Genomic DNA, 282178 nt, shown 5'->3' on the forward strand with positions numbered 1-282178 from the left:
TGTAAATAGCCCATCCAACTACCTCATCCCCCATTCTGTTATTTTATTTTGCTCCTTTGCACCCCAGTATCTCTACTTGCACACTCATCTTCTGCACATCTATCACTCCAGTGTTTAATTGCTATATTGTAATTATTTCACCACTATGGCCTATTTATTGCCTTACCTCCCTCATCCTACCTCATTTGTTTATAAGCACGGAAGTCGACTCTGCTGCTCGAGCATGCTTTTGCGGCACAGTCGATAGCGCGCCGGACTTCGGGCTTGAAGGTCGAGGTTTCGAGACCTGCTCCCTGCTGTTTCATTACATTGGTGTCAGAAGTAAAAACGTGAATAAAAGTTAGCTAGCTATCTGACTTCGGTGGCTAGCTACCGTAGGTGAGAACGGGGTTGAACATGCTTCGAGGGAATCCAAAAGTGAAGGTGGAGGTAGGGGACGATTATGGCCAAGAAGGTGCGTGTGCATGGACGTCGGAGGATCTGGCTGAGGAGATCGCCAGGGCGTCGGATCCCAGAGGCCGCTTGAGGGAGGACGTTAGAGTGATGGCTGCTGAAGCGGGCATGAGTGCTTCGCGCGGATTCTGGTGGGCGGACCGAAGGGGTGACGTCGACGCGGCGGGACGGGACGAGGAATCTGGGGCTCAGGATGTAAACAAACATGGCGGCGCCCAGCCCCCGGCTGCGTCCGTATCCGTTAAGACCCCAAAGTATTCCGGTAAGGCGGATTGGGAAGCTTTTCATGCTCAGTTTGAACTGTTAGCTCATTTTAGGGGGTGGTCGAATGAAGATAGGGCACTGCAGTTGGCTTTATGCCTCACGGATGATGCTCTGGCCTGTTTGATATTGATTAGCCCCGAGGACAGACGCGATTATGGTGCCTTATTGGGAGCTATGGACAGTGTGTATAGCCCGGGCTGCTGCGCTCCGAACTGAGTAATAGACGCAGGCAGCCTGGAGAGCCTCTACGGGTGCTAGCTAATGACATTGAGAGCCTCTCTCGGCGGGCATATGCTCACATGCCCCCCTCCGTGCAGAGCGAGCTAGCACGGGACCAGTTCATACAGGCGCTTTCTCCTACGGAGCTGCGCATACAGGCCCAGTTGGCTCATCCTGAGTCATTGCAGATAGCCTTGGAGATGGCTTTGGAGAGGGAGCTGGTGTGGGCTGGGGCTTCAGCTGGGTCTTTGGTGGGGGTGCAGGGAGGCAGAACCAGAGGCGGAAATCCCGGGGGGGACGGGGGGGACACGACCCCCCCATCCTGGGAAAAATATGATTTGTCCCCCCCCAATATATCACTGAAACATAACTATGTAATTTAAATAATATTAATAATATGCAATGAAAGCAATTGTGCTGATTATAGACACTTAATAGCGCGTTTTTTTAAGTTTCAAAAGATTGCGACCCCCCCACCCTTTGCCTCACAATGGTTTGATCCACTGCCAGTTCCTTAGTTGGCAAGGTAACAGAGGGGTCGTGTCTACTGTCTGAAAGGCACTCAATGAATGTAACTGACGTGAGGTTAATCCAGTCAATCACGCACACACACTAGCTGAATATGCAGAGCTAGCGCGCAAATATTAATTATTAAGCTAGCTAGTACCTATTCCATTTATGTGGCGTCGTCAAAGATGGAATCTTTGCTATCGTCAATTTATTCCAAGATCAGCATGCAGATGATGTAAGTTAGTGCTTCAAAGTCCCTGTGATAAGGTTAGCGATAAACTGAAGTCCAAACTGAACAGAACTACACTTTCTTCTACCATTGTCTTAAATATATTTAATGGTCTCGTTGCAAAAGCTAAATTGTCGCAAGGGAACTTTTATTTATTTATTTTATTTCACCTTTATTTAACCCGGGTAGCAAAGATTATAGCAAACACCACTGAAACGGAATTGGTGCTCGATAGCTTTGCAAATTCAGCTATTGTTGGAAGCCAGCCAATATGAAACAAACTATTAAAATTACAAAAGTTTGCAACATATGTTGTGTAAATGGTGAACTCATACAGCTGTCAGCTCGTCATTTTAATCCGTTTCACATTTGCTAGCTACCTTTTAGATCGAAGCCCAAATAGAATGATAGAAGATAAGATGATAGAAGCCCATCTCCTACTGTAAATAACCTACACACTGTGTGTGTGTGTGTAGCCAGCCAGGTAGAAAAATGGCAGAAAAATAAAAGACGGACATCAGAGTATTTTTCAGTACACCAAAACGCAAAGTAAGAACCCTAGTAGCCTAATATCTCAAAGACTAGTTGATAAAATGTTCATAAGAAAGAAATGAAATTCTAATGAAATGTTTCACAATGTCATTAGGCAGAGCAGGCAACAGATGGCACACAGACAGCAGAGTTGGGGACAGATATGCAGGGACAGACTGGCAGAGACAGGGAGTTTCAGGTAAGTTTGTTGAGTCTTTGTTTGGCAACATTATGAAAGGTTCTCAATTTTTTTGACTTGTAAAATAGGAACATAATTGGAAAATGCCATGGATACCCCCACTCTCAACTTAAACTGGTGACTGAACTAAGATTTGTTAAAGGCAATGGTATTGCTGTTGTGATTAGTTGTGTAGTTTTGGGTACCGGTAGTTAAGAGTATGGCAAACACCTTATTTCTTTGGTTCCTCAATATGCATTTACCATATTACAATGTAGGCTATGTGTTACAGCACTACTTTTGGTGTCCCCCTCAGGAATTGCTCTTGAGAAAATTTCATGTAATTGTCCCCTCCAAAGTTGATATCAGATTTTTGCCCCTGGGCAGAACCTCTGTGCGAGCTGGGGGGCAGAGCAGCCCAGAGCCGGAAAAGCCTGCATGCGTGGCTGATATGACAGAACTAATTCGTGCTGTGTCGCTACAGGCGGAACGAAACACACGCCGTGGTCTCAGGGTCTGCTGGGGTTGTGGCCAGCCAGGCCATCTGCGCCGGGATTGCCCCAAGTCCCCCAGAGCTCAGGGAAACGGCTCGGGGTCCGCATAGACCGGGTAGTGCGGACCCCTGGCTTTCTATCCCAACCACCATCTTCTTCAGGAGGAGCCCACCGGCCCAGACGGGGAAGCAAGGCTCCACTTCCCCCAGAAGCAGACGAGGGCAAGCGGATGGAGCCTGTTTTTGTGGTGGGCTGGACCTGTTTTGGGGACTTTTGTCATGTCCCTGTCACTGTGGAGGGGGTGCCCTGCTCTGCCCCGGTGGACACTGGGTCCACAGTAACCCTGGTGAGGCCAGATATTGTACCAGGTTGGATTCAGTGTGAGCCCACAACTGTGCAACTCTGCACAGTCACAGGTGAGCTGGCACCCATGAAAGGGAGGGGTATAATGACTCTGACAGTAGGGGGCAGGTCTGTGCGTCATCCTGTGTGGGTGGCGGCTGTGCAGGACCCTTGTATCCTGGGGTTGGACTTTCTTAGGCGCACAGGCTGCCAGTTAGACCTAAATGGGGGCACACTGAGCTTCCAGGGAGGGCCGGCAGTCATCATGGCCCCCCCTAATATCACATACACTCAACCCAACAAACCCTTTACTCCAACAGTTAAAGCAGCAGAGACTCATGGCTGCCCCCCCTCCCCACATCTGTGTGTGACTTTTCCCCAGCCCCCCTGTCACCTACGGCTGTGTGTTACATTCCCCCAGCTACCCCCACGACACAGCCCTCCGTGAGCCCGGGCCGCACCCCCCCAGCCCAGCTACCCCAGATGGGAGAGGAGAGGACACTGTCTGCAGTGAGGGAGATATGGGGGAGGAACTGTGTTGGTCTTGACCCCGAGCAGCAGGAACGGTTGTGGCAGTTGCTGTTTGAATTCAGAGACAGCTTTGCGCTGAGTGAGGAAGAGGTGGGTCAGACTCATCTGGTGCAGCATGAGATCGACACAGGTGATGCTCGACCCATCAAGATGCGTCCCCGCCGTATCCCACTTCTGACACCAATGTAATGACCTGACTAGATCATAAAGGAACAATTGTCCAGACAGAGGATGGAGTTAGCGAATGGACGGTTTATTAACTCAACTTAACACAGGCTACTGTTTGGCCGTAGCCCACGCCAAATAAATGAAAGGTACCCTACAAACCAACCGTGACCTTCTCTTGTGAAGCCCAGACGTAAGAGAGAGAACAATGGCTAAACCCTTAACTTCCAATGCTCCATCCCCCTGCCCAACCCCCCTCCACGCCACTCCGCCAACCACCAGGCTACCCGGTATCAGAACATTCCAGGCATTCCCGTGATTGGCAGATAGCAGGTTGATTGGCATGACCCCGCGAACACTGGTAAGTACAACACAACCCACTAATAGCCTAACACATAACACACAGCTGTCTGTGCGGGTCACTACAATACTATCGGCCACACGCCTTCGTCAGAGCTTTGTGATTTTTTTTTTAAATTAGCACCCTTATGTAGACATAGCCCCACCCACATCCGTTCCACGCATCGAATGGGGTTGGAGTCGAGGGAAAACAAATTAGTGCTACCAAATATAACAATGTGCATTTCGTAAATATTTGAATAAAGTGTGTACATAAAACGTATTAAACACGTATGTAAAACCACAATGAGGACATCGACCTACCAAATAAGTTTTCATAAAACATTGGGTACAGCGCAAGAAAAACATCAGAGTAATCTGAAATGGGGGCATAATTCATGTTCACATTTACAACATAACATACATAGGCATTTCATCATTAAGACCTCTAGGAAATAATGTCTGGAGGGTGAAAATCCCAAAACATTCTCTTTTGCTCAGAGTATTTTTTATACCACCTCTCCTGTCTGATATCTTAACTGTATCTATGCCACAAAATGTCATGTTTAACTCATTAAAATGTACTGCGACTGGATAATCCCTGTCGTTTCTCCTGATTGAACTTTTATGTTAACACATTCTCGGTTTGAGAGAAAGAGAGGTTTTATCTACATAACACAGCCCACATGGACGTTTAATCATGTAGATAACATGGGTGGTGGAGCACGTAATAATGCCATTTATTTGGAATCGTTTTCCTGTATGTGGGTGGCAGAAATATTCACACTTCATCACAGTGCACTGTGCGCAACCTCTGCATTTATATCTACCACTCGGAAGAGGGCGTAAAAGAGCCTGGCTGATTTTCTTTTGTGCCTGGCAGTTCGCTTCGACCAATTTATCGCGTAAATTGCGACCTCTCCTATATACAAGTGGTGGATTCTTAAATTCTGCTGGCAAAGCTGGGTCCGATGTTAAGACATGCCAGTGTTTCTTCACAGCATCTCCCACTTTTCGCGAGTTAAAAGTATATGTGGTAGCAGTTCATCTCGTGTTTTACCCAATGCCAAATTAAGAGCTTCATCCACACATTTTGGAGAGTAGCCTCTATTGCGTATCTCCGCTGCTTTTCTAGATAGTCCTCTGTAGAGTGGCATATACGGCGCACTGAAAAACTGGCTCCTTCAAAGTCCTCTTTTTAATGGCTCAGGATGGAAGCTGTCCCCCTGTAATAGAGTATTTCTGTCCGTGTATTTTCTATACAGAGTTGTAAACAGGGTTCCATTTGATTTCTCAATCCACATATCGAGGTAATTAACACGTTTAGTGTCACATTCAATGGTGAATTTGAGATTGGGGTCAATGTCATTGAGTAATGCCATAAAGATTGACAGCTCTTCTCCCGTTCCTCCCCATATGCAAAAAAAATTCGTCAATTTATCGATACCACTTCAGGATTGTTTTCAAAAATGGATTTTCGTTTCATTGTTAACAAAACGTTATTTTAAAAGACCCACATAAAGTTCAGCATTCGCTTGGAGGTAGCATTCATCATCAAACCTGAAATAGTTATATGTCAAAAGATATTCAGCCAGCTCTAGTATAACGTTTGTTGGTGGATATTCATTAGTATCTCTGTCTCTCAAATAGTGAGCCAGGGCTGCCAGCCCCCGCATGGGGAATGCTGGTATATAGACTCTCGACATCTAATGTGACCAAATTGCAGTATTCTGTTAATCCTGTTATAGGTGAGATCTTGTTTATTAAGTCTATAGAATCTTTCATGCTTGCCCATGAGATTTAATAAAGGAGTCTACGAAGGTCGACAATGGCTCTAGCACTGAGCCTATTCCTGCAACCACTGGTCTGCCTGGATAATTTCCTTGTGTTTTAGGTTTGTGTAATTTCGGCAAAATGTACAGGCATGGATTTATGGGACATTTGCAGCAAAGGTATTCATATTCAGGTTTTGAGATAAGGTTATTTAATAGGGTTTGCTCCAGATTAGAGCATATATCCCTTTGGAACACCTGTGTGGGATCAACACTCAATTTTCTATAGAAACGTTCATTACTGAGTTGTCTCTGAATCTCTTCTTTGTATTTTTCAAAGGTTTGATAACCAAAGCTGAATCTTTCATTAGTTCATTAAGCGCCTGTTCTTCTGTCCTAGTGAGGTTCTTCTGAATGTGGTTTGTTTTTCTCCTACATGGCTTCTTGTTCGACTAACCTAATCGAAGAGTTGTTAACTATAGGACAGAATTTGCTTTTGGGCTTAAAATGGGTTGTCACGACTCCCGCCAAAGTCGGTCCCTCTCCTTGTTCGGACGGTGTTCGGTGGTCGATGTCACCGGTCTTCTAGCCATCGCCGCTCCACCTTTAATTTTCCATTTGTTTTGTCTTGTTTTCCGCACACCTGGTTTACATCCCCTCATTGCTCTACGTGTATATTATCCTCTGTTCCCCCCCATGTCTGTGTGTGTTATTGTTCGTTCGTTACGTGTGTGACGCTTCAGGCTGGGTTTGCGCCGGGTATTGTTGTAACCCGTGGTTTTGTTATTTGTACCTATTTGTGTAATTCGTGCGCAATCGCTTTTTTTCCTTGGGCCAGAGTGTTGTGACGCAGTTGCGTCCGGTTGTTTTCCTCTGCCTGAAATAAGTGTGCCTGTTCACTCATCTCTGCTCTCCTGCACCTGACTTCCTTCGACCAGTTGCGCACACTCTGACATGGGTACCAGTTCTTTGTTTGGGTTTCTAGGCCTGAAACAGTGTTTTGAGAAAACATGTGCTTAAGTTTAATCTTGTGAAAGAATTTAAACAGATCTACTTTCATATCAAATGGTTTGGGCGTCAGTGATCTATTTTTTGGGAAGTTTCATTACCGCGTCCTGCTGTAGCTTTCAAAGTCTTATGCTTCGAACACACCGACTGTATTATTGCGTTTTGATACACCAGAAGTACATTCATTTCCAATGAAACGCTGCGTTTGCCTTGCAGCATTGCGTTGCAGAGGCAGTTACAGGACGTTATGTGTGGTGCATATGGTGGATTTATCAATGTATGCATCAAATTGTATGGTAGCAAAATGTGAATGTTGAATTTTTATTGCACACATATCCAGTAAAAAAATGTGGGATAACATAATAAAAACAGTTTGACTGTAGAATTTCTATACATTTTTTATTCATTTATTTGCCAAGTATATTATTTATTTGATAACATCCACAAATTCATTGAGAGCCTATAATATAATTTCCCTCCAAAATTCATTTTTGGAGCGAAATGCAATAATAGTCAAGATAGCAGAGTAGGCTCTTTCAACAACGAGACCAACGTTGAGGAAGTGGGTCTTGATCGCGCTGTTGGGCCGGGACCAGCCCCACCAAAAGCGCAGGTCTGTGTGGGTCCAGAGATGGTTAAATTCCCGAAAGCAGGCAGGGGAGTTTCACCGTCTCATTCAAGAGCTTCAACTGTTTGGAGAGGAATTCCAAAGTTACTTTCGTCTGGACCGAAGCCAGTTCGATCACCTGCTCCAGATGGTTGGGGCCAGGATCGTCCGGATGGATACCAACTACCGGGAGTCCATCAGCCCAGTTGAACGCCTGGCGATTTGTCTCCAGTAAGCTACATTCTAGTACATTTTTAAAGCCTTTGATACCATGATTGATTGATACATTGTTTTTATGTGCAACCCAGCTAGCTAAAGGGCTCTCTAGTTAGTCCCTATTTGACATCAGATGTACTTTTACAGAATGTTCATTAGGACTATAACTTTTCCCAAAGTTGTTTTATAATCCTTTTTTAATTATGCAATGTTACCAAGTGAAAAGAAAGGTGCCTTCTGCCCTGATGAAGGTAGGCTAGTCTTCTCCAGGACCCATTGTCGTTCAAGACAGTTACAGTCATTCATTACATTCTTATTGGACTCACATACACTCTTAGAGAAAAAGGTTCCAAAAGTGTCCTTCTGCTTTCCCCATAGTATAACCCTTTGGGGAAAAGGTTATACATGGAACCAAAAAGGGTACTACCTGGAACCAAAAAGGGTTCTCCTATGGGGACAGCCAGAGAACCCTTTTTAAGTAGATAGTACCATTCTTTCTAAGAGTAGAGTTGGCCTGGGCTACAGTTTAATGATAGACTGAATTGTACTGTTTCAAGGCATTGTTAATGATGGTTACAATATAATTAGTAGAGCATAATAAAAAGTAATGAGGTAGCTATATGAGTAGATATGTGGGTGGAATTCAAGTTACACACAATATTGATAATTATACGTCAGATTCTTGGCGACAGGGGCTCCTCCAGGACCACCGGATTCAGCTTCCGAGTTGGACGGTCCACAGTGGCAGGCATTGACCCCTCTATGGCACAAGCCATTTGGGACTGTCTGGTTGGTGAATACATGCCTGTCCCCAAGGAGGAAGACTGGAGGGCCATTGCTGCCGCGTTCCTGGAGAGGTAGAATTTCCCCAACTGTCTTGGCTCCATTGACGGGAAACATGTAGTAATTCAGGCTCCACCGTGCTCGGGTTTGTAATTCTACATCTACAAGGGTACATATTCAGTTGTACTCCTGGCTGTAGTAGATGCCATCTACTGTTTCCATGTTGTCGATGTTGGTGCTTACGGCAAGGGAAATGATGGCAGGACCCTCCGGGACTCTGCCTTCGGCCAGGCACTTCAGGATGGCACCTTGGAGATTCCACCACTTGCATCACTCCCTGGGGCTGAAGACCTGGGACCTGTATTTTTTCCCCAGATTACTTTATGTATCATTGTCTCTCTTCATTTGGAAGTTATATTTAAGTGACAATTGGGAGTAAATACCACACCTTAACCCCTTCCCTCTCCCATTAACCTCAGTATTATACACACCTGGCATGGTACATCAGATGAGCGGGAGCACTAATTAAGGTTATACGACATACAGTTAGTATGATAAAAGGGAAAGGGTAACTTAGGGTCCATACAAATAGTACAGTTTACCACCATGTACAGTGGCCTGACAAAATACAGGTGGGGGAAAAAATGAATTAAGAAGAGAATGTGTTTTTACTTTCATCTTGTCTTAGATCTGCAAAGGTGTAGAGAAGAAATAAGCAGATTAAGTCTAAATGAGATATTAAGTACAGGAAAGAACATGACAGGTATGTGTGTTGTAAAAAAAAAAGTAAAAAGCTATTGAAAGAGGTGTGTTTTTCTGTCTCTGAAAAAAAGAAAATAATATGTAGCCATAACACAGCTTAACAAACAAATGGCCCCTGGACGTCATGGATGCACCGGTGGCGACAACACTTGTGGATGACGTAGTAGAGGGTCTGGCTGTAAAATTTCCACTCGTTGCCCTAGGCACAATAAATGGATCCAGAAAAGAAAGAATGTGGCAGAAGGGCCAAGGCTGCTGGCCTGAAGCTGCTGACCCAGACTTCTTCTCTTTCTCTGCCCTTCTCTCTCTGATACCTGTCCCTGAGTCCTCTCCACTTCCTCCTACAGTCTTCTTCTACATAGACATGAACATGATAAGCCAAACCATTACCTAGCATAACTATAGTTATTAGATAGCAATCATGGACATGTCACCTACTGTACACACAGACACATGGTAATCTGACCAAATTATCAGGGGTACAGTAGTATCTACCATTTCTATTTATCTGACATTCACACTTTCAAACATGATTATTTGGGAAAGTTATCAGGGGTACTAACTAGCAGGGGCGGAAGGGACAGGGGGGGACACGACCCCCCCATCCTGGGAAAAATATGATTTGTCCCCCCCAATACATCACTGAAACATAACTATGTAATTTAAATAATATTAATAATACGCAATGAAAGCAATTGTGCTGATTATAGACACTTAATAGTGCGTTAAGTTTCAAAAGATTGCAACCCCCCACCCTTTGCCTCACAATGGTTTGATCCACTGCCAGTTCCTTAGCTTGCTACGTAACTGACGTGAGGTTAATCCAGTCAATCGCGCACACACACTAGCTGAATATGCAGAGCTAGCGCGCAAATATTAACTATTAAGCTAGCTAGTACCTATTCCATTTATGTGGCGTCGTCAAAGATGGAATCAGCACGCAGATGATGTAAGTTAGTGCTTCAAAGTCCCTGTGATAATGTTAGCGATAAACTGAAATCCAAACTGAACTACACTCTTCTACCATTGTCTTAAATATATTTAAATGGTCTCGTTGCAAAAGCTAAATTGTCGCAAGTGAACTTTTATTTATTTTATTTCACCTTTATTTAACCCGGGTAGCAAAGATTATAGCAAACACCACTGAAACGGAATTGGTGCTCGATAGCTTTGCAAATTCAGCTATTGTTGGAAGCCAGCCAATATGAAACAAACTATTAAAATTACAAAAGGTTGCAACATATGTTGTGTAAATGGTGAACTCATACAGCTGTCAACTCGTCATTTTAATCCGTTTCACATTTGCTAGCTACCTTTTAGATCGAAGCCCAAATAGAATGATTGAAGATGATAGAAGCCCATCTCCTACTGTAAATAACCATTGTCTACTGTGTGTAGCCAGCCAGCCAGCCAGGTAGAAAAATAAAAGACGGACATCAGAGTATTTTTTCAACACACCAAAACACATAGTAAGAACCCTAGTAGCCTAATATCTCAAAGACTAGTTGATAAAATGTTCATAAGAAAGAAATGAAATTCTAATGGAAATGTTTCACAATGATGTCATTAGGCAGAGCAGGCAACAGATGGCACACAGACAACAGAGTTGGGGACAGATATGCAGGGACAGACTGGCAGAGACAGGGAGTCTCAGGTAAGTTTGTTGAGTCTTTGTTTGGCAACATTATGAAAGGTTCTCCATTTTTTTGACTTGTAAAATAGGAACATAATTGGAAAATGCCATGGATACCCCCACTCTCAACTTAAACTGGTGACTGAACTAAGATTTGTTAAAGGCAATGGTATTGCTGTTGTGATTAGTTGTGCAGTTTTGGGTACCGGTAGTTAAGAGTATGGCAAACCCCTTATTTCTTTGGTTCCTCAATATACATTTACCATATTACAATGTAGGCTGTGTTATAGCACTACTTTTGGTGTCCCCCTCAGGAATTGCTCTTGAGAAAATTTCATGTAATTGTCCCCTCCAAAGTTGATATCAGATTTTCGCCAAAGCTAACTAGCATAATTTATATGACTATTTCTCACACACACACACACACACACACCTCATTGGCTAGGTTAGCAAGCAAGCTAACGTTAACTAGCCACATCTAGCACAAGCTCACTACTAAACTGACCTGGCAATCCTACTATCGTGGACACTTGTCTCCAAACAGCATTTTTTGTTTTTATGTCCCTGTAGCTGTCAGCAGTTGTCAAAAAGACAAGGTTTTGAAGATACTGCAAAAATGATTCTCTCCTCCATGTGTCCAACTGCATGTGACCATCTGCAAAAGATACCTGCATCAGTATAGTTGCTTAACTGCGCAAAATGTTAAGCAGCAGTGACACAATTTGACCACGAAGGACTGCCGTGCCACCTTCCTGTTCAAGTGAGCACAGCACAAGGGGAGTCCAAAAATGTATTGTATGCTGCTGCATAAATGATGTAATATGCCAGGGAGATATGTATACTGTAGCTAAGAAAGTATTACTAAGTGTATGTTGTTTAGTTAGGGTGGGGCACATGGCATACTAACAAGTTGAAGCAAGATGCCAGACCACTAAGTGCCTTAGCCCATCCATACTACATACACAGTGCGGTGCTGTTCAGTGCCTGTGCATTTTCAATGTTATTAAACCACCTCAACTAGAATCTTACCTGTCTGTCACCTGTGCCCTTACCAGCACACTGGAGTGAACAAAGTAAAACCTAATTTAAAGAATATATAGCCCACCAAGTCATCACTTAATCCCTATGTGATCACTGACTGTATTAAATAAAACTTCCAATGCCAAATAAATAATTCTAGATTCTGTAATTTATAGACAATGGTAGTTCCCAGTCAGACAATTACCATTTCAAAAAAATCAGTGCAATGTTTGGTGAAGGTATGGTGTTTTGTCCTCAGTCCTCTTTTGAATGCCGTGTACTGATTCAGTTCTAAATTACCATCAAGTCCATCCTCACCTCTTCCATCACTGCAACGGATTGTCCGGTCTGCTGAGAGGGTCATTGGCTGCCACCTGCCCTCCATCAATGTTCTGCACGACTGCAGGGCAAGGAAGCATGCAGGAAAGATCACCTCCCCTTCCTTGGCAAACGGTTTAGGTCATCACGACCAAAACCTCCCGCCACCTGAACAGTTTGTGCCGTAGCCCTCATCAACCTACCACCTGGTCCATGACAATCCTCTCCGCCATGGACTTTGCATTCTGCACTATTCATCCAGACTATGCAAACTTAGCGTGGAAAGTGATTAAGGACACACTGAAAATCTTTAAATAAATACAATATGACAAATTTAACTAGGACTATAAAATTATGAAATATTTTAAACATGTAATTACTAAGGCCTTTTGAAATCCACATTTTATACTAAATAAGTGACATTTCCTGGGGACATAAAAGGCACCACTTTATAGTAATAACTCAGCCATCTTTCACAGTCCCCTTTCATCTCCATTGTCCAAAATCCGGTTGAAGAGCAGTCAAGTCGTGATTGGTAAATTTTTTTTTTTAAACTGACCAATCGCGTTTCAGTAGACTGCTACATGCTATGTTCATTGGCTAGCATTTCCTCCGATATAAAAGTATAGTAAGCAGTTGCGAGCGCAAAATAGATTTGAGAGCAAACCGAAAAATTGGTGTGAGATGAAGGAAAATCATGTGTGGGGACGCTCCTTATTTGTGAGTGCAATAATTTGAGTCTTAACATGTAGTAAGAATTCCTTCAGGCAAACACATCTCTGCTCTCGAATTAATGTAAGGCTACCGCGTGCCGACCACATTTCTTCTCTCGACTCAAGCGCCATTTCGTGCCCTCCTCGATTTTTGAATCCTCCAGTAAACTACAGCGTATGTCCTCAGTGGTCACCAACCGGTGGATCTTCAATGCATTCCTAGTCGATTACCAAACATTTATGTAGAAAAGGCAACGATAAAGGAATACGCTCCTTCCCCCCCGTGTTGCGTATACAGAAGGGAGTGGATACATTTTCATACTGGTCTGCCGTGGGAATCGAACCCATTACCCTAACATTGTAAGCGACATGCGCTACCAACTGAGCCAGATATCACAAACTACTTGTTTCAATTTACTCAATTACTGTATTTTACATTGTTTTTCTTCTTGGTGATAAAGTATACAGGTACAAACCTAATGACCAGCCTATGTACAATAGAGTAATGTAGATGTACATTGAGGTTTGTAATGATGCATTAATACTGCACAAATTAGTGGTTGTTTTCCATGTTATAACGTCAAGAAAAATATTACATTTGATACGGATGTTGCGTCTTTGCCCATAACTCGGCACAGGATTTTGTCTTCTTGATTCTATTAGAATGACAACTTACAATTCCATGTATTGGATCATGCAAGATACTGTTCTTAAATTATACAACTACCTTTCTTGCCAAAGTGGAGATATTGGGAAAAAAATGTTTGCGCGCTCTACAGACGTTTATATCACAAATTTTGAGAAAAATATATTTTGTATGTTTCTGAGCACCCCTACTTCCCATTGTCAATATTTAGCCTCAGCCTCCTCCTGACAGAATGGGGCCAGACATCTCCCAGCATAAAACAGTGGAGGGAAGTGAGAGCTTGAAAGAGAAACCAGACCAGAGCAGCTGCTCTCACACAATGATGCCATTAGACACCTGGTCCCCAGGAAGATGCTGTTTATTTATTTAGGGTGAGAAAATAGATAGGGCAAAGGAACATGATACCAGAGATGTGTTATCAATGTTGAGTAACCAAGTTTATATTTATACTGAACAGAAATAAAACGCAACATGTGAAGTGTTGGTTTCATGAGCTGAATTACAAGACCACAGAATAATCCAGTCACCTGACAGGTGTGGCAAATCAAGAAGCTGATTAACAGCATGATCATTACGTCGGTACACCTTGCACTGGGGACAATAAAAGCCATCCGGCCTCTCTAAAATGTGCAGTTGTCACAACACAATGCCACGTCTCAAGTTGAGGGAGTGTGCAATTGGCATGATGAATGCAGGAATGTCCAACAGAGCTGTTGCCAGATGTTAATTTCTCTACCATAAGCCGCTTCCAACTTTGTTTTAAAGAATTTGGCAGTATGTCCAACCGGCCTCACAACCACAGAACACATGTAACCACGGCAGCCCAAGACCTCCACATCCGGTTTAATCACCTATGGGATCGTCTGAGACCAACCACCCAGGCAGCTAATGAAATGTATGGATTATTTCTTTTTGTAATAAAGCTCGTGGGGAAAAAATGAATTCTGATTGGCTGGGCCTGGCTCTCAAGTGGGTGGGACAACATTCCCATGGCTGCGCCTCCACCCAGTCATGTGAAAACCATAGATTAGGGCCTAATTAATATTTCAATTGACTGATTTCCTGTAACTCAGTAACAGGGTTACGTTTATATTTTTTTATCAGTATAAATAAAGGGGAGGCAGCTGAAGGGTTGACTTTATATACAAGCCCCAAAGCAGCAGGTTGAGCCCATTGGGCCAGTGACCTAAAGTTTGCTGGTTTGAATCTGAGCAGACTGAAAAATCTGTCAATGTGCCTTTGAACAGAGCATTGAACCCCAATTGCTCATGTAAGTTGCTCTGGATAAGTGTCTGCTAAATGACAAAAAGATAGCATAATCAGGATATTGGGATTTATTTAAGAAATCAAAGTTATTCTGCACAGAAATCATTCAAGACCTTTGAGGCAACTATAATTTTACAATACAAAAAACAAGTAAAACAAGGTAAAAAAGTCAAGGAAATGTAGCAATTATAATTTTAGGGGGTAGATCAGTTTTGATATTGCAGAAAGATTGTGCCTTCCATCAATGTAATTGTCTGCATCATTTCCCAGAATACAACTTGGTTCCTCTTACTCCAAGCTGCTTTGTCAGGAACCAGTGCATTTACTTCATCCTCTCAAGTTGAATGCACTGTAAGCCTCATGTTCTTTCTCTGGAGACTTGCAGACATTAAGCAGCCATATTCCAGGGAGTGCCATTATCCATAAGTGCTGGAGCAAACACACATATCCTCATTTATAGCAAACTGATGGGCATACCTTGTGTAAGAAAAGCCTTGTGGCAATCCTGACAGTTAAACCCCCAACAAAACATGGGGATGCCAGGCTTAAGTTACCTGTGCAGTCTTCAAGGCCTTTCACTGGATTATACCTGTTGAAACGATAAAAATTCACAAGTCACCCTGTTGAGCAACTAAAACGGAGCACTTCCCAAAACCTGAGATTGAGAACAAAATTGGAGATCACCAACATTTCCACCCTCCTTCCTCCAGTCTAGCAGTAAGTACTTTGTCACAACACTGGTTTGATCTTACACTACAGCTGGTAAAGACCCTGACAATTCAGCCTGAGGGTCCATTCCCAAAACATTGCAGTTGTGAAGAGGACTAGGAGCTTTCTGGCCAACTTCAACAAGCACACGCAAAATGAGGAATACTCAGGTGGATGGCAGACTGTTCACCCATCGTTTCATCAGTTTTCCTCAATTTAAGTAATATTAAAACCCAAAATACTATAGCAGCTTTAGCCTAGTCAAATTCCATGACATTGCTGAAGAGTAATGGACGACTTACCGAGTACTTTATTCAGCTCAAGTCTGATGCCTTTCTCAAACCCAGAGAGGGACTTACTCGGAATACCTGGGGACAGAAATACAATGAGACCCTTGTGCAAGTGCTGTTGACAACTAACATGTACTTGAACACGATCATTCATGCAAGACTAAAATTTCACTGCAAATGTCATGCAACTCAAGCGGAGGTTGTAAGTCTTTATAACCATGACTTAGATTATTTTAACATTATTCTAAAAATACCAAACAAAAAAAGCCAGGGAGGGCAGTTGAAATGATTGGACCATAAACTGTTTTCAATTTTAGCAAGAGTTGCATTACAATCATTTCTAATAATTTTGTACAGCTATTTTGTTTGAAACAGGTCATCATAGCATATTATGCAGGTATGTATTTTTGGACAACTGGTTTTGGATGACTAGCAGGTTCTAGCATTTTGTGCAGAAGACAAAAAAATCTAACAAATGACAGTTGGGGTTCGTTTTACCTTCTTGACGTGATCTTTAGGCTTTTAGCATCCTCTCTCCTGCGATATTTTTCTTTGATGCAAAGTCATGCTGGCTGGTTTTATTAAAGTCAAGTAAGAATCCTGCAAGCTTGACTTGAAATACTGTTGAAAATCAGTTATTTCAAATGACTAAAAATACATTGATCATTGGGAAGCTTGAGGAAATGTGCTGTCGTAACAATTGACTTCAAATAATACAAGTCCAGGCACTATCATTGTCAGGCGAAGTATTTGGAAATACATTACCTTAAGGTACCATCGTTATTTTACGTGACATAATGAGTCTCTTCTAGATCCTCTATTAAAGAGAGAGATGAAGAGGATGTGCTCTTTATCAAAATAGAGCAGACGTTCTTTTTGGTTGCTTTTGTCTCCTATGTACATGCAATAATCTGGTGATTGTTTTCGAGTTTTGTGAAGAACCTCAAAATTAGGATCAGTTTTATTAGTGGAAGGCATTACTATACAACAAAAGCAAAATACCAGGTTTAGTTGGATAAAAAAACAAAAACAAATTAGGCTTTATTGATACAACGCACTGCAGCAAAACATTTGTGGATAAATTTAGTATCCTATTTAGGCAAGAGTACACATATAGCACTATGCATTTTGGAGACTGCACAACTTTAGATAGCAATACAATTGTTCTTAGTTTAAGTACATAATATTGAGTTGGCTGCAGTTTCCCTTACATAAAGACCCTGTGAGGACCATGTCCAAATCTTGGTAGGACACCAACAAATAGAGTAATTCACCAGAATTTCCATCAGTCAGCCCAATAAGATGTAGACCAAAGTAAGCCAATCGCAAAATATATCTAAAGTAGAATGTACTACACAATCAAGTCAAATTGAAATTACTAAGATATTTTAGGACAGACTGTCTCAAGTGTCTAATAAGGCTAGATTTCAAAACTGTAAGAAAAAAAATAAGAAAAACAATTTAACCTATGGAATTTTAGATCCTACCAAAAATTGTCCAGAAATTTATTTAGGTTCTTCCCCATTCATTCTAAGTTGCCGATGTTACATTGATCAAGTTTATTAGCTAAAAATACTTTTGAAATGCAGCCTAAATGAGTCTGCAACTGCCACTGAATCCTCTCATGACGACAGACAAACTGAAATAACATTTTTGAACATTAAACTACACAAGGTATCAATTATTATTATTATTTTTTTTTTTAATCTTCAAGTAACCATTAAATTAGATCTTAACTCAAAGATGCAGTGGTAACAAACATTGAATGAAACGTATTATCAAAATCCTTGCATTTGCTTGCTACGCCCACTCGATGCGATACATCCAGTTATCCTGCTCTCAAACCATTTTAAAAAAATCAAAGAAAATGTAAAAGAAAAAGAGGGAAATTACTTCAGAGTTAAAAGTGATTTACAACGGGAGACAATTGCCAGGGCAACCCTCTACCGGAGCCGTTCAGTATCTTCCGTATGGATGCTCTCTGTAGGACCCCCGCTTATCCTGCCTTGCAGGAGGGGCTTTGCCTCCAGTGGTAGGCCACGAACCCTCCCAATCGTCCTGGGCTACGAGAGAAAATGCACACAAAGTCCCAAACAAAGGTCAATGTTTGGATACACGCAGTGTGGCAATAAAGAGCGGTGGTCAATTCATTCAGTACAAAACATTGACAAGACCGGTTTGGCCCAATTATGTCATTTTTAATATCTGAGAATGTATGTGAAAATAAGAACGTTGGTTGTACCAACTTTGACCACCAGTAATTTACTATTATCTTACCATAGGGTTCAAAGGCCTCCTGAGCCTCTCCATGTCCATAGTCATAGTACTCTGTATCCCTGAGAAGAGAAGGTCAAACAGTCTTCCACCAATTTGAGTCTACAATGAATATTGTGAGGGGAAATGTCTGCACCCCTACACTGTCCTGAGGATTGGCCACTTCATTGTTTAAACTAACAATGAGCCATTATACTATGAGATAGAAACTTACGCTTGTGGAGGTTGTTGACTGTAATAACTGTCATAACCTTCATATGCAGGCTCAGCATAGCTTTCTTCATAGGCAGGCTGGGGAAATGAAGACCACAAACAATTAACCACAGAATGACAAGGTACATGTACAACATACAATGCTAGAGTAATGTCAGAACAAACAACTCAAGTGGACTAGAACGGTTCCATTGGGCCGATACCAATGATTTCTATAAACCCTGGATTGCTGATGCTATACATTGGCCATTGAGACTGAAGCCAACGGTCAGCGGCACTCCCCAGTAGGAGCAATCCTCCTTAAAAATAAGTGGGGTTCTACAGGTAGTTCAATAATTTCTGAAGGACAAAAGCAGAAGTATTTAAGTTTGTGGGGTCAGTAACATTACTAATTGAAAATTATAATTTAAGGAAGAATTGTTTATGTTTAGCTCACATATGCACTAAGGTGTACAAAAGAACAAGTGTGGCAAAAACAAATGTAGACATTAATAAATGAATTTCCTATTGCTCCCAAAATATTTTACAATGTTAGGAGTGCCAAAATGGAGGCACAGTTGATTCAACACAGCGGCCCCTATCAGTGATCTAGTGTAGATATAAATCAATGGCAGATAACCATGAATGAAGAGGTGACATGTCAGCCGTGATAAATAGACCTATAATAAATACAACAAACTGACAGCTCTTCTTTAGTTCTGAAAGAAACTAGGCACACAACACAATGACTTAATTGAGTGGTTTGACTTACATATTCATCATAGGCGTCAGCCTTGGGTGGTGGTGCATGTTGGTGCTGACGTTGGTGCTGCTGGTGGGAGTGGGCTGGGGACGGGAGCATCCTTTGTGTCCCTTGTGCGGGGGGTCTGGAACGTTGTGCTGTGCCTCCTCTAGCGGGTGTGGAAGGGGGTCCACCCCGGCCAGCTGGAGCCCCTCTGGTGGACCCACCCCTGGGTGGCCCTCCTCGGGAAGCTCCACCACGAGGGGCTCCTCCGCGAGGTGGCATTCCTCGCCCCCTGAAGAAAAACAAAATATATTTGTAAATTTAAAGTTGGAAAGATTGTGGTCTTGAAAAATAAGGGGTTGCCAAAGGCACTGAATCCTACCTGGCTCCTGCAGAGTTGGGTGGGGGCGCTCCCCTGCCTCTGCCTGGGGGGCCCCCTCTTCCCCTGGATTGTGAGTCCTGACCTCCATTTAGGTAGCCAATCTCCATGAACTGATCCTGGCAGATACCATCCATGGTGTCCTGCTTATAAGTAAAGAAAGTAGTAGCTACATTAACATGGCAGGTCCGTGATTAGAACATAGCAGCAGCATGGAAAATCTTGGGCCATTGCTAAGCCATCATAGATCAACCCATAGACCACAACTTTAAATGTCTGTAGCTGAAGCAGGATGCTCTCTGGGATACTTACAGGGATGAGGAACTTCTTGACCTCATCCATGGCATGAGCCATGCGCAGGTATGCCTCAGGTATGGGGGCAAACACCTCTATGAAGACATGCAGTTCCATGCCCAGATGAGCATATTTGGGCTCACCACCCTTTCTCAGCTCTTCCTCCTGAAATTAACAAAATAAAAGTTACATAAACTGGGTGGTTCCAGCCCTGAATGCCATATACCACGGCTATGACAACACCTTTTTACTGCTCCAATCACATTGTTAATCAGTTTATAATAGCAATAAGACACCTCAGGGGTTTGTGATATATGGCCAATATACCACGGCTAAGGACTGTGTCAAGGCGCACCACATTGCGTCTTGCCTAAGGACAGCCCTTAGCCTTGGTATATTGGTCATATATCACAACCCCTCGGACCTTATTGCTTAAATTAAGTCCGATGCTACTCAGTAAATTTCCCCAATACACATTCGATTGATAAATGTTTGTTTCAAAGGGACTCCACACATGTACCTGGTCAGCTCCTCCCGACATTCTTACCTTCGCCTTGTCTCTCATGGAACCTTTGCCCAACACAGAGATCTTTGCTCCTGTTTCCTCCTGGAGTCGCTTGATCGTGTTCCCCTGGGGTCCCAGAATCTTACCAACGAAGTTGAACTGAAGAAAGAATTTGAAAAGAGATTACACAAATAGCCTCTGTTGGTGCAGGTTGTTTAATTCATAAGGGTCATATTATATCATGTTGCTAAGCTGCGGAAGATATCGTAGCACAGCCTATCCAACGTAGTGTGATGCACGCCTTTCCCATCCCGGCTAAGGGAGATCAGGGACAGGCAAGCGGTGCCCGAGACAGGCAAGCGGTGCCCGAGACAGGCAAGCGGTGCCCGAGACAGGCAGTCTGCTGCAATGGGGGGGAAAACCAGGCCAGAGCAGGTAACATTTATAGATTAATTTGTCACTCAGGCACTCTAACGTGACAGCTAGGGCCATTTGGTTTCTCCTCAACCTTTTTCCTTACTCAAATGAAAAAGAGGGCGAGAGCCTACCCAAGAGATACTGAGATCGGTCCATGTTTAATGGAGGTGATATGAGAGCTGTTTTGGCACACCGAAATTAAGAGGAAGGAATTTCAATTATCAGATGGTCAAACCAACACCACTCTTTCTGCAATTGCCCATTTACGTGGACCATTTTGTATTTTTTCATATTTAGACACCACGGGGGGGGGGGGGGGGGGGGTCTTAAGCCTTGCGCATGTTTCAGCTTGGCAGGCCCCTAGCCAAATTCTGCTAGGTGACCCGAACGAGTGAGCTTGCAAAACGACAATATTACCACTTGTCCATCTTGAAACACCATAGCCAGTAAACATCCTCAAAATAGATTAATTCATAACTCAAGAAATCAGTCATTAATTGACATTTTTGCAGAAGAGATCTTAGCCACACAATTTTACATCCAACTAAGATGTGCAGTATTTCTCAAGTGAAAATTTACACCAATGACAACACTTCATTGAACAATCACCAACAGAGACGTGTCATAATATATGCACGAAGTTCCAGAATGGAATGATACGGATGTCTACACTGCATGTCTGAATGAGCACTGTGAAATGCCATTTCAACTTCATTCCCTGAAATTAAAAAGCATCATTCCACTACATGCAGTCATATCCATTAAAGTTGGTCACTGAAAACCCTGAGGGGTAGAAGTTGTTTTCATTCCATGTCAGTCCCTTGACAGTAAAGGAGAGCCAGATGAAGTAGGGCAGGGTTGCCCCACTGGCAGACAATTTTATTTGGCCTTTCAAGTTCTGAGCAACCGGGGGGGATAAGACCAGTGATTTTAAATTTTGGAAATCTGTTCCAAATTACTCCCATGCATAGAGATATACACCAGTTAAGGTACACCACCCAATTCATGAAAACAGTTCACTCCTACAGACAGTGAGTCACATAGCCTGCTATATAAAGCAGGCAGACAGGCATCCAGTTACTGTTCTATTGAATGTTAGAATGGGCAAAGCGAGTGACCTAAGCAACTCTGTGTCGTATAATAGTCGGTGCCATCTGCGCTGCTTCCAGCATCTCAGAAAAGTCCAGCCTCTTGGTATCCAGGGTTTACCGAGAATGGTGAGAGAAAAAAAAACATCCAGTCAGTGGCAGTCCTGTGGGCAAAGACCGCTTGTTGTTGGGAGGTTGAAGGAGAATGTCAAGAATCCCGCAAGCTAACAGGCGGGCCACAAAGAGCGCAGTACAAAAGTGGTGTGCAGAACGGCATCTCAGAACGCACAACTCGGCGGTCCTTGTTATGGATGGGCTATTGCAGCAGACGACCACACCGGGTTCCACTCCTATCAGCTAAAACCAAGAAGAGGCTCCAGTGGGCACACATTCACCAACAGTGGACAATCGATGGCCCCATCCTGCCTTGTGTCAACAGTACAGGCTGGTGGCAGTGGTGTAAGAAATGTTTTCCTAGCACACATTAAGTCCATTGATAACTGAGCAACGTTTCCATGCCCTGAAGAATTCAGGCTGTTCAGGAGGCAAAGTGCGATCCGACCTGGTACTAGATGGGTGTACCTAATAAACTGGTCACAGTGTACGTGACCATATACAAAAAGGTTTGAGATTATTATGTTCTAGTACAATATTATATTCGTTTGGGCTTCTTGCAGTCTACAAATGTGTAATTATGTCCCCCCCAAAAGTAATCACATTTTAAACACGATAGCCCAAACTGCATGATTCTATCATAAATCGTTCAGAAGTCAGGCTAAAGATTGGACACCCCAAAAAAGAAGTTAGGTTTCGATGGAGATCAAGAGAAAACTTTACTCACCCTTGGGTACTGCTTGACGGGAATAAGCACACGTTCTTTGACCTTGATGTTCTTTGTGGTAAACAGGTCCAAGTATGTTTCTCTTTCTGCCTCTTTCTTTGACTCTCCTTTCTGAATCCTTTCGATCTCTACAGACAGGAAAACATGGGTTTTTAGTTGAGTAAATTATTACTGTACCATTCATTGTTAAAGATAAAACGTATTGCAAGTGCTTCATGAAATGTTCATAATTCACAAGCAATTAGCAGAGCTTGGTCAAATCCAAGTATAAATAATTAAAGTAGCAACATCTGAGCATTGCCCTACTAGAGAACATCCTGGTGTCAAGACAAAAGCCAAATGATCCAGACATTTTAGTGCCCGCATTTCCTCACACAGACAACTGGCATAGGACAGTTGTGTGACAATTGGTCTCTAATCCTCTACAACACCGATGCCCCAACAGTGAAAATCTGCAGGCATTAGAGACTATGCACAACCGCCAACATCCCAATACATTATGGGGAAACTGAGCTCCGCTCACTAGATAAGACACCCTTATAATTATGAAATGCTCAGAACTAGCAAACAGGCCTGATATAAATCCTACTGAAAATGACAAGTTGGCCTTTAGTCTTCAACCCTGATGCTGTAATTGTTATGATTGGGTGCAATGGGGAAGTTAGGGTGAGTCTCAAGAATCAGAGACACACCATTAATTTGACATAATTAACAAAACAATGGCTGATCAGACTGTAGAATAGAAACTTGTAATGCACGCTCCTGTTTAGTTTGAGACAGGTAGAGGGAAATTGTCTGGTAGAAATTGGTGCTGTGGGAGAGGCAAGCTGCAATAACACAGTTAACTGGCACTGCAGCAGGATGAAGCTGTTTATAACCTCGTCTGACACTTTGCCAGCAATGTCATGGCTAAGGTCCCAACAGGCATAACAATTCCCTGCCTACAGAACAGTAACTTTGCAGCAGACATCAAACTGCAGATGTGCACACCAGCTGGTGTCTATCAATTTAAAATATGCCAGAAATTCAGAAATCCAACTATAAATGCTGGATTCATTTACATTAGTCATTTAGTAGACTCCCTTATTCAAAGTGGCTTACAGTTAACGTGCATTCATTCTAGGTGAGACAACCAGTCATGCTTAACTACTTCGAGAGAGAAAAAAAGTTAACGAAACTCACCAGCTAACTACACATTTTTACAGCACTAACAAATAAGCAGCCACATTTCATATAATGTTAGCCAACTAGCTACTGTTCCAAACAAGAACTGCAAGCCAACCCCATCACTGACTGGCAAATGCCTTCACAAGCAGCCTTCAACAAGCCTTACAATTTGTATGTCTTCTGGGAAGTTCATGAGTGGCCATCACAGCCATGTTAAAGGGCTAATCCACCCCGGAAAATTAAACTCACGTCAATTTGAAGGTAGTTATTTTATCCACTCATAACATGGACTATTGACAACGTCACCATGATTTAACTTTAATGGATTCTTCTGAAATCAGGAAATCATAGTCATACTTGCCTAGAAAGCATCCGCTCGTCTATATCGTCATGACAGTGTATATATTTCACTTAGATGTGCTCAAAGTAATCAGTGGACCTAATTATTCAACAAATCCCACCACGCAATGCTATTTTCTCCCCACCCCCAGCTCAATGGTGCTCTCCCACAGGGGAAGGGGAGAAATCGCGTTTGTGTGTGGCCAAAGGGCAGTTGCAAATGGAAAACTCCACTGCCAGGCCACATGATCTGCAGGTTCAAAATGATAGATGTAAAATCACCTATACGAACCGCACTAACTGGCTACTTTACATGCTGATATTGTGTGTAGCTAGCAACAGCTTAGGCAGCCGATAGGGGGCGCTAAATCTTAGGCAGCCGATAGGGGGCGCTAAATCTTAGGCAGCCGATAGGGGGCGCTAAATCGGCATTGTCTAGGACTGACGTGCATTCCCAGTAATACACCAGTGTCCCACGTGAACGACTCCTACATAAAGCATCCCCTGGTCAAAGGAATCATTTTTCTTAAACTATGCAAGTCAATTAAGGACAAATGCTTATTTATCATAACGGCCTACACCGGCCAAACCCAAACGACACTGGGCCAACTGTGCGCCACCCTATGGGACTCCCAATCACGACCGGTTGTGATACATCCGGGATTCGAACCAGAGTGTCTGTAGTGACGCTTCTAACGTTGAGATGCAGTGCCTTGGAAGCCCAATTTGCGCGCAGCCGGAAAAAAAACGGCGGGAATGTGTAGTCTAAAACAATTTCCCTACTATTTTCAGGCAATTTAGGATATTGCACACCCTTGGCTGAAGGTGGGGGCAATTGTGTTTAATGAAGGCGATACACGTTTCCAGTTTTTCCTCTGCGGTTCGCCATTAGATGGTTGAGGGAAAGTATGCCTTGCAGTCTGAATGAAGGATGCTTTATGTATGAGCCGGTCTACACGTGTATTACCGGGAATGCACAATCCTAGATGTGCAGATCTAGCGCCAACTATATGCTGCCACGGCAACATTCAATCTGGCCGGCAGGTTTGAGCCAAAAAAATAATAATAAATTGCACATTGTTCCGGATGAATAAAAAAAAAATCGGTGCGGCCCTATGGATATTTTTTTAATCCCCATGTGGTCCTCTAGAGAAAATTATGGCCCACCCCTGCCATAGAGATGTTCACATGCTGCTACCATGCTTATATAAAAACATATATGTTGTTCAATTGTTACTTTACACAGTAAATCACAGAAATTTGTGGTTTTGGGTGGATTATCCCTTTAACGTTAGTTACATCACTACACCCCCACTTGGTGCCATGCCTCTACCTTAGAACCACGTGCTAACATGCCTCTTTCCACAGCAACCATTGTCCAAGGGAGAAAAAAACAAGAACACCACTACAGTACAGAGCGGTGTAGGTTTAGCCAAAGCCGTTTCCTTTATGGCAAATATGAACGAGAGGTCAACGTTTCACAAATAATTTGTTGTAGTAATCAATGGGTTAACGGTTTGACTACTAGCTAACGTAGTTACAGTACAGTACGCCATCGTCATTCTTTCAACTACCCCAGAGATAGCCTACTATAACTAACAAGCAAATTCAGGAGTCACTGCGAATGTGCATTTCAATCAAAATATTTGTGATAAATTACCTGCAGATATCAGTTTCATTGCGTGAGTAAATGACGAATCCAGGCTGTCTTTTTCTGCCAGAAGTTCGGGGAGATATTTGCTTTCATTCTCCATTTTGCCTTTTTTAGGCTCGGGCTTAGCGTCGGTACTCATGTCGCTCACGTTCTGCAAAGCTTTCATTCACTTGGTTTCAAAGCGGTCGGCAGTACCCCAAAACAACGCACTGTATGACGTTTACTAGCGTTATGTTATCGAATGTTATTCTCCGGTAACTAGCTAGATACACGTCGTCCGTCTTTTAGCGGTAACCGAGAGCGGGCTGTGAACAAAAGAGGTTGGTAGAACGGACGATGTTCTTCTTGTGCAAAATCATTACGTCACATGGTGTATAAATCGGAAACGAGGCTGCGTAGTGCATTTAAAGAGGCAGTGTTTTTTAGTTGATGGCCAGTGAGTCGGCAACGTTCAACTTTTGCGGAAGATTTATGTCAAGAAAGCAAGACTATAAACTACTTATTTTGTTGTTTGATCCCTAATTTGTTGTTGGCCTGTACAGGGGAAAAAAAACGTTTACTAGCTGATACCTATCTGAACAACTCTTTGCAGAAGGCTAAGTGCATCCTTGTTAGTTTAAAAAAAAAATCACAGATCTTCTTAGGCAGAATATTAGTTAGTTAAAACCTCAAACTGACAGTCCCCGAAATCGAGCACTAGAATTACTTAAAAATATATGTATATGTTTACATTACTTATTTTATAGATTTTCCACCGTTTTATAAGTCACAAGACAGCCATCCGGACTTTCCTATGACTCTGTCGAATGAACGTGTATTTGCCCCCCTCTGGTGGTCGGCTGAATCATTACGTGCCTTTATATCGCTTCACTGCAACGTTACGTCTACGGGAGTTTTTAATTTGTTTTATCCAGCTCGAATGCTTCACTGCACAAGATATATCAAAGCAATTTGCTGAATTGATCTTGAGCAGGCGGATCTAAATACACAACTTTCATTGCTCTACGATAAAGAACGCGTCCTACACACTTATTTCGATCTAAAATAATTAAATAAGTAATTTTGAGTAGAAGTCAAACATTCGTTTTATGTCGGAGGCAGACACATTGCATATGGTCAGAATGTCAAACTCGAACCCTTTACATAGCCCTTCTCCCCTTGTATATGGGTAGGATGCAAGCTGTTTAAATGGTCCAAATGTTGATTTAGATTTAAACAAATTTACCAGATTCTGACTATCAGTAATGTCATGATTTGACATAATAAAGAAGGTGAAATATTTTGGGTAGACGTTCCTAAAACAGATTATAACTATATATGGACATAATATAAAATATGAAACGGCTTATTCATTCACATTTTTCTAGGGGGGGAACACTACCACATTAAAATATTGCCCTCTTGCTAGATTGATGACTAAAACCATAGCGAAACAGTGCAAGACTGAGGGCTTAGAGCTTGAGGTAGTCACCTCATACAAGTACTTGGGAGTATGGCTAGACTGTGCACTGTCCTTCCTCTCAGCACATATCAAAGCTGCAGGCTAAAGTTAAATCTAGACTTAGTTTCCTCTATCGTAATCGCTCCTCTTTCACCCCAGCTGCCAAACTAACCCTGATTAAGATGACCATCCTACCCATGCTAGATTACGGATAAATAATTTATAGATCGGCAGGTAAGGGTGCTCTCGAGCGGCTAAATGTGCTTTACCATACGGCCATCAGATTTGCCACCAATGCTCCTTATAGGACATATCACTACACTCTATACTCCTCTGTAAACTGGTCTTCTCTGTATTCCCGTCGCAAGACCCACTGGTTGATGCTTATTTATAAAACCCTCTTAGGCCTCACTCCCGCTATCTGAGATATCTACTGCAGCCCCCATCCTCAACATAAAACACCCATTATGCCAGTCACATTCTGTTAAAGGTCCCCAAAGCACACACATCCCTGGGTCGCTCCTCTTTTCAGTTCGCTGCAACAAACTCTCAAACTGGACAGTTTTATCTCAATCTTTTCATTCAGACTCAATCATGGACACTCTTACTGACAGTTGTGGCTGTTTTGTATGATGTATTGTTGTCTCTACCTTCTTGACCTTTGTCCAATAATGTTTGTACCATGTTTTGTGCTGCTACCATGTTGTTGTCATGTTGTGTTGTTACCATGCTGCGTTGTAATGTTTTGATACCTTGTTATGTTGTCTTAGGTCTCTCTTTATGTAGTGTTGTGTCTCTCTTGTTGTGATGTGTGTTTTGTCCTATATTTATATTGTATTTATTATTTTATTTTTTCAATCCCAGGCCTTGTCCCCGCAGGAGGCTCTTTGGTAGGCCATCATTGTAAATAAGAATTTGTTCTTTATCTGACTTGCCTAGTTAAATAAAGGCTAAATAAAAATAAATGTAAAAAAGACAGCTATCAGCTCAACTGGTTTTAATAGTCCTTGTTGAATCCCCAAAAGAAAGTCCTTATCCAGTAAAGAGCAAACTTACTGTAGAGAGCAAGAGTGCTAAAAATATCCCAGGATAATTCAGATCACTACAGCAGCAGCTCCTGTAAGTTATTAGAATGCTGTCTCACATTATCCTCCCGGCAGTACTAATATAGTCTGTCCCTGGAAGAATTACACACAATGGATCATGTTGGAGATGACTAATCAATTTACACAAAGGAACCTGAAACCAATTATTTGTTTCTGACTTTGCCAAGTGAATGGGAAAATAGCAGTGTTCTCAACAGCAGCTCTGATAATAACCTGGCATGCCTCTTTAGCTGGATGGATTTCTCAAAAGCCAAACTCAACCAAAACAGCACATAAAGGCCAACAATGGTCAGAGTAAAATAGAGATGGAAACAGACAAGTAAGCAGTCTTTAGACTAGATGTGGAGAAATATAATCTCCTTTACTTTACATATCTTTTACACTGAGCAGTATCATTTTCTTTCTCGAAAATGGCACATTGATAGATGCCTGCTCGGAGTATCAACAAAGAGGCCGTAACTTGACCTCAAATTATTGTGATCTGGACAGACTGTGCCAGTGGTGGTGAGCTATTGTGGCTCTCACCAAACAATGCCAAGGGAACAGTGTCTGGTCTCCCTTAGATTGGCTAAACAGTGATATCTCACCACAGCTCAGCCCTGTGAGACATAATGGTGTCTATGGATGGACCTTTCCCTTAGGGTTACAGTTTTAGCCCTTAAGATCAGCCCTGAGGACAGACTGATTCAATCATGTCACAGGGAACCAACAAATGACACTATTGGTGGCACGCAAACAGATTTAGGCAGTAGAGGATCAGAGGGATTTGTGCTGTTGATCTGAAAGGAGAAGCCTAATGGTGAGAAAGTTTACTCTAGAATGTTTCCACTGTTTCAGTATTATATTCAGCAATGATCTCTGCCAGTTATTACAGTAGATATTGAATTAACTATTCATAGAGTCTGATACCCGTTTGAGATTATAACTTTATTCCCAGGCTGTGGCATGTTCATCTAAAGTGAACAGCAGACAAGACAAATGTCTAAATACACTTAATTAAATAGGCTGTGTGGGAGCTGGAAGCACAAAGGTGGAGTGTATTGAGACGACACTATAAGATACACAGAACCAGCATCCAACATGTAATGTATACGCCGGGAGTCCGAAAGCAGGTGCAGAAGGTGTGTTTAATATGGAACAGATACAAAAGCACAAACATGGGAAGCGTACTGAACGTGCAAGAAAAACAATAACACCTCAGGACTGATCACAACGGAAGGCTAAATAAAGGGGGAATAATCAGGGCAGTGATGAAGTCCAGGTGTGTCTAATAATGGGGCGCAGGTGTGCATAATGATGATTGCCAGGTGTGTATAATGATGGGTTGCCAGGACAGGTAGTTAGTAGACCCGCGGCGTCAAGTGCCAGAGAGGGAGTAGACATGACAGTACCCCCCCACCGACATCGGCCAGCGGGAAGACGCCAAGGGCGAGCAGCGGGCTGGTCTGGATGGTGAAGGTGGAAACCTCGGATGATGTTGGGACACCTCACAGTCCACCAGGTACTGGAGCCTCACTGTGGTGGCGGTCCGCCTGCTCGTTTTGACAGCGTGTTGGAGCCTCACGTGGGCAGCTTTCCAAACCTCCTCTGCGCCCCATGGAACCACTTATCCACTGCACAAGCGTCGGTCTGGCTCGGGGTCCACGGAGCCAGGGCCGGCTGGTACCCAAGGACACACTGGAAGGGAGACAGCCCGGTGGAGGAGTGACGAAGTGAGTTCTGGGCATTCTCCACCCAGGGAAGGAACCAGGCCCACTCCCGGTCCTAACAGTGACTCCTAAGGAACCTCCCCAGCTCCTGGTTGGTCCTCTCTACCTGCCTGTTGGACTGAGGCCGGTACCCGGATGTGAGGCTGACTGTGACCCCCCCCCCGGCTTCTCCATGAATGATCTCCATACCCGTGACGTGAATTGGGGACCACGGACGGATATGATGTCCTCCGGAAGGCCATAGTGTTGAAAGACCTGCTGGAATAGTGTCTCAGCGACCTGGAGAGCGGTAGGGAGACTAGAGAGAGGGATAAAACGGCAAAATTTGGAGAATGTGTCCACAACAACCATAACAGTGGTGAAACCATCAGACGAGGGAAGATCAGTAACAAAACCTATGGACAGATCGGACTAAGGTTGCCGAGGCACGGGTAGGTGAAGGAGTTTCCCTGCTGGAGCGTGCCGGGGTGATTTGGATTGGGTACATATAGAGCACGAGTTGACAGTAGGCAACGTCCTGCACCAAGGTGGGCCACCAGTACTTCTTGGAGAGGGATTAGATGGTGCGAGTGATACCTGGGTGTCCAGCGACAAGGGATGTATGTTCCCAGGTCAACAGCCAATCTCTCACCACCGTGGAGATGTAAATGCGTTCTGGAGGGCAGGTGGCAGGAGTGGGTTCCCTCTCCAGAGCCTGGCGGATGTCCACATGTACATCCCAAAACACAGGGCCAACAATACGGGAGAACCGATTGATGGGCTGGTGGGCACTTACCGGACTCTCAACCGGCGTGGAACCACAGGGTATGAGGAAGCAGGTCCTCTGACATCCTGGTCCCCAGGCGGTGATTTTCATGCTCGATCATGAGATGGTGGGGTTGTGACTTTGGAGCCATGGGTGGCCGAGGATTACCTTGTGTACGGGTGCGATAGTGATGAAGAAGGGAAGGGTTTCCTGGTGCATGGGTCCCATGGTGAGGGTGAGTGGTGCGGTGATGTGAATAATTGTGCCGGACACCAATGGTCACATATATCTAGGGCTTGGACAGGAAAAGGAGAGGAGAGCAGGTATGAGGTTAAGTTCAGAGAGGAGGCGAGGGCCTGGTAAATGAAGTTCCCAGCGGCACCAGAATCCACTATAGCTGTAGAGACAACATTTGAGGGACAGCCAGCCAGTGAAATAGGAACCATAAGGGGTTTGGCGGAATATGATAGTAATGGAATACTCACGCCTACCCCAGGAGACGGAAGGTCACGGGGCCGTCCCTCTGCTCTAGTGGACCCCGAAGCTGGTGCCCCTCCTGGCCGCAATAGGGACAGAGCCCCAGCTGTCTCTGTGGCCCCTACCTCCATGTGTTCAGGCTCTGCCTCAGGACAGCTAAAGGAGGGAGGCGAGTGGCGAGGTGGACACCGCACTCCTAAAGAAGGAGCAGTCCACTGCAGAATAGAGTGCGGAGTGTCAGCTCATTCATTACGCTGGAGGCTGCCACAGTCCGAAAGGTGAGGGCGTACTCCGCAGCTGTCTGGGCACCCTGCCAGAGCTGGAAAAGTCACACCTCCCTCTCTACCCTCTGGAGGATGGTCAAAGACCGCCCTGAACCTCTCATAGAAACCCAGCTCCTCCTCTCCCAGACGCCCGTAGTCCACTTCAAACACCCGTCCGGTCAACAGGGAAATTATTGTGGACCTATCGGTGATGGGGGCTCCCGTCTGATAGGCGAAATAGAGGGAGCACTGGAGGAGGAAGCCATGGCAATTCGATGGAGTGCCGTCATATTCGGGCATCGCTGACCTGGGCGGACGACTGGGTAGGTTGGGGGCTGGCTCACTGTGACCACCCGTGGTAGGAGCTCCTCTGGTCTCCATACTGATTTGACTAATGCCCTTTTAGAGTGCATGCCTATGTTAGGGAATTTTAAAGGTTTTAAATATGAGGCCCTGGGGGAAAAAAGATGCAAACATAAGTTACGTTTTGAGGTAATGTAATGTAAATATTGATTGCAATGCATTATCTGTTGAGGAATTGACATCAATGCTTGGGATATCATTGGCATATAAATAATTGAGCTATACATAATTAATGGCACAAGAGGCTAATGGAATAGTCTGTATAATCAATGCTATAATCAATGCTTCGCGTTACTGTATAATGCAGCAATGTACAAGGTAATATACCATTTTTTTCTTTGACGGTAAATTGACTGCACCCTTGATTCAGCAAAGTATCTACGTTTCTCTCTCTTTCACATGCACACACACACAGAGACACACACTGGGAAAGGCATCTGCATCTTCCAGAGTATGGGAAGATCTTGAATCTCGGGGGGAGGGAGCATTCACATTGAAATGGGGAATAGAAGCTCAATCAATATCACAGCGCACCAGCTCTAAGCTTTAAGGACTAAACAAAACAAAATGTCTCGATGCTCACTAAAGAGTCATATTGTTCATCTCAGAGAACAGAGCATTCCAAGACTGACTTATGTAAAAAAAGGGGAAGAAGAACAAACACTCCTTTTGTTCTTTGATTCATCATTGATATCAGCCTGACTAGAGTAATAACAGTGCAATCAAGACAGAACATGTCATGGAAAATATTTACAGGGAAGAGACAAGTTCTTTGTGCTAATTTGAGTTTCATTAGAATGGGCGCTGTAAAAAATTCAGTCAGTTTATCTTGGACTCGTTTATCTTTGTTTTTGTATATCCATTCTTCTCCACAGAGTAGGATGTCAGAGGATCCTACAGTATGTAAATGGTGCAGTCAAATAGCAGCACATCATCAGTACAATGATGTGCAAGGATAATGTCATTTTGGTGTGCTCCTTTCAATCTACTTCCTCCACATGTAACTGGCTAGACCAATGTGCAGGCCTAATTTATTCTCCATGCACCTACTGTACTGTCTATGTGTTATTGTGAAGCAGAGCAGGACTTTGATTAGCAGGATTCTGCTTATCTCTAATGGTCAGAGAGGCTAATTCCCAGAATATGAATGAATGAAAGACTGTTGGGCTCTGGGAGAGACAAGACAATAATTGGGCAGCACAGTACACCACCTCTTCCCTCTTCCTCTGTTTAAGAGTTTAAAGAGTGGACTATCCTTAAGCAAAGCCTCACATCGATACATTACTTTTATTTTGATGGGGCCAATCAATCACCAAGTAGTGTTGTGCTACCATAAAGCTCTCTGAAATATTACTCTTCTTACTCTAGTGGACAGAAATGTATACCCCAATGTAGACCTTTGTAGACCTCAACGATGTCTGTGTGGCATTGTACTGTAGGTTAGATTAAGGTTGTGAAGGTAAAGAATAAATATCTCAAATATAGCAAAAAAGGGAAGATAAAATACTTAATACCAAAACATACATTCATACTTATCAATTTATAGTAATTTCAGATCTTCTTTGCCAAAAGTATTATTTCCTGTACATATCCTTATAATTCTTCACCAGGTAGAAAGGACACAGGTCTTCTAATCCAGTGTTTGATTCACAAATTCACTAAAATGTTCTGATACACTCCCATAACACTATGTAAATATCACTCCCTCCATAGAAGAGTTCATCACTGGGGAAGTGTATGCCTTTGTTCTTCTCCTAGGGGAGGACTTCAGTCTAGCAGGTAGCATCAGATTTTTCAAGTTTTTCATCATTTTTAAATGGAACAGCCAAATCAAATGTTTATTTTTCTGTTGTTAGATTTGTGTTTGACAGTTAATCCACTCGGAAAAATGGCCAAAGATACAAATGTGGAAGCTGTTATTGCACTTTGTGTGTGGACTCTTTCTTTCTATTGGATTCTTTGCATTGTGTTTCATTTATGTTAAACCCCATTGAACCATTATTATTGTGTCATAGATTAAACAAAAATTCAGAAAACCTGTGTGACATAAAATAGCATTCAATGATGGTCCAATGGGGTTGAACATGTCATGTCCATACAGTATTCTTCTTCCAATGGTCTGTATGATTAACATGAAAAGTCAAGCACACATTGAAAACATTCACAATATACAGTTACTGTATGTCTGATGCTTAGATACAGAAAAATAAACATGTTAAGTTCTTTAAATATCTAGCAACACAATACCATTGTTTGGATAACACACTCATTAAATGCCTGTTAAATGCCAAAATAGGCAACACCCATGTTTTACTAACCTCTTTCGAGGGTATTTTAGGATGTTTTTTACCTCACACTGTGGTGATCCCAAACACCAGCAGAATGAAATGACGGAAAACATGCACCTTGTAGTGTGGAAAAGATTTTTATTACAAAACTAATTGATTAATTGCAAACAGATACACTTATTTACTAAAGTATCCAAAGATCACTTGTGATTTGACTATTTACAATGAGTAGTGCCCAGCATGAATCCTTTAAGTATCTATACCACTGAGAGGTGGCAATTGAAATGCTTAAATAAATATCAACCTGTAAAAAACACAGTACATAATACCAAAAATATGTATTAGTCAACAAGAAGGGCTATACGTTCATGTTTAAATTCCCTAGTAGTAGGCAAACTGGATTTTGTGTGATGATTCTGTCTCATCTTGAAACTTCTGAGATTAATTTGGGATACATAAAAATTCTAACAAAAATCTTCATTTTTGGCATTCCTCAGTAAACTCTAGTCAGACAGCCAGATTACTCCGAACAGCTATAATCAGCATGTATTAGGACCAGGTTTGCTTCCTGACGGGGAAAACATCACACTTCACAAGCTCATGATCAAAACCTATGCTGTTGCCCTTAATACAATGTCCATTCACACAGGCATGCTCTGATAGTCCTGTTCCCTTCGGAGACAGTTCCTCTGTAGAAAATCCTCAAATATCGATGATGGAAAAGATCTCAGGCTTGTCGATGTCATGGACCTGCATGGCTGAGTAAGTGATGGCCTTCACCTCTGTCCCCTGGAGAGACAGATGGTTAAGTGACACTTTAAAAAAACACTCAAATACAAACATTTGTATTCAGAAATGACTCGTCTCAATCAATGAAAACAGTTTGATAGGCCTAATAATCATCATCATGTATCTTGTTTTAGTAATAGAATACAAATCTCAAAACAAACTGTTTTGGACACATCATTTTCATCAGGGCATAAATGGTAATTCTGTTTTATGGTCAGGAGAGTCAGACAGCAGACCTCTGTGTGGTCAGTTCAGGCTAGAGAAATTGAAAGATATCAGGATTATCTCCCATTTGCTTACCTGTGGATGCTTGACCAAGCTGAACTCTTCTCCCCACCTACAACAGCAGAGGAAAACTGAATGATAGGCATGGAGGGAAGCTGAGAATGAAACAGAACTCCAGGCGTAGGAACTAAGGGAGGGATTAATGATAACATGCAAGCCATGTCTTTCTCAGGGGTAGAAGAAAGTCAAATAACCTAAAACCAACCCACCATATCCCCTCACACAGTTTAACCTAGGAGTAATGTAAGTGGCTCGAAAGAGGACGAATCACGTGTCGTGTCTTTGGCGTCATTAAAAACGGAACACCTGTTTATCAAATAACTCTCTGTAATTATTATTACTCAACTAAACTGATTAATCGTGTAACTGTAATTAACTAGAAGGTCAGGGCACCAAAATATTCAGATTACAAAGTTATAATTTTCCTAATATAACTTTCATCCATACATCAATTGTCTTAAAATCATTTATTTACTAAACTAAATAATTCAACAGAAATGCAAAACAAACAGATATGGTTACAAGGAAATGATAGGAGAATGTGCCCTAGTGGGCTAAACCGGCTTGTTACACAAAAGGGGGGGTGGGGGCAGCGGAGAAGACACTACAGAGTTGAGAAATATTAACAATTGAAATGCTAATCCTTCGCACATGAACGCTCACTCATTCAGGAACAATTGCAATAAGTATATATTTACGCTCAGTGTGTCGTCGGGATCTTTGTTGAAAAGTGCTGTTGGAGTGAGTGAGTGAGTCTCTCTCTCTCTCTGACACCGAATTCCTAACTGCAGACTAGTAATTAATATCAAAGACTTATTCTGTATCGATAGTTTAACCACGTGGTATGGTTAAAGTTCAGTAGAGGGCTGCATGGTCAAACCTATTAGCCAACTCGTAATGGGGTGGAGGCCTGGTCTGGTGATAGAAATCCTGGGTGGGGATTTTATTCGGAATGACAGAAAAAGGCTGTCTCATGACGCCAGGTCTCGTCTGTTCATGGGGGCGTGCCGATGACTTGGTAAAACTTTAAACAGAAAATACAATTCTCTCACATTAACATCTTACAAGCATCCCAACATATTCCAAATAGCTTTATCCTTATTCATTAATTTTAAACAACCATTTAGATGTAAGTCTCATAGCTGAGGCTAGTATATAAACATTATTATGGTAATATGGCCGTATTGTCTCTCATGAGTTTCACAAAATTGTACCAAACGGACCAGTTCATAGCTGGATTCTTCACCGATCTTTTATACCTTCTCCAGAACATAAATGTCGTTCGGTTCTCCAATTCTGTGATGTGGAAGAATCCTTTGTTCTCTATACTGTGGCCATGAGGAGAGAATTTCCTCATAGGAATTTACAACTGCTCTCAGAGCCTGGTGTCAGAAGTATAGAGGTCGGGGGATGGTGCATAGAAAAGGCCTGGTGCAGAGGGAGGGGGGTCAACTGTGCTCGCTGTACCCAAAGAGGGCAACGTCATGACACATGCGACTGTAAATTAGTGAGCAAAAACGGTGAAAACGAAATCCTGACGTGTGTAACTTTAGATCTACTTACACAATAGAGCGGATTTTAAAGTGCATCCTGTCAATGTGCAACACTTTCACTTCCTTTAAGACAGAATTTATGTTAGGCAGTACCTTATTATCATAACTGCTAAATTAAATTGATAGTTGCCATGATGTCTTTCTTAAAGTGTATTACATTTGATGCAGGAGATATTTAAAACAAACAATGGCTGTTAGTAATTAACTTAGCTGTGAGGAGGGATACAAGATACATGCACACTTGTGGTAAATGTAATGACATGTTACCTTCCAGTTGTAATTATGTTTCGAACCTAAAACATGTTTTTGCAATGCAATTATACAGACAGGCACCAAGAAAGCTAAACATCTATTGATGGGGGTAGGAGAGCGAGCTCCATGAAGTCCCACTGGCTAACATGACTAATCATTATTCTGTTGAAGGCCCTTACTCTGGGAATGAAGAAAAGATCTGCACTGAATTTGAATAACCAGTCATCAAGGTAGTGGAAGAGAAGAGATTCCATGTCGTCACCTGTCAAGAAACAGAAAGAAATTATAAGAATGTATTGAATGCAATGGTATTTAATATATTGACCCATAAATGAAACAATCTGCTTCATGAACTCCCCCTATGAGTATTATGCCTGTTTTTAATCCATCTCACCTTCTGACTCCACTTCTACTGTGTCAATGGGCTCAACTGTCTCTGTGTCTGTCATGTACCCAAATATTGCCATGGCACACTGCTCAAAAGGCCTCCTCCAGCGAGTCTCCCCAAGAGTGGAGCCTGGGAACATGCATAAGAGTGATGACACACATGCAAGATAAAGCCACTGATTAGGGTGAAGTTACAGATCACTGATCTAAGGTGCACTGCATTATCAGGTAGGCTTTGTGAATTTCACAATAAAAGTGTTGCCAGTAGCCACCTTAGACTGTTTAAGGGAAGTAGCAGCAGTTGCTGTAGTTCAGGTAATCAACTTACTGTACATCAGCATTGTGGTCCAAATCTAGAGAGAAACCAAATGACAATATGAATACATAAATAACTCATGTTTTGGCGCCGGTGACGTGGATGTCGACACGGAACACAAACCGGCTGCACGCTTGCGCCATCGTGCATAAATGTATTTTGTCCCCCTACACGCAGGTTAAAATATCAAAACAAACTCTGAACCAATTACATTAATTTGGGGACAGGTCGAAAAACATTAAACCTTTATGGCAATTTAGCTAGTTAGCACTTGCTAGTCATCTCTCCTCCTTCCAGGCTTTTTCACCGGCAACACAGTTTGTCTTTCAATCACCCACGTGGGTATAACCAATGAGGAGATGGCACGTGGGTACCTGCTTCTATAAACCAATGAGGAGATGGGAGAGGCAGGACTTGCAGCGCGATCTGCGGCAGAAATAGAAAGGACTTCTATTTTACACGGAACCCAAACCGATCGTGCATAAATGTATTTTGTCCCCCCACACCAAACGCGATCACGACACGCATGTTAAAATATCAGAACAAACTCTGAACCAATTATATTAATTTGGGAACAGGTCGAGAAGCATTAAACATTAATGGCAATTTAGCTAGTTAGCTTGCACTTGCTAGCTAATTTGTCCTATTTAGCTAGCTTGCTGTTGCTAGCTAATTTGTCCTGGGATATAAACACTGAGTTTTATTTTACCTGAAATGCACAAGGTCCTCTACTCCGCCAATTAATCCACACATAAAACGGTCAATCGTTCCTAGTCATCTCTCTTCCTTCCAGGCCTTTTCTTCTCTTGACTTTATATTGCGATTGGCAACTCATAAATTAGGTGCATTACTGCCACTGACCTCGTTTGTCTTTCAGTCACCCACGTGGGTATAACCAATGAGGAGATGGCACGTGGGTACCTGCTTCTATAAACCAATGAGGAGATGGGAGAGGCAGGACTTGCAGAGCGATCTGCGTCAGAAATAGAACTGATTTCTATTTTAGCCCTTGACAACGCAGACGCTCGTTGGCCCGCGTGAGCAGTGTGGGTGCAATATTTGAATAACATTGATTTCAAAATGTATTTTGCAATGCTCACGCACGCAACGCAAGCGGTGTGGTCAGCCTATATTAGCCCGTGGCAACGCAGATGCTCGTTGGCGTGCTCGAGCAGTGTGGGTGCAATAATTGAATAACAGATTTCTACATTTATTTTGCAACGCTCGTGCACACGACGCGAGTGGTGTAGTCAGGGTATAACAGGCTGACCACACCACTCATTGCAAAATAAATCTCTCAATCTCCTCATTGGTTTATAGAAGCAGGTACCCACGTGCTATCTCCTCATTGGTTGATATTTTAACCTGCGTGTCGTGATCGCGTTTGGTGTGGGGGGACAAAATACATTTATGCACGATGGCGCACGTGTGCAGCCGGTTTGGGTTCCGTGCACCTCTCTGATTCAGAGGGGTTGGGTTAAATACGGAAGACACATTTCAGTTGAATGCCTTCAGTTGTACAACTAACTAGGTATCCCCCTTTCCAGTTTTTACTGTACTACAATACAGTACAGTGGGCTAAGGTAAACATTCAATTCAATATGCCAGGGTAATCATCTACTAGGCCTACTGTAGTAGGATGTCCCTTGGGGGTATCCGTACCTATGTATGACATGCGAGGGTTAGGTTATGTATGTATGGACATTCAAAACTGGCCGAAATGGATCAGGCGCTTTGAAAGGTACAGGGTAGCATCAGGCTTAAACGTGAAAAATTAGGCATTTCAAGTTAATACACTGATCTACTCTATGGGTGATGAAGCCGAGGATATATTAAATGCTTCAACGTTGACTGAGGAAGAGAAACTTAACTACAGTTCCGTTAAAGACTGTTTTGAAACGCATTTTGTAGGGAGACACAACATTATATTTGAGAGGGCTAGGTTTAATATAAGAAATATATCACTTTCTGAAAAGTTACAGTTGGATTCCCAGCTTACCTTGTCCAAAGCTGTAAACCAGGTTAGGCAGAGTGAGACAGTAAAAAGACAGCAGACGATACTGAGTGACAGCAGTTCCTTGCAGAGCGAAGAGAGTGAGGAAATAAATGCATTTTCATACCGAGCTAACAAAAACGGAGGGGAACACAGAACAGAGACAGACGTGGAGAAAACAAATCACAGACAGCACCAGTAGCTAGTTCAAGTGTTTGTCGCAAATGTGGGAAATCCCCTTTCCACAGATGGAAAGATTACCCAGCAAAGGATGCGGAATGCAGGAAATGTCACAGGAGAGGACACTTTTCAGCTGTCTGTCGTTTAAAGCAAATGCATGAGGTCTCAGAGGAGGTACAGCAGGACAGCATGTTTCTGGGAGAAGTAAAGGAAAACAATGCTGGCTGGCACTCAGACATTAAACTCAATGGGGAGGTTGTGTCATTTAAACTAGACACTGGGGCAGCAGTGACAGCTATCCCAACTAGGCTGTATAGCTATAGCAGAGATGGCCCTTTGCTCTCTACAAACAAAAAACTGTATGGGCCCAGTAATAAGATTTTACCAGTGGTAGGGCACTTGGTGATTAAACTGGAGAGTAAAGACAAAAGTGCCATCCAGCCTGTCTTCGTCATTGACTCTCTAGCCAGGCCGTTGCTGGGGCTGCCAGCAATTGAAGCATTGTAACTCATTGAGAGAGTGAGCGAACTGGAGGACCCAGGTGAGGTTTTCAAAAAGAAATTCCCAAAAGTGTTTTCTGGTCTAGGAAGGATAGAAGGTGACTACAAAATCCGCCTGAAAGAGGATGCTGTCCCCTATGCCCTTACCACCCCCCGCCGTGTGCCTATCCCTTTATTGGCCAGAGTAAAGGAAGAGTTGGGGAGGATTGAAGAAATTGGGGCAGTGTCTAAAATAGAGAGTCCCACAGACTGGTGTGCTGGGATGGTAGTGGTCCCAAAAGCCAATGGGGACATAAGGATCTGTGTGGACATGACTAACTTGAATGAGGCACTCTGCAGAGAGAGACACGTCTTACCATCAGTGGAGCAGTCACTGGCTCAGTTGGATGGCTCACAAGTCTTCACAAAGCTGGATGCCCGCTCAGGTTTCTGGCAGATACCGCTGTCATCAGAGAGTAGGGCACCCACAACGTTTATAACACCGTTTGGCCGTTACCGTTTTTATGTTTTGCCATTTGGAATCGCTTCCGGTCCTGAGCATTTCCAAAGACGCATGTCCCAGCTGTTGGATGGGCTGAGTGGCGTCATAGTCCACGAGGACAATGTGCTCATGTGTGGAAGGGACAGAGCAGAACATGATGTAAGGCTCACAGCAGTTCTGACCCGACTCCAGGAGACTGGCCTGACACTCAATGAAAAATGCACTTTTGCACAGTCAGAGGTCTTGTTCTTGGGACACAAAATCAGTGCAGCTGGAATAGAGCCGGACCCGGAGAAGATCAGCGCCATCACAGATATGCCCAGACCCCAGAATGTGGCTGAAGTCAGGACCTTCTTAGGCATGGCCACATATGTGGGTAAGTTCCTCCCACAGTTCTCGGATACAACCAAATCTCTGAGAGACTTACTAGCCAAAGAGAATGACTGGTCATGGGGTCACATGCAACAGGTAGCGCTTGACAAAATCAAAGGAGACCTGGCCTCACAGAGAGTGCTGGCCCAGTACTGTCCCCACGCTAAGACAAAAGTATCAGCAGATGCATCATCCTTTGGGCTAAGGGTGGTCCTCACAGATGCAGGACAACATGGAGTGGCGTCCAATAGCATACATCTCCCGAAGCTTATCCGACACAGAGCAAAGGTATGCTCAAGTGGAGGAGGAGGCGTTGGCAATCACATGGGCATTTGAAAGGCTCAGCCAATACCTTATTGGCCTGCAGTTTACAGCAGAGACTGACCACAAACCACTGTTAGGGACAAAAGCACTGGACGACTTGCCTCGCAGAGTTCTGCGCTTCCGCCTCAGATTACTGAGGTTCACCTACAAGATGGTGTATGTGCCAGGGAAGGCACTGATCACAGCAGATGCACTCTCCAGGGCCCCAATTAAACGTCCATTATCAGAGGAGGAGCAATGTCTAGAGGGTGAGGTACAGGTGTCCATTAATGCAATAAGGGACAGCCTACCTACATCTCAGACCAAACTGCAGCAGATTGCAGAGGAGCAACAACGAGACCACATCTGCCGACAGATAGTGCAGCAGTGCAAAAGGGGATGGCCCAGGCAGGAGGAACTGCCTCAGCTGCTGAAGCCCTATTGGGTGCACCAAAGCGACTTCCACTGTAATGGAGACCTTCTCATGAAAGGACAACAGATAGTTATCCCAGAGACTCTACAACCAGAAATGCTAGACAGAGTGCATGATGGACACATGGGGATAACCAAATGCAGACTGAGGGCTCAACAGTCAGTGTGGTGGCTTGGTCTGAGTACTCAGATTGCCAAGCTGGTGGCCCAGTGTGAGGTCTGTACAAAATGTCAACCTTGTCATCCGGAGGCAATGATGGCAACGGAGCTGCCAAAATGGCCATGGCAAAAGGTAGGGGCAGATATGTTCTATTGGAAAAATGACACTTATCTGCTAGTGGTAGATTACTACTCAAGATACATTGAAATAGCAGACACCCATAACCACATCAGCTGGTGTAATCAATGGTTTAAAGTCAATTTTTTCCAGGCAAGGGGTCACTGAGGTCCTGGTTACAGATAACGCTCCCCAGTTCTCTGCAAGCTCCTTTTCTGCTTTTGCCACAGTATGACTTCACACATGTGACCAGTAGCCCCTACCATGCACAGAGTAATGGTGAGGCAGAGAGAGCTGTGAAAACAGTCAAGGGACTGATGAAAAAGAACAAAGATCCATACAGGGCTCTGTTAGCTTACAGAGCTACACCACTGCATCATGGGCCGTCGCCTGCCGAGCTCCTGATGGGCAGGAGGCTGCGTTCCTCATTGCCCGTCTCGCCGGCTCAGCTTAAACCCTGATGGCCTAACAGGAAGGCCTTCGCTGAGAGGGACAAACGGCTGAAACAAACGCAAACTGGAGACTTTAATCAGAGACACCGTGCTACGGAGAGGCCAGAGCTGACCGAAGGTCAACGTGTGTGGATTACAAACTCAAAGAGGATGCCCCACGCTCCTTTGTGGTGGACACAGGCTCAGAAGAGGTACGAAGGAACAAAACACACCTCAGAGCTCTTCCAGCCACACAGGCCACAGAAAATGCACAAACAGAGGGTGAAGGAGAGCGAATGCTCACAGAGCCACAAGCGAACCCAAAATGGGATGTGAAGCCACCAGAGTGGCTGAAAGACTGTGTTACGTGAAGAGAAAACATACTGTTGGGGACCATACCCAGCAAAAAGAGACTGTACCTAAGTTAATGTTCATACTGTGTGATTTAATGCTTTCATACTGTTTCAGGATGTGAAGTAGCATGCTAGAGAATAATACTGGTTTCCAAATTGCATTTCAGTTATGCTTCAGTGGTTATGCATGTTGAGTTGTTGTTCATGGGAGAGGGGAAGATGTAGTAGGATGTCCCTTGGGGGTGTCCGTACCTATGTATGACATGCGAGGATTAGGTTAATAAACAGGCTGGAGCTAGAACCTCGTTGTCGCGCGTCCTTATTTTAGATCATACTACACCTACAATATCAATGTGTCAATTAAGCAATTTCTGGTGGTCGAGCTGTGTCTCCTCCGCTAAAGATTCGCTTCCATTGTACATTTCAACAGAAACCCATTTATGTTAGTGAACAAATCAGACTAAAGTTAGCTAGCTAAAGTATAGTTCAATTAACCACCATGCATGTTCATAACATTAGCTAGCTACACAACTCACATTCATACTTCTTGTTGATCGCCGGGTATTTTGACTTGGTAGCTTTCTGTGAGATCAAGCTCACGATCATCCATTGTCGACCTTATTTAGTTGATTTGATCCCTAAAATACTGAAATGTTAGACTTGCCAAAACTATAACGTTACGCGCTTGAGTCGTATGCCGCGTTCATGTGCTAGTCGGAACTAAGAAACTCGACATGTCCGACTCGCTAAAAGTGGTACAACTAGCAGGTCGGACATTCCGAGTTTACTAGTTCAGACTAGCACTCGAATGCAGAAACATCACGTCGCTGTGTAGTCACGTGGGTCTCGCGTCAGCCAGGCTACTGAAAGGTATGCCGCATTCCGAATAACTGGGAACTCGGAAAAGTCGGAAAAAACCAGCTCCGACTGGGAAAAATCGTTTTGAACATTCATCCAACTCGAAATTTCAAGTCGGAAATTGGGGTATCTTTATAGAGCTCCAACTTTCCGACGTCAGGATTTGACCTAGTTTTCCCCGAGATTCCAGTTGTCTTGAAATCACCACTGTCCTTGCTGTTGAAACAAAATGGACCGTTTCAGGAAGTAACAAAGATATCTCGCGTTTTGCGATCGTCGGATATATATAGATATACAATCTGGAATAATAGAGACATAAAATACAAAAACAAGTCTTTATTTTTCCAGATCTGGTTTGACAACAGCATTATCTGGGTTAAACAATTACTGAATAATGATGGACAACTATATGATTATCCAGAATTCATGAGAACACACGATGTTACATCCACTCCTGAGGAGTTTCAAATAGTTGTTGGAGCTGTCTCTTAAGGTGCTATTCTTCTTTTAGGAGAATATAACAATACTCCAAGTGCAACTGTTGAGGATTTTGTAGCCCCAATTCAGCTAGAAGGAATTTACATTTTAAACTATTAATGTAATAACATATATAATAAAACTCTGTCAAGATGTTACTATTCCCTCTGCTAGAATATACAAGAATGAAGCCCTAGGACAAGTGAAATGGAAGAACGTTTCGTTGTTGTCTGGCAAATATTGTATATCTAATAAGACGAAAGAAGTATCACACAAACTCATTCTTAGACTGTACCCTGTAAAGACCTTTATTGTACACAGATTCAAAATTGCTATTGATAACAAATGTGTATTTTGTGGTTGTGACCCAGAGACTCTAGACAATTTATTTTGGGACTGTTTTTATGTCCGAAGATTTGGGAGTGAATTAGAAGATTTTTATGTTAAAATAAACTACTATTAATGTTAATTTAAACGACTCTGATATTATGTTTTATTTTTGATCCAAATGATATAGACCCCGATTTAACTTTCATTGTTAATTTGTTTATTTTTCATGGAAGATTCTTTATCCATAAAATGAAGTGGACGGAGAACAAACCCTTCTTCACATTGTTTAAGATAGGTTATTTTGAAATTCTCAGTAAGTGTAAAAACAAAAAAGCTATTTATCTCGACATTTAATACCACTGAATGTTAGGGTTATGTACTCCTGTTTGTATATTTCTGTTTTTGTTTTATTGTTCATAATAATACAAGTAATACAATAATAATAATACATAAATACAAACGTTTTGCGGTCGTCATTAGTTACCACAGCAACAGTCATAAACCACGCATTTCTACCATTTATTATTTTCAACCAAACCCTAACTTCAATCCTAATCTTAACCACACTGCTAACCTTATTCCTAACCCTAACCTTCAATTAAAACCAAAAAGCAATTTTTGTTAGAATTTTTACGATATAGCCAATTTTGACTTTATGCTGTGGTCAGTGCAACCCGGGATCCTTGGGACTTACATACCACTAACCTTACCAAAACCCTTACCTTAATCATTCTAAAACGTCAATGTTAAAGGTTAGTGTATGGACGTCCCAAGGATCCCAGATAGCACATTTTGGATGACTAGAAGGGATTTGTCATATTCACGTCAGATGTTGAAAAGGCTTAGGGTTAAGGTTAGCTAAAATGCAACAACATTTTTTTACGTGAATTTGACAAAAGCTTCAGAATCCAGTTTTTCTCAGAAAAATTATATACGACGTTTTCCGGCTTAGTTGACGCTGATTGGCTGTTGGAGCACTACGGAGTTCCCGCCAAGGTAGTCCAGCTGCCTTGTTTTCTCTCAACAAAACCTTGCTTCTGAAAACAAACTTTCGTAATATTATCAACGCCATGGCTGATAAAGAAGGTAATTTGGTGAAACGTTACGTCACAATTTACTTCAACAAGAATAGCGCTCAGACCACTTGGGAAAACCAGCTAGCTACCAAGGTAGGCCAGGGTGGAAGGACAGGTTCTCCCGGCTTATCAATTGTTAAGATAATTCATTCATTATTTTATACAAATGAGCTCGCTAGTACTAGTAGCCCACTAACGTTAGCTAGTAAGCAAAATGTAAGCTAGCTAGCCACTAACTTTAGCTTTGTTTTATGTCAGATACACAACCCCTTTTTATGGGAGTAATGAGCTAGCTAGCTCGGTTGATCAATGCTAACACAACAACTGCGAAACCCTGTCAGTGTTAACGAACGTCGCTACCTAGCTAACTTTACCGAACACTTGCTCAATGTTAATAGGGTTCCCCTTCTCAATCACACCTATTTTTCCCTACAATGGGTTGCTTCTAATATACTTTACATTTAAACCTCCTGTCTCACGTGACTTTCATACTATTTTATAGCAGCGTTTGATGATGCTGTGGAGGAGAGGGTGATAAATGAGGAGTACAAGATATGGAAGAAGAACACACCCTTCCTCTATGACCTGGTGATGACCCACGCCCTGGAGTGGCCCAGCCTCACTGCACAGTGGCTGCCTGATGTCAACAGGTGGGGTTCATTGTCTGGGCACCTTTTGAGGAATACAAAGCTACAGGAGCAGTGGAAGTAGGGGTGGGGCAGGTGCAGCTGCACCCCTTGGTTTGCGCACCTTTTGATGTTCAAATTAATTTAATTGAATAGTAACTGAAGTCTGGAGACAGACTGTAACTCCCACATGTAGTCTTTAATATAAATTCCTGCAGAATTACTTATTGCTGTAAAAGTACACACCCAATGGAATTATCTTTTAAACGTTTTAAGTTGAACCTTTATTTAACTAGGCAAGTCAGTTAAGAACAAATTCTTATTTACAATGACGGCCTACGAACAGTGGGTTAACTGCCTTTTTCAGGGGCAGAACAACATATTTTTTTACCTTGTCAGCTCGGGTCTTTGATCCAGCAACCTTTCGGTTACTGGCCCAACGCTCTAACCACTAGGCTACCTGTCTTGGGAACAGGAATAGAGTAATTATTTATTGCAGACTCTTGAGAGAATGGAATGTGCGGTAGGCTATTTTAACCACAAAAAATACGTATCCAAGACAAACTAATATCATGTTGGATTGTTTTCACAGCTTTTATTTCCTTAACTTTTGAAACTGATGTTAATTGGATATTTTGCAGGGGAAATATATCTGCTGTTTTAGGCTATTGCATTTTCTCCCCGGTCTCTACACATCCTCGCTCTGCAAACAGAAATGAAAGAACTTTACTGATGTCAACTACTAGATTATTGTTGATGCATTCATTCTATGGATTAATAGCTTTCTGCTTTATTTAGTCTTCTAGGTCAACAAGTAATTACAGAAGAGAAGCTGAATGTATCTACTTATTAACAAGTTGACAAACAAATAGTCTAACAAATGTCAGAAATTATAAGCAGAAAAATATCTAAATTAGGGGTGAAAGTACGCTGGTTCGGGGTATCGGCAAAATAAATGGTGGGGGTAAAACATGAGCCTATCACAATTAAAACAAAGATGGCAAGAAAACTGTAGGCTATTACACCACAATGTGTCATTACTGTCTGTCAACCGCATGGACATTTCTTTTACAAATTTACTTAAAAATGGGTGGTATATGCTCCAAAATGGGGTGTGGTTCGACATGAACACTAAATGTTTTACTAATAAACTCATCTAATCTGAGCACTAACATTTTGCCATGGCAGAGTTGACTGGACCGTGACGCTCGCAGATCACAGTGGATGCATCAATTCAGGCTGCAAGTGTGCCTAATGACAAATGCTGAATGTCATTACACATGTATTTTTTGTTGTTGTCATTACACTATTATATGCATTTAATTTTTTACACCCCATGCCCAATTTTTTTTATGGCATCCCTGCATATCTAGCTACAGTGAGGGAAAAAATTATTTGATCCCCTGCTGATTTTGTACGTTTGCCTACTGACAAAGAAATGATCGGTCTATAATTTTAATGGTAGGTTTATTTGAACAGTGAGAGACAGAATAACAACCAAAAAATCCAGAAAAACGCATGTCAAAAATGTTATAAATTGATTTGCATTTTAATAAGGGAAATAAGTATTTGACCCCTCTGCAAAACATGACTTAGTACTTGGTGGCAAAATCCTTGTTGGCAATCACAGAGGTCAGACGTTTCTTGTAGTTGGCCACCAGGTTTGCACACATCTCAGGAGGGATTTTGTCCCACTCCTCTTTGCAGATCTTCTCCAAGTCATTAAGCTTTCGAGGCTGACGTTTGGCAACTCGAACCTTCAGCTCCCTCTACAGATTTTCTATGGGATTAAGGTCTGGAGACTGGCTAGGCCACTCCAGGACCTTAATGTGCTTCTTCTGCTGAAGTTGTCCTGTCCCCTTAGCAGAAAAACACCCCCAAAGCATGATGTTTCCACCTCCATGTTTGACGGTGGAGATGGTATTCTTGGGGTCATAGGCAGCATTCCTCCTCCTCCAAACACGGCGAGTTGAGTTGATGCCAAAGAACTCCATTTTAGTCTCATCTGACCACAACACTTTCACCCAGTTGTCCTCTGAATCATTCAGATGTTCATTGGCAAACTTCAGAGGGGCATGTATATGTGCTTTCTTGAGCAGGGGGACCTTGCGGGCGCTGCATGATTTCAGTCCTTCACGGCGTAGTGTGTTACCAATTGTTTTCTTGGTGACTATGGTCCCAGCTGCCTTGAGATCATTGACAAGATCCTCCCATGTAGTTCTGGGCTGATTCCTCACCGTTCTCATGATCATTGCAACTCCACGAGGTGAGATCTTGCGTGGAGCCCCAGGCCGAGGGAGATTGACAGTTCTTTTGTGTTTCTTCCATTTGCGAATAATCGCAACAACTGTTGTCACCTTCTCACCTAGCTGCTTGGCGATGGTCTTGTAGCCCATTCCAGCCTGTTGTAGGTCTTCAATCTTGTCCCTGACATCCTTGGAGAGCTCTTTGGTCTTGGCCATGGTGGAGAGTTTGGAATCTGATTGATTGGTTGCTTCTGTGGACAGGTATATTTTATACAGGTAACAAGCTGAGATTAGGAGCACTCCCTTTAACAGTGTGCTCCTAATCTCAGCTCGTTACCTGTATAAAAGACACCTGGGAGCCAGAAATCTTTATGATCGAGAGGGGGTCAAATACTTATTTCCCTCATTTAAAATGCAAATCAATTTATAACATTTTTGACATGCGTTTTTCTGGATTGTTTTGTTGTTATTCTGTCTCACTGTTCAAATAAACCTACCATTAAAATTATAGACTGATCATTTCTTTGTCAGTGGGCAAATGTACAAAATCAGCAGGGGATCAAATACTTTTTTCCCTCACTGTATAATTCCCAAGAATACCAGATACTTGTGCCGATCAAAGATGAGCCTGCCTTTGCAACATTACTGGGAGTGGGAAGGTGTCTTCAGGAAGATTGTTTTCAGTCTCCATATGTGTTGTCGCAAAGAATAATCCTTGTATGGACCACATTGAGTTTCTAGCTAATGCCCCCTACTACATATGACAAAAGTGTTATTTAAATGGACCTATTTGTCTTGTAGCATATTTATTTCTATCCTTTTAGACCTGAAGGGAAGGATTTCAGCGTACACAGGTTGGTTCTTGGCACACACACCTCAGATGAACAGAATCACCTGGTCATCGCCAGCGTGCAACTGCCTAATGACGATGCTCAGTTTGATGCCTCTCACTACGACAGTGAGAAAGGTGGTGAGGGACAATGTTTTTGCATCAATTACAACCTCTCTGCATGTTTTCAGGCTTTGGATCATTCAAAATATTGTAACTGGTTTGTAACTATTTTCTCTGTAGCTCATTTCTCTGCCTCTCTCCATTCAGAGTTTGGAGGCTTTGGCTCAGTCAGTGGTAAGATAGAGATTGAAATCAAGATCAACCATGAGGGAGAGGTGAACAGAGCCCGCCACATGCCCCAGAACCCCTGCATCATTGCCACCAAAACCCCAACCAGCGACGTGCTTGTCTTTGACTACACCAAACATCCCTCCAAACCAGGTGGGTATTTAGAGGTTGGTCAGGAAGTCCCAGTCCTCCTTTCTCATTTCTTTTGAAATAACATGCACCTCTGTATTACAGATCCATCTGGAGAGTGTACCCCAGATCTGCGTTTGAGGGGACACCAGAAAGAGGGCTACGGTCTCTCCTGGAACCCCAACCTGAGTGGCTGCCTCCTCAGCGCTTCTGATGACCATGTCAGTGACTTATCACTTGACCCAAAGCATGTGCTTGAACAGTCTTCTTCCCTCCATGTCTTTCCTCTCACCTTCCCTTTTTTCCCATCTGTCTGCAGACTATCTGTATGTGGGACATCAGTGCCGTTCCTAAGGAGGGAAAGGTTGTAGACGCAAAGACTATCTTTACTGGACACACAGCTGTAGTGGAGGATGTCTCCTGGCATCTACTGCATGAGTCACTCTTTGGATCTGTAGCTGACGACCAGAAACTCATGATGTAAGGCTCCCTGAGATGAGCAACTCCCCCAGTGGATAATGGATTTGAGTAGAAAAACAATTTCCTAAGCTCGTATGTCTAAAATTAGTTACACCATCCGCATTGTTTGGTGTTGCTTATTGAACAATAACATTGTTTACTGTGCAGTTGGGACACGCGATCCAACAACACGTCCAAACCTAGCCATGCTGTGGACGCCCACACTGCCGAGGTCAACTGTCTGTCCTTCAACCCCTACAGCGAGTTCATCCTGGCCTCGGGCTCAGCAGACAAGGTGGTCTGGATATCTTCTCTTAATTCTTCCAAGATTATCTTTCATAATGCAGTGTTGATCTAACTGGTTTCTTGGTGGTGGTTGTAATTGATTGGTTCTCCCATTTCAGACTGTGGCTCTTTGGGACCTGAGGAACCTGAAACTGAAGCTGCATTCGTTTGAGTCTCACAAAGATGAGATCTTCCAGGTATGTTAAGTCAATAAGCTGTCAATTATTCCCTATGAAGTTTGTTTTGCAAAAGCTGTATGTTTTGAACCATATTTTGTATCTATTACTAGGTCTCGTCACACCCATCTCGCCTCCTTTCCTCCCTTTAGGTCCAGTGGTCTCCTCATAATGAAACCATCCTGGCCTCCAGTGGCACAGACAGGCGACTCAACGTGTGGGACCTCAGTAAAATCGGAGAGGAGCAGTCGCCAGAGGATGCTGAGGATGGTCCACCTGAACTGCTGTTCATTCACGGTGGTCATACGGCTAAGATCTCCGACTTCTCATGGAACCCCAACGAACCCTGGGTCATCTGCTCTGTGTCCGAGGACAACATCATGCAAGTTTGGCAGATGGTGAGACTCCAGGACAGACGGGGCTCTGTCATACAGTGGGAGGCTATAGAGAATAGTTAAATGTATTCTGTTCATATTTATTCATTTCATGAGGCATAAGTAAGTTTTGAAAGCTTGGCAGAAGCGTTCTACTGTAATATGTAGAATCACAATTATTTCTAAGGAGGAGTACTAAGAATGTCTTTCCATCTTTTAAGGCTGAGAACATCTACAATGACGAGGACCCAGAGGGAGCAGCAGACACTGAAGTCCAGGCATGAGTGACATCTGTCAATCACACAACAACCCTCCCTTGATCACATCCTCAAAACAACATTCAAATGTCTTTTTCAAAAATGCATAAGAGTGAGTTGTTCTTTTGCAGTTTTGTAGAGGGAAACATTAAGTGCTTGTTGTTTCACTATCATGGCGTCAAGGTTTTGCATATATTTATATAAGAAAGGATCCTACTGTTTGATATGGTGATAATGGTAGCTATGCCATTCTTTGGTCAACTTTTTACCAGGGGGACAAGCACCACAGTTGAGTAGGCACCCAATTATTGTTTCTTTCATGTTAAATTATGCTCATATTCTTAGAAACAAGAGTCATTTATACTAATTTCCACAGTTTCATTTTATAAGAAAGTGTACATAGATTTATTTTATTCCCATGATATCTGAATCGTAGATTTCAACAATCAGCTTTCAAGCTGTATGTATATCACCCCTATGTGTCTGTTTTTTTTGTATGCTGCATCAGATTCCCATGTTTTGTAAGTGTATTCATAATAAAAATGTATTTACGGTAGACCTTAAATGTACAGTTAAGACAGGCTGCTCTCATAGTTAAGGTCAACTGTCATAACACCATTGTTGATGCACTAAAAGCAGATTAAGTATACTAATAGCTGACATTGGCTAAATGCACCATCAAGGATACTCACAAACACAGTAAAACATGTTTGGTCTGAGGGGTTCTGGATATTTTGTCAACTTTTCTACTTCCATTGATAAGTATGGAAATTTAGGACTCCCTTGCAGCAGTTGGTTCACTCACTTCAATACAGCCCCTGTAAAAAAAAAACAGCATGTTGAGACTCCCTCGAATATTTATTGTACACGTTTGTCTGTCTATACTGAACAAAAATATAAATGCAATATGCAACAATTTCAAAGATTTTACTGTGTTAGTTAATATTAGGAAATCAGTCAATTTAAACAAATTCATCCCTAATCTATGGATTTCACATGACTAGGCAGGCGTGCAGCCATGGATGGGCCTTGGGAGGGCATAGGCCCACCCACTGACCCTCCCTTCAGACAATCCCGCAGGTGAAGAAGCCGGATGTGGAGGTCCTGGGCTGGCGTGGTTACACGTGGTCTACAATTGTGAGGTCGGTTGGATGTACTGCCAAATTCTCTAAAATGACGTTGGAGGCAGCTCGTGGTAGAGATATTAACATTCAATGCTCTGGCAACAGCTCTGGTGGGCATTCCTGCGGTCAGCATGCCAATCGCACGCTCCCTCAACTTCTGTGGCATTGTGTTGTGTGACAACTGCAAATATTAAAGTGACCTTTTATTGTCCCCAGCACAAGGGGCACCTGTGTAATGATCATGCTGTTTAATCAGGTTCTTGATATGCCACACCTGTCAGGTGGTTGGGATGTCTTGGTAAAGAGAAATGCTCACTAACAGATGTAAACAAATTTGGGCACAACATTTTAGAGAAATAAGCTTTTTGTGCATATGGAACATTTCTGGGATTTTTTATTTCAGCTTATGAAACATGGGATCAACACTTTACATGTTGCGTATATATTTTTGTTCATTGTTTAATGGCAATTGTAAGTAGTCCAGACATCAAATATTAATTTCATGTATTCAATGAAAACTCAGATTCCTTAGGGTCAAAATGGATGGTCTCTACTTCACATGGCCAGATACAGTGCATTCGGAAAGTATTAAGACCCCTTGATTTTTTCCACATTTTGTTACTTTACAGCCTTAATCTAAAATGTATTGAATTGTCCCCCCACTCACCAATCTACACACAATCACCATAATGACAAAGCAAAAATAGGTTTCTAGAAATGTATGAAAAAAAGATGAAAGACCACAATTTACCTAAGTATTCAGACCCTTTACTCTGTACATTTGTTGAAGCACCTTTGGCAGCGATTACAGCCTTGAGTCTTCTTGGGTATGATGCTACAAGCTTGGCACACCTGTATTTGGGGAGTTTGTCCCATTCTCTGCAGATCCCCTCAAGCTCTGTCAAGTTGGATGGGGAGTGTCGCTGCACAGCTATTTTCACAGGTCTCTCCAGAGATGTTCGATCGGGTTCAAGTCCAGGCTCTGGCTGAGCCACTCAAGGACATTCAGAGACTTGTCCCAAAGCCACTCCTGCGTTGTCTTGGCTGTGAGCTTAGGGTCTTTGTCCTGTTGGAAGGTGAACCTTCATCCCAGTCTGAGGTCCTGAGCGCTCTGGAGCAGTTTTTTTTATCAAGGATCTCTCTGTACTTTGCTCTGTTCATCTTTCCCTCGATCCTGACTAGTCTCCCAGTTCCTGCCACTGAAAAACATCACCACAGCATGATGCTGCCACCACCTTTCTTCACCGTAGGGATGGTGCCAGGTTTCCTCTAGATGTGATGCTTTGCATTCAGGCCAAAGAGTTCAATCTTGGTTTCATCAGACCAGAGAATCTTGTTTCTCATTGTCTGAGAGTCCTTTAGGTGCCTTTTGGCAAACTCCAAGCGGGCTGTCATGTGCCTTTTACTGAGGAGTGGCTTCTATCTGGCCACTCTACCATAAAGGCCTGATTGGTGGAGTGCTGCAGTGATGGTTGTCCTTCTGGAAGGTTATCCCATCTTCACAGAGGAACTCTGGAGCTCTGTCAGAGTGACCATCGGGTTATTGGTCACCTCCCTGACCAAGGCTCTTCTCTCCCGATTGCTCAGCTTGGCCTGGCGGCCAGCTCTAGGAAGAGTTGGTGGTTCCAAACTTCTTCCATCTAAGAATGATGGAGGCCACTGTGTTGTTGGGGACCTTCAATGCTGCAGAAATGTTTTGGTACCCTTCCCCAGATCTGTGCCTTGACACAATCCTGTCTTGGAGCTCTACGGATAACTCCTTCGACCTCATGGCTTGGTTTTTTCTCTGATATGCACTGTCAACTGTGGGACCTTATCAATTTTAGAATAAGGCTGTAATGTAACAAAATGTGGAAAAAGGGATAGGGTCTGAATACTTTCCGAATGCACTGTAAGTAGCATACCACATCCTACCTGTCATAGTGCAGCTCACTCAAAAGTCCCTTCTTCAATTCTTCCAATTGTCTGTTTGCCTTTTTCTGAATGCAAAGCTCCAGCTTCAGCTTCCTCATGGTCTCCTCAAGCGAGTCCACAGTCTCCTGATGAGAAGAAATTAGAACAATTACACCACACCTTTATGGGCTACAAAACAGCACATGTTCCTAATCCCCCTGTACCTTATACTGTGCCACTCTCTCCACCCTCTCCCTCTCCATCAGAGCAATCCTCTCCTCAAGACAAGCTCTCTGCAGCTCCAGCCTCTGGGTCTGCTCCTTCAGGGGCCCCAGTCTGACCTTAAGGTCCTGGCCCACATCCCTGCTCCTCCTCAGGGTCTCCTCCCCAGCCTGCCTCCTCCGGAGGAGGGCTAGCAGGCGTGGCTCGTACCAGCCTTCTAGATTCCTCATGCTGCCACTGAGGCGCTGCTGCAGTTCCAGGGATGCTCGTCGGCAGTGAGTGACATCGCTCATAGCCCGGGGGCGGGATGGTTGTCTGGCCCGGTCCTTTAGGGTGTTCAGCTGGTTGTGCTGAGCTTCCTGAAGCTGGGCTACCTCCTCGGTAAGATTCTGGACATGGGCCTGGAGCTCCTCCTAGGGGCAGAAAAAGCAATGACAGCGAAGTTGGCCCTCATACTAACACAAGAATGTGTGATTAACTCTGGATGGCAGACAGCCATGAACACAGCAATAACAATTCTGTGGTAGCACCCATCAACAATATAACATGTCAACACAAACATCACAACAAAGGGATAACAAAGAACACACACTAAAAAAAGAGCACAAATGACAACACCCCTCATACTGTTACCCCTCACTCAGTATGTTAATGGTACATTAACTGCCTTCTCACAAAAGCTTATATGCAATGCTGTGGGGTTTCCACTCTACCTTACCTGTGTGACTGCAGCCTGGGCCACCTCATACTGCTGTGCAGCCAGCGCTAGCTGGCTCTGGATACAGTCCCTGGCTGTGACAAACAGCTTACTCTTCACCTGTCCCACCTCTATTTGCAGATGAATAAACTCCAACTGGACACTGGTGAGAACTCTACGTGCCTCGAGCAACTGTCCCCTCAAGGCCACAGTAGCTTGCAGCATGGGCTGCTCTAGCTGCAACAGCTCCAGTACCAATTCATCCCTTTGACTTTCTAGATGGCCCACCTTCTTGATGCACTCCTCAAAGAGCAGCCCCACACTGTCCATGTTCCCCTGCACCTGGACAAAGGTATATTCCACACCCCTCTCCACGGGGCGTACTACCTCAGTGATGTGTGCTTGAACCGCAAATCCGGCACCGTACATGCTTCTCTCATGGTGGGTTAGTGCTGCCATTAGGCTGCTCTCCACAGAATGTGCCTCCTCCATATAGTCCTCTTCAGAGTGCAAGTTTTCTCTAGACTCAACTTCCCTCCCTCTCTGTAGATCCTCAACAGTCATTGGTGTCTCCATCACCTGTCTGAAAAGTTGAAGTAGTAGAAGAAAGGGTGGGAAAGTTTGATAAGTCCAGGGGGGAACGACTGCTCCCAATGATTTCCTCCTCTCAAGGACCTCAACCACGGCCTGTTCACCTGTTGCATCAAAGCTGGGACCGAGAAACTGAGAAACAGCTTCTATCTCCAGGTCATCGGACTGTTAAACAATCACCACTCGTCGGCCTCGGCACAGTACCCGGCCCTGAACCTTAGTCATTGTTCTAGCCGGCTACCACCCAGTAGTCTACCCTGCACCTTAGAGACTGCTGACCTACAGTGCATTCGGAAAGTATTCAGGATGAGGATTTTAAAAAAATATCAATTTTCGATTAATTCTGTAACATAACAAAATGTAATAAATTCAAGGGGTCTGAATACTTTCCGAATGCAGTGTATTGAGTCATTGAACACTCGTCACATTAATAATGTTTACATACGGTTTCACCCACTTTATATGTATATACTGTATTCTAGTCATGGCACATCATATATACAGTTGAAGTCGGAGGTTTACATACACTTAGGTTGGAGTCATTAAAACTCATTTGTCAACCACTCCACAAATTTCTTGTTAACAAAACTATAGTTTTGGCAAGTCGGTTAGGACATATACTTTGTGCATGACACAAGTAATTTTTCCAACAAATACTTATGAATACTTATGTAAATAAGGTATTTCAGTATTGTTTTTAAAAATACATTTGTAAAAAATTCTAAAACCTGTTTTCACTTTGTCATTATGGGGTATTGTGTGTAGCAACAACCTCTCTTGCGTATCATCTGAGATCCCCAAAGATTGGAAAGCTGCCACGGTCATCCCCCTCTTCAAAGGGGGAGACACTCTAGACCCAAACTGTTACAGACCTATATCTATCCTACCCTGCCTTTCTAAGGTCTTCGAAAGCCAAGTTAACAAACAGATCAACGACCATTTCGAATCCCACCGTACCTTCTCCGCTATGCAATCTGGTTTCCGAGCTGGTCATGGATGCACCTCAGCCACGCTCAAGGTAATAAACGATGTCATAACCACCATCGATAAAAGACAATACTGTGCAGCCGTATTCATCGACCTGGCCAAGGCTTTCGACTCTGTCAATCACCGTATTCTTATCGGCAGACTCAACAGCCTTGGTTTCTCAAATGACTGCCTCGCCTGGTTAACCAACTACTTCTTAGACAGAGTTCAGTGTGTCAAATCAGAGGGCCTGTTGTCCAGACCTCTGGCAGTCTCTATGGGGGTGCCACAGGGTTCAATTCTCGGGCCGGCTCTTTTCTCTGTATATATCAATGATGTCGCTCTTGCTGCTGTTGATTCTCTGATCCACCTCTACGCAGACGACACCATTTTGTATACCTCTGGCCCTTCTTTGGAAACTGTGTTAACAAACCTCCAGATGAGCTTCAATGCTATACAACACTCCTTCCGTGGCCTCCAACTGCTCTTAAATGCAAGTAAAACTAAATGCATGCTCTTCAACCGATCGCTGCCCGCACCTGCCTGCTCCTCTAGCATCACTACTCTGGACTAGAGGTCGACCGATTATGATTTTTCAACGCCTATACCGATTATTGGAGGACCAAAAAAAGCCGATACCGATTAATCAACCAATTTTTATATATATATTTGTAATAATGACAATTACAATAACACTGAATTAACACTTATTTTAACTTAATATAATACATTAATAAAATACATTTAGTCTCAAATAAATAATGAAACATGTTCAATTTGGTTTAAATAATGCAAAAACACAGTGTTGGAGAAGAAAGTAAAAGTGCAATATGTGCCATGTAAAAAAGCTAATGTTTAAGTTCCTTGTTCAGAAAATGAGAACATATGAAAGCTGGTGGTTCCTTTTAACATGAGTCTTCAATATTCCCAGTTAAGAAGTTTAAGGTTGTAGTTATTATAGGACTATTTCTCTCTATACCATTTGTATTTCATAGACCTTTGACTATTGGATGTTCTTATAGGCACTATAGTATTGCCAGCCTAATCTCGGGAGTTGATAGGCTTGAAGTCATAAACAGCGCTGTGCTTCAAGCATTGCGAAAAGCTGCTGGCAAACGGAGGAAAGTGCTGTTTGAATGAATGCTTACGAGCCTGCTGCTGCCTACCACCGCTCAGTCAGACTGCTCTATCAAATATGAAATCATAGACTTAATTATAATAAACACACAGAAATACGAGCCTTAGGTCATTAATATGGTCAAATGCGGAAACTATCATTTCGAAAACAAAACATTTATTATTTCAGTGAAATACAGAACCGTTCCGTATTTTATCTAATGGGTGGCATCCATAAGTCTAAATATTGCTGTTACATTGCACAACCTTCAATGTTATGTCATAATTATGTACAATTCTGTCAAATTAATTACGGTCTTTGTTAGGAAGAAATGGTCTTCACACAGTTCGCAACGAGCCAGGCGACCCAAACTGCTGCATATACCCTGACTCTGCTTACACTGAATGCAATAGAAGTGACACAATTTCAGGCACCGCATTGATTATATCCAACGCAGGACAAGCTTGTTAAACTAGTAATATCATCAACCATGTGTAGTTAACTAGTGATTATGTTAAGATTGATTGTTTTTTATAAGATAAGTTTAATGCTAGCTAGCAACTTACCATGGCTCCTTGCTGCCTGCACTCGTGTAACAGGTGGTCAGCCACGCAGGCTCCTCGTGGAGTGCAATATTCCAATTTAAATCGGCCATAATCGCAATATAAATCGGCCATAATCGGCGTCAAAAATAACGATTACCGATTGTTATGAAAACTTGAAATCGGCCCTAATTAATTGACCCGAATTAATGGACGGTTCTGACTTAGAATATGTAGACAACTACAAATACCTAGGTGTCTGGTTAGACTGTAAACTCTCCTTCCAGACTCACATTAAGCATCTCCAATCCAAAATTAAATCTAGAATTGGCTTCCTTTTTCGCAACAAAGCATCCTTCACTCATGCTACCAAACATACTCTCATAAAACTGACTATCCTACCGATCCTCGACTTCAGCAATGTCATTTAAAAAATAGCCTCCAACACTCTTATCCGCAAATTGAATGCAGTCTATCACAGTGCCATCCGTTTTGTCACCAAAGCCCCATATACTACCCACCACTGCGACCTCTATGCACATGTTGGCTGGCCCTCGCTTCATATTCGTCGCCAAACCCACTGGCTCCAGGTCATCTATGCTTTTGCTAGGTAAAGCTCCGCCTTTTCTCAGCTCACTGGTCACCATAGCAGCACCTACCCGTAGCACGTGCTCCAGCGGGTATATTTCACCCCCAAAGCCAATTCCTCCTTTGGCCACCTTTCCTTCCAGTTCTCTGCTGCCAATGACTGGAACGAACTGCAAAAATCACTGAAGCTGGAGACTCATATCTCCCTCACTAATGTTAAGGATCAGCTGTCAGAGCAGCTTACAGATCATTGCACCTGTCCATAGCCCATCTGTAAATAGCCCACCCAACTACCTCATCCCCATATTGTTATTTATTTATTTATTTTTGCTCCTTTGCACCCCAGTATCTCTACTTACACATTCATATTCTGCACATCTATCACTCCAGTGTTTAATTGTTACATTTTTATTATTTCGCCACTGTGGCCTATTTATTGCTTTACCTCCCTAATCTCACTTCATTTGCACACACTGTACTGTATATAGACTTTTCTATTGTGTTATTGACTGTACGGTTGTTAATTCCATGTGTAACTCTGTGTTGTTGTTTTTGTCGCACTGCTTTGCTTTATCTTGGCCAGGTTGCAGTTGTAAATGAGAACTTGTTCTCAACTGGCCTACCTGGTTATAATAAAGGTGAAATAAAAAATAAATAAAAAAGATTGATGAGGAAAAATAATTTATTTAATCAATTTTAGAATAAGGGCGTAACGTAACAAAATGTGGAAAATTTAAAGGGGTCTGAATACTTTCTGAATGTACAGTGCCTTCAGAAAGTATTCACACCCCTAGATATTTTCCACATTTGAGATGTTTTTGTCATTGGACTACACACAATACCCCATAATGTCAAAGTGGAATTATGTTTTTAGATATTTTTACAAATGAATTAAAATTGAAAATCTGAAATGTTTTGAGTCGATAAGCGTTCAACCCCTTTGTTATGGCAAGCCTAAATAAGGTCAGGAGTAAACATTTGCTTAAGAAGTCACGTCACATAATAAGTTGCATGGACTCACTCTGTGGGCAATAATAGTGTTCGACATTACTTTTATGACTACCTCACACATACAATTATCTGTAAGGTCCCTCAGTCGAGGCTTGAATTTCAAACACAGATCCAACCACAAAGACCAGGGATGTTTTCCGATGTCTCGTAAATAAGGGCACCTATTGGTAGATGGGTAAAAAAACAACCAAAAAACAAACATTGAATATCCCTTTGAGCTTGGTGAAGTTATTAATTACACTTTGGATGGTGTAGCAATACACCCAGTCACTACAAATATACAGGCGTCCCTCCTAAATCAGTTGCCGGAGAGGAAGGAAACCGCTCAGGGAATTCACCATGAGGCCAATGGTAACTTTAAAACAGTTGAATGGCTGTGTTAGGAGAAAACTGATGGATCAAAAACATTGTAGTTACTCCAAAATCCAAACCTAAATCACTAAGTGAAAAGAAGGAAATTTGTACAAGCATGGTGGTGGCAGTATCATGTTGTGGGTATGCTTGTAATCAGCAAGAACTAGGGAGTTTTTTCGGATAAAAAAAAATGAAAACTTGGTTCAGTCTGCTTTCCAACAGACACTGGGAGACAAGTTCACCTTTTAGCAAGACAATAAACTAAAAGACAAGGCAAAATATACACTGTAGTTGCTTACCAAGATTACATTTAATGTTCCTGAGTGGCCTAGTTACAGTGTTAACTTAAATCGACTTGAAAATGTCTGTCTAGCAATGATGAACAACTAACTTGACAGGGCTTGAAGAATTTTTAAAATAATAATGTGCAAAGCTCTTAGAGACGTACCCAGAAACACTCACAGCTGTAATCACTGCCAAAGGTGATTCTAACATGTATTGACTCAGGGGCGTGAATACTTATGTAAATTAGATATTTCAGTATTTCATTTTCAATAAATTAGCAAACATTTATCTAAACATGTTTTCAATTTGACATTAGGGGTTATTGTGTGTAGATGTGTGAGAAAATAAAATGTATCTAATACATTTTGAATTCAGGCTTTAACACAAAATGTGGAGGTGTCAAGGGGTATGAATACTTTCTGAAGGCACTGTATATTTATATGTATATATATATATATATATATATATATATATTCCGGTCTCTGACATTGCTCATTCTGATATTTCTTATTTTCAATTTTTCTGAATTATGTGTGTATTTTTTAAATTGTATTGCTAGGTACACTGTTTTTGCTAGAAACACAAGCATTTCTGTGACGTCCTGACCATAGAAAGCTGTTATTTTCTATGGTAGAGTAGGTCAGGGCGTGACGGGGGTTTTCTAGTTTAGTTTTTCTATGTTGCTATGTTCTAGTTTTGTATTTCTATGTTGGGTTTTGTTTGGGATGATCTCCAATTAGAGGCAGCTGGTCCTCGTTGTCTCTAATTGGAGATCATACTTAAGTAGGTGTTTTTCCCACCTGGGTTTGTGGGAGATTGTCTTTGCGTTAGTGTATGGTTCACCTCTGCGTCACGGTTTGTTGTTTTGTAATTCAGTTTATTTATATGTATTGCATAGTTTCACAGTGTAAATAAAATGTGGAACAACACACACGCTGCACTTTGGTCCGCTCCTTCCTACGACAACCGTGACAATTTCACTGCACCTGCGATAACATCTGCAAATCTGTGTAGGTCATCAATAAACTTTGATTTGATTGAGGATGTAAAGTTCAAGGCCGACTGGGGTACTGGAGGTAATGTTTTCAAAAAACAGGATCCTCCATTATAGTCAATGTGACGATCTATAGTATGACGATCTTCGTGGTCAATATTTGTGGGTATACCATTTTTTTCCGAACGCAATCAAGGTACCAATACTTGCTTCTATTTCACCATAAAGTCTGACAGCTCTTCTCCCGTTCCTCCCCATATGCAAAAATGTTGTCAATGTATCAATACCACTTCAGGATTTTATTCAAAAATAGATTTTTGTTTTCGTTGTTAACAAAACGTTCTTTAAAAAGACCCACATAAAGGTCAGCATAGCTCGGAGATCAGTCGCTTGAAGGTAGTATTCATCATTAAACCTGAAATAGTTGTATGTCAAAACATATTCAGCCAGCTCTAGAATAAAGTTTGTTGGTGGGTATTCGTTAGTATCTCTGTCTCTCAAATAGTGAGCCAGGGCTGCCAGCCCCCGCATGGGGAATGCTGGTATATAGACTCTCGACATCTAATGTGACCACATTGCAGTATTCTGTTAATCCTGTTATAGGTGAGATCTTGTTTATTAAGTCTATAGAATCTTTCATGCTTGCCCATGAGATTTAATAAAGGAGTCTACGAAGGTCGACAATGGCTCTAGCACTGAGCCTATTCCTGCAACCACTGGTCTGCATGGATAATTTCCTTGTGTTTTAGGTTTGTGTAATTTCGGCAAAATGTACAGGCATGGATTTATGGGACATTTGCAGCAAAGGTATTCATATTCAGGTTTTGAGATAAGGTTATTTAATAGGGTTTGCTCCAGATTAGAGCATATATCCCTTTGGAACACCTGTGTGGGATCAACACTCAACAATCAAGATGTATGCCCTTGAACTGATTATTTTAAAATTGCACACAGAAGTTAAGGATACTTTTCTGCCTGCAGTACCCCAGTCGGTCTTTAAGTTGAGATACTCAATGAGATGGGGCAGCACTAAGCTAACCTGCAATGTCACTTCCTAGAGTAGCTCAAACATATTATGCTATCCGGGATCCTTGGGATGCCCCTACCCTAAACTCTACCCTCACCTTAACCCTTACCTAACCTTAACCCTTACTGTAATCATTTTAAATGTCAACTTCAATGGGGTAGGGACATCCCAATGATTCTGAATAGTAAGGAATCAAATTGCCCATGAAACAAGATGGCAACACGCTAAAACGACACTTCCTGATCTTCAAATGAGTCATAGGAAACATTGGGCTGACGTCATCGATGGCTTTGTCCATTCTTTTTACAGTCAATGGATACAGTCTATGGATAAGCTAGATAATTTTGTGATCCACACAGCCCAGTGAAATCGCAGGACATATTAATGGGAATAGGAACACTATCAAGGCTGACCTTCATTTATAAGATTGCACAAAAATAGACTGAAGAGCAAGATGACCCAGTCAATGTTAGAGATTTTCTTTGTTTGTGTTTTGATTCGGAGCCTCTATCTAGATATATCTAATCCTCCCTTATCACTGTATATTCCTGATTGTGCTATCTGTCTATTCTTACCGCTATCTGTTCTTGATATGATGACAGTGACATTCTCAGACATTGTAATATTCATGAATTGTACAGGCAGCTGCATGTCACAATTTTACCCATGTGTATCTTCAAAGAAAACATAATCCCCTTACAATCACGTTTAATCCATTTAGTACAAGGGTTTTCAAACCTCTTTTCATGGACCCACAGCCATTCCATGTATTCGAACTATTCCACAGCACACCTGATCCAACTTCTCAACTAATCATCAAGCCCTTCAATATGTGAATCAAGTGAACTAGTTCAGGGCTACAACAAAATGGTGAAACATCTGGGGTCCCTAATGAGAGGTTAGAAAACCACTGATTTAGTAAGTACATTTGAGATAAAAATTATTCTGAACAAGGGTCGTAAAAGTGTCACTCACCTTAAACTTCCAACGTAATTATTATTATTTTTTTATGTAAAAGGCATTCAGACATTGCCCAGTCAAGACAGAGACACCAAACTCAGACCAAGGATATAATAATAAATATTTCCGTTTTTAGAATTACAGTGTTGCAAAATCACCCATCTGAAACGATTAGCATTTCAACTCACTTTCTAGACAACGATGCAGAGAAGTGTAGATAGCAGCACAGACAAACAGTTTCCTCTTTAGACCACCTTTTCTGTGGAGCTGCCTGTCTCCAGATAAACATATATTCTGTTTGTGTTCATAAATAAGATACGAGGGAGCGGAGAAACCCTATCCTTCCCCCGAGGTAGACTTTCTCATCTCCCACATGGTAAACTGAGGTCACTCACCGTGTCAGTGAGAGAGGCCTAGATGTTATTGATGCCAATGCTGACACATATCTGGGCCAGCCTGTGCAGAGCTAGATTATATTTAGTTTTTTTATGGCCTGTCATTTATGAACAACTAAGATAGAGTCTTGATCTCATGGTGGACTCCATGCAGAGCAGTCTTAAAGAATCAGGCACCAATGGGACAAAAGGATGTACTGCTGTTTGATCATTCCCACACATTAGATGAAGAGTATTGGTTCTGAATTATCTGGTCATTGTACGTATAGACTTATGTGGTGTTAATGATATGAGATAACGTAATTGTCTCTAAAGAATTTGCTAGTATGTCATCCAGGATAAATAATGCAATATTCTGAGAAATGTAATTGTAATCAATCTGATAGCTGTCAAAATAAGAAGTTACACTTTATTCATTTTTTGTCAGAAGTATATCGTGCCAATCTAAAAGTCTTATCTACACCAACAAGTGACAATGTAATCTTTGCATTATCCCCCTACCCTTAGCTAACCCTAACCTTAACCATTTTAAATGGGACATCCCTTTGGTCAAGATCTGTTTCTTGCTTTGCTCTTAGGAAAATGGTGAAAGTGAAAGGAGTGATTTCTGGGGCAGTGTTAAGTGTGGAGGTGGAGCAATTAAAGTTGAAGATTCCCGGTGTGTGACGCCTGCTGTTTGGTGCAACGCAGACCTGGTGGTGAAACAGAGGAGTCACTATCAGTCGTTTTGAGTCAGAGTCTTTACCCGACAAAGTCATGTTAGGATAGACCAGTTATCCTGTTAGAGCTTTTTTGTCGAACCCACTGCAGTGTTTCAGGTGCCAAGTTTATGGTCATGTTGCAGCAGTGAGTAGGAGGGATATTCCAAGATGTGGGAAGTGTACAAGAGGGCATGGGACAGAGGAGTGTGTAGTGTCATGGAAAAAGAGAGAAGTACAGAAGGTGTATGCTGAGACAGTGAAGAAAGTAAAGGAGGATGGGTCAAGGGTGAGGGATCCTGAGCGGATACTTGTGAGTAGTAGATCAGTGCCAGAACAGAGGGAGAGGCCAATAGATGTTGTGGTGGCAGCGGCAGAGAAGTACTTGGGTGTACGAGATTTAATTTCAGAAGAGTTACAGGGTGTGAGTGGGGGTGTCCTGTCCTCCCAGGTCATTGGCCTGGGGTAGGATTAGATAGGGTTAAATAGTGGAATCAGGGGGTGGGTTTTTAATGAGTGTAGGGTTAGTTGGCAGGGTAGTTTTTCCTTTTCCTATTTAGTATCACAATGTATAATGGATATACTGTATACCCCAGTCTAGTTGGTGGCAGTAACCCAACATATATTGGATGCCAACCGTCGTTAAACCTCATAGAAGAAGAAGAAGAAAAAATGGGGACCTCCCATGGATCCCGGAAACCAAGGACAGTGGGGAATAATCGAAGGATAGGCAGCCCGCCGTGCCGCTTTGTGGACAACGATTCCCATTGTTAAGGCGGAAGAGACATGTATGTAAGGGACGCAGGAGAGCAGAACTAGGTAATAGCCGGAGCAGTTTAATTGCAAAACCAACGGCATAAAGAATAACAAACATGGGTACAAAACCCGTGGCGCACCAATAAACATGTGCACAAGCACTTACCACAAACAATTCCACACAAAGACATGGGGGGAACAGAGGGTTAAATACACAACAATTAATGAGGGAAATGAAAACCAGGTGTGTAGGAAAGCAAGACAAAACAAATGGTAAATGAAAGTGGATCGACGATGGCTAGAAGACCGGCGACGCCGAACGCCGCCCGAACAAGGAGAGGAACCGACTTCAGTGGAAGTCGTGACAATGTATCTTGTCAGTATATCCATAATCTTTGGTTTGGCGACAGTTTTTGCAGTGGGACCTCTGACTTGTTGAATGAGTTGTTGATGTGTGAGAAGTTTGGAAGTCTGACAGCCAAAATGGCGGCGAGTAGTGCGGACGGAATGGATTAACGGTTGGAGAAGCAACAGCTTTGCTGGAATGTGAACAATATGGGTGTCAGTTCTGATTATATGGAACTGGAGAATGAGGGTCAAGGACCGGAATGGTCTGTAGTGGAAAGACAGGAAGAAGAGAGATCATGTTACTGAAAGCCAAGGTAGGAAACAAGAGTAATAATATGTCGGGGAGGTGGAAAGCGGTGATGGTGTTTGAGACCACAGGGCCTCATTTATACCCTATCCGACTAACCAATGCCATAGAGAAAGAGATAGGCAAAATCAAATTAGCCCGTTTAATTGGAAATGGTAGATTGTTAATATTTTATGGTAACCAGGCTCATCAAGGGAAGATTCTGCAAATGGAAAAGCTTCATGGGAAGAAGATTAAAAGCCATGTCCCTGGTGCTTATGCTAGATTGAGGGATCCCGATATCTATGTTCACAGATGATGTTAAAGACAATGTGAAGGGAGGCAGAGTGATTGACGCCAAAAGGTTGATCAGTAGGAAAGAGGGTCAAAGCAGTGAAAGGTTATCAGTGCTGCTGAGGTTTGAGAAGGTTTTGCCTGGAAAAGTGCAGATAAGATTTGTTGGTTTCACTGTCAGAGAATTTGTCCCATCCACATTGCTGTGTTTTAAATGCGAAAGAATGAGACATGTAGCTGTTCAGTGTAAAGGAAAGAAAACGTGCCAAGTGTGGAGGGGAACATGATTACTGTGAATGTGTGAGCAATGTGAAAGTTGAGTGTTGTAATTGTGGGGGGGGGAACATAGTGCAGCATTTGGTGGATGCCAGGTGCAGAGAGGCCCAGAGATATAGAATCAGTGCTGCTGCTACTCGCTGTTTATTATTTATGCAGTCACTTTACCCCTACCTATATGTACAAATTACCTCAATTAACCTCTACCCCCACACATTGACTCGGTACTGATACACTGTGTATTGTCATGTAATTTTCTTGTTACTTTTTGCTAACAAAATTACTTTACTTATTTAGTAAATATTTTCTTAATTTCTTGAACTACATTGGTCGTTAAGGGCTTGTAAGTAAGCATTACATGGTAGGTCTACACCTGTTGTTTTCAGCGCATGTGACAAATACAATTTGATTTGATGTATCATATGCAGAGGTTGTAAGACAGATTGATGGAACTACAGTGCATTTATTTTTATTTATTTCACCTTTATTTAACCAGGTAGGCTAGTTGAGAACAAGTTCTCATTTACAACTGCGATCTGGCCAAGATAAAGCAAAGCAGTGCGACACAAACAACACACAGAGTTACACATGGAATAAACAAACATGCAGTCAATAATACAATAGAAAAAAGTCTATATACAGTGTGTGCAAATGAGGTAGAATAATGGAGGTAAGGCAATAAATAGGTCATAGTGGTGAAATAATTACAATATAGCAATTAAACACTGGAGTGATAGATGTGCAGAAGATGAGTGTGCAAGTAGAGATACTGGGGTGCAAAGGAGCAAAATAAATAAAATAAATAACAGTATGGGGGATGAGGTAGTTGGATGGGCTATTTATAGATGGGCTATGTACAGGAGCAGTGGTCTGTGAGCTGCTCTGACAGCTGGTGCTTAAAGTTAGTGAGGGAGATATGAGTCTCCAGCTTCAGTGATTTTTGCAGTTCGTTCCAGTCATTGGCAGCAGAGAACTGGAAGGAAAGGCGGCCAAAGGAGGAATTGGCTTTGGGGGTGACCAGTGAGATATACCTGCTGGAGCGCGTGCTACAGGTGGGTGCTGCTATGGTGACCAGTGAGCTGAGATAAGGCGGGGCTTTACCTAGCAAAGACTTATTGATGACCTGGAGCCAGTGGGTTTGGCAACGAATATGAAGAGAGGGCCAGCCAACGAGAGCATACAGGTCGCAGTGGTGGGTAGTATATGGGGCTTTGGTAACAAAACGGATGGCACTGTGATAGACTGCATTCAATTTGCTAAGTAGAGTGTTGGAGGCTATTTTGTAAATGACATCGCCGAAGTTGAGGATCAGTAGAATAGTCAGTTTTACGAGGGTATGTTTGGCAGCATGAGTGAAGGATGCTTTGTTGCGAAATAGGAAGCAGATTGTAGATTTAATTTTGGATTGGAGATGCTTAATGTGAGTCTGAAGGAGAGTTTACAGTCTAACCAGACACCTAGGTATTTGTAGTTGTCCACATATTCTAAGTCAGAACCGTCCAGAGTAGTGATGCTGGACGGGCAGGCAGGTGTGGGCAGTGATTGGTTGAAGAGCATGCATTTAGTTTTACTTGCATTTAAGAGCAGTTGGATGCAACAGAAGGAGAGTTGTATGGCATTGAAGCTCGTCTGGACGTTAGTTAACACAGTGTCCAAAGAAGGGCCATGTCACATGCGTCGTAGAGAATAGACCAAGGCGCAGCGTGTTGAGTGCTCATCTTCTTTTATTATGAGAGAACACTTAAACAAAATAAACAAAACGCCAAACAACAGTTCCGTAAGGACAACGACTATACGAAAAACCACCACCCACAAAACCCAAAGGAAAACAGGCTGCCTAAGTATGGCTTCCAATCAGAGACAACGAAAGACACCTGCCTCTGATTGGAAACCATACTCAGCCAAACCTGGAAAACGAAACATAGAAAATGAAAACTAGAACACATTCCCCTGGAAACAAACAAACCCCAAAACAACCCCCCTGCCACGCCCTGACCATTCTACTATGGCAATTACCCTTTTCACTGGTCGGGACGTGACAGTACCCCCCCCCCCCAAACAAAAACAACCCCAAACCAACAGGGAGGGAAGGGAGGGTGGCCACCGTCTATGACGGTTCCTGTGCTACACCCACCCTTCGCCAATCCTCCAGCCACGGAGGTGGCTCTGGCTCCGGGTGTAGCCCCCGTTCTGCACTGCCGACCCCCGCTGGAGGCTCTGGACTGCAGACCATCGCTGGAGGCCCCGGGCTGAGAGGCGTCGCTGGAGGCCCCGGGCTGAGGGGCGTCGCTGGAGGCCCCGGGCTGAGGGGCGTCGCTGGAGGCCCCGGGCTGAGGGGCGTCGCTGGAGGCCCCGGGCTGAGGGGCGTCGCTGGAGGCCCCGGGCTGAGGGGCGTCGCTGGAGGCCCCGGGCTGAGGGGCGTCGCTGGAGGCCCCGGGCTGAGGGGCGTCGCTGGAGGCCCCGGGCTGAGGGGCGTCGCTGGGGCCCCCGGGCTGAGAGGCGTCGCTGGAGGCTCCGGGCTGAGGGGCGTCGCTGGAGGCTCCGGGCTGAGGAGCGTCTCTGGCGGCTCCGGGCTGAGGAGCGTCACTGGAGGCCTCCTGCGTGGAGCTGGGACAGGTCTCCCTGGACTGGGGAGACTTACAGGAGACTGGGTGCGCAGAGCAGGCACGGGGCACACTGGGCCGTGGAGGCGCACCGGAGGTCTGGAGCTCAGGGCTGGCACACACCGTCCTGGCTGAATGGTCACTGTAGCCCGGCATGGGCGGAGCACTGGCACAGGGCGAACTGGGCTGTGCTGGAGAATGAGGGCTGCCGTGCGTAGAGCAGGCGCAGGGTAAGCTGGGCCGAGGAGACGCACTGGAGACCAGATACGTTGTGCCGGCGCACTTCTCCCTGGCTGCCGGCCAACTCTCGCACGGCAACGCTGAGGAGCCCGTACTGACTGCACCGGACTGTGCGTGCGTATGGGCGATACAGTGCACATTTCTGCATAGCTCGGTGCTTTCCTTGTCACCCGCTCCCCACGGTAAGCATAGGGAGTTGGCTCAGGACTCCACCCTGACTCTGCCCAACTCCCCGTGTGCCCCCCCCAAATATATTTTTTGGGGGTGCCTCTCGCACTTGCCTCTTGGCTTATACAGCGCCTCATAGTAATGCCGCTCTGCCTTTGCTGCCTCAAGATCCTCCTTCGGTCGGCGATACTCCCCAGCCTGCCTCCAGGGTCCTTTCCCGTCTAATATCTCCTCCCACGTCCACGACTCCAAGTACTTCTCCTGTTGCTCCCTTCCACACTGCTTGGTCCTTCGGTGGTGGGTGGTTCTGTCACATGCGTCGTAGAGAATAGACCTAGGCGCAGCATGTTGAGTGCTCATCTTCTTTTATTATGAGAGAATACTTAAACAAAATAAACAAACGCCAAACAGTTCCGTAAGGACAACGACTATACAAAAAACCACCACCCACAAAACCCAAAGGAAAACAGGCTGCCTAAGTATGGCTTCCAATCAGAGACAACGAAAGACACCTGCCTCTGATTGGAAACCATACTCGGCCAAACCTGGAAAACGAAACATAGAAAATGAAAACTAGAACACATTCCCCTGGAAACAAACAAACCCCAAAACACACAAAACAACCCCCCTGTCACGCCCTGACCATTCTACTATGGAAAATGACCCTTTTTACTGGTCAGGACGTGACAGGCCAGAAGTATACAAAATGGTGTCGTCTGCGTAGAGGTGGATCAGAGAATCACCAGCAGCAAGAGCGACATCATTGATGTATACAGAGAAAAGAGTCAGCCTGAGAATTGAACCCTGTGGCACCCCCGTAGAGACTGCCAGAGGTCCGGACAACAGGCCCTCTGATTTGACACACTGAACTCTGTCTGAGAAGTAGTTGGTGAACCAGGCGAGGCAGTCATTTGAGAAACCAAGGCATAAGAATGTGGTGATTGACAGAGTCGAAAGTCTTGGCCAGGTCGATGAATACAGTTGCACACTATTGTCTTTTATCGATGGCGGTTATGATATCGTTTAGGACCTTGAGCGTGGCTGAGGTGCCCCCATGACCAGCTCGGAAACCAGATTGCATAGCGGAGAAGGTGCGGTGGGATTCGAAATGGTCGGTGATCTGTTTGTTACCTTGGCTTTCAAAGACAGGCAGGGTAGAATAGATATAGGTCTGTAGCAGTAGGATAGATATAGGATAGATATAGGTCTAGAGTGTCTCTCCCTTTGAAGAGGGGGATGACCGAGGCAGCTTTCCAATCTTTGGGGATCTCAGACGATACGAAAGAGAGGTTTAACAGGCTAGTAATAGGGGTTGCAACAATTTCGGCGGATGATTTTAGAAAGAGAGGGTCCAGATTGTCTAGCCCGGCTGATTTGTAGGCGTCCAGATTTTGCAGCTCTTTCAGAACATCAGCTATCTAGATTTGGCTGAAAGACAAATGGGGGAGGCTTGGGCAAGTTGCTGTGGGGGGTGCAGGGCTGTTGACTGTGTTAGGGGTAGCCAGATGGAAAGCATGGCCAGCCATAGAAAAATGCTTATTGAAATTCTCAATTATCATGGATTTATCGATGGTGACAGTGTTTCCTAGCCTCAGTGCAGTGGGCAGCTGGGAGGAGGTGCTCTTATTTTCCATGGACTTTACATAATGATGGAGCTTCCATGGCTGCTCCTGTACTAAGTGGACCTAATGTCAGGGCTGGTATTGCTGCTAGCCCTGGTATGGTTTTGAGACCTGTTCAGAAATCTTGCGCTCATGAATGTGCTGTGTCAAAGGATACTTTGATTGTGAATAAAGTTAACTTCATAGCTTCACTAGTAAGGTTATCTACACGACTTGTATTGTGGAAAGCAGAAATGCCAGGTTGAAGGTTATTGTGGATATGGAAAAATATTTATTGGGGGTAACAGATGTTGCTGTTGAAATGGTTGTAGACATGCTGAAACAATATGCTGAATAATCCTAAGGATGGATTGTTTCAGCATGATATAGTTTAATGGGCTTGGGAGTTTTTTGTTGTTATGGGGGGGGTCAGTAGGGATTTATTATAATACATTTTTATATATATCTTTTTAGTAGTACAGAATTAGACAGACCATGATTGCTCGCACACTTCAGCACAGTAGGTGGCGCATGCACCTTAACGTTTGTTTGCGGGCCGCCATGATATCAAGGAAGCAGAAGAAGTGCGCAATAATAATTTGGAATGTTCAGCTACGAAGGATATTTTGCCCGCCACCAGGTGGCCGTCACAGCGCGCGGACATCAACAACATAGATAATCCTTATCATTTTTTCACCTGTGCGCGCACTGCAGCCACAGATAGGACAGCACAGACGCACGTATTGTGTAATTTATGGAAAACGATTGAAGCGTTCGTGCGAAAAACCGATTGAGCCAGTTTGTGGAAAACAATTCTTGGAGTGTTTCGGTCAGCAGAAAATACCACTGTAGTCTCCTCCTGTGGCACATTTAGCGGAAATGCTTTACCTGGTGTTTCAGTTCGGACTGTGAAACACTTTGGAGAGGAACGCAGTGGAAACGCTTCAAATGTAAAGCAGACGAGGCAGAATTTGACCAATCAAATCGGAATTTAAAAGTATTTAATCCAAAGGTAAACATATTCCGAATGAATTATTTTTTTGCCGTCGTCTGCAGGCCATTTCTGTATGGCACGTTTCTAATACTTTATAGTCAGTGTGTTATGTGTAGTATGCTGAATTTGGCAGTTGTGTGATGAGGGTAACGTGAACTCACGTGTCATCATAATGTCATAACTTTTTTAGGAACTCTGACATACTTGTTGGAACTAGGAAACTCTGAAGTGTTCTACATGGTTGTAGCCTAGTTATACGCGTGCAACGAATCAGCAAGTCGGACATTTCCTAGTTTCGACTAGTATATGAACGCGGCAATAGTGATAAGTGTAATATATTTCATAACTTTCATCCTAAAGTTTAACTTTCCTACTAAACAATTAGGAAAATAAGATCTCAATGACGTATCAATATCTTGCTTGGACAACCAACGTTGAATTGCATTGAATTCTACACCGGGCAGAAATTAGCGTTTAAATCAGGAAAGTTTCCACTCACGACCTCAACAAGCCAGAATTGTATTCAACGTTCTACTTTAACATACTTTACAGGTTGGCCTTGTGGTTAGTCCTTTTGGCGGTAGGAATGTCGCACAATCGGCTATATCATCAGGAAAGTATAATAACATAAACTTTTCAAAGGGCTGGTAGTGCAGTCATATTTCTATCACCTGAAGCATATGCTGAACCATGTAAACACGTGCACGAGCTCAGCAAATCCTGCATGTATTTTTATGTTGTGGGCATGCTTCAGTTGATAGAAATCGGAATGCACTACCAGCGCTTCGAAAAGTTGATGTAATTAGACTTTCCTGTGGATATATTGTCTCACATTCCTACCGCCAAAAATGACCAAACGGTAAAGTACATTAAATATATAATTGTATTACACTTTCTGGCTTGTAGAGGTCGTGAGAGGAAATGTTCCTGATTCAAATGCTTATTTCACCCCTTTGTAGAATTCAATGCAATTCAACATAGGGTTTCCAGGCAAATAAAGATCAAGCTTTTAGAACTATGTGAGGTAGGCCTAATTTGACAGGCTACATGATTGGCAATCGGTGGTACAGTACAAGTACAGCCAACTTGGCGTGCAGGGTCAGGGTGGTGGATAGCCTGGAGACCCAATGTTGAATTGCATTGGAACTGTCAAACAGACAGGTAAAAATACATATAGCCTTAAACATGTTTTACGAAAGATATTTACAATGAAAGACATTAGTTATCTGAGCAGGACTCATGGACACTGACATAGCGCCAACCTACCTCACCATAACACTATCTCTCCCAGTCAATGGCCACATGGCAGTCTGATACATGCATTTCCTATTTCCTTTATCTTGAGTGAAGATTATTTATTAACCTGACTGGAGATAACCTGACAGTCTCAGTTCTCGAGAGGGGACTTCTTCTGTTTGTAGACATACTGTACATTGCCTGTCCATGGACTTAGAACTGAAAGCTGCAAACAAAGTTGTTTTGACTGCAGATCAATTGTGAAATGAAACAGGACTCCAATTTATTGACATCTTTCTATGGATAGTCCTTTTGGAGACAAATTGGCCAGATTTCAGTCGTGTTAGATGTTGTCACATGATATGTCAGTTGCTTGTTTTGTCTCATTAATTTAATTGTGGACAACTAAAACCTGATAATTACCAGTGCAGTCTGCTAATAAACATTGGCCTATAGTTTATTTTGACAGCATTGTCCTGATCATTTCAGAACACGCCTCTCTAACCTCTGCCCCTGATGACTTCACCATGACTTCTGAACTGGAGTGGAGACAATATACTTTTGTTTAGGAAGGGTGTGTCCTGGTGTTTCTTCCTTCTCACTCGGCCGCCTGCCAAGCCAGGGCTTGTACCCATGGAGATACCAGGTGCCTTATGTAACCACAGATCCAGGAGGAGATTCCTCTGCACAACTAGGGCCCTGACCTTTCTTCCAGCATGGGACTTGACCTAGAAAAACTCAGGGCCCTAGGAAGAGAGGGATGAGGGCATGACAGACCAAGAGGATCTTAAGAGAGGAAGGAGAGCTCAGTCTAAACAGTGGTTAGTGTTTGGGAGAACTCGGGGGAAAATGACCACAGTGACCAGTGGGGAGGAGGGCTAGTCAGTAGAACTTAGTTCACAGCACTGTGGACAGATAACATCTCAGTATTATGATGGGCTGTAGACATTCTAGCCTCAGTCTGGAATGGGCGACAGTCCTGTGAGTGTGGTGAAATCAGCAGTGACTCAGGTCCTTTGTGTAGACAGAGTGGTAGACAATATATTTAATCAGTGGGATTGGTTTACTTACTCATCTGTAATCATTGAACCATTGATCAGCACTAATGGGAAATCCAATCAGTCAAAACGTTAGCCACGCTAATGTGTGTGTGAGCGTGTGTCTCATGTTCTCAGGCCAACATTCCTTGACGGTGCACAAGTATAGGTCGGCGGACTGTGTTTCAGTAGTAGTAGCCAAATGGGACAGGCCTTCTTTTAGTAGCCTATTTAGGCACTCTGAAATGTCAAAACAGTTTACATAGAGAACATTTGCATCTGTCCACTGCTGGATTAGTCTGCTCTGCTCTGTCTGCATGTCTGTTAACCCTAAACCATCTAGTCCTTACTATAAGATTTCCCAGTCCTCTCACCCTACATAGTGCTTAGTGAATGGCAGTCTGTGACTGAGTGAGTGAGTGTGTGTTATTGTGGTTGGGGCACAGAGGGCTTGTTTTGACTGGAGAGAACAGAGACTTCAGAGATGCCAGTGGCAGGAGAGGATGTTTTTTAAGCCACAGCTGTGTTTATCCCAGCAGTCACTAAGTCACTACTGTCAAAAGACTTCACCTCCCCTGGTTTTGTTCCCTCAGACCAGGGTCTTCATCTCCATAGATACAGAGGTCCAGGCTTAGGCCCATGGCAACACTTATGAGGTCTAGAAACGGGCAGATTCAACAGCCCAGTCTGAGAAACTCAAGGGTCTCTCACAATTGAAACATGTGAACAATATGAGAGAGTAATGAGGGGTACCGGTAACCTTAGCCTGTGTATAATTAGGTTTAAAACTTTATCTTACAATGGTGTTCTCTTATGGCCCTTGCCATTATGTTTTTATGACTCTGGTTCCTAGGCTACTGTATAAGTTCTCTGTCAGGCAGAAAGAGGGAGGTTGGGGGGAGAGAAAGGAGAACAAGAGGGAGAGAGGGGGTGAAGGATATTTGGAAAGATGAGTTCCTCAGTAATTATCAATCTCTCAGGAATGCAGGCTCTACTCTTAGACAAGCTGCTGCATGGCTACAGTGGCCCAACAGCACTCAGACTTGAACAGATCTGTCCACGGCTCCACATATTCACCCTTACAACAACAATGACCCTAATTCACTGATTCACTGTCGACTGACCTCATTTCAGTTGGGTAATATCCAACTCTTTATGTATGTTTAATATTGGCATGTATTGTTGTGTTGCATTTCTATCGATATCCTGATCCACATATCCTTTATTATAGCAAACATAAACTTAGATAAAGTATTGCCTCTCAAGAAAAATGCATATATATATATTCTTGAAATACTGGCGTTCAACCTCACTGTCTCGTTTGAAGGCCATTTGTGTCTTGTCAAATGTTTTTTAATGTTTATTCTTTTCCACTAATTTCACAAAAGTCCATGGGACCAGGACCAGGAACTGTCTAGAGCAATGTCCATACAATGTTTTTGAAAAATGCATTGGGAAAAAATATGATTTGTTAACGCAATGTTCTGACATTTGCCTCCTACAATGGACCTCTATGCGTTTTCAGCTCTGAATTTTTTTAAACTTCTGAGTGAAATCATCACATTGAAAATAGGCATATTCCTTTGGTCTTGTCATTGCTTATTAATGTGACAATCCTTTTTAGGAGATGGATTTCATTGGGTTGTTCCAGTTTTCTCCTAGTGGTGACTCACATACATCATGTACATACAGTTGTAGTCGGAAGTTTACATACACTTAGGTTGGAGTCATTAAAACTCGTTTTTCAAACACTCCACAAATTTCTTGTTAACAAACTATAGTTTTGGCAAGTCGGTTAGGTCATCTACTTTGTGCATGACACAAGTATTTTTCCCAACAATTGTTTACAAACAGATTATTTCACTGTATCACAATTCCAGTGGGTCAGAAGTTTACATACACAAAGCTGACTGTGCCTTTAAACCTGCTTGGGAAGTTCCAGAGAATGATGTCATGGCTTCAGAAGCTTCTGATAGGCTAATTGACATCATTTGAGTCAATTGGAGGTGTACCTGTGGATGTATTTCAAGGCCTACCTTCAAACTCAGTGCCTCTTTGCTTGACATCATGGGATAATCAAAATAAATCAGCCAAGACCTCAGAAAAAAAATTGTAGACCTCCACAAGTCTGGTTCATCCTTGGGAGCAATTTCCAAATGCCTGAAGGTACCACGTTCATCTGTACAAACAATAGTACGCAAGTATAAACACCATGGGACCATGTAGCCGTCATACCGCTCAGGGAGGAGACACGTTCTGTCTCCTAGAGATGAACGTACTTTGGTGCGAAAAGTGCAAATCAATCCCAGAACATCAGCAAAGGACCTTGTGAAGATGCTGGAGGAAACAGGTACAAAAGTATCTATATCCACAGTATAACGAGTCCTATATCGACATAACCTGAAATGCCGCTCAGCAAGGAAGAAGCCACTGCTCCAAAACCGCTATAAAAAATCCAGACTACGGTTTGCAACTGCACATGAGGACAAACATTGTACTTTTTGGAGAAATGTTCTCTGGTCTAGAACTGTTTGGCTATAATGACCATCGTTATGTTTGGAGGAAAAAGGGGGAGGCTTGCAAGCCGAAGAACACCATCCCAGCCGTGAAGCACGGGGTTGCAGCATCATGTTGTGGGGGTGCTTTGCTGCAGGAGGGACTGGTGCACTTCACAAAATAGATGGCATCATGAGGGAGGAAAATTATGTAGATATGGTCCGGTGTGGCTCAGTTGGTAGAGCATGGTGTTTGCAACGCCAGGGTTGTGGGTTCGATTCCCACGGGGGACCAGTACGGAGAAAAATGTATGAAATGTATGCATTCACTACTGTAAGTCGCTCTGGATAAGAGCGTCTGCTAAATGACTAAAATGTAAATGTAAATTATAAGCAACATCTCAAGACATCAGTCAGGAAGTTAAAGCTTGGTCACAAACGTGTCTTCCAACTGGACAATGACCCCAAGCATACTTCCAAAGTTGTGGCAAAATGGCTTTAAGACAACAAAGTCAAGGTATTGGAGTGGCCATCACAAAGCCCAGACTTCAATCCTATGTGTGGGCAGAACTGAAAAAGCGTGTGCGAGCAAGGAGGCCTACAAACCTGACTCCGTTACACCAGCTCTGTCAGGAGGAATGGGCCAAAATTCACCCAATTTATTGTGGGAAGCTTGTGGAAGGCTACCTGAAATGTTTGACCCAAGTTAAACAATTTAAAGGCAATGCTACCAAATACTAATTGAGTGTATGTAAACTTCTGACCCACTGGGAATGTGAGGAAAGAGATACAAGCTGAAATAAATTATTCTCTCAACTATTATTGACATTTAACATTCTTAAAATAAAGTGGTGATCCTAAATGACTTAAGACACGGAATTTTTAATTGGATTAAATGTCAGGAATTGTGAAAAACTGAGTATAAATGTATTTGGCTATGGTGTATGTAAACTTCTAACTTCAACTGTACACCGCGCCTCTGGTTCAGAACGTGCATGTGTTCTAATCACCTGCCTCACTCTAGAATGCCCTTCACTTGAGTGTTTCTGTTCTTCTTTATTTGATAATGCCCACAGAATAAGAGGCACACCCTGATTTATGAAAGATCAGTACAGTAATGCCACCTTTCACACTAGTAAAATGTTGACACTTAATCAGTTATTACAGCAGCACGCGTCATTATTTCACATAATGTTCACTCTATTCAAAACTGTAAATGGGCAGTTCCATCAAAAGCGGCCCATGAGCACCAACATGTGAAGCTCATAGCAGCAGGGTGTCAAATGAAAGCTGAGAGTCTATATTTTTGGGAAATGAAGGCATGGATACATTTTTCAACCATTTTCCATCTAAGAGATTTGGCATAACTAAAGGCTTTGATTTCTGGATAAACAGATGGAAATGGTGTCTTTTAGAAAACGTCTACCAGAAAACGTCTTAAAAGGTATCAGAAATACACAATGTTGACGTAAAGACCCCTGCCAACTAATATCAACACTTATATTTAGTTTTGGCAAAAAAAAATGTTTACCTTGTAATTTTGTTACCAAAACCCCACATCTTTAAGATATTTTCTAATTTCTCTTCCTCTTCCTCTGGAGAGAGGATAACGAAAGTTCACAGAAGTAAAAAAAACGTGTGAATCCGTAACCAAATTGGTAATAGAATTACCCCAAAAATGTAACGGAATTACTGCAACTGAATTAGCTACAATGGTCACAAACACAGTTGGGTCACTTGCTCCTGTCCTCCCTTCCATGGCTTACTGTTATGTTCAACTCACAACTATTTTCTTTGTCTTTCTGTTGTCTGGTGGTCAAACCAACAGTGTTAAAACAGTCTGAGTCTTGACAACTCCTCCCTCTCTCTCCAGTTAATTTCACCTCTCCCAGCTCTTACTGACACCTACCCATGAGCCCCCTCTTTCCATTTACTATAATCAACATCCTCACCCACTGAGCACCAACTAACACCAGACCTCCATTGACGTTGAAAATGTGTAAAAATTTGGTCAGTCCACCCTGGCCTTGATGTTAACGTCCACAGACAGACTGGACTGGTCCTATCATAGACATGTTTCACAAGTTTGCATAGCACAAGTACAGTACATTGAGTAGAATACAGTACTGTACAGTGAGTTGAGCACAGTAGTCCAATAAACTAGTACAGTATATCTACTGTACTGAACTACTGAGCTGTGCTGTGATGTCCAAACTTGTGAAACATGAGGAGAATAATTATGCATTTCTGTGTCGCAGAGATCAGGGACCCATGATGTAATTCCGTTACCGGGTGTCAATCCACTAAACTTAAAACCTCTTACATCTAGACGTTCCGCTAGCGGAACACCTGCTCCAATATCCAATGATAGGCATGGCGCGAATTACAAATTCCTCAAAAATACAAAAACTTCAATTTTTCAAACATATGACTATTTTACAGCATTTTAAAGACAAGACTCCTTTATCTAACCACACTGTCCGATTTCAAAAAGGCTTTACAGCGAAAGCAAAACATTAGATTATGTCAGCAGAGTACCCAGCCAGAACTAATCAGACACCCATTTTTCAAGCTAGCATATAATGTCACAAAAAACAAAACCACAGCTAAATGCAGCACTAACCTTTGATGATCTTCATCAGATGACACTTCTAGGACATTATGTTATACAATACATGCATGTTTTGTTCAATCAAGTTCATATTTATATCAAAAACCAGCTTTTTACATTAGCATGTGACGTTCAGAACTAGCATTCCCACCGAACACTTCCGGTGAATTTACTAAATTACTCACGATAAACGTTCACAAAAAACATAACAATTATTTTAAGAATTATAGATACAGAACTCCTCTATGCACTCGCTATGTCCGATTTTAAAATAGCTTTTCGGTGAAAGCACATTTTGCAATATTCTAAGTAGATAGCCCGGCATCACAGGGCTAGCCATTTAGACACCCACCAAGTTTAGCCCTCACCAAAGTCAGAAAATGTTATTACCTTTGCTGTTCTTCGTCAGAATGCACTCCCAGGACTTCTACTTCAATAACAAATGTTGGTTTGGTTCAAAATAATCCATAGTTATATCCAAATAGCGGCGTTTTGTTCGTGCGTTCAAGACACTATCCAAGGGTGACGAAGGGTTACGCGCCCGACGCGTTTCGTGACAAAAAAATTCTAAATATTCCATTACCGTACTTCGAAGCATGTCAACCGCTGTTTAAAATCAATTTTTATGCCATTTTTCTCGTAAAAAAGCGATAATATTCCGACCGGGAAATCGTGTTTTAGTACAAAGAGAGAGAAAATAAAAACATGGTGTCCCCTCGTGCACGAGCCTCAGTCTCATAGTACTCTGACCGGCCACTATCCAAACGCGCTAAATTTTTTCAGCCAGGGCCTGCAAAGCCACGATTCAGCTTTTTACCGCCTTCTGAGAGCCCATGGGAGCCGTAGGAAGTGTCACGTAACAGCAGAGATCCCCTGTTTTGGATAGAGATGATCAAGGAGGCCAAGAAATGGTCAGACAGGGTACTTCCTGTACAGAATCTTCTCAGGTTTTGGTCTGCCAAATGAGTTCTGTTATACTCACAGACACCATTCAAACAGTTTTAGAAACTTTGGAGTGTTTTCTATCCAAAGCTAATAATTATATGCATATTCTAGTTTCTGGGCAGGAGTAATAATCAGATTAAATCGAGTTTTTTATCCGGCCGTGAAAATACTGCCCCCTATCCATAACAGGTTTAAGGTAGTTCAATAATCAAAATATATATTTTTTAAACTCAAGATGCCATGTCATAGCTGACAACCCATCTTTTTTATTTGAATTCGGAGCAGATATTTTAAGAATTTTTGGAGAACGTGGTCGCATAAAACACTGAGGGAGATTTTACTGTAATTCTGTCACCAAAGTTTGCATCTGCACAATTCTTCCACTAAATTAGTTAAAAAAAATGTTAAAACATTGTTAAAAGTAGTCCTTGTGCATAGAGTTTGGTTTGTTAAACTTTGAAATCAATGGTTTTTGTTTGGCATACATTTTCAAGTGAAAGAATATGAGTAAAAGTGTAATTCCCTTATCATGGAATTGCCCACATTATACTACCCTAAGAAGCCATATCTATGTCCCACACTGATCTCTGAATGTTGACTAGAACCTTGAACACTGCTCTGCCACTTTAAATCCTGGAGTCCAGACTTGGAGGTAAATGTGAATGTGCTCTTGTTTAAACTAAGCTATACTCACTCTTTAAACAAAGGTGTCTGTTTCACTGCCACACCCTCCTGTCTTTGACTTGTCCTCAGGGGTGCATGTACCAGCCAGGTTTGCTTCCTCACCCTGAGTCACTTTTGCAACAGCTCCTGTAGTGTAAACTTATTCCAATCCTCACTTGCACAATACTATGAAATGAATATACAGATTGTGCTGTTGCATTACAATGGTCTGGATGTGTCTGCCACAGCAGGGAGGGTGTATGATATTTATGCCTCTATAATTCTCACTCAATATTCACAATTTAAATCATAATAAATATTTAATAATGGTAGCATCCACATTAATGAAGTTTTCAGAAACATATTCTATTCTTATTTAAAATAAAATGAACTTTAAAATTACACAATACATTATTTACCATTCCATTTCTATTGGGCACAACAAGGGACTAGATCAAGTGCTTGAATTTCTAAACGGTAAAAGAGATATGAAAAACCCTTATACAAAAGGAGACACTGTACTGCCGCCTCATAAAGCATTTGATCTTAAATCCAATACTGGAGTATAGAACCAAATTAAAAGTTTTAGCGTCACTGTCCAAATAAATACATAGGGGAGTGTACAAAGTGATGTGTGGGTCTGATGTTTACTTCAGGCAAAGCAGGTGCCAGTGTCTTAACTCCCCAGGCTTACTCATATAAAACTGGAGGCCTACATATCCCATGGAATTGATGCTTTGGCAGCTTCATTAAATAGTACCCGCAAAACACCAGTCTTAATGTCAACAGTGAAGAGGCGACACCAGGATGCTGGCCTTCTAGGCAGAGTTCCTCTGTCCAGTGTCATATTAATATTTTATTTTTAATATTGTATTTTTATTGGCCAGTCTGAGATATGGCTTTTTATTTGCAACTCTGCCTAGAAGGCCAGCATCCCAGAGTCGCCTCTTCCCTGTTGACGTTGAGACTGGTGTTTTGCGGGTACTATTTAATGAAGCTGCCTGTTGAGGACTTGTGAGGCGTCTGTTTCTCAAACTAGACACTCTAATGTACTTGTCCTCTTGCTCAGTTGTGCACCGTGGCTTCCCACTCCTCTTTCTATTCTGGTTAGAGCCAGTTTGCTCTGTTCTGTTAAGGGAGTAGTATACAGCGTTGTACGAGATCTTCAGTTTCTTAGCAAATTTCTCGCATGGAATAGTGGTCCTTTCTCAGAACCAGAATAAACTGATGACTTTCAGAAGAAAGTTCTTTGTTTCTGGCCGTTTTGAGCCTGTAATCGAACGCACAAATGCTGATGCTCCAGATACTCAACTAGTCTAAAATATCTGCTGTTTCCAGCTACAATAGTCATTTACAACATTAACAATATCTACACTGTATTTCGGATCAATTTGATGTTATTTTAATGGACAGAATGGGATTTTCTTTCAAAAACAAGGACATTTCTAAGTGGCCCCAAACTTTTGAATGGTAGTGTATGTACAGTGGCTTGCGAAAGTATTCACCCCCTTGGCATTTTTTCCTATTTTTTTACCTTACAACCTGGAATTAAAATAGATTTTTTTTTTCACAGTAAAATATTTTTTACTGTGAAACAAACAAGAAATAAGACCAAAAAAACGGAAAACTTGAGCGTGCATAACTATTCACCCCCCCAAAGTCAATACTTTGTAGAGCCACCTTTTGCAGCAATTACAGCTGCAAGTCTCTTGGGATATGTCTCTATAAGCTTGGCACATCTAGCCACTGGGATTTTTGCCCATTCTTCAAGGCAAAACTGCTCCAGCTCCTTCAAGTTGGATGGGTTCCGCTGGTGTACAGCAATCTTTAAGTCATACCACAGATTCTCAATTGGATTGAGGTCTGGGCTTTGACTAGGCCATTCCAAGACATTTAAATGTTTCCCCTTAAACCACTCAAGTGTTGCTTTAGCAGTATGCTTAGGGCCATTGTCCTGCTGGAAGGTGAACCTCTGTCCCAGTCTCAAATCTCTGGAAGACTGAAACAGGTTTTCCTCAAGAACTTCCCTGTATTTAGCGCCATCCATCATTCCCTCAATTCTGACCAGTTTCCCAGTCCCTGCTGATGGAAAAACATCCCCAGAGCATGATGCTGCCACCACCATGCATCACTTTGGGGATGGTGTTCTCGGGATGATGAGAGGTGTTGGGTTTGCACCAGACATAGTGTTTTCCTTGATGGCCAAAAAGCTACATTTTAGTCTAATCTTACCAGAGTACCTTCTTCCATATGTTTGGGGAGTCTCCCACAAGCCTTTTGGCGAATGCCAATCATGTTTGATTATTTTTTTCTGGACACTCTTCCATAAAGCCCAGCTCTGTGGAGTGTATGGCTTAAAGTGGTCCTATGGACAAGATACTCCAATCTCCGCTCTGGAGCTTTGCAGCTTCTTCAGGGTTATCTTTGGTCTCTTTGTTGCCTCACTGATTAATGCCCTCCTTGCCTGGTCTGTGAGTTTTGCTGGGCGGCCCTCTCTTGGCAGGTTTGTTGTGGTGAAATATTCTTTTCATTTTTTAATAATGGATTAATGGTGCTCTGTGGGATGTCCAAAGTTTCTGAGATTTTTTTTTAACCCAACCCTGATCTGTACTTCTCCACAACTTTGTCCCTGACCTGTTTTGAGAGCTCTTTGGTCTTCATAGTGCCGCTTGCTTGGTGGTGCCCCTTGCTTAGTGATGATGCAGACTCTGGGGCCTTTCAGAACAGGTGTATATATACGGGGATCATGTGACAGATCATGTGACACTTAGATTGCACACAGGTGGACTTTATTTAACTAATTATGTGACTTCTGAAGGTAATTGGTTGCACCAGATCTTATTTAGGGGCTTCAGCAAAGGGGGTGAATACATATGCATGCACCACTCTTCTGTTTTTTATTTTTTAGAATTTTTTTAAACAAGTTATTTTTTTCACTTCACCAATTTGGACTATTTTTGTGTATGTCCATTACAAGAAATCCAAATAAAAATCAATTTAAATTACAGGTTGTTATGCAACAAAATAGGAAAAACACCATGGGGGGTGAATACTTTTGCAAGGCACTATATGTATGTATGTACATTTAGTTATTTTGCTGCTGTTTAGTACTGTTCAGGAGATGATTCTCCTGGTCGACGTAAAAGCACCACATCTATTGTGAGTGAAATGTAAACGGCATGTCAGAGCACAGGCCTGCTTCAGTAGCATTGGGCTGGAAAACCACAGCTGAAGCCAATGGTGTGTGTGGCTGCATTTAAATAAATACTCCCAATGTTTATACCTTCAAGGAATTCTCAAGGAACTTTTGCCCTTAAACCTCTTTTTGTTGGTATTATTATGTGTGTATTGTTTGTGTTTCAACACCCAGCCACCATTGAGATGTGTGGTTAGGAGTCCTATAATTACCGTGCCAATGAAGCAACTGTGTAATTTTGGCAGGGGCAACTTTGTGAGAATTTTGTTGTCCTGATTCTTAATTTGTGTGTGTGAGAAAGAGGGCCTCTTAGGCATATTCTGAACAATTTAGTTGGGAAGTTACCAAAGTGCTCTGTTGTATGCATAGGTAAATATTTATTTATCTATGGAAGGCCATGCATCAAATACGAGCAAATCAATCACAGCTACAGCATTGTGCTAGATGCACTGGAATTATATACAATGTTGTCATGAATGTTGGGATTGTTGCTTTGATTTGTAGCACCTTCTCATTTTGAAATGCATGATCCATTGTTGGACCAAACTTAATCTTGTGTAATGTGTGCAAATTAGGGTTGGGCGGTATCCAGATTTCCATATTTTCATACCATGCCTGTGCCGTCCCGTAATATAAGGTATTACCGACAGTGTACAAAAGGGGCAGTATTTTTTGCGGAGGAGTATTTCTGTCTGTAAAAAAGCTCTGCTGTGGGGAAAAAATCATTCTGATTGGCTGGGCCTGGCTCCCCAGTGGGTGCACCCATGGCTGCACCCCTGCCCAGTCATGTGAAATCCATAGATTACGGCCTAATGAATTTATTTAAATTGACTGATTTCCTTATATGAACTGTAATTCAGTAAAATCTTTGAAATCGTTGCATCTTGCGTTTATAATTTTGTTCAGTATAGACAGCACAGCAGGGATCTTAATCCAGAAGGGGATTATCTCTGCTGCTCTTACCAACGCTATTAAGTTAGCAAAACCCAATCTTAGTGAATTTAATAGTTACAGTGGGGGAAAAAAGTATTTGATCCCCTCCTGATTTTGTACGTTTGCCCACTGACAAAGAAATGATCAGTCTATAATTTTAATGGTAGGTTTATTTGAACAGTGAGAGACAGAATAACAACAAACATTTCCAGAAAAATGCATGTCAAAAATGTTATAAATTGATTTGCATTTTAATGAGGGAAATAAGTATTTGACCCCCTCTCAATCAGAAAGATTTCTGGCTCCCAGGTGTCTTTTATACAGGTAACGAGCTGAGATTAGGAGCACACTCTTAAAGGGAGTGCTCCTAACTGCAGCTTGTTACCTGTAAAAAAGACACCTGTCCACAGAAGAAATCAATCAATCAGATTCCAAACTCTCCACCATGGCCAAGACCAAAGAGCTCTCCAAGGATGTCAGGGACAAGATTGTAGACCTACACAAGGCTGAAATGGGCTACAAGACCATCGCCAAGCAGCTTGGTGAGAAGGTGACAACATTTGGTGTGATTATTCGCAAATGGAAGAAACACAAAAGAACTGTCAATATCCCTCGGGCCTGGGGCTCCATGCAAGATCTCACCTCGTGGAGTTGCAATGATCATGAGAACGGTGAGGAATCAGCCCAGAACTACACGGGAGGATCTTGTCAATGATCTCAAGGCAGCTTGGACCATAGTCACCAAGAAAACAATTAGTAACACACTACGCCGTGAAGGACTGAAATCCTGCAGCGCCCGCAAGGTCCCCCTGCTCAAGAATACATATACATGCCCGTCTGAAGTTTGCCAATGAACATTTGAATGATTCAGAGGACAACTGGTGGAAGTGTTGTGGGCAGATGAGACCAAAATGGAGCTCTTTGGCATGAACTCAACTCGCTGCCTATGACCTGCTGAATGCTGCCTATGACCCCAAGAACACCATCTCCACCGTCAAACATGGAGGTGGAAACATTATGCTTTGGGGGTGTTTTTCTGCTAAGGGGACAGGACAACTTCACCGCATCAAAGGGACGATGGACGGGGCCATGTACCGTCAAATCTTGGGTGAGAACCTCCTTCCCTCAGCCAGGGCATTGACAATGGGTCATGGATGGGTATTCCAGCATGACAATGACCCAAAACACAAGGCCCAGGCAACAAAGGAGTGGCTCAAGAAGAAGGACATTAAGGTCCTGGAGTGGCCTAGCCAGTCTCCAGACCTTAATCCCATAGAAGATCTGTGGAGGGAGCTGAAGGTTCGAGTAGCCAAACGTCAGCCTCGAAACCTTAATGACTTGGAGAAGATCTGCAAAGAGGAGTGGGACAAAATCCCTCCTGAGATGTGTGCAAACCTGGTGGCCAACTACAAGAAACGTCTGACCTCTGTGATTGCCAACAAGGGTTTTGCCACCAAGTACTAAGTCATGTTTTGCAGAGGGGTCAAATACTTATTTCCCTTATTAAAATGCAAATCAATTTATAACATTTTTGACATGTGTTTTTCTGGATTTTTTGGTTGTTATTCTGTCTCTCACTGTTCAAATAAACCTACCATTAAAATTATAGACTGATCATTTCTTTGTAAGTGGGGAAACGTACAAAATTAGCAGGGGATCAAATACTTCCCCCCCCACTGTATAAGAGATATAGCTGGCAAACAGTAGTAGTGAATTTCATACAAGTGTAACTTGATCACCTCACTTAAGTTGCACTGCAGGTGTGACTCGCCTCACGAAGTTTCCGTTTTGCTTATTGTGCTTCTTTGTAAACAAACACGTGACTGGCTGTTTGTGCCAGTAGATGCAACAATAAACGCAACATGCAACAATTTCAAGTACTTTACTGAGTTACACCGAATAAGGAAATCAGTAAATTTAAATAAATTCATTAGGCCCTAATCTATGGATTTCACATGACTGGGAATTCAGATATGCTGCTGTTTGTCACAAATACTGTATTTAAAAAAAATAAATTAAGTAGGGGCGTGGATCAGAAAACCAGTCGGTATCTGGTGTTACCACCATTTGCCTCATGTAGCGCGACACATCTCTTTTGCATAGAGTTGATTAGGCTGTTGATTGTGGACTGTTGTCCCACTGATCTTCAATGGCTGTGCGAAGTTGCTGGATATTGGCGGGAACTGGCACAGATCCTTGCGACATCTGGCCGTGCATTATCATGCTGAAACATGAGGTGATGGCAGTGGATGAATGGCACGACAATGGGCCTCAGGATCGTATCACGCTATCTCTGTGCATTCAAATTGCCATCGATAAAATGCAATTGTGTTCGTTGCCCGTAGCTTATGCCTGCCCATACCGCCACCATGGGGCTATGTTCACAATGTTGAAATCAGCAAATCGCTCGCCCACACGACGCCATACACGTGGTCTGCAGTTGTGAGGGCAGTTGGATTTACTGCCAAGTTCTCTAAAATTGCGTTGGAGGCAGCTTATTGTAGAGAAATTAACATTCAGTTCTCTGGCAACAGCTCTGGTGGACATTCCTGGAGTTAGCATGCCAGGCATTGCGTTGTGTGACTAAACTGCACATTTTAGAGTGTCCATTTATTGTCCCCAGCACAAGGTGCACCTGTGTAAAGATCATGCTGTTAAAACAACTTCTTGATATGCCACACCTGTCAGGTGGATGGATTACCTTGGCAAAGGAGAAATGCTCACTAACAGGGATGTAAACAAATTTGTGCCCAAAACTTGAGCGAAATAAGCTTTTTGTGCATATGGGAAATTTCTGTAATGTTTTATTTCAGCTCATGAAACATGGGACCAACACTTTACATGTTGCGTTTATATTTTCTGTTCAGTATATTTAAAATGTATTAAAAGATGGTATTCGAAAATCATACTGAGGGTATTTCGAAATACCCCGGGATACAGTGTATACCGCCCCAACCCGAGTGAAAATGTGTGTACGAGTCAGTTCCTTGCGACCAGACTGAACCAAACATGGATCAATCAAATTAGACAAATTTACACTCCTGAGCTCTTCTCCAGCCATCCTTTTGATTATTTCACTGAACATCCATGGGCAAGTCCCCCATTTCCTATTAAGACATTCATGTGATATGAGCTTGTCTCTCTTGACATTCCTGGTGAAATGCTCTGCTTGGGATAGCAGAGCCAAGCAGTACTGTGGTGTAAATTCAGTGATGGTCACTGTCTGTCTGGGTGGGTGGGGATGATGTTCCCCATATTCCTCCATTTAAGAGCATTTGGAGATTCCAATGGTTGAGTGCTGACATTCCTCTAGGAGATTGGAGTGATTAACGGTTAATTTATGACCAGTGTGAGGGGTGTCTGGCAGCCTGCATCTGCTGCAATCATTTAGTGTTTTAGAGCCAAACCAGGGCCTTAGTTACAGTACACTACATCTCATCCTAAATCCTTCAATACTTTAAAAGGATCTTTTGATAATGGAGCTCTGTTAGAGAAGAGCCCATTTATGATCATTTCGAGACCCATCTTAGAGAGGGATTGCAGAGGATAAAGGCTCCTCTTGGACATTTTGGCATTAGGAATGGATGGCAGTAAAGGGGCATCTTGCCAAGACTCAGTGATTTGGGGATTTTTATGTGTTGGTTGCATGTCTCAAACACACTTATCTCTGAAGAACTGACACTTGGCTGATATGCTTTGCATGTACTGTAACTTAGATGGAGTCATATCTTGCTGTATTGAGATACCTGCCTTAGAGGAAATAAGTTTGGCAGGGCGGAAGAGGGATGGAAGAGAGGGAGGGCGATGAGCTCATTGTGTCAGGGTGTTGAGAGGGAGCCAAAGAAAGACCATAAGAGACAGCGGGGAAAAAAGTGAGCTAGTGTTGTAGATCAATGCTGTTAGTTTTCTGGTATTGTGCTGGTGTATATGTGTGGATGTGTGTTTCTGGATGTGTGTGTGGCTTCGGGTGGGGCACTGTGCATTATGACTACGTGTTCAGGAATGAAGGGAGCAGTGCCAATTCTTTGCAGAGGCAGTGAAGTTTGGCTGAGAAGCAGGCAGGATGGGTCTGAGTAGGCTGGTTGTGTGGTCTGGGCTCTGCTCCCCCACACCCTAACACAGAGAGGGGCATGATCAAAAGAGTTGAAGTCGATTTAAACCAATGGTGCAATGCTTGTGTACTATTGATGAAGCAATTGGAATGGACAATGGAAAAGTATTTATGCAAATGTTTTCCTTAAATTAGTGGAATAGCTAGGATTTTGTTACATAAATATGGTTGTTTCTATAATTGACTCCCTCTCTTTTCTCCTTCTCTCTCTCTTAGGGAGTAGGTCCAGTGTGAGGTGGGATGTCTGGCCGTGAGTCTGTGGGAGACCTGATCCCCCAGGACGTGGCGGAGGTGTTTGCCCATGAGAGGCAAACCAAAGGGGGCCGTAGGAAGAAGCGTGGGGGCTCCCTGGGTCGGGCCTTCAGCTGGTTCAAGGGAAAGAAGAAGAAGGAGGTCAATGCTAACGGACAGATCCAGGACTTTCATTCAGTTGGTCCAAAGACTGTCAAGATCTCCCCACAGAGCCACAGCCATGGTAAGAACAACCTAACAGGCTATCCACTATGTGGAGCAGGTTGACGTTTATTGGGATGAGTCTTGTTCTTGAGGAAGAACTGAGCGATTTCCGCTAGATGGGCCAGCTGCAAAGTCAAAATTGGCTATATTGTAAAAATGTATGAAAACAAAAATGTGATTTTTGGTCTTAATTTAGGGTTAGGCATTAGGGTTAGCAATGTGGTTAGGGTTAAGGTTAGGTTTAAAATTGCTTTTATGACGTTGTGGCTGTGCCAGCTAGTAACCACTGCAGAGCTGCCTCCAGAACAAGATTCATGATGAAAAACGTTAACCCACCTATGTGGATCCTCACTATGTGATTGACTGTGTTTTAACATTGTTTAGCAATCAAAATATGTTTACTGGTATCTCTCTTTCTAGACTGTATGTAGTTCAGAGGATATGGCTCAGACTGTAGCTTGCTGTTTGTGAACCAGGTTGTTTGTTTATTGATATCATTTCAAGTGGGGCTAGGTAGCTATAATCTAGTCTCTGGATTGTGGTGTTGGGTGTTCAGAAACAGTTCAATATCTTGGTCTTGTACACCAAAGCATGTTTGCTCTCTGGAGGACAGTTTCTGACTCGCCAGCTACCCTTTGACCTCCCCAGGCATTGTTTGCCGTGAAGAACTCTTGTCAGTCCTGTTCTGTGATACCCAACCAACCTCCAGCAGTGTTCAGGTTGCACACAGGTCCAGATTCCAAACTGTCAAACATTGACGTAGACACACAGAACGGATGAAATATGGCTCACTTACTTACGTTTGGTCATACAGAAATATACATACGTTAAGACATACAGAAATGTACGTTTAGACATAGAGAAACTTACACAAGTTAAGACATAAAGAAATATACACACATTTAGACTTAAAGAAATGAATAGCTTATTCACATAGACCGCTCTTCAATCAGAGGCACCGCGATTAGATTTAAATTTACATAGCTATATGTACTATATATGAGAGAATGTTGAACAATATCAGTAATTCCTTGTTTAATCAGTGTACTGTATCCCGTGGTATTGCCACGTTTTTGGGTAAGATGTTTTCAATGATTAAGAGTCGCTGTAAGTACCAGCTTGACTTTCATTCCTGCTAAATGTAATGTTTGGAAAATCACACCTACAATCTAAATGATGCAAGCAGCACAACACAGAAACACACACAGGCCAACATTTTTGTTTTCTTTGGGAGCCCATTTGTTAATTGTCATTTATTTCCGCTCTTGCAAGAGCACAATAGCACTGCTCGGTTTAGTAAGAGCTGTTTTATGTGTGTTTATCTGTCGGTTCTAATGTAGTCTTGGCTAATTGCTCCAAAATAGTGCTGAGTGATTAGTGCTTTTTGAGGTCGCTTCGGTTAGATCATGAAAAAAAGATTTGTGTTTTTTAAAATTATTTTCAAGCTTTCCTCAGCCATCATCAGCCTTTTTGCTGACACTGACAGTGGGTTGAATAGTGTAACACAGAATAAAACAATTCATAAGAGCCCCAGGATGGTAGTGAATACACATTACTGCTTTCCAGTGGCGTAAAGTACTTAAGTAGTACATTAAAGTAATTTTATTTAAGTAATTTTTGGGGGTATCTATAATTTACTATTTATATTTGACAACTTTTAATTTTACTTCACTACATTCCTAAAGAAAATAATGTACTTTTTACTCCATACATTTTACCTGACCCCCAAAAGTACTCGTTACATTTTGAATGTAACGAGTACCATTTCACGCACTTATCAATACAGCACATGGTCATCCCTTCTGTGTCTGATCTGGCAGACTCACTAAACACATGCATCTTTTGTAAATGATGTCTGAGTGTGGGAGTGCGCCCCTGACTATCCATACAGTTTAAAAACAAGAAAATGGTGCCGTCTGCTTTGCTTAATAGAAGGAATTTGAAATTATTTATACTTCTACTTTTACTTTTGATACTTAAGTATATCTTAGCAATTACATTTACTTTTGATACTTAAGTATATTTAGAACCAAATACTTTTAGACTTTTACTCAAGTAGTATTTTACTGGGTGACTTTTACTTGAGTAACTTTCAATTAAGGTATCTTTACTTTAACTCAAGTATGACAATTGAGTACTTTTTCTACCACTGTGCTTATCACATATTAACCATAATTTATTCACATTTCTTAGTTTACTTTAAGAAAATATTTCAATTGTGTATATTACTTAGTTTTTATTAGATGGCTTTATTATTTGTCCATTCCTTAGTTATCATCTCCTGCTCATGCAGTAGCAGCCAGCCAGACAACCATGTAATGTTATTTCTGTGCTCCCCATTGAACAAGTCATCCTATATAGCTAAGCTAGTAGCTAGCTGGCTGACAATTATTTTACTAGTTCTTCAAAGTAGATGAGGCATACTTTCAAGACTGCTTATTGCCAACTACTACAACTATTAATTGGGTAGCGTTACCGCACGAGCTGTCTCTATCCCTCTCGTCGTTGTGTACATTTCCTCTCTCATGAGGTCTCATATATTTTAGGTCGAAAATAACTCAAATGGTCTGTGTGTACCCACCCTGGCCTACAACTACAACTTCCAATCAGCCCAGCATCCCACATAGTTCTTGACAAAAAATGTATTGTGAATCATTTGATTTCTCTCTAGAGAAACGTTGCGTTAAGCTCACAAAAAAAGAAATGGTTTTCAAGTAATTGACCCGACGTCAGTTAATTAGTTGTTTAATTAACCGAAAGCCCCCCCGACATTTTGGTTAATCACTCATCAACTTCTCCATAGACCTTGGCCCGTATCCATAAAGCATCTCAAAAAAGGTCCTAGGAATTCTGTTAAAACCTATTTTAAGACAACAACAAAAACTCCCAGCTCAGAGTAGGTTTTATTAGAATGTTAAGACACTGCCCAGACAAACTCTGAGCCAGGAGTAAAATCAACTCATAAAAGTTTATCTGAGCTGGTAATCACGACAGTTTGAGGTACAACAAAGGAAAGATAGTGGTGATGCTCATTAACGTTGCAAATGATGGGGAATAACCAATCGCAATGAGGCATCGGCAGCTGTGAACTCTAACACGCTTCAGACAACCACAGTGAATGTGACTGTACATCAAATGTTGCAATGGTAAAACGTTTGATATCATTTTCGCCAGATATGATCACTTTGCCTTCTCTTAATTATCGCCTAATATGTTGACATACATAACCTTATTTTTTTAACCAATTCTGCTGGTTGTTAAAAGCAGAGTTTTGACAATATTACCATTATATCATCCTCGTCACTCCTGTTTAACAACTCTAAATCTCTTTGGCCCAGTAGGCATCAAGTCACTTGTCGATAATGCTGCATACAATGTTTGAAAGGCCTATCATTTTCACAGAATACAATCGAAGTTAACATGAGCCCTAGATGCCTTCAGTTGTCCAATATAGGCATGCCCAATTTAAGCATTTTTTTAACAACGTGATATTGCGCTCGAAAGGGATAACTTGAAATAACATATTGTAGGTAATTAAATGTATTTATTAGCCTAGTGGCTGTAAGTATTTAGGCATATCATGTGAAATGGGCCTTGTGAAAACAATGTCAAAGGCACAAAAGATACTGTTGCATGTAGGTCTATATTATTTATGGATTGATTATATAGAAATATCAAAACATTCTTTTAATTACTCCAAAGCAATTGCATATGGCACAGGAACCACTGCATTTATCTATACCGAACATAAAAATAAACGCAACATGTAAAGTCTTGGTCCCATGTTTCATGAGCTGAAATAAAAGATCCCAAAAATGTTCCATACGCCCAAAAATTATTTATTTCTCTAAAATGTTGTGCACATTTGTTAACATCCCTGTTAGTGAGCATTTCTCCTTTGCCAAGATAATCCATCCACCTGACAGGTGTGGCATATCAATAAGTTGTTTTAACAGCATGATCATTACACAGGTGCACCTTGTGCTGGGGACAATAAACGGCAACTCTAAAATGTGCAGTTTTGTCACCCAACACAATGCCACAGATGCCTTAATTTGAGGGAGTGTGCAGTTGGCATTCTGATTGCAGGAATGTTCACCAGATCTGTTGCCAGATAATTTAATGTTAATTTCTCTACCATAAGCCGCCTCCAACATTGTTTTAGAGAATTTTGCAGTTCGTGCAGCCCCGGATCTCCACATCCGATTTCTTCACCTGCGGCATCGTCCGAGACCAGTCACCCGGACAGCTGATGAAACTGAGGAGTGTTTCTGTCTGTAATTAAGCCCTTTTGTGGGGAAAAATTCATTCTGACTGTCTGGCTGTGTCCCTGTCTGGTCATGTGAAATCCATAGATTAGGGCCTAATTAATTTATATCAATTGACTGATTTTCTTATATGAACTGTAACTCCATTAAATTGTTGAAATTGTACTCTGAGTTGCCTTGTGGATACGGGGCCAGGGCTCCAACCGTGTTCCTGGAGAGCTACGGTCCTGTAGGTTTTTACTCCAACCCTAGTCTAGTGCACCTGATTCTAATAATTAGCACGCGGTTGCGCATTCACAATTTTTTAATGGGTGTAATAGTAAAGACCATAGGCAGCTCGTGAGTTTCAAGCTTGGTGAAGCTTACAATTTATCCTACCATTTCTACCAATCTGCATGCCAGTTATGATTATTTTTATATGCACATTTTCATGGAACAGTTTCATTTCGATAATAACGTTTTCGTTTCTCAAAATCATTGTCACGTGGTTAATCATAATAATCTGAAGTAAAATGATAAAAATCTAAAAGTTAAAATTCAACTATGGTGAGCTCACTAGCTTCTGACACATTGATACACTGTGATCCATTGGTGGCTAAAGAAATGAGAGCATAGAACTATGGGCCAATGCAGCAGTAGGCCTATAACTTCCATCATCAACTACGTAAAATACATGTGCCTAAAGCCGACAGATAAAAACAGTAGAAAATATCCTGATAAATTCTGGTTCTTTCAATCACATTCGCCTCTCTTCTCCTCCTGTCTGCCTCCCTTTCTGTCTTGACTTGAGCTATTTTTATTTGACCTTTATTTAACTAGACATGTCAGTTAAGAACAAATTCTTATTTTCAATGACAGTCTAGGGACAGTGGGTTAACTGCCTTGTTCAGGGGCAGAATGGCAGATTTGTACCTTGTCAGTGCAGGGATTCGAACTTGCAACCTTTCGAATACTAGCCCAACGCTCTAACCACTAGGCTACCCTGCCGCTAGTGAAGCTAAACATTGTATTAAATCACAGGGTCCCACCCTGTCACTAACAAACTTGCGACATTGTATCAACTAGCCTATTCTGGGCCCTCAAAATTTCCTGCGTCAGTGAGCTCGGGACAGAAAGCTGTTTTTTGTGATGTTACTAAGGAACTATCATTCAAAATGGATGTAAAAAAAAACTGGCTTTGTTGACTTGTGAGGCAAAGAAAAAATGAGTGGTGTACATGGTGAGTTAAGACAATCAGAAATGATACATTGATAAATGGGCACTTTCCTACATATGCATGCATTCTGGAGAGAGACACACCATATCTTCGCCACACCCTCTCCCCTTGACGCAACATTTAAAAATATACTCAAGACACATTATGTTCTCACACATTGTAGATGCTTTTCACTGACAACCGCAACTCGGGTTTCCCAAACACACACTTGTGATTTTAAATGAACCACAGCTATTTTTTTTAAAGAAGCTAATGATCCTCTGTGGCTGTCATGCTCCCTGGTGAAGTATTTCAAATGATTTTGTTGAGACTGGAGTAATTGTATAATTTTGGCAAAACATCAATTTACTTCAGGGCAATCCAGCATCATAACAGTGCCCTGTGCACCCGCCAACTTTCCTTTCCAATTCCCAAGAGGCTGAAACCAGAGATCTGTATATAATGACGAGATGCTCATGTCTCCTCCCTAACAATGGGAGTCTTTGTCCCAATTGCGGGAAGGCAGGCGACAAGCTTAGGTCTGCATATTATTCTAATAGAAATGCATTGGGCTTACATTGGATTTTGGCGAGAGTGAGCCCTCTTGCTTCATCTCTTCCTCTCTGCTGAAACTATATCACTGGAGAAAGCATCCAAGCGAGCAAAACAGCGCCCCTCTATATCTAGTCCATGTATCTGATGCTTTCTGGACAGAAATAGTATGACATGCCATACTCTTTTGGTCCAGACTGCATCCAATACATGGTCTACACATACTGAGACAAAGGGGCGCTGTTTCGTGGGCTTGGAATCTCTAACTGAGATTGATGCATCTTTCTGTCCGCGTGAGTCTCGGTCAAATAAATTATCAATATTTTATTTAGACTGGCAAGGAGGTATGGTAGGGCTGGTCAGGCCCCCTAAGGCCCGCCTATAACGCCGGCCTTGACTCACACACACCACATGCATACACACTGGCTCTCAGATGGTGTGCCTATTCGTAATGTTAGTGGTGTGCTGCTAAGAGTTCTGTGAGAGAATGTAAACTGTGAGTGGGGGAGATAAGGTATTTCTCCCCTGCCAAGGTCAGCACGGGCTACCTCCCACATTGTGCATAGCAGGGCACAGGCCTCCCCTGGAAGATTTTCCTCAGTTTTCCCTCAGATCTCTTTGAATCCAGTTCAGAGTGCGCGTAGTGTTCCCATTTGGGTGTTACCAGTAGGTGGGGCTACTAACTGAATGGACTTCTGCTCTCCAGTGGTGTACAACTGTAACACCTGGACATGTGATATAATGTTTACCTATCTGGTGAAGGAGAATTAGAAGTGAATTTGATACATTTAGTCGCCTTTGAAACACTTAATTGATTCAGTATGGTTGGGTATTGCTGTTGTGTGAGTGGATTACCCACTGATGCAGCCGTAATGAAGAGGTAGGCCACAAAGCTTCCCTTCAGGTTATATATATCATCATAAACTAGGAACTATTCATTATTCTATATTCATTATATTCCAGATGTTATTTTGCAAGCCAAGGCATTGAGCCCTCAGCCATGAACACGTGGTATGTTCTGTGTTTGCGCTGGCAAGTCACTCCAAACGGCAGTTTGCTTTTACCAACAGCGTCACTGGCTCAAATAAGAAAGCAACTGACGATTCTATGAGAAAACATCCAGAGGCATAGTACCAGGCATCAGATACTGAAATGCTCCTGGAAAAGCTCACAATCTCCCCCAGAAGTTTAAATTCCTGCAGGTAAACCATATTAAAATGAATGCCAGCTTATTCTGATGGTGATTCACAGTGATACCAGAGAGGATGGGTCCCATCACCCACCTCAGCCTGGCCTGGGCAGAGGGCTGCTGTTGGTATGCACCCAGTTAATTAAAGCCCCAGCCAGAACAGTTACAGTAAGTAGGAACAAGGGGTTCTGTTTCTTATGACCCAACCTCCCTTCACATAGATCCCTCCCTCCTCACCCTACTATGAATGAGATGAAATAGGTTTCTATCAGAGATCAGTGTCTGGCTGGGGATTGTGCGTGTTGGTGTATCCAAACAATGCTAATATTATAAACCTCAGTCTGACAGACAGTTGATGTGTTTCTTGAAACAACATCCTCAATGGATGGGGAATGAGAGGGGATCTACGGTGGTTGGTATAGAATGTTTTTAGGTTGTCACGGGCATATGTCCTCTTGTTCAGAACTTTCGGTGAGAAATTGAGGATGTCTTTTGTTAAACAAATCCTTCGTCCAGTGCAACCCCTTCAGAAGAGTGTTTACCCCACCTTTGCTCTTGGTGGGAATGTATTGGTAAAAATGGACCATGGAGTTTGACCCAGACATCATGTTTGAGTGCACAGTAGCTAGCAGAGATAACGGTGTGCTCCTGGACCCTCCATAGTGATGTGGGGAAACCCACTGGCCCAGTAACTGTGTTGACACATCCACCCGTGATGACCTGTGATAACCAGGACAATGACTCACATGGGCCTGGGACACACAATTACATAGGCTACTGACCCTTTGGGTGGTTGCTGGCTGTGTGATTTACCTGTGTGCCCTGCATGCTTCACCTGCGTGTGTCTCAGCACTTCTACAGTGTGTTATTTGCCTGCAGTGCTTTTGGCCCAGTTGATCCTGTAAGTAACCTAGTCAAGCCAGGCTGTTAGCCGGCCTAATGCTGCTGTAGTCTCTCATATCCTGTGTTCTCTACAGTGGGACATCTGCAGGCTCACACTAAGCTGAGTGAGAGGGGCATAAGGAGACTGAGGAGATGCCAGAGTTATATGGTGCTGCTGTTAACCTGGCACCTGTAGAAGGTCACCTGGATTCTTGATCTGTAGACTTTTGATCTGTAGACTTTATAGAGATTCCATGCATTCCTCAGCACTATACACACTTTTCCTTAGAGCCCAGGGAATGGTGTCCCTTTGTATGTGAGTGTGGTGTGTGTGTTTGTTTAAGAAAAAGAGGAATGGTCAAATGTTCTCAGCGATTTGTCCTTCAAAAGATTGCACAGATTTCGCCACACCACAGCTATGCCCTGCAGTATTATAATTTTACAGAGGAATGCTGTACAGTATTTCATTTATGACTTTCAATGTCTACACTCAGTCTGTTGTTTTTATGAAATAGTTTTCATTAAATCGTTTTTAATCATAACAACAACAACATCTTTAACCATTAGAAGTTCTGATAGCTAAGGATTCCGCAACGCGGTTAGCTTGTTCGGCTGGGACCGCAAGTTTGTATCCCGGATTCCTGCAAAAAAAACACAGTAGTCAGCAGTTAGCCATCATGTTACCAGAGCAAGGTAACGCTAGCAATGCTAGAGTCAAAACACCACTGTTATGTGTCTACGTCTGGGCTCAAATAGGCTAGGTGCGAGAAATCTGCGCAAGAGTAGGAAAATAAAGTGAAACTGATAAATTAACTTAAATTCTTTGTCTGTTCCAAATGTATCATCATCAAGCAGCGTAGGGAGGAGATTCTCCGGCTGCTAGCTCATCTGCGGGAAAAACAAGATGTGCTTTCTAAGTACTTTGATGCAGCCCAGGCACACAGAATGTCAGTTCTGAATGTCTCCTACAGCCAAGGGGTCAATGAGTCAGGCGGTACTGACCTGCTCCAATCCACTGGACAGATGGTAAGCTCAACTCCGTGGCTAGAGGCAGACTGGACACTGGCAAGGCAAAGGAAGTCGGGTGGGAGGTAGTCTGGTCAGCTTTGCCCCACTGGAAGCGGACGTACTGGCCCCGGGAGTCAGCTCTGATCCTGGGAGTACACCAACAGCCAGCAGCCGTCCAGCGGCACGATCCACAGCTCAGCCGGTTGCTGACCAAAGGAATCAAGGTTTTGGGCCCTCCTCCATCTCCCCGAAGATTCCGACGCCATCCGCTGCTACTGGTACATGTGCGGTGAGTCAGGCTGGCATGAATCAAAGCACAACTCCTCCTGCCCAAGGCAAACCCGTTTTGTTCCTTCCCCATTGGATTCCATCATAACCACCGTCGTGGACAGCTCGATAGTGAGAGACTTTGGCCTGCCTGCGGTCTGTGGGCCGACCAAGGTCCACTGTCTCCCAGGCACCCGTGTCCAAGACATCAACTCTCTCCTGCCCACAGTTCTAGCCAACTACTCTAATATTGGCACTATTGTCACTCATGTTGTATTTAACGACATTCGCTTTTGAAAATCTGAGGAACTGAAGGACTACAACTTTCTCTTGAACACCCTTGTTTGCACAGGGAAGAGAACTGTCATCTCTGGCCCCCTGCTGTGCTATAGAAGGGGTTCATAACGTTACAGCCGCCTCGCTGCCCTAAATGAGTTCCTGAAGAGAAACGGCAAAGACAGGAATGTCTCCTTTTGTGACAATTTTGACTTGCTGTGGGAGAAACCAACACTCTTTAAAAAAAATAGCCCATATTAACATATGTAGCCTGAGAAATAAGGTTCATGAAATTGATAACTTATTAACATAAAAAAAACATGCATGTTCTGGCCATCTCTGAAACACACTTAGATAATTCCTTTGATGCAATAGTAGCTATACATGGTTATAGAATATATAGGACAGATAGAAATGCAAATGGAGGTGTTGCCATGTATGTCCAGAGTCGTATTCCTTTTAACCTGGGAGAGGATCTCATGTCAGATAATGTGGAAGTAATATGGCTACAGGTTCATCTGCCTCACCTAAAGCCTATTGTCGTAGGAAATTGCTATAGACCACCAAGTGCTAAAAGTCAGTATTTGGACAATGTGTGTGAAGTTGGATAATGTATGTGATATCAACAGAGAGGTATATTTTCTGGGTGACCTACTGTAAATATTAACTGGTTGTCATCAAGCTGCCCACTAAAAAAAGATGCTTCAAGCAGTAACCAATTCCTACAATCTGGTTCAAGTCATCAGTCAATTTACCAGGGTATTTAAAAACAGAACAGGAACTAAATCATCCATGTATATTGATCACATCTTTGCTAATGTTGCGAAATCAGCTCTAAAACACTATTCAAACCCATCGGATGTAGTGATCATAATATAATAGCCATATCCAGAAAGAACAGAGTTCCAAAGACTGGCCCTAAAATTGTGTATAAATAATAATACAAGAGGTTTTGCAATGATTCCTATGTCGAAGATGTGAAAAATATTTGTTGGTCTGTGGTTGCTTCTTCCGGTTACTGATAGGCATGCGCCTATCAAGAAACTGACTGTTAGAACTGCCAAATCCCCATGGATAAATTATTAATTGAAAAACTGTATGGCTGAGAGGGATGAGGCAAAGGGGATAGCAAATAAGTCTGACAACACAGCGGACTGGGAAACATACAGTAAATTGAGAAATCACGTAACTAAACAAAAAGAAGAAGAAACTATACTCTACTATGGAACAAAGATACATTATATAAAGAATGATAGTAAAAAAAGCTCTGAAGTACTTTAAATAAAGTTCTAGGCAAAAATGAAAACTTGGCTCCATCCTTCGAGGCAGATGGACTGTTCATAACATAACCTTTTGATATTGCCAATGTCTTTAACTTTTTTGTTGACTAGATTAGCAGACTTAGGTATGACAAGCAAACAACAAATGCTGAGCCTTCATATTCATGCATAATGGACCAAATAATGAAAGACAAGCATTGTAGTTTTGAGTTACACAAAGTGGGTGTGGAAGAGGGGAAAAACTACCTGGTACTGACAACCTGGATGGTAAATTACTGAGGTTGGTAGCGGAATAAATTGTGACTCCTGTTTGCCACATCTTCAATTTAAGCCTAGAAGATGGTGTGTGCCCTCAGACATGGAGAGAGGAAAATGTCATTCCGCTACCACAGAATTGCAGAGCAACCTTTAAAGGTTCAAACAGCTGACCAATCAGGCTGTTACAAATGCTAAGCAAACTTTTGGAAAAAATGGTGATTGATCAAATACAAAGTTATTTCACAGAAAACAAATTAACAGCACACTTTCAGCATGCATATAGGGAAGGGTACTCAACATGCTCGGCACTGACACAAATGACTGATGATTGGCTGAAAGAAATTGATAGTAAGAAGATTGTGGGAGCTGTTAGGCTTCAGTGCAGCTTTTGATGTAATTGATCATAACCTATTTCTGAAAAAACATAGGTGTTATGGATTTGCATTCTCTGCCTATTATGGGTTGAGAGGTAACTATCTAATAGAACAGGCTTTTTGTTAATGGAAGCCTCTCCCATGCAAATACAGTTGCGTGTGGTGTCCCGCAGGGCAGCTGGCTAGGGCTATAATTGTTTTCTATTTTTACGAATGACCTTCTATCGACCTTGAATAAAGCCTGTGTCTACGCTGATGACTCAACAGTATGCACGTTGGCTGCAACAGTAAAATAAATAACTGTGACACTTAACCTCTCTGGGCCAGTGGGACGCTTGCGTCCCACCTACTCAACAGCCAGTGTAATCCCGGGGCGCGATATTCAAATACCTTAGAAATGCTATTACTTCAATTTCTCAAACATATGACTATTTTACACCGTTTTAAAGACAAGACTCTCGTTAATCTAACCACACTGTCCAATTTCAAAAAGGCTTTACAACGAAAGCAAAACATTAGATTATGTCAGCAGAGTACCCAGCCAGAAATAATCAGACACCCATTTTTCAAGCTAGCATATAATGTCACATAAACCCAAACCACAGCTAAATGCAGCACTAACCTTTGATGATCTTCATCAGATGACAATCCTAGGACATTATGTTATACAATACATGCATGTTTTGTTCAATCAAGTTCATATTTATATCAAAAACCAGCTTTTTACATTAGCATGTGACTAGCATTCCCACCGAACACTTCCGGTGAATTTACTAAATTACTCACGATAAACGTTCACAAAAAACATAATTATTTTAAGAATTATAGATACAGAACTCCTTTATGCACTCGCTATGTCCGATTTTAAAATAGCTTTTCGGTGAAAGCACATTTTTCAATATTCTGAGTAGATAGCTCGGCCATCACAGGCTAGCTATTTTGACACCCACCAAGTGTGGTACTCACCAAACTCCGATTTACTATTAGAAAAGTTTGATTACCTTTGCTGTTCTTTGTCAGAATGCATTCCCAGGACTTCTACTTCAATAACAAATGTTGGTTTGGTTCCAAATAATCCATAGTTATATCCAAATAGCGGCGTTTTGTTCGTGCGTTCAAGACACTATCCGAAGGGTAAAGAAGGGTGACGCGCCCGACACGTTTCATGACAATCTCATTAACCAAAACAGGGGATCTCTGGCATGACATGACATTTTCTAATGCTCCCATAGGCTCTCAGAAGGCGCCAGAATGATGAATGGTGGCTTTGCAGGCCATGGCTGAAAAACATTAGCGCATTTGGATAGTGGTCGATCTGAGGACAATGAGACTGGAGGCGCGTGCACGAGCCGACACCATGTTTACTTTCTCTCTCTTTGAACGAAAACAACGACTCCCGGTCGGAATATTATTGCTTTTTTACGAGAAAAATCGCATAAAAATTTATTTTAAACAGCGTTTGACATGCTTCGAAGTACAGTAATGGAATATTTAGAATTTTTTTGTCACGAAACGCGTCGGGCGCGTCACCCTTCTTTACCCTTCGGATAGTGTCTTGAACGCGTTAGAAAATGTCACGTTATGCCAGAGATCCCCTGTTTTGGTTAGAGATGATCAAGAAGGCCATGAAATGATCAGAGAGAGCGCTTCCTGTTTGGAATCTTCTCAGGTTTTGGCCTGCCAAATGAGTTCTGTTATACTCACAGACACCATTCAAACAGTTTTAGAAACTTTAGGGTGTTTTCTATCCAAATCAAACATTATATGCATATTCTAGTTACTGGGCAGGAGTAGTAACCAGATTAAATCGGGTACGTTTTTTTATCCGGCCGTGCAAATACTGCCCCCTATCCCCAACAGGTTAACATAGAGCTCCAGTCAGTTTTAGAATGGGTAACTAGCAATAGGCTGGTGCTAAATATCTCCACTAAAATAATAATTTTGGAATAAATGACTCGCTCAATGCTTGACCTAGTTTAGATCTATTTTTGAATAATGTGGCTATTGAGCAAGTTGAAGAGACTAAACTGTAGGGTGTAACCGTAGATAGCAAGCTGTCATGGTCAAAACATATAGACTCAATGGTTACTAAAATGGGAAGAGGTCTGTCCATGATAGGGCATTCTTGACATCTCAGTCGACCAGACAGGTCCTACAGGCCCTAGTTTGGTTGCACCTGGACTACTGCCCAGCTGTGTGGTCATGTGTGGCATAGAAGGACACTTAGATGTACACGGAGGGAAAGTGTCGGTAACATGCAAGTCAGTCTTTCCTGGCTCAAAGTTGAGGAGAGATTGACTGCATCACTATTGATATTTCTGCGAGGTGTTGATGTGTTGATGTGTTGAAGATACCGAACTGTCTGTTCAAGCAGTTGGCACACAGTTCGGACACTCAAAAGACATGCAACCAGAGGTACAACACAAGACATGCAACCAGAGGTATATTCACAGTCCCCAGGTCCAAAACAGAGGCTGGGAAATGCACAGTATTAAATAGAGCCATGACCATGCCACCCCAGGTAACTCAAGCTAGAAATAAAAACAGTTTAAAAAAAAGGACATCTTACTGCACGAAAGAGACTGTAAAGAGCCACAGCCATTTTATATTTATTGTATTGTAATTTGCACTGTACTATGTATTAGACCTAGGTATTGTGTTTATGTACTGGTATGTAGGCAATGTGTGACGTTATACATTCATGTATTTCAGTCCCTGACTAATAATGTTCTATATTATGTCATGTTTCACGTGGACCCCAGGAAGAGTAGCTGATGCTTTTGCACCAGATAATGGGGATCCTAAAAAATACCAAATGTTGTGTTAAATAAAGTTGATTAGCTGCACTAATACACTGTTTGCCATGACATGAAGTTTCATAATGTGTGGGTGTATTAACCTCTAAGCCTTAGCTTGGTTATCACATAAAGGCTGGGGAGAGCAGGAGAACAGGTTTTTGAGCCTGGATACTGTTTCTCTTTCCACAGTTTATGGCGGGAATCAAACACACTGCCCTCCTCTGCATTGTTATGTTGCCCCCAGACTGCTGCAGGAGTTCAACTGAACTTCCTGTGGTGGGTGAGTGCATGCTTTCGTATGCGTGCGCGTCAGTGCAGCTTTGCCTCTTAATGACAAATAGATTTTTATCTCAATGAGACTACCCTGGTTAATTAAATCTAATTTAAATGTGTCATATGCGCCAAATACAACAGGTGTAGACCTTACTGTGAAATGCTTACTTACAAGCCCTTAACCAACAATGCAGTTAAAGAAATAGAGTTAAGAAAATATTTACATAAATAAACTATAGTAAAAAGTAACAATAACGAGGCTATGTACCGAGTCAATGTGCGGGGGTACAGGTTAGTCGAGGTCATTTGTAAATGTAGTTAGGGGGAAAGTGGGATGGGGTCAATGTAAATAGTCTGGGTGGCCAATTGATTAATTGTTCAGCAGTCTTATGGCTTGGGGGTAGAAGCTGTTGAGCCTTTTGGACCTATACTTGGCGCTCCGGTACAGCTTGCTGTGTGGTAGCAGAGAGAACAGTCTATGACTTGGGTGACTGGAGTCTTTGACAATTTTTAGGGCCTTCCTCTGACACTGCCTAGTATATAGGTCCTGGATAGCAGGAAGCTTGGCCCCAGTGATGTACTGGGACGTACCCATTACCCTTTGTAGCGCCTTACGGTCGGATGCTGAGCAGTTGCCATACCAGGCGGTGATACAACCAGTCAGGATGCTCTCGATGGTGCGGCTGTAGAACCTTTTGAGGATCTGGGAACCCATGCCAAATCTTTTCAGTCTCCCAAGGGGGAAAAGGCGTTGTTGTGCCCTCTTTACAATTTTCTTGGTGTGTTTGGACCATAATAGTTTGGTGATGTGGACACCAAGGAACTTATATCTGGATCCGCTCCTCTACAGCATCATTGATGTGAACCGGGGCGTGTTCGGCTCTCCCTTTTCCTGTAGTCCACGATCAGCTCCTTTGTCTTGCTCACGTTGAGGGAGAGGTTGTTGTCCTGGCACCACACTGCCAGGTCTCTGACCTCCTCCCTATAGGCTGTCTCATCATTGTCTGTGATCAGGCCTACTACTGTTGTGTCGTCAGAAAACTTAATGATTGCGTTGGAGTCGTGCTTGGCCACGCAGTCGTGGGTGAACAGGGAGTACAGGAGGGGACTAAGAACACACCCCTTAGGTGCCCCCATTTTGAGGATCAGCGTGGCAGATGTGTTGTTGCCTACCCTTACGACCTGGGGGCGGCCCGTCAGGAAGTCCAGCGTCCAGATTGAGGGAGGTGTTTAGTCCCAGGGTCCTTAGCTTTGTGGGCACTATGGTGTTGAACGCTAAGCTGTAGTCAATTTACAGCATTGTCACATAGGTGTTCCTTTTATCCAGGTGGGAAAAGGCAGTGTGGAGTGCGATTGCATCATTTGTGGATCTGTTGGGGCGATATGTGAATTGGAGTGGGTCTAGGGTTTCCGGGATGATGGTGTTGATGTGAGCCATGACCAGCCTTTCAAAGCACTTCATGCTGACCGATGTGAGTACTACATGGTGGCAGTCAATTAGGCAGGTTACCTCACTTTCTTGGGCAAATAAAGCTTAGATTAAAAAAATCCTTTGGACATTGAACTGGAGGTATCCATTATTTTCTCTGCAACAGGTCAAGCACAGTCTGTCGCTTGTACAGCCTGGTCTCATAGACTAGTACATTTAAATCCGGGACACTCAAATTTGTATGATGTTACGTTTGGTATGGTTACATAAGATAGAAGGTTACTTAGCCAAAAAAACAAAGTAAGGTGGTTGGTCGGGCGTATCCCAAAGGTTGCGTGTTTGAATCTCAACACGGACAACTTTAGCATTTTATCTAGTTAGCAACTTTGCAACTACTTACTACTTTTTAGCTACTTTGCAACGGCTTAGCACGTTAGCTAACCATAACCTTCTAACTTAACCCTTATTCCTTAACCCTGAATTTAACCCCTAACCCTAACCTCTAGCTAACGTTAGTATTAGCCACCTAGCTAACATTAGCCACAACATATTGGAATTTGCAACATATTTGTTTTGCAAAATTCAGAACATATTGTACGAATTGCAATTCGTAACATATATGAAGTAGATGGTGGACATCCATAAATTAATACATACCATATGATACGTAACATACCGTACTAATTGGAGTGTTCCGGATTTATATTTACTATGTTACGTCTACCCCTGAGTTCAGGTTGGCTTGTAGGATTTTGCTGCCTGCCTGATATACAGTATAACAATACATATGAATGGGAAAAAGTTGAATTTACAACTTCAGTGGAACTCCACGTGATTATTACATTTCTGTTTTTGTTTTCATGTGTTGTGTTTACATTGAATAGCATCTATGCATCACATGATAGTATTATTCTGGCAGTGTCTGTTTGTGCGAAGTTCAGGATCTTAGACTCGAATGTTATGGTGCTGGCAAGACAACTGGGAACTCAGCAAAAAAATTAGATTGAATCATGACGTCGGTGATCTTCAGGTCGGAAAGTCGGAGCTCTAGAAAGAGGCTTGAGTTCTTGATTTAGAATTCCGAGTTGGATGACCATTCAAAATTAATTTCCCCAGTCGGGGCTCTTTTTAATTTGAATTTTTTCAAGGTTCCCAGTTTTCTTGCACGCACTGAAGCCCGAAGCAGGAGATTTCCGACTTCCCAGTTGTTTTGAACGCGGTATTAGACTCAACGTTCATGTCTGTTGATAGAATTGGTTTCAGACAGTTGAAGGTACAAAGACCAAGAACCAGGATTGTTGCTGTTATTGTATCGTGTGACTTACTGAACACTGGAATTGTGATATAATAATTTCCAGGCCAGTTTAGAGAAAGCAATTGTAGCAGTAGAGAAAGTACAGGAAAAATGTGTGGGGGAAAAAGAATGGCTGCAGTATAGTTAATGTTGATGATGATTGAGTACATGATGCACTGAATGTTAAGGCATAAGCGTATGAAAGCTTTTATTCTTATTTAAATATATGTAGTTCTGTTCTTGTCTATTAATGTTCTGTATTATGTTGTGTTTTATGTTTTTTATGGACTGTGGACCCGAAGAATAATAGTTTCTGCTTTAGCTTTAGCTAATAGGAATTCTGATAATATAGTATGGCGAAGCATGCAATAATATTTACATTTGAATATTTGGGAATATTAGTCAGCACCCCCTGATTTTGAGGAGATCAGATTGTGTCTATACAGTGGCAGCATGCATGCCCTCTAGTCCTATCTGTATGATGTGTTGGGGTTGGATTTCATCAATCATTCAGTCTAATGCTTAGTTTAATCATTACCTGGCCAAGCCTCGTGGCATTCAACAACCATTATTATTTATGAAATCATACAGCGTTTATTGTAATGTAACACAGATACGTTACACTTTCTTCTCACACACTACTGTCACGGCAGGAAATGCATTTAAAACTCCAGTCCACAAACGAGTTTCATGATGATTGCATTATAGGAAGTTGTGAGTCTTCAATGGACATTGTGGTGGTGCTTTAATCTAAAAAGATGTGCATAAAAATATGTACGACTTCATGCATGGCATGCTAGAGAAATAGAGCAATGCAGCTTTAGTTTATGTCAATCTCACTCTGACAAAATGGTCACTTAAAGTCAAGGTGGTTACTGGGGTAATTGTTTTTCCATCCCAGAACGCACAGTTCTTTTCATGCCCTCAAGGCATGAGTTAGTGATAAGCAGCATGTACATGTACACACAGAGAGAGACCTGCCCAGTGGAACCTCGCCACCCAGCATTCCCACTGTGTTGCTGCTTCTACACCCGTTGTTGGTTACTGAGAATACTGGCTTCTGCAGGCATTGTGCATGGTGGAGCAATGGTCCAAAATCAGTTTATTCTGCTTGTCTTAGATACACTAAAACGGAAGTCTAGGGTATCTACCACGGTGTATTACATATCTGTGTTGTACTACACATAGACCTACAATAAACTTAATACATTAAATTATGATCAAGCAGTGTTTGTTTTAGTATTACTAATAATTAAGTATTTTTTTCCTGAATGTTTTTCTAAAACAGCTTGCCATAGGATATCTGTAAAGCATGGAAGCTTAACTCTTGTCCTTGAGGGCAAAGTGTCTCCTGACAGTCTGGAAAGTTCTCCCTGCTGGTCTAGTAATGTAAATGTTGAGCTCCTGAGTGATTGTGTGACCTGTGTAGCTGCGCCTTGCTGAAATGTGCGTGCCCTAGCAAGTCTGACTGAATTTTTCACATTCTCCTTCGTTGTCCTCCGTTCTTTTTAATGGGCTTTTATCTGGTGCTTATCACTAGCTAAGCCCTTTGCTGTGGTGCAACCTGGCAGGGATGTGGGGAACACTCCTGACCTTTAAGTGTTTTAATTAGAGAACGACAGGGAAGTACTCTGGTCTGTACACAGGATCTCTGGCTTTAATTGATGTAATTACTGTGATTATCACATTTACTGTGTCTGGCTACTAATTCTGAAATGTGTGTGAGCTCAAGTCATTAGGGGTGTGTGTATTGGTGTGTGTGTAGTTGAATGTGTTTATTCACGGCATTCATGTGTGCTGACATGTTAAAACCGGAGGGATTGTCATGGCCTGTAGTGTCTGAAGATGAAATGGACTGGAACGAGGCAGACCAGACATCGGCAGGTATATCTGTTACACAGGCTCATATCTACCTGCTTACGTCGTAAGAGAAGTCTTCTTCATCGTAAGAGGGCAGTGTTGAATGTTTGTTCCTAGTTTCACCAGAAGCCAAGTGTTGTGTAAAACTCAGTGGGCCACAAGCTTAGACCTGGACTCATAAATTCTCTCACACAGTAGAGGTCGACCGATTATGATTTTTCAACACCGATACCGATTATTGGAGGACCAAAAAAATCCTCTACCGATTAATTGGCAATTTTTTATTATTCTTATTTTATTTTTATATATATATATATATATATATATATGTATGTATGTATGTATGTATGTATGTATGTATGTATGTATGTATGTATGTATGTATGTATGTATGTATGTATGTATGTATGTATGTATGTATGTATGTATGTATGTATGTATGAGAATTACAACAATACTGAATGAACACTTTTATTTTAACTTTTAACTAATACATAAATAAAATCAATTTAGTCTCAAATAAATAATGAAACATGTTCAATTTGGTTTAAATAATGCAAAAACACAGTGTTGGAGAAGAAAGTAAAAGTGCAATATGTGCCATGTAAAAAAGCTAACGTTTAAGTTCCTTGCTCAGAACATGAGAACATATGAAAGCTGGTGGTTCCTTTTAACATGAGTCTTCAATATTCCCAGGTAAGAAGTTTTAGGTTGTAGTTATTATAGGAATTATAGGACTATTTCTCTCTATATGATTTGTTTTTCATATACCTTTGACTATTGGATGTTCTTATAGGCACTTTAGTATTGCCAGTGTAACAGTATAGCTTCCGTCACTCTCCTCGCTCCTACCTGGGCTCGAACCAGGAACACATCGACAACAGCCACCCTCGAAGCAGCGTTACCCATGTAGAGCAAGGGGAACAACTACTCCAAGTCTGAGCGAGTGACGTTTGAAACGCTATTAGCGCACACCCCGCTAACTAGCTAGCCATTTCACATCGGTTACACCAGCTTAATCTCGGGGGTTGATAAGCTTGAAGTCATAAACAGCACAATGCTTGAAGAATTGCGAAGAGCTGCTGGCAAACGCACGAAGGTGCTGTTTGAATGAATGCTTACGAGCCTGCTGCTGCCTACCATCGCTCAGTCAGACTGCTCTATCAAATATCAAATCATAGACTTAATTATAACATAATAACACACAGAAATACGAGCCTTTGGTCATTAATATGGTCGAATCCGGAAACTATCATTTCGAAAACGAAACGTTTATTATTTCAGTGAAATACAGAACCGTTCCGTATTTTATCTAACGGATGGCATCCCTAAGTCTAAATATTCCTGTTACATTGCACAACCTTCAATGTTATGTCATAATTATGTACAATTCTGGCAAAGTAATTACGGCCTTTGTTAGGAATAAATGGACTTCACACAGTTCGCAATGAGCCAGGCGGCCCAAACTGCTGTATATACCCTGACTGCTTGCACGGAACGCAAGAGAAGTGACACAAATTCATGTTAGCAGGCAATATTAACTAAATATTCAGGTTTAAAAATATATACTTGTGTATTGATTTTAAAGAAAGGCATTGATGTTTATGGTTAGGTACATTGGTGCAACGACAGTGCTTCTTTCGCAAATGCGCTTGTTAAATCATCACCCGTTTGTTGAAGTAGGCTGTGATTCGATGAGAAATTAACAGGTACTGCATCGATTATATGCAACGCAGGACACGTTAGATAAACTAGTAATATCATCAACCATGTGTAGTTAACTAGTGATTATGTTAAGATTGATAGTTTTTTATAAGATAAGTTTAATGCTAGCTAGCAACTTACCTTGGCTTCTTGCTGCCCTCGCGTAACAGGTAGTCAGCCTGCCATGCAGGCTCCTCGTGGAGTGCAATGTAAGGCAGGTGGTTAGAGCGTTGGACTAGTAACCGGAAGGTTGCAAAAACGAATCCCCGAATCCCCCCTGAACAAGGCAGTTAACCCCCGTTCCTAGGCCGTCATTGAAAATAAGAATGTGTTCTTAATCTGACTTGCCTAGTTAAATAAATGTGTAAAAAAACAACAACAAAAAACAATCGGTGGCCAAAAATTGTTATGAAAACCTGATATCGGCCCCAATGAATCGGCCATTCCGATTAATCGGTCGACCTCTAGCCTAGGCATATCCAATGTATTGGTCCTACATACAAATGAAGTATTTACAAAAACAATATAAAAGCAACAGATATACAGTACCAGTCAAAAGTTTGGACACACCTACTCATTCCAGGGTTTTTCTTTATTTTTACTATTTTCTACATTGTAGAATAATAGTGAAGACATCAACTATGAAATAACACATCTGAAATCATGTAGTAACCAAAAAAGTGTTAAACAAATCAAAATATATTTGAGATTCTTCAAAGTAGCCACCCTTTGCCTTGATGACAGCTTTGCACACTGGCATTCAATTAACAGGTGTGCCTTGTTAAAAGTTAATTTGTGGAATTTCTTTTGTTAATGCCTTTGAGCCAATCAGTTGTGTTGTGACACGGTAGGGGTGGTATACAGAAGATAGGGCTATTTGGTAAAAGACCAAATAGCCCAAGTGATTTATTTAGAATTCAAGGCACACTTAACCAGTATGTCTACCACAGCATTCTGCAGCGATACGCCATCCCATCTGGTGGGACAATCATTTGTTTTTCAACAGGACAATGACCCAACCCACCTCCAGGCTGTGTAAGGGCTATTTGACCAAGAAGGAGAGTGATGGAGTGCTGCATCACATGACCTGGCCTCCACAATCACCCGACCTCAACCCAATTGAGGTGGGTTCAGCATATGTGGGAACTCCTTCAAGACTGTTGGAAAAACATTCAAGGTGAAGCTGGTTGAGAGAATGCTAAGAGTGTACAAAACTGTCATCAAGGCAAAGGGTGGCTACTTTGAAGAATCTCAAATATACAATATATTTGGATTTAACACTTCTTTGGTTACTACATGATTCCACATGTTATTTTGTAGTTTTGATGTCTTCACTATTATTCTACAATGTAGAAAATACTAAAAATAAAGAGAAACCTTGAATGAGTAGATGTGTCCAAACTTTTGACTGGTACTGTACATAAAAAATATATAAAATGTCTTATACACAAACTTTGTTACACACGTGTCCTTCACTAAAAAAGGTGCATCCCAGGTGTAGAAGATTACATTTAACTTTCACCGTTGCATTTTTGATCGGCGGGGGCCGCTTACTGGAGAGGGGTGGCTTCCAAATGTCATCATCCAAATCCTCTACATCCTCTGCTCTGTGGTGAGTAAAATAAAGGGACATGTTGTTGTAAGACACACAGAATTACAGTTGACTAAATTTACAAAACAACATTACTGTAAAGTAAAAACACCAAGCCTAAACTTTATATGTACAGTGACTCACATAGGTGTGAAACACACACACACACACACAATGCAAACAGTAACACTTTGGAGACAAAGGCAGAGGTGAGAACCACAAATAAACAATGGCTATGAGAGTTTAGTGGCCTCTCCAAAGTTACAAGTGTGAAACTTAGAACAGCAAACAATGAACTAATATGAAACATAGACAATAACTGGCCAGGTCGCAGTTGTAAATGAGAGCTTGTTCTCAACTAGCTTACCTGGTTAAATGAAGGTGAAATAAAACCAAAAAAAATTATAACTTAGGCCTACGTAACAAGTAATTTCTATGTAAACTAAATCCAAAGCACAAAAAGCAGACAACTTAATATAGTAATTAGCTAAAATGAAGTCATGAAAATAATTTACTTGCCGATCTAAAAGTGGATCCAATCCTTCTAGAAAGCAATCTTCATCGCCCGTGTCAAAATACTTGTTTTCCTAAATCGCTCCCCTGATCCGAATCCGACCAGTATACTTCTATACTTCTATGTTGGTATACTTATTCATAGCTGCCTTTTTTTTAGCTTCCTGTTCAATATTCTTAGTTTTACGATTATTTTCCCCCCTTGAGAAGCAATCTTTTATGCTAAAGCAATGAAATATGTTTTTCAATGTAGCGTGCTCGGTGCGTCTCTTCTCTGAGTCAGGTAGCAATAGTTCGCATTACGCATTAAAGGTTCTAGGCCTTGCTTTGTCCCACCCAAGTCAACTGCATATCCCTGGAAAACGTATCTCATTGGCTACAAGACTGTCAAGGTACCATAGTTGCCAATCCCCTGTGTAATGGATGCCAAAGTGGGCAACGTCATATTTTTGATGTGCAAAGATATAGTCACTCGGGGGATGTTCGATGTTGCCATTAAGTCATACATCATCAGATAACATTGGTAATAGGCTAGATGTGTTCCTACCAACCTAAGGATTAATTTCATAACCTCCATGTAGCTATAGCTCAAACACAGACCAAATTGAAGATTACCTTGTAAGATCTCCAACTGCTCTTAAATGCTAGTAAAACTAAATGCATGCTTTTTCACCGATCGCTGCCCGCACCCGCCCGCTCGACCAGCATCACTACTCTGAATGGTTCTGACTTAGAATATGTGGACAACGGCAAATACCTAGGTGTCTGGTTAGACTGTAAACTCTCCTTCCAGACTCATATTAAACCTTTCCAATCCAAAATTAAATCTAGAGTCGGCTTCCTCTTTCGCAACAAAGCCTCCTTCACTCACGCTGCCTAACATACCCTCGTAAAACTGAGTATCCTACTGATCCTCGACTTCGGCGATGTCATTTACAAAATAGCCTCCAACACTCTACTCAGAAAACTGGATGCAGTCTATCACAGTGCCATCCGTTTTGTCACCAAAGCCCCATATACCACCCACCACTGCGACCTGTATGCTCTCGTCGGCTGGCCCTCGCTACATATTCGTCGCCAGACCCACTGGCTCCAGGTCATCTATAAGTCTTTGCTAGGTAAAGCCCCGCCTTATCTCAGCTCACTGGTCACGATAACAACACCCATCCGTATCACGTGCTCCAGGAGGTATATCTCACTGGTCATCCCCAAAGCCAACACCTCCATTGGCCGCCTTTCCTTCCAGTTCTCTGCTGCCAATGACTGGAATGAATTGCAAAAATCACTGAAGTTGGAGACTTATATCTCCCTCACTAACTTTAAGCACCAGCTATCTGAGCAGCTTACTGATCGCTGTACACAGCCCATCTGTAAAAAGCCCATCCTATCGACTTACCTCATCCCCATATTGTTTTTATTCACTTTTTTGCTCTTTTGCCACCAGTATTTCTACTTCCACATCATCATCTGCACATCTTTCAGTCCAGTGTTAATTTGCTAAATTGTAATTACTTCGCTACTATGGCCTATTTATTGCCTTACCTTCTCACTCCATTTGCACACACTGTATATAGACTTTTTCTATTGTGTTATTGACTGTACGTTTGTTTATTCCATGTGTAACTCTGTGTTGTTGTCTGTGTTGCACTGCTTAGCTTTATCTTGGCCAGGTCGCAGTTGTAAATGAGAACTTGTTGTCAACTGGCCTACCTGGTTAAATAAAGGTGAAATTAGAATTTTTTTGCTGTTTGGTGAAAACGTTGTGTAAAATAAACATTTTGACTCTTGGGGCTGGTGATCAATAACGGTAGGTCACAGGCAGACAAATAAGGCATCATCATGATCTGTGGAGTTCCAGCTTTCGGTGTGAATCGACGTATTCCATCTTTATTTTGTTTCGGCTATGAAAAAGCCAACTGACACTTACTCTTGTGTTACTGACTTGTTGCACCCTCGACAACTACTATGATTATTATTATTTGACCATGCTGGTCATTTATGAACATTTGAACATCTTGGCCATGTGCTGTTATAATCTCCACCCGGCACAGCCAGAAGAGGACTGGCCATCCCTCATAGCCTGGTTCCTCTCTAGGTTTCTTCCTAGGTTTTGGCCTTTCTAGGGAGTTTTTCCTAGCCACCGTGCTTCTACACCTGCATTGCTTGCTGTTTGGGGTTTTAGGCTGAGTTTCTGTACAGCACTTTGAGATATCAGCTGATGTAAGAAGGGCTATATAAATAAATTTGATTTGATTTACGCTCCACAACTCTAACCGGAATTTAGGTTGTAGCCATCTTGAAATGAGGTCCTCGGCTCGGCCTGCTCTTATATATTCATATGGCCATATATGGTAGTAAGTCACACCAAAGGTTTTAAGGCATACATCAATAGCCAAGATACTCAGCTTTTCGCAGACACCCTGCTTTTGCAGATAGGGGCTACCGTTCTCATAGCAGACTGAATTGAATAAAACAATCTAATAAGGTCCCCAAATATGGGGACATTACATTTAAGAGGTTAAAAGTCTGTAGGATCTGGCAGACAGCAGCAGATGGAACACTCACAGCAGCAAAGAATGTCTGTCTGTCTGTCTATTGCTCTCTCAAAACACAGAGAGGCATGTTAGGGCAGAGTCAGCTGTGTTTGTGTGCACCATATGAAGTCTACCTGTGTCAGAATGTATCAGCGCCACCTTGATAACTGCTAGATCCTGGGTAACAGGCGAGAACTCATTCTGATGATTTCCCTCTCGCCTAATCTGACTCATTAAATAGACTCTGTTACTGGTTGAATAATCATGTCATTGACTTAATTCCTGAAAGACTAATACCTAGCCTTCAGAAAGTATTCGTACCAGTTGACTTATTCCACATTTTGTTGTGTTACTGCCTGAATTCTAAATGGATTAAATATTTTTTCTTTCTTGCCCACCTACGTACCATACCCCATAATGAGTGAAAACATATTTTTAGAAATGTTCGCAAATGTATTGATAATGAAATACAGAATATCTCATTTATATAAATATTCACACCACTGAGTCAATACTTTGTAGAACCATTTACCAATAGGGGCCCTTCTTTGCGAGGCATTGGAACACCCAGCTGGTCTTCGGTTGAATTTGTGTTTGAAATTCACTGCTCCACTGAGGGACATTACAGATAATTGTATGTGTGGGGTACAGAGATGAGGTAGTCATTCAACAATCATGTTCAACACTTATTGCACACAGAGTGAGTCCATGCAGCTTATTATGTGACTTCAGCTCATTTTTACTCCTGAACTTATTTAGGCTTTGCATAACAAAGGGGTTGAATACTGATTGACTCAAGACATTTCAGCTTTCAATTTGTAATTAATTTCAAAATCTTTCTAAAAACATAATTCCACTTTTATATTATGGGGGATTATGTGTAGGCCAGTGACACAAAATCTACATTAAATCCATTTTAAATTCAGGCTGTAACAACAACATGTGGAAAAAGTCAAGGGGTGTGAATTATTTTTGAAGGCACTGTACCATTAGTTTGCATTATCGACTAGAGCTGTAACTGTAATGCAAAGGGACATAGCTAAATGCCCAGCATTGTTCTCCACATTCAATTATGTGTCAAATGTAGTGTACATTCATAATATCACACAATCTCACATGTTATTTGTATTTCATTGAGTCTGTAAGCTGATCTTTGATGTCAGAGCATTAAGCTGTTAGGTATCATACATATTAGATTGGGTATTGGCACTGAAATCCCTGGAGTAAACATCAGTTTGGGGGCTCACAGCCTCCCTCTTAAATCCTACTGGTGTTCTATCAGACTCCAGTGACAGATGGGTTAATACTGTGATTTAATATGAACTGAATTACAATAGGAACAAACAAAAGGCTGTGGGACATCATCAGACCCCCTCCAAATGCTCTGTCTGTCTGTGTGTTTATGGTATTACTATTTCCTATCTGTGTTTCACTGGTGTATTTATATTGTAAATCTATTAGTGATCGTGGCTGTACTTACATTTTTCCATTTCCTCCCCTTGTTTCTGTTTTATCCCGGTCTACAAAGGGCTCATTTCTCGATTATCCATGAATGACAATGTCATGTTGCTATAATCAAACAACCAATCTATGCAAAATATGCTGGTAGAGCACAGACAGAGCCACTGATGGTCCACGTGATTCATGTTGCCTAAGAAAGTTCCATTCATCCTGGTGAAATACCTGGAGCACTGTGTGAAGGTCTGAGTCATACAGCATGATGATAACATGGAAATGTTTTCTGTTTGCTCAGATGTTATACATTCCTTGTCATGTTTGCTCACTGCACAAGGAGGTAAATAGACAATTTTCCCAGGTTGAGATTGAAGTTTGTACATTACGGTAGTACACATCTTCAGACATGCCCCATGGGAAGTAAGGAGCGTCAGTTGCAGATTTGCTAAAGGGATGTAAAGTAGTAAGAGATATTAGCCTCTCCACAAAATTCTTGCCAGCAGTAAATCGCAGGGAATGATGTATTCAGTTTATTACTTCAGTCCAGTTAGATCCCATTGACCGTGTTGATAGATAGAAGTAATTAGGTACATGATTTCAATGTGTAACATTTATTCTATTGTGTATTCTCTCCCAACAGGATTGATCTTGTTTAATAACTAAAACCTTCATAGTTTCTAGCTCCTTTACTCCACCTTGTGGTCAGACTTCAAAAGGAACTCGTTCTTCAAGGATTACTGGATCTCCTCATCTCCTCTGTCAGTTAGACCAGAGTACTTTTCAGAAATGGCACAGTAGCTAGTCAGTATGATAAATGGCTGCTTCAAGCAGATAAGAGCTTCAACTGTCTAACCACTTTTCCTCTTTCCCTTTGTGTGTGTCGAATCCCAGCATGGTCGGTGTCATAATCACGTTCTGACCAATCCAGGGTCAGCATGTCCACAAACAAGGAGCAGTGGGATCAGTTGCCTGGGGTATGAGGAGGGGGGTGTTTGCGTGAGGGATGGGCAGAATTAAGCTGTTGGGATTAGTGTCTGAGCTCTCATTGTCTAGTGATGGAAGTGGAACCACTAGAATTGGGGAATACTAACAACAACATCAAGCAAGATTTTTTTCTACCCGGTTCACTGAATTATTTTGTCTGTGTTGGATGTTGATCTACCCTGCATTTTTAGTTCTACTCACTGGGATAGTTTTGAATTCATGTCATTTTTCTAAGGATAAGATCTGTTTTTCAAAATTTAGGGGGATTATATTACCATGGTATCTCAGTAGCCATGGTGGTGCTTTTGACTCAGAATGTTTGTCTGCCAGTGCCTTTGCTTTTCAAGAGGAAAGGTGAGTTACGGTATAGGTTGAGTCCTGGACATTCTCAGACAGGGTTTTCATTTATGATACATACCTTGAATTATTTTCTTGAAGTTTTATGGTCAAGCGAATGTTCCTTCTTTAGGCGATACGGGCAGGGTGAGTTAACTGGTTCAATTTATATGAGTTAGAGTGAATTCATTAGTGAATACCTGTTGTCATAAAATGTGTCAAACTGTTTGCTATTGGTGTGATACAGAGGCATGGCAAGCCCTGAAGAGCCATTCTAAACTATCTCCCCTTATGATGTTAAAATGTTGGCTAAATGTCTTTTGGTGACTCTGTCACTGAGAGCTTGTATTTACTTAACTGGGATACTGTAACTGTGTCTGAAAAACATGTAATTCATCAATCATCCTGACTGAATTTACAGTTTGTGTGAACTTGCTATTGTCAGGAGGATAAAATGAAGTGGTCAAAGAGGGTGTATTTCCAGGGTGAACAGCCAGAGACGGTGCTTTATAGCAGGGATCGCTCAGAGCACATGGTCCACAGGACTCATTCCAGCATGGTCTTCCTAGCCCCACAGAACATGTACAGAACATGGCTAAATATAAAGCAGCTTTGATTACCTAAAGATTGCAGGCTTACCACATGGCCACGGCTGCCCCACACTCTCAGCATTACTTAACTGGTTATCACCTCACTGATCCTAGATCTGTTCAGGACTGTTGTCCTCAAGGGGCACTATCCTGCTACTGTCCTCGTGATAACCCTATGACACTGCTACTCTGGATTATATGAGAGTAGGACTGTTTGGGGAATATACTGGCTGGTTATGTCAATGAAGCCTGCTGGGACTTGTGGTTCATGTAGTTGATGAACACCATTTGAATGTTGAGGCCAATTTATCAACTCTTGATTTTTATTGCACATAGCAGCCATTTTATAGTGATCTATATAAAGATTAGATGACTTGTTTTGGAACAGGATTGATGAGAAGAGATTTATATCAGTTCACATTCCTCTTTTTGTGGATATAATATCAAATTATCTTGGTGCAATGTAGTTTTGTCAAATATATTGTGCATTTGTTTACACATTTCTTTATTTTGTATTATATATCCACTCACATTCTATCTCTTTCTCCTCCCAGCAGTCCCAAAGCAGGAGGATGAGGGGACTCACGTCCCTTCACACGTCCAGGAGAATGTGTTCATCGAGGGCAGCCGGCCCAAGTACCTGGAGGACCTGCACACTGAGGCCCAGGAGGGACTCAAACTTCAGCAGCAAGAAGGTACTAAAGCCCCCTCCAAATCCCTCCAAATACTCACACTTACTCCAACACCTACCCCTGATAAGATTAATGCTTTAGGTGAAGTTACTGTGTGGTACTGTATTTGAAATAATTTGACCTTTATTTCAGAAACAAATAATGGGGTGGATTACCAGGATGACCAAAGCATCGCTGTAAGTTTCCCATTCTACATTTCATCCACGGTGCTACATCAAATCACTAAACATTGTCCCGTCACAAATTCACACCATTCACAGCTGCTTTAATTAAGTGTATACAAATCATTTACTTTGGAATTTTCTGTGATTTCTACAGTCGACAGTGACCCGGCAGCATGACGAGACTGAGAGTGACAGTTACAGAGAGAGGAGAGGCTCTTTGTCAGACAGCACTATACTAGACACCATGTCCCAGGTCTCAACACGCTCCGCTGTCTCCACACGGTCCTCACGGTCAGGACTGACCCGCCAAGGTAACATGACATGACCATAACCAGAAAACAATTCATACTGGAACCACTTTAAACCTTTTCCAACCAGTGATTGTTTGATTTCCTTTGTCTTCAATGTGTTTTAGAGTAAACAGTGGAGTGAAAGCGGCTGTTGTTGGTTTTTGTTAATTTTGACCTAATATTTCTCCAGCATCAACCTTCAGGCCCCTGAAGTCAGAGAAGAAGCCAGAGAAGGCCAAGGCCAGGAGGAGACACAGGAGAACCACAGTTATGGGGATACCACAACACATCCAGAGGGAACTGGGTACGTTACTCATTATTTATGCTCTAAATGAATTGAAATGTCAATATAGACCATTGTGAAGATACCTGTGGATAATTTCACCCTTAATAAAAGCTTCTGTGCTTGTATTTGCTTGTGTGGCTGTTTATTCTGTCCTGGCTGTTTATTTGTCCTGTTGTTCCTCACTAAAGGGCTGGATAGAGCATCATGGGCAGCTCGTCAGGTTATAGATGAGGGCGGGCTCCATAACGGGGAGAGCCTGGACATCCACACCATCGATGGGCCTCACCTAGCTGATTCCCAGGAGGGGGTGAGGATATATCTTCAGTCTGTAGATGGCCTGCAGCCCGTCAGTGAGGACCAGGTTCAGACGTTCCCCTCCCGGGCTGGTCACACAGATGACCTGGCTCTCCTCCAGCGCATGGGCCCCCAGCTGTGCGGCCTGAAGAGGCCTAATTCTCTGGCCGTCCCCTGGATGACCACGGCGTCCGGCCTGCTGCACCATCCCCCCAGCCCCGTCATGTCCATGTCCCCCCAGGCCACCTACATGTCTAAGATCATCCCCAATGCCGTGCTGCCACCCTCCATCGACGTGGTGGAGATTAGCCATAACCGCAGCCGGAGCAGTGTCCGTACCGTCAGTAAGAGCAGACTCCTGCTGGCCAGCCCTGCCTCCTCCAGAGCCTCCTCCCGCGCTTCCGCCATGTCCTCCGCCTCCCGATACAACCCACCACACTTCTCTGACAGCTCTGGATGGAGCCACTCTGAGTCCTCTGAGACCCTGGTGTCTGACTCCTCCACCGTCTTCTCCAACAGCACCACCAGACAGGGGGGGGATGGGGAGGGCTCATCCAGGGAGATGGCCCTGGACAGAGAGAGTATCCACTCCTCTGTCAGTAAGGCCTCCAGGACCTCAACCATCAAAGGCAAGGGGAAAGCCAGAGGGGATGATGGCAAACAGGAGGGGCCCTTCATCCGGAGCCTATCTGTGATGAAGTCCAAGAGGGCACCGGCCCCACCCAGCCGCTCCTACTCCTTACACAAGGACAAGATGAAGCGGCGCTCGCGGGACCTGACTGACATCAGGGTGGCTGCCCCTCCCCAAAGCAGCCCAGTCCGTGGTGGGGAGGCTAAGGCAGTCAGTGCTGTGGAGACCGGCTGTTCTCCCATGCCCTCCAGTAACAAAAGTAGCCCTGGATATGCAGCAGACACCAGCTCTCTGGATGAGTCCTCGGGCTCTGTGACCAACTCCTTTAACACCCAACAGCAGGCAGCCGGGGAAGAGGAGAGGAATGAGCAGCCAGGCTCCACAGGCTTCTCTCCCCAGAAACAGACCCCCCAGGAAAACATCATGAAGAAGACTGTTTCCCCCTCCGGCGGCTACCCCAGCCCGGGTGGCATGCCCACCCTCCCCTCCGAACAAACCCATAACTCATCCCCAGGAAACAAGAGGGGCATCCTGGCCAAACTAGCAAGCATTTTCCCCAAGGCACCATCCCCATCACCTGTTATTCAGCCACAGGCCTCTGACAGCAGCAAGACGCCTCGTCCATCCCCTCCAGTCGACAATGTAACTTCCTCACCTTCAGTCATGGCACTCAGAGAGCTGTTCAACATCCCTCCCCCACCCAAAGTGTGTGCCCCCTCTCCTCCTCCCCCGGAGGTATGGGCACACAACAAGCGCACTTTTGAACTGCTGCTAGGTCCCCCGGCCCCCAACAACACGGATACGGGGGTGCGAAAGAACCCAAAGGATCGACGACAGCAGAGGCAGTCTCCTTCCACATCAAGAGAGGCTTCTGTTAAGAACGTGTCACCTGAGAGGAGAGGTGAGGAGTCTGCACCAGAGCAGGAGGCAGGAGGTGTGCTAGAGAGGGTCACTGAGCCTCTGTCTAAAGAGCAGACCGGTAATCCAGCAGCACTAACATCTGTGTCAGGAAAGGTTCAGGGGAGTCCAAAGATCCAGGAAAAAGATGGGTTGAGTCCAGTGGTTATAGAAGTGGGAGATAAAGGACCGACTCAAATAGAGCCTTCTGAAGGAATGAAAAGGAATAGTGAAGTGGCACAGAAAGTTGAACAAGAGAGGGTACAAGGAAGTCAGTTGGTGGTTGAACCAGAGAAGGTCAAGGTAAGTCAGATGATAGGTAAACTAGAGAAGGTCCAGGCAAGTTGGTTGGTAAATGAAAAGTCAGCGAACGCCTCAGTAGCTCCAGGAAGGGGCCTAGGAAAAGTAAATACAGAAATACAGACTCCTGCTACAGAGAAAAGGACTGAAGCTCAACTTAAAATGGACATGTTGTCTATGCTTAGCCCTGCTCTAGCACGCGTCTCGCCATCTCCTTCTCCTCCCCCAGCACACTATCCTCCCCTTCCCCCTTCCAAACAGACCCCGCCAGTGGCCATACTTGGGGTCCCCTCAGCTTCTACACCTGCTCCAGAGCTCCCACTAGTCTACCCCACTGGGGAATCCTTCTGGCCTCCTCCCCCACCTCCCATGGACTTGGCCACCCTTGGCGATGAGCTTGACCTCCCCCTTCCCCCACCACCCAGTGGTTGTGAGGAGGGGGTTATTATGACAGAACCTGTGCCCCCTGTTTCAGAGGGGACAGTGGGTGTTCCAAACCCTGCCCGACCTGCACCTCAGGAAGTTTCATCTGTACCCCAGGGAATACCGCAGCCCAGTCCAGGGATCACAGAGTGCCAGAACCAAGAGAAGAAGTCCCTCAGCAAGAGCTCTCCCACTCCCCCAGAGGAAGCCCCCACTCCTGTGGTCACCCCCTCCCTTCTGCAGATGGTCAAGCTGAGGTCTGTCAATAATGGTGACCAGGGTCTGAAAAAAGACCAGAGTCAGGGACAGAACCAGACAGAGGTCACTTTGAGGGCCAAACAACCCAGTAACGGGGAGGCTCCCCAGAAGCCTATTCGAAGGTCTCTGATCATGACAGCTCCCCCTCCCACTGTCACATCCCCACCTACTACTGTTGTCTCACAACTTCCCACAGCCACTGTCCCAGAGGCAGCCCTAACCTCAGCCACTGTCCCAGAGGCAGCCCTAACCTCAGCCACTGTCCCAGAGGCAGCCCTAACCTCAGCCACTGTCCCAGAGGCAGCCCTAACCTCAGCCACTGTCCCAGTGGCAGCCCTAACCTCAGCCACTGTCCCAGTGGCAGCCCTAACCTCAGCCACTGTCCCAGTGGCAGCCCTAACCTCAGCCCCAACCACAGCCAAGTTCCAGCCCAGCATAGTTCATTTACCCTCAAAGTCATCTATTGTCACCTCTCCTACAAGTAAGTCTCCTCCTGCCTCAGCCACCATGAGGATGCAGGAGGCCATTCGCTTGAGGACAGAGGCCAGAAGTAAAGAGGGGCCTCCCTCTCATCTCAGCCTGCACTCCCCAACTTCACCAACAGGTCTCAAGTTCCCCTCATCTACCGCCAGTTTCATCTTCGCCAAGAGCACAAAGAAGGTTGTCATAGAGACCCTCTCAACCCCTGAGGCCCAGGCCAATCTCACAAAGAACCTGGTGGCTGAGCTTTCATCTATGTCAAATCCAGCCAAGTCCACAGAAACACAGAAAGAGGTAGCAGTCAAGGTGCCGCCACCTGTGGCAAGAAAACCCAGGCTTAAGGTCACAGATGCAGAGCCCAGTGTGGAGACTGAGCATGTGCAAACTGCGGGACAGGAAGCACAGCCAGCAGACAACACTGAGGGTAAGGGATCTGTGATTCTGACACAACCATATTTGCCTCCTTTGTTACAACTATTGTCCATTCATGTTGATCTGATCTGACTTATCTTTCTCTCCTATCAAAGGTTCTCCAGAGGCTCCAAACGGGACAGCAGTAAGTGTTGAAGTGTCACCACCATCATCATCCACATGAGCAACACTGCCACTTGGCAAGGACTAATCATTCACAAAGACAGACTGACTTTTACCTGTAAATTGAGAAGACCCAATGTGTCAAACACCATATGTCAATCACAATATGCAAGAGGGAGAGAGATGGATCAAGGGGTGAGTGGATGAGAACTACAGAGCCTTCTGAAGACAAGGCAACAGGACATAGCTAAATGTTGCCTTCTCAACAACAAAAAACAATCCTTTGAGTTTATATGGAAATGGTGTTGGTCTTTAATTTCTCTAATACTATTTTTCTATTTTAGAGTATTTTTCTTTGTCAGAAGGACTTCTTACTGGTCTGATTAACAATAGACAGACATGGACAGCATGCTGGTCTAGGTACAAGTCTAGGATGCCCTCTAGTGTCAACTATGGAATGTTACAGCTACTGCCGTTTGGTACACAAAACAATGAGGAGTTTTATAATCCACTTGTCTGGATTATATACCAGAATGTTGTATTTTTATATATTCATATCATTATAAGATCATGCACTATTAAATTGTGTTAAGTTCCCATTTCATCCTTCATGTTTTTGCATTAAACATTATTTACCTAAGATCTTTTTCCTGTAGACATCTACCATTACATTTTGGGAGAAAAAAAAATATCTCGTTTTTTTCTTTTGTTCTACGTTTCAATATATGTCAATATTTTATGAAGTCATCTGATGTCATATTTCCTTATCTCCCTAGCAACTAAAATGATGTCAGAACTGGATGATGTCAATTGTTCTGAGGATGAGAATCCCAATTCATGTTTTGTTTCTGTTGTTGATATGAATGTACATAGACTTGTACTGGAAGCTCACCCAGTGTGTAAATCAAATCTCAGTCTTTCTCTAGGAGTATTGGGGCAAATAGGTATTTGTCTTGTTTTTAATTACTTGTCCCTCAGATTTAGATACATTTCCTTTCAACCAGATTGGAGCTATAGTATACATTGCATTTATGTTGCTAAATTGTCCAGAAATTGGGATATTCCTCAAGTGAATGAAATCTGCTTTGGAAGTACTAAATATTATTCAAAGTGATTTCAATGATCAATTATTCTGAAAAATTATTAAGTATAGTTTCACTTATTTCAATATAACAGAATAAATTGATTTATTCACAATGAATGAATTTAGCCATATCATTATTTCTACCCTGTTTCTGAAACATTTTGAGAAAAGTTCTGTCAATATTTTCAGTCAGTTAGATCCATTTATGTGACACACACACACACACACACACACACACACACACACACACACACACACACACACACACACACACACACACACACACACTTCCTGCTCTCAGGTTTCCCCCAGGTTTGTACCTGTTCCATCTTATCAGGATGTTGAAACCTCACATTCACACACGTCTGGTTTTCCAGTGTCCATCTTAGACACATCTATATGTTCACAGTCATAATTTAGACTAATTATAAAATAGATTGACTGTATATGTAATGAATATTTTAATATTATTATTTCGATTTTACATAATAGATTGTTTATATTTGAATGTTTGTGTTTTGTCTGTGTCAAACCTTGACAGAGGTAACAAAATAATCTGTTACCTTTGTCGAGGTTTATTTTTAAACCAGATGTTTATTGTATTATGGTTGCTGAGCTGCTATATAAACTCTTATCAGAGGGTATGTCTGAGAGAATCCATGGGGAATAAGAGATTGAATTTATGTGAGCGGATGGATCTCTGTTGGGGCTTAACTAAATGCCTTAATATGAATTGGGGTGGATCTTGATTTACAATGACAAATGAATAAGCAGGTCATAGAAGATACTAGAATAACTTCAAAGTTTATTTGGCAACGTCCTTGCGTCACTGACGTTGTGCGTCATTTGGCGGACTCTAGCTTCTGTCACAGGCTTTCACCTCATCGAGAGGGAAGCCAGGGCTAGGCGCAGTCAGTAACAAAGAGTTACAGTAAGTGCATGGAGTATCAGTAGGTCATTCGTTCCTCAGCATAAACTGTGAAACACCAGTGCCTGGACTGCTGCTGATTCACTGAAGGACTTATTTTATTGTGTAGCATTGCTGGTTGAATAAAGTCAACTCTGTCATGACCTGGACATCATGAATCACTCAAAGGATTTTTTGTTTCTCTCCAGTTATTTAAGACAATGGTTCACAAATGTTTTGCTTCGTGACCCACCAATTTAAGTGTCTGTTGAGTCGTGACCCAGCATAAATGATTGAGTGGTGAAAAAAAACATACTCAGACCATAGAATAAGTATAGAAAAGTTATTAATAAAACCCTCCTCAAAACATTACTGAATGTAGATTTGAGTATGAGTTCTAGAGACAAAAAAAAATAAAATACTATATAATAATGACATTGTAAAAATGCACAAAAAATATTATCCCGCAAACCAGTTTGGGAACCACTGATTTAAGACTTCCTTCTCTGGTTCTCTCACTTCTATGGTACTCCTGGTTTTACTATCAATGGTGACTAACTACATTGATGTAAGAGTAAGACTGTCTGTGTCCCTGTCGCTATAGTTGAATTTGAGATATACAGTATTATGTTATTTTGTTATGGGTTAACACATCAGTAGTGCCAATGATTTACCATATGACTGTTTTGGTAATAAATAATAAATTGTTTACCAGTTAAAACCCACAGTCTTTCTCAAACATTAAGTGTGTGCTGAATTTACCACTATACAGAGTGGTTAGTAAAACTGTTTGTGTTTCTGTGTCTGTAGATACGTTTACCACAGGAGGTTGGTGATACCTTAATTGGGGAGGACGAGCTTGTGGTAATGGCTGGAGTGGAATTAGTGGAATGGTATTTGTAGTAACTTGACAAGGAATGCCCACACGCATTTCACTATTACTTTACTTTCAACCCAATAACTAAAAGGTGTACAGCCAGGTACAAACGGTCCAAAAATAGCAGAACTATATAGCCCACTCAACCTGTGGTAGAATCACATTGCACAAATCTGACTCTTAGTGATGACATCATCAAAGGGGAAAGGTCATGGTCAATGCCAATAATAACCATGTAATTATTTATATAGTGTCCACACTATAACAGTATCAAACACATGGTTTCCAGACATTATGAGCCGTCCTCCCCTCAGCAGGCTCCACTGGTTTCAGATCTCTGTTCCCAGTGTGTCCAAGCTTGCCATCCATGGTGAAGATGTAGTCCTAGACTGCAGCTTCCCTGACTGGAGGATAGACGATGAGATTGTCCACCGTTTCTACCACAGCCAAGACCAACAGAACAAGCCTGTACCTTTCTAAGAAAGAAAAGGGAATAACCTCTCTCAGGATGAAACGTACAGTATCACCCTAGAAGATGCAGGAAATTACACCTGCTTTGTGGGCACAGTAACTGGCACTCAGAAGACATCCTTATTACTAAAGTTTGCCGGTGACAACGATATCTTAACTTTAGCAAATACCAGTCTCAACGTCAACAGTGAAGAGATGACTCCGGGATGCTGGCCTTCTAGGCAGAGTTGCAAAGAAAAAGCCATATCTCAGACTGGCCAACAAAAAGAAAAGATTAAGATGGGCAAAAGAACACAGACACTGGACAGAGGAACTTCGCCTAGAAGGCCAGCATCCCGGAGTCGCCTCTTCACTGTTGACGTTGAGACTGGTATTTTACGGGTACTAAACTCAGCAAAAAAGGAAACGTCCTCTCACTGTCAACTGCATTTATTTTCAGCAAACTTAACGTGTAAATATTTGTATGAACATAAGATTCAACAACTGAGATGTAACAATAACAGTCAGTATCTGGTGTGGCCACCAGCTGCATTAAGTACTGCAGTGCATCTCCTCCTCATCGACTGCACCAGATTTCCCAGTTCTCCAGTTCTTGCTGTGAGATGTTACCCCACTCTTCCATCAAGGCACCTGCAAGTTCCCGGACATTTCTGGGGGGAATGGCCCTAGCCCTCACCCTCTGATCCAACAGGTCCCAGACATGCTAAGTGGGATTGAGATCCAGGCTCCTCGCTGGCCATGGCCGAACACTGACATTCCTGTCTTGCAGGAAATCACGCACAGAACGAGCAGTATGGCTGGTGGCATTGTCATGCTGGAGGGTCATGTCAGGATGAGCCTGCAGGAAGGTACCACATGAGGGAGGAGGATGTCTTCTCTGTAACGCACAGCATTGAGATTGCCTGCAATGACAACAAGCTCAGTCCGATGATGCTGTGACACACCGGCCCAGACCATGACGGACCCTCCATCTCCAAATTGATCTCGCTCCAGAGTACAGGCCTCGGTGTAACGCTCATTCCTTCGACAATAAACGTGAATCCGACCATCACCCCTGGTGAGACAAAACCGCAACTCGTCAGTGAAGAGCACTTTTTGCCAGTCCTGTCTGGTACAGCGACGGTGGGTTTGTGCCCATAGGCGACGTTGTTGCCGGTGATGTCTGGTGAGGACCTGCCTTACAACAGGCCTACAAGCCCTCAGTCCAGCCTCTCTCAGCCTATTGCGGACAGTCTGAGCACTGATGGAGAGATTGTGCGCTCTTGGTGTAACTAAGGCAGTTGTTGTCGCCATCCTGTACCTGTCCCGCAGGTGTGAAGTTCGGATGTACCGATCCTGTGCAGGTGTTGTTACACGTGGTCTGCCACTGCGAGGACGATCAGCTGTCCGTCCTGTCTTCCTGTAGCGCTGTCTTAGGCGTCTCACAGTACGGACATTGCAATTTATTGCCCTGGTCACATCTGCAGTCCTCATGCCTCCTTGCAGCATGCCTAAGGCAGAAAGACCTCTTTAGTGTCCTAAGTTTTCATAACTGTGACCTTAATTGCCTACCGTCTGTAAGCTGTTAGTGTCTTAACGACCGTTCCACAGGTGCATGTTCATTAATTGTTTATGGTTCATTGAACAAGCATGGGAAACAGTGTTTAAACCCTTTACAATGAAGATCTGTGAAGTTATTTGGATTTTTACGACATGTCTTTGAAAGACAGGGTCCTGAAAAAGGGCCGTTTCTTTTTTTGCTGAGTTTGACTGAGGACTTTCAGAAGAAAGTTCTTTGTTTCTGGCCATTTTGAACCTGTAATCGAACCAACAAATGCTGAAGCTCCACATACTCAACTAGTCTAAATAAATCCAGTTATATTGCTTCTTTAATCAGAACAGTTTTCAGCTGTGCTAACATAATTGCAAAAGGGTTTTCTAATGATCAATTAGCCTTTTAAAATTATAAACTTGGATTAGCTAACACAACGTGCCATTGGAACACAGGAGTGATGGTTGCTGATAATGGGCCTTTGTACGCCTATGTAGATATCCCATTAAAAAAAATCAGCCGTTTCCAGCTACAATAGTCATTTACAACATAAAAAATGTCTACACTGTATTTCTGATCAATTTGATGTTATTTTAATGGACCCATTTTTTTGCTTTTCTTTAAAAAACACGGACATTTGTAAGTGACCCCAAACATTTTCACGGTAGTGTATATACTAGGATGTATTTTCTATTGGTCCGTGGGCCTACGAAAGGGGTGTGGCCCACGAGCCGCCAGTTGACCATCCCTGATTTAGTGGGCCAAAGCTCTCTGTTGAGTAACAAGGCCAGAGGTTTATTGTTACGAAACTCTCCTATCAGAGGCCGTAAAAAAAGAAGGGCTTCCTTGAGAAATAAGGGATTGGAATGGATTCATGTTGATCTCTGTTGGTGGCTAAAAACGAAATTCCTTTATATGATCAAAACAGAATGGGAGTGTCATGGAGCCATGTCAGACATGGGCGGAGTCACAGTGAGATTAAGTACAGTAAATTGAGAAGATCAGTAGTTCCTTCATTTTCAAAATACATTGCAAGACACCAGTGCCTGGACTGCAGCTAATTCATTGAAGGACTTGATTGAATACAGTAAACTCTGTCATGAGTTGGAAATCCTGGGTCACTCAATTATGTTTTGTTTCAATCCTGTTCTTCAAGGGATCTTATTCTGGTAAAACAACTTTCTATGGTACTCTTCTTTTACTGTCAATGGTAACTAACTACTTAAATGTAAGGAGTAATGTGTATCTGATCAAAAGTGTCACTGTAATCATGATATCTTAGATGGGGTAGTGAGACTGTCTGTGTCCCTGTCTGTCTATAGTTGAATTTGAGATCAAGGTTCCCAGTGAACCCCTGCTTTCCATCGTGGGGCAGCATGTGGTCCTAGACTGCAGTTTTCCTGTGGGAAAGGTCTGGGACCTGGCCAGCAGTGTGATCACGTGGCAGAGAGGCCTGGAGGTGATCCACAGCTTCTACTACGGTCAGGACCAACTGGACAGACAGAGCAGACATTATGCCAACAGAACAAGCCTGTACCACTCAGAGATGAAGAGGGGTAATGCCTCTCTCAGGCTGGACCATACCAACCTGGGGGACAAAGGAGACTATACCTGCTCTGTGAGCACAGTGCTGGGCAGTCAGAAGAAGATCTTTCCCCTGAAATTAGCAGGTATGATAGCATATTAAACATTTTCCACTTTGTGGACTGAAAATGACTGATGTCCTAGAAAAGCACTGTTCTTTGTCACACTCTTTTGATGTAAAATGCTTACTAAGATACTTTATATTCTTTCATGCCATTAAACTGTGTCCATGACCTCTTATTTCAGCATACTACCCAGAGCCACACCTGGACTTCACAGCATCTCCAAGCAATGTGGAGCTAGTCTTGACCTCACAGGGAGGGTACCCCCGACCCTCGGTGCAGTGGCTGGATGACAGCGGTGATGATGTCACTAATAAAACAGTCATACATCTTTTAGAGGACACACATGGACTATACTCTGTCTTCAGCACACTGACCCTACAGGGACCAGTCAACAAGACCTTCACTTTCATCCTGAAGAACAAGGACCTGGGACAGGAGATCAGAAGAGCGATCACACTTCACTCAGGTAAATAGACAATATCCTGGATGTGAAAACCCTTGACATTGCCTCTACTGCATGAATGTTGAGAGACAGAGAGAAATATAGGAGTTCAGTTGTTTAGACGTACAGTATAATCGCAATGTTCAAACATTTTCTCCTCAGCAAACGAGAGGTCAGTGGAAAAAAGCAGAATTTCTGAAGACAACAGAAAAAGATGGACGATTCTTGTTCCTATAGTGACATTTGTACTGCTGTTGTTTGTGCTATTAACATCAGCACTGAGAAAAACATGCTGTGGGCCAGAGGAAAATATAAATAATGGATGGAATCTATGATTTTTGACAGACTGGGCAGCATTGCAAACAGAGTATTTTCCCAAGAAGTTACTGCCATATTACTTTATAGTTTACCATGTACATTTGGGTGGTACTTAAGTTCTCAGATACAGAAATGTGCCAATATTTAGTTGTTTTGTTTATTTATCAGAGAGAGAGACAAAAAACAGCTAATCCATGATCCAATGGATGCTGTTGAAACAATGAAAAATGCCAAGTTCCACTGACTATAATGAGCATTGTAATGGTGGTTGTACTGGAACTGCTGGTAGAGCAGTAAGTGGCATCGAGATCATGCTTAAAGTCACACAAAAAGGTTCTATCACAAAAATATATTGAAGTATCAAAATCATGTTAATTTGAGTTTATCTGCCTTAGTGGATGAACAAAAGATTTACACTACATAGGTCATGATATACTGAGAACAATACAGTAATTGTATTACTCACTTTTCAGACTGTCGCCATGTCATGTTAATGGAATGTAAAAAAAGAGCACCCATAGCTTTCTGTACCAGTCAGTTTATTAGCGCAATCAAGGTGAGGCAATGCAGTGGGTGTGATCTGGAACATTTTCAACCAAAGCTTATCAGTCAGTGTGGGAAACATCAACTTCCTTTATAGCACTTACAGTGTGGCAAAAAAGTATTTAGTTAGCCACCAATTGTGCGAGTTCTCCCACTTACAAAGATGAGGCCTGTAATTTTCATCATAGGTACACTTCAACTATGACAGACAAAATAAATAAATAAAAATCCTGAAAATCACATTGTAGGATTTTTTATGAATTTATTTGCAAATTATTTTGGAAAATAAGTATTTGGTCAATAACAAAAGTTTCTCAATACTTTGTTATATACCCTTTGTTGGCAATGACACAGGTCAAACGTTTTCTGTAAGTCTTCACAAGGTTTTCACACACTGTTGCTGGTAATTTGGCCCATTCCTCCATGCAGATCTCCTCTAGAGCAGTGATGTTTTGGGGCTGTCGCTGGGCAACACGGACTTTCAACTCCCTCCAAAGATTTTCTATGGGGTTGAGATCTGGAGACTGGTTAGGCCACTCCAGGACCTTGAAATGCTTCTTACGAAGCCACTCCTTCGTTGCCCGGGCGGTGTGTTTGGGATCATTGTCATGCTGAAAGACCCAGCCAAGTTTCATCTTCAATGCCCTTGCTGATGGAAGGAGGTTTTCACTCAAAATCTCACGATACATGGCCCCATTCATTCTTTCCTTTACACGGATCAGTCGTCCTGGTCCCTTTGCAGAAAAACAGCCCCAAAGCATGATGTTTCCACCCCCATGCTTCACAGTAGGTATGGTGTTCTTTGGATGCAACTCAGCATTCTTTGTCCTCCAAACACGACGAGTTGAGTTTTCACCAAAAAGTTATATTTTGGTTTCATCTGACCATATGACATTCTCCCAATCCTCTTCTGGATCATCCAAATGCTCTCTAGCAAACTTCAGACGGGCCTGGAGATGTACTGGCTTAAGCAGGGGGACACGTCTGGCACTGCAGGATTTGAGTCACTGGCGGCGTAGTGTGTTACTGATGGTAGGCTTTATTACTTTGGTCCTAGCTCTCTGCAGGTCATTCACTAGGTCCCCCCGTGTGGTTCTGGGATTTTTGCTCACCGTTCTTGTGATCATTTTGACCCCACGGGGTGAGATCTTGCGTGGAGCCCCAAATCGAGGGAAATTATCAGTGGTCTTGTATGTCTTCCATTTCCTAATAATTGCTCCCACAGTTGATTTCTTCAAACCAAGCTGCTTACCTATTGCAGATTCAGTCTTCTCAGCCTGGTGCAGGTCTACAATTTTGTTTCTGGTGTCCTTTGACAGCTCTTTGGTCTTGGCCATAGTGGAGTGTGACTGTTTGAGGTTGTGGACAGGTGTCTTTTATACTGATAACAAGTTCAAACAGGTGCCATTAATACAGGTAACGAGTGGAGGACAGAGGAGCCTCTTAAAGAAGAAGTTACAGGTCTGTGAGAGCCAGAAATCTTGCTTGTAGGTGACCAAATACTTATTTTCCACCATAATTTGCTAATAAATTCATTAAAAATCCTACAATGTGATTTTCTGGATTTTTTTTCTCATTTTGTCTGTCATAGTTGACGTGTACCTATGATGAAAATTACAGGCCTCTCATCTTTTTAAGTGGGAGAACTTGCACAATTGGTGGCTGACTAAATACTTTTTTGCCCCACTGTATGACGCACTTAGTGGAGATATTGTGGGGACTGCTTAGATACAAGTGGTTGGTTTGTTATCCCATGTTTACATTTTAAAATGACCCTAGTTAGCGTGCTCAGAAAATAGGTTGCACTTACTAAATCATGTAGTATGTACAAACATTGTGGGGCCAATTTATTAATTTAATGTGACTGGGAAAACAGTGGGCCTATTGATGTCATTACCTTATCAGTATTCTTCACCTACTGTTATGTGCATTTCCTGCTTTGAGATAAAGGATTTGTAATTTTGGCTGAAAAGTTTACTTCCTCAAATGTTTAAGTCAAAGTAAAACAAATCCTTAGAAAAACTTCCCATTCCATTGTATCAGGTGATTAAGAAATTAAGAGTTGCATTGACTTATTTCAATGTTTTTATTTCAACTGTGTCAGTGGTGTACCGTAGTAGAAGTCTATGGTTAATATTAGAATGAACCACTATGGTCTCAGTCACTGACCCCATCGCCACTTGAAATGCCAAACCCTGGGCAAGTCATTCCCACCGTCAATCCCGGACTCAACCAGCCCGTCATAGTCACTAATGACCTCCTCACCAGTCTCAGAGAAGAGTGGAAACTTCTTGTCATCCTCATCTGTTTCCCCAGACTCCTCTTCCTTCCCCTCATTCTCAGGAATCACAAGTGGCTGCTCCTCACCCACCCCAAATCCCCATTCCTTCATGGATTGTGAAACCACCTCTTCCTGTGATACAGACTTTACCCCCATCCCTGATCCCAGGGAGGACTCCTCCTGTGGATGCATCCATTGCCTTTCAATGGAGCCCTCCTCAGTCAACACTGATCCCTCACTTTCCCATGGACTCCTCTCTCTCAACTCTGCCCTCTCCCATGGAAACTCAGTCTGAACCACCTCTGACTGCTCACCCTCCAACGGCACGGATTCATCCTCCTCTATATGTTGCTTCTCCGTGGAACGAGTATAACTCTGCTCTTCCTTATCACGATACTTCTCCACATCAATGGTTTCCAGTAGATCATCTGGGTTGTCAAACTCATCCATTTTGGTCTCAAACCAGACAACGTCTTCAACTAGTGAGGGACTGACTGGTGGGAAACCACCCTTTGGTGCAGATGGCTGATCTAAGAGCAGTAGAGGCCCGCTGCTGGCAAACCCTACAGGATATGGAAATCAATAGGGTTAGAAGTGTCATCACTACTGGAGGCCTCATCACCATGGCCTATTTGAGCACAAGGGAGATGTCAGTGCTGTATACCCAAACCAGCGATTATGGGTTGTTAGGTTGAGTCACTTACCCTCCACCATGGATCTTCTGGATTTCGGTGTCACACATTTGGAGTCACAGCAGTCACAGATGGAATCCTCTCCCATGACAGCTTTCCACCTACAGAAGGGGAATCAAAGAGAGTACTTATATGTAATTAGCAAACGCTCTTATCCAGAGTGATTTGCTGTTAATGTATTCATCTTAAGATTGAGATGTGGTTGTCGTCGTACCAAGCAGACATAGTAAGTAAAACTTCTCTCAATAAAGCAGCCATTAACAAAGTCAGTACAAAAAGGCAAGTGTTGGGGGTGTAAAGGTCTTGAGTGCAAGGAGGAAGGAAGATCAAGAGCAGACTACATTTCCCACAGTGCAACATCTTAATCGTACCAGCGTACCTGTTCTCTTGGTAGGTGCAAGACTTGTGCATGGGGCCGGTTTCCTCTGATGTCACATGCAGTTTACAGTGAAGGAAGACCTAGAGGAGATGAAAAGATTAACTCTGATACAGGAAATTGAAAAATTCATGTCAATTATTTTATTGCTCAAAGGCCGCAATTTGTTTGCTTCTTTACAATACACAGCCCTGTTAATATGCATACATGCAACAGAAGAGTCTAGAGTGATTGAGATTCAGTGATAGGGTACAAGTCTCCCATGCTCACCGGTGTGTCTGGGTCAGAGGTGAACTGGAAGGCACTGAGGAAGAAGCGGAGGGTGTCATCAGTCCTGGGGGAGACAAACTGAGAGCCACCAGGGTTCTTCTGGCTTTCCAGCATGCAGCTGTGGATCAGAGAACAACGAGTTTGCTCTCAGGTCAGCATCATGTGTAGGTTTATATTCCTCCTAACCAAGTCATTATTAGATGCAACCCAGAGGAATCTCTGTTCTCCATGCATACATACCCAAAGTTGTCAATGACAGTGAACTTGAGGGATGTCTTGGAGTCTTTAGATGTTGTGGCATAGCAGTGGTTGATGAAAAGCTTTCCCCCATGGGGTAGGTGAAGTGCAGAAACCTGGAAATGAATGGTCTGTCCCAGCATGTACACCTGGGACTTGGCTGGCATGGCCCATGCATCTAAAATACGTGAAACAACACACAAGTATTGCTGAATATGTAAAAACATGTCACCACTGGTTCGCATTAAAAGTGATTATAATCAATTAAATCTTGAACCACCCATAACATTATCCTCACCGTCCATCAGCTGGATTCGGAAGTTAACGCGCCCCTTCAGCTTTTTAAACACGGCGGGTGTTTCCCATGTAGGGCGAACCACCAGCTGGTAAACATGATGATACCTGTGCAGAAGGAGGTGGTTTATCGGTTTGTAGTGATATCCACAATATAGCTGCATCATTCAATTATGAGGCGACTAACCTTTGAAAACGACACTCGACCTGCACGTTAAAGCGATGTGCTCTGCGTGGGAACCGGGTCAGAGGCGTGTAATGGAGCACAAATGTATAGATGAGATAATCCGGTGGCATCTGTCAGTGATGAGGTTCAAATGTTATCATTTCATACAAGCAAGAAAGTTAACTCCAACAAGACTATCAGTTTAAATCACCTTCAATCTTACCTGCCGTTTGCCATCACACTCCATCAATGGATAAGAGAAGAGCAAGTCACCATAAGGCATGAGAACACCGTTACTCTTGCAGGTGCTTCCCAGCGTCAACTCATCGGCGTTGGCATCAAAACCATAAAAATCCCGTTTGACCCGGACCACGAAGTCACCACTGGAACACGTAACCGAAACGTCCGGGAGCGCAGCAAAATCACGTTGAGACTTTGGTATAGGCCTATCGAGAAGCACAAGGCGCTGGATCTGGGGTGGTGGAGAGGAATATATCCTTGCAGGCGCTGGTTTGAGTCCTTGTGTGAGTTGGGGTGTTCTGAATGAGATACTGTGAGAGAGTATCCTCGGGCTTGATTTTCTGTTTGCTGTGGATGACAGGTGGGCTGTAAGCGAGTCACCAACGCCTTGTGATGTGCCCAGTTTGAGGATTTCTCTCCTGCCAGCTGGACGCGAAACAGATGGAGACCCATAAATACCCGATGTAGATATTGCAATACTAAGTGAAAATACTCTCCATAAAATACAGAGCCACCACTTTATATTCATCGCAAGAAACGTGATGTTTCGTTTTCCACCCTTCTGTAGACACGCGTGTCCTCTATACCGAACACAGCTTGAGGTGATTTGTCATTAGGTAGGCTGAACTGGGACCATGTTCCAATATGTAAGATATACACCCTTGCTTGAGTCCTTCCTTCCTTGATAAAGGCCCAATCACTGATCTAACACGATTGTACCTGAAGTATGAGTTCCATTAAACCAACCCAGCCATGTGAGGTCAGTGATTATTGGAAGGAAGGATGCATCTTTTAGGTGTTGGATGCGGGGTCAGCCCTTTTAGAGTTAATTCAGTGCAATTAGCTGAGAAGAAAGGAACGTCTGAAATATTGGCATGTCTTGTCCCCATCCTAGAAGAGGATGCGTTTCAACTTTTGCAGAAAGGCAAACATTGTTTTGTCAGGACAAGTGACAGTATGTTTGAAAATATTTTCCCAAGAATTACTGAGTCTTTACATTTCAAACTGTTAGAAATGATTCATGAGTTACACCAATGTCATTTTATTAATGTACATATTTTTTAGCAGCTGTCAGTGCTGTAAACGTTATCCAGTTTCAAACATATTTACAATTTACATACAATATATACACAAAACATGTACACCAAAACATCACCATACTGGAGTGAGGAGCACATTGGAGAAAGCTCTTAAAAACCTCTTAATGTAATCTAAAATGTCATCTAAAATGTAATCTACATAATCCCCAAAAGTAATTATTCATCATGCAAGGACCATAAACAACTGGTAATGCTGCATACTCCAAGAAAATGTTTAAATCTCAACTTTCTGGTCATTAAAAAAAAAAAAAAATACTGAGGTGTAGTCACTTTGAGGACACAAGCGCAAGTAATTTTTTGCTGAAAATATGCAATTGTATGACATTTACTATTCAACAAAACCATATGAATAAAGCTTGAAATGACATATGCTTTATACAGTATAATCAAATTATAAAACCAATAACTAAGATATCATCTTCCTTATAACTGTAAAATACATATTTGTATGTTTAGTGTGAGAAACTGTGCATATTTTCTAAAGGTCTCTCTGCCCCCACAGCTGTGATCACACAGAGCTTGACTTCCTGAACTCATTAGGAAAGCGCCTTTCATCTCATATTAATCTTGTCCATCTATGACAGTGTGTTTAAAATCTATGAATTATTTTAGATGAATGGCTATAAATCGATCTCTGAATGTGCTATAGTGATGAAACCACTGTCTCCTGCTGCACTACGATGTAAGGATGGCAGGTATGTGCTTTGTCAGTGGTTGTGATGTAGGGTTCAGGCAGGAGTTGGACAGTCAGAAGAGCGAATGAAATGGTAGGAGGGACATCCCAGCTTCAAGTGGTTTCAGATTTCACATCCTATGTTGCACAGGCTACTGTGTCCCTGGGAACAAGGGCCATCGCTCAATGCAAGCCATTTCGATCTACGGTGTCCACAGATCAATTTAGAAGCGAAAATGTCCCAGAACCACACAGGTCACCTAAATAGGGGATTTTACATCTAAGAGGTTATGTACCCATTGTAGGCTACAACCCAAAGAAAATACTCTGTTTTTAGATATCTAGATACTGCTTAGGATTTGTCAAGGTTGTTCAATATTATAGTACTTGAGACATTGAAGAGTAAAAAAAACATTTGAGTTCTGAATTTTGATTTGTCTGATAAATAGAAAACTTGGCTTTGGTCTGATCAAAAAGATTCATACAAGAATACAGACATAAAACTGATTGTTGGTCACATTGCACACAGCATAAGATCAGGACACAACCTCAACTGACACATTATCTTCAGAAAATACTTCTAAATAATATGGGAAACAAATGAAGCCTATCATGTGTTGACAGTCAGCTGATCATTCTGATGATCATACAACGTGTGTGGGGGTTTAGTCATATACTGTGTGTACACACACACAAAATGTACACATCCATATTGAGATGAGTGTATATATACTTTGATTATCTGCAATGATTATTACCAAATTAGTACTGTGTGCTTTCATCAAAACATAACTAGTTTTAAATAGTGAAAATTGAGTGCTTTGGGCCAAGATGGCCTCTAAGATGTACATGCAGTTGAAGGCATCAAAGATTAAGTTAGGTGTGAGATAAGTTGTTAGTCTCCCCACTAGCCTTTGGACTCACCTAGAAAGACTGCTTTTTAAGGCAAGTCTTGGTATCGTGGGGGAGAAACAACTTTGACCAAATAGAATTTAGTTAAAACTTGTTCAGAAAATCTCATTGCGACTACAAGGTTTACAAAGTACAACTCTACAAGACGCGCTGTTAAGCCAGTAATTATGAGGTGGATTTCAGCTAGCCTAGCTATAGTAAGTCTGAAATACAGACACATTATTGGCAATGTTAATGAGTTCATTAAGGTTAGAGTTTCTTTTACACGGTTCCTTTTTTATTTTCCCCATGAGACAAATATAATTCCAGTGGATAAGATTGTAAGTTATGTGCTCTCCACATCCCTAAAGAGGAGTACTATCCTCTTGAAATTAGTTTATTTATTTTTTGTTGTTGTAAATAACCATATAGTGCAGTTACTGATATGCCCCAAAAAAATGAATGATGAAATCTTCCCTCTATGAGGACCATCCTGCTGATTGGAAAGTCTTGTTTTAGTGCAGAGAACCCTTTGACCTAATATCCTTGGTTCAGGTAGACAAACATCTCATAAAAAAATATTGAATTTGATGGGTAAATGCATGATTAACAATCCCAAATGAATGTTTGTCATGTAAACAAACAAAACAGATAAACCAGTACCACAAATCACATACATAGTACAGTACAGTAGGTACTCTACAGAGCGATGACTCCGAATGTCCACTAGGGGTCTCTGTAACCTGTGGAATCCTGTGGAGACGAGGGCCATTGTGTTCATGTAGCAGTAGTGTGGTCTGTGATTTCTCCTCCGTTAGTCCAGCTAAACCCAAAACTCACAAACTCTGTCGAGCCTCCCCGGTGGCCTCATCACTCCAGCCTGCCAATGCAAACACGCGGACAGCGGTGGCCTTTTGGTTGGTCGCCCTCTCTCCCGGGGCTCCTATACAACGCTCCCAAGCTCTGTGGACTCTGTCTCGGAATCCTGATCGCTCTCCCTGTTTCAGAATGGGAACACAGCCAAGCGTTAGAAACAAAGGACTTAGCTTGTTTAAGAGGGTCCTTATTCATCGCAGAGCGGCTAAGGATTAAAGTGTGTCCTTTGCATTTAGCTGAAGTATAGAGAAAGATGCCAGAACGGAACTAAGTTTAGTGCCCCCCTGTGAAGAGATTGGTCACTGGATCTCTTAGCTCCCCAGTGCACTCGGTTACTTAATTTAGGAGGAAATAGCTTGGGTCCTGCATGAACCCTGTTCTATTACAATGAGTGTCTGGCTTAGATAGCCCCAATCAGCCCTAATCGTGTGTGCGTGTTAAGTCTGACTCACCGCATCTCCTGCAGTAGTTTCCGGTTGCCTTGCCTCCTCTCCTCGTCGATGGGGTAGGTCTTGAATATAAACAGACCCAGGAATATCAGAACAACAGGAGCAGGAGAGACCAGCACCTTCAGGGTTAAATTCACTGCGTCAGGTTGCGAGCAGCCTCTGGTCACATAGCCGGCAAAGCTGCAAAAACATTTCCAGGGAGAGAAGAAAATAAAAATAACATAAAAAAGGTGCAGTTTGTTTGATTATGAATTGTGTTATTTTTCACCACATGACTACGCCGGTGAATCGAGAAAATTAAGCTAGGTAATCTTTAAAATGCAGTTATCATACTGTAGAATTTAGGCCCTTTCATAAAAAATACACACAAAAGTATGTGTACACCCCTTCAAATTATTCGATTTGGCTATTTCAGCCACACCCGTCGCTGACTGGTGTATAAATTCGAGGACACAGCCATACAATCTCCATAGACAAACATTGGCAGAACAAATGGCCTTACTGAAGAGCTCAGTGACTTTCAACGTGGCAAGGTCATGCCACCATTCCAACAAGTCAGTTCGTCAAATTTCTGCCCTGCTAGAGCTTCCCCAATCAACTGTAAGTGCTGTTATTGTGAAGTGGAAACGTCTAGGATCAACAACGGCTCAGGCGCGAAGTGGTAGGTCACACAAGCTCACTGACCGCCGAGTGCTGAAGAGCGTAAAAATCGTCTGTCCTCAGTTGCAACACTCACTACAGAGTTCCAAACAGCCTCTGGAAGCAACGTCAGCACAAGAACTGTTCGTCTGGAGCTTCATGAATGTGTTTCCATGGCCGAACAGCCGCACACAAGCCTAAGATCACTATGCACAATGCCAAGCGTTGTCTGGAGTGGTGTAAAGCTCGCCGCCATTAGACTCTTGAGCAGTGGAAACGGGTTCTCTGGAGTGATGAATCACGCTTCAAATCAAATTTTATTCGTCCCATACACGTGTTTAGCAGATGTTATTGTGGGTGTAGCTCCAACAGTGCAGTAATACACACAATCTAAAGTAAAGGAATGGAATTAAGAATACAAATATTTGGACGAGCAATGTCAGAGAGGCATAGACTAAGATACAGTAGAATAGGATACAATACAGTACATACATACGAGATGAGTAATGCAAAATATCTAAACATTATTAAAGTTATTAGTGTTCCATTTATTAAAGTGGCCAGTGATTTCAAGTCTATGTATATGGGGCAGCAGCCTCTAATGTGCTAGTGATGGCTATTTAACAATCTGATGGCTTGAAATAGAAGCTGTTTTTCTAGTCTCTCTGTCCCAGCTTTGATGCACCTGTACTGACCTCGCCTTCTGCATGATAGCAGGGTGAACAGGCAGTGGCTCAGGTGGTTGTTGTTCTTGATTATATTTTTGGCCTTTGTGACATCGGGTGCTGTAGGTGCCCTGGAGGGCAGGTAGTTTGCCCCCGGTGATGTGTTGGGCAGACTGCACCACCCTCTGGGCCGGCAGCCTTGCGAGGGTTAACATGCTTAAATGTCTTATTCACTCCGGCCACGGAGAAGGAGAGCCCACAGTCCTTGGTAGCGGGCCACGTCAGTGGCACTGTGTTATCCTCAAAGCGGGTGAAGGTGTTTAGCTTGTCCGGAAGCACGTCAGTGTCCGCAACGTGGCTGGCTTTCCCTTTGTAGTTTGATTGTCTGCAGACTCTGCCACATACGTCTCGTGTCTGAGCCGTTGAATTGCGTCTCCATACTCACCTTTTGCCTGCTTGATTGCCTTACGGAGGAATAACTACACTGTTTGTATTCAGCCATATTCCTAGTCACCTTGCCGCTTTCAGTTTTGCGCGAATGCTGCCATCTATCCACAGTTTCTGGTTAGGGTAGGTTTTAATAGTCACAGTGGATACAACATCTCCTATACACTTCCTGATAAACTCAGTCACCGTATTCCTCTGTTGTTCTCGGAGGCTACCTGGAACATATCCCAGTCCGCGTGATCAAAACAATCTTGAAGCGTGGATTCCGATTGGTCAGACCAGCGTTGAATAGTCCTTAGCACAGGAGGAGCAAAATGAGGTCGTGATCAGATTTCCCGAACGGAGGGCAGGGGAGGGCCTTGAAGGCATCCCAGAAGTTGGAGTAGCAGTGGTCAAGTGTTTTAGCAGCGCGAGTACTACAGTCAATGTGTTGATAGAACTTTGGTAATGTTTTTCTCAAATTTGCTTTGTTAAAATCCCCAGATACAATAAATGCGGCCACAGGATATGCATTTTCCAGTTTGCATAAAGTCCAGTGAAGTTCTTTGAGGGCCGTTGTGGTATTGGCTTGAGGGGGAATATACACGGCTGTGACTATAACCAAAGATAATTCTCTTGGGAGATAATACGGTCAGCATTTGATTGTGAGGTATTCTACGTCGGGTGAACAAATGGACTTGAGTTCCTGTATGTTGTTACAATTACACCGTGAGTAGTTAATCATGAAACATACACCCCCGCCCTAATTCTTCCCGGAGAGATATTTATTCTTGTCTGCGTAATGAACTGAGAACCCAGCTGGCTGACCGGACTCAGACAGTATATCCCGAGAGAGCCATGTTTCCGAGAAAAAGAGTATGTGACAAACCCTGATGTCTCTAGGAAAGGAAATCCTTCCCGGAGCTCATTAACTTTATTATCCAGAGACTGAACATTAGCGAGTAATATACTCTGAAGCGGGGGGTGGTGTGCGTGCCTCCTGAGTTGTACTATAAGTCCACTCCGAGTACCTCTTTTCCACCGGCGGTGTTTTGGAACAGCCTCTGGAATCATTTCAACTGCCCTGGGGGGTACGAATAAAGTATCCGATTTCGGAAAAGTTGTATTCCTGGTCGTAATGCTTGTGAGTTACTGCCGCTCTGATATCCAAAAGTTCTTCCAGGCTGTAATAACATAAAACATTTCCTGGGCTAATAATGTAAGAAATAACACATAAAAAAAACAAAATACTGCAAAGTTTCCTAAGGAGCTAGAAGCATGGCAGCCCAATCCATTGGCGCCATCTTCACCATCTGGCAGTCCGTGGCCGAATCTGGTTTTAGCGGATGCCAGGAAAACGCTACCTGCCCGAATGCTGTGCTAACTGTAAAGTTTGATGGAGGAGGTGGTTTGGGCTAGGCCCCTTAGTTCCAGTGAAGGGAAATCTTAACGCTACCGCATACAATGACATTCTAGACAATTCTGTGCTTCCAACTTTGTGGCAACAGTTTGGGGAAGGCCCTTTCCTGTTTCAGCATAACAATGCCCCTGTGTGCAAAGTGAGGTCCATACAGAAATGGTTTGTCAAGTTCGGTATGGAAGAACTTGACTTGCCTGCACAGAGCCCTGACCCATCAAATACTTTTGAGATGAATTGGAACGCCGACTGCAAGCCAGGCCTAATCGCCCAACATCAGTGCCCGACCTCACTAATGTTCTTGTGGCTGAATGGAAGCAAGTCCCCTCAGCAATGTTCCAATATCTAGTGGAAAGCCTTCCCAGAAGAGTGGAGGCTGTTATAGCAGCAAAGGGAGGACCAACTCCATATTAGAGAGAGGGGCAGATGAACACTGTATGCTGGAAAACACCTACTTTGTTATTTTGGATTAAAACAAAACCGCTATTAATTAAATAAGAATACCAAACTTGTTTTTGCGTGGATTCCGCAACATGTTTAGCTTTTAACAGCTAGGAAACACCGCTAACCAAACAACAGTGCTAGGTGGCTGTACTACAGACACCTGTCGTCGTTGTCGTGGGAAAGACGCATTGTTAAAAACTTTTGAAAAACAACTGGTTGCAGTAAAGAGCCAACCTGGATACTAAGGAGATCCTGAGGGAAATCGACAAGTACCAACAGCTTTACACTATGGAGGAACAACATACTCCATCATGGAAAGAGCCGACTACCTCACAAAAGAACTCGAACCAGACACAGACGATTTACTTACCGTTGAAGTAGAGGCTAGTGCTCTGGCTGGAATCCATGCAACACTGGAAAAGTTGTGTGAGGAGGTAGCAGGGCTGAGGGGGAGTTGAGTTTAGCCAGAGTGAAATTATCATGCTCCAAGGAGAGAACAAGGCACTCACAGCCAAGGTAAAAATCCACGATTGCAACATGGATTGTCTACTCAGGAAAAACAGAGTGATGAAGGAGTTTCTGCTAGACATACAAAGTCGTAGCATGTGTGAAAATCTAATATTTTCTGGGATTCATGAGGACGCATCCAATAATCCAGAGGGCGTGATCAGAGAATTCATGCAATCCGCCTTGAAACTTCCTCTAGAGACTAAACAAGGTGGCTTTCCACCGTGTAAACAGACTTGGAGCTCGGAGCGACAAGACCAAGAGTCCCCGACCGATCATCGCAAAATTTGAACACTACCAACAAAAGGAACTGATCAAAAGCAGAGGAAGGGAGCTCAAAGGGACCAAATTCGGTCTCAATGTCCAATTTCCAAGGGAGATAAACGAACGTCGCAAGAGACTGTATCCTGTACAGAGGCAACAGAGGGGTACGCGTGCCTCTCTCATTGTGGACATTTACATTTTAGTCATTCAGCAGACACTCTTATCCAGAGCAACTTACAGTAGTGAATGCATACATTTCATAAATTTTTTCTCCATACTGGTCCCCCGTGGGAATCAAACCCACAACCCTGGCGTTGCAAACACCATGCTCTACCAACTGAGCCACACGGGACCACATGGACAAGCTCTTTATAGATGGACAGCTATTCCGAGACAGCTCCATAACACCGTGGCTGTACTAAATTCTACAGGGATTTCAGGTTACGAAAAAAAGAATGGGAACTGTAAAAATATCTGAACACTATGAAGTGGATATGAACACACAAGTACTCAATTACATGTTCACTTACACACTTGATCCCGCTCTCTTCTCTCCCTCTCTATTGTCGAGAACTGTTCTATAATTTAATATGTTTCATGTTTGTCTCTTTTCTGTCTTTGTCTACACACATATACATTTACAACAAGCAAGGGGAAGATATCAGAATAGGGACATTGGGTAATAATAACATATTGTACGGAATACATCTGTACTGTAGTGAAGCCGTCTCTATAGTAATGCAAGGTCTCTCTCAAGACTGTGTGAAATGTCAATTGCTATGGAAATTCTGGGATGTGTTTTTCAATGATGTTAAAGGTAATTATGATTCAACTATGATGGTAATACGATATGGACTACAATTATCATCATGAATATTAAGGTTATACGGACTAGATGTTACACACAGACATTCAACCATGCAAATTGGCGGGGTTATTTATTTGGACATCACACGTAGTCTTATACAGACATCGTACACACTCACTAAATCACATCCAATATCATACACGTCAACTTACTCAGATTTACTACACACATAATATCTTGGCTTAATTTTCTAACATCTGTGGCATTGGCTCACAGGCAAGGGAATAAAACATATATTGCGAGAACCTATTTTTTAAATTCTAAATATCAGACATTTGAAAGCTCTAATTTTGACCGTCATAATACCTCTGATGGCAGTAACTTTACAAGCACCAATTTTCATCAATTTAGACTGAGAATAGTATCTAGTTATGGTAAGGGCTCAAATAAGTATAGCCAATTATAAGTGTAACAGTTTAGCAGATTATAAAAAAAGATCAGTCTTTAAGTGGCTAAAAGAAAAGGAATATAACATATACTGTTTACAGGAAACTCACTCTACATCCTTAGATGAAGTTGTGTGGAAAAGGGAATGGGGTGGTGAAATAATTTTCTGTCATGGACAAAGGAACTCAAAGGGTGTGATGATATTAATTAACAAAAATGTTGATCTGAATGTGCAAATAGTTAGGAATGATTCGCAAGGAAGGTGGATCTTTTTGAATATGAATGTGGACAAAAAAGAGATTTGTCTCATTAATCTATATGGTCCAAATCAGGATGATCCATACTTCTTAGAAAATATTTATACCAATTTATTGAACTTACAGGCAACAAATGATCTAATCATTATGGTAGGAGACTATAACAGTGTTAAGTACCTCAATGGACCGTAAAGGTAATCACTCTACAAACTATCGTCACCGTGCCCTTAAGGAAATCACAAATATTATGGACACATTAGAAATAATATATATTTGGAGACTAAAAAAAACCCGACCTAGTGAGATATACATGGAGGAGACCTAAGCTAGTCGTCTTGACTACTTTCTTGTCTCTTTCTCTCTTGCATCAAAGGTTAAAAAAGTTTTAATAGGAGACATAATGCGATCAGATCATCATCGAATTGGCCTTCGCATTACTCTTATAGAATTTCTACGTTGACGGGGATATTGGAAATTGAATCAAAGTTTACTGGAGGACAACTTATTTTTAACTAAGACAAAATAATTTATTACTGAATTTTTCCAGTATAATATAGGAACAGCAAATCCACTTATTGTTGGGATACCTTAAATGTACCTTCAGAGGTCATTCAATTCAATATTCATCAATAATAAAAAAGCAGTTTCTGGCTAAAGAGACAAGACTAACATGGGAAATACATGAACTAATAGTGCAGTTAGATAGCAATAAAAATGATACTAAAGAGATAAAAAGAGGAAAAACAAAAAGAACTTGAGGAACTTATTCAAGAACGATCTAATGCAATCTATTACAAAAATAAAGCAAACTGGATGGAATATGGAGAAAAATGCACAAAATTCATCAACACAGGAAGGCTAACAAAAATTAATTTTCAGAAACTCTTTACTGAAGACGGCGTCATCTATGATTCTCCGAATGATATTTTAAAAGAGGAAGCTAAATATTTTAAGCAGACGTTCTCTTTTCCATCTCATCCTCTCCCACTGAATGAATATTACTGTAAGGAATTCTTTCCAAATAATACAAAAAATGGAAAATTACAAAAATGTACAGAAAGATCAGTGTGAAGGTTAAATTACAGAGGCAGAACATTGAGGCTATTAAATCCTTTCAGTCTGGAAAAACCCCAGGACTTGATGGCATACCGTTAGAGGTATATCAAGCCTTTTTTGATATACTAAAGCGTCATCTGATGAAGATCATCAAAGGTTAGTGATTAATTTTAGCTGTATTTCTGTTTTTTGTGACGCCTCTCCTTGCTTGGAAAATGGCTGTGTGGTTTTTCTTGTTTAGGCGCTGTCCTAACATAATCTAATGTTATGCTTTCGCAGTAAAGCCTTTTTGAAATCGGACAATGTGGTTGGATTAATGAGAAGTGTATCTTTAAAATGGGATATAATAGTTGTATTTTTCAGAAATTTGAATTATGAGATTTTTGTTGTTTTGAATTTGCCGCCCTGCTATTTCACTGGCTGTTGAATAGTGTGTACCGCGGGTGGGACGCTAGCGTCCCACATGTCCCAGAGAGGTTAACATCATGGGGAAATCAAAATAAATCAGCCAAGACCTCAGAAAAAAAATTGTCGACCTCCACAAGTCTGGTTCATCATTGGGAGCAATTTCCAAATGCCTGAAGGTACCACGTTCATCTGTACAAACAATAGTACACAAGTATAAACACCATGGGACTACGCAGCCGTCATACTGCTCAGGAAGGAGACGCGTTCTGTCTCCTAGAGATGAACGTACTTTGGTGCAAAAAGTGCAAATCAATCCCAGAACATCAGCAAAGGACCTTGTGAAGATGCTGGAAGAAACAGGTACAAAAGTATCTATATCCAGAGTAAAACTAGTCCTATATCGACATAAATTGAAAGGCCGCTCAGCAAGGAAGAAGCCACTGCTCCAAAACCGCCTTAAAAAAGCAAGACTACAGTTTGCAACTGCACATGGGGACAAAGATCAAACTTTTTGGAGAAATGTCCTCTGGTCTGATGAAACAAAAATAGAACTGTTTGGCCATAATGACCATTGTTATGTTTGGAGGAAAAAGGGGGAGGCTTGCAAGCCGAAGAACATCATCCCAACCGTGAAGCAACATCATGTTGTGTGGGTGCTTTGCTGCAGGAGGGACTGGTGCACTTCACAAAATAGATGGAATCATGAGGCAGGAAAATATGTGGATATATTGAAGCAACATCCCAAGACATCAGTCAGGAAGTTAAAGCTTGGTCGCAAATGGGTCTTCCAAATGGACAATGACCCCAAGCATACTTCCAAAGTTGTCGCAAAATGGCTTAAGGACAACAAAGTCAAGGTACTGGAGTGGCCATCACAAAGCCCTGACCTCAATCCTATAGAAAATGTGTGGGCAGATCTGAAAAAGTGTGTGCGAGCAAGGAGGCCTACAAACCTGACTCAGTTACACCAGCTCTGTCAGGAGGAATGGGCCAAAATTCACACAACTTATTGTTGGAAGCTTATGGAAGGCTACCTAAAACGTTTGACACAAGTTAAACAATTTAAAGGCAATGCTACCAAATACTAATTGAGTGTATGTCAACTTCTGACCCACTGGGAATGTGATGAAAGAAATAAAAGCTGAAATAAATGAATCATTCTCTCTACTATTATTCTGACATTTCACATTCTTAATATAAAGTGGTGATCCTAACTGGCCTAAGACAGAGAATTGTTACTAGGATTAAACGTCAGGAATTGTGAAAAACTGAGTTTAAATGTATTTGGCTCAGGTGTATGTAAACTTCCGACATATACATACACACACACACACACACACACACACACACACACACACACACACACACACACACACACACACACACACACACACACACACACACACACACACACACACACACACACACACACACACACACAGTTGAAGTCGTAAGTTTACATACACCTCAGCCAAATACATTAAACATATATATATATATTATGCCCATAATTTTGGAATGAGATGTTCGAGGAGAAGGTGTAAAATACAATTCGATTTCAAACTAAGCTCATTAAATTGTCAACATGCTAAGTTTTTACAACATCAGTTTATCATGTACAATACCTGCAAGAGAGAAAAACTCACTCACTCTAGACTGAGGGTGGAGATGCCGAGGGATATTCCTGAGGCAAACTTGGTGAAGAACACATAGAAGGAGTAGAAAATGGCCTCGTGGCCACTAGAGTCTGGATTCTTCACTTTGAAATCATCCACCACATCTGGAAGCATTGACCTGAGAAACAGGGAAAGATGTGAATGGATACCAAACAAAAGCCGCACCACAGACTGGATATAAGTAAAGAGACACTGGAGATAGATAATCCATAGGTGGGTGTGCTGAGGTACATTCAGTAGTCTGCTTACCAAGGGAGGAGGAATGCTGCAGCCACACTGACTCCTGCTGCCACAGAGACCACATAGGCCACAATCAGACTGCTTTCTATGCAGACGATCAGGATCATGAAGGGCACTGCCCACTACAGAGAGAAACGCATAGGATAGACATGAGATGAGGCATGAGAGAGAGTTCCATAACACAGCACCTTTGAGATGAAACTCCACACCAACACACATTGCTCACCGTGATGCCAATGTAGACGGCAGTCTTCTTCCCGAATCGGATCAGGAACCACTGCCAGAATGGAATGGACAAAGTCCCAGAGAGCTAGAAATAAAACACCAAAGAAGAGTATTAAGATATTTAACTTTTAAACAAGTTCCATAAAAATGAATCGAAATACTTCTCTGCGCAATGTGGGAACAGAATAGGTCAGACTGACCAATGGGCTAAAAGGTCATGGGAGAAGGACAATGTGAAAGGGCCCTTTATTTAACCCTGCTGGGGGTACATGACCCTTGAACTCTTATAGAGGTGTGGTCTCCTTCTAGTTCTCTGCTGCCAACTACTGGAACGAACTACAAAAATCTCTGAAATTGGAAACACTTATCTCCCTCACTAGCTTTAAGCACCAGCTGTCAGAGCAGCTCACAGATCACTGCACCTGTACATAGCCCATCTATAATTTAGCCCAAACTACTACCTCTTCCCCTACTGTATTTATTTATTTTATTTATTTTGCTCCTTTGCACCATATTATTTATATTTGAACTTTGAACTTTCTTCAAACTACAAATCTACCATTCCAGTGTTTTTCTTGCTATACTTTATTTACTTTGCCACCATGGCATTTTTTTGCTTTTACCTCCCTTATCTCACATCATTTGCTCACATTGTATATAGTCTTATTTTTTTTCTACTGTATTATTGACTGTATGTTGTTTACTCCATGTGTAACTCTGTGTTGTTGTATGTTGTCGAACTGCTTTGCTTTATCTTGGCCAGGTCGCAATTGTAAATGAGAACTTGTTCTCAACTTGCCTACCTGGTTAAATAAAGGTGAAATAAATAAATAAATAAAAAACCGGTGTGTCAAATGATCACACAAGGATTAGCGAGTGGCTGAGCAACTAGCACTATGGGAAATATCAAACAATTCATCAGTGCTGACCAAAACCAGCAGCATCTAAGGACCTAGCCTTGCAAGTATGGCAGTTTGAGGATTTGGCTAAAACACAAACAGATCTGGTGACATCTCCTGCTCCAATAGCCAGGCCAGGCCAGGGCAGGGCAGCTCTAGATCCTACTCAGGCAGATAAAGGCGTCGGTGCAGAATAGAAAAGCGAGGGTTCCCATGGTGGTGCTGACATATTGCCTGGGCAACAAAGGCCCCTCTGTGCTCCTTTCTCTCACCGATGGAATGTGTGAGAGGGGGACAGGTTCCCAGGGGCCACAACAACACCTCTAACCCCGAAAATGTGCCCTTTCATCCCCATGGCAACACGTCTCCTTGCATGAAGAAAAAACAAAAACGGTCCCGAAAACACCACGGACACATAGACATTACTCTACCCCACAAGGTGACCTTTCAGTCTTAATGTACAGACTGTGTGTTATGCCTTTAGTGGGGGGGTTGATTTTCTCAGAGAATAATAGACTACACTCACCATAATGACCAGCAGAATGTTCTGGAAGTCATTTCTAAAGCCCAGGGTGTAGGTGATGAACAGGGCAAAGTTCCCCTCCAGGAGCTGCCAGGAAGAGAGCAATACAATACACCTCAAACACTGAATGCACAGGAAGTAGGTCTAATATACATACAGAAAACTAAACACCAGGGTTACACACCCTATAGCTAGTCATAAAGAATGGTTTGTTTGGTTGTTTATGTGTGCATTTAACTGTAGCCCATCTATGAGAGCGACTCACCATGAAAGCCAGCGAGGTGAAGAGGAATCCCATGACCAGTTTGACATACGGCCCATATCCCATCACCATCCTCACGCCCTCAAAGAACGACATGGGTTCTGTCTTCAGACGCCCACACTCTAGGATCAAAACAAAGATGGCGATTAAATCTAACTGATTAGGTGCACTGTGCCAAACATCAGCTGAAGAAGACTTATCTGATATTCTTTCTTATCCCTCATCCATGGCACTGCCAAAATATGGCCCTCTCCTAGTTACTTATAACAAAATAATTATTGGAACATTTGCGGGTTGAGAGAAAGTGGAAAGGTTTGCCTGTGGATAACAAACAGAAATATTTCATACTCTAAATATGAGAAAAAACAATGTTTGGAATACGTCATTGTAAAGATATTCTGGTAAGAGAATATATTAAAAATAAAATCAGTTAATCAATTCCCACCTTCCTGCTCTCTGACTCCCAGGAACAGGACTGCAGCACAGAGAACGTACATGGTACAGATGACTGCTGAGGCGATGAGGTAGGCTTGTTTCTGTTAGGGGGACAGGAGGAGCAGGGGTAGGGGCACATTCCACTTCTAACGTTACTATAACAGTGTTATGCCATGTTATACAACATGACATCCCTAGGGTCCCGCACTCACCGTTTCATCCAGGGAGATGTGGGTGATGTTGAAGTCTGACCCCAGCAGTGTGGAGTTACCGTTGTCAAGGACATCCAGGTCACCTGGGAGACAGGGGGCGATCGCCCTGCCCACAATCTGCCCCTGGATTGCTGTGCCAACCACTGTTCCCAGCACCTCCACTGTCATACCTGAACAAGAGAGTGGGATGGGGAGAGTGAGAAAGAGCAGAATGAAGACCTCACATTACAACTACATGAGATGCTACATAACCGTAAAGATGTCTAGGTTGACATACGGTAGGCAGTGGCAGAGTCCCTCTCTTTCTGGTCCATGCTGATGAACATGGTGAGCGCTGAGTACGGCACATGGAAGCACTGCACACAGAAAAAAAAACAACAGCATTGCTGGCACAATAACCATGAAACCACATTACAGTAACAATCAATGGGGATTGAGTAACAATGTATTGTAACATGTGCCCCTTCTTATCAATAAAACAAGAGACTGTGTAGAGGCGGGACTGACCGTCTGCAGAGACTGGAAGAGGCAGTAGAAGACCAGGTACCACAGGACCTTCCCCTGCTCCACCGGAGGGACATACCAGATCAGGAAGTAGGTGAGTACCGCAAACGGAGTGGAGATGAGGATCCTGAGGGAAAAACAGGAGAGTATCAATACAATGTAATGATGGATGAGCATTTAAAATGCGTGGGTGTTTGAGTAGGTCTATTTCATCTCTGTGACTGGAAAATTATAGTGAAATATTATACAAACACAATTTACTACAGAATTGAAGAAGTGAATATTTCTTCTCACAATGATGATTTCCATGAGTCCCAGCCAGATGACGTAAATTAGTGACACCTGTGTGACACTTGGTAGCGATGGCAGTAGTGGTAGCAGAGTTTGGGTCACTAACTTACCTCATCTGCACAGGGTTGAGATTTTTAAACTCTGTAAAGTAACTAACTTGAACCCCCTCTCTCATTTTATTACATCCACACTCCCTCTTTCTTTCTTTCTTTGCATTGAAAGCAGGTATTTGTGAATAATCCCTTAATCATCTGTTGTTTGGGGCTGTGTGTGGAGAATGGGCTCAGTGTTGCCTTTCTCTGTGCACTGTGCCACCTGGGAGACTGTGGTGGGCTGTACTTATGGTGGCGCCATACTGACCCTGCCTCACCCCACTCTACAGCCACAATCACACAATACACCTCACCAGCAGACCAATCCATTCCAGCTAGAGTAGCAGAACAACCATAGATAACTATGGATCCACTACTGGGTTTCCAGAAGACAAGGCAACTCAAAAAATAGACGTTGGGGCATTGCTGGAATGGTATTTTGGAGACAAGTATCTACTGACTAAGACATTTCTATGCCAGCAGGGCAGTGGGTGTTCGTCTCAGCCCCTCACTGATCTCAGCAAAATACACAGTTGAGAACAGCAGTCACTATAACATTACATGCTCATCTGCCAAGTGTTTTAATTACTACAACAGCATTAATACTGTACAACAATCTCTTTCTAATAAGTCATGTTTCTTTCCATCAGTCCTCTGTGTTTGAGCCTACAGTCCCCAGGGGGACTATCATCTCATTGAACTGAAAATGCGTGTTTGTTTATGTTACACGACACATGTCGACCCCACTCACGCATGGCCAGTCAATGGGAGTGGCAATCCTCTGTAGCCAACATCCACTGAACTGGGGAAACCCCATATAAGCACCCTCTGTCTGCTTCCTTAGCGTACATGGGCTGACTGAATGGGGTTAATAAGAGTCAATAGGCTGATCTGACTGGAAATAGAGGTCAGATATCTCCTAGATTGTCTGTGTTTTGTACACTGTCACTATGGTTGAATACACAAAGCTCACAGCAAGAGCACGATGGCAGCCCCACACCAATGACCTTCCTTGACGTGACACCCTAGCTACACAACAACGTAGGCGGGACAAGAGGAAAAGGCTCAATGTTTTATTTTGCAAACAGACTGGATCACCACCTGTCTGTGAGAAACATTACTGTGCTTCTTCAAGCTCCTAACACTTCAGGGAGAGAGAGAGCGAGAGAGACTATTAAAGTACTTATCATAGTCCATTAAGAGAACACTGTGTTCTCTATTACAACAATGATCCTTCTTATGTTATTTTTGTGACATCCAATCTGATAAATGAATCACTCAGCTATCCATCTGTCTGGCAGGCGGCTACATGGAAGTAAAAGGAAGGCTGTCTATTTTCACTGTGTATGACATCAATATTCACATTCTAGAGAGGTCTAGAATTCCACAGGCTGTCAATGACTCGGGAATACAATTCTGGGAAAAACATATTCCACTAATAGCGCTAATTAAAAAGGCAGGGGCATTCAGAAGGGGAAAATAGCTTTAGTCAAGGTTTAGTTAAGTGATGCATCTCCTTGTCTGTGTTCAGGCTCTGATATGAATTCGCTGGGGGATTTGTGGTGGTTTATACAGACCAAAAACCTCCTAACAATGACCTCATTGACATTCAGCCAATAATCTCACTTCTACTTGACCTGCGTTAACCTCTCTCTGAATCAGCCAGCCCCCTCCCCAACTGCCATCTCACACACACACACACACACCCATTGGCCTAAATCTAGTGGTGTGTTGAGGGCTGGACCAATCAGAGAGGGTGAAGCCGGTTTTCTCCCTCTACACTTGCAGCTCAGGCACACAGGCAGCCTATTGTAGGTCACATGCCCAGGGTCTTAAGATATCAAGCAAATCCAGTTGTTACCACCATGAATAAATCTCCTTTATCGATGCCATTCCTAGCAAGTCACAGTATCATGCCAAATATGAATTGCAACCACAAAAGGGCACTGTCTCTTTGCATCAGAGTATGTGAAATTAACAGGTGTGCCTTCTTAAAAGTTAATTTGTGGAGTTGCTTTCCATCTTAATGGGTTTGAGCCAATCAGTTGTGTTGAGTCAAGGTAGGGGTGGTATACAGAAGAAAGCCCTATTTGGTAAAAGACCAAGTCCATATTATGACAAGAACAGCTCAAATAAGCAAAGAGAAACGACAGTCCATCATTACTTTAAGAGATGAAGGTCAGTCAATGTGGAATATTTCAAGAACTTTGAAAGTTTCTTCAAGTGCAGTCGCAAAAACCATCAAGTGCTATGACAAAACTGGCTCTCATGAGGACCGCCACAGGAAAGGAAGACCCAGAATGACCTCTGCTGCAGCGGATTAGTTCATTAGAGTTACCAGCCTCAGACATTGCAGCCCAAATAAATGCTTCACAGAGTTCAAGTAACAGACACATCTCAAAATCAACTGTTCAGAGGAGACTGCGTGAATCAGATTGCTGCAAAGAAACTACTACTAAAGGACACCAATAAGAAGAAGAGACTTGCTTGAGCCAAGAAACACAAGCAATGGACATTAGACTGGTGGAAATCTGTCCTTTGGTCTGATGAGTCCAAATTTGAGATTTTTGGTTCTAACCGCCGTGTCTTTGTGAGAAGCAGAGTAGGTGAACGGATGATCTCTGCGTGTGTGGTTCCCACCGTGAAGCATGGAGGAGGAGGTGTGATGGTGCTTTGCTGGTGACACTGTCAGTGATATATTTAGAATTCAAGGCACACTTAACCAGCATGGCTACCACAGCATTCTGCAGCGATACACCATCCCATCTGGTTTGCGCTTAGTGGGACTATCATTTGTTTTACAAAAGACAATGACCCAACACACCTCCAGGCTGTGTAAGGGCTATTTGACCAAGAAGGAGAGTGATGGAGTGCTGCATTAGATGACCTGGCCTCCACAATCACCCAACCTCAACCCAATTGAGATGGTGTGGGATGAGTTGGACCGCAGAGTGAAAGAAAAGCAGCCAACAAGTGCTCAGCATATGTGGGAACTCCTTCAAGACTGTTGAAGAACCTAAAAGATAAAATATATTTTTATTTGTTTAACACTTTTTTAGTTACTACATGATTCCATATGTGTTATTTCATAGTTTTGACGTCTTCACTATTATTCTACAATGTAGAAAATAGTAAAAATAGAGAAAAACCCTTGAATGAGTAGGTGTGTCCAAACTTTTGACTGGTACTGTATGTCACCCAACACTAGGCTTAGTCTCGCTTAAGGCATCTGGGGCACAAGCAAAGAATTAGAAATCAATTTCTATGGTTCCAGGCTTCAAAGTACTCAGAGCCTTTGGTGGAAACTTCCAGTGCCAGCACAGAACAAAGCGAAAAGCACCTGGGCATTCCAGAACTAAATGAGGTCCTCTGGAGCTAAATAAGACAGCCTTGTTCCAGTCTGTCCTGGTTTGCACCCAGATGAGAAGGTAAAAGCTACAACAACCTAAGACGGACAAAAAGATAGAGTAATAGAGTTGGTAGCGACGGATGTAAAATAGAGAGCAAATTAGGCATATCACTGCGATTCAGTGACAGCCTGATCTCTCTATTCAAACTGTTCCACTTCAGTGTCGTTGTCACGATTACCGCCCATATTTCAATTACAACTACTGTTTTCCCTCTAGTCGTGACGAGAGGTTTTGCGTAAAAAAAATCTAATTTCCTCTCCTCTTTCATTTCTGCCTACTGTAATATGTCCACTGGGTGACCGAGGCAGCGGCACCTACCAGGGCATCATCCGGCCACACCTGGTCCATCTGCTCCGACTAACCAGGAAGCCCACCGTTGGGTCTGTCACTGCATCCCAGGCCCGGCCCACAAACAAGATGATAGAGGCATAGAATGGGTCCAGCTATGGAGAGACAAAGATAAAGGGAGATAAATAAGGTGTGTGGGGGGGTAGAATATAAATCATTTGAGTTATTGTCTGTCAGACCACTACAATCACAGACATCAGCCATCACCTCTCCTCACAGAACAAAGAGTGGCTATTGAAACAGAAATAAAACAGAGGCATAACTCAGTTGGTTTGCATCTTAGCAACAAGATGACTAAGAAAATATTTGAAAAGTTTCCAAGGTCATGTTAAGAAATGATACATGGCCAGGCCACATTGGCAACATTACCATCTGAACAATGTGGTGTTTAAGTCCATTCCAATGAGCTCATTAGCTCACTGGTTGAATGAGTTGTATTCAGTGAGAGCACTACAGTGAGCACAGTGTACAGTCTATCACTTGCTAATTGAGTGACAAAGCAAAGCAGTGGGAGTCAGAATTAATTTGCTTCACTAGATGACTCATACCAAAGTCTGTTAAAATGATACCAGATCTTTGGCCTTGCCCTTAAAGTCATCTTCCAGTGACTTCTGAACTTTTCCTGTTGAGAAGCTTTTCAAGTATAAATACAGTAAAGTACACACACTACAGGGTAAAACAAAATATGTTTTGAGCATGTTTAGACAACTGCAAATTTCAAGGAGTTGGTCTGATGGTGACTTTGTGATGTCATTGGTTCCATCTGAATCCCATCTCACTCACCTGGGCCACATCCAGCAGGTAGATCTGGAGAAAGAAGCCCAGCGCGCTGCCTGTGATCTGGTAGGGAGCCCCTCCGATGGCATAGCACAACTTACTGCACATTGACAGTCGACCGTTGTTGTCCCTCCGCTGGAAAATAGGGAGAGAAGAAGACGCACATAGCATGACAATAGTACACAAGGTTTTGTTATAGACTAAACACAGATTTAAAAAGAAAATCAGAATATTGTGAAAGCATTGGATTTTTATGGGCTGCTAATGATGCACAGTTTAGCTGTTGTGATACATGATCTTTGTAGGTCTATATCCAACTCGGCCTTTGTATTAAAAACTGACAAAATGTTGGAGGCGTCACTTGGGTATATGAGCATCACTTCTTTGATCATGTAGAATTTCTCTGTGCAGGATCTAACTGTACAGGAAGTGGATTTGATCATTGAAATGGGTCTTGATTGCTCAGTCGAGGTAAATACACATCTGGCCAATCTCACCCACTTGGCCCTTTGAGTGTCCGGTTTATTTCAGAGACTTCTAGCCAAACAGCGGCTAGTAAAACAACATGTCTCATTGTGAGCCCAAGATTGGCCAACGCTCCTCACTGTACAACGCTGCCTGGTGCCGGAGGCAGTGATTGGCTCTGGCTATGGGATGATCAGGCATTCCGAGATTCCATCAGTGGCCTGAGCTGAGGCCACCAACAGTCAGCAGACAGTCAGGAGTGCACACACCCCCATCCCCCATCCTTCCCATCACAAACACATCCTGCTGGTCAATGAGTAAATACACCCAGTCCAACAGCCAATCAATGTAAAGAGCATCTAGCCAGTCTGACACCATGCGTTCTGTCAGTATTGAGAGCAGACACCTGCTTTTACATGCTCCTCTGACCTATTCATGGTACTTTCCCTGGTGAAATATACCCCCATAGAACAGGAATTATGTCCCATATTGCCTTCAGGAATGTGGCCTAAAGACATCATGTGTAGGACAAATTGTATGGAAAATCCCATATAACAGCAACATCTCTAAAATGGTGTTGAGGTGACACACACATCAGCTCCTCAGGCAGACCTGGGACTGACCAGAAGGTTCAACCTGAAGAAGCAAGTCCTGCACTATGGCCAAAACAAAACACTACACACTGGGAATAAACCTGGTACAAGGAAATCCAGGCATTTTGTCTGTATGACAGCACATCAGTTAGCCCCATCCAGTATATTACTGACGTCATGTCAGTAAACACCAGTAAACAGACTTATTGGGTTCTTATTATATGCATTGTGTCTCTGTTTTTTCTTTTACATCATTTAGCAGACGCTTTATCCATAGAGACTTACAGTAGTGAGTGCTTACATTGTCGTACAGGTCCCCCGTGGGAATCGAATCCACAACCCTGGCGTTGCAAGCGCTATGCTCTACCAACTGAGCCACATGGAGGGATATGACAGTTTGTCTACATCAGCCGACATTGGAAACATTATTCTTCAGACAAAATCCCCTTCATAGCTAAATACGGGTTTAATGAAAGCATGTCCCTTTAAAACCGGTCAAGTTTTTTTTTCTGAACAGCTGCACCAAGACAGATGGTCTAGCGTGGTGAAAATCAAGCCCCATCGATGAAGCTCGAGAATATTTGGTGTGATGATGTCCAATCATGTAATATATGGTTTAGCCACAGTTAGACCATTATAAGCCACTCATTGTTAATGTCTATCCCATGAAGGCTATTTGGGGCTTGAAACGGGACTGAAATAAAAGTCATTTCAATAGCCTATAATGGCATCGCATGCCTTTCTGCCAATTAAGACAACGGTTTGATTGGGAAAACCGTTAGTTTCGCTGTTAATAGCGTAGCTATATCAAACCCGCCTCAATTGTATACTGTTTCCTTGTTAAAATATTTTAGTAAATTTGTGTGCGTTGGAAACTCTATTATAATAACGCCTATGGCTACAATATAGACTACCCATATCCCTCCATGTGATGCAAATTAATAGATTGTTGGTCAAATAATAATTTGCTGATATCTATAGTCTAAATTAAGATAATTTATTATGCTACAAATGAATAGCACTAAAATTATCGTACTTACCTTGGCAATTTTAATTCCATCTTGACTTATTGGTTTTGTTGGTAATAGACTTGCCGAGGCATATTGCTCCGCGCCCTCTCCTTTTGCCATATCGTTTTAAATCGATAAATGTTTAAAAGCCTTTGATGTTTCTATTCTCCTCACTGAATCTTGAAACCGCGCGAGTAGCCGTTTGAGCTCTGAGTTCCACACTGAATTTGGTACGCTGGTGTCCTTGGTTTGACGTTGGATACATTCATTTTCAATGATTGCACGCGGAGAAACGTGCGGAGGATTGTGGGAACATGGGCGGCAAGACCGCTGCGAGCAGAGCGGGGTTTAAAAGTTCAGCTCTGCTCAATTTGATGAAAAAGTGATGCGGCCACTGCTGACTTTAACCAATCAGGCGAGGAGCAGATGTTTGCTTGATAATCTTCATGAAACATACCCCATTCCAAACAGAAGATGTGATATGTTACCTGTAAAAAAAATGTAAGGAAATATTTAGATGACCCCCCTTTCAAATAGACTTAATTGACCACTTGCGGTCAAACAGGGAAATGGTTCCACTCATTTTTCCACTATTTAATTTCCTCTATAGCATAGGGTATTTTAGGAACACTTAAAATAAAGGCTGTGTTTTGTGTAGGATTCCCCTGGTGTGACTATCTGATAACCCTGTAAATCACTCTAGGACAAGCTGACTTTTATTAATATATTTGCCTGTTTCACCCACAAAAAGTAAATGCTAATTAGCTGCTAATGTGGCATTTATAAAGAACAAATGCCATGATGCTCTGGACGAGACTGCCGAATCAAGGCAAAGGTAAAAAAATCTCTGGATTAACTATCTAATGTTAGCTAAATGTATTAATAAATACATCGGCTAAGTTTCTTTAAATGGACAATTCTGTAAACTGTCTTGTGCAAGTTTTAAATTGACTCAATACCTGTAAGCAAATGTGTCAGCCAGAGATGGCATGCAGGAGCTTGCAGGGATTTGTAATTTTGCATCATGTCTACTTTGATGCTAATTTGCATTTTCAAATCGGAGAGTAAATAGAGCCGAATATATTGATAAAAGTCACCTTGTCCAAGAGAGATTTACATGGTTGTCAAACTTCACGCCAGGGTAAGTACCTGCACGACCCACAGCCCTTATTTGAAGTGTTCCTAAAATCCTCTATGGGAAAAATTTATGTTGGAAAAACGATTGGAACCATTTCCCTGTTTGACTGCAATGTTGTATGGGTATTATGACACCACTGCGGGGCTCTATAGGGATGGGTGGGAGGTGTTGTTAAATCATGGGGAGGTGTTCAACAATGGAAGTGTTAATGAATTTACCTGCAAAAAAGCCATTCACACAGACCCAATACCTGGACTTTGGTTACAGTGTCTGCGAAAATGCAGAAATCATGACTAGGTCTTTAGTAGGCTACACCTTCCAACCCAATACTTTTTCCAGATAACTTTGGCATCCCGCCAACTTTTTACTGACTTTTCTTTATATATGAAAGGTATTGCCAGCGACAAAGCCTCTACTTTTATTTCCGCCAACCGACCTAGTCATGATTGCGGTAAAGTTCTGCCAAATATGAAATGTAGCTGTAATGCTGAGGCGGCATTGGCGCTCACTACGCTCATCAGCTCTTGATGATTGCTCCGCAGCACCTGTTACTACTGTTCTCCTGGCAGTTCTAAACCTTGGAGGCATGTCACTTCACCCATCTCTTCGCATAGCTCACCACATGCAGTGTTTTCTTAAGTACAACTGGATGGATCCATAAGGAATTACTGTGGGAATAAATATCACTCCTATGATGAACTGATTGTAATAAAGTAGGCTAATGAGTGGCGCAGTGGTCTAAGACACTGCATGTCAGTGCAAGAGGAGTCACTGCAATATCTGGTTTGAATCCAGGCCTCATTACATCTCGCTGTGATTGGGAATCCCATAGGGCGGTGCACATTTGGCCTGCCGGGGTAGGCTGTCATTGTAAGTTAGAATTTGTTCTTAACTGACTTGACTAGTTAAATAATGATAATGCAATTAAGGGCATGAAATTGTTGTTTACTGAAACTCCCTAAGTCATCCAATCTTTATAGCCTAATACCTTCGAAGCAATAGCCTACCCACGTGTGATCAACTATTTCGGTACCATATGATAAATCAATCAATGTCAGATTTTTCTCTTCACTGAATCTCCATTTGGATATTGGTTAGGCTACAATGAGGCTGTGGAAATGTTAGCTAAGTTGAGGTGAGTGCTGCTCATGATCATCTTGTCTATTTGGCTCATTTATTAGCATTGATCTGAACATTTTGCCAGAATGTTATCTAGCTTAAAGATGCACAATGTAGAAATCACTTTGTGATTCCTGGTTGCTAAAATTCTAATAGTTCGCCTAAATTCAGTTTATGTGACAAAACAAGTATGGTGTACTGTAGAGAATCATTGTAACATCTAAACAGCTGTGAAATATATTTTCCATAACCCAAAATACTGTATTTTCAGTTGTTTGAATCTGGTGTACAAAACCGAAAGTAAAAGATGCAAAAGGTTAACTTAAGAACGGGAAGCATAGAAAAAACACAGTTTCAAAATAACGTTTTTTGTATGACAGTTCCACACGTTGCCCTGATGCAAGTTGTGTGGGAAACATCTTATTTGTATTTTATTCTGTTATATTTCATTATATTCTTAGCCTACTCTAAAATATATGTGTGTTGACTGTGATCAAATCAAATCAAATGTTATTTGTCACATGTGCCGAAATGCTTACATGTACAGTGAAATGCTTACTTACAAGCCCTTAACCAACAACGCAGTTTTAATTTAAAAAAAGGGTAAAGAAAGTGTTTACTAGAATAAACTGAAGTAAAAAAATGTATAAATAAAATAAAAAATGAAAATAATTAAGGAGCAACAACAACTAAACAGTAGCGAGGCTATGTACAGGGGGTACCGGTACAGAGTCAATGTGCTGGGGCACCGGTTAGTTGAGGTAATTGAGCTATGTACATGTAGGTAGAGGTAAAGTGACTATGTATGGATAATAAACAGAGTAGCAGCCTGCGTAAAAATGGGGGTGCAGTGGGGACAATGCAAATAGTCTGGGTAGCCATTTGATTAGCTGTTCAGGAGTCTTATGACTTGGGGTAGAAGCTGTTAAAAAGCAATTATTTTACCTAGACTTGGTGCTCCGGTACCACTTGTCGTGTGTTAGCAGAGAGAACAGTCTATGACTAGGGTGGCTGGAGTCTTTGGCAATTTTTTGGGCCTTCCTCTGACACCGCCTGGTATAGAGGTCCTGGATGGCAGGAAGCTTGGCCTCAGTGATGTACTGGGACATACGCACTACCCTCTGTAGTGCCTTGCGGTCAGAGGCCGAGCAGTTGCCATACCAGGCGGTGATGCAACCAGTCAGGATGCTCTTGATGATGCAGCTGTAGAACCTTTTGAGGATCTGAGGACCCATGTCAAATATTTTTATTCTCCTGACTGACTGAAATGCCTTTTCAGCCTAAGTGTGTCTTGTCTGTTTAATGAACAAAATAACTATTGATTTCATGTGCATGGCGCAGGCTGCACAGACCAGTAACATAATTAAAATATGATAATAAAAAATACATTTTATTAGTCTTATGTAATGTTTTAGAACCTGCCTAAAACAAATTAATAGTGGATTTCTTTGTGATGGTGCATATTCAATGGATTTTTTAAACATTTAAATGCAACTAAATGTCATTGAAAATGTAATCTATGCAATCCCTAAAAGTAATTACGACAGATCAAGGCAGGCAGGGGTCGATAATCTAGAGTAGTGGGGCAAAGGTACAGGATGGCAAGCAGAGTGGTCAGGCAGGCGGGCTCAGAGACAGGACAGGCAAGGGTCAAAACCATTAGGTTGAGAAAAAGAGAGATTGGGGAAAGGCAGGAGCTAAGACAAAACTCGGGTAGACCTGACAAACAAGACAAACTGGCAACAGACAAACAGAGAACACAGGTATAAATAAATACACAGGGGATAAGTGGGAAGATGGGTGATACCTGGAGGGGGGTGGAGACCATCACAAAGACAGGTGAAACAGATCAGGGTGTGACAATCATGAGAGGGACAGAAACAATAACTTGAAATGCTGCATTCTCAAAGAAAGGTTCTAATCTCATCTTTCTGGTAAAAATAATTATAAATTGCTGAGGTGTAGTCACAAGCTCAAGTCCACAGTACAAATATAATAAAATATGAAATATTTTGTATGATGTATTTCCTATTCAACAAAACTATATGAATAAGGTTTGAAATTACTTAATTGCTTTCTAAATATAGCTTCATCAAATAATAAAATGACTGACTATAAGATTTCACCTCCCTCATGACTGTAAAAGGCATATTTGTATGTTTGGTGTTAGAGAAAATGTGTATATTTTCTAAAGGTCTCTCTTGATTAAAACGTCTGCCCCCATCGCTGTGAACTTCTCACATAGCTCTAGATTGGCTTCCTGAACTCATTAGGAACTCTCCTTTCATCTCATATTAATCTTGTCCGCATATGACAAACAGAAAGTGTTTTTTTTGTTTAAAATCTATGAATTATTTTAGATTAATCTCTGAATGTGCTACTGTGAGGAAACCACTCTCACTGGCATGTTTGGAATTTCTGACCCATTTGAAACTTTGTGTGTTTGAGCTATTTCTGGGTTGCAACATTTGGTTTATCTATGTATTCTGCATCTGTAGATACCAACCAGTAGTCTGTGAATAATGGGGGCTGAGCCAGAGTGGTGTTTGTGAGACAAGGGCGAATCCCGAAGTGGCCCGGAGCTGGATCTTTTTACAAAAACGCCTGTAGAGTCTGAATGGTTAGAGCTACAAATACTATTAAAAGCTATCTATGAAAAGCTGAGACTCCCACGAACAAGCACATGTAACAAACTACACAAGAGTCATTAGAAGGTACTCTGTCTATAATGCTGTAAGCTCACATAGTTGCTGTCACAAACTCAAAACTCCACACAGTTGGCAATGACTAGTTGGATAATAATTTCAACTGAGCAAACAATTTCAGTACGTACAGCATTCATATAAAGGAGTGTGTTTTTGGTCTGTGTATGAAAGGGATAATAGTTCTGCCTATAATTTGTTCCAGGCAAGCAAAACCAAAAAACATGGCGCAAAGCCAATCATCGCTGTGTCTGGTTTTCCAATTCTATTTGATGATGTTTCTTTGCTAGAATACAGAGACAAAATCAGAAGGTCAATGGCATGGAGAAGAATTGCAGAGATTGTTGGTGAAGATGGTGGGTGAAGAGATATTTCCCAACGTTTTCTTGTGCTGCTAGCTGGCTATGAACCTCAATCAACCTAAACCTAAACTTCAAAACTGTTATCAAAGCGACCATTTGTGAATGTGTTGACTGAATTAAATTGTGATATTTGAACACCAAAGGATAGAATTCACCAGTAACACAGATTATAACATTGTAAATGAAACACCTAAGGATGAATTTCCCATGTAGTATGCTGCTATATTATCCATTATGATTGTCATATATTATAGCTCATGGCTCTTTCATTATACCTGTGTCATAGCAAGATTCAAAAGGCACTCGCACATCTGAGCAGTCTTGTTGCAGGTGCATGGCAACAATTAAAGCAATTAAAACAGGATGAAAGAAACCTGTGTCATGACATTGATGATTATACCTCACGTCCTATAAAATACATAGGCCTACATGTACACTACCGGTCAAAAGTTCTAGAACACCTACTCATTCAAGGGTTTTTCTTTATTTTTACTATTTTCTACATTGTAGAATAATAGTGAAGACATCAACGAATGCCAGGAGTGTGCAAAACTGTCATCAAGGCAAAAGGTGGCTATTTGACGAATTTAAAATATAAAACATATTTGTTTAACACTTTTTTGGTTACTACATGATTCCATATGTGTTATTTCATAGTTTTGATGTCTTCACTATTATTCTACAATGTAGAAAATAGTAAAAATAAAGAAAAACCCTTGAATGAGATGCATACTGAAGACAAATATAAACGAAACATGTAAAGTGTTGGTCCCATGATTCATGAAATAAATGATCCCCGAAGTGTTCCATACACACAAAATGTATATCCATTTTAGTGAGCATTTCTCCTTTGCCATTATAATCCATCCATCTGACAGGTGTGGCATATCAAGAAGATGATTAAACAGCATGATCATTACACAAGTACACCTTGTGCTGGGGACAATACAAGGCCACTCTAAAATGTGCAGTTTTATCACACAACACAATGCCACAGATGTCTCAAGTTTTGAGGGAGCATGCAATTGACATGCTGACTGCAGGAATGTCCACCAGAGTTGTTGCCAGATAATTTAATGTTTATTTCTCTACTATAGGATGCCTCCAACATCATTTTAGAGAATTTGGCAGTAGGTCCAACCGGCCTCACAACCGCAGACCACGTGTAACCACGTCAGCCCAGGACCTCCACATCTGGCTTCTTCACCTGTGGGATCGTCTGAGATCAGCCATCCTGGCAGCTGATGAAGCTGTGGGTTTGCACGACCGAAGGATTTCTGCACAAACTGTCAGAAACCGTCTCAGGGAAGTTCATCTGCGTGCTCATCATCCTCTACAGGGCCTTGACCTGACTTCAGTTCGGCATTGTAACCGACTTCAGTGGGCAAATGCTCACCTTCGATGGCCACTGGCACGCTGGAGAATTGTGCTCTTCACGGATAAATCCCGGTTTCAGCTGTACGGGGCAGATGGCAGACACCGTGTATCTCAGTTGGTAGTGCATGGTGCTTGCAACGCCAGGGTTGTGGGTTTGATTCCCATGGGGGACAAGTTACACAAAAATATGAAAATGTATGCACTCACTACTGTAAGTCGTGCTGGATAAGAGCGTCTGCTAAAATTAGCGGTTTGCTGATGTCAACGTTGTGAACAGAGTGTCCCGTGGGATTATGGTATGGGCAGGCATAAGTTACGGACACAATTCCTGTGATGAGATCCTGAGGCCTATTGTCATGCCATTCATCTGCTGCCATCACCTCATGTTTCAGCATGATAATGCAAGAATCTGTACACTATTCCTGGAAGCTGAAAATGCCCAATTCTTCCATGGGCTGCATACTCACCAGACATGTCATCCATTGAGCATGTTTGGGATGCTGTGGATTGACATGTGTGACACCATGTTCCTGCCAATATCCAGGAACTTTGCACAGCCATTGAAGAGGAGTGGGACAACATTCCACAGGTCACAATCAACAGCCTGATCAACTCTATGTGAAGATGATGTGTCACGCTGCATGAGGAAAATGGTGGTCACACCAGATACTGACTGCTTTTCTGATCCACGCCCCTACTTTTTTTAAAGATACTATATCTGTGACCAATAGACGCATATCTGTATTCCCAGTCATGTGAAATCCATAGGATAGGGCCTAATTTATTTATTTAAATTGACTGATTTCCTTGTATGAACTGTAACTCAGTAAAATCTTAGAAATTGTTTCATGTTGTGTTTATATTTTTGTTCAGTGTAAAATACACATAAATGGGTACTTTGGGTAAAGGAAATTGTGGCTTTGACTCTCTTCACCCACCATCAATCTGTGCAATCCTCCTCCATGCCATTGACCTTCAGATTTTGTCTGTGTATTCTAAAATCATTCTCAGCAAATAAACAAGGTATAACTACAACGCTCCCCATGGCCATTATTGTACTTTTTGACATTTCAATTATCCTACAAATTGTCAGCTCCTTATTTTCATGAATACAAGGGTTGGATATGCACTAAACAAGTGTATATGTCAGAAAAAGTCATGTAGAAGATCTGGCTTATGGTTAGCCTCATATACATTATCTACTGGTATCATTTTAAATTGAGGACATATAGCTAGCTCAACAATATGCGAACACTGTGTGACAATGCCGCATTGCACATGCCCATAAGGCCACTAATGCCATACTGTAGGCCTATGGCTGCATTGGTGATGCATGCCATTATGATAAACTGAAAAATAGGTTCACATGGCTGATAAAATGAGACAGTGACAATCAAATAAAACAGATTGGAGAGCTCACAACTGGACAAAAAGGTCATGTTCATTTGAGAAAGCAACACAGAAGCAAAGACAAATTAGAAACAGATCCCCTTCACCCCTTTTTATTGAGAAATTGTGATCTTCCATTTCCTGATTAAAAACACGCTTTTTTAAAAATACGTTCAACATTCTCTGTAAAACTCAGCTTGTCATCAATTTGTAGGTATTTGAAACACTCAGCCACCTCCACTGGTTGGTCGTTCAGAGAGAGTGGTTGGGACATTGGCAAATTGTTGCCATTGGTAATCAGCTCCTTTGTCTTTTCCACATTGATGTGGAGGGCACTTGATCGGCACCATTCTTGAAGGTTGTTGGCCTGTTTAAAATAGCTGTCCCCATCTGACGTTGCATCTTTAAGAAAAAGTCCCACCAGAGCCATGTCATCCACGTACTTGAAAAGGCTCACATTGTTTCCTTGGATCATCATCTGATTAGTGTAGATAGAGAACAACAACGGTGAAAGGACACACCCCTGGGGCACCCCTGGTCAGGGTAGCATCCTCAGTCCCCTTCTGTGCCTGATAGGCAAACTGTAACGGGTCCAGTTGATCTGCTATGGACAGAGTAAGGTGCTTACTGACAACCCTTTCCATGTATTTGGCCAGAAGGGGTGTGAGAGCCACAGGTCGAAAGTCATAATAATTTTTTACATTTTCAAAATGTATGTACTTACTTGAATAGGTTCACGCCTACGCCAATGACCACAAAGCAGACAATCTTTTGGAGCAAAGAGTTGTCAAGCGGAGGCACCAGTTCTGGTCAAAAATCACTGTTAGGCTAAAGCCTCTCTACACACAAAGACTGAGTAAGGGTTTGAGCTTGGCTAATGAGATGAGTTTTATAGCCTACGTTGATACATACTGACACACTGAGAGGATTTCACACCAATGCATGTCCCTCTTCCGTGTTAGTATATCTTACATATATTACACGTCTCCACAGTAGTCAATGTGTCAGCAGAAAGATGTAATACCATTGTCCCACATGACTGTGTCTGTAAATAGAACTGAGTGACACTCAGCTAGTTCCACTTTAGTGTTCCCAGGACCCACTGATGAAGGATCTAGAGAATAGCTGTTCACACCTGTGATAAAAGTAGACCTGGTACATAGTGCAGCATCACTGCCAGCATGAATTTACACTGAAATCAATCCTAAACACCATTATATGAGGTCAAGAAGAACACCGCATGTGGTCACTGCTTATCATCAAGTTGAGTGTCACTTCTTTTATTGGTCCGTTGGCCATTGCCTGTGACACAGAAAAAATCATAATGATACTCAGCTAAGACAGCTGGAAATGGATCCTCAAAGGTGTAATAAGTAGTACAGTCCTCATTGGTCAATACCAAACACACCATCTAGATAGATGACCTCAGTGAGGGGATCTGGTCAGTAGATCTCAGTTTGCTTTCTATTCCTGACTCTGGCATTTAGTGCCCATCCTGTTCAACCCTTCTCTACAAGGAGACAGAGGAGCACATGGTGGGGGTGGGGACCTGAAATCATACACCCTCTTTCCCTAACAACCCTACGCCGCAAAACCGGGACTCATGTTACCGTAATATTTATATAATGGTATAACCCCGCTGTAACCATGGAGGCTGAAAAGCCTCATAGTGTCCAGTGCATCATGATTTCATGAAAAGGATGGCTCCTTGTAGGGGAACATCTTGTGTTCCTATAGCTCCTGTGGTTTTCGTGGTAAGTGAGTGAGTGATAGGCATGCTGTATGATCTATGTGCCACGTGCTAAGTCTTTCCGTATGGAGATGGGAGGCATGCTGTTATTGTGGCGTGAGGTCTGACCCCCTGTCTCCCGTCACACCACCGACGCAACACTTCTATTTCAGACATCAGCTGATCTAGAGGACCGAAGGGAGAGAGGGAAGCATCGGGGGTAACCACACATGGATGGAGGGGGAGTGGACAGTGGGACTGAATTTTGGTTTAGAGGAGTGGCTATTATCACACAACAGACTTTAATGCAATCCGTGTGTGTGTGCGTGTGTGTGCGTGTGCATGTGTGTGCGTGTGTGTGCGTATGTGTGTGTGTGTGTGTGAGCTTGCATGTGTGCCTCCGTGTGTGTGTTTTAGGGTGTCAGACAGAAATCAACCCTGAGAATAACTGTTAAGAACGCCCACAGTCTCAGTGAAGAAAATGTCTTAATGTCTGTTGGACATGATGGCATTTCTAAAATAAATCCTGGCTGAGAGAGTGGGCAGTTTTACAGTTTTACTTTACACAATCCAATATGCCGATGTCTCAGAAAATAATGGAGAAAAAATCTAATTCATCTTAATAGGTGTACTTGTCTACGTAAAGGGAATGAAATGCTATGCATGTCATTTCCTCTTCCTACATTCATATTTTTTTAATCGTTTTTGTACTATTTTCACAAGTATGTGGTAAATTTTCACAACTCTTAGTACAAAACTCAAACTTGTCACACGCAGCCAGTTTTTCATTCAAAACCTGTCATTGTGCATTCATTTGGATTGTAAAAATCTCTTACCACATAACCATTGATTCAACATATGTTTATTGTGAAATGTAATGAGAACATCGGTTTAATCACCAAATCACAACATAATGATATCTTTTCAATTGAGTCGTTTTAACTACCAGTTAATTCAATTGCGAACAATGTGAGATACGTGTTTCAAAACTCACGTAGAAGTGCTGAAAGTTACAGTATATGCTACAGTACTGTAAATAACAGTAGATTACAGTTTACACATTAGGCAATACACTTACATTACTCAACATAGACAGAAAATCTATAATTTCCATAATAGCTATCTAATGTATAATCAAAGGTGTGATCAATGAAGACATCCTCTACAATCATTCATGAAGAAAAATATTTTTCAGATATAATTGCAACATAGGTGTACTGTCTGTAATCAAATGCAAAACATTATATGAAACAAATTAAATGAATGAAAATAAAACATAACGTTTAGCACGCATTAAAGCCTGTCTTGAGCATTTGTACATAAATTCTTACCCACATCACAGTGAATGTCCCCATTGTTCATGCACCACAGGAAAAACCTTTTGGCATGGTGAATCGAAGTTTGACATTGGTCTGCAATGATGTCGTCACATGCCTCATCCTAAGTGGCGCAGCGATCTAAGACACTGCATCTCAATGCAAGAGGCGTCACTACAGTCCCTGGTTCGAATCCAGGCTGTATCATGTCCGGCCATGATTGGGAGTCCCATAGGGCGGCGCACAATTGGCTCAGCGTCATCCGGGTTTGTCCGGGGTAGGCAGTCATTGTAAATAAGAATTTGTTCATAGGTGACCCCTTCACCTTGACAGGCCTGCAAAATTTCATTGAGAAACACAATGAGGTGTGCACCATTGTAGGATCCAAGTTATGTCCTACAACACCTTTTTCAGTGATAGCTGCACACATGGATATGTTTCCCCACGTTGTCCAGGCACTTGAACGATTGCCCCTTGGCCGATGAGGTTCCTCCCACGGCGTCGAGTATTGGCCAGGTTGAAGCCCGCTTTTTCAACAAAGATATACTTGTGATGGTTCACAGCAGCATCAAGAACCATCACCCTCTAAAAATATATTTTGGTTAGTTATTTTTACAGTATAGTTCCAATATGATATTTTGAAGTAGCATGTGCATCAAATAGTAACAGTAATACATTATGTAGTGCTGTACCTGAACATACTCGGCCCGCAGTTGTTTCACCCAGTCGTTGTTTCTCTCAAAAGGCACCAGGTAAATGTGTTTCATAGATACCTGCTGCCTCTTCAAAAGGCGGGTGATTGTTGTTAGGCTGATGGATGCCACATTAGCAAAGGTGTAATCGTTCTCCTCAATGGCCTGCTTTATTTCGGACAGCCGTATGTCATTCCTGGCCCTCACCACTACTGCCCACTCCTGCTGGTCGGAAAGTACACCAGCACAGCATCCACCTTGGGGTCTTCTGTCAATTCTGAGGGTAGAACAGAGTATACTGTCAATAGATCATACTGTAAGAATACAGTAACATATTTTGTGAATTTACATGCCTTACAATATGTAATTTACTGTAAATGTAATGGTAAAGCATAGTGCTTATCCTGCAGACTTACTGGTTTTCTTGGCTAAATGTTCTCGTGATCGAATTGACAGTTGATCTTTCCAGATTGGGGTGAACTAATCTGGCAGCCTCTGCCATGGTAAGGCCTCTGTTTACCACATGGTCAACGACGAGGGCCTGGACTTCATTAGACACAGCAGTTCCCTGCTGTCTGCCTCCCTCTCTCTGATGTCCAGCTCTTTGACAGGGTCCATGCCCAACTCTTTGACCTGTTTGATGGGGCCCATGCCCACCTCTCGGACAGGCCCCTTCTCCACGAGCTCTTTGATTTCTTCCTTTCCCTTGCTGTCTATCCTGTTGAAATCATGTTGAAATCTATTAGCAATAACCAGAAGTCATTATGTATGGCTATCATGTATCATACATGTAAATCTGATGTTTATATTTTACAAACACACATTTTATTTCTGTAGTTCTCAAAATCCATATATAGGGGGCAAACTACCTGCCCTCCAGGACACCTACAGCACCCGATGTCACAGGAAGGCCAAAAAGATCAAGGACAACAACCCCCCCGAGCCACAGCCTGTTCACCCTGCTATCATCCAGAAGGCGAGTACAGGTGCATCAAACCTGGGACCGAGAGACTGAAAAACAGCTTCCATCTCAAGGCCATCAGACTGTTAAACAGCCATCACTAACATAGAGTGGGTGCTGCCAACAGGATTTAATAAAGGTATCACCAGTCACTTTAAATAACGCCACTTTAATATTGTATACATATCCTACATTACTCATCTCATATGTATATACTGTATTCTATACAATCCACTGCATGTTGCCTATGCCGCGCGGCCATCGCTCATCCATATACAGTTTAATTCGGAAGTTTACGTACACTTAGGTTGGAGACATTAAAACTCGTTTTTCAACCACTCCACAAATTTCTTGTTATCAAACTATAGTTTTGGCAAGTCAGTTAGGACATCTACTTTGTGCATGACACAAGTAATTTTTCCAACAATTGTTTACAGACAGATTATTTCATTTATATTTCACTGTATCACAATGTCAGTGGGTCAGAAGTTTTCATACACTAAGCTGACTGTGCCTTTAAGCTGTTTGGAAAATTCCAGAAAATGATGTCATGGCTTTAGAAGCTTCTGATAGGCTAATTGACATAATTTGAGTCAATTGGAGGTGTACCTACCTGTGGATGTATTTTAAGGCCTACCTTCAAACTCAGTGCCTCTTAGCTTGACACCATGGGAAAATCAAAATAAATCAGCCAAGACCTCAGGAACAAAATGTAGACTTCCACAAGTCTGGTTCATCCTTGGGAGCAATTTCCAAACGCCTGAAGGTACACGTTCATCTGTACAAACAATAGTACGCAAGTATAAACACCATGGGACCATGTAGCCGTCATACCGCTCAGGAAGGAGACGCGTTCTGTCTCCTAGAGATGAATGTACTTTGCTGCGAAAAGTGCAAATCAATCCCAGAACAACAGCAAAGGACCTTGTGAAGATGCTGGAGGAAACAGGTACAAAAGTATCTATATCCACAGTAAAACTAGTCCTATATCGACATAACCTGAAAGGCTGCTCAGCAAGGAAGAAGCCACTGCTTCAAAGCTGCCATAAAAAAGCCAGACTACGGTTTGCAACTGCACATGGGGACAAAGATCGTACTTTTTGGAGAAATGTCCTCTGGTCTGATGAAACAAAAATAGAACTGTTTGGCCATAATGACCATCGTTATGTTTGGAGGAAAAGGGGGACGCTTGCAAGCCGAAGAACACCATCCCAACCGTGAAGCAACATGATGTTGTGGGGTTGCTTTGCTGCAGGAGGGACTGGTGCACTTCACAAAATAGATGTAATCATGAGGCAGGAAAATTATGGGGATATATTGAAGCAACATCTCAAGACATCAGTCAGGAAGTTAAAACTTGGTCGCAAATGGGTCTTCCAAAATGACAACAACCCCAAGCATACTTCCAAAGTTGTGGCAAAATGGCTTAAGGACAACAAAGTCAAGGTATTGGAGGGGCCATTACAAAGCCCTGACCTCAATCCTATAGAAAATGTGTGGGCAGAACTGAAAAAGTGTGTGCGAGCAAGGAGGCCTACAAACCTGACTCAGTTACACCAGCTCTGTCAGGAGGAATGGGCCAAAATGCAACCCAACTTATTGTTGGAAGCTTGTGGAAGGCTACCTGAAACATTTGACCCAAGATAAACAATTTAAAGGCAATGCTACCAAATACTAATTGAGTGTATGTAAACTTCTGACCCACTGGGAATATGATGAAAGAAATAAAATCTGAAATAAATAATTCTCTCTACTATTATTCTGACATTTCACATCCATAAAATAAAGTGGTGATCCTAACTGACCGAAGACAGGGAATTTTTACTAGGATTAAATGTCAGGAATGGTGAAATATTGAGTTTAAATGTATTTTGCTGATGTGTATGTAAACTTCCAACTTCAACTGTATTTATATGTACATATTCTTATTTATCCCTTTACATTTGTGTGTATAAGGTAGTTGTTGTGAATTTGTTAGATTACTTGTTAGATATTACTGCACTGTCGGAACTAGAAGCACAAGCATTTCGCTACACTACACATTAACATCTTCTAACCATGTGTATGTTACCAATAACATTTGATTTGATTTAGTAGATAAACCAGTTAAAATCTATAGGTTAACCAAACGGTTAAGTGATTAACCATTAAGTGCAGTTGGATTAAGTGATGGTCAAATGTTTTTAGACAAATGAGAAGAGAATCATATGAAAAGTACTGTGAGCATTGCATTGTGAAAGGCAATTACTTTATACGAAAGGTATTTCTCGATGAAACACTGATTAGGTTTGGTTAAAAAATTACTGTGTGATTTAGTGTGTTCTACTTAGTCAATGGAAAATGTGCTTAAAATTTTGAAAAACAGCCTTTTTGATGTTCTATTTTGAGTGTTGTGCTAAGACTTGTGAGTACCAAAGCGATTAAAAAATGGTGTTAACCAATACTCAACACCAGATGGCAGTCAAACTCAGCCAATGCAGACATCAAGTTGAAGACGTCTCTACCTTTACACATGAACCTTTTGTTATTTCTGTTACGATAATTGTCTATAACATGGTGTAAGCTGCAAACAATGACTTCTGACTTACTGAGACTTCAATTACAAATCTCTCTCTAATGTGCAACATTTTCCAAAGGTGCCTTTCTAACTTTGTAAAAATATGTTTTATAGACACTTTGGAATGACCAGTATATTCAGCTCTTATTTTCTTCTGGTGGAAATGTAAACTGATGTTTGTGTTCTTGTGCAGTACTCTATGAATGATCAACCTGGTGTTCTATTAACACAACAGAAGGATCAGGTAATCGTTTTCAGTTTGGATAGAAAGATGATTGTTTTTTAAACGATGTTACCTGTTTATCTATCCAAACATATGATTCCAATCAAATCTTCAAGATTTTTATATTCATTATTCATACCATTATTATAACACGCTAGAAATTGTTGCACCATAAGACGTGGATGCCGATTAAGGCAGCCCTCCGCACCTCTCTGATTCAGAGGGTTAAATGCAGAAGACACATTTCAGTTGAATGCATTCAGTTGTACAACTGACTAGGTATCCCCCTTTCCCTTTCTCATACTGATCAAGATCACACCCTACTTAAAGGGTGTGGCAGAAAATGGTGCAATACCTCCCTTGGGAGCAATACTAGTTTTTTTATCGGGTTTTCTCTATGTAGAGGGTGAAAGGGTACCTTTCAATCTGTGTTCGATGGTATCTATTGGGGTGGGAGGAGAAGGTCAGGGGTCAGGGGTTAGGGTGTCAAATGGGTCATGGGGAATGGGAGGGTACAGAACGGAGGGACACTGAATTCCAGCAGTGCATTCTGATGTCTCTGCCACTGTGCCCTCCATCTCTTTATGGGTGGTTGAGTGTGGGTGTTAAATGTGCACTGCTTGACTTCTCTCCAAAAGTGAGTTTCCTCCCCCACCCCCTTCAGCACCCCCTCCCCATGTCTTCCTCCTCTTTACACACATATGCTACTCTGACCATACGGGACAATGGGAGACACTTGAAGTGAAGCTGGAATTGACTTGGGGAGCTACCCCCATGAGGCTATTGTTAGTGTTAAGCATTGTTACGCCAACAATACCCCTGCTGAGGAAAAATTCCACATTTACATTCCTTATGAAGGAAGAGGAGGCGTAAAGGCCCTTATTGGAATTGTATGGATCCGTAAGGCTTTTGTTCTTAGTAGTGGGGATTCATTTCTCCAGAAGTAACAGATTGGAGGGTGGTCCTCTTTGAATAGCGTGATGAGCCTGAGTAGGGTTTGTGTTAGACTGTGGTCCTGGCTCCAGTGCAGAAGAGATTAGCTAGTCCACACAATCAGTTCAACATCCAGACTTCATAACTACATTTACATCTTACATTTTAGTGATTTAGCAGACGCTCTTATCTAAAGCAACTGACAGTTAGTGCATTCATATTAAGATAGCTAGGTGATATAACCACATATCACAGGCATAAGTAAGTACAACTTTTCCTCTATTAAAGCAGCTATCAACAAACTCAGTGCTAGTAAGAAAAAACAAGTGTGCCTATTAGTGCATAAAGGCAAGGGTGTTACATGTGATACATTCAGGGACACAAGCGGACTCATAGTGAACCACATGACCTGACAGGAGAAGCACAGGTCCCCATGGATCTTAATTTGGACAGCAGAAGTGGACAGGAGCCACACTGTGATAGCGACCTGAGGATCCCACTGGGAACGTCGTTCCCTCTGGCTTGGCGTGATGACACCACAGGGTAGATGTGTGTTTGACCTCAGGCTCGTCTCTCACAACAGATGTCCATCACTAAACAATGTCATTAACTTGTCCTGGACGGACAGGGCCCATGGGGATCTCCCCTCTAATACAGAGATATATCATTAAGGAGAAGATGAGGTACGCCAAGGTCTGCTCTGATCAATATGATGGGTAGAGAAGGGTGGAGGAGGGAAGAGGACAGTATTTTGTGATGGTGACCTTGTCTTGTCTCCTTGGCAGACGTTGGTGACCTTGGACCCAAACCCTGTGAAAAGCCAGAATCCGACTCAACATTTATCTCCCCTTCACTGATTGCACCCCAGATCAGACCAGCATCAGCACAGTTTTGGAATAAAATGGGCTTGTCTGTCTACTTCATCATTCCCTGGTAGTGGCTTTACCCTGTGTTCAAACGTTTGTCCTTTTTACAGAATGTTGTGTTTTAATTGTGGCAATGAAGCCAAATGAACCCAGGCTAGTCTGTTGCTACCACAGCCATAGCAGCTCACAGAGCAGCATCTATTTTACCAAAATATTTAAAATACTTCATAATTGGTTTAAAAAGAGGATTATGTTTCAGAAGTGGTTAAACATTAACTTCTAAATAACAAAACCCCTAATGTTTCAGAAGTGGTTACATTCACTTTTAAAAGAGAAAAACACTCATTTTCAATTCATGGGAAGCTTGAAACATCCTCCTGTGTCTTCCCCTCATCTCTTCACTGTGGTAACGAGCATTTCAATCTGAAATCCAAACAGAGGAGTCCTGTAAGGTGAAAATAGGAAAAGTGACTTAAACATTCTTTGTATCTTTCTGTTGTTTTGGGTTGTGTTCTGGTTGGTTCTTTTGTGTTCCTAAGCTCCTGTTCATCCTCCAGTCTCAAGGACCCACTTTTTAACAGTCGCAAATCACAAACAGATGTCAGCTGCACAAATTTGCAACTCCCCCCATCTGAAATCTCCAATATCCACTGCGTGAATGGTTTGCAAATAGATGGATGTTCCTTGCATATACTGCACAGCTATTTACATTGTCTTTAGTCAAGTGATGGATCTGCCCAATGTCCTCCCATTGCTTGTCTTGTAGAATGCAAAAAGGGTGATCGAGACCACATTCAAACCTTTCTTATCACTTTTCACACATTTTTGGGCAATCAACTGAATAATCCCTTCATCTGGTATGGACACATGAAGCACTGTATCTTGATAGATTAGGATTTTTTTTTAAAAAGAGAGGTATTTTTTATTCAACTGTCATCAGATAAAAAAAAATGTAAAAGTCAGGACTTCCAGTGAGTGTCGTTTTTTAAACTTCTATACTATACCAGAAACCTCTGTGTGTAGATCGGTGGGGGCCCTATTGGCATGGCAGATTGGGTGGGGGGTGGGGATGGGGGGGGGGGGGGGGGTAGAGTGCAGGACCAACTAAAATTTGGTATCAGGGTAAGCCCACACCCGTCCTCACCCCAGGATACCCAATATTGGTTATTGATCATGGGGATTATAAAACAAGCTGTGTTAAGACGCTAGAACACATAAATTGACTCAAAAAAATGAATTATGGATGCAAAAGTTGTAGGTTTTTCAAAAACAAGTTAATGACCATTACAGTCCTGAATAGCCTAAGTATAATTTCCTTGATCGACAAGAAGGCATCAGCTCATCATCTCATCTCATCCATAGGGATTTGCATCTCCAAGTGAATTGTAGTGGCTTTGCGTGTAGCTTTAACTGGGCGTACCCGTTTATGCTAATGAACCTCGGGGTTTACCCGGATCTAGCGCCAGTGCAGACATCTACTCCCTACTTTATCGTCTTCACACTGGCGCGAAAAAACGCATTGTGTGGCTACTATTTATCAGGCTGTGGGCGGAATCAATTGAACCACTTTTTCACACACCCTGCTGAAAGAAACAGCTACTGAACTTAAACTTTGTTTTCGTACATTTCGTTCGGCGTGATCTCTTACGGTTTTTATCAATTTTCTCCAAGGAGTTCCAACTACCAGTATACCAGCTGATACGGAGAGACTCCTGTGCCAGGAATTGCAGTGTGATCCTTAGATAAAGCGGTGAGTGTTTTAGACAACTAATCTAGCTAGCCTCATGAAGCGATGGCCTACAAACATCTCAGAAGATGGTACTTTATGTATGTATAACTCAGTGGCTGCTACTCCGTTCCGTTTTAACATCCAGACAAAGCGAATATTGCCGATTTCAGTGAAGTAGACTAGCCTATTTTGTTTTGTGTCAATGCGCTTTCGGGCAATTAATATGGCACGAAGCAGCACACCTACAAAACATTGAAGTTTCTACCCATTGGCCAACCTAGGCTGCCGATAGTGGGCATTGGCCAATTTACGCAGTTACCTGTAAGGAGTCTTGCTTTTCTCGATTGTTTTCGAAGGTTAAACCGGGGCATAAAACTAGATTACGTAATAGACTGAATATGTCCAGACAAGGCCAGATTATCACCGCCCACAGGATGAAATCAATTATTAATTTAGTCTAATTTGTAGGAGGCACCAGGCTAAGATTAGAATCCACTGTTACAATGTTTAAAGGACCTGGAAGATATTGATGATTGTATAACCATGTTTAAAGGCGCAGCATTGGATGGGAAAGTGATTATCCTTGTGTAAAGATAATTTATTGTGTATCTTAAAGGCAATGTGTAGCTTAGTATTAATGGTAGCAGAAATCTTCAAAGAATGGGACTGATGCACTACTTTGCTTCTTTAGGTTGTGTGAAGATTTTCTCCAATATTGGAGTCGAGTGTGATCATCCATGCTTGGAATAAACTCCAGAGTATCACGTTGGGAGATGGAGTACGACCGCTATCAGCACTATTTCTTAGATGACCATGACACAGAGGAGGACTTCTACAAGTCAACTGCACCAAGTGAGGACATATGGAAGAAGTTTGAGCTATTGCCCACCCCTCCCATGTCTCCCACCAGGACATTAGGTGGTAACATGCACGTTACCCCGGGAGACAAGTTGGGCTGGCTGTCCAAGGTCTTGGGTCAGGATGAGGAGTACGAGGGACCTGACACCGAGGAGCTTTTTGGGAACATGAGTTCTATTATTATTCAGGACTGCATGTGGAGTAGTTTCTCAGCCAGTCAGCACCTGGAGAAAGTCAACGAGCGCCTGTCAGCTGCAGCCCAGGCTCGTCTCTCCCCACCAGCACCCCAGAACTTTGCGACTGTGAGCAAAGCGCAGTGCACCCTGCTGACCCCACCTGATGCGCCACTGCCCAGCACCGTGGCAGAATGCGTTGACCCAGCGTCTGTGCTCACCTTCCCAGCCATCAGCTGTAGGAAACCGGCATCATCGGGCTCTGAGTCTCGCTCTGATTCCTCTGGTAAGAAACTGACCATGTAGTAAATAGATTCACCTCTGCTAGATGTTGCCTACTCAATGCGTCAAGCTGAGGCCGCCAGGGGAACGCCCGCACTAGGCTGGACGTTGACATTTGCTGAGTCAAAGTATTCAGCTTTACTTAAGCCCTTATCTCCAGCACAACCTATAATCTCTCTCACTTTCAAAGAATGTCACTTTTCCTCAGCCAAGATTTGTAAACGGTTGCTGCAAATGCTTAGGTCACAGACGCAGGAGGCCTAGTAAAAAAAACGCCTCCCTACAAGTGTTGCGCACCAAGCTTCTCTCCTAGAATTGTATGACAAAGTGTGGGAGGCGGGGTTCTTGGAGATTTATTATGTGGCGCCAGGCCGCATGATGATAAACTTTCTGCCTGCTGAAATCAGTGTTGGTGGACATACTCACCATTAACTTTAAAAAATACAGCATTTTGGCATGACATGAATGACCAAAGCTTGGTTAACACTAAACTAAACTATTTCCGACACGTACTGCCACATCCTTCAATAGATAATTTTCCAGTGTTCTCTCCACTAACAGCCTGTCAGAAGTCTGAGGCTTTAAGACTCCTCTTTATGGAAGTGAGGGAACTCCTCTGCATGTGTAATGATGTGTGGTTGTTTCTTTTGATGTAACAGATGATGATGATGATGAGATTGATGTGGTGACTGTGGAAAGCAAGCAGAGCCGAGCCCGACTGTTGGGAAGCCGTAAGGCTGTGACCATCACGGTCCGCGCTGACCCTTGCCCGCAGCGTTTCCACATGTCTGTCCACCGGCAGCAGCACAACTATGCAGCCCCTTCCCCTGAAAGCGACCCTGAGGATGAGGAACCACAGAGTAAACGGTTCTGTCCAGACTCCAGCCACCAGGAGCCAGACTCCCCAGCCTCCATCTCCCCCCAAGGCTCCTCTGCAGACAGCCCCCAGAGCTCTGACGCTGAGGACACTGACCGCCGGAAGAACCACAACTTCCTGGAGCGGAAGAGGCGGAACGACCTTCGCTCCCGCTTCCTGGCCCTGCGGGATGAGATCCCGGGCCTGGTAGAGTCGGCCAAGACCCCCAAGGTGGCCATCCTGACCCGGGCGACAGAGTACCTTCTCCAGCTGCACAGCAGAGAGAAGCACCAGGCCCAAGAGAGGAAACGCCTCAAAGCGCGCCAGCAGCAGCTCCTCCAGAGGCTAGCCACCCTCAAACGGTCCTTAGGATAGAAACAAACTATGCACTGGACTCTTAACAAATCAATAGCCTCATTCTAAAAAGCCATGGACTTTTCTCTTTAAGCAAACTGCCACTTTCAAAAGGCTAGGACATTTCCTCAAACTAAATGCCTCATGCAAAAAAGATGCGTACGAAATGCCTCATTCATTATGCTTTGGATTAGGTGGATCTCTCAGAGCCTGAGCTTGTGAACCAATGGTGGGGAGGCTGGCGTTAAGGACATCTCTGTGTTAGTCATGGTTTCTCATTTTGCACATTGAGTGATGACAAGGCGGTAGTTGACATGTGGTGGTGTTGAGTCCTGGTGTGCATTGGTGATTTATTTGTAGATTTCACAGGAACGGGTGAGAGGATGCTGTGATTAAACCAGAGTGAAACTTACTTCCAAATGTCATAAGTGTCTCGTAGCTTGTCAGTTCATTTTATAGCCTTGTCTTGTGTATCTAGGTTGGAAAAGTCTCTTTGATGAATGATCAATGCACACTTGGATTGAAGTTTAGTAGCGACACCTTGTGTACACAAAGTGAGTGACTCATCGTTTGTTTTCTTCACGGCTGGTTTATTTGATGCACAAATTGTTCTGTAAATAATAGCATATTGCTCTGTTAAGGAGACAATTTTTCTCTTCTCTAAAACAGCCTTCAGGGAGCTTTTTTTTGTATAAAAAATGTCAAAGTAGCACTACTGTACTTTATAATTACATGTCACTTTGATGCTATTTTGACTGCTTGTTCCTCTTGGTTTGAGTTTTGATTTCTGTATTCATAAAATTTTGATAACATTTGTGTATAATTGTGACATTTGTCCTTTTGATGGTTCTATGGTTAACATAGGGAATTGAAGCAGTGTTTTCTTATTGAAAGAACAATCCAATGTATTAACTGTAAAACGACTAATCATGAATGCATAAACACACGATCACTTCTGCAATACAGATCAAATGTCTCAGAACATTCTGATTTGGCAGCTAGAGTATTCCGTTTCAAATTATCCTCATCAGTTTCTATAGAAGCCTATCAAACGACATATTTTCTCAGTCCATGTCAAAAGTTTCCCATAGGATGATACTATTGTGACCCTAAACCGTAGAGACACTATGGAAAAAGTGCATGTATTGACTTTGAAGGTAGTATTTGTTTTAACTTCCAGATTGCAGAAGCTGGATTTAGAGGGAGTGTGTCCTTAATGTGTGATACCTTAGAGGATCCTCCTCTCTGCAGTGGCTGCTGCATGCAGGGCAGTTGATGTGCTCTCAACTAGGTTACACACACACAATCTTTAGAACAGTCCCTGGTGTGTGGTGAGGGTCTGTGTGTGAGCTGCTATCCTGAGATGGGTTCAGTCATCCTATTACAAACAAGTATGTAGTGACTGAGAAGCCTTGCTCTTTATCTACCTTTGCATGCATGGTAGAGCGGTTTGAACCTTGACTGCAAAATGGTGTGAATGGTCAAGTGAAGAAGCTGATGTAAGAAAGGAGCTCAGTCTCTGCTTTAGTTTCCAATTGGTCATACATTCTACACTTCTCCTAGGCAGGTAATCAGAGTGCAGTTGATCTGTAGGTTACATTTTTTAAATTTTTTTTATTTAACTAGGCAAGTCAAGAACAAATTCTGATTTACGATGACGGCCTACCAAAAGGCCTCCTGCGGGGATGGGGGATTCAAAAGAATATAGGACAAACACCACAACACTATATAAAGCGAGACCTAAGACAACATAGCAAGGCAGCAACACATGGTTTAAACCCCCCTCAGCTTGTGTATGTTTTGTGACGAGTCTGTTGGCACCTGGTCCTTTGTTCTTCCACCCTTAAAGTGTAGCTAAGTGTCATGTGCCATCCTGCCATAATTCACAGCTGGATCTGTTGTATTATGCTTGAGAAACACTCACTGAATGAGGCAACACTTAGCTAAGCATCTAAGGCCAATTAGCACTTAGCTCTCATTAGCATAGCAAGCTGGAACAGCATGTTGCTTTGATTCTTGATTTAACTATGGCCCACAAAGAATTCTGAAGCAATAATTTACCCTATGTGAGCTTCTTCCACGGTGAAGTAACCCAGGCTGCCATTGGTGATGTCAGTAACCTGTCTGAACAGGAGCATAGTGAATGTTGGAAATTTGAGGATTAGGATTTTTATTGCACAGTAGCCTGATAGACCAGTCAGCCACACCCTCAACCGTCTCACACCACACAGCCCTTTGTCCCACTGTTGACGGTTGGTAGTTAACCTGCATTCATTGAGCCCTAGGGGCATCCTTTTTCTGTCCCCATTCTGTTGTGAATGTGTTCTACACAGTGGACAAAACATTAGGAACACCTGCTCTTTCCATGACATAGTTTTCACCTGGTCAGTCTATGATGTGGCCTTATTGATGTCACTTGTTAAATCCACTTCAAATCAGTGTAGGTGAAGGGTAGGAGATGAGTTAAAGAAGGGTTTTTAAGCCTTGAGTCATGGATTGTGTATATGTGCCATTCAGAATATTTAAGTGCCTTTGAACAGGCGCACCGGACCAATTCTGTCCAGAACTGCAACGCTGCTAGGTTTCATGCTCAAGAATTTCCTGTGTGTAGCAAGAATGATCCACCACCCAAAGGACATCCAGCCAACTTGACACAACTGTGGGAGGCATTGGAGTCAACATGGGCCAGCATTCCTGTGGAACGCTTGACACCATGTCGAGTACATACCCCAACTAATTTAGGGTGTTCTGAGGGCAAAGTGGGGTGCAACTAAACATTAGGAAGGTGTTCCTAATGTTTTGTACACTCAGTGTATATGGACTTTCTCAAAGAAGTAGAACGTTCCAGAGCATTTCAGTTAGAAATGCGTTGCGTAGAGCTGCTGCAATTCTCTATTTCATACGGTTGTGAGTTAGCCAGGTCCAAGATCTTTAGCCAACTCACCTGATTATTTAACCAGGTGGGCAAGTTGAGAACAAGTTCTCATTTACAACTGCGACCTGGCCAAGAGAAAGCAAAGCAGTTCGACACATACAACAACACAGAGTTACACATGGAGTAAAACAAACTTACAGTCAATAATACAGTAGAAAAATAAGTCTATATACAATGTGAGCAAATGAGGTGAGATAAGGGAGGTAAAGGCAAAAAAGGCCATGGTGGCAAAGTAAATACAATACAGCAAGTAAAACACTGGAATGGTAGATTTGTAGTGGAAGAAAGTGCAAAGTAGAAATAGAAATAATGGGGTGCAAAGGAGCAAAATAAATAAATAGAGTAGGGGAAGAGGTAGTTGTTTGGGCTAAATTATTGATGGGCTATGTACAGGTGCAGTGATCTGTGAGCTGCTCTGACAGCTGGTGCTTAAAGCTAGTGAGGGAGATAAGTGTTTCGAGTTTCAGAGATTTTTGTAGTTCGTTCCAGTCATTGGCAGCAGAGAACTGGAAGGAGAGACGGCTAAAGGAGGAATTGGCTTTGGGGGTGACCAGAGAGATATACCTGCTGGAGCGCGTGCTACAGGTGGGTGCTGCTATGGTGACCAGTGAGCTGAGATAAGGGGGGACTTTACCTAGCAGGGTCTTGTAGATGACCCGGAGCCAGTGGGTTAGGCGACGAGTATGAAGCGAGGGCCAGCCAACGAGAGCGTACAGGTCGCAGTGGTGGGTAGTATATGGGGCTTTGGTGACAAAACGGATGGGACTGTGATAGACTGCATCCAGTTTATTGAGTAGGGTATTGGAGGCTATTTTGTAAATTACATCGCCAAAGTCAACGATCGGTAGGATGGTCAGTTTTACGAGGGTATGTTTGGCAGCATGAGGGAAGGATGCTTTGTTGCGAAATAGGAAGCCAATTCTAGATTTAACTTTGGATTGGAGATGTTTGATGTGAGTCTGGAAGGAGAGCTTACAGTCTAACCAGACACCTAGGTATTTGTAGTTGTCCACATATTCTAAGTCAGAACCGTCCAGAGTAGTGATGCTGGATGGGCGGGCAGGTGCGGGCAATGATCGGTTGAAGAGCATGCATTTAGTTTTACTTGTATTTAAGAGCAGTTGGAGGCCACGGAAGGAGAGTTGTATGGCATTGAAGCTCGTCTGGAGGGTTGTTAACACAGTGTCCAAAGAAGGGCCAGAAGTATACAGAATGGTGTCGTCTGCGTAGAGGTGGATCAGAGACTCACCAGCAGCAAGAGCAACATCATTGATGTATACAGAGAAAAGAGTTGGCCCAAGAATTGAACCCTGTGGCACCCCCATAGAGACTGCCAGAGGTCCGGACAACAGGCCATCCGATTTGACACGTTGAACTCTATCTGAGAAGTAGTTGGTGAACCAGGCGAGGCAGTCATTTGAGAAACCAAGGCTATTGAGTCTGCCGATGAGGATGTGGTGATTGACAGAGTCGAAAGCCTTGGCTAGGTCAATGAATACGGCAGCACAGTATTGTTTCTTATCGATGGCGGTTACGATGTCGTTTAGGACCTTGAGCGTGGCTGAGGTGCACACATGACCAGCTCTGAAACCAGATTGCATAGCGGAGAAGGTGCGGTGGGATTCGAAATGGTCGGTAATCTGTTTGTTGACTTGGCTTTCGAAGACCTTAGAAAGGCAGGGTAGGATAGATATAGGTCTGTAGCAGTTTGGGTCAAGAGTGTCCCCTCCTTTGAAGAGGGGGATGACAGCAGCTGCTTTCCAATCTTTTGGAATCTCAGACGACACAAAAGAGAGGTTGAACAGGCTAGTAATAGGGGTTGCAACAATTTCAGCAGATAATTTTATCAAGAAAGGGTCCAGATTGTCTAGCCCGGCTGACTTGTAGGGGTCCAGATTTTGCAGCTCTTTCAGAACATCAGCTGACTGGATTTGGGAGAAGGAGAAATGGGGAAGGCTTGGGCGAGTAGCTGTGGGGGGTGCAGTGCTGTTGACCGCGGTAGGGGTAGCCAGGTGCAAAGCATGGCCAGCCGTAGAAAAATGCTTAATTCTCAATTATAGTGGTGACAGAGTTTCCAATCCTCAGTGCAGTGGGCAGTTGGGAGGAGGTGTTCTTATTCTCCATGGACTTTACAGTGTCCCAGAACTTTTTTGAATTGTTGCGACTTATAAAGAATAAAGCACTGTGGCTCCCCCGGCGATGTGACCGAGGAAAGCCACTGTTTGGAGCATCAGCCACGTCCCACAACCAGCATTGTAGGCTGCAGCAAGCTAGGCTGCAGCGCTACACCCACACCTGAGACCACTCAGCCTCGTTAGGCTGCAACGCACCTGGGACATTTAAGGTGCTGCATTAGTTCAGCACAGAGAGCTTGACAGACATTTGTTTGAAGCCCCGGGACATTGCGTTCTCCACAGGAAGGAGTAACTGGACTACAAGTGAAGCTGGTAAACTTGGTAGCAGCCCAGCTAGTGTCATTAGTCTAACTTTAGTTTCAGTTAAGGACAGTGTCTTGTTTTGAGTTACAGTTTGAGAACAGTCTTTTATTTTAAATCAATATGCCTGGTTTAAGCTGTGCCTCTGTGTGTTGGATGTCTGTCATTGTTCCTTGTTGTTGCCATCCTACCAGCCACGCCTAGTAAGTCGGTTACTGGCCCAATGCTCTTAACTGCTAGGCTATCTGCTGCCCTACACTTCATGGGAAAGTAATATATCATTCTGGAGAACCCACTTTTCTGTTTACAGTTGTTTATTTTGTGGTTATGCAGTTGCGATTAGGCATAAAGCAACTAATATGCAAAGTTCACATCCCACAGTCTTTACTGAGTCACTGGGGGCGGTTTTCAACTGTTACTGCAGTACCTAATGATAGTAATAATGAGTGAAAATGCATGTGCAAACACTCCGTTAAAAGTCAAGTATACGTCTCGAGTGTGTCTCCCTCCATAGCATCAGGATCTTTCCCATGTAGTAAGCGGTGATGTAAGACGATATGTTTGTCCAGTGAGCTGCTCTGTTGTGTTGGGGCCCCTGACGGTTAAACTCTACGGGCTTGTCCAACTGGATTTTCTGGTCTGAAATCACGCCCACACAGCAACCTCTGAAATACTGCATGTGTGATCACTTCCACACATGTTTTTGAGGTGGCCTGGCGTGAGTTAAAGATCAAATGTTTCATTCTCACACATGTTCTACAGTTATCAGTTATCATTACCAACTGCATGCGTGTCAGTTGTCTTGCATGTGTCTGGTGGTGTGAAGTCATTGTGTCTGTGTGGGCATATCATGTACTGTATGTGTCATGAAGGCCTGTGTATCCTGAATCAGTGTGTATTCCCCACTAATTGGTATTTTTAGCAATCACAGATCTTCTTCCTCTCTGATCTGATTTGACAAAAGGCCAATTAGATCAGATCTGAATTGTGCTGCCTATTTAAACGCAGCCTAAGTGAGCTCTAGTGGTGGTCAGACCACAGTGTATGTCTGATCAGGGTGATGATTCGGTCAGCTGGCGGTACAGGGAACTGTGATCTTCCTGATTTATAGATCCTCTCAGAACACTCTATTCACTATTCCTCTCCCCTGTTGAAATCTCCCTACACAAGCATCCTCATTACACCGTCATACTCCTCTCCTGTACTTTTTCCCCTCCATTTCTCTCCACAAATATGTAATCCACGTTAGTCACTACACACTGGTTCTCCTTCACCTCTCCTTCCACTACACTGCTAATCAGCACCACCTACTCATCCACTTTAGTCGACATAAACACTTGGACCTTGTGCCAACGATGCCTATTTAAATCAAGAATAGAGGTCTTCCCAGCAAATCAGCTCACATACAATAGGTAATGACTAGGAGGGCTGACTTGACGATCTTAGTGGTTGATTGAATGGCTGTGGATAATTTCCTGTGTGGATAATTTGATAATTGTGGTTAACAGGATGACCAGGGCAAGGGTCAGTGGCCTGATATCAGAGAGGAGACAATGGGAGAGCAGAGGCCCCTGTATGGAGCGTCTCTGTGTATCTGCTCTTTTGTCAATGGGTCAATAGTATCCCAGCTCAGAGAGAGAACAGATAAGTGTGTGTGGGTGGGTGTACACTAGGCTGCAGGATAGTGTTCTAGGGTAGCAAACAGTCCTCTATGATGTGCTACTCTGTGTGTATGTGTGTATATGCGCGCGCACGCATGTGTGTGTTATGCTCCATTGCGGTTCATTTTCACACAATTGATTACCCAACTAGATAGATTCCCTCATCAGCTGAACAATAATCAGTCTGGCTAACCCAGTGCATAAACGTTAGCCCAACCTCCTCACAGAACAGCACAGAGAACAGCTCTATGAGGAATCCTGCCAGGTATCCACCATCATAAATGCAAATAATATAAAGCGCTTCCGGAGCCAGAATAGGTGGTGTGACGATTGCAACACACCTCAGTAAACATTGAGCAGTAAACATTGAGCAATATCTGAACAACTGCATCTCTGTTCTTGTCGATGAAAGTTTCGTAACCTACCTCAGCTGTCGTGAGACATTCCATACCTTTGCACATTAACACAGAGCGATATTGGGCAATGTTTTTTCTGCCATGTTAAGTCATTACATTCCCCTGTATTCTTCTCACTGGCTTGGTTATGTGGAGTTTACTTAGTGTCTTTACATAGTGATTCAGAGAGGAAGTCGACTAAAAGCACAATAGGTCTTGTTGAAACTGTTCCTTATCAGGTCGGAGCCCATCTGACCCAGATGTTGTTAAACATGCGGCTGTCTTTGGTCTTTTGATTATATTATCTTTACGGTGCTGCAATCACAAATTTGACTGCCTCTCCCTTATGCTTTAACTTATGTCTACTTTGAGTGTAAGATTGGAGGTCTTCTGGGACTTTGTGTTTTGCAGTTTCTTTCCAGTAAAATAGCGCTAAATAATAGCAGGAGTTCAGCTGGAAAATGGAGAGAATATCGCTGGGTGGACCTACTTTCATTTCTGTAGTTTTTCATTTTAACTTCTTTTTTGCAATTTTTTTTTAACCTTTATTTAACTAGGCAAGTCAGTTGAGAACAAATTCTTATTTTCAATGACGGCCTAGGTATTACTTAACATCAACACTTTTTAGAACACACCTTTTCCCTCATTTTATTTTTAAGTGACTGCAATTGCAGTCAAGGTAGAGAGAAGAGGAGATTTTGATAGTTTTACATGGACACACTTGAAAATAAAAAGGAGAGCCGCACACTAGGAGCTCAGATGCAATAATTTAATAACATAATAACCAATGTTTTGACCGTCAAGCTGTCTTCATCAGGGTATAAAATGGATATGGACACACTCACATGCACACACACACACTGTCACTCTCTCTAGCTTTATTTATCCCTTCGTCTCACCGTCTGTTCATTTCTCCATCTCTATTCCCATCTCCTTGTCTCCCAGTCCCTCTATCTTTCTCTCACCAACAGGTTCTTTCTAGACTCTAGCCCTTCCCTCAGGTCCATATTTCTGTTATTCTAGTCCTCTATGATATAGGCCAGAATCATCAGCCCCTTTCCGGTTCTCTCTCACTCTGTCTCATCCCAAGGCCAAAGTTACATAACAGGAATGATTCAGTCGAAACACGCTGTCTGTCTACATCTGGCCGTTGCTAATTTGTGACATACATGCATGTTCTGCATTTGAGCTTTGCAACTCTATCATCTTGTTCTATTTAAATACAAAATAAACAGTAATGGGTTCACAGAAGAGTAGGAATTTCACCCCTTATGCAGTGAAATTACTATATCAAGCTCTGACTGTTCTTGGCAAATCTCAATAGAGGAAATAGTGTAGATGCCCATTGTAGAGAAGTGACGGGGGGGGGGGGGGTTATTTTTGAAGCAGCAGTCCTGTCATGGTGGGGAGCTGGCCTCTCAGCTCGCCTGTCTAATATGGAGATAATCCTAATCCCGTTAGTCTAAACACCACGGCCATCTGGCCCCAGACAGACCCCATCGCTGAGAATAATGAACTCGTCATAAGGTCCCCAGACCTGGACAACGAGCGCAGCACTACCTAGCCCAGGCCTAGTAGAACCTAGAACCACTCTGAACCAGGGAGCTGTAGCCTGAGACCAGTCTGACAAGACGGGGTCAAAGATCAAATTTCCCGCCTAGTTCCATATTCAACGGGCAAGGTATGGCAGTGGGATGAATGTAAGCACAGTAGCGTTATTGGAAGAGTGCAGGAGTCAGAGGAGTAGGCCTACTGTAGGTTGTCCTATCAGTGATGTAGCAGTAGGTTTAGCATGTGATGTAACCATGGAGCTGGTGAATGGTTGATCAGGGCTACAGAAGAGGAGGAACGGGCCTCAGCTCTTACAGCTGGTCTATTACCCTCACCCTGGCAACGTTGCATACAGAATGTAAGAGTGTGTGTAGTGTGTTCTTGTGCAAGTGAACTGTGAAAGACTGATCTCTAGGGCTGTGGTTTGTATTTTGAAACAGAAAGGATTGCACACTGTACTACTCCCATACCACTAATTGGAACTACAATGTGCAAAATAATGTAAACCTCTTCAACAAGTACCTATGTGTAATATGATGTGCATATGACGTTTTTGACAACCATTAAATATAGTTTCTATTTTAACTCAACAATGTCTGCCATAAATCTGACCTAACTCATGTTCTTTTCTCTCTATATTTCCTCAATTCTTAACCTGTTGCTAGTTTTGAAACCAATCTGAAGCCATTGCGTCCCAGCTGAGAGCCGTTGCTGTGTCTGAATGCTTTGTCAGTAAGCAGATGTTCCTTTGTTCGGCTCCGCAGCACTTCACAGTATAAAGTTGCATCAGTTGTAGTCGGGACACTTGCTGCATCTTTTGAATCTCGTCCCATTGAAGATCTCCCTCCCCCTGCATACCCTCAAGCTACTCAGAGGGGTATTAACCCCTCCCCCACCCCCTTTAATCCCCTGCAGACCCCATAGTTGTCACAGAGGCTCTGTTTGGTTCTCTCCCTGTTCTTTGTCCCTTATGAAGCGACAGCCAAACCCTCACTAATCAGTTTCTCTCTCCACCCCACCACCACCACCATGCAAACAATAGCTAATTACCACAATGATGGTAATAGGGAAAGAAGGGGGGGGGCTACAGTAGATAGACAGACTGGAGAGACAACAATATAAACATATGTTTCCCATGCCAATACTACCCTTTGAATTGCAATTTAATTGAGAGAACAAGTGGGTGAGCCCATGTGGAATACCAGATTTTGAACGTAAAGCATTTAGATCATTGTGCTCCCAGTCTCTGTCTGTCCTGCCTCCATGGACAACAGTCACCCGTCTCTGTCTGTCCTGCCTCCATGGACAACAGTCACCAGTCTTTTCTTCTAACAGCAGCTGAATGTATTTGGTGCTGTAGAATCAGCCTGACCACTACAGCAGTAACATTACAGCACATCGCCTGGTTATGTAATAATCAATGCCCTCCTTTCAAATCTCTGTCTCTGTCCGTCAGAGAGCTGCAGACTGCATAGGTTGTGGTTCTAGCCCTGGGAAGTGGGAACAAAGAGGCAGCTCACGCTTCCTGATTTTGTATAGGGCCCCTTTGGAGGCAGAACGTGTAGGGAATGACTGGGCTGTGGTCCCTGCTTTGAGGGCCTTCTCCCTCCTGACTGTGGTGATGTCTCTGGACAAGTCTGTGTTCCATAGAATGGCCTCTCTGAAAGTGGATTTTCAACACTTTTTGAGTCTGAGTGCACTGTTATTACATGGCTATATAAACATGCAAAAGGTGCGTGTTTATGTGTGTATGGAGGGAGGCGGGGTGAATGGATGAATAGACAGACCTGGGCAGTTATTTTGGAGGTTGATTACCGTTAAGATAGTAATTTGGCTCCTACCCAAAGAGATGTGTGTGTCTCTATTCTACCCTCTTTGTTCTTCCCCTACACTCATGCCTGCTTAGTCCCCGCCCATCTACTGCTATGACATAGCATTATCTCTCTATCCGTCTCGCGCCAAAACAGGGAGGGTGTGGGGCCGGGGCTGTAAAAGCTCTCTTTCTCTTCCCCTTCCTCCTAGGTGCTGCTTCTGGCATGTTGCCTGTTGCTTCTGGCATGTTGCCAACCCGGTGGAAGCAGGTAGAGTAGTAGTAGATACGCTCCTTATTTTATTTATTTATTTTTTTATCTTTATTAGGTTCAGCCACTGCATTTCTCTCTCTTCAATTCAATTAGAAGGGCTTTATTGGCATGGGAAACATATGTTTACATGTCTCTGTCTCTCTCGCTCTCTCTCACACCAGCATTTCCCGCCACGAAAGGGGGAGGAGCTTCCTGCTGTAGGTATTAAGAAGACTTGCTTTCAACTGCCTCCTCATCCCGTTAACCCCTACACCACCAGAGGGCTGTGAGCTTGTTTAGAGATCACAAAGACTAGGCTTGACTCTAAAATAGATACTCTCCTGTAGCCTATCGGACACAGTGGATGGGGTTTCTCACTCTCTAGCTTCAGAAAAACAGTAAAAACTACTACAGATCATCATCCCTCTGAAAATCCTAATTTTATATGGGCATAATGAATCATAAGGAATTTGTCTTGGAGCCACATTATTAAACATTTTATAAGGTTTTCAGGGTCTCAAAATTAACGTGTCATGATTCAAATTTAGGACAACAGAGCCAAAATTCTGTATTTTTCAGTTCTTACTGCTACATGATACAGCTGTAAATAATTTATATGGCACTGTCGTTTGCAGAAGACACCAGAAAGCATTGCATGTGATGTAATTCTAAACCATAAATTCGCAGGTTAAAGTCAATTTAGATGTACTTCTTCAAAATTCCCCCATTGTTCTTTCACATCCTATGTTTCTGGACATTTTGGAACAAATTATCCCAAACTGGTGAAAGGAATTTGACTTGTACAATGCTGCCCTCTAGCGGGGATAATAATAAAGCGTGAAGGTCCCGCCCAAAAAGAGTCCCGTATTAAGTCTTGTTTTAATTCATTAAAGTTGCTGCAAGGGCACACAAACACCATGAACTATGTCAAACAGGCTGTCAAAATGAAGCTTTGCTAATAAAGTTCCCCCTCTCTGAAATGAAATACCCTATTGAACTTTTTGAAAGCTACAGAGGAGTTAAAACCAATTTATGCTTGATTCGAAAATGTGGTCGGAGGCTCCGTATGGAGGGTGTTAAGCCATTGCGGAGTCTCTGGAGGCATGCAGAGACCAAACTGAGCTCTGTACAGAGCTATGCACCTCCCAAATTTTGTAACAACGCGGAGGGCTCTGTATAGCTCTGCATTGACATGATTGGTTGATGGTAGGTAGGGGCGGGAGGTCCTGTATAAACACAAACTCACTTCCTTGACAACTTCCTTCACAACAGCTCTGTTCAACAGTTCTGAGCGCGCAAGAAGTATGAATGCCCAGACTTCTGCAGAGGCAGTATCACCTTAAATGCTACACGGCCGATGCAGACGACAGATTGACCACGCAGCGTCTTGGCGCCTAGCCTAACGAATGTGATCGTATACTCCTTCGCTTGAAAAATGAGAAAACAGGGCAATAGTACTGTTTGTCCATTTTGAGACGCTGTAGCCAGTATACACTTCCTCAAAATAGTCAGAATGAATCTACACTGAACAAAAATATTAATGCAACATGTAAAGTGTTGGTCTCATGTTTCATGAGCTGAAATAAAAACTCAAGAGTATTTCTGTATTTATTTTGAGTATTTCTGTCTGTAATAACGCCTTTTGTGGGGAAAAACGTACTCTAATTGGCTGGGCCTGGCTCTAAGGTGGGTGGGCCTATACCCTCCAAGGCCCACCCATGGCTGCACCCCTGATCTGTCATGTGAGATCCACAGATTAGGGCCTAATGAATTTATTTAAATTGACCGATTTCCTTATATGAACTGTAACTCTGTAAAATCTTTGAAATTGTTGCGTTTACATTTTTGTTCAGTATAAGATAACTCAAGAAGTCTATCATTCATTTTGATGTATTTTTGCCAAGGATATCTTAGTCTTACATCTGACTAAGATGTCTGGTGCAGTATTTCTCAATGAAAACGAGTCATCTCTCGTTGAATGACAACAAATACTTTATTGAAGAATCCCTACTGTGGCTCTGAACACCTTGTATTGTTATTCTGGATGGCCAGATAGCTAGCAACAATGACAAGATGCTGCCATGTGGGGAATAGTAAGTGGCTCGTTTCAGCCCAGTTTCTTGTTCTTGATACCATGTCTGTTTTGAAGTGTTTTGACTGTCACCTTATGTTAATATGGCTCAAATTCACTCGCTAGCTAACCAACACCTGTAAATATGTATTTGAGAGACAACAAGTGCTCATTGTGCAGATGTATTTATGTTTCAATAAATATTGTTTACATGTTGTCAACAATCTAAGCCAACCCCATCCGTTTTGCCCCATAGTTGCGCACATGTCGGTGTTGTTGCTACACACCCAACCTGTCTATTAGTCATAATTACATTTGGTTTAATGTTATGGTAATATTCCTGAACATAATGGCTAGGACCTGTATTATGTCCATTGTCCTTATAGTAATTTATTAAATGACAAGACCAAAAACTAATATTTAGAATGCAAAGAGCATAACATTTTTATTAAATGGTAAGCAGATACTTTTTGCAATGAAGGAATTATGCCAAGTTTCTCATTTGTTCAACACAAATTAGCTCAAAATCTCTGCTTCTTCTATAGTGGTCCTATCCTTTTCAATGGCACAAATGCTTTCCCAACAGGATTGTAAACTCCACCCCAGCCAGTAAATGTCTGAGTTGATCAACAATGTGCCCTCTGTCTATTCCCCAGACAGCCTGGAGGTGATGCTCACAGCAGGTCATATTATCCTGCTACTGCTCACACAGCAAGGATGGAAAATGTAACAAACTTTGCATATTGTATAGATTAGATTTGTAATTTGGCATGGGGAAATGTGTGTTTTTGGCAACCCATTTCTAGGATTTATGTACCAGAGTATGTTAGGTAACCATCTCTGATACATCTTATTCATGTGTTTCTGTTAAATGAGATGTAAGTGCATCTGGTAACCCATTTATCAATTTGTGTCTTGATTATGCCCTTTACAGGATGTCTGTGTAATATCTATTCCAGTCACAAGTAACAGATTTTACAGTAACTGCTTCTGTTGTGGTAAAACCATATAACCAAGGCAGATATGATTTTCCATGTGTGATCTTCAAAGTAAAAGCGACACCTATATCTTATTTTCCTCGGGCGTCTGCCTCTGTAACGTCATTTATCAGGCTAAATACGGAGCATGGAACACCGCAGCCAATCAGCTTCCAACCTGAGGGGTCCCATGGTTGCTAAGCAATTGCTGCTGTACTGTAATTCTATCAGATGAGAGAGCTGCAGGGGTTCGGAAGAAAGGCAATAAGAAAACATCATAAAACGCAGAGGGGACCAATGATCCAGTGGCACCATTTCCCAGTCCATTAAGCAGTGAAAAGGACAACGCTACGAAGCACTCAAGGGGAGTAGAGTGGCGTGAGGGCTGGGCAACCATGGGTAAATAACCTGCCTGTCTTGAACCTAACAATCACAATTAGCTACATTTAAAGTGGAGAACAAGCCTCCACTTTAGTGTTTTCTGAGGTTTGTAGCCATTTACACTCGTACTCGTATACAACTTGAAAATGGCAGATTTGGGTACTGATAAACGCATACATTGGAACGCAATGGCAATAGGCCTAAAGTAACATGTTCAGAGGCGTCATGCACATCTCAGTCTGTATTGTGAGGAGTTTGCCAAAGGTCCATCCATGTTCAATGTTTGATATGTTTCTGTTAGCCTACCTATCAATTAGTTAACTGAATGTACTGTATCTCCTGTCATGCCCTGCACATTCATCTTCTGCACACCCTACCATTCCAGTGTTTTAATTGCTGTATTGTAATTACTTAGCCACCATGGCCTATTTATTGCCTTACCTCTCTCATCCTACCTCATTTGCACATGCTGTATATAGATTTTTCTACTGTATTATTGATGGTATGTTTGTTTATTCCATGTGTAACTCTGTGTTATTGTATGTGTCGAACTGCTTTGCTTTATCTTGGCCAGGTCGCAGTTGCAAATGAGAACTTGTTCTCAGCTAGCCTACCTGGTTAAATAAAGGTGAAATAAAATAAAAATGTGGCAATTATCATTGACATTTACACCAAATAAGAAACCAGTTCCTTCGTTTTTAAATCAAATCAAATTTACTTATAAAGCCCTTCTTACATCAGCTGATATCTCAAAGTGCTGTACCCAGCCTGAAACCCCAAACAGCAAGCAATGCAGGTGTAGAAGCACGGTGGCTAGGAAAGGCTCCCTAGAAAGGCCAAAACCTAGGAAGAAACCTAGAGAGGAACCAGGCTATGAGGGGTGGCCAGTCCTCTTCTGGCTGTGCCTGGTGGAGATGTTCAAACGCTTGTTATTAGATAGGTGGGCTACTAGATAAGGCTTTCATAATGCATTTGAGCTACCTTAGAAGAGAGTCCATCTGTTAGTTATGTCTGTAATGACACTAGTAGCCTACAGTCACCCATTGCTCATAACTTAATATGCGCCTGCCTGGGGGTGATGCGGGGAGTTGTTTTAAGCAGCCTAACCGGCCAAAATCAACGACTAAAATGACCAATTATTTATCCATGACCAATATTTTTAATTGCTAGTAGAATATAACATTACGTCATAAAAGTGTAGCCTGTCAAAATGCCGTCCTGAATGGTCTGAGACAAACGCATTGTGACAACATCAAACTGGTCAAAAAAGATCTGAATAATATTTAGTCCAACTGTTCAGCAACCCCAGACACATCTCACCTTCCTAATTTCGGAGAGGACAATGCGTCGAAACGACACTGCTCCCACCACACGCAAGGTGCAGGGAGGGATCTTCTTAGTAAGTGAATTCATTTTTTTATCTCGAAAGTCATCCAACACTTTAGGTGATAGTAGCCTAACCACGTTCCTATCCACAGTTTTTATGCGAGTAAAGTCAACCGAGGTAAAGACCGTTTGAAGTTGGATATTCGCGCTTTCAAACCACTTGAGCCACAGACTCCAAATAAGTGCCATGATGTTGGAAAAATTGCGCACAACATTGCACAGGTCTTATTTTCACGATTTGGAGATTAATTCGCTTTCCAAAGCTAATAAACATGTGGAAATGTGAGCAGAATTTTGTATTCCTAGTTGAATTAGTTAGGGAGCATAAAACAAAGTACAAACTTTTTTTACATTCGAATTTCAATAGCTCCTTGGTCATGTGACCTACTTGACTCAAACAAGGTTCAGAATGTCCACTGACTACCCTTCTATATTGCACACCCTTTGGTTTGTCCATTTTCATCTCACACATTTTTACATTCATTTTTGAAACTGTCTAATTTCAATAGCTCCTTGGTCATGTGACCTACTGGACTCAAACAAGGTTCAGAATGTACAGTCAGTGGGCCTACACATTGCACACCCTTTAGTAGTTCTAAGTACTTATTTTCCCTGTTTTTTATTTTTCCACAGTATTTAACAGCGGTACACAATAAGAGAGAGACAGATAATATCTCCTTTCATCGTTAATATCAACCATAAAGGAAAAGGGCAAAGTACGAGAGTCGTGTTATTAATTGTCCAAAGCAGGGATGGAGAGTGAGCTAGTGAGGTAGGCTGCAGTGGGTTTGCTGGTCAATACATATACTGAACATGTAACCACAGTAATGGTGGACAGAAAATCAATGAATAAAAATGTAATATTGACAAATTAAACAGAAATTGTAGACCTTTAATCTTTTCCAACATGTCAACAGACACTTTACTTCAAATAAGTACAAAACATTTGTGTTAATTTTCTCTCTCTATCCCTGGTTGATGTACATTTCAGAGCCTCTTCAGTGTGGATGGGGTATAGCATACATTTTCAACAACAAAGACTGCACTTCCAGTTTGTGTTCTTTACTCTGTTGAACTCTTTTGTCTTCATTCTTAGGCACAGCACATGGAACCACCGCTGGCATGCAAAACATTCAATATAAAACAAAACAAAGTGTAACACATTGTAAATAATATCAAATATCAATGCAGTATAACGAATTAGCCATCCATTGTGTTATATCATAAAATGTCTTACATGCCGTCGTCACTGTTGTCAAAAGATTATAAACATGTTAAATAAAGTTACTAACCCAGTCAGTCTTTGGGCCACATCCAGGTTCTTTATCAGTGGCACACATGAAGCAGTTGTTGGCTTTGTTGAACTCTGAAATAATAGGCATGAACTGAACATATGGCTGTCCCCAACAACTGCATAAAAATAAAAATGTTTCATTTACTTTGAATTAAATGTCATTACATACCAGACATTTTTAGTATATCCTCAGCCATTTCTTTTCGCAGTTGCTCCATGTGTTTTTGTGAAGGTTCTATATCAATTTGGGAAGGGATGTTGGGGAAGTTCTGTGCAACTTCCTTGGCCATCTACACCAAAAAATAAAATAGAGTTTTTGACCTAATTGTCACATAACAGCTAACCATTCATTATTGAAATATAACTATCAAACCTGCATTACAAAGACCGCGCAGCTGATAGTGTCCTGCTGCATGGTGTGAGTTATTTCCCCTCCTTTCCACTTTATGTCCACCCAGTCGTCTTTTCCATGGCAGGATCTTCTCATTTTGAAGTATTCTCTTTTTTATGTAAACATAATGCAATTCTGATTAGTGAATACACAGCCCAAAACTGTATGCTGATTTCCTTATTACTATAATCTAGTAGAGGTAATTTCCTTTATGCCCCATTCTACACACAGCCTAAATTATAGGCACTGAACCATTTACAGGACAATAATAAAAGTAGCATAGAGGATCCAACCCTATCACAGAGTGAATACATGTAGAGCGTTTGTAGACTTTAAGAAAAAAATATTAAGTGACAGTTTCATCAGTATGTGCTTAAAGAAAGTCATATCACAAAGATCACAGATGACAGTGCCCATCAAGTCTATGACAATAGAGAATGAATTGTAAGCACCAAAGTGTGTTAAAGTGTTTGTCAAAATAATATCTGAAAATGTCAGTTGTTGAACATAATACTTCTATTTGCAATAGCAATTTATGATATATGCAGTGGAGGAATATTCCATGTAACAACACTACATGTAGGACAGATATAAGACATTCCCACATACAGTATACACATACATAGAGGCATTTTTCAGCTATGATTTTACCACTCAGAATCCAGAATGGATATGACAATGGGGCCAGCACAGGACGTAACACACCCTTACAACAATCTACTTTTTGATCTTCTTGACTTCTTATCTGGTAAACTGCTACTGTGTGTCAAGAAAAGAGCCCCAATTAGGGGTTATTGTACTCCAGTAAGAAATGTCTGGTTTAGATTAAAAACTATTGCCCTGTGTCCCTGTTCATAGGGGCATGAGAGACTAGTCAGTGGTAGAATTGAGTTGGCACTTTATTGGCCAAACACCCACAAACTCACAAGGTTGAGGTTACTCATGGACAGTAATTAGTAAAAACATTTTTTTGCATTGACGCAGTGTGTCTTCTAACTGTCCAAGAATAGGATCCAAAGTGTTAGGAAATATTTGGTCCCATAAATACAAAGGAGGATGTCTCTCCTCATACCTCTGGCGCTTTAGTCAGACACCAGACTGTCTAAAAACTTTATGATGTGGCCGGCAACGGAGTTCCCATTGACTAAGCACCACAGAGCCAATCAGGAGAGAATACATACAGGTCAAGTGTGCCAATTGAAAGTCAAGGGGTGTGTCTGTGCCTTTTGGATTACTCTCTCTTTACAGAGAACCCCTGTGGTTCAAGTCAAGAGCTACCCTTCACTTTTTCAGTCTGCTCTGCACATGTCTGAAAGTGACAGAGCCAGTAGCCAAGAGAGTTTTTCACAGTATGTATTACACTTATGAATGTATGTAAAATGCTTAGAAAAATTAATGTAAAATTCAAAGTTTGAAAAATGTATGTAAAAACGTGTGAGATGAAAATAGACAAACTAAAGGGTGTGTAATACACAAGGGTAGTCAGTGGACATTCTGAACCTTGTTTGATGTCAGTAGGTCACATGACCAAGGAGCTATTGAAATGTTTCAATTTGAAAAATGCATGTAAAAACATGTGAGATGGAAATGGACAAACTAAAGGGTGTGCAAAACATAAGGGTAGTCAGTGTACATTCTGAACCTTGTTTGATGTCAGTAGGTCACATGACCAAGGAGCTATTGAAATTTGAATGTTTGAAAAATTCATGTAAAATCGAGTGAGATGAAAAGGGACGAACTAAAGGGTGTGCAATGTGTAGGCCCACTGAGTGTACATTCTGAACCTTGTTTGAAGTCAGTAGGTCACATGACCAAAGAGCTATTGAAATTGAAAAATGTAAATCGACAACAAAGTGTGTGCAATGTGTGTCTATGCCATCGGGTTAGCTACAACCAGTTTTGAAAGTTTTAGGAGTAATGGTTAAAGAGCTATTGAACTTAGAAAAATGTGATTTGTCACTATGTTGACGGTCCCTAACGGCTGTTGGTGGACGTAAGGACAACTACAGGCGAATATCCGTCGAATATCCAACAAAAACTGTCTTTACCTCAGTGTAAAGTTATAGCTTATTAAAATAAATCACCAAATCACGACACAATTTTATAAATGGATACAGATCATTTGTTCGTTCAACATGATGGGATCTTTTTGTGTAGGTAAAATTAATTACGCAAGAAATGGCGGTGGAAACGCCTTTATGCTCAAATATTGATATAATAACCATCATATCAAAGTATACTTGGAGTCACGCGATGACATTGTGTGGTCCTCCGACTATGACTCGGGAAACCATGCAGTTTATTAGGCTACAGATGAACGAAGTTATGACGAACTTCACAGGGTGGTGAAAGCGCACGGTATGAGCTTGCTGCCGCTTTCCAGTAAATGTCGAGGGCCTTATTCTGGTGGCATGATGATCGATGCTTGACTGTCGTTTGACACTTAAAAATATTCTCGCTCTTATCCATAATAATCTCATCATGCAGACCAGAGGTTCCCAAACTTTCACTTGGGGCCCTCCTTCCTGGGTACAAGCATTGTTCATTACACCAACTGTTCACACTCATCTTGTTGGTGGAGAGAATTTTGCAAGTTGAAAGCTTATTTCGCGCAATTCTATCCATTTTGTCATGAGGTGCAAAGAACATTTTGCAGTTTTAAAGCAAATATTTGTGCAACTCTATACATTTTGCCATGTCTAATGTGTATTCATGTGATATTTAAGTGACAAAAAAATTACAACAATATCTATGGGCTAAACAACCTAAATAAAAAAACATTAGCTAACATGGACATTTCTATAAATAGCTCTCTAATGTATGCAATGACTAAAATTACAGGAGGAACTGATGATTCACTACCCAATTTCGGAATTGTACCTTGTGCATTCTACTATTACAGCTTTCAAGAGTTAGTTTAAAGCCAGACTGAGTTCCATAAAATATATAAATAAATATGTATGTACAGTACCCGTCAAATGTTTGGACACCTACTCATTCAAGGGAGAAACAAGATTATCTTGTCTGATGAAACCAAGAGCGAGGAAACCTGTCTTGAGGAAACCTGGCACCATCCCTACGGTGAAGCGTGGTGGTGGAAGCATCATGCTGTGGGGATGTTTTTCAGCGGCAGGGACTAGAAGACTAGTCAGGATCGAGGGAAAGATGTTAGCTAGATAGGTTTCCATTGCTTTGTCACTAGACATTTTGCGTTATGTAGCGAATGTGCCCACTGGTTTTGGCACGTGCGCTCTAGCTAACAGTTCACAGATATAGTGCGGGTAGGCTACCTGCAGATTATTATGGACAAAAGAGAGAGATCATTTTTATTTATAAAATGGCAGCCAAGCAATGATCATCATGTCACCAGTATAAGACCCTCAATAATTATTGGAAAGGAGCATCACCATTAGAGGTCGACCGATTATGATTTTTCAACGGCGATACCGAAACCGATTATTGGAGGACCAAAAAAAACCGATACCGGTTAATCGGCCGATTTTTTAAACATTTATTTATTTGTAATAATGACAATTACAACAATACTGAATGAACACTTATTTTAACTTAATATAATACATAAATACTATCAATTTAGCCTCAAATAAATTATGAAACTTGTTCAATTTGGTTTAAATAATGCAAAAACAAAGTTTTGGAGAAGAAAGTAAAAGTGCAATATGTGCCATGTAAAAAAGCTAACTTTTAAGTTCCTTGCTCAGAACATGAGAACATATGAAAGTTGGTGGTTCCTTTTAACATGAGTCTTCAATATTCCCAGGTAAGAAGTTTTAGGTTGTAGTTATTATAGGAATTATACATTTACATTTTAGTCATTTAGCAGACGCTCTTATCCAGAGCGACTTACAGTAGTGAATGCATACATTTCTTTTTTTTTTTTCTTCGTACTGGTCCCCCGTGGGAATCGAACCCACAACCCTGGCGTTGCAAACACCATGCTCTACCAACTGAGCCACTATTTCTCTCTATACGATTTGTATTTCATATACCTTTGACTATTGGATGTTCTTATAGGCACTTTAGTATTGCCAGTGTAACAGTATAGCTTCCATCCCTCTCCTCGCTCCTACCTGGGCTCGAACCAGGAACACATCGACAACAGCCACCCTCGAAGCAGCGTTACCCATGTAGAGCAAGGGGAACAACCACTCCCAAGTCTCAGAGCCAGTGACGTTTGAAACGCTATTAGCGCGCACCCGCTAACTAGCTAGCCATTTCACATGGGTTACATCAGCCTAATCTTGGGGGTTGATAGGCTTGAAGTCATAAACAGCGCAATGCTTGAAGAATTGCGAAGAGCTGCTGGCAAAACGCACAAAGGTGCTGTTTGAATGAATGCTTACGAGCCTGCTGCTGCCTACCATCGCTCAGTCAGACTGCTCTATCAAATATCAAATCATAGACTTAATTATAACATAATAACACACAGAAATACGAGCCTTTGGTCATTAATTAATATGGTCGAATCCGGAAACTATCATTTCGAAAACGAAACGTTTATTATTTCAGTGAAATACGGAACCGTTCTTTTATCTAACGGGTGGCATCCCTAAGTCTAAATATTCCTGTTACATTGCACAACCTTCAATGTTATGTCATAATTATGTACAATTCTGGAAAATGAATTACGGCCTTTGTTAGGAATAAATGGACTTCACACAGTTCGCAATGAGCCAGGCGGCCCAAACTGTTGTATATACCCCGACTGCTTGCACGGAACGCAAGAGAAGTGGCACAAATTCATGTTAGCAGGCAATATTAACTAAATATGCAGGTTTAAAAATATATACTTGTGTATTGATTTTAAAGAAAGGCATTGATGTTTATGGTTAGGTACATTGGTGCAACGACAGTGCTTTTTTCGCAAATGTGCTTGTTAAATCATCACCCGTTTGTCGAAGTAGGCTGTGATTCGATGAGAAATTAACAGGCACCGCATCGATTATATGCAACGCAGGACACGTTAGATAAACTAGTAATATCATCAACCATGTGTAGTTAACTAGTGATTATGTTAAGATTGATAGTTTTTTATAAGATAAGTTTAATGCTAGCTAGCAACTTACCTTGGCTTCTTGCTGCCCTCGCGTAACAGGTAGTCAGCCTGCCATGCAGGCTCCTTGTGGAGTGCAATGTAAGGCAGGTGGTTAGAGCGTTGGACTAGTAACCGGAAAGTTGCAAAAACGAATCCCCAAATCCCCCCTGAACAAGGCAGTTAACCCCCATTCCTAGGCAGTTAACCCCCATTCCAAATCCGACCATCACCCCTGGTGAGACAAAACTGCGACTCGTCAGTGAAGAGCACTTTTTCCTAGTCATTGAAAATAAGAATGTGTTCTTAATCTGACTTGCCTAGTTAAATAAAAGTGTAAACATTTTTTTTTTTAAATCAGGCAAATCGGTGGCCAAAAATACCGATTACCGATTGTTATGAAAACTTGAAATCGGCCCTAATTAATCGGTCGACCTCTAATCACCATGCACTTCCACCTCCCTGTGATGTTCATCATAACTTACTGCATTTCAGCTGTAGCCTAATAAACTGCATTCTTTCTGGATTCGTAGTGGGAGGACCACACAGCATATCATTGTGTGACTCCCAAATTGACTTCAATATCTTGGACTTCAATATCTTTCTTATTCTTAATTTTTTTAATTATTTTTTTTAACTGCATTGTTGGTTAGGGCTTGTATGTAAGCATTTCACTGTAAGGTGTTGTATTCGGCGCATGTGACAAATAGAATTTGATTTGATTTTGATTTGATTATATCAATATTTGAGCATAAAGGCATTTCCACTGCCATTTCTCAAATTTATTAATTTTACCAACACAAAAAGATCCCACCTCATATTTTATTTATGCACATTTTAGAATATTCACATAAAAATCTGTCGCCAATTGGATGGAAACCTAGCTACTGTTGATTGTATGACAGGTTAACGTTACCACTTGGCTCTGTCTGTCTTCAGGACTGAGTTTTATAACAGAGACCTGTACAGTAGGCTATCTATCTGAAGATTCAATAATGGCAGTATACTTTTCCTTTTGACTATTTAGGTAGGCCTACGCTTACAGATTTGCCAGAGACAACTATATATATATATATATATATATATATATATATATATATATATATATATATATATAACTCAGCAAAAAATAAATGTCCTCTCACTGTCAACTGCGTTTATTTTCAGCAAACTTATATTTGTATGAACATAACAAGATTCAACAACTGAGATATAAATTGAACAAGCTCCACAGACATGTGACTAACAGAAATGGAATAATGTGTCCCTGAACAAAGGGGGGTCAAAATCAAAAGTAACAGTCAGTATCTGGTGTGGCCACCAGCTGCATTAAGTACAGCAGTGCATCTCCTCCTCATGGACTGCACCAGATTTGCCAGTTCTTGCTGTGAGATATTACCCCACTCTTCCACCAAGCAAGTTATCGGACATTTCTGGGGGGAATGGCCCTAGCCCTCACCCTCCGATCCAACAGGTCCCAGACGTGCTCAATGGGATTGAGATCCGGGCTCTTCGCTGGCCATGGCAGAACACTGACATTCCTGTCTTGCAGGAAATCACGCACAGAACAAGCAGTATGGTTGGTGGCATTGTCATGCTGGAGGGTCATGTCAGGATGAGCCTGCTGGAAGGGTACCACATGAGGGAGGAGGATATCTTCCCTGTAACACACAGCATTGAGATTGCCTGCAATGACAACAAGCTCAGCCCTTTGATGCTGTGACACAACGCTCCAGACCATGAGGGACCCTCCACCTCCAAATTGATCTCGCTCCAGAGTACAGGCCTCGGTGTAACGCTCATTCCTTCGACGATAAACGCAAATCCGACCATCACCCCTGGTGAGACAAAACTGCGACTCGTCAGTGAAGAGCACTTTTTGCCAGTCCTGTCTGGTCCAGCGACGGTGGTTTTGTGCTCATAGGTGACGTTGTTGCCGGTGATGTCTGGTGAGGACCTGCCTTACAACAGGCCTACAAGCCCTCAGTCCAGCCTCTCTCAGCCTATTGCGGACAGTCTGAGCACTGATGGAGGGATTGTGCATTCCTGGTGTAACTCGGGCAGTTGTTGCCATCCTGTAAAAAAAAAAATGTCTGTCCGCAGGTGTGATGTTCAAATGTACCGATCCTGTGCAGGTGTTGTTACACGTGGCCTGCCACTGCGAGGACAATCAGCTGTCCGTCCTGTCTCCCTGTAGATCTGTCTTAGGCGTTTCACAGTACGGATATTGCAATTTATTGCCCTGGCCACATCTGCAGTTCTCATGCTTCCTTGCAGCATGCCTAAGGCACGTTAACGTAGATGAGCAGGGACCCTGGGCCTCTTTCTTTTGGTGTTTTTCAGAGTCAGTAGAAAGGTGTCTTTAGTGTACTAAGTTTTCATAATTGGGACCTTAATTGCCTACCGTCTGTAAGCTGTTAGTGTCTTAATGACCGCTCCACAGGTGCATGTTCATTAATTGTTTATGGTTCATTGAACAAGCATGGGAAACAGTGTTTAAACCCTTTACAATGAAGATCTGTGAAGTTATTTGGATTTTTACAAATTATCTTTGAAAGACAGGGTCCTGAAAAAGGGACGTTTCTTTTTTTGCTGAGTTTATATATAAAACAAAACACATGAATGTTAAACTGATGCCATTCCAAAACATCCATACAACTGATTCAAATAAACTAAATGGAGAGAGAAAGTCAAGAACCATTTAAAGATGCACTATGCAAAAATCGCTATGCCATTTCCTGGTTGCTAAAATTCTAATAGTTCTTTCAATTTCAGTTTACATGTACAGTATCTGACAAAATAAGCAAGTATAGTGTAGATAATCATTATATCATCTAAACCGCTGTGAAATGTATTTTCCATAACCAAAAGTAATTCTGCTGTTTGAAGCTGGTGTAAAAAGCTGAAAGTAAAAGACACAACAACAAAAAACCTTAAGAACTGGGAAGCATAGAAATAGCTTGCATAGAACAAATCTACAGCTTCTTAGTCTTGCTTTCAGTGAGAATGACATATCTAAAACACATTTCTATGTGCATTTGGTATGGTCACACAAAAAGTTACATATTGCAGCTTTAAATGTGGTATTATACTCTAGTTTGAACCCTATACAGGTACTCAAGGGGTTAAATAGACAACATGTAATTGATGGGATTGCAACCAGGTGTGATGGAAGACAAGACAAAACCAAACCAATGGAAAATGAAAAATGGATCAGCGATGGCTAGAAGGTCGGTGACGTCGACCGCCGAACACCGCCCGAACAAGGAGAGGGAACAACTTCGGCGGAAGTCGTGACAGTACCCCCCTGACGTGCGTCGACACCGACCTCGGGGACGACCCGGAGGGCGAGGCGCAGGGGGATCCAATGGAGACGGTGGAACTCTCGCAGCATAGAAGGATCCAACACGTCCTCCACTGGAACCCAGCATCTCTCCTCCAGACCATACCCCTCCCAGTCCACGAGGTACTGAAGGCCCCTCGCCCGACGTCTCGAATCCAGTATGGAACGAACGGAGTACGCCGGGGCCCCCTCAATGTTCAGAGGGGGTGGAGGAACCTTCCTGGAGCGGGCCAGCCACCACCGGCCTGAGGAGAGACATATGGAACGAGGGGTTAATGCGGTAATCAGGGGAAGCTGTAACCTATAACAAACCGCATTCACTCTCCTCAGGACTTTAAATGGCCCCACAAACCGTGGACCCAGCTTCCGACAGGGCAGGCGGAGGGGCAGATTTCGGGTCGAGAGCCAGACCTGCGGTGACGGTCTGCGCCAACTTTCTGGCGCAGCACGGCGCGCTGAAGGTGAACATGGGCGGCGTCCCATGTTTTCTCTGCGCGCCGGAACCAGTCATCCACCGCAGGAGCCTCGGTCTGACTCTGCTGCCAAGGAGCCAGAATCGACTGATACCCCAATACACACTGGAAGGGAGAGAGGCCAGTGGAGGAGTGGCAGTGCGAGTTCTGGGCCATCTCTGCCCAGGGCACGAACGCTACCCACTCCCCTGGCCGGTCCTGGCAATAGGACCTCAGAAACCTACCCACATCCTGGTTAACTCTCTGCACCTGCTCGTTACTCTTGGGGTGAAAACCTGAGGTAAGGCTGACCAAGATCCCCAGACGTTCCATGAACGCCCTCCCGACCCTCGACGTGAACTGGGGACCCCGATCAGACACTATATCCTCAGGGACCCCGTAGTGCCAGAAGACGAGTGTAAACAAGGCCTCCGCAGTCTGTAGGGCTGTAGGGAGACCGGGCAACGGAAGGAGACGACAGGACTTAGAAAAACGATCCACAACGACCAGGATCGTGGTGTTACCCTGTGAGGGAGGAAGATCGGTCAGGAAATCTACCGACAGGTGCGACCACGGCCGTTGTGGAACGGGTAAGGGTTGTAACTTACCTCTGGGCAGGTGCCTAGGAGCGTTACACTGGGCGCACACCGAGCAGGAGGAAACATAAACCCTCACATCCTTAGCCAAAGTGGGCCACCAGTACTTCCCACTAAGACAGCGCACCGTCCGACCTATTCCAGGATGACCAGAGGAGGGTGACGTGTGGGCCCAATAGATCAGACGGTCGCGGACAGCAGACGGAGCGTATAGACGCCCAGCGGGACACTGGAGGGGAGCGGGCTCTGCACGTAACGCCTGCTCAATGTCCGCGTCCAGCTCCCACACTACCGGCGCCACCAGGCAGGGAGTATGGGAGTGGGATCCATGGGCCGCTCCTCTGTGTCATACAGCCGGGACAATGCAACTGCCTTAACGTTCTGGGAGCCTGGTCTGTAGGAAAGGGAAAACACAAAACGGGTGAAAAACATGGCCCACCTTGCCTGGCGAGGATTCAGTCTCCTCGCTGCCCGGATGTACTCCAGATTGCGGTGGTCAGTCCAGATGAGAAAAGGGTGTCTAGCCCCCTCAAGCCAATGTCTCCATGCCTTCAAGGCCTTGACGACAACTAACAGCTCCCGTTCCCCCACATCATAGTTTCGCTCCGCCGGGCTGAGCTTCTTAGAGAAGAAGGCACAGGGGCGGAGCTTCGGTGGCGTACCCGAGCGCTGAGAGAGCACAGCTCCTATCCCAGCCTCGGACGCGTCCACCTACACTATGGGCCAGCACGGGAGCCGAGGTAAACAGAGCCCTCAGGTGACTAAAAGCCCTGTCCGCCTCAGCTGTCCACTGCAAGCGCACCGGGCCCCCCTTCAGCAGTGAGGTAATGCGAGTCGCTATCTTGCCAAATCCCCGGATCAACCTCCAGTAGTTGGTGGCAAACCCTAAGAACCACTGCATCTCCTTCACCGTGGTGGGAGTTCGGCCAATTACGCACGGCTGCAATGTGGTCACTCTCCATCTCCACCCCTGAGGTGGAAATGCGATACCCTAGGAAGGAGACGGACTGTTGGAAGAACAGGTCATGCTCCAACAGGCGACCAAGCACTTTGCGCACCAGGGACACATGCTCGGCGCGTGTAGTGAAGTATATCAAAATGTCATCAATATACACCACCACACCCTGCCCGTGCAGGTCCCTGAAAATCTAGTCTACAAAGGCTTGGAAGACTGATGGCGCATTCATCAACCCGTACGGCATGACGAGGTACTCATAGTGTCCTGAGGTGGTACTAAAAGCCGTCTTCCACTCGTCTCCCTCTCGGATACGCACCAGGTTGTAAGCGCTCCTGAGATCTAGTTTAGTGAAGAAGCACGCCCCGTGCATTGACTTTATCACTGTGCCTATGAGCAGTAGTGGGTAACTATACCTAATAGTGATCTGATTCAGACCCCGATAGTCAATACACGGGCGCAGACCTCCCTCCTTTTTCTTCACAAAAAGAAACTCGAGGAGGCTGGTGAAGTGGAGGACCGAATGTACCCCTGACGCAGGGATTCAGAGACATATGTTTCCATAGCCTCCGTCTCCGCCTGTGAGAGGGGATACACGTGACTCCTGGGAAGTGCAGCGTCTACCAGGAGATCTATCGCACAATCGCCCCGTCGATGAGGTGGTAATTGAGTTGAGAGCCAAATCGGCATATTCAGGGGGAATGCGCACGGTGGTGACCTGGTCTGGACTCTCCACCGTAGTAGCACCAACGGAAACCCCTAAACACCTACCTCAGCACTCTTGCGACCACCCCGTGAGAGCCCTCTGTGGCCAAGAAACAGTGGGGTTATGACAAGCTAACCACGGGAAACGCAGGAGAGTCAATAAGGAAAAAACGTATTCTCTCCGTCTGACCCCCATGTGTCACCATGTCCAAAGGAGCGGAGACCTCCCTAATTAACCCTGACCCTAATGGTCGACTATCTAAGGTGTGAACGGGGAAGGGCACATCCACGGGAACAATGGGGGTCCCTAAACTATGAGCTAACGCTCTATCAATGAAATTCCCAGCCGCAATGTCCTAAAAATGTACAAAATCAAAAAGGTTACTTTTGAGATATTAATACATTTGCGAAAAATTGTATTTCAGAATCTAGACATATGTTAGAGCACACTATAAGGAGTATAATGACACCAATATGTTGTCTGTATCATGTACAGTTCACGGATCATATGGTCTTACAGGAGGCACGTGTTGGTCTAAAAATGGGCCTAAAATTGCCACTTTCATCATGTAACCCATCATATGTAACCCTCTCACCAGGCTTGAGTTTGACTCTCACGATATTAACTTACGTAGAGTATCTCAACAGCATGGGATGTTAGGTGAGAAGGACATCTCCAATAAGAATCCCTATTGTCAACTATCTAGGGTGATGACAAATAGGGTATTAACTTCAGATGGAATGATTATAGGTTTTGTTATTTTATAAGGATATACTTTCCCATGCATTAAATTCAATTGAAACAGGAAATGACTCCACCAAGGCAACATACATAAGGTTGTGTTTTATTACATTTTCAAAGCACCACATCAAAATAAATAAAAATAATAAACCCCAATGAGTCATGCACAACCCATGTCCAAATTATTTCAAGCTTGCTTAACCCCATTGGCGCACGTTGGAGCTCCAAAAAAATGACGACACACAAGTCCCGAAGAACCCCACCGTTGTGGTTACTCACTACTTGTAGATATTCCCTCAGTGTAGTATGGCAGTTCCTTGCAGATTTCCTCACAAGATCCACAGCAAGCACAGCTATCAATGCAGACAGTACTCTTTAGCAGTAACCGATATCCTATGGGAACATGAACTCGTTAATCTTTCCCAAGCAATTCTCTCTCGGTTTCACGCGATGCTAGGCTAACCTCAAGGCTGTCAAATACCTCCACGATGAGACGGTAGCTTCAGTCTTTACTAAGTCTTTCTTAACAAAATTATAACAACTCTCTTATAAAATAAAATCAGTATTTCCCTTCAAAACTCGGCAGGTATGGGTTTTGTTCTATTTTTATCATCTTCTGTTATAATTTTTCTTCACCAACGGTAATAATGTAATGTCCATCCTTTTCTCAATGTCTCTCTCCCTCTCTTTTTTTCCCAGGCCCCTCATTAACCAGGTCAACTCTCCCATTGGCCACAGCTTAACACCTGACCTTATTGGTCAAACTTATAAATTTAAAAGTAAACCAACCTATTCACTTATACATTAAAGAAATATTTCTTCAAAAGAAATGCATTAACAGCATTACAATTCGGGAGCAATTCAATCCCCTTTTAAATCTAATGCCAATGAATTATAACAAATAAACTCAGTGCTTGGTTCTAACAAGGTTATTACATATATACAACAAAGCATATAAAACATACTTCCTCCCAATGATGTTTATATCTGAGAATTGATAGAACAATCTGAGATACCAAAAAATATTTTGGAGCTTTCCTGGCGTTGAATCGCCCTTCCTACTTGTGTGTATTTCTGTGTGCTAATGTGTGTTGTATTGTGTGTTCAGGTATTAAGCATTGTGTCCCCTCATCCAACAGCCAAAGCCTCAGAATGCCATCACCATTGCAGTGTCATCGCGTGTCCTCTTCAACATGGATAAGGAGCAGCAGATCTACGAACAGAAAGGCATGGAGGACTACCTCAAGTACCAGATAGAGCATGAGATGGAGCCCTTCGCCCCCGGCCCTGCTTTTCCTTTCGTTAAGGTCAGGGAAATAAAGACACACAGACAGACAGAAATACACCCAGAGCTTTGACATTGCCGACCATGTTCGTCAATGTGAATGATGTATGGTGTATGTTCAGAGCTTCTGTTTGACATGACCTCAGGCTCTGGAGGCAGTGAATACTCGGCTGAGGGAGCTGTACCCTGAGAGTGAGGAGCTCTTTGACGTTGTGCTCATGACCAACAGCCACGCACACGCCGGCCTCCGACTCATAAACACCATCAACCACCATCGTGAGTGCCTAATCACATACACAGACACATGCATAAACACGTGCACACATGTGCACAACCTGGCCATTGTGCTGTGAATGAGTACATCTTTCATTCAAATTCAGTGTGATGCCCTGATAGTAGGTTGGGCTTAAGGGTACCAGGAGATGAGGGCTGTTCTGATGCACTGATGATGAAGTTTCAGTTTATTTATTCTTGCTCACAGATAAAACTGAAGAAGTGCAGAATTTACATGACTAATAATTAGGGATGCCCCGTATGACATTTTTGGCCGATACCGATATTTTCCTTGCCAAAAAAAACCCCGATACCTGATATAAAACATTATTTTTTAAGCATTCTAGTACAGTTAAATAGTTCAAACACACACACACACACACGCTGACCAAAAAGTTATTTTGTTGGCATTTACGTATGTCCCCATTACCAGTAAAACATAATCAAAACCTAATTATTTCACTTGCTGTGCTGTTTCGTTGTTAATTTGTTCAGTCTCAGCCAGGATTTCATCATACATATCAAGCAGTGAAGTTTCAGCTCTGTCTGTCCGTGGCCTCTCTTCCTTGGTGCGCACTGTCACTGTGTCCGTTTCCATCTTGTCCAGCTGTGTCTGTAACATTTCACCTAAACCCTGTTTCTTGTCTGCATCGAAGTAGCGGTACTTGTACCTAGCATTCAGCATGGTGGCGACACAGTAAAGAGGCTCAGAGAGAATGCCACTGAATCGTTTGTTCACAGCCTCTAGTAGAGTACTTTTGCAAGTTTTAACCCCACGGTCTGTCGGCAGTTTTGTTGAGCAGGCGTTTCAATGCCATGACAGAGAGTATCACGTCTGCTGCAGACGCAGTTGATGATCTTATTTCTCGAGTCAGTTAGGAGTGTGTTCAAGTTTCAAACATGTTCTGAAATACCATTGAAATGGCAGCAGCGTAATGAGAACCAGCACATTCTTGCAGTACGGCTTTCCTCAGTACGAAATCCTCATCGTCCCACTGTGCTGTCAGACTCAGCATGCTCATCGCTGGTCCAAATGTCAGTCATAAAGCTAATAGCAGTGACGCCCATAGCAAGTAGCTCATGGATGTGTGTTTCAACAATACTGTGTTGGGCAACATCTGAAAAATAGTGCCTACTTGGTAGTCTGTACCGGAGCTCGAGGTGCTCGACCAGTCGGCAAATACCAACATAATCCTCGACAGAGAACGGTTGATTGTCAAGGGCAATGAATTACATTATCTTGCCGTTAATGGATTTCACCTTTGAGTTGTCTCGCTGAAATTTTCTTACTCTTTCAAATGACTGCTCAACTTGAACTTGTTTAGTTGTTGGAAGTGTGCGCTTAGTATTTTCAGCTTTTGTTCTGTGTAGCTCTGTATTTTTTGTGGCGTCATTATGTCATCTACCTACGTTATATAGGTATGCACGTCAGCTTTGACATCTGTTTTGCACATTGGCATTAAACTAGACATCGGGCCAATGCCGATGTTGGCATTTTTAGCTAATATCGGCCGATTCCGATATGCTTACCGACTATATCATGCCTATATCCTCCCTACTAATAATTGCAAAACACTCATTTAAAATACATAATATGTGACATAAATAGAATACAGAACACTTAAAACATCACAGGACATTTTTCATGATGGAAATTGAAATGTTAAAATGTGATTGTAAAAAGAAAATAATTTTGGGGAAAAACATTTAAGAACTAGAGTTATTATACAGTCTGATAGCAGTGGGTAGAGTGGCGTTTCACATGCGGTTTGTGCAGGCAGTTATACAGGACAGTTCGTGGCTGTTTCTCAGGAGCCTGTTTGTGCAGTTACCAATTTTTGGAGGGGGCAGGTTGTTCAATGCATGGTCAAGAGTGTGCACTGTCTTTCACCAGGTGCACTGCAGCCTGCTCTCGCCTGCTCTGCAGTGAAGGGAGCTGTAGTTGGACTGCACCTCTGGAGATGATCCTCAAGGCCCTCCTCTGCACCCTATCTAGTTGGGCCTGATGCTTTTTACTGCATCCAACTAACAGCACTCCACTGTATTCCAGACAAGGCCTAACCAGTGTAGGGTATACTGTGACCAGATCTTCAGTGGGTAGGCCATTTCCGGCAAGAACAGTCAAAGTGCAGGGATTTTGAGGCTTTCCTCACTGAGGTTAGAGTCTAGATGAAAACCAAGATACTTGGTTGTTGTTACCACTGGTACTTTCTGTCCTACTATGATTAGTGGTGCAGGTTGTGGATGGTCTCTAGAAAAACATATCCACATTTTCACAGACTTTTTCCCATTCAGGAGCATGTTGTTGGATGTGGTCCACTCTTCCAGCTGCTTTGCCTTCAAGCCCATGGAAGTGTCCTCTTGGATGCTGGTTAATGGTATGGCTCGGGACAGCCCTACTTCGTCTGCATACCCAGTGTCCAGTGACACTGAAGACAACTTTTTTGATGGACATCTGAAGGAGAAACAGATATGGTGAAACCATGCCTTGTGGCACACCAGAGGTGACCTCGGACTAAGGGCTAAATGTGCAATTTGCCATCACCCTCTGCCTTCTTCCGGTGGTGTAGCTGTGAAGCCAGGCTAGTAACCTTGGATACAGTTCAATGTCAGACAGATGTTGCAGAAGCGTTGCGTGATCTACTCGATCAAAGGCTTTGGACATATCAGCTATTAACACCCTCACTATTGTTGGTTTTCTGGAATCTGTAGCTGCCAGCCAGGAGTGTGTGGCTTTCACAAGGGCGGTAGTAGTAGGAGATAGGCATACTGATTTGTGCACTTTTTTATGATGAAGCTCTTCTGGATTTTTCCGAGGCATGAAGTTAGAGAGATCAGCCTCCAGTCACTCTTTGTACATGGGTTTGACACTTTAGGTATGGGACACACATTGTCAGTCTTCCATGCAGCAGGAACAGTCCCCTGCCAGTAGGTGGTGTTAACTATGTGTGTGATAACAGGGGCTAGATCTTCTGCATGCTCTTTTAATAGCCAGGCTGGAATGCCATCAGGCCCACCCGCTTTACGTGGGCTGAGTCTGGTCAGAGCTTGCTTTATCTAGCCAATGCTGCACAGCTCAACCTGCCTTGTAAGTATGCGCAGGGGGAAGATGGCAAGACGTGTGGTGCTTGTCCACGCCTCAGCAAAGAAGCCATTTAAAACATCAGCCACGTCATCATCTTCAGTTCCCTCAACCTGTATTCTCACTCCTGATGTTTCCTTTCATCCCAGTCCTTTGTTAATGAAGTCCCACCATTCCTTAGGGTTTCTCTTCTTTAGGTCCTGGATTTCAGTTTTGTAGTAGTTTTTCTTTGCTTCCTTGATAAGCATTTGCACAGTGTTTCTGTATTTTCTCCATTTCAATGTTTTCCCCCCATCTGTTGAAAATCTGTTTTACTGATGGCAGCCTTTATTTGTTTAGTCATCCAGGGCTTGTTCAGTGTTTTTGTTTTCTTATTGGCATGCATACATCAAGTGCAGTTTGAATGCAGGAGTTGAACGTCTACCCCTTTGCATTGATGATCACCACCTCGTATTTGGCAGACCAGTAAGTATTGGCCATAAATCGTGCCAAGGCCTCCTTTCTGTTCTGGGTTACCAGACATCCTTTTCTCCCGCTGCACCTCGCTTCTCCCTCTTGATGTTGTGTATGGGGAGAACAGCAGACATTTGTGATCACTGGATCCGAGAGGAGCAAGTACAGTGGGGGTGTTGTAGTGATTCTTCATGATTTGTAATGATCAGATCTAGGATGGAGTCCACTCTGGTCTTGTCTTTGACCACTTGTTTCATGTCTGGATGGGAGTTTGTCAGCATCTTGATGGACAGGTGATTAAAATCCCCACTCAGGATGAGACCCATTTCAGGATAGGACATCCTGATCACATGTGTTCTGCTGAAGTGTTTTCTCATTTGCCCATGGTGGATGTTAGAGTATTCCCACTACCAGAGTTGAAACTGAGCTGGGGCGTCGTTTAGGACGAAGCTGAAGCCACACACACTCAAACTCCTCTTTCTCTAGATCAGTTCTTATCTTTTCCTGCATACTGGGATTCACATACATAGCTACGCCCCCTCCTCTCATCCCCTCTCTGGACCTGTAATTTCTTGTGTGAAAAGAGATTCATCTGGGATATTTTCGTGGGCCCATGTTTCAGTGACACATCCCATGTCTGCATTTACTGATTGAAGTAGCAGTTCAAATGCATCCACTTTGCTTATCAATGATCTTGAATTAGAAACAAGCACATTCGGAGTCTCTGGGGTATTTCTGGACGTATTTGTGACATCACATTCGGAGTCTCTGGGGTATTTCTGGACGTATTTGTGACATCACATTCGGAGTCTCTGGGGTATTTCTGGACGTATTTGTGACATCACATTCGGAGTTTCTGGGGTATTTCTGGACGTATTTGTGACATCACATTCGGAGTTTCTGGGGTATTTCTGGACGTATTTGTGACATCACATAATTCAGTTAGAACTCAGCATTGACGTGAGCGATTGTGTTTTCAATGTATTTTAGGTCTGTTACCTTCTATTGTCAGTATTTTCCTTCTGCCCTTACCAGATGTAGTCCCTCTCACCCGGCTTCTTGCAGGCATTATCCCGAAGCACTAAAGTTTGTCCGACTCGGATATGCAGTACTAGTGGAGGTGCATGTTTTTTGTAAATCCGTAGAAAATGCGATGAATATTCCAAAACGTTTGGCCAATCTAATGTTATCAGAGCCATTCTTAATCTGTTAAAAGAGCAGGAAAAGTATGCAGTGCGCCAAAAACAAAACTATAAAATACAAACATTTCAAACATTGTAACTAGAGGTCGACCGATTAATCGGAATGGCCGATTAATTAGGCCGATTTCAAGTTTTCATAACAATCGGTAATCGGTATTTTTGGCCACCAATTTGCAGATTTAAAAAAATATATTTTTAAACACCTTTATTTAACTAGGCAAGTCAGATTAAGAACACATTCTTATTTTCCATGACGGCCTAGGAACGGGGGTTAACTGCCTTGTTCAGGGGGGATTCGGGGATTCGTTTTTGCAACCTTCCGGTTACTAGTCCAACGCTCTAACCACCTGCCTTACATTGCACTCCACGAGGAGCCTGCATGGCAGGCTGACTACCTGTTACGCGAGGGCAGCAAGAAGCCAAGGTAAGTTGCTAGCTAGCATTAAACTTATCTTATAAAAAACTATCAATCTTAACATAATCACTAGTTAACTACACATGGTTGATGATATTACTAGTTTATCTAACGTGTCCTGCGTTGCATATAATCGATGCGGTGCCTGTTAAATTTGTCATCGAATCACAGCCTACTTCGACAAACGGGTGATGATTTAACAAGCGCATTTGCGAAAAAAGCACTGTCGTTGCACCAATGTACCTAACCATAAACATCAATGCATTTCATTAAAATCAATACACAAGTATATATTTTTAAACCTGCATATTTAGTTAATATTGCTTATGTCATGCAATAAAATGCTAATTAATTACTTAAAAATCATACAATGTGATTTTCTGGATTTTGGTTTTAGATTCCGTCTCTCACAGTTGAAGTGTACCTATGATTAAAAATTACAGACCTCTACATGCTTTGTAAGTAGGAAAACCTGCAAAATCCGCAGTGTATCAAATACTTGTTCTCCCCACTGTAGTTGGCCATAAATGGATGCTGCATTTTACTTTATGGGTTGGTTATGTAGGCTTCTTCTAACCCATTGCTTTCCACTACAGATAATATGATTAGGCTATATCTTTATATATAAAAAAAAGTGTCAGATTTCCAGTCTTTCCAATTAATTTAATACCCCCTGATCTTCAAGAGTAGGACTTGGAAATATGGACATATAGATTAGCCAGATTGTTTTACCTGAGCATAAGACTAATTATCCTAATCCGGTTTTTTTTTTTGTCATGATGGACTGATTGGGGTCATTGCTTCGAGTTGATCAGAATGGCATGCTTTGAGCACTACCGAAAAGTGGTACTTGCATGTAAAAACCTAGATGGTAATTTTCTATTAAGAAAATAAAAGCCCCATTCATGGTCTTCATAAATTATACTACATTTGGACTGTATGGAGCACAATACCACAGCGGAGTTTAGAAGGGAGAAACTAAAACGCATTTTTCACTTGCTGTCCACAATTTTGTTTCAAAATGTTTCTTAAACGGAAGCAAGCGGAAGAATGGGGAGGGATCTACCTGAATTTGTCGAAAATAAACTCTTGTTTTTCTCTGTTTCCATAATGAATACACCCCGGTCACAAAAACAATAATTGATAGGCAGCTTAAACTTCTTCAATTCAACCACTGTTGGGTTAAAATACACATACATTTGTGAGCAGCCATCCACAACAACCACAATCCGTAAGGCACAAATAAATGAGAGCAGCAGTGTGATTCACATCAATGCACTATGTAGCCTAGATATCAATAATAAGTGATATCCGTATCGCCCGTAGCAGCGATTGTAGCATGTAAATCTTGGCGGGGCAAACTCACCAATTTTTTTGTTGTTGATGCATGTCAGCAAAGCCACTACACAACAAAACACTAAACAATACATTAATTGTGCTATAATGGTGACAAATGGTACCCACAAACTGTTAGGGCCTAGATAAAGCTGCCCCAACAGCAGAGCTTTCTTTTCAGCACCATGGAGTGAATCCTTACCACTGCTACACCTGGGGAGCCTTGTCTGGCAGCGAAACAGTTAATTCATTTACTCCCTTTTTTAAAAACATAGCTGATATGGCTGACTTGCTTAAACAAATGTGTGTTTCTACTGACAATTGAGATGTACAAACTATGGCATAAGGGAAAAACAAGTGGATAAGATGTGATCCGTAATTTCGATTAAGACATTAATGAGCAAGATAGGATAGACATAGTCAATATAACTATTTGTTCAGCACTTTTGAAATGTACAGCGACAGAATTCAGAACATGGGCTGTTCTTACAGTATTCTCCCTGTACACCAAGTCAGAACCGTAGGATAAAAAAAGGGGGCATATACCGTAAGCAGGCAATGAAAACTCTTATAATATTCTATGATTACATTTATCTAAAACAGGCAATAGGCTACATGTGCACCACCAACAGTAGGCTCATGTAGCCTATAGCCTGTTTTAGATAAATGTAATCAATGACCTTGAGCATGCATGGGCAATTCTAATGTAAATCTATGGCAGCACCCAAGGGGCTTGAATTTTTGAGCTCTCCCCGTAGATTTTGAGTTGACGTAGTGTCCCCATGAATGACAGAACACTGAGGTTCTGGGCCCTAAAATACCCTGGCCAAGTGGAAACATCTGCTCTGCCTGAGCCCTTATCGCAGGCTCTTTCCTTCTATCTCAAACCTCAATCCACTCTTTTCTCTCCCTACTCCTCTCTAGGCATTTTTCTCTCTTTGTATCTCCCTAGCCTTTGGTAACTGTTCTCATCCCTGGAGTGTAACCAGATATACAGCTGCTCATACACAGCTCCATTGGCTCTCCTCAGACTCTGCTGGCAGTTATTATTGGGCTGCAGCTCATTGATTCAGTGCAACATTGAAGCTTTTAAGATCGAACAATACAATCGCCACACTCCCTTTTTCTGGGAGTATAATCCATCTGGCCACAGCATGACGAATTTCTGAATTACAGCCAGAAACCATAACATTGACTCTATGCCCTTCTCTCTTTCCTCTGCAGAGCTCTTCATTGAGCGTTTCTGTATGACAGGTGGGAACAGTCCCATTGGGTACCTGAAGGCTTACCACACTAACCTGTACCTGTCTGCTGACCCAATGAAGGTCCGAGAGGCCCTGGAGGAGGGTAAGTGGACAGAGAGCATAGTCTTGTTAGTTACACTCTTAGAAAAAAAGGTGCTATCTAGAACCTAAAAGGGTTCTTCAGCTGTTCCCATAGGAGAACAATGTACACTTTTATCGATGTACACTTTGATCTGTCTTGTAATGATCTGTCTTGTAACAGTTATCTAGTTGTTTAATACAGCAAAAGAAGCTTACCTTGATCAAGTGATACTGAGTAATCTCTGTCTGTCTGTCTCTCTCTCTCTCTCCCTTTATCTCTGCCTCTCTATCTCTCTCTCAGGGATCGCAGCAGCCACCATGTTTAATCCACCAGAGAAGAGAACAGAAGTGTCAGAGACTCAGCTGCGGGTGGCCTTCGATGGGGATGCAGTGCTCTTCTCTGATGAGTCAGAGCGCATCTTTAAGGCCCACGGACTGGACAAGTTCTTTGAGCATGAGAAGACACACGAAAACACGCTTCTTGATCATGTATGTCCAAGTATCATTCCATAACACATTAAAACACAAATGGATATGCAGCAAAATTGAAATAGTTTGTAAATTGACAAAGCAATATCTCTCTGTACTTCAAATGGATTAAGGAATCTAGTGCGGGCAGAAGAGGTTTGGTGTCTCTGTAGATTTACTGTAGATTTTAAGTGACACGTGTTCAGTGTTTGGGCCCATCGTGCAGCAACTCCCTCTCTCTCTTCCTCTCAGGGACCACTGAAAGGGTTCCTGGAGTCTCTGGGGAAGCTGCAAAAGAAGTTCTATGCCAAGGATCAGCGTCTGGATTGCCCCATCCGTACCTACCTGGTGACGGCACGCAGCGCAGCCAGCTCAGGCACCCGGGCCCTGAAGACACTGCGATCCTGGGGCCTGGAGACAGACGAGGCCCTCTTCCTTGCTGGGGCCCCTAAGGGGCCAATGCTGGAGAAGATCCGGCCTCACATATTCTTTGACGATCAGATGTTCCATGTGGAGGGAGCTTCGCAGCTGGGGACCGTGGCAGCTCATGTGCCATATGGTGTGGCTCAGAAACTGCTCCAGCAGAAGCCTGCTAAGGAGAACACTAAAGACTTTAGCGCTGCCACCAACTAGTCTGGATTTCACGCTCTTCCCTAACCCAAGGGACAATAAAACAGCATTGTGTATTTGAATGAGACAGTCCTTTTCAGTGCCCTCAGTATTCTGGGGAGAGAATCACATGACAATGGGAGAAGCATAGAGGGAGGGCATGCCATTTTGTGTCATGTGTCATCACAAGAGACAGTGCTAGTAGATGTAAAACAAAACGTCAATATCGTATCCCCAAAAGGTGCTGTACATACATATCCAGAACTTGACCTACCAAGGTAAAAGAACTGGAATTGTATCTAATTAACTCTGTCAGACCAGGAAAAATATAATTTTACAGCAATTCCTCAAATAAAATCTGCACACAATTGCAAGGAGGTCTATCGCCAGTCCTGCAATAATGTTGTAATAATGCTGTGAAATTGTGAAAATTATAATACCCTTTAGTGTTAGAAATGTTTGAAAAGACTGCCTGTACAAGCAAAATTCTTGTTTGAGAAATGTCTCTTTGCTAAGAAGCTATTTTTGTTTCATTTTAATTGAATACAATCACAGTAAGGTACTTAATTGTTACCCAGAAATGATTTAATATTTAGATGGAAACGGCTCCATTGGAACCTTACCATAGCATTAAAGTTCCGAAAACCATAATTTACATCCAAAAATCAACCCAAATATAGACAATACAATATTTATGGAGTTTACAAATCTGTGAATTGTAGCAACATCATGATGAAACTCCAGAACCCCAAAATGTATAAATGCATTATATTGTATTATACACATATTTGGCAATACAGTATTTGTAACGTTGAGGGGGAGGGGTGTTTCTAAACCTACAGTAGACTGTACCTGTATCATTTCAGCATATCACATTTATCTTAGGTTGAAAATATGTTTACGGAATATGTATTGCATGTTATTGATGTCATAGTTTGTTCTATTCTTTTGTTTCTAATCTAGGAAACTTTTATGAAGTACCTTTGGTGTACTTTTGCTTGCTCCTCATGCAAGTTACTGTATGTGCTGTATGGCTGTGTTTACACAGGCAACCCAATTCTGATCTATTTTCCACTAATTGGTCTTTTGACCAATCACATCAGATCTTTTGACATTACATATTTTTCAGAGCTGATCTGATTGTTCAAAATACCAATTAGTGAAAAAAAGATCAGAACTGGGCAGCCTGTGTAAACGGTTAGTGCAATCCTAGCTCCTTTGGATGTCCCTAGCCTTAAGCATTACCCTAACCTTAACCATTCTAAATGTCAATTTAAATGGTGTAGGGATGTCCCAAGAATCCTGGATACCCTGTCTATACGCAGCCTTTGCAATGTTAACCTAAAGTGCAAAAATTGACAACTTCCTCTCGCTTTATAAACATGGGCGCTGAGCCATTCCGTAAAAACATGGCTTCTGTGAGATGATGGCATAATGTGTAAATTATATGGCTTTTATATTTGTTTATTTACATTTATTATATTCAATCATCCCATATCCTGTGGCTATCAGTACAGCTTCATCTAGTCACATCAAGAATAACTACAGTCTGTAGCCATGAACTACTACTGGTAGGGCCAGTCATGTATAGCCAACAGGGACATTTTGGTGACCTTATTTGACCTTTTCTGCTGCTTTTGAGACATGGTTTGATCCCTCTTTCGGGCACTACTTGTTGAGTAAATAAAACACTAAACAATCATAATACAGTAACTATTGGTCACTCTATATGTTCCGGGCCTCTTCTGATGGCATTGAGGAGTACACAACACGAGAAACTGGCTTTATCAATAAGTGCATCGAGGACGTCGTCCCCACAGTGCTCGTATGTACATACCCCAACCAGAAGCCATGAATTACAGGCAACATTCGCACTGAGCTAAAGGGTAGAGCTGCCGCTTTGAAGGAGCGGGACTCTAACCCAGTAGCTTATAAGAAATCCCGCTATGCTCTCCGATGAACCATCAAACAGGCAAAGCGTCAATACAGGACTAAGCTCAAATCGTACTACACCGGCTCCGCTCGTCGGATGTGGCAGGACTTGCAAACTATTACAGACTACAAAGGGAAGCACAGCCAAGAGCTGCCCAGTAACACGAGTCTACCAGACAAGCTTTCCAGTGACACGAACCTACCAGACGAGCTAAATAACTTCTGTGCTTGCTTCGAGGTAAGTAACACTGAAACATGCATGAGAGCATCAGCTGTTCCGAACAACTGTGTGACCACGCTCTCCGCAGCTGATGTGAGTAAGACCTTTAAACAGGTCCACATTCACAATGCCGCAGAGCCAGACGGATTACCAGAACGTGTACTCCGAACATGCGCTGACCAACTGGCAAGTGTCTTCACTGACATTTTCAACCTCTCCCTGTCTGAGTCTGTAATACCACCATGTTTCAAGCAGACCACCATAGTCCCTGTGCCCAAGAACACTTGGGCACAGGGAAACCCTAGACCCACTCCAATTTGCATACCGCCCCAACAGATCCACAAATGATGCAATCTCTATTGCACTCCACACTGCCCTTTCATACCTGGACAAAATGAACTATTGGTTAGAGCCTGTAAGTAAGCATTTCACTGTAAGGTCTACACCTGTTGTATTCAGCGCACGTGACAAATAAACTTTGATTTGATTTGACAATCCTCAAACAAAATGCAGCATACATAAAATAAACAATGTATTTACATTGGGTCTAATGTGTGAGAGGGAGGCATGTTTTTAAAAAGCACACAGAATTTCCTCAAACTGTACAAATTAAGCAAGTCTTTTACAATATCAATAACACATTGATTTGATAGATATTTAGAGTAATTGTGTAGATATTGAGAATGGATATGTAGGAGTAGATATCTCAAATCCTAAAATAAAATTGAGCAAACATAAAATAAACAAGTAATTACAACTAATTTACACTGGGGATAATGTGTGTGAGTGTGTGTGACAGAGAGAGAGTGTGTGCTGTGTTTTATTTTTCCTTGTCAGCCACCCATCTCTGCTTTCCCAGAGATGAGGCTGTCAGGCAGTGGTGGAGTGCATGGCAGATCTGAAAGAGAGATGCACAAAGTGAGAGTAAGTACACAGCTCAACAACATGTCTGTGTGCACATCTGTTGGTGTGAGTGAGCATATGCAATATAATTCTGAATTACCTGTATCCATCTGGGAATCCTCAAAAGTTTCTCCCTTCACGGCCAGTGTAGTAGGAACTGGTGCAGCCGGTAAATGAAAGACCACAGCGGAGGACTGCTGTGACTGCAGCTGAACTGCTGGGGGTGGCAGATCTAAAAGAGAGAGGCACAATTGTCTTAACTGACAATAATCATACAACTAAACAGACTGAATGAGTGTAAGGCCTAGATTCAATCAGATCAAGAGTTAACCGGCGATAGCCGACACCTGCATTGCTGATGTTTTGGCGGTGTCTGAGGTGTAAGTGTATTGATCTGTCAAATCGGTAAGCAGCAGCTCTTGATCATTGTCACGAAACTCCACCGTCCTACTCGTGTTACATGTTCAGAACGAGAAAGTATAGGTTATATAGAAATAATGACGCTCAAATTCAATATCATTCAACTAAATAATGAGGATTTCTATCAGCCTAATCGAGGTGTAGATTACATCTCAAATTCCAGTGTTCTAACTTGTAAACAGGGCTGCATGATATTTCTATTAATGCGACTCCGTGCAGGCAATGGCAATGTCCGCTTTAGGTATAATGCCAGGAGATGCTTGTGAATTTGACAGCTCTAACACAGTTCCACCTCAGACACCGCCAAAACAACCGCTATGTGGATGTCGGCTATAGCAGATATGATTGAATAGAGCCCCAAGTGAGGGAGAGTGTGCATGGGTGTATACATGCATGTGATGATTACCTGTATCACCTGCCGTGGCCGGTGTAGCAGGTGCCGGGGCAGACGACTTCAGCTGTGAGGACTGTGGTTGAGCTAATAGGGATGTCAGCTCTAAAAGAGAGAGTAACAATTTTCTTAAGTTAAAATAATTATACAACAGAACAGAATGAGTGATTGAGTGTGTATACGTGTGTGTGATAATTACCTGGACCACATCACACTGCTTCAGGTCTACAAGCCTCTGGAAGTTCCAGCGTGCCACTCCAGGCCTGGAACAGCTTGGTTGAAACATTGTTACCTGTCACCCACCGAGCCTGGTTGGCAGATCTGAAAGATAGGCACAATATTATTTTAATGACAAAGCCTTGACTACACACTAACCTAAACAGAACAGACTATGGGAGGCACACAGTAGTACATAGAGCCATGACTACATGGAACTCTATTCCACATCAAGTAACTCATGCAAGCAGTAAAAGTAGATAAAAAAACAGATAAAAATACACCTTAAGGAACAGCGGGGACTGTGAAGGGAAACAGGCATACACACGATAACATATGCACTGTACACACACGTACACATGGATTTTGTGTTGTAGATATGTGGTAGTAGAGTAGAGGCCTGAGGGCACACAATGTGTTGTGAAAGTATTGTAATGTCTGGTTTTAGACCCCATCATAGCACTGAGACTGCACTTGTGAAGGTGGTAAATTACCTTTTAATGGCGTCAGACAGAGGCTCTGCATCTGTCCTCGTGCTCCTAGATCTTAGTGCTGCTTTTGATACCATCGATCACCACATTCTTTTGGAGAGATTGTAAACCCAAATTGGTCTACACGGACAAGTTCTGGCCTGGTTTAGATCTTATCTGTCAGAAAGATATCAGTTTGTCTCTGTGAATGGTTTGTCCTCTGACAAATCAACTGTAAATGTTGGTGTTCCTCAAGGTTCCGTTTTAGGACCACTATTGATTTCACTATATATTTTACCTCTTGGGGATGTCATTCGAAAACACAATGTTAACTTTATTTATTTATTTATTTTTTATTTATTTTACCGTTATTTTACCAGGTAAATTTACAGCAACGACCTGGGGAATAGTTACAGGGGAGAGGAGGGGGATGAATGAGCCAATTGTAAGCTGGGGATGATTAGGTGACCATGATGGTGTGAGGGACAGCTTGGGAATTTAGCCAGGGCATCGGGGTTAACACCCCTACTCTTACGATAAGTGCCATGGGATCTTTAATGACCTCAGAGGGTCAGGACACCCGTTTAACGTCCCATCCGAAAGACAGCACCCTACACAGGGCATTGGGCTATTTTTTAGACCAGAGGAAAGAGTGCCTCCTACTGGCCCTCAAAAACACTAATTGCAGCAGCATCTGGTCTTCCGTCCAAAGACTGACCAGGACCAACCCTGCTTAGTTTCAGAAGCAAGCCAGCAGTGGGATGCAGGGTGGTATGCTGTACATTTCAATGAAACATGGTGAAGCCCCAAAATTGCACTTGCTGGAAGCCTGTGTTTCAGACATAAGGAACTGGATGGCTGCAAATGTTCTACTTTTAAACTCGGACAAAACAGAGATGCTTATTCTAGGTCCCAAGAAACAAAGAGATCTTCTGTTGAATCTGACAATTAATCTTGATGGTTGTACAGTCGTCTCAAATAAAACTGTGAAGGACCTCGGCGTTACTCTGGACCCTGATCTCTCTTTTGACGAACATATCAAGACAGTTTCAAGGACAGCTTTTTCTTTTTACATAACATTGCAAAAATCTGAAATTTTATGTCCAAAATGATGCAGAAAAATTAATCCATGCTTTTGTTACTTCTAGGTTAGACTACTGCAATGCTCTAATTTCCGGCTACCCGGATAAAGCACTAAATAAACTTCAGTTAGTGCTAAATACGGCTGCTAGAATCCTGACTAGAACCCAAAAATGTGATCATATTACTCCAGTGCTAGCCTCCCTACACTGGCTTCCTGTTAAGGCAAGGGCTGATTTCAAGGTGTTACTGCTAACCTACAAAGCATTACATGGGCTTGCTCCTACCTATCTTTCCAATTTGGTCCTGCCGTACATACCTACACGTATGCTATGGTCACAAGACGCAGGCCTCCTAATTGTCCCTAGAATTTCTAAGCAAACAGCTGGAGGCAGGGCTTTCTCCTATAGAGCTCCATTTTTATGGAATGGTCTGCCTACCCATGTGAGAGACCCAGACTCGGTCTCAACCTTTAAGTCTTTATTGAAGACTCATCTCTTCAGTAGGTCCTATAATTGAGTGTAGTCTGTCCCAGGACTGTGAAGGTGATTGACTCCGCTGTCCTGGCGTCGTGAGGGAGCTTGTTCCACCATAGGGGTGCCAGAGCAGCGAACAGTTTTGACTGGGCTGAGCGGGAACTGTGCTTCCTCAGAGGTAGGGGGGCCAGCAGGCCAGAGGTGGATGAACGCATTGCCCATCTTTGGGTGTAGGGACTGATCAGAGCCTGAAGGTACGGAGGTGCCGTTCCCCTCACAGCTCCGTAGGCAAGCACCATGGTCTTGTAGCAGATGCGAGCTTCAACTGGAAGCCAGTGGAGTGTGCGGAGGAGCGGGGTGACGTGAGAGAACTTGGGAAGGTTGAACACCAAACGGGCTGCGGCGTTCTGGATGAGTTGTAGGGGTTTAATGGCACAGGCAGGGAGCCCCGCCAACAGGGGGGGTAGATGAACCCCCCTTCACTGCTACTAAAGGGTAGATGTAACCCCCTCCACTGCTACTATAGGGAAAATGAAACTCCCCCGCCACTGCTACTAAAGGGTAGATGAACCCCCCTCCCCTTCACTACTACTTAAAGGTAGATGAACCCCCCTTCACTGCTACTAAAGGGTAGATGTACCCCCCTCCACTGCTACTATAGGGAAAATGAAACTCCCCCGCCACTACTACTAAAGGGTAGATGAACCCCCCCCTCCCCTCCACTGCTACTAAAGGGTAGATGAACCCCCCTCCCCTCCACTGCTACTAAACAGTAGATGAAACCCCCCTTCCCCTCCATTGTAACTAAAGGGTGTTTAAATCCCCTCCCCTCCACAGCTATTAAAAACAATAATTAGTGTCCACATTTATGAATGAAATTCAATTTGGGTTAGCTGTGTATCTCATCTGATTGAGAAGTGCTGATGATATACTGTATGTTTCTATTTTCTTTTGAAAATCTGCCACCAAACCACACAATTCTATCTAGTGAGAGTGCACACAACCGTTAGATTATTTTACCAAGTCAAAAATAACATAATTTTGTCAAGGGAGACCTGGAAAAGAAGACAAGAGCTCTCAAGTAAAAGGCATATCCATAGCAGTAGCTATGGTATGGATAAGGACAATAGCTGTGTTCGAATACTCATACTAACCGCAATATAGTATGGTTATTGGTCATAGTATGGATATAGTTAGTATACCAAAAGTTCCCAGATGTTGTACTAAATTTGCAAAAATATGAAGTATACATGCAGAAGACAGTATTTCCGTACTTTAGGGTCCATAATGCAATTCTTCAGGAGATGGGCGTGGCTTCACATTGTTTTCAGATTTGAAGAAAATGGAGGAAAATATGCAGCCGATGTACAACGAGAGCAGATACAAATGCATTGCTAATTATGAAAAATGTTAAGAAAATGTTGAACAATGTAATAAAGTAATGACTTTTCAAATAAGTTACCTTACACGTTATGTAGCCTGACAATTTGTTAGCTATGCTGTCCTTACGAACCACATAGCATGTCATTACAGCAGTAACGTTATGTACCAGTATGTTAGTTGGCTACTTATACATCAAACTTACCAGTATATTAACTATAGGCTAACCAATGTTAATTGATGTGATTATTCCCGTCACTCTTAGCTAAATGGTATAGTCGTTGTGCGTTCTCAATGGACATTCGGGTGCTTTCGTAAATTTTCTCTGGCTATATACTCCGATTTCAGAGCACTCTCCTCTGAGTGTACAAGAGCGCAGAATAATGAAATTACAAGCGCCAACACCCATTGAATATGGCATTTGTCAGTAAACGTCAGCAAATCAGTGCAAGACGCGTCACAACAGTCCCTGGTTCAAATCCAGGCTGTATCACATCCGGCCGTGATTGGGAGTCCCATTGGGTGGCGCACAATTGTCCCAGTGTCGTCCGGGGTAGGCCATCATTGTAAATAAGAGTTTGTTCATAACTGACTTGCCTAGTTAAATAAAGGTTAAATACATTAATATTTTTTTTTTAACGAGGCTGCAATGAAAACTAATGAGGCTGTAACTGTTTGAATGTTAAATGAAGAGACAGAGGCATTGATGCGAGTAACCAGTCTTATTCAGTATATTGCAATACATCCGGGTATCTCAAGCACACCGGTAAAACACTGGAGTTGCAGTCATTAACATTTACCAACAGATGGAATCACTGTGCCATCTTACACCCATAACAGTAACGACTGTGTTGGCATCAAAATCCGTAGTGTGAACTGACTTCCTATTTAGCGTTGATTGACATGGTAATCGACCAATAGTATTGGAGAAAAGTTGAAAAAACGGACCCCTCTGACGCTGTACATTAAAGTGTGATGTGTCACGGCGCAACTCATTCTGTACCTTACAGCCTCTTTCCGTCAGGAGGAGCGCCTCTCTCACAGATAAAAAACAAGAAATGATCAATGGTGAGTGTGAAGTTAATTACTCGTCATTAGTTAATTCAATCAATTGTTCATTTTTCGCACCATCATGACTGAAAAACCGTGACAGCCGCAATTAACTTGTGAAGTAATTTTGCGCCACCTTAACACTTCAAATTCGACACAAACCTTTAAATAGGTATGTAATGAGAGATTAACTCTTTATATAGTGTTTTATTTATATTTTAGAGGTTATAAGATGGATAAATCGGGTGAAAAAGGCTGTTTCCCCACATGACGTATCTCTCACTTTGACGCAGTAACTTTCCGCGTCCCCACCCGCCATGTTAAAAAAAAGACCTGGCGGAGCTCCATTGCTATCTTCAATCATGCAGAGACGGGCAGCAGGTCTCGTCATTGATTTTGCTGGAAAGGGGAGAAATTGTGCTTTATAATGGTATTCATATTACAGTTAATCTGGAAGTATTACATTTTGGGGGCGCTAAAATATGGTCAAGTGTACGGAACATATCGAACTTCTGTACATCGCTGTTTAGTTAATGTTCGCTTAGCTAGCTCCAAAGAAACAACCAATGACAACAGTTGGCTGGACACACTTTTTTTCTTCTGATAACTAGTTCATTGCCTCTGCCGTGGAGCCCGGTTTCATAATATGACCATATTTCCCAGCAGCTTGCCGTAGTTTTTGAAGTAATCGCGAAAAAACAGACCTTATCTTAGGGAATTTTCCACCTTGCCAGCTCCTATTAGTTCTGTAGATCTTTTGCACAACGTAGCAACGCCCACTTCCGCTCAACTTCCTACCCAAAACATAGCGTCCTGTCAGCCTGATTGTAGTCATACTAGCCTTGAAGTCACTCGTTTTATCATTCTCAGTATATTAATCATATTCCTATAGCTTTTTTAAAATAATTATTGTTAAATTCTGTTTATCCGTTCAGTTAGTGATTTTTGCAATTCGATTGTACCAACCATGGCAGTGTTTTACTCAAGGCACTTGCAAGAGCTGCCAAAGATAAGTGACGGATGTACATCGTCTGGACAAGACAAGTAGCAAAGCACTGACCTCCAAGTTGAAAAAAGGACTCAAACTTTGTCTCCAGTTACCTTTCCAACTATGAAGGTAAGTTGCCTATCAGACCAGACAAGGTTGTTTATTCAAAGCTGTGACGTAGTTTAAGACATGCCTTTTACAGTAGCTAGCTAACATTATGATTGCTCATATTTTTTTCTATTCCAAACCGTTTTGAACAGGGACAAAGTGACAGGAGAGGTCAGCATAAGGGCTTGCTACCACAGGTCCATGAGGAAAAATGAGAAACCACACAGTTTGAGTGAGGGGTGAAAAGTCAGCTGTTTCTGACACACTACATGCTGGTTACACAGTCAGAGATGAAGCCTCGTCTTAGACTAAGAAGTACCTGTCAATGGAGATATGCATAAAGAGGCATTGCTTAGTCTAGAACTAGGCTTAACCCATGTCTATGAAAATGTTCTTAGTGTAGTAATTGTTCAGTTGTCTTCCTTGCTGTTTATGTAAGCTGTTATGTTTGGATGCATTAGATTACATTTAAACAAGGGCATATACCCCTAATAGAGAAGTTTAAACCTGTATTGCTGTAATGAATTTAGTGGCTGCATGTTGCCCCAGTCACTTCTGTTTGCTGGTCGTGACACATGTTGAGTGATTTTTATAGTCTAATAAATAATTACAATTATATCCCCACGTAGGTTGTACTGAAGCCCTCTGAGCCAGTAACAATGACACAACATCACTGTTAATGTGTTGCTGGCACTGCATTACGCAACCACACAGTTGCATTACCATTCCAATCTGCTCACTATTCCCAGATGGGAACACTAGTTGTCCCACCTGTGCACAGCTGCACAGAGGCCGAGCAGCAGTGGCATAAACCAAGGACTATGCTATGTTTTAATAGCTATACCACATATCAACATCATATGGTTATAATCACATCATAATGCTAATAAATGATTTAATCAAAACTTAAATCGTCTCATGATTAGATTTAGAAAAGTGCCTTTGTACTGTCTTTTTACAGGATCTGCAACCTGGGCCCATAGGCAAAATTACCATCACCAAGCCCACCAAAAGCACATGGCAGAAGGAGGGATTAGGTGAGTATTCCCTAATAGTCAATATAGTAGGTAGTAGCTAGTCATGTCCTATTACACTTTGACAGTATAAAATGATTTAATTTCAGGTGGTTTCAAGTACATTGTTTAGATTGGCTAACCACAGTGGCTGCTTTGCAGAAGTACACTCTACAGCACCCTTCTTGGAATGCTCCCTGACTTCTCAGTTCTCCAGATAGAAGAGACATACAAGAACATTGACCCTCTATCCAAGCCATTGATCTGCAGCATGGGGATGTCTGCTGAAAAGCTTTTAGCCGACTCCCACTTTGGAAAGGTACAGGTGGGGAGCCTCCTGTCTTACCAGCAGCCTCCAATCCCAACGTGACACATAGTTCACCATAAGGAAACACCACCATTCCCCTCACTGCCCCTGGTTGGCTACAGACTGGAGAGCAACTTTCAAGGCTGCACATTTGTGTTCAGTGAAGAAGACCAGCTTCACATAGACTATTCAGGTGAGAGAATACATAGAGACCCAGTGGTGTTCTCACTAATTAGAGAGAAGGGTGACTGCTACTACTTGTGTACATGCAAAAGTTCTTAGGCAGGAAAGACTAAAAAACAAGGGACAGGCTTCTTTATCTTTCAATGAATGAAAGAGAAACAAACCAACATCTGTCTGTGCAATTAATTAATACTTCTAAATAATTAAGTTAAATGTTTCTGTTCTCTTGTCACTGTAAATAAAAACTCTTTATAACATTTTGTTTGGAGTATAACAGAGGTGTTTATTACCAATAAATGGACTACAGGGTGTTAGACAAAGTGGACGGTCAAAGCAAAAAAAGGAAAGATGCATTGCCGTAGTAGCTCATTGCTCCTTGGCCCAGCCTTCACAAGAGCCCCACACTGTGAGAAGTCAAGCCACAGCCCAGATGCAGTTGACGCTTCCCATCAGTGACATGAGGATCTCTTGGACATGGTAGTTATTCCACTGGAATAGCAAAGGTACTGCTCCCTTCTGCAGATGTCAAAGCCCACTAGAAGGTATCATGAAATCTTCATTTCCTAACTTTCAATAAAGATGCCGCACCAACTAATGTTAACGTCGTTAGCACCAACGTTAGCTAGGTACTGGTAGCTAACGTTTGCTAGCTAAAGAGACAAAAAGACAACACAATCAAATTACAAAAATCACTAACTGAACGGATACACAGAATTTAACGAGTGATTTAAAAACGCTATAGAAATCATTATATTAATATACCGAGGTAATGATAAAACGAGTGACTTCGAGGTTAGTATGGCTACAATCAGGCTGACAATGCGATCTGGACAGGAAGCTATGTATCGGGTAGGAAGTTGAGCGGAGTGGGCTTTGATTCGTTGTGCAAAATGTCAAATGAGCATAGTGGCACCAACTCGCCTTCCAAACTTTTATTTTATTTATTTTATTGCAGAAAAAACAGTATACATACAAGAAGTATACAAACAGACAATGATAACGTAAGCTAGGGGGTACAACAAATTACAGATTATACAAAGACCTTAAAAGATGCACACATTGATTGTTTTAACTGCTTTCTTATTAGAAGATTGTAGAATGGTCTTAATGTACTGCTCGAATTCCTTATAGAAAACACGGAAGTTTAAAAAAAAAAAAAATATTACTGAATTTACGTTTATGAATATGCCATTTTTCTATTAGCACAATTAGATTTGAGGTAAAATTGTTTTTCTTTATCCTTTTTATAGTTATGGAAACCGAGCAGCACATTCTCCCATAAACAAAAGTCATCGAATATTAACAAGTATAAAACGATGAATATCCTTCCATAATTTATTTACATGTAGACAATGCCAAAATAAATGCAAAACTGTTTCTGAATGCCCAACACAAAAAGTACAGTTAATGTTTTTTAGTTTCTTCAAATCAAATTTTATTTGTCACATGCGCCAAATACAACAGGTGTAGACCTTGCAGTGAAATGCTTACTTACAAGCCCTTAACCAACAATGTAGTTAAGAAAATAAAAGAGAACAACAAATCATTAGAGCAGCAGTAAATAACAATAGCGTGGCAATTGAGGCATAGATAATAAGAGTAGCAGCAGCTTTCCAGATTGGGGGGAGGGGCATTTGATGAGCAGTTCAGGAGTCTTATGGCTTGCGGGTAGAAGCTATTTAGGAGCCTCTTGGACCTAGACTTGGCGCTCCTGTACCACTTGCCATGTGGTAGCAGAGAGAACAGTCTATGACTAGGGTGGTTGGAGTTTTTGACAATTTTTAGAGCCTTTCTCTGACACTGCCTGGTATAGGAGGTCCTGGATGGCAGGAAGCTTGGCCCCTGTGATGTACTGGGCCGTACGCACCACCCTCTGTAGTGCCTTGCGGTCGGAGGCCGAGCAGTTAGTTGCCATACCAGGCAGTGATGCAACCTGTCAGGATGCTCTAGTCTAGATGGTACAGCTGTATAACTTTTTGAGGATCTGAGGACCCATGCCAAATCTTTTCAGTCTCCTGAGGGGGAATAGGTTTTGTTGTTCCCTCTTCACCACTGTCTTGGTGTGCTTGGACCATGTTAGTTTGTTGGTGATGTGGACGCCAAGGAACTTGAAGCTCTCAACCTGCTCCACTACAGCCGATGAGAATGGGGCGTGCTCGGTCCTCCTTTCCCTGTAGTCCACAATCATCTCCTTTGTCTTAATCACATTGAGGGAGCGGTTGTTGTCCTTGCACCACACGGTCAGGTCTCTGACCTCCTCCCTATAGGCTGTCTCATCGTTGTCAGTGATCAGACCTACCACTGTTGTCATCAGCAAACGTAATGATGGTGTTGGAGTCGTGCCTGGCTGTGCCGTCGTGAGTGAACATGGAATACAGGAGGGGCCCCTGTGTTGAGGATCAGCGTGGCGGATGTGTTGTTACCTACCCTTTCCACCTTGGGGGCACCCCGTCAGGAAGTCCAGGAACCAGTTGCAGAGGGTGGTGTTTGGTCCCAGGATCCTTAGCTTAGTGATGAGCTTCGTGGGCACTATGGTGTTGAACGCTGAGCTGTAGTCAATGAATAGCATTCTCACATAGGTGTTCCTTTTGTCCAGGTGGGAAAGGGCAGTGTGGAGTGCAATAGAGATTGCATCATCTGTGGCTCTGTTGGGGCGGTATGCAAATTGGGGTGGGTCTAGCGTTTCTGGGATAATGGTGTTGTGAGCCGTGAACAGCCTTTCAAAGCATTTCATGGCTACAGACGTGTGTGCTACGGGTCGGTAGTCATTTAGGCAGGTTACCTTAGTCCCTGTCCCCAAGAACACTATGGTGGTCTGCTTGAAACATGTTGGTATTGCAGACTCGGGCAGGGAGAGGTTGAACATGTCAGTGAAGACACTTGCCAGTTGGTCAGCGCATGTTCGGAGTACACGTCCTGGTAATCCATCTGGCTCTGCGGCCTTGTGAATGTTGACCTGTTTAAAGGTCTTACTCACATCGGCTGCGGAGAGCGTGATCAAACAGTTGTCCGGAAAAACTAATGCTCTCATGCTTGTTTCAGTGTTACTTGCCTCGAAGCGAGCATAGAAGTAGTAGAAGTAGTTTAGCTCGTCTGGTAGGCGTGTCACTGGGCAGCTCTCGGCTGTGCTTCCCTTTGTAGTCTAATACACTGCTCAAAAAAATAAAGGGAACACTTAAACAACACAATGTAACTCCAAGTCAATCACACTTCTGTGAAATCAAACTGTCCACTTAGGAAGCAACACTGATTGACAATAAATTGCACATGCTGTTGTGCAAATGGAATAGACAACAGGTGGAAATTATAGGCAATTAGCAAGACACCCCCAATAAAGGAGTGGTTCTGCAGGTGGTAACCACAGACCACTTCTCAGTTCCTATGCTTCCTGGCTGATGTTTTGGTCACTTTTGAATGCTGGCGGTGCTTTCACTCTAGTGGTAGCATGAGACGGAGTCGACAACCCACACAAGTGGCTCAGGTAGTGCAGCTCATCCAGGATGGCACATCAATGCGAGCTGTGGCAAGAAGGTTTGCTGTGTCTGTCAGCGTAGTGTCCAGAACATGGAGGCGCTACCAGGAGACAGGCCAGTACATCAGGAGACGTGGAGGAGGCCGTAGGAGGGCAACAACCCAGCAGCAGGACCGCTACCTCCGCCTTTGTGCAAGGAGGAGCAGGAGGAGCACTGCCAGAGCCCTGCAAAATGACCTCCAGCAGGCCACAAATGTGCATGTGTCTGCTCAAACGGTCAGAAACAGACTCCATGAGGGTGGTATGAGGGCCCGACGTCCACAGGTAGGGGTTGTGCTTACAGCCCAACACCGTGCAGGACGTTTGGCATTTGCCAGAGAACACCAAGATTGGCAAATTCGCCACTGGCGCCCTGTGCTCTTCACAGATGAAAGCAGGTTCACATTGAGCACATGTGACAGTCTGGAGACGCCGTGGAGAACGTTCTGCTGCCTGCAACATCCTCCAGCATGACCGGTTTGGCGGTGGGTCAGTCATGGTGTGGGGTGGCATTTCTTTGGGGGGCCGCACAGCCCTCCATGTGCTCGCCAGAGGTAGCCTGACTGCCATTAGGTACCGAGATGAGATCCTCAGACCCCTTGTGAGACCATATGCTGGTGCGGTTGGCCCTGGGTTCCTCCTAATGCAAGACAATGCTAGACCTCATGTGGCTGGAGTGTGTCAGCAGTTCCTGCAAGAGGAAGGCATTGATGCTATGGACTGGCCCGCCCGTTCCCCAGACCTGAATCCAATTGAGCACATCTGGGACATCATGTCTCGCTCCATCCACCAACGCCACGTTACACCATAGACTGTCCAGGAGTTGGTGGATGCTTTAGTTCAGGTCTGGGAGGAGATCCCTCAGGAGACCATCCGCCACCTCATCAGGAGCATGCCCAGGCATTGTAGGGAGGTCATACAGGCACGTGGAGGCCACACACACTACTGAGCCTCATTTTGACTTGTTTTAAGGACATTACATCAAAGTTGGATCAGCCTGTAGTGTGGTTTTCCACTTTAAATTTGAGTGTGACTCCAAATCCAGACCTCCATGGGTTGATAAATTGGATTTCCATTGATTATTTTTGTGTGATTTTGTTGTCAGCACATTCAACTATGTAAAGAAAAAAGTATTTAAGATTATTTCATTCATTCAGATCTAGGATGTGTTATTTTAGTGTTCCCTTTATTTTTTTGAGCAGTGTAGTTTGCCAGCCCTGCCACTTCCCGACGAGCATCGGAGCCGGTGTAGTACAATTTGTTCTTAGTCCTGTATTGGCGCTTTGCCTGTTTGAGGGAATAGCGGGATATTTTATAAGCTTCCGGATTAGAGTCCCGCTCCTTGAAAGCGGCAGCTCTACCCTCTTGAACTAACAAATACCATCAATGGATATGTTACAATTTACATTAACGAACACCTTATGAAACAGCTATGAAAACCAATCTAGCAATATTTTAGACATAAATACATAACCATTGATTTTCCTTTGGTACATGTGTGTCAATTTACTTTGATATATTTTGTACACTCACATGGCAATCAGACTGAAATACAGAATTCTGGTGTGCGGAATAGAGATGAGTATTGTGTGGATGGGAGGTTCTGCCTGTCACTTGTTTTTCAACAGGTAGTGGACTCGAAGAGGGAAACTGTCCATGTGCTGCTGTCCCCTTTATTCTGAGTGTTTGCAGTGTTAGTGTTTTTAGCTAATCTGTGTAGCTCACATTATGTGCTCAGTATGATAGTTTTCTTGCTCTTTCTTAGCAGATAATGACAACTTGACAATAACAGTAGCTGATGTAATGAAAAGTTGGAGGGTGGTTGGTAATGGATGACATTATTGGGGCGGCAGGCATCCTAGTGGTTAGAGCGTTAGGTTGCTAGATCGAATCCCTGAGCTGACAAGGTAAAAGTCTGTCCTTCTGCCCCTGAACAAGGCAGTTCCTAGGCCTTCATTGAAAATATGAATTTGTTCTTATCTGACTTGCCCAGTTAAATAAAGGTGAAATAAATTAATTAGGTGGATCCATGTCTGGGTGTTAGGTAGAACCCCTAGGTCCTGGAGAACAGGAACAGGGTAGGAGACAGACGTAAACAAGCAAACATACAGGTTAAATGATTATCAGGTATGTAAAAATACAGTTATTGAATGATTTTAATTAAAATGTTAGTTTAGACATGCAATAATGTTAATGGCAGACAGGCATCCTTTATTTTTTGCTAATTTTTGATATCAGTAGGGTTGGCAAGGGATGGTCCCTGGAAAAGCGAGAGATGAGTTCTGAGAGAAACTCCAGGATGGTGTCATGACCACTGGAGTCATACACCTTAACAGTGCCTACCTGGAAGTGGCGGTTACTTAACGTGACCCAGTGGTTAGCCTTGAGATGAACTATTTGGAGAAACCCCTGGGCCAGCGTTGGTACTGTTGACAGCATGGCGATGCCGCCAACCACGAGGCAGCAAATACAGTTGAAGTCGGAAGTTTACATACACCTTAGCCAAATACATTTAAACTCAGTTTTTCATAATTCCTGACATTTAATCCTAGTAAAAATTCCCTGTCTTAGGTCAGTTAGGATCACCACTTTATTTTAAGAATGTGAAATGTCAGAATAATAGTGTAGAGTGATTTATTTCAGCTTTTATTTCTTTCATCACATTCCCAGTGGGTCAGAAGTTGACATACACTCAATTAGTATTTGGTAGCATTGCCTTTAAATTGTTTAACTTGGGTCAAACGTTTCAGTTAGCCTTCCACAAGCTTCCCACAATAAGTTGGGCCCATTCCTCCTGACAGAGCTGGTGTAACTTGAGTCAGGTTTGTAGGTCTCCTTGCTTGCACCAGCTTTTTCAGTTCTGCCCACACATTTTCTATAGGATTGAGGTCAGGGCTTTGTGATGGTCACTCCAATACCTTGACTTTGTTGTCCTTAAGCCATTTTGCCACAGCTTTGGAAGTATGCTTGGGGTCATTGTCCTTTTGGAAGACCCATTTGTGACCAAGCTTTAACTTCCTGACTGATGTCTTGAGATGTTGCTTTAATATATCCACATAACGTTCCATCCTCGTGATGCCATCTGTTTTGTGAAGTGCACCACTCCCTCCTGCAGCAAAGCACCCCACAACATGATGCTGCCACCCCCGTGCTTCGCAGCTGGGATGGTGTTCTTCAGCTTGCAAGCCTCCCCATTTTTCCTCCAAACATAACAATGGTCATTATGGCCAAACAGTTATTTTTTTGTTTCATCAGACCAGAGGACATTTCTCCAAAAAGTACGATCTTTGTCCTCATGTGCAGTTGCAAACCGTAGTCTGACTTTTTTACGGCGGTTTTGGAGCAGTGGCTTCTTACTTGCTGAGCAGCCTTTCAGGTTATGTCGATATAGGACTTGTTTTACTGTGGATATAGATACTTTTGTACCTGTTTCCTCCAGCATTTTCACAAGGTCCTTTGCTGTTGTTCTGGGATTGATTTGCACTTTTCGCACCAAAGTACGTTCATCTCTAGGAGACAGAACGCGTCTCCTTCCTGAGCGGTATGATGGCTGCGTGGTCCCACCTCCAATTGACTCAAATGATGTCAATTCGCCTATCAGAAGCTTCTAAAGCCATGACATTTTCTTGAATTTTCCAAGCTGTTTAAAGGCACAGTCAACTTAGTTTATGTAAACTTCTGACCCACTGGAATTGTGATACAGTGAAATAATCTGTCTGTAAACAATTGTTGTAAAAATGACTTGTCATGCACAAAGTAGATGTCCTAATCGACTTGCCAAAACTATAGTTTGTTAACAAGAAATTTGTGGAGTGGTTGAAAAATGAGTTTTTAATGACTCCAATCTAAGTGTATGTAAACTTCTGACTTCAACTGTAGTTATCATCTGAGATTTTTCTATTCACCTTAACGGATGTTGACTCCAGCTAGGAGTGAAAGAGCACCAAGCTTTCCCAGGTCTCGCCTTCCTTTCGTCCTTCTTCCAGTCCAAGTCATTCACCCAGATGTCGAAGCACTTGGTCCCCTTGATTCTTCTCAGGTGGCTCTCCTTCTCATGCGCCCTGTCCATGTTCAGTCTCACCTTGATTTATAATAGAAATAAATGGAATTATATTTCATATATAAGCAATGTATTTGTAATATCTCTTGGAAGGCCAGAAAATAAATTAACAGCGGACATTCATTTTTACCTGGTCAGAAACCTCCACATCCTTCTCAGTCCGTGCCTGAAGGTGATCTTTGAAGGCGTTCTGATCTGGTTCGACAACTTCCACCACATCAGGTGGAGTATCAGTGACCTCAAAGTCCGTTATACAAAAACAGCAAAAGAAAAACACTTAAGTCAATCAAAGTGTATACTACAGTATATGCAATGTTATTATATACAATTGCATTGTTTACGTCAGTTAACTGCTGCGGCTCCCCTCCATATAGCAGGCGATAGAGTGAATTAGCTATTTCAAATCAAACTTGCGCTGAATACAACAAGTGTAGACCTTACTGTGAAATGCTTACTTACAAGCCCTTAAGCAACAGCGCAGTTCAAGAAGAGTTTAAGAAAATATTTACCAAAGTAACACTGACATAACAATAATGAGGCTATATACAGGGGGTACCAGTACAGAGTCAGTGTGTGGGGGGTACAGGTTAGTTGAGGTAATTTGTACATGTAGCTAGGGGTGAAGTGACTATGCATAGATAATAAACAGCGAGTAGCAGCATTGTAAAAAACAAATGGGGGGGTCGATGCAGCACCGTATCTAGTCTCCTAATAATTGCATAACAGTGCAAGTTAGACATGTCATCTTTTGTTTGCATGTTTTTTTACTGAACCTTTTTAACTAGGCAAGTCGGTTAAGAACAAATTCTTATTTACAATGACGGCCAAACCCTAACAATTTTTTTTGTTTGTTGGTCCTGTCAATGTTGAGTGATCACACATGCCTCAGCCCACACAGGTTACTTTCCTGCTTGCAAATGTGTGCTGAAAGTTGGGATGTTTCATAGTATTTCTGATTCTTAACTCACCACCACCAATGAATTTAATTTATCACAGATATCCACGGAACCACGACTGCAATATAGGCCTACACTCCGATTAAAAAGGTGCTATCTAAGAACTAACAGGATTCTTCCGCTGTCCCCATAGGAGAACCCTTTTTGGTTCCAGGTAGAACCCCTTCTGTGTCTAGGTAGAACCCTTTTGGGCTCCATTCCACAGAGGGTTCTACATTGAACCAAGAAGACTTCTACCTAGAACCAAAACGTTTTCACCTTTGGTGACAGCCAAAGAACCCTGTTGGAACCCCTTTCTCAGAGTGTACTCAACAAGTTTAGCCTGTTAAGTTTACACCATTTGATTCTGTACTCAAACATCTGCCTGGTATTCAAGATAACATGCAACATAGCAGCACCACCACCTTTGAAGGTTTTCGTCAACCTCTTAAATCAGTGTTCCAAGAACCTCCACCAGGGGTGACTGTAGTATCCTCAAATGGACATAAAGGAGACATGAGGCACCCCAAACTTATTTTAGATCCCATAGGGTCTTTATTTTCATACTGTATGCACTCACTCTCATCACTATCTCCTTTGCCATCTTCTCAAGTCTTTACTTGGAACTCCATCCATACACACACACACACTATAGCATCTTGCTTACATTTCTCACATTTTAGGCATCCAGCTGAGGCCTTGGATGGACCCTGTTACACTGAGATGGGCACGGGTAAATGTACAGTCATTTTTAGTGTGGTGACAAAGTAGCTGAACAGGAGAAGAGGATGTGGTTACTTGTGGAGGGAGAACATTGGGTTGAGCACCTGCAGTGAAGCTGATTGGTTTCTCAGGCTCATCACATCTAGACTAAAAAAAAGATATTTAGAAATTAGTTTGACATTGCCATAGCTCAACAGCTGAAAAGCCATCATTAACATACTCCCAGAGATAGCAATGTATACACTGAATGAAGTAGCCTACCCCTCCCAATGTACAATTGTATTAATCAATGAAATAAATGATACACATTCAATTACATTATTATTGTAGACTATGGACTACTCCTGTATCTACCTTGTATAATAACATAATCATTGAATGAAATAGCGTACCCATCCACATTTACAATTGAATTGATCAATTAGATAAATAATACCAGCACATAGTTACATTGTTGTAGAATAGGCTACTACTGTATCCACGCTGTATGCTATATTAAGATACCGTTGTGATATTGTCCGGCATGATTTTAGGTCTTTGATCGAAGTTGCATGTTGTACCTCGTTTCCCTTTTTTCAGTGAAAAAGTAGTTATTTCATTTACAATTTAATGAATCCATTAAATAAATAATACTAGCACATCAAATTACGTTATTGTAGACTAGCCTACTCCGCTATCGACACAGTAAATAATATTGCCTACGTGCTTTTGACGATACGTTATCAACAAAGAGTCATTATTTTCAAATAAACCACATTTGCCGTAGCCTCTCTGGGCTATGTGGGACGCTACCGTCCCACCTGCGGGACACAGCCAGTGAAATAGCAGGACGGCAAATTCAAAACAGCAAAAATTTCTCAAACATACTACTATTTTACACCATTTTAAAGATGCACTTCTCCTTAATCGAACCACGTTGTCCGATTTCAAATAGGCTTTACGGCGAAAGCAAAACATTAGATTATGTTAGTACAGTGCCTAAAAAATAAAAGCCACACAGCCATTTTCCAAGCAAGGACAGGTGTCACAAAAACCAGAAATACAGCTAAAATTAAGCACTAACCTTTGCTCTTCATCAGATGGCACTCATAGGACTTCATGTTACACAATACATGTATGTTTTGTTCAATAAAGTTCATATTTATATCTAAAAAACCCATTTTACATTGGCCCGTAATGTTCAGAAATGCTTTTCCTCCGAAAACTTCAGGTGAATGAGCACATCAATTTATAGAAATACTCATTATAAACGTTGATAAAATATTAAACTGTTATTCAAAGAATTATAGATAAACATCTCCTTAATGCAACCGCTGTGACAGATTTAAAAAAAAAAGCTTCACGGGGAAAGCACACTTTGCAATAATCTGAGTACTGCGCTCAGAAAACAACAGCAGGCAATACAGATACCCGCCATTTTGGAGTCATCTAAAATCATAAATAGCATTATAAATATTCACTTACCTTTGATCTTCATCAGAATGCACTCCTAGGAATCCCAGGTCCACAATAAATGTTGTTTTGTTCAATAAAGTCCATCATTTATGTCCTCTTTGTTAGCGCGTTCAGTAAGCTACTCCAAATGTAGGAAGTGCGCTGAAAATTTCACGACAAAGTCAAAAAAAGTGTCAAACGATGTATAGCATCAATCTTTAGGGCCGTTTTAACATAACAGTTCAATAATATTCCAACTGGACGATTCAAATGTCTTCAAAAATGTAATGGAACACAGCCAACTCTCACGTGAATGCGCGCAATTGAAGCCATGTCCTTTCCTGAGTCAACAACTTCCAACTTCCTTTGTTCGCTCTCTGTTCACCATAGAAGCGAAGCCTCAAACAACTTTCTAAAGACTGTTGACATCTAGTGCAAGCCTTAGGAAGTGCAAAATGAACCCTAAGTCACTGTATACTGAATAGGCCCAGTCTTGAAAAACTACAAACCACTTCCTGGTTGGATTTTTTTCTCAGGTTTCTGCCTGCCATATGAGTTCTGTTATACTCACAGACATCATTCAAACAGTTTTTAGAAACTTCAGAGTGTTTTCTATCCAAATCTACTAATAATATGCATATCCTACGTTCTGAGCCCGAGTAGTAGATAGTTTAATTTGGGCACGTCATTCATCCGAATTTCCAAATATTGCCCCATCACTAAAAAGTTGACACAGTACACCTAAATATTTCCTAATGATCACAACTTAAATATAGCCTACTTACTCTTCAATTGGATCAAGGACATCGTGGTAATTATTTTCCATTGTCTCTAAGGAAACTATCTGGGGAGACACTCAAAATTGCTTCTGCCACTTATAAAAAATATAAATGAATGTCTGTGTTGCCGCCTAGCTCTCAAATACTGTGCCAGTCTCTCACTCTATGAACAGCCACTGCTATCCAGATTCCTTGGGACATCCTTACCCTAATCTAACACTAAACTTAACCAATTTTAAACGTATACTTGATAGACGTATGGACATCCCAAGGATCCCGAATAGCACCTATAAACTCCTTTGAAAGCCGTGGACACAACTCTTGTTGGTTGTCTGATAAGGAATTGGTAACAACAGTCTCTGATTGGCTAACAACATTTAGATCTGTATACAGCGAGATAAAATATCATACCATCCCATGAGGTGTTGAGGGAAAAACTGTCTATAGATTGGGCATCATCTTTTCTAGGCCATTAGCGATAACAGGAAATACACAAGCCGTAGGCCATACTATAGTTCAAGGTAGCTACGTTGGAATGTCTGCTTGCACGGGGAAAATTGTACATTTCTAACAATAATGGTTAAGATTTAATTAATATAAACCATGCACATTATGATTTTCATTAACAAGCGATGCAGGCATCACGCAACGTCAGTAAGGCGTTGGTATCATGTCAGGTGGTACGGTTGCCTAGGCTTATATATATGTCCCTTATCACCCCCATATAATGATTTTTAAATGGACCACCCTTGGCCAGAAATTCATCACTCGTTCATTACGCGATGATTGGTGTTTTCAGCTACCGGTATCTTGTGGGTGCTTTATATACACACTTTATATGTGCTACAATCAATTATGAGTGCATGTCTACTTATATTAAATATAATTATTAATATACGCCTACTGTATGATAGCTAGCAAATTAATTAGCTAACTAACATTAGCCTGCATAGCTGGAACTTCTGAAGGAAAATGTTTTATTTCTACAATTTCCAAAAGATAACCAAACGAAAACATTTACTTTTTACGTAGTAGCATCATTTAACTTATTTGCATTCGTTTTTACTTACACTTGTATTGTGAATTCTCCATTGATGTTGTTTTGAAGTTTTCGCAGACTTTTTTTTTAGCTGATGTACAATCGTCGCGAATTGAATTATGGAGAGTTTCAGGCCCCGGAGTTAACTTAATTGTACACTCGCAAAGCCGACTAAAACGAGGGCTGAGGGGCTTACGTTGCAAACTTCCCTTGCTTGGCTAATCGTTCCGGCACCGACAGAGATGGCCGCCTCGCTTCGCGTTCCTAGAAAACTATGCAGTATTTCTTTGGTTATTTAAAAAAAATTTTTTTTGTTATTTCTTACATTGTTACCCCAGGAAATCTTAGGTTTTATTACATGCAGTCGGGAGGAACTATTGAATATAAGAGCAACGTCAACTCACCAACATTACGACCAGGAATACAACTTTCCCAAAGCGGATCCTCTGTTTGGTCCACCACCCAGGACAATGGATCGGATCCCAGCCGGCGACCCAAAACAATGGCGCCGCAGAAGGGGCAGACGGAGCGGTCTTCTGGTCAGGCTCCGTAGACGGGCACATTGCGCACCGCTCCCGAGCATACTACTCGCCAATGTCCAGTCTCTTGACAACAAGGTAGACGAAATCTGAGCAAGGGTTGCCTTCCAGAGAGACATCAGAGATTGTAACGTTCTTTGTTTCACGGAAACATGGCTCACTCGGGATACGTCATCAGTCGGTACAGCCACCTGGCTTCTTCACACATCACGCCGACAGAAACAAACATCTCTCGCGGTAAGAAGGGCGGGGGTGTATGCCTTATGATTAACGAGACGTGGTGTGATCATAACAACATACAGGAACTCAAGTCCTTTTGTTCACCTGACCTAGAATTCCTTAAAATCAAATGCCGACCGCATTATCTACCAAGAGAATTCTCTTCGATCATAATCACAGTAGTGTATATCCCCCCCCAAGCAGACACATCGACGGCCCTGAAAGAACTTCATTTGACTCTATGTAAACTGGAAACCACAAATCCTGAGGCTGCATTTATTGTAGCTGGGGATTTTAACAAGGCTAATCTGAAAACAAGGCTCCCTAAATTTTATCAGCATATCAAATGTGCGACCCGGGCTGGAAGCATTCTGGATCATTGTTACTCTAACTTCCGCGACGCATTTTAAGCCCTCCCCCACCCTCCTTTCGGAAAATCTGACAATGACTCCATTTTGTTGCTCCCAGTCTATAGACAGAAACTAAAACAGGAAGCGCCCGTGCTCAGGTCTGTTCAACGCTGGTCCGACCAATCTAATTCCACGCTTCAAGATTGCTTCAATCACGTGGACTGGGATTTGTTCCGCATAGAGTCGGACAATAACATTGAATACGCTGATTCGGTGAGCGAGTTTATTAGCAAGTGCATCGGTGATGTTGTACCCACAGCGTCTATTAAAATATTCCCCAACCAGAAACCGTGGATTGATGGCAGCATTCGTGCGAAACAAAGCGCGAACAACTGCTTTAATCAGGGCAAGGTGACCGGAAACATGGCCGAATACAAACAGTGTAGCTATTCCCTCCGCAAGGCAATCAAACAAGCTAAGCGTCAGTATAGAGACAAAGTAGAGTCGCAATTCAACGGCTCAGACACGAGGTATGTGGCAGGGTCTACAGTCAATCACGGACTACAAAAAGAAAACCAACCCCGTCGCGGACCACGATGTCTTGCTCCCAGACAAACTAAACAACTTCTTTGCTCGCTTTTAGGACAATACAGTGCCACTGACACGGCCCGCGACCAAAACCTGTGGGCTCTCCTTCACTGCAGCCAACGTGAGTAAAACGTTTAAATGTGTTAACCCTCGCAAGGCTGCCGGCCCAGACAGCATCCACAGCCGCGGCCACAGAGCATGTGCAGACCAGCTGGCTGGTGTGTTTACGGACATATTCAATCAATCCTTATCCCAGTCTGCTATCCCTACATGCTTCAAGAGGGCCACCATTGTTCCTGTTCCCAAGAAAGCGAGGGTAACTGAGCTAAATGACTATCGCCCCGTAGCACTCACTTCCGTCATCATGAAGTGCTTTGAGAGACTAGTCAAGGACCATATCACCTCCACCCTACCTGACACCCTAGACCCACTCCAATTTGCTTACCGCCCCAATAGGTCCACAGACGACGCTATCGCAACCACACTGCCCTAACCCATCTGGACAAGAGGAATACCTATGTGAGAATGCTGTTCATCGACTACAGCTCAGCATTTAACACTATAGTACCCTCCAAACTCGTCATTAAGCTCCAGACCCTGGGTTTCGACCCCGAACTGTGCAACTGGGTCCTGGACTTCCTGACGGGGCGCCCCCAGTTGATGAGGGTAGGTAACATCTCCACCCCGCTGACCCTCAACACTGGGGCCCCACAAGGGTGCGTTCTCAGCCCTCTCCTGCACTCCCTGTTCACCCATGACTCTGTGGCCATGCACACCTACAACTCAATCATCAAGTTTGCAGACGACACTACAGTGATAGGCTTGATTATCAACAATGACGAGACGGCCTACAGGGAGGAGGTGAGGGCCCTCGGAGTGTGGTGTCAGGAAAATAACCTCACACTCAATGTCAACAAAACAAAGGAGATGATCGTGGACTTCAGGAAACAGCAGAGGGTGCAGCCCCCTATCCACATCGACGGGACAATGGTGGAGAAGGTGGGAAGTTCCTTAGCGTACACATCACGGACAAACTGAAATGTTCCACCCACACAGACAGCGTGGTGAAGAAGGCGCAGCAGCTCCTCTTCAACCTCAGGAGGCTGAAGAAATTCGTCTTGTCACCAAAAACACTCTCAAACTTTTACAGATGCACAATCGAGAGCATCCTCGGGCTGTATCACCGCCTGGTATGGCAACTGCTCCGCCCACAACCGTAAGGCTCTCCAGAGGGTAGTGAGGTCTGCACAACGCATCACCGGGGGCAAACTACCTGCCCTCCAGGACACCTACACAACCCGATGTCACAGGAAGGCCAAAGAGATCATCAAGGACAACAACCACCCGAGCCACTGCCTGTTCACCCCGCTATCATCCAGAAGGCAAGGTCAGTACAGGTTAGAGGTCGACCGATTATGATTTTTCAACGCCGATACCGATTATTGGAGGACCAAAAAAATGCCGATACCGATTAATCGGCTGATTTTTATTTATTCGTAATAATGACAATTACAACAATTGAACACTTATTTTAACTTAATACATCAATAAAATCAATTTAGCCTCAAATAATGAAACATGTTGAATTTGATTTTAAATAATGCAAAAACAAAGTGTTGGAGAAGAAAGTAAAAGTGCGATATGTGCCATGTAAGGAAGCTAATGTTTAAGTGCCTTGCTCAGAACATGGGAACTTATGAAAGCTAGTGGTTCCTTTTAACATGAGTCTTCAATATTCCCAGGTAAGAAGTTTTAGGTTGTAGTTATTATATTATTATAGGACAATTTCTCTCTATACGATTTGTATTTCATATACCTTTGACTATTGGATGTTCTTATAGGCACTTTAGTATTGCCAGTGTAACAGTATAGCTTCCGTCCCTCTCCTCGCTCCTACCTGGGCTCAAACCAGGAACACATCGACAACAGCCACCCTCGAAGCAGCGTTACCCATGCAGAGCAAGGGGAACAACTACTCCAAGTCTCGAGTGATGTTTGAAACACAATTAGCGCGCACCCCGCTAATTAGCTAGCCATTTCACATCGGTTACACCAGCCTAATCTTGGGAGTTGATAGGCTTGAAGTCATAAACAGCGCAATGCATTGCGAAGAGCTGCTGGCAAAACGCACGAAAGTGCTGTTTGAATTAATGCTTACGAGCCTGCTGGTGCCTACCACCGCTCAGTCAGACTGCTCTATCAAATCATAGACTTAATTATAATATAATAAACACACAGAAATACGAGCCTTAGGTCATTAATATGTTCGAATCCGGAAACTATCATCTCGAAAACAAAACGTTTTTTCTTTCAGTGAAATACGGAACCGTTCCGTATTTTATCTAACGGGTGGCATCCCTAAGTCTAAATATTCCTGTTACATTGCACAACCTTCAATGTTATATCATAATTACGTAAAATTCTGGCAAAGTAGTTCGCAACGAGCCAGGCGGCCCAAACTGTTGCATATACCCTGACTCTGCGTGCAATGAACGCAAGAGAAGTGACACAATTTCATGTTAGCAGGCAATATTTCCTAAATATGCAGGTTTAAAAATATATACTTGTGTATTGATTTTAAAGAAAGGCATTGATGTTTATGGTTAGGTACATTGGTGCAATGCCAGTGCTTTTTTTCCACAAATGCGCTTGTTAAATCATCACCCGTTTGTCGAAGTAGGCTGTGATTCGATGAGAAATTAACAGGCACCGCATCGATTATATGCAACGCAGGACACGTTAGATAAACTAGTAATATCATCAACCATGTGTAGTTAACTAGTGATTATGTTAAGATTGATCGTTTTTTATAAGATAAGTTTAATGCTAGCTAGCAACTTACCTTGGCTTCTTGCTGCCCTCGCGTTACAGGTAGTCAGCCTGCCATGCAGGCTCCTCGTGGAGTGCAATGTAAGGCAGGTGGTTAGAGCGTTGAACTAGTAACAGGAAGGTTGCAAAAACAAATCCCCGAATCCCCCCTGAACAAGGCAGTTAACCCCCGTTCCTAGGCTGTCATTGAAAATAAAATGTGTTCTTAATCTGACTTGCCTAGTTAAATAAAGGTGATAAAAAAATCGGCAAATCTGTGGCCAAAAATACAGATTTACCGACTGTTATGGAAACTTGAAATCGGCCCTAATTAATCGGTCGACCTCTAGTACAGGTGCATCAAAGCGGGGACCGAGAGACTGAAAAACAGCTTGTCTGAAGGCCATCAGACTGTAAAACAGCCATCACTAACATTGAGTGGCTGCTGCCAACATACTGACTCATTTCTAGCCACTTTAATAATGAAGAAATGTATCACTAGCGACTTTAAACAATGCCACTTTATATAATATTTACATACCCTACATTACTCATTTCATTTTGTATATACTGTACTCTATTCCATCTACTGCATCTTGCCTATGCCGTTCGGCCATCGCTCATTCATATATTTTTATGTACATATTCTTATTCATTCCTTCACACTTGTTTGTGTAAGGTAGTTGTGAAATTGTTAAGTTAGATTACTTGTTAGATATTACTGCATGGTCGGAACTAGAAGCACAAGCATTTTGCTACACTTGCATTAACATAACATTTTATTTGGACCCCCCTCCAAGATGGCTTCGGGGATTCCCCCGAGGGCATAAGACACGGGTGTGTATTTTTAAGTGTTTGGACCGCAAGCAACATGTGGCCAGAATAATATGCACCTCTCCATGTTTATAGCGTTCTTTATGGGGAAATCAGAGTAGCGCCACAAAACCAACCAGTGGCCGAAATTATATTACACCCGGGTTAGTTTAGAAACAATTATTGACAATGCATGGGAAACTGGTTAGCTGGATAATCCCCCGCGCGAGAGCATGAAGTAATGCAAGAGTTATGGATTTGATACCCACAGGGGACCAGTATGAATAAAAAGTATGAAACTGTATGCACAGATAAGGGCGTCTGCTAAATAACTAGAGTGTAATGTAGCATCTTAGCTAAGCCTAACCGTAACCCTTTTCCTAACCCAAACCTTATTCTCTTAACCTGCCACATTAATTATCCTAACCTGTTGTATTAGTAGGCTTCCTACCATCCAGGACCTCTACACTGCGTGCACAATTATTAGGCAAGTGAGTATTCTGATCTTATCATTATTTATATTCACATTTTCGAACTCCAAACCATATAAACTTGAATGCTTATTGGATTTAATCATTTTCAGGTGATATGTATTTGTGTAATGAGGGAGGGTGTGGCGAAAGTGAATAACACCTTATATCAAGGTGTGCATAATTATTAGGCAGCCTCATTACCTCAGGTAAAATGGGCCAAAAAAGATTTAACTGACACTGAAAAGCCCAAAATGTAAAATGCCTTTCAGACGTATGCGACACTCTTTAAATAGCTAAACTATTGAGGTGTGACCACCGGACAATCAAACGTTTGTTGCGAATAGTCAACTGGGGCGCAAAAAACGCATGGGGAAGAAAAGGCGCAAATTAACTGCAAAAGACTTGAGAAAAATTAAACGTCAAACTACTAGGAACCCATTATCCTCCAGTGCCACCGTATTCCAGAACTGCAACCTACCTGGAGTGTTCAAAAGTACAAGGTGTCAAGTGCTCAGAGACATGGCCAAGGTCAAGAAGACTGAAACAAGACCACCACTGAATAAGATTCACAAGTTGAAGCGTCAAGATTTGGCCAAGAAATACCTGAAGACAGATTTTCAAAGGTTTTATGGACAGATGAAATGAAAGTGATTCTTGATGGACCAAATGGATGGGCCTGTGGCTGGATCAGTAATGGGCACCACTTTGAGTCAGGTGCCAGCAAGTTGAAGGAGGGGTACTGGTATGGGCTGCTATCATTGAGGATGAGGTAGTTGGACCTTTTCGGGTTGAAGATGGACTGAAACTTAACTCCCAAACCTACTGCCAGTTTCTGGAAGATTCTTTCGTCAAACAGTGGTACAGGAAGAAGTCCTCAGCATTCTAGAAGGCCATGATCTTTATGTAGGACAATGCTCCATCACATGCATCCAAGTACTCCACTGCTTGGCTAGCCAGCAAGGGCCTCAAAGATGCCTGAATCACAACCTGGCCCCCTTCCTCACCTGACTTAAATCCTATTGAGAACTTGTGGGCCCTTCTCAAACGTGAGATTTACAGTGATGGAAGACGATACACCTTTTTGAACAGCATTTGGGAGGCTGTGGTTGCTGCTTCAGCTAAAATTGATCGTGAACAGATCAAGAAACTGACAGACTCCATGGATGGAAGGCTCATGGCCAAAAATGTTATATAATTATCATTTTGTGTTACTTATCTGTTACACTTACTCTAAAAATTGAGAATAAACAAGTGAGTTGAGAGAAATTATTTTTGTAATTTAGTTGCCTAATAATTGTGCACACTTATATATTTCCCTGAGAAAGACAAAACTCACTTTTCCTTTGTTAAACATTTGGGATTGACAGAGCATTGTGTGTGTTCAACAATAAAATTAATCCAGAGGAATACAATTTGCCTAATAATTGTGCACGCAGCGTATACCAGGCGGTGTCGGAGGAAGGCCCAAAAAATTGCCAAAGACTCCAGCCACCCTAGTCATAGACTGTTCTCTCTGCTACTGCACGGCAAGCGGTACTGGAACGCCAAGTCTCCTGAACAGCTAATCAAATGGCTACCCGGACTATTTACATTGTCCCCCTCACCCACATTTTTACTGCTGCTACTCTCTGTTTATTATCCATGCATAGTCACTTTACCTCTACCTACATGTACATATTACCTCGACTAACAGGTGCCCCCGCACATTCACTCTGTACCCCCTGTATGCAGCCTCGCTATACTTTTTTTTTGCACATTTAATTATTGCTTATTTGTTTTACAAAGAAAAAATCTGTTTCTTAACTGCATTTTTGGTTAAGGTCTTGTAAGTAAGTGTTTCACAGTAATATATGTTGTATTCTGTGTGTGTGACAAATACAATTTCATTTAGTTCTCCTAACTGCTATGTAACAAACATCAGTATCACCACACCTGCACTGATTACCAATTGCACACACTAACTGCTAATTGTCATTTGGTGGTGTTTCACTCTAGCAGTCTGACTCAGGTGCACATGACTTTAACTAATCAAGGAGAACATTTGAACCTGTGAAGTTGGTTGCCAAACACCAAATAAGCCAAGAAGGCTGTGTTTACACAGGCAACCCAATTATTTTTTTTATACTAATTGGTATTTTGATAAATTACATAAGGTCTTTTCGTATCAGATATTTTTCTGAGCTGATCTGATTGGTCAAAAGACCAAGTGAAAAAATATCAGAATTGGGCCGTCCTAGCAGCAGCATTTGGGAGTCCACCAAGGTGACTATTTATTTTCAGTTGTTGTTTGAGGTAGAGTAATGGGCCTCACTTACACCCTATCTGACTAAATAATGCCATAGAGAAAGAGGTAGGTTAAGGGGAGTTAGCTTGGTTCATTGGAAATGGTAGATATTAATATTGTGTGGTAGCCAGGCTCCGCAAGGGTAGACTCTGAAAATGGAAAAGGTTAATGGGAAGAAGGTTAAAAGCCATGTCCCTGGTGCTTATGCTAGATTGAGGGGAGTCATCACTGGGGTCCCGATATATCTATGTTCACAGATGATGTTGAAGACAATGTGAAGGAAGGCAGTGATTGAGGCCAAAAGGTTGATCAGTAGGAAAGAGGGTCAAAGAAGTGCAAGGTTATCAGTGACGCTGAGGTTTGAGAAAGTCTTGTTGGGAAAAGTACAGATAGGTTTCCTTAATTTCACTATTAGAGAATTTGTCTCATGCACTGCAGTGTTTTAAATGCCAAAGAATGGGGCATGTAGCTGTTCAACGTAAAGGAGAGAAAATATGTGTGGAGGGGCTCATGATTACGGTGAATGTGGAAGCAATGTAAAGGTTAAGTGCAGTAATTGTGGGAGAGAACACTGTGCAACATTTGGCGGATGCCACGTACAGAGAGGCTCAGAGATAAAGGATCAGTCAAGATGTGTCATTTGCAGAGGCCGTAGAACAGATTGTTAGAACTATAGTGTGGCCCATTGGAGCTGACATGGATGTACCTGTAGTTAGTGGACCTACTGTCAGACTGATGGATCTGACATGGATGTACCTGTAGTAAGTGAACCTACTGTCAGACTGATGGATCTGACATGGATGTACCTGTAGTAAGTGGACCTACTGTCAGACTGATGGAGCTGACATGGATGTACCTGTAGTAAGTGGACCTACTGTCAGACTGATGGATCTGACATGGATGTACCTGTAGTAAGTGGACCTACTGTCAGACTGATGGATCTGACATGGATGTACCTGTAGTAAGTGGACCTGCTGTTGGGGCTGGTGCTTCTGATGGTCCTGGCAGGGTTTCGAGGCCTGTTCAGAAATCTTGTGCTCATGAATGTGTGGTGTCAAAGGCCACTTTTGATTTTATTGGTAAGACTATAAATACGACTATGGTTGTGCAAAGCAGAAATGCCAGGTTGAAGGTTGTTGAGACGTCAAAAGAGATATTGGGGTAACAGATGTTACTGTTGAAATTGTGGTTGATATGCTGAACAAGGGTGGAGTGTTTCAGCATGATATAGATCAAGTTTAATGGGGTTGGGAAGGGTTTTTGGGGGATGGTGTGGTAGAAGTTGGGGATATATTTGGTTTAGAGTTTTATTTTCAATGTAGTTCTGAATTGGGCATATCATTATTGATCGTACATTCCAGCACAGTAGGTGGCGGCATGCACTGGTTTGTGGACCGCTATGATATCATAAAGGTGGAGTAATCCCACAGAACAATGACAGTTAGTTATTTCACCGGAGGTATAAATGTGGAGCATCCGCTTGGTGTTTCCACCCACTACCAAATATGTGAGAGAAGGCGGAACGAGATGGATTTTGTCTGACATTCTGCACATTTTCTCATCAATGAAATATTTGATCTCAATACAATTTTTCAGTTCTCAAAACTAGAATATGTTATGAACAGAGTGGACAAAGTTTTGTAGAGTTGACCCTTTTGTAAAAGTTGTTAAATTGCGTTGTTTAGGAGTGCAAAGGCGTATTGCGTTATTGCACGTGCATTTCAGAGCAGTCTTTCCCTAACGGAAATAAGCAGATAGGATCTCGCTAGCTCGTGCTTGGCTCTGCCCACCCCCTTTCTTGTTCTGCCTACTGACTCGTTTGTTCCCATTTTAAACGACAGGCTGTGGTTTATCTTGGTTTAGTTGTAGTACATCTTTGGTAATCCTTTCCCCTTTTGTATCAGTGTAATGGGTTGATATTGTCCATTTGGGGGCAGTAATGCAACATATTGGATGCCAATGCTGTTAAACTCTGAAGCTTACCATAAATGTATTTGTCCAGTAGATCAGTTACAGATCTGACTCACTGTAGGCAACCAGAGTTATTGACTGTACTCTGGACTTGATCATAATAAACATTCTGAAACTGAATGTGATCTTACAAGAAGTGGTCTTATATTGATTTGTCTGCTTTTTTTGTAATTTATTATAGCCTACCAAGAGTCTCCATTGAACAACGCCTAAAACGGGAAGGTAAAATGTACATTTTTGATTTATTCTGTTATAATGCTGTATTCCATGTTTTAGCGTTGTACCAGCAGTGTCCTTCTGCTATAGCCTAAGTGAGAATGCTGGCAGATCTTTTGTCACTAACAACAACATTAACTGAATCTTTATCACACTTTTAGCTATTTGAATCCAAGAAAATGGTGTCTGGTGAGTATAGTTCATTGTTTGGTGTAAGTTTTGGCAATGTAACTGCTTTGTCTAAGAAAAATATTGCATTAGTTAACCATAATAATGATGATGACCCATGTATGCTTGTTCCTCTGTTTAGTATCTGTGATTGCCATGGCAGTTGGAACTGGTAAAGTATCCTTTTATCAATTCTTCTTAGAATGAACAGTTGCAGATACGACTGTAAAAACGGCTAGCTGGAGCCATCTGTGCGATTGGCTGTACATGCCCTCACTTAATGCTGACTCTACTTTGGTCTGACCCCACTACAGGCAATCCGGCAAGAACCAAGCAGATATGTTCACATCCAGAGTTTTACCACCACCCATAGTATTAACACACACACTCTTCAGTTATTTAGGAATAAACTTGTTCTAAAGGGAAAGAAACATGTATAGATATGACAGTATTAATATACATTTGTACATAGATATAAACTCAGCAAAAAAATAAACGTTCCTTTTTCAGGACCCTGTCTTTCAAAGATGATTTGTAAAAATCAAAATAACTAAACAGATCTTCATTGTAAAGGGTTTAAATACTGTTACCCATGCTTGTTCAAAGAACCATAAACAATTAATGAACATGCACCTGTGGAACGGTCGTTAAGACACTAACAGCTTACAGACGGTAGGCAAGTTAGGACACTAAAGAGGCCTTTCTACTGACTCTGAAAAACACCAAAAGAAAGATGCCCAGGGTCTCTGCTTATCTGCGTGAACATGCCTTATGCATCCTGCAAGGAGGCATGAGGACTGCACATGTGGCCAGGGCAATAAATTGCAATGTCCGTAGTGTGAGATGCCTAAGACAGCTCTACAGGGAGACAGGACGGACATCTGATCGTCCTCGCAGTGGCAGACCATGTGTAACAACAACTGCACAGGATGGCAACAACTACCCGAGTTACACCAGGAACGCACAATCCCTCCATCAGTGCTCAGACTGTCCGCAATAGGCTAAGAGAGGCTGGACTGAGGGCTTGTAGGCCTGTTGTAATGCCGGTCCTCACCAGACCTCACCCTCGTGGGCACAAACCCACCGTTGCTGGACCAGACAGGACTGGCAAAAAGTGCTCTTCACTGACGTCACGGTTTTGTCTCGCCAGGGGGGATGATTGGATTCGCGTTTATCGTTGAAGGAATGAGCGTTACACGGAACCCAAACTGGCTGCGCACGTTTGCCATACCTTTATTTTGTCCCCCCACACCAAACACGATCACGACACGCAGGTTAGAATATCAGAACAAACTCTGAACCAATTACATTAATTTGGGGACAGGTCGAAAAACATTAAACCTTTATGGCAATTTAGCTAGCACGCACTTGCTAGCTAATTTGTCATATTTAGCTAGCTTGCTGTTTCTAGCTAATTTGTCCAGGGATATAAACATTGAGTTATTTTACCTGAAATGCACAAGGTCCTCTACTCCGACAATTAATCCACACACAAAACGGTCAACTGAATCGTTTCTAGTCATCGCTCCTCCTTCTAGGCTTTTTCTTCTCTTGACTTTATATTTAGATTGGCAACTTTCATAAGTTAGGTGCATTACCGCCACCAACCTCGTTCGTATTTTAGTCACCCACGTGGGTATAACCAATGAGGAGATGGGAGAGGCAGGACTTGCAACGCGATCTGCGTCAGAACTAGAGGTCGACCGATTATGATTTTTCAGCGCCGATACCGATTATTGGAGGACCAAGATGCCGATTATTTTTGTTTTATAATGACAATTACAAGAATACTGAATGAACACTTATTTTTAACTTAATATAATACATCAATAAAATCAATTTAGCCTCAAATAAATAATGAAACATGTTCAATTTGGTTTAAATAATGCAAAACAAGGTGTTGGAGAAGAAAGTAAAAGTGCAATATGTGCCATGTAAGAAAGCTAATGTTTTAAGTGCCTTGCTCAGAACATGGGAACATATGAAAGCTAGTGGTTCCTTTTAACATGAGTCTTCAATATTCCCAGGTAAGAAGTTTTAGGTTGTAGTTATTAATTTATTATAGGACAATTTCTCTCTATACGATTTGTATTTCATATACCTTTGACTATTGGATGTTCTTATAGGCACTTTAGTATTGCCAGTGTAACAGTATAGCTTCCGTCCCTCTCCTCGCTCCTACCTGGGCTCAAACCAGGAACACATCGACAACAGCCACCCATGCAGAGGAAGGGAAAAAACTACTCCAAGTTTCAGAGCGAGTGACGTTTGAAACGCTATTAGCGTGCACCCGGCTAACTAGCTAGCCATTTCACATCGGTTACACCAGCCTAATCTTGGGAGTTGATAGGCTTGAAGGGGTGGGTATAATTTGTGGAACGTTCCAACAGGAATCTGTTCCAAAAAACGTAAAGTAAAAGGTTGCCAACCAACAACGCATACAAAGTAGCAACGCATACAAACCTAACTAGCTGCCGAATGGGCATCAACTCACCACGTAGCTTATTCTTAATGTTTGTCCATAGGCAATCAGACATGTGAGGACAGACATTTTTCGGAATAAACGTGATGAGTGAAAAACGCAATGAAATAGACCACTCCCTACCCGGTATCTTATTCTGCCGCTATACAATTTTGTATGCGTTGTTTTTTGGAAACCTTGTTATTTACGAAGTTTTTGGAATAGATTCCTGTTGGAACGTTCCACAAATTATACCCACCCAGGTTGAAGTCATAAACAGCGCAATGCTTGAAGCACAGCTAAGGGCTGTTTGAATGAATGCTTATGAGCCTGCTGCTGCCTACCACCGCTCAGTCAGACTGCTCTATCAAATCATAGACTTAATTATAATATAATAAACACACAGAAATACGATCCTTGGGTCATTAATATGGTCGAATCTGGAAACTATCATCTCGAAAACAAAAGTTTTTTTTCTTTCAGTGACATACGGAACCGTTCCGTATTTTATCTAATGGGTGACTAAGTCTAAATATTCCTGTTAGGCATTGATGTTTATGGTTAGGTACATTGGTGCAACGACAGTACTTTTTTCGCAAATGCGCTTGTTAAATCAACACCCGTTTGTCGAAGTAGGCTGTGATTCAATGAAAATTAACAGGCACCGCATCGATCATATGCAACGCAGGACACGTTAGATAAGCTAGTAATATCATCAACCATGTGTAGTTAACTAGTGATTATGTTAAGATATAAAAAACGATCTAAGTCTAATGCTAGCTAGCAACTTACCTTTTGCTTCTTGCTGCCCTCGCGTTACAGGTAGTCAGCCTGTTAATCCTTGTGGAGTGCAATGTAAGGCAGGTGGTTAGGGCGTTGGACTGGTAACCGAAGGTTGCAAAAACGAATCCCCCCTGAACAAGGCAGTTAACCCCCGTTTCTAGGCCGTCATTGTAAATAAGAATGTGTTCTTAATCTGACTTGCCTAGTTAAATAAAGGTGTAAAAAAATATATATAATTTTTTTTTTTTATATATTAAATATCGGCAAATCGGTGGCCAAAAATACCAATTGTTATGAAAACTTGAAATCGGCCCTAATTAATCGGCCATTCCGATTAATCGGTCGACCTCTAGACAGAAATAGAACTGACTTCTATTTTAGCCCTTGGCAACGCAGACGCTTGTTGGCGCGCGAGCAGCGTGGGTGCAATAATTGAATAATATAGATCTCTAAATTTATTTTGCAATGCTCGCGCACATCACGCGAGCAGTGTAGTCAGCCTGTTACACTGAGGCCTGTACTCTGGAGCGAGATTGATTTGGAGGTGGAGGGTCCGTCATGGTCTGGGGTGGTGTGTCACAGCATCATCCGACTGAGCTTGTTGTCATTGCCTGCAATCTCAATGCTGTGAGTTACAGGGAAGACATCCTCCTCCCTCATGTGGTACCCTTCCTGCAGGCTCATCCTGACATGACCCTCCAGCATGACAATGCCACCAGCCATACTGCTCGTTCTGTGTGTGATCTCCTGCAAGACATGAATGTCAGTGTTCTGCCATGGCCAGCGAAGAGCCCGAATCTCAATCCCATTGAGCACGTCTGGGACCTGTTGGATCGGAGGGTGAGGGCTAGGGCCATTCCCCCCAGAAATGTCTGGGAACTTGCAGGTGCCTTGGTGGAAGAGTGGGGTAACATCTCACAGCAAGAACTGGCAAATCTGGTGCAGTCCATGAGGAAGAGATGATGCACTGCACTACTTAATGCAGCTGGTGGCCACACCAGATACTGATTAACTTTTGATTTTGTCCCACCTTTTGTTCAGGAACACATTATTTCGTTTCTGTTAGTCACATGTCTGTGAAACTTGTTCAGTTTGTCTGTTGTTGACTCTTATGTTCATACAAATATTTACACATGTTAAGTTTGCTGAAAATAAACACAGTTGACAGTGAGAGGACGTTTCTTTTCTTGCTGAGTTTATATACATCTCATATCTCTCTCTCTCTCAGGAACAAAGGATATTCACATAGCAGCATATACAAATCAACAAACGTGTATATGAACATCTCTCTAGATAGAGAGAGAGAAACTTACTCTGGCAGGCTAGATTTATGGCCCTTTCTCTGGTTTGGTGGAAATCTGATCTGTCTGGTGCAGCAGAATGCATTCTTACTCCTCAGAAAACAGTCTGAGTCTTCTAGCAGGTTCTAGAACTTCCCATGGCTTAACTAACAGTAGTGTGAACTATGAAAGCGCAGCGGTAGTGTGGACTATACAAATAATCCACTGTCAAAACAAATGTTTGTTAAAATTTAAATAACAGTATGGGAAGACCATTCTGCACTGTAATTTTGCCCTCTTGCACATGACAGTAGTGCCATATCTCCTTATGGTAGGTGTGACCCAGAACTCCTGTGTTTTTGTCTGCTTGTTAAAAGGTTTGTTTGGACCTGACAGGTACGGCAGCAGTGTTCATGGCCCCTTTTGCTTTGGGAGCGATGGGGTTCGGTGCTGGTGGGGTTGCAGCTGGATCAACCGCAGCAGGCATGATGTCTTCTGCAGCTGTGGCCAATGGAGGTGGGGTAGCAGCAGGGAGTCTTGTTGCTGCTCTACAGTCAGCAGGTAAAGACGACAAATTGCGTTTTTCAATGTAATGTAAATAATTGGAAACTGAATTTATCAGGACTGTCTTGAGGTCATTATTTTAACTCGTGGTTTGTACATAAGTCCTATTTATCTTGTTGTTCCTCTAGGAGCTGCAGGACTCACCAGTGTGGCCACAGCGGTTGTGGGAAGTGTAGGCGCGGCAGCCGGTGGAGCGGTGGGATGGGTGTCCTCTAAGTTCAGGGGGTGACCTTAACATTCAGCCGTACTGACGCTGGGGTCTCATCCTCGCTATGATTATATTGATAATAAAATTGATTATACTGAAAATGTGTCTTTGTCCCATACTGTATGTGCTGAGCTTCAGGATAGAGAAGTTGACTATAGCATAGTGTTGAGGCTACTGAATGTTTCCATTGATTTTCTGACTGATAAAAAGGATGTGTGGAGGTTGATTAGTGAATATGAAAAGATTAGTGAGTATTGCAATGCCTGCCCTTGCTGAAGTAAATATATTAAAAATGTGTCAATGAGGTTGTAGTTATTGGTCAATTCAATTTGTCTGTATGAAATGACATTTGTGATTGAAGATTTATAAGCAATGAAAATAATGGTAGTCCAACTAATGTGGACGGGGTGCCCATTCCTAAGTGGTGCAGTAGTCTAAGGCACTGCATCTCAGTGCAGGAGGCACCACTACAGTCCCTGGTTCGAATCCAGGCTGTATCACATCTGGCCATGATTGGGAGTCCCATAGGGCGGTGCACAATTGGCCCAGCATTGGCTGGGGTAGGCCGTCATTGTAAATAAGAATTTGTTCTTAACTGACTTGCCTCGTTAAATAAATGAGTTCATTGTCTTGATTTGACGTTTCTTTGAGATCACTGTTTTGGGCATTTACATGTAAAATATCGTATTCACTTCGTCTTTTTATTAGAAAATGCTTGATCTTTGACAGTGGCTAGGTAAACCAACCCAAAGTGTAGGATGTACTACGTCTGCAAACAGGCCTGCAGTTTGTGAATTGTGTGGACTATCCTTTTAAGTAAACGGGAACCCAGTGGGCAAAATCTGGTTGAAAAGATGTCAATATGATGTATTTTTGTGACGTCTTATTCTGGTCACAAACTGGTTGACAAATTCCCTTAAAATGTTGGTCTTTCTAACGACCAGAATATTACATTTTTCTCACCGTATGACCAGTTGGTCATAATTGTGACCTCTATCTGACCAGCTGGCCATGAATCTGACCACTGTGTTATGTAATCTCACATTCTAAATGAGATGCCCAACCTGGTCATTTGGAAATGTTACATTTTCATTCAATACAAGGGTGACCTAAAGTCCCTGAGGTCCTTTCACCAATTTGTGAATTCCATTACAATACACCTGCAGCTGTTCGGATGACTGTATGATCATTCTCTCCGTAGCCAATGTAAGACCTTTAAACAGGTTAACATTCACAAGGCCACAGACGGATTGCCAGGATGTGCACTGACCAGCTGGCAAGTGTCTTCACTGACATTTTCAACCTCTCCCTGTCCCAGTCTGTAATATCTACATGTTTTGAGCAAACCACCATAGTCCCTGTGCCCAAGAATGCCAAGGTAGGGCGGGGAAGGCCCTGTAAGTTTCCCGGAAGTTGAAGTGGCAGTGTTCGAGTGTTTTAGCAACGCAAGTACTACAGTCAATGTGTTAATAGAACTTCGGCAGCCTTTTTCTCAAATTTGCTTTAAAATCCCCAGCGTCAATAAATGCGGACTCAGGATATGTGGTGTCGTGTCTTTGGCATCATTAAAAGTGAAGACCTGTTATTTTATCAAATAAATTCTCGATTAAACTAATCATGTAAATGTAATTAACTAGGAAGTCGGGGCACCACGGAAAATCTTCAGATTACAAAGTTATAATTTTCTGAATATCTCTTCAGATACTTTATCTGATCAATTAGTCTTCTATTAATTAATTATTACATTACATCACGTAAGTCTCATTCCAAACGTTGTAAATTGTTGGTTATCTGCACGAGCCCATCATTTACTATAAATCATCCATACACCAATTGGCTTAATCATTTATTTACTAACTAAATAATCACAGAAATGCATAAACAAACAAACAGTAGATATTGGTTACTAACAAAGGATAGGGAAGAATCCCTAGTGGGCTAAGCCGATATGACGGCTTGGTGGACAAAGGGAAGTGGGTGTGGACTGAGAAAGAAGCGGGAAAGACAAAAAGTATCACTACACACAGTTGATAAATATATTAATTGAAATGCTAATCCTTTTCACATAAACACTCACTCATTCGGGAATAATTGCAATCAATATATATTTACGCCCATGTGTCGTTGTGATCTTTCTGTTGGAATCCGGTCCGTCTGCTGGAGAGTTCTTCCGAGTCTCTCTGTTTCCCTGAAGATCAAAATCTTGTGTGGTTAGAATGGATACTTCAGAGTACCATTGAGAAATGTTCACATAGAATAGATGTTTGGGTGGTTGTCAATATTCTCGTCCCAGGTTTACATAATTTCTAGCTGCAGACTAGTAATTAGTATCTAAGATTTGCTCTTATTCTGTAGGGATCGATAGTCTCAGAGTTTAACCATTTCCAGCCGTTTAGCCAATGCTCCACGTGGTATAGTTTTCTAGTTTTGGTACTCAAACCTGTGCCATTTCAGCTTACACCAAGGTATGCATGGTCTAAACTATTCGCAATCACAGCTCACGCTGTGGGTTTGCTCAGTCTAAAGAGGATTTTTTTTAGGAGGGGCTTTTATTCGTAACAGTAGAAATGGCGCTTCTATGACGCCTGATCATGTCTGTGGTCACGGGGGCAGGCCAATGACTTAGTTAAACTTGAAAGGGAATACAATTCTCTCACATTAAAGGTTTAACATCACATTACATCATTACATTTGCCGATGACACAACAGTGGTAGGCCTGATCACCGACGACAACGAGACAGCGTATAGGGAGGAGGTCAGAGACCTGGTCGTGTGGTACCAGGACAACAACCTCTCCCTCAACGTGATCAAGACAAAGGAGATGATTGTGGACTACAGGAAAATGAGGACCGAGCACGGCCCCATTCTCATCGACAGGGCTGCAGTGGAGCAGGTTGAGAGCTTCAAGTTCCTTGGTGTCCACATCACCAACAAACTAACATGGTCCAAGCACACCATGACAGTAGTGAAGCGGGCACAACAAAACCTATTCCCCCTCAGGGAATAGGCATGAGTCCTGAGATCCTTAAAAGGTTCTACAACTGCACCATCGAGAGCATCCTGACTGGTTGCATCACTGCCTGGTATGGCAACTTCTCAGCCTCTGACCGCAAGGCACTACAGAGGGTAGTGTGAACGGCCCAGTACATCACTGGGGCCAAACTTCCTGCCATCCAGGACCTCTATACCAGCCGGGGTCAGAGGAAGGCCCCCCCCCTCTCTCCACACCACTGCCACTTTCTGTTGTCATCTATGCATAGTCACTTTAATTAACTCTACCTACATGTACATACTACCTCACCTAACCGGTGCCCCCGCACATTGACTCTGTATCGGCACCCCTCTGTATATATTATTACATTTTTTACTGCTGCTCTTTTATTCTTATCCGTATTTTTTGAAACTGCGCTGTTGGTTAGGGGCTCGTAAGTAAGCATTTCACTGTAAGGTCTACACCTGTTGTATTCGGCGCACGTGACTAATAAAATTAGATTTTATTGTCTAAGTTTGGGACAGTGCTAAAGTTGTCTATCAACTGAAAAAATGTAGCGCAACAGAACCAGTTACAACTGAAATAGCTGATCCTCAATGAATTCTAGATCTAATAGTTGTACTCATCACTTATTATTACTACAAATAGAAGATTATCACTTCTCACAATGATGCTGGTTTAGTAAAGTAAAAGCTTAATCAGTGTCTTGCAAGAAAAAGCTGAATCAATGTCCTGCAAGATCACAATGATTAATTATTATTTAACATTTTACATAAAAAATTGCAGTAAACCCACTGCTCTTCGGCTATAGAAGGTTGTAGCGCAGCCTCTGAATGTCATAGAGACAAACCAAAGATATCGCAAATGCATCGGAGTCACGTCTTAGTCACGTCAGCTTGTTTCTAGCATAAAGCTTCCGGACTAAAGCATGGTTTTATATAATCATGTCCATTTAATTTGAATTAAAATCAATTAAATCAGTAGCAAGCTTTGGACCCCAGGATGATTAACTGCTGCCTTGGCAGTTTTGGCCTTGGCAGCAGCTAATGTGGAATAAAATAAAAATACCTCTGGTCCTCCTCATCTTCACGCTCTCCCTCAAACGGAATAGGACATCAGTAGGCCTAGTCAGCGCACAGATATAGCATTGTTTATTTTATTTTTTTACAAATTGACTCCCCTCAAGTGCCGCTGTACACAGCACAGTCATTGGTTAGGCAGCAAAAAAGGGTTTATCTGTGCCTCAACACAATCCTGTCTCTGAGATCTATGGGCAATTCCTTTGACCCCATGGCTTGGTTTTTGCTCTGACATATACTGTCAACTGTGGGACCTTATATATAGAAAGGTGTGTGCCTTTCCAAATCCTTTCCAATCAATTGAATTTAACACAGGTGGACTCCAATCAAGTTGTCAAAACATCTAAGGGAAGATCAATGGAAATAGGACGCACCTGAGCTCAATTTCGAGTATCATAGCAAAGGGTCTGAATACTTATGTAAATAAGGTATTTTTAATTTAATTTGTAATAAATTAGCAACATTTTCTAAACCTGTTTTTGCTTTGTTATTATCGGGTATTGTGTGTAGATTGAGGAAAAACATGTATTTAATCGATTTTAGAATAAGGCTGTAACGTAAAACATTTTGGAAAAAGGGAAGGGATCTGAACAGTTTCCAAATGCACTGTAGCTACTGGACAATGTGGTGAAGAACCTCAGGAGGCTGAAGACATTTGGCTTGGCCACTAAGTCTCTCACAAACTTCTACAGATGCACCATTGAGAGCATCATGTCGGGCTGTATTACCGCCTGGTACGTCAATTACCCCATCCACAAGCGCAGGGTTCTCCAGAGGGTGGTGTGGTCAGCCCAAATCACCAGGAAGGCCTAGAAGATCATCAAGGACCTCAGCCACCCAAACTATGGCCTGTTCACCCTACTGGAGGCAAAATAAACAACACCTGTTTACGCAAGTTGATGGCTAGCGGAGTAGAACACTTGAAAAGGAGAGCCTTGCACTCTAGGAGGTCAAATGCGATCATTTTATAACCAATGTTTCGGCAGACAAGCTGTATTCATCAGGGTATAATGACAAACACTGCAGGCCACTAATTTATATCCTTTGAAAGGAGACACACAGGTGTCTGCAATCATGGTGGCTTGATTTGAACCAAGCTTGATTTCATTGGTTGATTTACAGATATAAATAGAACATATAAAAAAGCATGGATGGATAACATCCGATCATAGATACAATTTGGCTACATAGGCCAACAAACATTTACAATGCATAGCAAAAACACAATAATCCCAAGAATGGCTTCAGAGCTATATCTACGTTGAGACCGAAGGGAGAAAGGGTCTTTAAATTAAAAACCCCAGACAGTTGGCCTGGAGTAGGATTAGATAGGGTTAAATGGTGGAAAGGGGTGGTGGTTTTTTAGTGAGGGCTAATAGTTGGCAGGGTCAATTTCCTTTTCCCCAATTTTGTATTATCGTATCACAAAGTATAATGGATTGTACAGTATGTGACTGCAATATGGCAATTGGTGTAGTCTGCCATTAACACTTAAAGGAGGACATATCAGTGCAGCCATAGACACTGTGCCAGTGGTGGAAAAAGTACTCAATTGTCATACTTGAGTAAAAGTAAAGATACCTTAATAGAAATTGACTCAAGTAAAAGTGAAAGCCAACAAGTAAAATACTACTTGGTTAAAAGTCTAAAAGTATTTGGTTTTAAATAAAATTAAGTATCAAAAGTAAATGGAATTGCTAAAATGTACTTAAGTATCAAAAGTAAAAGTACAAACGATTTCAAATTCCTTATATTAAATTAAGCATTTGTGTTTAGTGAGTCCGCCAGATCAGAGGCAGTAGGGATGACCAGGGAGGTTCTCTTGATAAGTGTGTGAATTGGACAATTTTCCTGTCAAAATGTAACGAGTACTTTTGGTATCAGGGAAAATGTAAGGAGTAAAAAGTACATTATTTTCTTTAGGAATGTAGTGAGGTAAAAGTACAAGTTGGAAAAAATATAAATAGTAAATTACAGATACTCCAAAAAGTTCCAAAACACGTTCTAAGTAGTATTTAAAGTATTTTTACTTAAGTACTTTACACCACTGCACTGTACAACAGACCAGTGAGGTACAGATTTGAAGAAAGCCGCCTACTCAACTCAATTGGAAAACATCATGTTGCAAAGACTAAACTCATTTCCATCCCTAGCTGACACATACTGTATGTAGAGACAAAGACACCAGACAAATGTTTACATTATATCTGGCAACACCTGACCTTTGATTGAGATAAAGAAGGTATTAAACTGAAATATGAAAAAGTAAAAAGTTAGGTATAAAAAAGCCCTGGGCTTGAAAGTGCAGCTGACCAAGATGTCCAAACAGAACAAGTCAGTCATTATTTGCCTTCATTGCACAAAATATTGCAGATATGAACTAAAATATAACCATTTTTTTTAACACAAAGCATTCCTTCACCGTCTTATCAAGTGTTTATATGTATCCCCAAATAAATCATTTTTAAAAATCCTCTGTTTAAAGAGGTGCTCTTTGAGATTAATATTCTCTTTGACAAGAGAGGGACAGCTATCAATCATCAATATTTGGATCATCAGATGAGTGCAGCTGCTGCAGCGGCGAGCCATCCCACTGCTCCTCCAACACCAGCCACCGCTGCGGTTGTAGACCCAGCTAACCCTGCTGCACCTAGAGGGAAACAACACAACATACATCTGTCACTGTGGCCTTCACAACAGAATGTACCTCAGGCACCAGGGTATCATAGCCTTGTCTTGTCTGAAAATAAGAGGTCTTCAATGTTCTAATGTGCAAAATAAAGGTGGAAGAAATAGATCATAAAGAGAGATGATCAAGGTATAGTTGGGGATTATCACAAGATCATATTCCTATTGATTCTGTGACTCTAATAGCAATTCATTGACAATATGGTTCTCTGTAAGGTTGCCACTGTATTGGACACAAAACAATTATGTAAACAGATTTTTAAATATGATATTTAAACAAAATGTGACCGATTACCTGCCGACTGCAGAACGGCAATGGTGCTTCCAGCCAACACACCTCCGCCACTTGCAGTGGCTGCGGATGCCATCATGCTGGCTGCAAGAGAGTTTGCGGCGATGCCAGCGGCAGTAAACCCTGCAGCTCCTAGGGCAAATGGAGCCAAGACCGCCGCTCCCCCTTAAAAGTTAAAATAAACATTTAAATTGTAGCCTACTACAGTTGGCTAAGTAGCATATTGAAGTTATTGGGTTAAATGTTAACAAAAAATGGAATCTCTCAAAATTAGATGTGAAAACGGTAAATGATTTAACATGTGTAGCTAGCTATGCTTTTTATTATGCACCTGTAACCATGGGTTGAATTGGCATTTTGCTGGTAGCTTAGTCTACTTATACTACGCTATCCACAATATTGGTATTTCTATTACATTTCATATTGTCTTCTTATCATCAGTTTTTAGTTTGAAATGACATTGACACAGGGTAATCTGATAATATATCACCGTTTTAATTGTCACAGAGTCGATTTTTAAATAGCATGGCATATGTCTCACCTGCTCCTGCTGCTGTGAGCCCAATAAAGGTAACTGTTAAAAAAAAGCAAGGATGTACAATGAGCAAATATAATTACATGAAAATTGTTTGCCACATTAGCCTACTTCACACAATTTAGATTTAGCCAGATACATTAGGGGTTTAGGTTACTCACGTAGTCCCATGGCTCTCAGTGACTGTAACAGTGACTGCAGGGGAAAAGACCCGGTCAGGGTTAAATAATGCAGTGCCTAGAATTTTTGGGGAAACGAAACTTAAGTGCGTCAGTTTAGGGTGTGTGTATCCATCTCGGTGTGCATATTGGACATTTCAAGCATTCCGCATTGGAAACGTGTTGGTTGACGTCGAGCAGGCAAACAGAGACGAAAGTCAACCGTTTCTTGTTCCTGTGAAAAGGACATTAGATAAGTATCTTCAATAACTAGGCCATCACGTGAAAGGAACATGAAACAGGACAGTAGAGCCAATGGTGTAGGCAAATAGGCTTTTGGTTATGTTCAAAGGTAGTAAAGAAAGGCACAATCCTTTATTCATTTTCCAGCCGAACGGCATCCCCGCCGTTTGGATTTTTATAAAACTGAGGGATGGGGTTAGAGAAATGTAACCACTTCCAAATTCATAGATGGATCTACAGATGCAAATCGCAGCTATAGTGCGTTGCAATGCAATGACTGCCGTGATATTAAAATGATAGTTTTGAAGTAATGTTTGTCCACGAAGACATTGTTTACAAACAGTGGAGTTAAACAAACTTATATTTTGGCCTAAGACAGTTGTACTAAGCTTATATGACACTTTAAGTAATATTCTTCTATGTGGCTTTACAGTAAATACTGTATGTAAGTGACTTGACAGTATTTTGATTGTTTTGGCCCATCCCTTGACACTAGGTGGCGCCAAAGACTTCCATTTGACAATACTGCAACTACAACTGTGAGTGAACAGGTACTGTGCAGGTGGCACTGTGGTTTCTTTAACCTTTATTACTGTAAAACAAAAACTATCATCTCTTCAGTAAGGGCATTACAATACAAAGCACCACTATCAAATGAGAGAACTGTAACAAATGTGTTTTTGGTAAACTGACTGTAACCAGGCCATGGGATTTTACAGAACAAAGGAACAAATTGACCAGAAAGTAAAACATTTGCAGGAACCCATTTGAGTGAGTCTTTTAAAATATACAGTTAGCTACAAAAGTATTGGGACAGTGACACATTTTTGTTGTTGTTGTACTCCAGCACGTTTAGAAATTACTGCACTTTTGTACATAGTCCCATTTTAGGGGACCAAAAGTATTGGGAAAAATTCCCTGATATGTGTAATAAAGTAGTTAATAGTTTAGTATTTGGTCTCATGTTCCTAGATCGCAATGATTACATCAATCTTGTGACTCTACAAACTTGTTGGATGCATTTTCTGTTTGAATTTGGTTGTGTTTCACATTATTTTGTGCCCTATAGAAATGAATGGTAAATCATGTATTGTGTCATTTTGGGAGTCACATTTATTGTAAATGAGAATAGAATATGTTTCTAAACACTTCTACATTAATGTGGATGCTACCATGATTACGGATAGTCCTGAATGAATTGTGAATAATGATTAGTGAGAAAGGTACAGACAAACACATACCAGGGGGTGTTGAGTGGTAGTGTTCTGTCCCCCCAGGCATTTGGCCTGGGGTAGGATTAGATAGGGTTAAATGGTGGAAAGGGGTGGTGGTTTTTTAGTGCGGGCTAATAGTTGGCAGGGTCAATTTCCTTTCCCCCAATTTTGTATTACCGTATCACAAAGTACAATGGATTGTACAGTAGGTGACTGCAATACAGCAATTGGTGTAGTCTGCCATTACAATTTAAAGGAGGACAAACCAATGCAACCATAGACACTGTACCAGTGGTGGGAAAAGTACTCAATTGTCATACTTGAGTAAAAGTAAAGATACCTTAATAGAAAATGACTCAAGTAAAAGTGAAAGTCAACAAGTAAAATACTACTTGATTAAAAGTCTCAAAATATTTGGTTTTAAATGTAATTAAGTATCAAAAGTAAATGGAATGGCTAAAATGTACTTAAGTATCAAAAGTAAAAACCATTTCAAATTCCTTATATTAAATTAAGCATTTGTGTTTAGTGAGTCCGCCAGATCAGAGGCAGTAGGGATGACCAGGGAGGTTCTCTTGATAAGTGTGTGAATTGGACCATGTTCCTGTCAAGATGTAACGAGTACTTTTGGTGTCAGGGAAAATGTAAGGAGTAAAAAGTACATTATTTTCTTTAGGAATGTAGTGAAGTAAAAGTACAAGTTGGCAAAAATATAATTAGTAAAGTACAGATACTCCAAAAAACATTCTAAGTAGTGTTTAAAGTATTTTTACTTAAGTACTTTACACCACTGCACTGTACAACAGACCAGTGAGGTACAGATTTGAAGAAAGCCGCCTACTCAACTCAATTGGAAAACATCATGTTGCAAAGACTAAACTCATTTCCATCCCTAGCTGACACATACTGCATGTAGAGACAAAGACACCAGACAAATGTTTACATTATATCTGGCAACACCTGACCTTTGATTGAGATAAAGAAGGTATTAAACTGAAATATGAAAAAGTAAAAAGTAAGGTATAAAAAAGCCCTGGGCTTGAAAGTGCAGCTGACCAAGATGTCCAAACAGAACAAGTCAGTCATTATTTGCCTTCATTGCACAAAATATTGCAGATATGAACTAAAATATAACCGTTTTTTTTAAAAACACAAAGCATTCCTTCACCGTCTTATCAAGTGTTTATATGTATCCCCAAATAAATAATTTAAAAAAATCCTCGGTTTAAAGAGGTGCTCTTTGAGATTAAAATTCTCTTTGACAAGAGAGCTGTCCCAAGACAGCTATCCATCATCAATATTTGGATCATCAGATGAGTGCAGCTGCTGCAGCGGCGAGCCATCCCACTGCTCCTCCAACACCAGCCACCGCTGCGGTTGTAGACCCAGCTAACCCTGCTGCACCTAGAGGGAAACAACACAACATACATCTGTCACTGTGGCCTTCACAACAGAATGTACCTCAGGCACCAGGGTATCATAGCCTTGTCTTGTCTGAAAATAAGAGGTCTTCAATGTTCTAATGTGCAAAATAAAGGTGGAAGAAATAGATCATAAAGAGAGATGATCAAGGTATAGTTGGGGATTATCACAAGATCATATTCCTATTGATTCTGTGACTCTAATAGCAATTAATTGACAATATGGTTCTCTGTAAGGTTGCCACTGTATTGGACACAACACAATTATGTAAACAGATTTTTAAATATGATATTTAAACAAAATGTGACCGATTACCTGCCGACTGGAGAACGGCAACGGTGCTTCCAGCCAACAGACCTCCGCCACTTGCAGTGGCTGCCGATGCCATCATGCTGGCTGCAAGAGAGTTTGCGGCGATGCCAGCGGCGGTAAACCCTACAGCTCCTAGGGCAAATGGAGCAGAGGCCACCGCTCCCCCTTAAAAGTAAAAATACAAATAAACATTTTAATTGTAGCCTACTACAGTTGGCTAAGTAGAATATTTAAGTTATTGGGTAAAATGTTAACAAAAAATGGAATCTCTCAAAATTAGATGTAAAAATGGCAAATGATTTAACATGTGTAGCTAGCTATGCTTTTTATTATGCACCTGTAACCATTGGTTGAATTGGCATTTTGCTGGTAGCTTAGCCTACTTATACTACGCTATCCACAATATTTGTATTTCTATTAAATTTCACCTTTTTTTGGGGGGGGGGGGTACTGTCATGTCCTGACCAGTAAAGGGGTTATTTGTTATTCTAGTTTGGTCAGGACGTGGCAGGGGGTGTTTGTTTTATGTGTTTCGGGGTTTTTGGTTAATGTTCTATGTTAGTATATTTCTATGTTCGCTCTAGTTTTTCTTTTTCTATGCTTAGTTTATTGGGTTGACCTTCAATTGGAGGCAGCTATTCCCCGTTGCCTCTCATTGAAGATCCTATTTATAGGGTGTGTTTTTTCATTGGGATTTGTGGGTAGTTGTTCAGTACTGTTTTTCGTCGTTGTTTTTGTTTCAGTGTTTATTTAGGTTTTCTTCATAATAAAGAAGATGAGTATACACATTCCCGCTGCATTTTGGTCCCATCCTTACGACGAACGTGACAGTTACTTACAAACCTCCATGGTTCCTCAGTGACTGTAGGGGAAAAGACTGGGTCAGGGTTAAATAATGCAGTGCCTAGAATTTCTTGGGAAACGAAATTTAAGTGCGTCAATTTAGGGTGTGCCTGTATCCATCTCGGTGTGCCTCATGGACATTTCTTGCATTCCGCATTGGAAACTTGATTGACAGGTTGCTGGTTGTCACGACTTGCCAGAACAAGTTCTGTGTGTCACGCCCTGACCTGAGAGAGCCTCTTTTATGTCTCTATTTAGGTTTGGTCAGGGTGTGATTTGGGTGGGCATTCTATGTCCTTTTTTCTATGCTTTGTATTTCTTTGTTTTGGCCTGGTATGGCTCTCAATCAGGGACAGCTGTACATCGTTGTCACTGATTGGGAGTCATACTTAGGCAGCCTGTTTTCCTTTGGGGTTTGTGGGTAGTTAGTTTTCTGTTTAGTGTTTTGTTATACCTGACAGAACTGTTTGGCTGTCATTTTCTTGTTTTTTTTCAAAGTGTCTCGATTACAATTAAATATGAGCACACAACACGCTGCGCCTTGGTCTACTTCTTCAGACAGCCGTTACAGAACTACCCACCACCAAAGGACCAAGTAGCGGAGGAAGCAGCAACAGGAGGACTATACAGAGTCATGGACCTGGGAGGAGATCCTGGACGGGGCAGGACCATGGCACCAGGCTGGGGAATACCGCCGCCCGAAGGAGGAACTAGAGAACTCAGCAATTTTGTTGCTAGATTTAGCAACTTTTCAGACTACCCTGGCAACTTCTTTTTCAAACAGCACCCACCTAGCAACAAATTTAGCTACTTTTACAAATTTATTTGGAACTTTTAGCAACTTTTGAAAGGTGACTCAAACGCTAAAATGCACGCATTTTCCCTCTAAATGACACAAATAAATGATTTTCTCTGTCACACCCTCAGTCACAACACACGTGCCTGGCTGCAAAAGTGCATTGAGAGTGACGTCAGCACCAGGCGTTCAGCTCGTGCACAGGCAGCCAGTGTTGCCAATTTAGCGACTTAGTCGCTGTATTTAGCAAGTATTCAGACCCCTCTAGCGACACATTTTTAAAAAAGTCGACTAGCGACAAATCTAGCGACTTTTTCTGGTGTTATTGGAGACTTTTGGAGACTCTGACGGTATCGTTCTTACTCTTCTCAACGAGCAGCGGGTGCTGCCGTGGACCCCACCCCGTCCCAAAGCACTCACAGGTGGCCCAGTCCTCGCGCAGGAGATGTTCACCCCTCCGCGTCCAGACTGCAAATTAATCGCGCATGCAGGAAGCCGTCGCTGGCTGATCCCACCCTGGCTTACATTCAGGGCGGGATGTAAATGTAAAATGTTCTTTGTCTAAAATAAATCGCTGCACAAAAATAAATCACTGCATTTGACTCACACAGCCTCAGTCACCTTGTCCACTGTGTGTGTGCCTCTCTGTGACATAAGCTAAACATCTAGCTGGCTAGCTCATCATGTTTCAGTCTAAACTGTACACTCAAAAATACAGAAAGGAGTGGGAATCAAACCCTGAATTCAAAGGCTGGTTGAAGCCGTTTATTGGAGATGATACACGGGCATACTGCCTGTATTGTAAAAAAAACACATGACAACTCAAAAACATACTCAAAAGGCAAAGCCTTATAACAGTTCCACCCAAAACAAGCTGCCATTATGGTCAAAAAAGGCTGAGGCCACCATGGCATTAGCTATCGCTGAACACTGTTCCATGCTGGCATGTGATCACATTGGAGAAGCATGTAGAGCTGCTTTCTCAGACTCCACTGCTGCTACCCACTTCAAAATGCACAGGGCAAAGTGCACAGAAATTATTAATGGTGTTCTAGCACCATACTTTCTGAAAAAGGTCGCAGATGTGGGTGACCAGCATTTCAGCCTCCTCCTCGATGAGTCCACGGATGTTAGTGTTTCAAAGTACCTGGGGGTTGTGATAAGGTACTTTAGTGACACCAAGCAGACAATTGTATCAACATTTCTGGGGCTTGTTGAGTTGGAGGGAGGAGATGCCAAATCTATAGCCCGTGCTGTTGTGACTTTCCTCGAGAAGTGTTGTCTTAAAAAAGACAAACTCCTGGGGATAGGGACTGACAATGCCTCTGTTATGACGGGGATTAACAATGGGGTCCATAAAGTGCTGAATGAGGAGTATGACCTCAAATATCTGGTTCTTATTCGCTGTGTGTGCCACTCTCTGCAGCTTGCTCATTTTTGTAGTTCTAAACATATTTAGGGTGCTTTTTTTGTCACTCCCGCGACGTTATTCCTCTCTCCTACAGCGTCCATCACGATGACATGCACATGGCCAATTATGCAAATTAGGTGATTACGTCATTTAGCAACTTTTAGGACAGCCAATAGCTACTTTCCTTACTGAGGAGTTGGCAACACTGCAGGCAGCAGCAGGCCAGCAGCAATTTCAGCAAATTGCAAATCATTGTTGGCTGACTGCAGCAGCAGTAGTCTGCGTTCGACGTGACAAACCCAATGAATATAGTTGGTCCCGAATGCTTGATCTTGAACAGAACTTACAACATCAATTAACATGTCTCAATTAAAATTGTACAGTCAGAAGTACAGAAAAGAGTGGGAGTCTGTACCTGAATTTAAGTTGTGGCTGAAGCCAGTAATTGGGGATGATTGTCGGGCATACTGTGCGTACTGCAAATCAGAAATGCTTGCAAAAATGTTTGACATCAAAAAACATTGTGCTACAGCAAAGCATATAAATAAATCAAAACCGTACGACCCTGCAACGCAGTCTACATTACCACAGTTGGTTAAGAAAGTGGATAACTGCAATAACGCAGAAGCTACTGTGGCAATGGCCATTGCGGACCATTGTTCGGTGCTAGCATGCAACCATTTAAAGTATGGCTTGTAAAGCTGCCTTTTCAGATCCTGTGACAGCAACAAACTTCCAAATGCACCGCACCAAGTGCACAGAAATGATTAGGGGAATACTGGCTCCTTATTTTCTCAAAAGGGTAACATCAGATGTGGGGGATGAGAAGTTCAGTCTCCTTTTGGATGAGTCCATTGATGTCAGTGTCTCGAAATACCTGGGTGCGGTGATTCGGTATTTCAGTGCTAAAACAATTACCGTTGTGTCCACATTTCTCGGGCTGGTTGAATTGGAGGGGGGCAATGCCAGATCAATGCAAAGGCGGTAGTTGAGTTTCTTGAGAAGTGTAACCTTAAAAAAGAGAATCTTCAGGGTATTGGCACTGATAATGCGTTCGGGATAACTGGTGTGCACAATGGGTGCCCAACATTTTAAAGGAAGAATGTGCATTGCCCAATTTGGTACTCATCCGCTGTGTGTGCCATTCTTTACAATTGGCTGTCAGTGCAGCATCCAAAGAAACCATCCCTAGGAGTGTTGAGTACTTAATCAGGGAAACCTACAACTGGTTTTCCATTTCCCCAAAACGGCGCGAGGCGTACAAAGCAGTGTATGCCACCATTAATTGTGGCCAGAAACTCCTGCAGATCACCAAAGTGTGTGCCACACGTTGGCTATCGATTGAGCCTGCGGTAACTCGTATATTGAGCCAGTGTGAAGAACTGAAGCTCAACTTTGAGTTGACAAAGGCCAGTGAGCATTGATACATGGCGGATGTGCTCCACGCCAGGTACATGGACAAGACCAACTATGTCTACCTGACATTCTTGAAATCAACTCTGTCCGACGTACAAGTTGCAGTGAAGTCATTTGAGGAAGAGCAAACAGATCCTGTCAAGCATTTGGACAATCTGATACACCTCTTAACATCGATTTGCAGCAGAGTAGTCAACCCTATGCCAAAAATTGATGTTCTGAAGGATGCCATTAATGGACATCTCAGTCCATCACCATATACCTTGGGTACCTTTTCGAGAGCACGGTGTACGAACTCAGTCTTGCGCCAGAGGACGAAAAGGTCATTCATAGACAGTGTATCAACTACATTGTTGCTTTAATCAAGGAGCTGCAAGCAAGGCTACCAGACAACCTAGAAGCCTTGCGAAACATGGCCTTGTTCAGGTGTTAAGGAAACGCTAAAGCGCAATAAAGGCACCACTGAAATTATTAAAGTAGCTGAGCTACTGGGGTATAAGCCCCAAACAATTGATAAAATTTTTCCCGATGGAGAAACATCCATCTGTTTAGGTGGGACTCAACTGAAAATACAGTCGAGTTTTGTAGTGAAGTGAAGGACTACACGGACTCTTCCGGGTCTAATCCATTTGAAGAACTGTTCAAAGCTGCACTCGCTGCCCTATCCTTGCCACACTCAAATGCGGAGGTTGAACGGCTGTTCAGCCAAATGAGTGTGGTCAAGTCAAAGTTAAGAAATAGAATGTCACTGCACAATCTCAACTCCATACTCCTGGTGCGGTATGGACTGAAGCTCGCTGGTGATGTCTGTCACCAGCATAATCTACCAAGTGAAGTTCTGCAGCAGTTTGGCACCACAGCAGCATACAGCTTTAAGGCCGCTCCATCCTCTTCTGCTGGTTCCAGCTCCGTGACAATGCAGTTGGACAGTGAAGATGAAGAGGATTTCCTTGACTATCTATGATTCATCATATTTACAGTACGTATGCAAGGAGTGGACTTTCTGGAACTTGCGGAGACACACAACTGATGGTGGCAGTGTGCACTGCAGTGTCAGTGAGAACAGTGGCAATATCTGGAGGAAACCATTGAGCAGCTAGCCAGCCAAGCAGCACAACAACCTTGAGAGAGCTGGAGAGAGATGCCTCATTATTTTAGTTAAGTTGCTTGTTCAATAAGATAGCATATGTTGTTATTAGCTTGTACCTATTTTTTTATGTTTTATTTTTTTTATTTCACCTTTATTTAACCAGGTAGGCTAGTTGAGAACAAGTTCTCATTTACAACTGCGACCTGGCCAAGATAAAGCATAGCAGTTAGACACATACAACACAGAGTTACACATGGAATGAACAAAACATACAGTCAATAATACAGTAGAAAAAAAAGAAAAGAAAACGTCTAAATACAGTGAGTGCAAATTAGGTAAAATAAGGGAATTAAGGCAGAAAATAGGCCATGGTGGCAAAGTAATTACAATATGGCAATTTAACACTGGAATGGTAGATGTGCAAAAGATGGATGTGCAAGTAGAGATATTGGGGTGCAAAAGGAGCAGAATAAATAAATAAATACAGTATGGGGATGAGGTAGATAGATGGGCTGTATACAGATGGGCTATGAACAGGTGCAGTGATCTGTGAGCTGCTCTGACAGCTGGTGCTTAAAGCTAGTGAGGGAGATGGGAATCTCCAGCTTCAGAGATTTTTGCAGTTCGTTCCAGTCATTGGCAGCAGAGAACTGGAAGGGAAGGCGACCAAAGTAGGAATTGGCTTGGGGGTGACCAGTGAGATATACCTGCTGGATCGCGTGCTACGAGTGGGTGCTGCTATGGTGACCAGCGAGCTGAGATAAGGCGGGGCTTTACCTAGCAGAGACTTGTAGATAACCTGTAGCCAGTGGGTTTGGCGACGAGTATGAAGTGAGGGCCAGCCAACGAGAGCGTATAGGTCGCAATGGTGGGTAGTGTATGGGGCTTTGGTTACAAAACGGATGGCACTGTGATAGACTGCATCCAGTTTGTTGAGTAGAGTGTTGGAGGCTATTTTATAGATGACATCGCCGAAGTCGAAGATCGGTAGGATGGTCAGTTTTACGAGGGTATGTTTGGCAGCATGAGTGAAGGATGCTTTGTTGCGAAATAGGAAGCCGATTCTAGATTTAATTTTGGATTGGAGATGCTTAATATGAGTCTGGAAGGAGAGTTTACAGTCTAGCCAGACACCCAGGAATTTGTAGTTCTCCACGTATTCTAAGTCAGAGCCGTCCAGAGTAGTGATGCTGGATGGGCGGGCAGGTGCGGGCAATGATCGGTTGAATAGCATGCATTTAGTTTTATTTGCGTTTAAGAGCAGTTGGAGGCCACAGCAGGAGAGTTGTATGGCATTGATGCTCGTCTGGAGGTTAGTTAACACAGTGTCCAAAGAAGGGCCAGAAGTATACAGAATGGTGTCGTCTGCGTAGAGGTGGATCAGAGAATCACCAGCAGCAAGAGCGACATCATTGATATATACAGAGAAGAGAGTCGGCCCAAGAATTGAACCCTGTGGCACCCCCATAGAGACTGCCAGAGGTCCGGACAACACGCCCTCCGATTTGACACACTGAACTCTATCAGAGAAGTAGTTGGTGAACCAGGTGAGGCAATCATTTGAGAAACCAAGGCTGTTGAGTCTGCCAATAAGAATGTGGTGATTGACAGAGTCGAAAGCCTTGGCCAGGTCGATGAATACAGCTGCACAGTAATGTCTCTTATCGATGGCGGTTATGATATCGTTAAGGACCTTGAGCGTGGCTGAGGTGGACCCATGACCGGCTCTGAAACCAGATTGCATAGTGGAGAAGGTATGGTGTGATTCAAAATGGTCTGTAATCTGTTTGTTAACTTGGCTTTCGAAGACCTTAGAGATGCAGGGTAGGATAGATATAGGTCTGTAGCAGTTTGGGTCTAGAGTATCTCCCCCTTTGAAGAGGGGGATGACCGCAGCAGCTTTCCAATCTTTGGGAATCTCAGACGATACGAAAGAGTTGAACAGGCTAGTAATAGGGGTTGCAACAATTTCGGCAGATAATTTTAGAAAGAGAGAGTTCAGATTTTCTAGCCCGGCTGATTTGTAGGGGTCCAGATTTTGCAGCTCTTTCAGAACATCAGCTATCTGGATATGGGTGAAGGAGAAATGGTGGGGGCTTGGGTGGGTTGCTGTGGAGGGTGCCGGGCAGTTGACCGGAGTAGGGGTAGCCAGGTGGAAAGCATGGCCAGCCGTAGAGAAATGCTTATTGAAATTCTCAATTATAGTGGATTTATCGGTTGTAACAGTGTTTCCTAGCCTCAGAGCAGTGGGTAGCTGGGAGGAGGTGCTCTTATTCTCCATGGACTTTTTTGAGTTTGTACTGCAGGATGCAAATTTCTCTTTAAAAAAAGCTAGCCTTAGCTTTCCTATCTGCCTGTGTATATTGGTTCCTAACTTCCCTGAAAAGTTGCATATCACGGGGGCTATTCGATGCTAATGCAGAACGCCACAGGATGTTTTTGTGCTGGTCAAGGGCAGACAGGTCTGGAGTGAACCAAGGGCTATATCTATTCCTGGTTCTACATTTTTTGAATGGGGTATGCTTATTTAAGATGGTGAGGAAGGCACTTTTAAAGAACAACCAGGCATCCTCTACTGAGGTTGATGTCATTCCAGGATACCCCGGCCAGGTCGATTAGAAAGGCCTGCTCGCAGAAGTGTTTTAGGGAGCGTTTGACAGTGATGAGGGGTGGTTGTTTGATCGCAGACCCATTACGGATGCAGGCAATGAGTCAGTGATAGCTGAGATCTTGGTTGAAAACAGCAGAGGTGTATTTGGAGGGCGAGTTAGTTAGAATGATATTTATGAGGGTGCCCGTGTTTACGGATTTGGGGTTATATCTGGTAGGTTCATTGATAAGTTGTGTGAGGTTGAGGGCATCAAGCTTAGATTGTAGGATGGCCGGGGTGTTAAGCATGTCCCAGTTTAGGTCACCTAGCAGCACGAGCTCAGAAGATAGATGGGGGGCAATCAAATCACATATGGTGTCGAGGGCACAGCTGGGGCAGAGGGTGGTCTATAGCAAGCGGCAACGGTGAGAGACTTGTTTCTGGAAAGGTTAATTTTTAGAAGTAGGAGCTCGAATTGTTTGGGTACAGACCTGGATAGTAAGACAGAACTCTGCAGGTTATCTTTGCAGTAGATTGCAACACCGCCCCCTTTGGCAGTTCTATCTTGTCGGAATATAATTGTTGATCAGTTAGGTAGCATGTTAACTAACTACCAATACAGTGCTTGAAATTTTAATTGTTCAGAATGTGTAGGTTTATTAGTTAAAAAGAAAATAAATAAAATGTAATTGTTCAATAATGTGTAGTGTGTAAATGTTCAATAATTCAATGTGTTGTGTTTAAAAATGAAAATATCTGATCATATAAAATGTGTTGTGTTTATATTACTTTTACAAATACAAAATATGTGATTATAAACAAACAAATCTAAACTAACAAATGTCAAATCATATTTTTCGCCGAGATGGCCAGTCAATTTATGTAACTTCATTGCGTATTCTACGTAATGACGCAGTTTTACGTTATTGCGTAATGACGTCGTCACGCGATGACGTCACAATGTAATTTAGCCATAAATCGACCTGCCTCAAGCAACTTCCCTTGAAAATTAGTTGGCAATACTGATCACGTGAAAGGAACATGAAACAGGACAATAGAGCCAATGGTGTAGGCGAATAGGCTTTTGGTTATGTTCAAAGGTAGTAAAGAAAGGCACAATCCTTTATTCATTTTCCAGCTGAACGGTGTCCCCGCCGTTTGGCTTTTTATTAAACAGAGGGATGTAACCACGTTCAAATTCATAGATGGATCTACAGATGCAAAACGCAGCTATCGTGCGTTGCAATGCAATGACTGCCGTGATATTAAAATGATAGTTTTGAAGTAATGTTTGTCCACGAAGACATTGTTTACAAACAGTGGAGTTAAACAAACTTATATTTTGGCCTAAGACAGTTGTACTAAGCTTATATGACACTTAAAGTAATATTCTTCTATGTGGCTTTACAGTAAATACTGTATGTAAGTGACTTGACAGTATTTTAATTGTTTTGGCCCATCCCTTGACACTAGGTGGCGCCAAAGGCTTGCATTTGACAATACTGCAACTACAACTGTGAGTGAACAGGTACTGTGCAGGTGGCACTGTGGTTTCTTTAACCTTTATTACTGTAAAACAAAAACTATCATCTCTTCAGTAAGGGCATTACAATACAAAGCACCACTATCAAATGAGAGAACTGTAACAAATGTGTTTTTGGTAAACAGACTGTAACCAGGCCATGGGATTTTACAGAACAAAGGAACAAATTGACCAGAAAGTAAAACATTTGCAGGAACCCATTTGAGTGAGTCTTTTAAAATATACAGTTAGCTACAAAAGTATTGGGACAGTGACACATTTTTTGTTGTTGTACTCCAGCACGTTTAGAAATTACAGCACTTTTGTACATAGTCCCATTTTAGGGGACCAAATGTATTGGGAAAAATTCCCTGATATGTGTAATAAAGTAGTCAAAAGTTTATTATTTGGTCTCATATTCTTTTAAAATATACAGTTAGCTAATAGTATTGGGACAGTGACACATTTTTTGTTGCTGTACTCCAGCACTTGATTCAATGACTATGAAGTTAAAGTGCAGACTGTCAGCTTTAATTTGAATGTATTTTCATGCATATCAGGTGAACCGTTTAGAAATTACAGTACTTTTGTACATAGTCCCATTTTAGGGGACCAAAAGTATTGGGAAAAATTCCCTGATAT

At 42.4% G+C, this 282178-nt stretch overlaps 11 protein-coding genes, 2 long non-coding RNA genes and 1 pseudogene across 26 annotated transcripts; 6 read left to right on the forward strand and 8 right to left on the reverse strand.

Annotated features, from left to right (window-relative positions):
* Positions 1–15052: 15052 nt before the first annotated feature.
* On the reverse strand, positions 15053–26262 carry LOC115172687 (KH domain-containing, RNA-binding, signal transduction-associated protein 1). Of its 3 annotated transcripts, none has more exons than XM_029730371.1 (12): positions 25899–26262; positions 22733–22860; positions 20429–20545; positions 19900–20046; positions 19591–19730; positions 19236–19500; positions 18486–18562; positions 18275–18333; positions 16496–18060; positions 16010–16075; positions 15554–15588; positions 15053–15428 (listed from the first exon to the last, which is right to left on the reverse strand). In XM_029730371.1, exons 1-9 carry the CDS (start codon positions 26056–26058, stop codon positions 17954–17956), a joined length of 1200 nt encoding a protein of 399 aa, XP_029586231.1. In that variant the 5' UTR covers positions 26059–26262; the 3' UTR covers positions 15053–15428; positions 15554–15588; positions 16010–16075; positions 16496–17953. The 3 variants fall into 3 exon arrangements, with proteins under 3 accessions (XP_029586231.1, XP_029586230.1, XP_029586229.1); XM_029730370.1 differs by having other exon boundaries at positions 17891–18060; positions 19591–19733; XM_029730369.1 differs by having other exon boundaries at positions 19591–19733.
* Positions 26263–34402: 8140 nt separating this feature from the next.
* Positions 34403–45255, reverse strand: LOC115172690 (protein archease-like; annotated as a pseudogene).
* A 549-nt stretch (positions 45256–45804) lies between these two features.
* On the forward strand, positions 45805–52157 carry LOC115172688 (histone-binding protein RBBP4-like). Of its 2 annotated transcripts, none has more exons than XM_029730373.1 (10): positions 45805–45939; positions 46432–46579; positions 49626–49771; positions 49901–50074; positions 50156–50271; positions 50370–50530; positions 50678–50804; positions 50914–50991; positions 51123–51368; positions 51566–52157. In XM_029730373.1, exons 1-10 carry the CDS (start codon positions 45924–45926, stop codon positions 51626–51628), a joined length of 1275 nt encoding a protein of 424 aa, XP_029586233.1. In that variant the 5' UTR covers positions 45805–45923; the 3' UTR covers positions 51629–52157. The 2 variants fall into 2 exon arrangements, with proteins under 2 accessions (XP_029586233.1, XP_029586234.1); XM_029730374.1 differs by having other exon boundaries at positions 45938–46022.
* LOC115172689 (syncoilin) lies at positions 51533–64252 on the reverse strand. The gene is made up of 5 exons (XM_029730375.1): positions 64161–64252; positions 55559–56120; positions 54843–55253; positions 54640–54764; positions 51533–52419 (listed from the first exon to the last, which is right to left on the reverse strand). Exons 2-5 carry the CDS (start codon positions 56111–56113, stop codon positions 52374–52376), a joined length of 1137 nt encoding a protein of 378 aa, XP_029586235.1. The 5' UTR covers positions 56114–56120; positions 64161–64252; the 3' UTR covers positions 51533–52373.
* An 8086-nt stretch (positions 64253–72338) lies between these two features.
* LOC115172691 (uncharacterized protein KIAA1522 homolog) lies at positions 72339–126655 on the forward strand. Of its 6 annotated transcripts, none has more exons than XM_029730377.1 (9): positions 72339–72649; positions 74357–74688; positions 90075–90333; positions 119779–119919; positions 120049–120092; positions 120235–120391; positions 120561–120674; positions 120845–124363; positions 124467–126655. In XM_029730377.1, exons 3-9 carry the CDS (start codon positions 90099–90101, stop codon positions 124532–124534), a joined length of 4278 nt encoding a protein of 1425 aa, XP_029586237.1. In that variant the 5' UTR covers positions 72339–72649; positions 74357–74688; positions 90075–90098; the 3' UTR covers positions 124535–126655. The 6 variants fall into 6 exon arrangements, with proteins under 6 accessions (XP_029586237.1, XP_029586242.1, XP_029586236.1 ...); XM_029730382.1 differs by lacking the exon at positions 74357–74688 and having other exon boundaries at positions 120845–123669; positions 123700–124363; XM_029730376.1 differs by lacking the exon at positions 74357–74688.
* A 3715-nt stretch (positions 126656–130370) lies between these two features.
* Positions 130371–132261, forward strand: LOC115172134 (CD276 antigen-like). Its single transcript, XM_029729303.1, has 4 exons — positions 130371–130512; positions 130666–131013; positions 131174–131458; positions 131597–132261. Exons 1-4 carry the CDS (start codon positions 130443–130445, stop codon positions 131767–131769), a joined length of 876 nt encoding a protein of 291 aa, XP_029585163.1. The 5' UTR covers positions 130371–130442; the 3' UTR covers positions 131770–132261.
* Positions 132262–134184: 1923 nt separating this feature from the next.
* On the reverse strand, positions 134185–137422 carry LOC115172692 (uncharacterized). The gene is made up of 8 exons (XM_029730384.1): positions 136835–137422; positions 136633–136742; positions 136450–136553; positions 136155–136329; positions 135915–136032; positions 135648–135727; positions 135281–135369; positions 134185–135139 (listed from the first exon to the last, which is right to left on the reverse strand). The coding sequence occupies exons 1-8, from the start codon at positions 137378–137380 to the stop codon at positions 134457–134459; spliced, it is 1905 nt and encodes a 634-aa protein (XP_029586244.1). The 5' UTR covers positions 137381–137422; the 3' UTR covers positions 134185–134456.
* Positions 137423–137869: 447 nt separating this feature from the next.
* LOC115172693 (sodium-dependent lysophosphatidylcholine symporter 1-B) lies at positions 137870–160473 on the reverse strand. Its single transcript, XM_029730385.1, has 14 exons — positions 160171–160473; positions 158079–158207; positions 157266–157390; positions 153158–153281; positions 152928–153006; positions 152651–152820; positions 152449–152539; positions 152007–152125; positions 151745–151828; positions 150321–150404; positions 150104–150216; positions 149829–149972; positions 140844–141020; positions 137870–140513 (listed from the first exon to the last, which is right to left on the reverse strand). The coding sequence occupies exons 1-14, from the start codon at positions 160258–160260 to the stop codon at positions 140459–140461; spliced, it is 1584 nt and encodes a 527-aa protein (XP_029586245.1). The 5' UTR covers positions 160261–160473; the 3' UTR covers positions 137870–140458.
* Positions 160474–178978: 18505 nt separating this feature from the next.
* On the forward strand, positions 178979–182574 carry LOC115172694 (protein L-Myc-1b). Its single transcript, XM_029730386.1, has 3 exons — positions 178979–179254; positions 179925–180550; positions 181206–182574. Exons 2-3 carry the CDS (start codon positions 179971–179973, stop codon positions 181775–181777), a joined length of 1152 nt encoding a protein of 383 aa, XP_029586246.1. The 5' UTR covers positions 178979–179254; positions 179925–179970; the 3' UTR covers positions 181778–182574.
* Positions 182575–197482: 14908 nt separating this feature from the next.
* On the forward strand, positions 197483–222560 carry LOC115172695 (cytosolic 5'-nucleotidase 1A-like). Its single transcript, XM_029730387.1, has 6 exons — positions 197483–197624; positions 212282–212449; positions 212574–212703; positions 220412–220534; positions 220814–221001; positions 221233–222560. Exons 1-6 carry the CDS (start codon positions 197568–197570, stop codon positions 221611–221613), a joined length of 1047 nt encoding a protein of 348 aa, XP_029586247.1. The 5' UTR covers positions 197483–197567; the 3' UTR covers positions 221614–222560.
* Positions 222561–224175: 1615 nt separating this feature from the next.
* On the reverse strand, positions 224176–225749 carry LOC115172135 (uncharacterized). The gene is made up of 4 exons (XR_003871393.1): positions 225655–225749; positions 225471–225560; positions 224745–224876; positions 224176–224639 (listed from the first exon to the last, which is right to left on the reverse strand). It is a non-coding gene; the product is annotated as an uncharacterized LOC115172135 (long non-coding RNA).
* A 4259-nt stretch (positions 225750–230008) lies between these two features.
* On the forward strand, positions 230009–261033 carry LOC115172696 (interferon alpha-inducible protein 27-like protein 2A). Of its 6 annotated transcripts, XR_003871469.1 has the most exons (9): positions 230009–230145; positions 231115–231244; positions 232185–232260; positions 232399–232736; positions 255434–255474; positions 255630–255657; positions 255779–255808; positions 260557–260721; positions 260853–261033. XR_003871469.1 is itself a non-coding variant. In XM_029730388.1 (6 exons), exons 3-6 carry the CDS (start codon positions 255648–255650, stop codon positions 260938–260940), a joined length of 312 nt encoding a protein of 103 aa, XP_029586248.1. In that variant the 5' UTR covers positions 230013–230145; positions 255434–255474; positions 255630–255647; the 3' UTR covers positions 260941–261033. The 6 variants fall into 6 exon arrangements, 5 of the variants coding, with proteins under 5 accessions (XP_029586248.1, XP_029586251.1, XP_029586249.1 ...); XM_029730388.1 differs by lacking the exons at positions 231115–231244; positions 232185–232260; positions 232399–232736 and having other exon boundaries at positions 230013–230145; positions 260538–260721; XM_029730391.1 differs by lacking the exons at positions 231115–231244; positions 232185–232260; positions 232399–232736 and having other exon boundaries at positions 230015–230145.
* On the reverse strand, positions 230315–230968 carry LOC115172698 (uncharacterized). The gene is made up of 2 exons (XR_003871470.1): positions 230832–230968; positions 230315–230526 (listed from the first exon to the last, which is right to left on the reverse strand). It is a non-coding gene; the product is annotated as an uncharacterized LOC115172698 (long non-coding RNA).
* A 5980-nt stretch (positions 261034–267013) lies between the features above and the next one.
* Positions 267014–268858, reverse strand: LOC115172700 (interferon alpha-inducible protein 27-like protein 2A). Its single transcript, XM_029730395.1, has 4 exons — positions 268681–268858; positions 268526–268558; positions 267988–268149; positions 267014–267654 (listed from the first exon to the last, which is right to left on the reverse strand). The coding sequence occupies exons 1-4, from the start codon at positions 268688–268690 to the stop codon at positions 267560–267562; spliced, it is 300 nt and encodes a 99-aa protein (XP_029586255.1). The 5' UTR covers positions 268691–268858; the 3' UTR covers positions 267014–267559.
* Positions 268859–282178: the final 13320 nt, after the last annotated feature.

Source organism: Salmo trutta, chromosome 33 (genome assembly GCF_901001165.1).
Source record: "Salmo trutta chromosome 33, fSalTru1.1, whole genome shotgun sequence".
Lineage (NCBI taxonomy): Eukaryota > Metazoa > Chordata > Actinopteri > Salmoniformes > Salmonidae > Salmo > Salmo trutta.

Coding starts and splice junctions, on each gene's coding strand:
- LOC115172687 (XM_029730370.1), bottom strand. CDS start 26,058: ATGAAAGCTTTGCAGAACGTGAGCGACATGAGTACCGACGCTAAGCCC. Junction 22,861..25,898: donor AATGAAACTGATATCTGCAG/GTAATTTATCAC, acceptor TCCTGTCTGTAG/AGATCGAAAGGATTCAGAAA. Junction 18,334..18,485: donor AGTCAACAACCTCCACAAGC/GTAAGTTTCTAT, acceptor TTCTCTTCTCAG/GGATACAGAGTACTATGACT.
- LOC115172688 (XM_029730373.1), top strand. Junction 50,272..50,369: donor TCAGCGCTTCTGATGACCAT/GTCAGTGACTTA, acceptor ATCTGTCTGCAG/ACTATCTGTATGTGGGACAT. Junction 50,805..50,913: donor CCTCGGGCTCAGCAGACAAG/GTGGTCTGGATA, acceptor CTCCCATTTCAG/ACTGTGGCTCTTTGGGACCT.
- LOC115172689 (XM_029730375.1), bottom strand. CDS start 56,113: ATGGAGACACCAATGACTGTTGAGGATCTACAGAGAGGGAGGGAAGTT. Junction 55,254..55,558: donor CCCAGGCTGCAGTCACACAG/GTAAGGTAGAGT, acceptor TTCTGCCCCTAG/GAGGAGCTCCAGGCCCATGT. Junction 52,420..54,639: donor AGTGAGCTGCACTATGACAG/GTAGGATGTGGT, acceptor TTTTTTTTACAG/GGGCTGTATTGAAGTGAGTG.
- LOC115172691 (XM_029730377.1), top strand. CDS start 90,099: ATGTCTGGCCGTGAGTCTGTGGGAGACCTGATCCCCCAGGACGTGGCG. Junction 119,920..120,048: donor CAAACTTCAGCAGCAAGAAG/GTACTAAAGCCC, acceptor CCTTTATTTCAG/AAACAAATAATGGGGTGGAT. Junction 124,364..124,466: donor GCCAGCAGACAACACTGAGG/GTAAGGGATCTG, acceptor CTCCTATCAAAG/GTTCTCCAGAGGCTCCAAAC.
- LOC115172134 (XM_029729303.1), top strand. CDS start 130,443: ATGAGTTGGAAATCCTGGGTCACTCAATTATGTTTTGTTTCAATCCTG. Junction 130,513..130,665: donor CTTCAAGGGATCTTATTCTG/GTAAAACAACTT, acceptor GTCTGTCTATAG/TTGAATTTGAGATCAAGGTT. Junction 131,459..131,596: donor AGCGATCACACTTCACTCAG/GTAAATAGACAA, acceptor TTTTCTCCTCAG/CAAACGAGAGGTCAGTGGAA.
- LOC115172692 (XM_029730384.1), bottom strand. CDS start 137,380: ATGAATATAAAGTGGTGGCTCTGTATTTTATGGAGAGTATTTTCACTT. Junction 135,728..135,914: donor CCTCTGACCCAGACACACCG/GTGAGCATGGGA, acceptor CATCTCCTCTAG/GTCTTCCTTCACTGTAAACT. Junction 135,370..135,647: donor TGCACCTACCAAGAGAACAG/GTACGCTGGTAC, acceptor CCCCTTCTGTAG/GTGGAAAGCTGTCATGGGAG.
- LOC115172693 (XM_029730385.1), bottom strand. CDS start 160,260: ATGGCAAAAGGAGAGGGCGCGGAGCAATATGCCTCGGCAAGTCTATTA. Junction 150,405..151,744: donor ACATTCTGCTGGTCATTATG/GTGAGTGTAGTC, acceptor TTTTATTTCTAG/CTCTCTGGGACTTTGTCCAT. Junction 150,217..150,320: donor CCGTCTACATTGGCATCACG/GTGAGCAATGTG, acceptor TTCTCTCTGTAG/TGGGCAGTGCCCTTCATGAT.
- LOC115172694 (XM_029730386.1), top strand. CDS start 179,971: ATGCTTGGAATAAACTCCAGAGTATCACGTTGGGAGATGGAGTACGAC. Junction 180,551..181,205: donor GTCTCGCTCTGATTCCTCTG/GTAAGAAACTGA, acceptor TTGATGTAACAG/ATGATGATGATGATGAGATT.
- LOC115172695 (XM_029730387.1), top strand. CDS start 197,568: ATGCGTCGAAACGACACTGCTCCCACCACACGCAAGGTGCAGGGAGGG. Junction 212,704..220,411: donor AAACACCATCAACCACCATC/GTGAGTGCCTAA, acceptor TTTCCTCTGCAG/AGCTCTTCATTGAGCGTTTC. Junction 220,535..220,813: donor CCGAGAGGCCCTGGAGGAGG/GTAAGTGGACAG, acceptor TCTCTCTCTCAG/GGATCGCAGCAGCCACCATG.
- LOC115172696 (XM_029730388.1), top strand. Junction 255,809..260,537: donor TGCCATGGCAGTTGGAACTG/GTAAAGTATCCT, acceptor GCTTGTTAAAAG/GTTTGTTTGGACCTGACAGG. Junction 260,722..260,852: donor TGCTGCTCTACAGTCAGCAG/GTAAAGACGACA, acceptor TTGTTCCTCTAG/GAGCTGCAGGACTCACCAGT.
- LOC115172700 (XM_029730395.1), bottom strand. Junction 268,150..268,525: donor GCTCACAGCAGCAGGAGCAG/GTGAGACATATG, acceptor TTAACTTTTAAG/GGGGAGCGGCGGTCTTGGCT. Junction 267,655..267,987: donor TGCCGTTCTGCAGTCGGCAG/GTAATCGGTCAC, acceptor GTTTCCCTCTAG/GTGCAGCAGGGTTAGCTGGG.